The 278,019-nt window shown below is 48.7% G+C and overlaps 7 protein-coding genes across 19 annotated transcripts; 3 read left to right on the top strand and 4 right to left on the bottom strand.

Moving 5' to 3' along the window:
- Positions 1-6,198: 6,198 nt before the first annotated feature.
- Ttpal (alpha tocopherol transfer protein like) lies at positions 6,199-18,197 on the bottom strand. 6 transcript variants are annotated; one of them, XM_042694814.1, is made up of 8 exons: positions 18,101-18,197; positions 17,875-18,019; positions 17,332-17,382; positions 16,984-17,217; positions 11,230-11,689; positions 9,287-9,480; positions 6,908-7,018; positions 6,199-6,487 (listed from the first exon to the last, which is right to left on the bottom strand). In XM_042694814.1, exons 5-8 carry the CDS (start codon positions 11,672-11,674, stop codon positions 6,209-6,211), a joined length of 1,029 nt encoding a protein of 342 aa, XP_042550748.1. In that variant the 5' UTR covers positions 11,675-11,689; positions 16,984-17,217; positions 17,332-17,382; positions 17,875-18,019; positions 18,101-18,197; the 3' UTR covers positions 6,199-6,208. The 6 variants fall into 6 exon arrangements, with proteins under 6 accessions (XP_042550748.1, XP_042550752.1, XP_042550750.1 ...); XM_042694818.1 differs by having other exon boundaries at positions 16,994-17,217; XM_042694816.1 differs by having other exon boundaries at positions 17,875-17,987.
- A 23,779-nt stretch (positions 18,198-41,976) lies between these two features.
- On the bottom strand, positions 41,977-68,822 carry Hnf4a (hepatocyte nuclear factor 4 alpha). Of its 2 annotated transcripts, none has more exons than XM_042694305.1 (10): positions 68,577-68,822; positions 64,792-64,966; positions 63,621-63,715; positions 58,421-58,527; positions 57,549-57,704; positions 53,090-53,177; positions 51,734-51,889; positions 49,733-49,969; positions 46,383-46,535; positions 41,977-44,329 (listed from the first exon to the last, which is right to left on the bottom strand). In XM_042694305.1, the coding sequence occupies exons 1-10, from the start codon at positions 68,689-68,691 to the stop codon at positions 44,187-44,189; spliced, it is 1,425 nt and encodes a 474-aa protein (XP_042550239.1). In that variant the 5' UTR covers positions 68,692-68,822; the 3' UTR covers positions 41,977-44,186. The 2 variants fall into 2 exon arrangements, with proteins under 2 accessions (XP_042550239.1, XP_042550241.1); XM_042694307.1 differs by having other exon boundaries at positions 46,413-46,535; positions 68,577-68,781.
- A 42,940-nt stretch (positions 68,823-111,762) lies between these two features.
- Positions 111,763-121,201, bottom strand: R3hdml (R3H domain containing like). Its single transcript, XM_042694319.1, has 5 exons — positions 120,944-121,201; positions 116,456-116,574; positions 115,547-115,679; positions 114,877-114,992; positions 111,763-111,986 (listed from the first exon to the last, which is right to left on the bottom strand). The coding sequence occupies exons 1-5, from the start codon at positions 121,199-121,201 to the stop codon at positions 111,854-111,856; spliced, it is 759 nt and encodes a 252-aa protein (XP_042550253.1). The 3' UTR covers positions 111,763-111,853.
- An 8,826-nt stretch (positions 121,202-130,027) lies between these two features.
- Fitm2 (fat storage inducing transmembrane protein 2) lies at positions 130,028-135,908 on the top strand. The gene is made up of 2 exons (XM_042694318.1): positions 130,028-130,253; positions 132,611-135,908. Exons 1-2 carry the CDS (start codon positions 130,081-130,083, stop codon positions 133,224-133,226), a joined length of 789 nt encoding a protein of 262 aa, XP_042550252.1. The 5' UTR covers positions 130,028-130,080; the 3' UTR covers positions 133,227-135,908.
- Positions 130,235-203,010, top strand: Oser1 (oxidative stress responsive serine rich 1). 3 transcript variants are annotated; one of them, XM_042694317.1, is made up of 4 exons: positions 130,235-130,253; positions 196,916-197,033; positions 200,154-200,267; positions 201,729-203,010. In XM_042694317.1, the coding sequence occupies exons 2-4, from the start codon at positions 196,957-196,959 to the stop codon at positions 202,414-202,416; spliced, it is 879 nt and encodes a 292-aa protein (XP_042550251.1). In that variant the 5' UTR covers positions 130,235-130,253; positions 196,916-196,956; the 3' UTR covers positions 202,417-203,010. The 3 variants fall into 3 exon arrangements, with proteins under 3 accessions (XP_042550251.1, XP_042550249.1, XP_042550250.1); XM_042694315.1 differs by lacking the exon at positions 130,235-130,253 and adding an exon at positions 191,142-191,268; XM_042694316.1 differs by lacking the exon at positions 130,235-130,253 and adding an exon at positions 191,810-191,828.
- Positions 148,982-168,552, bottom strand: Gdap1l1 (ganglioside induced differentiation associated protein 1 like 1). Of its 4 annotated transcripts, none has more exons than XM_042694311.1 (6): positions 168,285-168,552; positions 159,601-159,793; positions 158,371-158,544; positions 154,217-154,314; positions 153,410-153,524; positions 148,982-149,639 (listed from the first exon to the last, which is right to left on the bottom strand). In XM_042694311.1, exons 1-6 carry the CDS (start codon positions 168,462-168,464, stop codon positions 149,296-149,298), a joined length of 1,104 nt encoding a protein of 367 aa, XP_042550245.1. In that variant the 5' UTR covers positions 168,465-168,552; the 3' UTR covers positions 148,982-149,295. The 4 variants fall into 4 exon arrangements, with proteins under 4 accessions (XP_042550245.1, XP_042550246.1, XP_042550247.1 ...); XM_042694312.1 differs by having other exon boundaries at positions 149,296-149,639; positions 159,601-159,803; positions 168,286-168,464; XM_042694313.1 differs by lacking the exon at positions 158,371-158,544 and having other exon boundaries at positions 149,296-149,639; positions 168,285-168,464.
- An 8,307-nt stretch (positions 203,011-211,317) lies between the features above and the next one.
- Positions 211,318-272,947, top strand: Jph2 (junctophilin 2). 2 transcript variants are annotated; one of them, XM_042694602.1, is made up of 6 exons: positions 211,318-211,870; positions 232,128-232,935; positions 264,153-264,271; positions 268,293-268,990; positions 269,473-269,567; positions 272,937-272,947. In XM_042694602.1, the coding sequence occupies exons 1-5, from the start codon at positions 211,492-211,494 to the stop codon at positions 269,551-269,553; spliced, it is 2,085 nt and encodes a 694-aa protein (XP_042550536.1). In that variant the 5' UTR covers positions 211,318-211,491; the 3' UTR covers positions 269,554-269,567; positions 272,937-272,947. The 2 variants fall into 2 exon arrangements, with proteins under 2 accessions (XP_042550536.1, XP_042550537.1); XM_042694603.1 differs by lacking the exon at positions 272,937-272,947 and adding an exon at positions 270,349-270,413.
- The last annotated feature ends 5,072 nt before the right edge of the window (positions 272,948-278,019 follow it).

The raw sequence follows: 278,019 nt of genomic DNA, 5'->3' as shown, positions 1-278,019 counted from the left end.
GTCGTGGGGCTTGAACTCTGGGCCTGGGCGCTGTCCCTCAGCTCTTCAGCTCAAGGCGAGTGTTCTACCACTTGAGCTACAGCGCCACTTCCGGTTTTCTGGTGGTTTATTGGAGATAGTAGTCTCACAGTCTCTCCTGCCCGGGCTGGCTTTGAACCGCGATCCTCAGATCTCAGCCTCCTGAGTAGTTAGGATCACAGGCGTGAGCCACCAGCGCCTGGCCCAACAGACTTTTAGTTTGGGTAAAAGCCTGTGAGGGGTTACAGAGTCTTCCAGCCAGACTGGAAAGAGTGATGTGCTCTCTTACACCTGAGGTCTTAACCTTTAATTGGGCAGAGAATGAAGCCAGGTGGGGCAGGGGACTGGGGAAGTTTGTCACACGAAGTGGGGTAGGATGGGAACTTGAGAAGTGAATCTTTGTGCAGAGATGGAATCTTGAGTTTACAGGGAAGCATCTATTTGTAGCAGACAAGTCCAAAAATGGTTGAGCCCTCAGTTCACAGGTTAGCTCTTACCACCACAGGGTATGTTTGGGAAGGGGGTGGAGATGATTCAGATTCAGCAAGGACCGTCAGGGGGAAAGGTGAGTGTTTTGACTGTTAAGTCATTGTCCATCACAGTGAGAGCCTAAAACCTGTGGGACCACCCGGAGGAAGCCTACATCTTGTGGGGTTTCTCACCTGTTCACCTGCACCCCAGACATACCAGTAGGGTATGCCTCCCCTGGAACAGTGTGTACTCCTAGGCAAACACAAAGGGGACAGGTAGAGAAACAGCCTAGCATATACCGTGCCAATCAAGCCACACCCTTTTGGTCCTCAAGGATTTGACTTGCTTTTGAAATAAAATGTTACAATTTGGATCTGTTATGTGAGCCGGGGTGCCAGTGGCTCACACCTGTAATCCTTGCTACTCAGGAGGCTGAGATCTGAGGATCTTGATTCAAATCTAGCCCTAGCAGGAAAGTCCTGGAGACTCATCTCCAATTACCCACCAGAAAACCAGAAGTGGAGCTGTTGGCTCAAAGTGGTAGAATGCAAGCCTCCAGCAAAAAAGAGCTCAGAGTCAGCACCTAGGCCCTGAATCCAAACCTCAGGACCAGCTCCCAAAAAAGAACTGTATGTTTTCAGCAAGCGAGCCCATTTCTAACTCTTCTAAGTTTTCTACCCTCTTCCTCAATGTTCTGTAGGGTTATTTCTAGCCCTCTGGCTCTTGATGCAGGGCCTGGTCAGACTGCCTGGCTTTGAATCTCCTGTCTGCTGTTTGGCTGTGTGTCCTCAGGCAAGCCGCTTTTCTTTTGTGCCCTATTTTCCCCACAGAGCAATTCACTTCTTTAAGTACCTGAAGATTAAATGATATTATATCATGTGGCTCTTAATCCATGTTCCTGGAACACTCTTGGTATGGTAGGGCTGGCTGTACCAGGGAGGATTCAAGGCCTGAATTCAGTTCCTGAAGAGCATGGCTGAACTTTGAGAATTACATTTTTTTCCCCCCGCCAGTAGTGGGGTTTGAACCCTGGTCCTCACACTTACTAGACAGACACTCTTATGCTGAGCCTCACCTCAAATCGTGATTTGAACTGTTTCTGAGATAGGTTCTTGTTCCCTGTCCAGGTGTGCAGCAGGATGCAACTGACCTATACTGGGCTTCCTGTTAGCTAGGGTGACAGGCATGCACCTCAGCATCCAGCTCTTTCTTGTTACATCATGTAAAGATTTTTTTCTGTCCAGATTGGCCTTGAACCTTGATCCCAAAAATCTCAACCTCTGAAGTAGCTAGGATTCCAGGTGTGAGCTACTGGCACACAGCAGAGAACTGGAGCATTTGTTTTTTGGTTTTTTGGGTCTGGTTGTGGGGCCTGAGCTCTGGGCCTGGGCGCTGTCCCTCAGCTCTTCAGCTCAAGGCTAGCGCTCTACCACTTGAGCCACAGTGCCACTTCCGGCTTTTTTCATTTTGCTTATGTGGTGCTGAGGAATCAAACCCAGGGCCTCATGCATGCAAGGCAAGTGCTCTACCACTGAGCTACCTTCCCAGCCCCATGAACTGGAACATTTGTATACTTTCTCTTCTACCTTGTATATCTAGCTCTGCTTGGCACCCATTGATGTGGCCCAAGTGCTTACAACCTTTGGAGGCAGTCAGCCCACCATCAGCCACAGTGCCCTCCCAAAGCTCAGAATCTATCCAAAATGTCACTGTCACAAAAGAACTGAACACATACTCATCACACACAGGGATTTTTTTTTTATTCTTTAGGACCCAGACATGCATACTAAAATTACTATCTTCACCATTCTGACTTAGAAAAATGCACTAGAAAAATAAATTTTTGATCAAGACAAACAGTAAGTCTACTCTACATCCCTATACTCAAAGGCAAACTGAATTTCAGTTTCAAGCAAGGGATGTGACTGGCAGGAAGTGAGCCTGGCTCCCACCTCATCAGAGTGTGGTACCCGAGGGCTGGCCACAGGGGTTTCAAGTATTTCATCTGTAACAAGTTCCTCCCTGATATGCCAGGAAGGCATATCAGCTAGTTGAAGATACATCTGTGTGCATAAAGCTGACCTTTCCATGAACTGAGCTCCTGGACTACAGGAATATTTGATGTTGGTTTTCTTGCATTTCAAGCAAATCCCTTCTGAGTCGGTAGAGCAGAAAGGAATTTCCTTTAGATTTACCAGGTTACTAGATGCCCCACACTGAGGGGTCTTGGGGGGCGGGGGGGGAAGCAGACATCTTTTCCTGAGCAGTCATTGGCCCTGAGAGGCCACATTTCTAGCATTAGCCAATGTTTTTCATTCTCGCAGTGAAAGGAGGCTGGAAAAGAAATCCTGAAACATTAGCTTGAAAATCATCACGATGCCACCATAGCAGTAGAGATGCTGCTGGTGGAAGGACATTTACAGAAACTTCATAGTAAAGCCTTAACAATATCTTACAGAAGTTCAGGAGAAATGCTTCTTATCACCCCAACGCCTTCTGGGAGGGGGAAGAAAGTGATCTGTAACCTTCAGTGCTTAAACACAGGACAAGCTTTGTGGAGACATCCAAAGCAGTCTCTGCAAGGAGCCGGCAGTGAAGCTGGGGTCGCACTTCTGGCTGCCTCTTCTCATGAAGGTAAAATAGATTTCTACAAAGAAGCCAATTTCCGGAAGTCAATAGGGGAAATGGAGGAAGAAGAAAACTCTACTTCTCAGCTAACATACATCTTGAGGCTGGCAGTTCATTCGGACCTGAGTTTCCTAATAACATGAGGGGGGACGGTCAGGAGGAGGAAGAGAGGAAAGGGGGGGGCGGAGAGGAAGCAAGGCTCTACAAAGATAGTGTCCCTGTGGCAAAACAGTGGTCAGATACTAGGAACAGAGGGTTCAGTTTCCTTTGTCCTATAATAATTCAGGGATGTTAAGGCTAGATAGGCAAGATAAAGCTGGAACTCCCATTCTCCTAGTATCCTATCCCTTCCTCTTCCCCATTCCACACAACCTTGCTGTGTGGGAAACGTTCCTTCCCTGGTGTTTGTGAGACATCCTCAGTCCTGTGTTCACTGCACTTCACCACAAGAAGCTCACTGTTCCCCTGCTGGTGAACATAACATCCTGCCTGGCTTCACAGCTTGCCAGGACTATGGGATCTTGCTTTGAAGCCAACTCAAAGTGTAGCCACTCCAGGAGGCAGAGAGGCCCAGGCTGCTCCTCTCAGAGGCTGGACGAAAACACCTCTAGCTCTAACTAGAAAGGTTTGGCAAATGGGAAAGAGCCTTTATGGGCCTCTGAGATACTTCTCCACTGAGCTCAACTTATCCCTGTATGAAGTCACATACACAAAAGATGACTGGCCAGGAAGGGGATACAGGGGTTGAACCTGGGAACTTGGTGAGACTGAGTGATTCATCCTCCTCTGCCTAGGTTTTTTATTTATTGATTGATTGTTTTGTCAGCCATGGGCTTGAACTCTGGGCCTGGGTGCTGTCCCTGAGCTCTTCAGCTCAAGGCTAGCACTCTACCACTTGAGCAACTGCACCACTTCCAGTTTTCTGGGTTAACTGGAGATAAGAGTCTCACAGGCTTTCCTGCCTGGGCTGATTTTGAACCTTGATCCTCTGATCTCAGCCTCCTGAGTAGCTAGTAGGATTACAGGTGTGAACCACTAGGGCCCGGCTTTGCCTAGTTTTTGTTTTCCTACTTTCTTTTCTCAGGCTGTAAGGAAGTTTTTAATGGGTTCTCCTGTCCAGGCTGCTGGGTTCGGAAGCCTCTACCTGGCCTCAAGTAGGTGCTTCCAGCAATGCTGCTGGTTATATCTTCAGATGCAGCTAAGGGCAGCCAGAGATGGGTTTTAGTTTTTGGCACTTCCAGCTCAGCCAGGACTCAAGTAGAGGGCACTCAAGTAGAGGGTTAGTACCTATGATGAAAATAACTTTCCCTATAATTGGCATTAATGAGGTAAGTAAATTCATTCAACCAGTATCTTCCCCAGTCAGTTTTGAACACCGGACCTTTGGATTTGAGAGTAATATCTCTCTTCCCTGCCTGCTTAGTTGAAGAAATGTAGAGTAAAATCACACACAACAGGTAGTATTTGTCACTAATTCCATAATTGCATGGGACAAATCTGGAGAGGTCAAAAGCCATCAGATGAACCCCTCCTTATGCGATGCTTGGTTTAAGGCTAAAATCCTGTCAAGGGACATCTAAAGTGCTGACATAGAAAATTAACATTCGGCCAACTGGTCCTCCCACCAGAGAAAGAAAAACACTCCGGTGAGTCTGAGAGGGCGGGCCCCCGGAAGTGAGCGCGCAGGAACCTGCCTCAGTGCATTTGCAAGAATAAAACTTAAGCCCATGTACTGGAACCACTGGAGCTGGGTTGACAATACAGTACTGTCTCAGGGAGGGGAGGAATTCATACAGGATTCAGGTCATCTCACTTGGCCCCTCACAAAAAATGGTCCTCATTTTCAGTTGTAACCACAACAAAAAAGCAAGTTGTTGTCACTGATTCCCAGGAATATACACATCAGTTTCTTTAAGGGCAAGACCAAATAGTGACACTTCTTCATGGAAAGGCCTGTGAATATATCACAAAATATCAGGACCTAGACAGTTAATCTAGACATTTCTCTAGGCAGAAAACCTAACGATAGCTTAACACCAATACCAGAAGCTCAGCAGCCAAAAGAGTCTCATGAGTTGTCCACAGTCTCATATCCGAGGTACAGGTCTCTGATCCCTAGATCCCAATTCTATAGGCCTAGAATCAGTCTATTACATGGAACAAAATCATACACTTCTAGGATCCTGTATGATTCCATTGAGAACCAAGGCTAAGGCTTTATGGATTTGGGATGAAGTGGGGGTGGGAGGTTTTTTTTTTTTTTTGGTCGGTCATGGGGTTTGAACTCTGGGCCTGAGCTCTGTCCCTTAGCTCTTCAGCTCAAGGCTAGTGCTCTACCACTTGAGCTATAGCGCCACTTCCAATTTTCTGGTGGTTTTTATTGGAGATGAGTTTCACGGACTTTCCTGCCCAGGCTGGCTTTGAACCACAATCCTCAGAGCAGCCTCCTGAGTGGCTAGGATTACAGGCGTGAGCCACCATGCCCAGCAGGAGTGGGAGTTTCTATTGCAAGATCCAAATAAAGGAATGCTGAGGATGCTTGAAGTCTCTGGCTTTCCAAATCTGGCTAGGAAGTGCTGCTTGGGTTCTGGTGTTCCCATTCAGTGAAGGTGCTTTGCAGGCCCAGTGATGGCAACTGGGGCCTGGATCTCAAGCAACACAAGTCTGCAGTTAAGGTTCACAGGAAAGACAGAATCCCAGCGCCTCACATTTGGCCACATTATGGATTTGACCAAATGGTTGCATGAGAATAATGCTGACTGGCCAATTGTGGTTTTTTTCCTGGGAAGACCAGTCACTTTGGTCCCCACTTTGCTTGTTTCTGAGCTACATATGAAGCAGACACAGCTTCCAGCAAGCTGAGAGTTTGGGAATCGATGGGGATACTTTCCATGTCTTCCCCTAAAATAACCACGTGACCAAAGGCTCAACCACCAGGCTGGGCTCGCCTAGGGTGCTCTCCCTATGGTTCTTCCATGCTGCCATTTAATTACAGAGAGCAAGACTGAGGCCTTGGCACCGTAAGTTCTTCTGAGTATCTGAAGAAGAAAGGAAAGGAGAGCTGGGTGGGCTGACACTCCCGGGGGACTGGCTAATAGCAAGAGTAGAGCTGGGACTTGACAGCCCGCATGGAGTCATCACACTGTGCATCTGAGGTCAGCCCCTCCTGCAGCAGCGCCTGGCCCAGGATGCTGTCGCAGGCAGGGACAGGCTGGCAGAACTCTTTCACAAAGTCATCCTCTGAGGCCAGCAGCACTGCGTTCCAGGTGGCAGTGTCCAGCTCTCCAGCTGTGCCCCCATATTCCTTGGGGAGAATGTTTCTTGGGAGGTTTGTATGGAGAGAGTTCAGGTCAGACCCGTGGAGGAAGAACTAAAAGGAGATGGAATACAAAACACAGACACATGTCTTTAGGTATTCAATCATACAGCATATTCTTTCTGTCCTAGCTACTCAGAAGGCTGAACTGTGAGGATCGCAGTTCAAAGCTAGCCTGGGCAGGAAAGTATGTGAGACTCTTATCTCCAATGAGCCACCAAAAAACTGGAAGTGGTGCTGTGGCTCAAAGTGATAGAGTGCTAGTCTTGAGTGAAAAAGCACAGACCCTGAGTTCAAGTCCCAGAAAAAGAAAAGAGAAGAGAAAAGAACGAAAGGATTGTTTATTTGTATTTACCTGGAATGCCATATTTTCCAAATTAGTTCTAGGGCAAAAAATTAAGTACCTGAAGTCTGAAATAAGTTGAGGAAAAAAACAAAAACCTAAGGCTTATAAAATCAAAGCATTTTACTTACTCTGTTGGCTATTTTCTCCTTTAGGAATGGCTTAATGATGGCAAAAATGCCTTTAAATATTCGAGGCTCATTTACTACATGGACTGCTTTGATCCGAATGGGGAAACCATCCTGTGGGAAGGAAGAAGGAAACAGGATGTTAGAACAGCTGCAGTTTCTACAAACTCTGTTCCACAGCCAGTCTCTCCATTAAACCTCCACATTAACTCCATGAAAAGCCCCAACTGTGGTCTGCTCTGACTCCTCCAAGACAGCCCTACTGGGGCCACACAGGAAGAGCAGTTTCTCCTAGACTGGGTCAGAGAGGGTTAGGCAAACAGGCAGACAGCTGCCCCTCTAGTAGCAAAAAGAGTTTGATTTGACATGGATTGATCTAGAAAATAGAAGACCTAGTGGGTCAGTGTTGCAAAAACTTTTCAAGGCAGGTAAGGCAGCCTGAGAAATGTAGGATATATCCTGTAAGCTTAAAAAAGATTAATTAGACTTTGCCAGAGAACCATGCAGACATCTAGGTACACAGAGCAAGGTTTATTGCCGGGAAAGGGGCTGGCAAGATTCCTTCTCACATGGGAGAAGTGAGAAGAAGCACCGGCCATTGTCTGAGGTGACCTATATAAGTTAGGAGGTTTAGGAGGGGCTAGAAGGGGCTAGGAGGCAGACCCTGGTGTGGATGGGTAGGCCAGGGCTTCATCATGCCATACTAGGATTTATGGGTGCTGTCAAAATAGTAGATAAAGGTCCTGCAACTGTCCAGACCTGAAGTTCACTCTAAGGGGCTCTGTTGCCTTGTATGGTGTTAGCTGCCCCAGAGAAGTGCCATCCCAAGGTAAAGGGGGTTGGAGGCTGATTATTTACTGCCTTGGGCAGTAAATAATTATTTACTACATGGGCCTGGTGTTGCCTAGGAAGGGAGCATGCTAAGCTGTGGAGAAGGGAAGGAGTGGACTAAGCTATGGGAAGGGAGCTCATTTCGCTAACACATCCTATCAACGGTGTTTCCTTAACTACAGTCCTGTTCACAGCCTTTAATACTTAGATCTTTCTGCTGAAATTCATATGATTTTTCCTAAGCTTGGTTAGCACTGGAATTTGTGTCTCTGCTAGATGATCTTCCAGTACCAGGTAAACACATTGCAAACCCCACCCTGGCACGGCATGTGTATGGTACTCAGCTGGAGTCACCATTCCAGAGTAGAGGTCAGAGGGTGAAGCTCAGTGGTAGAACGTTTTCTACTATGTGTGAGGCCCTGAGCTCTATCCTCATCACCAAAACAAAGCAAAACACTAAAACAAAAAACCCCAAAACAAACCAGGTGTAGTGCACTCCTGCTACTGCGTGACCTGGTGACTGAGGAGAATCATAGGTTTAATTTGAGGCCAGCTTAGACTGCAAAGTGAATTCAAGGCCAGCCTGGACTACATTGTGAGGCTATCTCAAAAAACAACAAAACAAAACACAAAAAAGCTGAGTGCCAATGGCTCCTGCCTATAAGCCTCACTACTCAGAAGGCTGAGATCTGAGGATCATAGTTCTACATCAGGCCAGCAAAATGCCAGACTGGAGGCATGGTTGAAGTGGTAGAATATCAGCCATAAATGCAAAAGTAGAACCTCAAGTTCCTGACTTCGAGACCTGGTACCAGCACAAAAACAAAAATAAATTACCCACCCTCACCCACACACTTGAAGCTAAAGAAAGTGGTTAATTGGATCAAAATCAGAAATCAAGTTGGCCATAAGGACCAAATAAATAGGACCACGATAACAAGCAAGTGCACAGCAGACACTTGAATATTTTTGTGAAACTCAACAAGGGGTACTACTGTCCCACTGGTGCCCCATAAGTCACAAGAGACAGTGCTCAGGGGTAACCAAAAAAAAATCCAGACCTATTATACCGCTATGACACTGTGGCCATGTTCCCCTAGGTCTCAATTTCCCCATCAAAAAGAAAATGTCTTGGCTTGCTTAACTCAAAGATTCTCTGAAAGACTGAGTGGTAATGACTGTAACAGCACCTTGCTGGCACTGAACAGTGGGAAGATATGGAAGGGACTGTACTTGGATTCTGAAGTGCAGAAGATGAGTAGTGAGACTCTGACCAAAGTACAGTCCCACATCAGAGGCTCTAGCACTCTGGACAGTGGCATGGTTTCTGGGTTTTCTTTGGGATTCTTGCCCTAACGCTGATCTTGTGCAGACACGAGGTACCATCTCCAGATGGTACCCTGCTGACAGCCATGACAGACAGGACTGAAGATGATTTCCCATCTCAGGGTGGGAAGTGGGGTTTGTGGAATCCCATGAGACCTTCAGCAGAAGGACCTGGAGAAAGCCAAAAGAACCACAGGCGGGGCACACAGCAAAGAAGAGACATACCTGGAGGATGCCAATCACCTTTTTGGCTATAAAAGGGCCAAAATGAGATGCTTTTGATAAGCTCACTCCTTTGTAGTCTGTGAGAATGACAATTCCATTCACCTGGGTTTCTTCGGACTGAATGAGTTTTTCTAACGTCAAGTATATGGCCCGAATGTTTTCAGTAAATGGATAGTTGCTTGGTATCCACCTGTCTAAGATCAGAAGAGATGGACACTATGTTACAGAAATGAATACAAACAAGCAATCAGATAAAGATTTACTTTCTCCAAACTGCTGTCTCAAATGGGACAAAGATGTTCATGATCTTGAGCCAGGTACTGGTTCCTCACACCTATAATCCTAGCTACTCAGGAAGCTGAGATCTAAGGATCATGGTTCAAAGCCAGCCCGGGTAAGAAAGTCCATGAGACACTTTAACCACCAAAAAAGCCAGAAGGGGAGCTGTGGCTCAAGTGGTAGTATGCTAGCCTTAAACAAAAACAGCTCAGGCTGGGCGCTGGTGGCTCATGCCTGTAATACTAGCTACTCAGGAGGCTGAGTTCTGAGGATCGAGGTTCAAAGCCAGCCTGGGCAGGAAAGTCCGTGAGACTCTTATCTCCAATAAAAACCACTAGAAAACGGGAAGTGGCGCATTGGCTTAAGCGGTAGAGCACTCACCTTAAGCTGAAGAGTGCAGGGATGGTGCCCAAGCCCAGAGTTCAAGTCCCATGACCGACAAAAAACAACAACAAAAAACAACAACAACAACAAAAAAAAAACAGCTCAGGAGCAGTGTCTAGGCTCTGAGTTCAAGCCCCAGGACTGGCACAAAAAGAAGAAAAAAAAATCACAATTAGTGATCCTACACAGCAATGGATGCTTCTTAACTCCAAATGCAGGAGTGCATTTGGAAATGGAAATGGAACTGAGTGTTGAGATTAAAGTATGAGCCTGGTGCTTTGCCCTTGTAGCTGAGATCTTGAGCAAGTTGCTTCCTGCCTCTGACCTCTATTTCCTAGGTTGAAGAGGATACTGATGCCAGCCAAGATGAACATCTCTGCTCCCTGCCATCTCCATTCCTGGCTTGCTTGGGAAGAACACTGAATGTGCCTTTCCATTTTTTCTGGGATCTGGTCGGGTGGGAAGTGGACAGACTATGAGAGGAGTGGGGAACGGGTGAAGAGTGTGTTTGGTCTCATGGGGTGGGGGCTGGGAAGGTGGTTCAGTGGTAGGGAGCTTGCCTAGCATACATGAAGCCCTGGGTTCAATTCCTCAGTTCCACATATACAAAAAAAAAGCCAGAGGAGGAGCTTTGGCTCAAGTGGTAGAGTGCTAGCCTCGAGTAAAGGAGGCTCAGGGACAGCACCCAGGCCCTGAGTTCAAGCCACAAGACTGGGGCGGGGTGGGAGAGGAGGAGAGAGAGAGAGAGAGAGAGAGAGAGAGAGAGAGAGAGAGAGAGAGAGAGAGAGGATGGAATGGCAAATTCCAGGGTAGCAGTTCTAGCACCCTGTCACTGGGCCGCACTTCTCAATGCTTTTTGTAGAAAGGTCTTGGAAGCCAGGCCTACATCCTGTGCCCACCGGATTCTTTCCCTGGAAAGCTAGAATTTGCATCGAGGGCATTTAACTGGGGGGGCCAGGTGCATCTGAGAGCTGAGAGCCAGATTTAGCTTTCTTTGGCAGTCCAAACCAAACAAGTGTGAAGATGATTTGCAAAGGCATCAGAAACGAATGGCCCAGAGGACACAGACACAGAGGCAGAGACAGGCTCCTGTAGCCCCCGGTTCCTGCTTCTAGGACTTGGTAAGAGCTGTTGCACCTTCGTCTCTAGGGGAGGAGATGCTCCTGCCTCCTCAGCAGGTTCTGGCCATCTGCTGGCAGAAGGGACCAGGAGAAAGGACAGGGCTCAGGACGGCGGGGACAGTCCCAGAGGGACAATACAGTGACAGCTGAGGTCAGTACCTGGGCGGATGCAGAGGATGTGGCAGCCCCTGGGGTCCGTGCAGGGCAGCACGGTGAGGAACCCGGAGCCGAGGACATCTTTGAGGGCCGAGGGCCTCAGGTTACTGAAGACCTCGGGCCAGCTTCGCCTGCAGCTGTGGTAGTTGACCAGCAGCTGCAGAGCGCGGTCATAGTCAAACTTGCGGGCCCGGAGGAAGCGCAGCAGGAAGGCGTCGTCCAGGGACGTGCTCAGGTTGGGGTACTCCTTGCGCACCATGTCGCGGAGGGCCTGGACATCCCGGAGTCTCCACTCGGGCTTCTCCTGCAGCTCCTCCCGAGCTTTGAGGACCAGCTCTTCGGTCAGTGAGCACACGTAGCCAGGAGGCTCGGCCGGTGGCGGCAGCTCATTCTCGGAGAGCGATGCCGCAGAGGGGCTGGTTCTCAGAGAGTCACTTTCTTCTGACATTAGCCACTAGGGTCCCTGTCGACACAGAGGGCCCCCAAAGCTAGGTTAAGATGCAGTGGCCCATGGCACAGCTTATGTGAACCCCCAGGATGTGGGGGACACGGATGTTCCTGTCAGGACCACAAACCTCAAAGGGGAATGAACTGGGATCTGAATAGTTTCCCCAGGTACAGACTTGACACAGAATTTTCTGGAAGACATCCAGCCTGCTCTGGCTCAATGTATACCCTCTTCATCAAAACAGGACAGCTAGCTGGGCACTGGTGGCTCATGCCTGTAAACCTAGCTACTCAGGAGGCTGAAATCTCAGGATTGAGGTTCAAAGCCAGCCGGGCAGGAAAGTCCGTGAGACTCTTATCTCCAATTAACCACCAGAAAACTGGAAGTGGTGCTATGACTCGAGTGGTAGAGCATTAGCCTTGAGCTGAAGAGCTCAGGGACAATGCCCAGGCCCAAAGTTCAAGCCCCACGACCGACAAACAGCAACAACAACAAAAAACCAAACCAGGACAGCTTCCTTGTATATCTTTTTTTTTTTTGGGGGGGGGGGGGGGTTTGGTCGTGGGGCCTGAACTCTGGGCCTGGGCGCTGTCCCTCAGTTCTTCAGCTCAAGGCTAGCACTCTACCACTTGAGCCACAGCACCACTTCGGCCTTTTTTTTTCTTTTTGCTTATGTGGTGCTGAGGAATCGAACCCAGGGCCTCTTGCATGCAAGGCAAGCGCTCTACTTCTGAGCCACCTTCCCAGCCCCCCTTATGTATCTTTATAAGAGTTTGACAGCCTTACCCAACATTAAAAAATCTAAATTCAAACAATTGTGAGATTCTAATTGACAAAAATAAAACAGTCTAGAGTGCTTTCATAGCACAAACTGACAGTTTCTATGAAAGGCAGCTTGTCAGTCTCTATTAAAATCTACAACCACCTATGAGCTGGCACCAGTTGCTTACACCTGTAATCTGAGCTACTCAAGAGGCTGAGATCTGAGGACCTCAGTTTGAAGCCAGCCCAGGCAGGAAATTCCATGAGATTCTTTTTTTTTTTGCCCATCCTGGGGCTTGAACTCAGGGCTACGACACTGTCCCTGAGCTGCTTCTACTCAAGGCTAGTTCTCTACCACTTGAGTTACAGCACCACTTCCCGTTTTTTCTGTTTATGTGTTAGTGAGGAATTGAACCCAGGGCTTCATGCATGCAAGGCAAACACTCTACCACTGAACCACCTTCCCAGCCCCAAGAGATTCTTCTTTGTTTTTTTGTTTTTGTCGGTCATGGGGCTTGAACTCTGGGCCTGGGCGCTGTCCCTCAGCTCTTCAGCTCAAGGCGAGCGCTCTACCACTTGAGCTACAGCGCCACTTCCGGTTTTCTGGTGGTTTGTTGGAGATAGGAGTCTCACGGTCTCTCCTGTCCCGGCTGGCTTTGAACCGAGATCCTCAGATCTCAGCCTCCTGAGTAGCTAGGATTACAGGCATGAGCCACCAGCGCCCAGCAAGAGATTCTTTTTTAGTGTACTGTTTGAATTTTTTTTTTTCAAGTACCCATACAACTAAATTGTGTAGATGCAGTGGTCAGATCAGCTTCTGGAGAAATCTAGTTGATGAGTGACCCCCAGCCACTGTCCCATGTACCATCTGGCAAATGCTCCACGCTCCACAGATCACTCGTCAATGACAAAGCAGTTGAACTAAGCCTTCCTAGCTCACACGACCCTCACTCTTGTGGCCTAAGCTTCCTGCTATCCCTGCTTCACTGAACTAAAAGCTCTTCCTGACATTTCCAGCTTCCTTCTCTCCCTCCCTCCCTCCCTCTCTCTGGTTTGGTCATGGGGCTTGAACTCAGGGCCTGGGCACTGTCCCTGAGCTTTTTTGCTCAAGGCTAGCACTCTACCACTTTGAATCATAGTACCACTTCCAGTTTTCTGGTAGTTAATTGGAAGTAAGTCTCACGGTCATTCCTGCCTGGGCTGGCTTCTGAGATCTTCAGATCTCAGCCTCCTGGGTATCTAGGATGACAGGTGCAAGCCACCTGCATCCAGCTATCTTCCTTATCTCCAATCAACTAGACCCCACTGTCTGCTTCTGGGAAAACCTGAAGCATTTTTAATGAAAATTAAAAATAAAACTGCTGAGTTATCCCAGGAATAAAGCAGCAGGATTGCCCAGTTCCAGAGGCCCAGCTCTTGTCCGCAAGCCATTACTGATCCTTCACTGCGAGCTCCACATCGAGGGCAATGTTCCTCAAAGGAGGCCCTGTCCACACTGTGAAGTCCTCATTGCATCTGCTGGACTTCCTCCAGCCTGCTGCAGTCAGTGGCCAAGCAGCTTGCTCCCTCACATCTTGGGTCTATCTACTCCATCTCTTTCACTCCAACCTCTTGCTCCACCCACTTCCTTCCTCCCAAGGTATGTTCTCATCCTGGGCATGTTCTGGTCCCTCCCTGTCACTCTCCCTCCAGTTTCTCAGCTGACCCCCAGCCCACCATGATTTACTACTGTAAGGCGCAATTAGATGCCACTCCATTCATCCATTTTTTCCCCCCTCTTCCTTCTGCTTTGGTACTGGGCATTGAACCTAGGGCCTCATTCATGCTAAGCAAGCACTATGCTACTTACAATATGCCTCCAGCCCTCTTGTATTTTGATTTTGAGATAAAGTCTCCCTGTCATTGTTAGGGTTGGCCTTGAGCTCATCACTCTCCAGCCTCCATCTCCCCAGTAGCTGGGATTACAAGCATGAATCATCACCCCCAGTCCCATTCAGTAAATACTGAGCACATATGAGGTACCAGGCCCCTTTCCAAGCACTGGGGATACAGGAAGGAACAAAGAACCCTGCTTTCACTGAGCTTAGGTTCCAGTGAAGATACAGACAGCCTAGAAACATAATAAACGATGTGGTCTAAAGAGAAACAGGCTCTGTTGCAGGGGTGGGGCTAGCGGGAGGAGGCGGGGCTAACAAGGAGATTAAAGAGGTTCTAGCTGAAGTTGACTGATTGCATGTATGAAAATAGAACAATGAACCCTGTTGAAATTACTTTAGGAGTAACTTCATAATAAATATCAAGTTATAAAATAATTGTTTTAGGGGTAGAGTGATAAGAGGGAATGAGATTGATTGTATCCATTATAAACCTTTTGGGGGAAAGTATCACAATGAAATTTACCACTGTAGAACTAATGTATGCTAATTAAAAGAAAGCTGTATGGCCTACTACAAGCACTAAGTGCTGTGAAGGCAGGGAGGTGGGTTGTGTGTTCCTGGAGATAAGGGGTTTGATGTTAAACAGAGTCCTCAGGAAAGTGCACCTAGGCAGCTTGAGGAAAGAGGAGGGAGGGGATGGAGCAAGCCCTGCACATCAGGAAGGAACATGCCAGGCTTTTTAGAGGTGAGTGTGGCTATGAGATATAAGCAGGAACACTAGGCAGGTGAATTCTGAGGCTTCCTGGGGGCCCAGTGATTGGACCACGGCTCTATGGGTAAGAACCATGACTTCTACTCTAAAAGAAGACAGAGGGTTTTGGGTACAGTGACAATCTAATTTAGATTTCCCAAGGACCACACTGCTGCCTGGAAAACAGACTTGTAAGAGAGTGAGGAGAGCTGGGTGTCGGTGGCTCATGCCTGCAATCCTAGTTATTCAGGAGGCTGAAATCTGAGAATCATGGCTCAAAGCCAGCCTGGGCAGGAAATCCATGAGACTCTGGTCTCCAATTAACTACCAGAAACCGGGAAGTGGAGCTGTGGCTCAAGTAATACCGCACCAACCTTGAGGGAAAAAGCTCAGGGACAGTGCTCAGGCCCTGAGTTCAATCCCCAGAACTGACACCAAAGAAAAGGGGAGAGGGGAGGGAAAGGACAGACCAGACCATATAGTGAGACTCTGAAATACAGTTGAGAGAGAACTGTGGCTTGAAGCAGCTGGCATTCCACTGACAGCCTCCCACACATCTTTGTCATACCATGTCTTCCACCTGTCATTGTGTATAAGCAATATCCACATCAAGTCTTGCTCATTAGCATGAACACAGCACTTAACATTGTATTAGACACATAGCCTGTACTCCATCAATATTTATTGTATGAGTTTAACAAGCTTGACACAGGTATGTTAAGGGAAGAGCCCAACAACAATCCTGGTTTCACAGGACCCACCTGAGGCTGTTTCCACAACAGTTAGCAACAGGTACCTGAAATTCCAACCTGGCTAGGGCTCTGCTTACCTGAGAGGCACAGACTTCCCTCGGCCCTCTGCCAGTCCAAACAAATGATCCACCATTCCATGTGACACCCTATGCATTCCTGATATTCTCTGCTTGGATTTTCCTCCCCAGTTTGTTGCCAACCAGACAACTCCTCACTGCCACCTCTTCCGGGAAGCCTCCCCTGACTTCCCCAGGGCGGTTCCCTTGCGTGATCCACAGCACTGGGGTTCCTACTGCTCTGTAGTCCAGTGTCACCGGTGTTGACAAGAAATGTCTGAGTCAGTTTCCCCATCCATTCTTGCATCCCATAAATACTGGTCACCCTCCTCCATGTGTCAGGGACCAGCGCTGATGGGCGGTTGGGACACAGCAACAAACAACACATACACATCTCAGGAAGCTTCCAACATAGAAGAATGATGGAAAGCGATGACACATACCTGGGTGGGTTGTCCCCCCCCCCCCCATTAAATACCCGTTTTCTCCTTTATTATCATTATTACTTGGCAGTGCTGGGATGGAAGTGCGGGCCTCGTGTGCGTGCTAGCCAAGCCCTCGACACTGAGCTACATACACCCTCAGCCCCTGGTTTAACTGTCACAATAGTTCGCTGAGCACATCATTAGGACCCTGGAGTGGAGGGAGGGAGGCCGCCTGCCCCGGTCACCCGCCCTGCTGCCCCCACGCCGGGGGCCTGGCAGTGTTCGGTCAAGGTTGGGGGCGGCGGTGGGCGAGGGCCCCCGGCTCACACTCCACCCTGGCCGGCGGGGTGAGAGCGGGCAGAGGACGGACACACGGACGGACACACGGACGGCAGGCAAAGCTCATGGTGGTCAGTCCCTCACCTTCCCCACCCGGAGCCCAGCATCTCAGGGGCATCACCCCCACCCCGTCCCCGAACCCCCAACAACCAGACGCCGGAAGTGGAGCCCGCCGGGGGCCTCCGCACCCAGCCCGGCGGCCTCCCGAGGCCCCTTACTTCCGGCCATCGCCCCCTCCCCAGCTGTCCCCATTTCCTGGGGTCTCCCGCTCCTCTGGCCCTCACTTCCGGTGTGTCCTCCCCCTCGAAGTCCCTCTGGTCGGCCCCCCGGGCCCACCCCGGCCTCGCCGGCACTCACCGGCGCAGGGCGGAGCGCGGGTCAATCGGCGGCTGGAACCTCGTCTGGCAGCACGCACAGAACCGACCCGCACTCCCGCCCGGCCGGCCCGGCCCCCCGCGCCGGAAGTGACGCGCACGTGGGCGGGCGCGGCGTCTCCGGGAGTGCGCGTGCGCGACGTCTCCCGGCGTTGCTGGCGTTCTGCCTCCCTCTGGCGGCGGCTCCGTGAGGCTGCAGGATCCCGGCTGGAAAGAGCAAGCGGAGCGCCCCGGGCTTTCCATCCAGGTGTACAGATGGGGAAACTGAGGCCCAGAGAAGGAAAGAAAGAGGCCGTTTTCTGAAGACGTACTACCACGTACCTGGGATTTCATAGCCGTTTTCTTATCAAATTCTCACGGTGTGCAATCCTACTGTTTCATGAAAGGAAAAGTGGCAATCAGTGCCGTAAACAGAGTTCCAACCCAGACCTCAGGGTTAGCATTCCAGAATTCTTCCTGCTACAGCTGCCCTCAGGACTGGCTGCTCCAAGGAGAAGATTTTCATCCAAAGTACACTTAGTCTTGGGCTAGGAAGGTGAGGCCCTGGGTTCAATTCCTCAGCACCACATAAGCAGAAAAAAAAAATCTGGAAGTGGTGCTGTGGCTCAAGTGGTAGAGCGCTAGCCTTGAGCTGAAGAGCTGAGGGACAGCACCCAGGCCCAGAGTTCATTCCCCACAACCCGCAAACAACAACAACAACAACAAATTCACTTAAGTCTGCCTTTAGCTGTGTGGCCTCGGGCAAGTCCCCATCCCTCCTGGTTTTGTATTCCTTTGTGCACAACATGATTCTTGCCATAATTACTGGCTTCTTATTTGAAGGTGGATGAAGTTCCCTGAGATAATCGTTTATTATCTCCTTACCTGGCCCGTTTTCACACTCCCCAACATAAAGATATTTTTGAGCTGCTTCAATATTGAGACAAGTTTTCTAGGCATGGTGATACCAGCCTACAATCTCAGCCCTTCAGGAGACCCTAGGTAGGAGGTTCATAGTCTGAGGCCAGCCCTGGGCAAAATATACAAGATCCTATCAGGAAAAAAATTAATAAAGCAAAAAAGGCAAGGTGTGTGGCTCTACAGCACTTACCTGGCAAGCACAAGGCCCTGAGCTTAAGCCCCAGTACTACCAAAAGAAAAAAAGAAAGAAATATTACACGTTTTCAATTACTTTAAGGAAGGGCTGGGATTAGGATGGAATACCTAGAAGGCTCTTGGAAAGGCTAGAAAAGTATTATTGCTTGGCTGGGTTAATGGTTACCAGGGTAGTTATCTTGAAACAAACTTTAAACCACAATTTTAAGTTGTGTGATTGTTTTTTTATTGGTCTTGTTTTATAATATAAAGCTTTCGCCAAAAAAATCCAAAGACAAAATTGCCTACATCACTGCTTTTGTATACACCTGCACATGTGTACATATACATGGGTTAAGAATGTGTGCCTCGGGCTGGGAAGGTGGCTCAGTGGTAGAGCGCTTGCCTTGCATGCATGAGGCCCTGGGTTCGATTCCTCAGCACCACATAAGCAAAAAGAAAAAAGCTGGAAGTGGTTCTGTGGCTCAAGTGGTAGGTCACTAGCCTTGAGCTGAGGAGCTGAGGGACAGCGTCCAGGCCCAGAGTTCAGGCCCCACAACCGGACCCAAAAAAAAAAAAAAAAAGAATGTGTGCTTCCGAATCCACTAAATATGAATTTCCTGTGAATCCTGTCAAGATCCTGTGTGATTTCCACACACTTGCCTCACATTCTGAACTGGTAAGACATATCAGAAACCGATCATGCTTATTAGGGATTATGACGTGCCAGACACTATTGCCAGTGCACCTAGTCATGCTGGGACATGACTGTCTCATCTGACAGTAAATGGGACAAAAGCTTGCCCTTGATAGAGTAGCCTGGTTTCTAACCCGGGCAGCCAGGCTCTCCTGTGTATGTCTACATACACTCTGGTGTGTACCTCCTGCTGTTTCTGTTTGTGCTTGTGTGTCATAGGACTTCAGATTGAACCCAGGGCTTCACAGAAGCTGCTCTTTTTCTTTTGTGTCGGTAGTGGGGCTTGAACTCTGGGCCTGGGTGATGTACCTGAGCTCCTCAGCTCAAGGCTAGTGTTCTACCACTTGAGCCACAGTGCCACTTTGGTTTTTCTGTGTATGTGATGCTGAGGAATCGAACCCAGGGCCTCATGCATGCGAGGCAAGCACTCTACCACTGAGCCACCTTCCCAGCCCCCATAAGCTGCTCTTTTATGCCTCATGTTGGTTTGCAGTAACATCTCCTCTTGGTGGTGCACCTGCTTACATGAGTGGCGCACCTTGACAGGACAGTTCTGCAAGGTGGGGGCCGTTAGTAGTCCATGTGTGATGATCAGAAAACCCAGACCTCACAGAGGTGAAGGCACACAGCCAAAAGTTACAACAAAATAAGTGGTGGGGAGGGTGGGCGGGGTTTGCACTCTGGTTCTTCAGCTTCAAAAGAACAAAATGTCCTGTGCTCTTCAACAGTGCTCACCTGCTGCGGCTGATCCAGGCTGAGGTCATGGGGTTGCCCAACCAGTGGTCTGGAGAAGTGGGGAGATGGGGGATTGAGTGGGTGCTTGACAGGTGTCAGAGGCACCTGACCTCAGTTGTAAGGTCGTGTGGCGCTTGTGACCCACGAGGCTGGTGAGCTTGAAGGTGTCGGAATCGTGCCCCAGGATGGAGCTGCCCAGGAGTGAACATCTGCTCAGGGGTTGTGTGTACAGATTTCCCAGAAGAGGCCAGAGCCGCAGCTGTGGCTTTGTGGGCACACATTGATTTCTCTGAGTCGGCATGGTTGCTTGGAGGGACAGGACGTCCTCTCTGTTCCCAGGGGCCCTGGATCCCTGCCAGATTGAAAGTTTTCCAAACCAGGGCCTGGACTGAGGGGAGGAGGACAGGAGGAGTGAAGATCCCACACTCCTTGCTCAATTCACAGGAGTGTAAAAGCTCAGCCCACCTTCCCTCATGTGGACACCATCCAGCCTGGACCCCATGCCCCACAAGGTCCAGTCCTGAGGCTTGATCTCAGGGCCTGGGCACTGTCCTTGAGCTTCTTTTGCTCAGGGCTAGCTCTCTACCACTTGAGCCACAGTGCTACTTCTGGCTCTTTCTACTTATGGGGTATTGAGGAACCAAACCCAGGGCTTCATTCATGCTAGGCAAGCACTCTACCACTAAGCCACCTTCCCCACCCCCAAGCTAGGCATTTTATACATATTCATTCAATGAAAGCCCACAGAGAGGTCTAGAGTAGAGGATCTTCTGAGTGCCATGTGACAGATGAGGACACACAGAGGTCAAGTCACCGGTAAATGTCACACACAGAAGGAGCTGCAAATCTGTGACTTTGGAGTGCTAGCCTAAGTGTGTCAGTCCTAGCGATGCTCCGTGAATTCACTGGTCACTTTTTTTCAGTGCAGTAACCCTAATGGGTAAATATCAGGCAAAGATTGAGGAAACTAAGGCTCAACAGGCAGTTGTGCATGGTATAGTGTTGCAAGAAAGTTCTGCAGGGACAACCAGTTCTCAGGGGTTTTTTTCTTTTTGTTTTGTTTTTTTTTGTTTGTTTGTTTTGTTTTGTTTTCATTGGTCATGGGGCTTGAACTCTGAGCCCAGGCGCTGTCTCTGAGCTCTTCAGCTCAAGGCTAGCAGTCTACCACTTGAGCTATAGCACCACTTCTGGTTTTTCTTGTGGTTAATTGGAGATAAGAGTCTCATGGACTTTCCTGCCCCAGCTGGCTTTGAACCTCAGTCCTCAGATCTCAGCCTCCTGAGTGGCTAGGATTACAGGCGTGAGCCACCGGTGCCCGGCCTAGTGATCAGTTTTTAAGGGCACAGTGTGAGACTTACAACTGCTAAGATTAGGCCGTGAGCAGTAAACCCACCCCCAGCATTTATTATCACCCCGACACTCACCCATAGATCTAGAGGAGAGAAGAAAGGGTTCACCTTGGCCATAGGAAAACGTAGAGGGCAGGATGGGGAAGGGGCACTCCCCTGGCAGGGAGGTACTCCTATGAGAGCTTAAATGCGGAGTCAAGGGACAGCTGGGCTGATGGGAGCTGGCTACGCAGGGGCACTGGTGAAGGAGCCAGAAGAGCGTGTGTGTGTGTGTGTGTGTGTGTGTGTGTGTGTGTGCGTGTGTGCATGTGCGCATGTGCGCATGTGCCAAAGTCAGCCACACTCCAGGAAGCTCTGGGAGCCAGTGCTTAAATGTTTCCCATGGGCCTGCATGGGCAGAGAGTTCCTATAAGGGCTTGGCATGGGTCCTGCCCCTGGGGCACCCTGGAGGGGAGCTGGTGGCAGCTGCAAGAAGCCAGGGTGGGAATGGGTGTTAGATTCTTGGGGATTGAGAAAGAAGTTGCAAAGGACACACACACACACACACACACACACACACACACACACACACACACACCCCCTTTGCAGGTCAAGAGTGCCGCTCTAGCCTCAGGTCAAGGGTTTGAGGAGCCTGCAGGGGGCGCCCATGTGGCTGGCGCCCACAGCCTCATACCGAAACATCAAGGGGAAGCTCTAAATGCCTGCTGGGTTCAGCCAGTTCAAAGCCAGCCAGGCTGGTGGCAGCTCAGGTGACCTTTCCTCTCCCTCCTCACCACTACCTGGCCCCAGGTCCCACCTGGGGGAGGAGAGGAGAGGAAGAGAAGGAGTTAGCTACTCACCCTGTCTACCAAGCTGGGGACATGGACAAGGCTTAAACTCTAATCAGGATTTTCAGTTACTAGCTGGACTGGACATCCAAATTCCTAAAATGATGGTTGTTTGTCACCTAAGGTGACCAGAGCACTGTCTACCTGCTGAGAGTAAGCAGCAAACCAACAGGGATGATTTGTCACTCGGCAGCAGGGAAACGTATGTGTGTGTGTGTGTGTGTGTGTGTGTGTGTGTGTGTGTGTGTGTGTGTGTGGTTTCCACTGAGTACATTTTGAAAGGGACATTGGGTGACAAAAATAAGGCTGTGCTTTCATTATGTGGCAGGCTGGCTTTTTCAATGTGCTGGTCACAGAGAGTAGGAGAGTTCTTCAAAAACAAGTCTGGGAAGTGAATGTTCCAGAATGCCCTGGAATGTGGTTCATTAGGCAGGCAAGCGGTCTGGGAGCTTCTTGGCCCTTTCTAGGGGGTCAGCACATGCCTCCTGGGAAGCTGCCTTGTTGGCTTGCTGTTTCTGCTTCTTCTCGCAGCCATGTGGCCCTCTGGCACGGAGGAACAGAAGGCTTTACCAGAAACCACAGCCTTGCTTGATTCCCCTTATCCTGCTTCCCTCTCTTCAAGTGGTTCAGGTGGTAGAGCACCTGCCTAGCAAGCACAAGGCTCTGAGTTCAAACCCTAGTACTACCAAAGAAGAGAAACAGTGGCATATATACGTATATATAATATATATATATATATATGTATATGTATACACACACATAATGGAATAGTATTCCACCCTAAAAAATGATCCAGCCATTTGACACTATGAGTGGATCTGGAGGCCATTACTCTACATGAAATAAACCAGACACAGAAAGATAAAAGTTCAGGGAATTGCATGGATTTGCTCAAAGCTCCAATGAAGTGTCAGGCTTTGAACTCCAAGTGCATGATCTCACTTATATGTAGAGAATACATGTAGATCGATGATAAAAAACAGTGGTGACCAGAGAGGCAAGGAGACAGCGTTAGGGGTGAGGAAATAGGATATGGGTCAAAGTTCAAAGTCCTGCTTCCTTGGCTGGAGACACAATCCATCCAAATGACATTACTTCCAGGAAGCCTCTTGTCTCTTCCTTGAAACCATAGCTTCTCAGAATGTACCCCCTCCTCGGCCTCAGTCTACACCTCCATCTGGCCTGCTTGCCAGCTGCATCTTTTCCTCTTTGTCAGTGGGCCCTGGGTTTGAATCCTGACTGCCATCCACACTAGGGATCTGACTTTGAGTGGGATCCCAAAAGCTTCATCTGAATAACTGAAACTTGCCTGCAATTGCCTTAAGGGTCAAATGAGAGATAACTGATGTCAAACAATTAATATAGGGCCTGGTGTATGATAAAGTACTGGATACATGTTAACTATTACCAATCGCCACTGGGAGGTGAAATGCTGACCGTTTAAATTTCTCAGCCTTTGAATCAAGTGCTCACAGATCCAGCTCTATTTATTGATATGGAAAGATGCCCAGAGCTCAGTGTAGAAGGTGGGGCGGGGTGGGGGTGTTGGGGGGAGGGCAAGCTGCAAAACAATATATATCTCATAGGTCATTCTGGACATTAAAGGAAAAAAATGGATGTGTCTGACTTCCTGGAATCCGGACACACAGGAATTGGATGCAGAAACCTAGCCATGGTTGTCATGTTCAGTAACCACTTTCCAACATTACAATGGCAGTTCCCGGGAGGCCAGGTTGTGGGTTGCATTTGAATCCAGGAGAGGTAGACCTTCCTGTGTACCTGTGTACCACATCGTGGGGATGTGGCCAGGACTGAGTTGGAGTCAGGACCTGTTGCTCTGACATGCTTTGGGAACTTTTCTTCTTCTTCTTCTCCTTCTTCTCCTTCTTCTCCTTCTTCTCCTCCTCCTCCTCCTCCTCCTCCTCCTCCTCCTCCTCCTCCTCCTCCTCTTCTTTTTCTTCCTCTTCCTCTTCTTCCTCTTCTTCTTCTTCATGTGGTGGTGAAATGAAAGCAAAGCAAAGCATTGATTGCCCTTTGGAATGGAGACGCCAGGTTCTGATAGAGGATGGTTTTATTGCAGGCACTGAGGTGTTATGACAAAATGTAGCAGTAGGGGGCGCCCCAGTCAACCTGCACTGGGCCAGGTGGGATTATGGTACAAATTTACATTTAGCCAGGGCTTCTACGTATCGAGTTCTGACTCTGAGATCTTGAAATGCATGAAGAGGGTCACCAACTTTTTCTCATTTGAACTTTGTAAACACTACAGATGCTATTAGCAAAGGTGCTTTTGTATGTGCAGGTACTGGGGCTTGAACTCAAAGCCTCATATACTTTCTTCATCTTTTTACACCAAATGGGTGTTCTACCCAATTAATCTACACCTACACCAGCTTTTGGGGGCATAGTTGGAATTTGAACTCAGGAACTCTGGGCTTTCTAGGCAAGCACTCTACCACTTGGCCTTTTTTTTTCTTCCAGATAGAGTCTTGTGCTTATTTATTTTGTGCCAGTCTTGGGGCTTGAACTCAAGGCTTGGGCTCTGTGCCTGCACTTCTTTTGCTCAAAGCTAGGGCTCTACCACGTGAGCCACAGCGTCACTTTGGCTTTTTTGGAGTAGTTTACTGGAGATAACAGTCTCATGGACTTTTCTGCCCAGGCTGGCTTCAAACCTCGATCCTCAAATCTAAGCCTCCTGAGTAGCTAGGATGACAGGCGTGAGCCACTAGTGTCTGGCTGATCTGCTTTTTGCCCAGGGTTGGACTCAGGCCTTGATCCTCTTTCCTGAGTAGCTGAGATGACAGGTCTAAACAATCACATTCAGCACCTGTAGGTGTCATACTAGAATTCCAAAGTGGGTCTCCGATGTCTACCAATTAGCTGTGAACTCTGCAGAGCAGGATGACCCTCTCAGAGGGCCCCCATGACCAATGTAAGAAGCTGCTATCAGAGACTTGTCTGTGGTGGTGAGACCCCATTCCCTGGAGCTAGGGAACCTTAGGTCCAGCCCTGACTTTGCCCCCAGCCTTGGACCCTCTGCCATGCTGGCTGAATTGCTGGTGTCCTAGGCAACCTCAAAAAATGTCCACTGGATGCAGGAAGAGTGAGTCACTGTCCCCTCTGAGACTTGCCTCCCCCACCATTTGCAACCTACCTCCTGTGGGGATCTGAGAAGCAATAAGTGAATTACATCATTCAAAGTCTACTTGTTTACAGGTGTTTCTTCAGACAGGCAAGGACCAGTAGCAGAAGATCCAGCCAGGTGGGTGACCCACAGTGGCTCAGAGGGACGTGATCTCTGCCAGTCCTGCTTGAAATCACTTTCCCAGACCACGAAGGAGACACCAGGTCTTTTATAAGGAAGAAGTGATGGGACTTTTCTGCCCATGACCTCACTTGTGACCCCAACTGCTATCAGCCCTGCCTCCAAAAGCCTGGGCCCACAGGGCCATAAATCTCCACTTCTATTAGTATCTCTCCAGCTCAGGCTGTTTGCCAGGAACCTGTAATTATTTTTTATCATGCACAAGTCCTACAACTATTTTTTATCACTTTATTTTTCCCCCTCTCACAGCAGTCTTACAAGCAAGGGCTTCTTTGTGACCTTTTGGTTTGGAGTTGGAGGAGGTACTAAGGCTTTGAAGGAAGGAAAGTTCAGGGAATTGCATGGATTTGCCCAAAGCTCCGACGAAGGTCAAGCTTTGAACTCCAAGAGTTAGGACTCTTGATTTATTTGAACTCTCCTCTGAGGTTTGAGCTAGAGGCTGGGTCAAAACAGAAGTTGAGTTCATGGAGGAGTTTAGCTGTGCGGAAAGTAAAAGCAAGCAGGGATGGGGAGGGGTGGGCAATGGTATAAGCACTCCACTTGTCCCTTCTTCTGCCTTTTATTCCTCTTTCTCTGTGTGTATGTGTACGCACACGCATACCCACACACTAGTACTGGGGCTTTAACTCAGGGCCTGAACGCTCTCTGAGCTTTAGTGTACAAGGCCAGCAACTCTACCTCTTGAGCCACAGCTCCACTTCTGGCTTTTTTCCTCCCAATCCTGGGGCTTGAACTCTGGGCCTGGGTGCTGTCCCTGAACTTTTTTCATTCAAAGTGAGCACTGTACCACTTGAGCCACAGTGCTACTTTCAAGTCTCTCAGAGTTTCCTGCCTGGGCTGGCTTTGAACTGTGATCCTCAGATCTCAGCCTCCTGAATAGCTAGAATCACAAGGATGAGCCACGGGGACCTGGCTTTACTTCTGACTTTTTTTTGGGGGGGGGGGGGTGGTGGTGGTGGTGGTGGTGGTGGTGTGCTTAATTGGAGATAAGAACCTAAAGGACTTTCCTTCCCTGGTCTGGCTTCAAACAGATCTCAGCCTACTGAGCTAGAATTGCAGGCCCACCTAGATTCCTCTGCAAAAAAACCCCACTTATTTTTAAAATTATCTTTAAATAGTTGTACAAAGGGGTTTCAACCCAACATGTGAATTTCTGGGTCCAATGCACCTGGTCAGCGTCACCCTTGTGCAATTCACCACTTCCGTTTCTATCCTCACCCTCAAGGCATGGGTTCCCCTTTAGGGTCCGGAGAAGTCAGCAGGTATGGGTGCCACATGGGGCCTTGGGAATGACAGATCCGTGGGGAGTGGATGGCATACAGGTGGAGGTAGAGGACAAAAGGTAAAGAACCGTCCAAAAGAAGCAAGCGCAGGCCCAAGAGACAGGCCATCCTGGAAGAGGTAAAGACGTTTCCTAGCGGTAGAAAACCAGATGTTAGGGCTTGAATAGAGTCTCCAAAATGTCAAGTGTTAACAGCTTGGTCCCTAACCCAGTGGTATTGAGAGGCAGGACTCTTAGAGGCTACTGAATGGAGGTGATCCGGAATTATGGAGTAGTAGCGTGTTATTGCAGGAGAGGCTCTGTGATAGAAGCATGTTTGCTCTGTCTTGCCTGAAGCTTTCCACCAGATTACAAAGCAGTAGGAAGGCCCTGCCCAACACCCAGGGCTGTCACACTCTTAAACCCGGCAGCCTGTAGAACCATGACTCTCTGCTCTCCAGTATTTTCTCATAGCAACAGAAGATGGATGAAGACATCAGGAAAAGCTATTTCGCCAGAGGGAACATCAGAGATAGAGTTACAAAAGAAACTGGCAGGCGGAGCTGTTTGTTTAATTGTGGCTGTTTGTTCCATTGATTGTCTCTGCTGTGTGCATTTGGTGAAAAGGAAACATTCAAACAGGGCAAAAGGGCATAAAATAACAAGTAGGTCTTCCTCTCCCCCCTAGCCGTGGCTGCTCCTTCCTCCCATCCAAAGATCTGCTTTCCAGTGTAATGTGTATGTTCGCCTAGGTCACTTTAGCTTCAAATCAGACTCAATTTTGCTTTTTTGGAGCACCCACTGTGTCCAAAGAAATAGGCAGAGTGGCCGGGCACTGGTGGCTCACGCCTGTAATCCTAGCTACTCAGGAGGCTGAGATCGCGGTTCAAAGCCAGCCCGGGCAGGAAAGTCCATGAAATTCTTATCTCCAATAAACCACCAGCAAACTGGAAGTGGCGCTGTGGCTCAAGTGGTAGAGTGCTAGCCTTGAGCTGAAGAGCTGAGGGACAGCGCTCATACCCAGAGTTCAAGCCCCACAGAGAATTTCCATCTCCAAGAACTAACTGGCTCTTGTTAGCATCTAAGGAGGGAATGGCCTAGAGGGGGTGTGGGCTGGTTACCGGTGGAGCTCACGGAGTCCTGGCCTTGGCTGAGCTCAGATCTGTTAGAGAAAAGCCACCATCCCTAGCTGGAGCTGAGGCCCCAGGGGTGGGGGACTGAAGAGCCAGAGAGAAGTGGAAGAGCTGACAAGAAATAAAGAAAGGAAGATAGAAAAAGAAAGAAAGAAAAAAAGAAATGGGCAGAGTGCACTGGCCTGGACTGGGAGCCTGACTTCTCCACTAAACACTTCAGTGAGCTTCGGGCACACTTCCAAAGACCTCCCATTGCCTCCTTCAAGCCACACATGGTTTCCAAGAGTCCTGCTCGCTCTGGGTTTGCCCACAATTATGGTGATCTGAGGATTGAATGAATTAATATGAACCATTCAAAAGAAGCTGTTGTAAGCAGGTGGGTCATGCCTATAATCCTAGCTACTTGGAAGCTGAGATCTGAGGATTGTGGTTCAAAGCTAGCCTGGGAAGGGAACCCTGTGAGACTCTTATCTCCAATTATCCACCAGAACACAGGAAGTGGCACTGTGGCTCAAGTAGTAGAGCGCTTGCCTTGAGCTGAAGAACTGAGGGACAGCACCCAGGCCCCATGACCAAAAAACAACAACAAAGAAAAGAAAGAAAGAAAGAAGCCATTGTGAAAAGGAGCTCTTATGTGGTTTGGAAGATCATATGCGGGGCTGGGAATGTGGCTCAGTGGTAGAGTGCTTGCCTAGCATGCATGAAGCCCTGGGTTTGATTCCTCATTACCACATGAACAGAAAAAGCTGGAAGTAGCCCTGTGGCTCAAGTGATAGAGTGCTAGCCTTGAGCCAAAGAAGCTCAGGGACAGTGCTGAAGCCCTGGCTGGGTTCAAGCCCCGGGACTAGCGGAAAAAAAAAAAGTGCTATTTTGGGGACACAGAGAATTTCCATCTCCAAGAACTGGCTCTTGTTAGCATCTAAGGAGGGAATGACATAGAGGGGGTGTGGGCTGGTTACCGGTGGAGCTCACGGAGTCCTGGCCTTGGCTGAACTCAGATCTGTTAGAGAAAAGCCACCATCCCTAGCTGGAGCTGAGGCCCCAGGGGTGGGGGACCGAAGAGCCAGAGAGAACTGGAAGAGCTGGCCAGAAAAATCCCTTTGCCAACACCAGTGCCTGAAAACAAATAAACCTGCATCCCATACACCCAGAGGCTAGGCAACCAGGAGCAGACAAAGGCGCGGCTCTGCCTTCTCTACTTCTTGTTCTCCACAACCCTGGCTCTTTCCCACAATGCCCTGTGTATCAAACATACCCTCCACTAGGACCCAGACCGTTTGATTGCTGTGGTGAGGATGCCAAACCAGATCCCACCCTCAGAGCTTTCAAACAAGGGAACCAAGTCTTGCAAAGCAGGGCTGAAGGGCTATGTGAGGTTGGAGATCATCTTGGCGAACATTTTATGTGGCGGAATTGTGAACTGTTTAATGGAGTTTTACACAGCCATTGGAAAGAATGTCATTTACAGGGAACTGGATGACCTAGAACTAAACATATGAAGTGAGGCAAGCCAAGCTCAGAAATACAATGGGCATGCTTTCTCTCATATGAGGAAGCTAGATCTAAAATACACTGAGTCATGATAACTTATACAGGTCTCAGGCATTCACACACAGTGAGGCTAAAGGAGAAGACTCTTAGGGCAGGAACACAAAGGTGCAATGCCCATGTGCTTCTGATCATATGAAATAATATTGCTCAAAATGAACCCTACGAAATGGAAACAAGAGGTCTTTTGTCTTTAATGCTGTTTTTGTTTTCTTTTCTTTTTGTCTTGTTTATTCATTTATGTCTTTGGAAGGGCAAGGGGGGCACAGAAATGGAGGCACAGGGCTGGGAAGGTGTCTCAGTGGTAGAGCGCTTGCCTTGCATGCCTGAGGCCCTGGGTTCGATTCCTCAGCACCACATAAGCAAAAAGAAAAAAGCCGGAAGTGGCACTATGGCTCAAGTGGTAGAGCGCTAGCCTTGAGCTGAAGAGCTGAGGGACAGAGCCCAGGCCCAGAGTTCAGGTTCAGGCCCCACGACCGGACCCCCCCCCCCAAAAAAAAAATGGAGGCACAAAGGGTGAACCAATGCAGCAGTGGTACTCACTAGATGGAGATGGGAGGGAAAAACTGGGAAAGAGGGAGGGAAGGGATGACATTGTTATTATAACAGTGATGTACAGAGGGGTTATGTTGACATAAGTCAGGTAAAGAGTAGATTTGTAATCCTAGCTACTCAGGAGGCTGAGATCTGAGGATCATGGCTTGAAGCCAGTTCAGGCAGGAAAGTCCTTGAGACTCCAATTAACCACCAGAAAACCAGAAGTGGAGTGTGGCTCAAAGTGGTAGAGTGCTAGCCTTGAGCAGAAAAAAATAAATCAGGGACAGTGCCCAGGCCCCCAAACGAAGTACCAGTGTAGCCACCCACCCCTCTTCAGTTACCGGATAATGCCAGCCTCCGTCCATTCAGCCTCCTCTCTCACCTGGGTCTCCATTCAGACTTTCTCTTCTCTTTCCAAACCAGCACCCAGCATCCCGAGGCATCTTCCTGAACTACCAAGCTATCACTTTTCCCTTTAAACTCCCTGGCTTCCCTTTGCCCTCGGGATGAAGGTCAAACTCCTAGAAACTCTTTACTTGGTCCTCCGTCACAAGGCCATAGTCTCTCATCATTCCATCCCTCTTCTGCACCCTTCCACACACCACCTCACAACTCTCTCCCTCACCCCTGGTCCTTCGCTGCTTGGAACCCAGTCTGCAGCAGCGTCCGTGAAATATCTTCTCTTCCTGTAGCATCACAAAGCCATTTCTGCTCTCTTCGATGAATCTGGCTTGGTGCCTTGTCCCTTCCTCCGCCCCCACGCAGCCTCTGTGCCCACCCACAACACAGTGCCCACTCTGTCTCCTGGGACCCCCCTGTACCTGTCTGGGACCTAGCAGCTCATTCACCATAAGTGGGCAGACACTGGGGTTGTTTTCTCCCAGCACTGCTAGGTAGAGATGAGTTGCTAAGCCAAAACATTTGCTTATTAATGAATCCTAAGATGTTAGAACCAGCCAGACACTGCTGCTGGCTCATGCCTGTAATCCTAGCCATTCAGGAGGCTGAGCTCTGATGATTGTGGTTCAAATCCAGCCTGGTTAGAAAAGTCTGTGAGACTTTTTTTTTTTTTTTGCCTGTCCTGGGGCTTGAACTCAGGCCTGGGCACTGTCCCTGGGCTTCTTTTGCTCAAAGCTAGCAGTCTAACACTTGAGCCACAGCACCACTTCTGGCCTTTTCTGTGTATGTTGTATTGAGGAATCAAACCTAGGGCTTCATGAATGCTAGACAAGCCCTCTACCAGTAAACCACCTTCCCAGTCCATCTGTGAGACTCTTATCTCCAATGAATTACCAAAAAAAAAGCCAAAAATGGAGCTGTGGCTCAAGTGGTTGGGTGCTAATCTTGAGCACAAAATCTCAGGGACAGTATCCAGGCCCTGAATTCAAGTCCCAGGATTGGCACAAAAATTAAAAAAAAAAAAATGTAAAAAGAGGTTAGAATCAGAGCCATAATGCTAGATATCTCAGAATTATATGATTTACAAACATCTTTGCTGGGGGTCAGGTTCCTCATCTGGAAAATGAGGTGAGTCCAGGCCATGGAGACCAGACCATGAAAGGCGACGCTGTGCCGGACACTTACGCTGAGGTCCTAGGAAGGGCATCAGAGGTGTGTGACAGGCCAGGTTGGGGTGGTCTGGGTCAGGTTCGGTTGCTAACATGGGCAGTAGGATCCAGAGCGGCTGGTCCTTTGGACCTGCAGGCTTCCTGAAAGTCACTGTTTTCCAGAGCCCATTGAGGGGTGGCAGGGTTGGAGCTGTGTGGCTGGGCCAAGACTAGGGCCGGGGCTAGTCTGCATCCCAGACAGGCTGGGGTGTTAGAAAGAGCCCAACATATGCTGTGGGAGGGAGTCCCAGCCCCATGGCTCAGTCCTGCCTTGCCCTCTGTATCCTCTGTGTTCCCTGTAAGCAGCCTGAGCTCAGATGCTGCCATCGTGAGGAAGACTAGTGCTCTATTTATACATGAAAAAACCAAGTACATGCTGGTTAAAGGATGACAGGATACTTTCTTACGATACAGACTTGTTCTTTTTTATTTGTTAAAAGAGCTCTTGGAGCTAGGTATGGTAGCACATTCCTGTAATCCCAGCAGGTTGAAGCAGTACGATTTCAAGTGCGAAGCCATCCTGTCTCAACAACAACAAAAACTAGCTCTTAGATACTGAGATTATATATATCTTTTTCTTTTTGGCAAGACTGGGGTTTGAACTTGGGGTCCCATGCTTTCTAATCAGGTCATCTATCACTTCTTAAGTTATGTTCAGGTGAACTAATATTTGAGCCATATACACAGACCTTTTGTGCTTTCATTATTTTTCAGATGGGGCTTCTCCCTATTTTTTTTTTTTTTTTTTTGGTTGGTTGTGGGACCTGAACTCTGGGCCTGGGCGCTGTTCCTCAGCTCTTCAGCTCAAGGCTAGTGTTCTACCACTTGAGCCACAGCGCCACTTCCGGCTTTTTCTGCTTACGTGGTGCTGAGGAATCGAACCCAGGGCCTCATGCATGCAAGGCAAGTGCTCTACCACTGAGCCACTTTCCCAGCCCGGTTTCTCCCTTTTTACCACAGGGTCAGCCCCAGACCTTTATGCTACTATACCTCCAGAGTATCTAGGATTACAGGCATATGCTACCATACCTAGCCCTTTGAAAAAAAATAGTTTATTTGTTTTATTTGTTAGTTAGTTTGTTTGGTTTTGGTTTTCTTGTAGATCAGACTGGACTTGGATTTAAGGTCTCCTGGCTCAGCCTCTTAAATGCTGGACAAATATGTGCTGTTATACCTAGCTTCCAATTTTAGTTTTTTTTTTTAATGTACCTATCACCAGGTAGAGTGGCTCACACCTATAATCCCAGCTATTCAAGGGACAAAGATTGCAGTGCAGCCAGACAAAACGTCAGCAAGACCGGATCTCAGCAAATAAAGCTGAGGTAGTGGTGCACCTGTCATTCCAGCTATGTGGGAAGCATAAGTAGGAAGATCATGGTTCAAGCCAGCCCAGGCAAAACCACAAGTTTTTACCTCAAAAGTAAAGCAAAAAGGGATGACAGGTGTGGCTCAAGTGGTAGTACCCACCTAGCAAGCGCAAGGCCTTGAATTCAAACTCCAACAGTGACAAAACAACAATAGAAAAATGCATGTGTTACTCCTGTACACTGTTTTTTTTTGTTGGTCTCAGGGCTTGAACTCTGGGCCTGGGTGCTGTCCCTCAGCTCTTCAGCTCAAGGCTAGGGCTCTACCACTTGAGCCACAGCACCACTTCCAGTTTTCTGAGTAGTTTATTGGAGATAAGAGTCTCACGGACTTTTCCTTCCCCAGGCTGGCTTTGAACCGCGATCCTCAGATCTCAGCCTTCTGAGTAGCTAAGATTACAGGCGTGAGCCACCGATACCCAGCTTCCTGTTCATTTTTTTGTGCCAGTCCTGGGGCTTGAATCCAGGGTCTAGACAGTGTGCCTTAACTTCCCCCTCCCCCTCAAGTATAGCGCTCCACCGCTGGAGCCACACCTCCACTTCCAGCTTTTTTTGGTGGTTAATTGGAGATCAGAGTCTCAGGGACTTTCCAGCCCTTCAATCCTTAGATCTCAGCTCTTCTGAGTAACTAGGATCACAGGGACAAGCCACCAGCACCTAGATCCTCCTGTGTTTTTCACACAGACTGATCCTCCACACTGTGGGACACCTCCCTCATACTGCATTTCTGGGAAGAGAATCTCATTGCTGGCTTCAGATGCTTTCCACCTGCTTGCTCTACCTCCAGTGTTTCTTGTGTCAAAAGGTAGCAACACCAGGTCCAGGAGGGAGCCAGGCCTCACACATGTCCCTTCTCAGATGATCTATAAATCATAGATGATGAAACAGAAGGGAAATGCAGGTGTCCAATGACTAGAACTGCTTGATCTAATCAACAGCCACCAATTTGAAGACACATCCTATTGTCAGAGACATCCTAAACATGGAAAAGGGATGGAATAGAAGTTTTTTGTTTGCTTGTTTGTTTGTTTATTTGTTTTTGTTGGAGGCTTTAATTCTGGGCCTGAGCATTGTCCATAAGCTCTTTTTGCTCAAGGCTAGCACTTTACCACTTTGAGCCACAGCTCCACTTCTTGTTTTCTGGTAGTTAATTAGAGATAAACTCTCATGTACTTTCAAGTCTAGGCTGGATTTGAGCAGTGATTCTCAGATCTCAGTCTCCTGAGTAGCTAGGATTACAGTTGTGAGCTGCCAGCACTCGGCTGACCTAGAAGTTTTGTTTGTTTGTTTGTTTGTTTTGCTGGTCCTGGAGTTGAACTCAGGGCCTAGGCATTGTCCCTGAACCTATTTGTGCTCAGGGCTACTAGCACTCTACCACTTGAGCCCCAACACCACTTCAGCTTTTTAGGAGTAGTTTATTGGAGATAGAAGTCTTATGGACTTCTCTGCCTGGCTAGCTTTGAACCCTGAGCCTCAGTTCTCAGCCTTCTAAGTAGCTAGGATTACAGGTGTGAGCCACCAGGGCCCAACTGGCATAGAAGTTTTAAAGTATTGTACCAACCACATCCGCTTGGGGCTTACGTGAAATATGTGGGTGACCAGGCCTGACGACAGTCCCCACAGGGCCTGGGTTAGAAGCGCAAGTTCCCTTGACTTTTCTTGGCCTAGGGCTTTGCCTTCTTCCTGGTCTCTGCCACAAGTGATCTCAAAGCTATAAAGCGTTTTATAGTTTCACTCTCCCCAAGATAAGCGGGGAGCCCTTCCCAAGGCCAGACAATCTCAGAGCCCTGGGGAGGGGCTGGGCGTGGCCCCTTGGGGACTGGAACACATTTTATGGTCTCCTCCACTTCTCTAAAATACCACGTTCTTATATCCTCAGCTTGAGTCTGCCGCTGAAGTCTCCAGCACTGCAGATCAGTGACATTCATTCATTCCTCATTCAACAAACAGGAGCTGGTATGACACTGACTGGCTTTCCTTCTAGGGCGCTGCAGGACAAGTCACTTCCCCTCATCTGGACAAGGAGAGTTCACATGGCCTCACTGAGCTGACTGTGCACACAGTGAGTGTGCAGCATGCCTAGCCCATAGTAGGCCCACCACCAAATTGCTTAAATCCATTTCTTCACCATTGGCCTTCCTCCTCTCCCTCTTCCCAACCTCTGTGGTGGTTTGGTCCAGAGTGTCCCTCACCTCAACAGATCTCCCATCTCCACCCTCTCTTTAAATGTGTTTGTGTTGGTCCTGGGTCTTGGACTCAGGGACTGGGTGCTGTCCCTGAGCTTTCTTGCTCAAGGCTGGCATTCTACCGCTTGAACCAGAGCTCCACTTCTTTTTGGTGGTTAATTGGAGATGAGTCCCATGATCTTTGCTGTCTGTGCTGGTTTCAAGCTGACCCTCAGAGAAGCTAGGATTACAAATGTGAGCCACCAATGCCCAGCTATTAAGGTAACCATTAAGTGTGTGCTTTAGCAAGCTTTGGCAAATGTGTAGTAATTGAACCACTTCCTACTTAATGATGTCACAGAGTATTTCCCTTATTCCTAGACTCCCTCTTTTGTACCTTTCATATTCAAACCCTCAGCCCAGCCCTAGCTTCTAGCAAAAGCATCTCTGCCCCCCGTGATTTTGTCCTTTCTAGAACATCTTCTAGAGGAATCATAGAGATGGTAGGGTTTTTTTGTTTGTTTGTTTGTTTGTTTTGGTTCTTGTAGTTTTGTTGGTCATGGGGCTTGACTCAGGGCTGGGCACTGTCCCTGAGCTCTTTTGCTCAAGGCTAGTGCTCTACCACTTTAAGCCACAGTGCTACTTCTGCTTTTCTGCTGGTTAATTGGAGATAAGAGTCTCATAGACTTTCTTGTTCTAGCTGGCTTCAAACCGTGATCCTCAGATCTCAGCCTCCTGAGTAGCTGGGATGACAGGCATGGACCACCAAGGCCCAGCTCGGGTGGTAGATTTCTGAGATGCATGGTGCGTTGTCAGTCTTCCCCTCCTGATCCTGGTTGTAGAGTATTCTGTTTAACTTCCAAGGTTCTTACTTGTGCTTGTGACTTGACCTTTTCATCTCCAACCCCTGCTTTTCCCTGAGCTCTAGAGTCTATATCCAGTGCTCAGTTTATTTAACATCTCAAGCAATCTCATTCGAAACCAAACAGCTCAAACCTGTGTCTCCTCCTAGTCTTTCACCCCATCATCAAATGGTACCACCTGCCTTGTGGTGTATTCTCTCCTTTACTTCATCATTATTAGTGAATTCCTGGCTCTTTCTTCTAGAATATCCTACCTTCTCCTCTGTTTTCTATGGCTGCATGGTAAGTGAGCAGTTGTGCAATAGTCATTGGTTATCTTAGAGTTCAGGCCTGGACGTGGTGGCTGTCAGCGGCCTGTGTTCTTTTCTGGAGTCTCTTGGGAAGGATCCAAGTTCACTCATGTTCCTCGCGGTTGCAGATCACCATCTTCTCACTTGTTGTGAGTTAGATCACACTCAGCTCCCCAAGGGCACCCACATTCTTGCCCCAGGGCCCTTCTATCTTCAAAGCACATCTACCTCACCCAGAATCCCTTCCACGTGTCTAATTTAACTTCCCTGAAAGAGCCCATTCCCCTTTACGACATCACCTGATGAGGCTGGGCCTCTGTGGCAGTCAGCTGGTTTGGGGTGGTAATTGTATCTTGATGGAAGCTGTGAGAGGAGACACAGGTGCATCAGAGGCAGGAATCTTGGGGGCCAGCTCTCAGTCCCCAGACCCTGCTGCCATTACCTCTTCCCTGCTCGACTGGCTGGAGCCCTTCAAGGCTGCCTGCTTCCATGCTGACCCACCCAGGAGTCCACTGCCTCCATGGTCCGGAATGTCTTTGATGGACAGATGGCAGATCATTCTACCTCCCTATTCAAACCCAGGTTCTTACAACTTGGGAATTTCTCACTTTGATATTGCAACTCTCTGTCATCCTAGCTACTCAAGGAGGTTGAGATGGTGGTTCAAAGCCAAGCCAGGCAGGAAAGACTGTGAGACTTTTTTTTTGTCATGGGGCTTGAACTCTGGGTCTGGACATTATACCTCAACTCTTCAGCTCAAAGCTAGTGCTCTACCACTTGAGCCATAGCACTACTTCCAGTTTTCTGGAGGTTCATTGGAGATAAGAGCCTCACAGACTTTCCTGCCCAGGCTAGCTTTGAACCGCGATCCTCAGCTCTCAACCTCCTTGAGTAGCTAGGATGACAGGTAGGTGCAATATCAAAGTGAGAGAAATTCCAAATTTGTAGGAACTTCAGATCTCAGCCTCCTAAGTAGCTAGGATTATAGGCATGAACCATTGGCACCTGGCTGTGAGACTCTGATCTCCAATGAACCACTAGAAAATCGAAGTGGCATTGTGGCACAAAGTGGAAGAGCACTAACTTAAGCAAAAAAGCTCAGAGACAGTGCCTAAGCCCTGAGCTCCCACCCCATAGCTAACCCCTTTCCCCCACAAAAAAATCTAAGAACTTTCCCCAGGATCAGGCCACCTGCCCTGATCCCTGTACCTCTCAGATTCAGCAAAGTGCTCAAGGCTGTCACTAAGTACTTGTTGAGTGAATGAATGAGCATCTTTTGGATAGGTTGGGTCCTCACTATGGCCACCATCTTGGTGCAGATATGATCTCTTACCTGATATGTTATCTGAATCTCCTTGCTATGGAAGCACTTGCTCCATTCCATCCCCCACAATGCACCCAGAGTGAACTTTTGGTGTGTATTTTATTGATTTTTTAGTTTTTGCACCAGTGCTAGGGGACTTGAACTCAGGGTCTTCTACTCCCCTTGGTTTTTTCTCTCAAGGCTGGCACTAGACCACTTGAGCCACAGCAACACAACTTCACTTCTAGCTTTTTGGTGACTACTTGGAGATAAGAGTTTCTTAGACTTTTCTGCTGGGGCTGGCTTTGAACCAAGATTTTTCATATCTCAGCTTCCTGAGTAGCTAGAATGACAGGTGTCTATGAGCCACCAGTGCCCAGCCAGAGTGAACCTTTCCCTGCTCTGAACTTTCCTGTGTTTTCCTGTCTCCCCAAATGAAATTCCAGACTCTTCTAGCTAGTACTTGAGGCCTGCACATTAAGAGTGCTGCTCCCAAGAGGGGAATGCTGGGAGATTTTACAAACACATGGAAATGGCACTGAATGACATGACCCCCAAAGTCTTTCTTTTTAAGAAAGTTTCAGGAGGTCTGTCCTTTTAACCACTTTAAAGAGAAAGTCTCCACTGGGTAAGAATAAGTATGCCTTTAACACCTATGTGGTTTTTATAAGTTTGCCCATCATCCAGCCTTATTTTTGAGATGTAATCTTGTTATGTTGCCCAAGTAGGGTCCAAACTCCTAGGCTCAAGTGATTTTCCTGCCTCAGCCTACTGAGTGGCTGATATTACAGACATGCACTATTGCACCTGGTTTTTTGACAAAAAAAGGAAGGAAGGAAGGAAGGAAGGAAGGAAGGGAGGGAGGGAGGAAGGAAGAGACAGAACTTTCCTTGGGGTAATTTTGTCTGACTACCAAGTAAGAATATGGTTTTCTGGTTGAGTACAGTGGTGCCCACCTGTAATTCCAGTACTCCAGAGACACAGAAACAAGAGGATCTCAACTTTGGTGCTAGCCTGGGCTACAAAGAAACATTCTTACACACACACACACACACACACACACACACACACACACACAAGAATGCTAAAGACAATGCAAAGACATGGAGACACTGGAGGTATGGCTCAGCCGTATGGTGCAGCAAGAGTAGAGCCCTGAGTTCAAATCCTGGTACTGCCACCAAAAGAAAGAAAAGGAATGGAAAGTACATTGGGCATGGAGAGGGGCCTGGTGACATGGGCACTGGCCAAATGCTGGCCTCAGGCCTCCCTCCCCTCTGCAGGCCTCTTGCTGCTTCTCTGCTCTTCTTCCAGGGCTCTCCTGCGTTGTCTCTGCCTTATTATGTCCTCTTGAGTTCGTTCCCTTCAAAGGGTGCACCCCTTCATTTTCCACACACAGCACTCTCTCCCTTCCTTCCACCTCACCAGCTGTCTCTCCCACTCCTTGGGCTCTTGATTTTCCACTGCCTTTTGTTTCTCTTTATGTGAGCACTGAGAGGGAGGCGTCTCATGGTGTTGCGTCTTCCTGACCCCTGGACACCTCATCCTGGGGCTTTGCCCATTGACCTTTGTCCCTTTCTAGTTCTCTCACTACTATGTCCACGGCACAGTGTCTGAGTCACCAGCCTCCTCCTCAGTCCCCTCATGGAGTGGGACAGGCCGCCTCTGGAGTGGGGCAGTGGATGTGTGCTCAGCTGTCATGTCAGCTAGGACCTTGAGCAAGTTGCTTCCTCCTTCTGAACTTGTTCCCTCAGGTATGAGAGAATAACAAGAAGAGTGACTGCCCCTGAGGGCCATGGTGGGATGACTTTGTCTAGCTGTGCTTGGCAAAGAGGAAGAGCGCCGTAAACATTGGCCTTGACAGCCCATGAGTCAGCCTTTGTCTCCACCAACATAAACAGCCGCATGGGATGCTGGGATGCTGTCTAAGATAATGGCTTAGGATTTACATATGTGACACACCAATTTGAGAAGTGTCCACCAAAGGTGATCTGGCTACCACAAGTAAGGAAGTCGGGTGTCCTCACCAATGTGGGTGAGGACACACCTGGCTCTTCACGCACTTGTCACCCAGGGTCCCTTCTACTTCTGGTCCCCACTCTGAGCAGTGTGGCAAATAAGATGAGGAGTTTCTAGAAGCCTGTTTTGGGAATCTCTGTCTCTCTCTCTCTGTGTCTTTGTCTCTGTCTCTCTCTGTCTCTGTCTCTGTGTCTCTGTGTCTCTGTGTCTCTCTCTCTGTGCTTGGGCACTGTCCCTGATCTTTTTTATTCAAGGCTAGTACTCCATCGTATGAGTTATACACCTTCATTTCTGGCTTTGGGGTGGTTACTTGGAGATAAGAGACTCATGGACTTTCCTGCCCTGGCTGGCTTTGAACCATGATCCTTATATGTCAGCCTCCGGAGTAGCAAGAATTACAAGTGTAAGCCAGTAGTGTTCAGTTTCTCAGGGACCTTTGAGCCTCTGAAGAGGAGCTACAAGGACCAGCCTTTCCAGAAGTGTCCATTCTCCACCCACGTGGAGTGGTAGCAGAAATGAGTCTCAAGTCCTGGCTGGGTATCTCATTGGATGTGTGGTGTGTGGATGAGCTCCTGTCCCTCCTGCATCTCACTCTCATCATCTCTACAATGGGCACGCTGCCGTCTGTTGCCTAGTGGGTATTGTGTAGCAACTAAAATAGAAACCAAATGTAAGGCCCTGGCCACCGACACCGAGACCAGAGATTAACTAGGGCAAAGGGCTGGTGAGGTGGAAGAGCCAAGGTCGGGGAATTTATGGCAGCTCAGAGTTTATGGTTTTGATATGGATTTATTAAGCATAATTCAGCACTGAAATAGCCTCCTCTTGTCCCTACCCCCATGGCCAGGCTGGCGGAGGCAGGGACAAATTAATGAAACCGTTTCCTGGTGGATGGGAAAAGGAACAGAGGGACAGGAGTGGCCCAGGAACCAAGCAGGCAGCTAATGGGAGACCAGAGAGCTGAATGGCTAGCCTCTTGCCAGAGAGCAGCCTGGGTAAGGCTTTATTTGACCTTTTCTATGACAGTCTGACAGTTACTGTATATCTGAAAGCATTTTGTACACTGTAAAGGTCTACAAGTCCATCCTTAATTCTAACACTCATACAATAGCTTAGAAAACTTCTATGACTTCTTTTTTGATGTGTTATACTGGAGTTTGGCCAGGGCCTTGTGCTTCTAGGTAGGTGCTTTACTACTTGAATCACGTCCCCAGCTACGTTTCTTTTGCTTTAGTTAGAATAGGATCCCTTGGCCAACCTGGACTGTGATTCTCTTATTTCTGCTTCCCAAGTAGATGGCATCTCAGGGGTGCATGACTGTGGCCAGTTTTATTGGTTGAGATGGAGTCTCATGAACTTTTTGCCTGAACTGGGCTCAAACCAACATCCTGGTAATGTCTGCCTCCAGAATAGCTAGGATTATCTGGGTGCTGATGGCTCACACCTATAATCCTAGCTACTCAGGAAGCTGAGATCTGAGGATCACAGTTCAAAGCTAACCCCAGGAGGGAAGTCTGTGAGACTCTTATCTCCAATTAACCACCAGAAAACTGGAAGTAGTGTTGTGACTCAAAGTGGAAGAGTACTATAACACCTTGAGCAAAAAGAGCTCAGGATAGCACCCAGGCCCCAAGTTCAAGCCCCACAATGAAATTATTATTATTATTATTATTATTATTGCCAGTCCTGGGGCTTGAACTCAGGATCTGGGCACTGTCCTGTCCTTGAGCTTCTATTGCTCAAGGCTAGCACTCTACCACTTGAGCCATAGCGCCACTTCTAGCTTTTCCTGTTTATGTGTTAGTGAGAAATAGAAGCCAGGGCTTCATGCATGCTAGGCAAGCACTTTACCACTAAGCTACATTCTTAGCCTGCCAAATTATTTTTGTAGAATTTTTATTTAAAAATTTATTCTTTAAAATTAAAAACAATCTTTTATTCTTTTCATTTCAAAACACTTGCTACTATGAAATTTCCCCCATGTCTTTGCATTTCGTATGACTGACAGACTAAGGTGATCGAAACAAAGGTTCCATCTTAGACCTCAATGGCAGGTGACTGACCCATGGATCCTCTTGCCGTCTTTCCAGATCTTTCCATCATCCTTTCCCTCTTTCGGAGGATCAGCTTTCACTGATCATATATGGAGTACTTGGAGTCAGGAGAGCAAGATTTGGATTTCTACCTCTTTAAGGAAGAACCACTTTCCCAGCCTCAGTTTCCTCATCTACACAGTGCGAAGTAGCCACAAGGTCTAACCTGCTCACTGCTTGATGCAAAGACCACAAAATAATAATGGAAACGAAAGCATTTTGTATACTGCAAACACCTCGAAAACCTTCTTCATTCCTAACACCTGAAAAGAAAAATCCATACCAAGGACTTAGAAAACATATGTGCCATTTATTTTGTTTTATAAATGTCTGCTAAAACACATAAAGAGTATGAAATATTTTTTTTTTGGCTTTTGTGCCTCATTGGGGGGCAGTGACGGGTGTCAGGGGGGTCAGCACGGGACCTAGTGACATCCACACAACCCAGAAAGATGCAGATAGGGTGATGACCCCGGCCCCCTTCCAGAATGGCACAATGGAAATTTCACAATTCATTTTAACTGGGGGCAGACCACAGAAAAATCTGGCAAAGGCCACTGGCTTAAGTCACCACAAGAAATTGACATACATCCATTTCCAATTCTCTCCTCCCTCCACCCCAAGAGAGCATTATGGGTTCTGGAAGCTTCTGAACACTTCTTGAAGAAAGGAGTCTTGGTGGGAGCACACCTCTCCACCGGCCCATCAGAATGGATGTCTGAAGACCAAGCACAACTCCGGTAGAAAACAAAGAAATCCAATATAGCGTCCTCAGCTTAGAATCAGAAAAGTAAACTTGTGTTTATTTTGTGTTTCCTGCATTGCAATAAGGTTCTTCAAGTGGAATGGATTTCTCCTTCAGAAAAGGATGGGCAGGGATAGAGGACTGACCCTCTAACTCCAGCTCATTAAAGGACACTGTGACTCCAACTCATTCCATGGGAAATGATCTCCACTGTGCTCCCAGGAAGGCTCCACAATAGTGGGGTACAGGGGGCAACAAGTGGGGAAGACCACATTGACTAGAATGAGACTAGCTTTCCCACCTCACACATGCAGACTAGTCTGAGCTAATGGGATGGAATTTCTGGGGGCACCAGAGTGAGGGTGATTGAGGATGGCTTGAGGGGGGCTGCCTCTGAGCGTGGAAGCAGAACTTGGCTTTCTGGAGCAGGGAAGGCCCATTCTGACACACCTGTTTGTGTGTGTGTGTGTGTGTGTGTGTGTGTGTGTATGTGTGTATGCGTGGAGATTCCTCCAACACAATCACCCCATACTTCTCTGTGCTTTTTGCAAAGAGGAACTATCGTTAGTAGGTGGGATGTTCTGGGCACTAGGGTACAGATCCACTCTGAAGGATCAACCTTGGGTGGAAGGAATTTGTCAGCCTGATGGCTCATTGTCCTAATTACACCCCCTAGCCCCAGGACATAGCCCTTTATTTCCACTGCCAAATGGAACTTTCTAGACTCTTCCCAAAGATATGGGAAGGGATGAGGCACTGGCTGCTCCATCTTAGGGTTTAGTATTTCAAGAAATGATCCCAGGCTTTCAAACATTTCCCCTGCCCCTCACCCAAACTGTCCCATCCCTACACTGTCAAGTTCCATTTGTCTGCCTCTCAGCAACCAAGTCCCCACTGCCCCTCCCCCAGACCTGCGGAGTCAAGAGAGAAAAGGGGTCAGGACTCATGAATTCTCCTTCATATTTATCAGCAAGCAGGATTCTGGAGCTTCAGGGGACTTTAGACCTGGCAGTGGGCAAGACTTCTAGAAAGAAGAAACCTTTTATGTTTGTGGCTGGTGAAGGATCAGGAAGTGTTTTGATTTAATCACAGTGGGAAGTGGAAGGTCCTTTCAGATGAGTAAGATCTGCTCTGATTAGGGAGAACTGAGTCCTGACCGGGATGTGGCACTGACAAAAGATCGCTTAACCCTTAGAACTCAATTTCATTTTCTGTAGCAATTTCTAGGCAAGAGGAAGGAGTCTTGGGGATGATGCCTTAGGGCAGCACCTGGGAGTGAGCAAGTGTTTGAGACAGGGCTTGGGGGGAAGGTGCTTCCTTCTGGCCATTACTCCACTTGGGGATCCTCTAACCCACCCACCCCCAGGCTCTGGTGCTCTCTCCAGCATCACTGCAGCCCCTGACCTTCAGCTGACCTTGAAGTCTGCCAGCCTTCCCATCTCTGCCTACCTAGCACTCTTCAGGTCCCTCTCCAGATCCTCCGCACATCCGCACCGTGGTCCAGGCTCTCTCCTTCCCACTGTCCTGTCTCACCCGCTCTACCAGCCTTGCTTCCACCCTGCCACAAAGTGACAACCTGCTTCTCTCTAGATGCTCTCCCTGGCCGTTCCTGTCCTCTCTCCAGGTTCCTATGGCAGTCACCAGCCTTGGGTTGCTCTCTTGGGGACCAACACTCTGAGGAGGTAGCCCAGGGCCTGAGCAAGGGAAGTATGGTGGGATCAGAAGAGAGGAATGGGGGACCCCTACCCTCTGCCTCAGTCAGGGTTTATAGAAGGCATCTAGAATGACTGAGGAAGGTGACAGTGAAGAGAAGGGACATATGGGGACCCACCAGCTGACCCAACCTCAGGGGCTCTGTGCTCGGACCTCAGGGCCAGCACCAACTGGGAAAGCTGAGAGCTGTGTTTGGACAAGGTCCCATATCTTCAGACAATCATCCTTTCAGGGTGAAGAGGTTGGGGGAGGGGGTCGAGTAGATATGGAGGTGAAGGCAGTGACTTCAAAATGACAGATGTGGTCCACGGCAGTGAGAATTTCCCAGCTGGGGCCTCCCACAAGGCAAAACTGTGTCATCCAGGTCACAAGGCCAAGGGTGGCAGCGGGTCTTGGGCCCAGCACCCTTTCCATTGTTGCTCTGGGGCTGGCCTTGCTGTCACATGTTCCTTTGTGGTGACCAGGTTTTGATCCCCAGATCAAAAACCTGGTGGGGCTGGGACGAAGCCCTGACCCCCCAGAAGCTTGCTAGATGACTTCTTGTTTGGTGATGGTCGGCTGAGGGATGGCGGAGGGTGGTTTGATGATGGTAGTGATGGCTCCTGGCTGGAGCTTGTAGGGCTCAGACCCTGAGCCGCCTGGCGGGGAGGGCTGTGGAGTCTCAGGTGTGGCTGAAGGGACAAAGAAACAGAAGCTGCTCAAAATCCCTGCCTTCGTGGGAGTCTGTGAAGAAGTCGTGAGAAAGTCCTTTCCTCGCCCTGGCTTAATTTGCTCTTCTATCAAATGAGATCATTAGTCTAGATAATTTTCTTTTTCTGGCCCTGGGGCTTGAACTCAGGCCTGGGTACTGTCCCTGAGCCTCTCTGTGCTCAAGGCTAGTACTCTACCACTTGAGCCACAGCACTACTTCCAGCTTTTTCTTTTTATGTGGTACTGAGGAATCGAACTCAGGGCTTCATGCACGCTAGGCAACCACTCTACCACTAGGCCACATTCTCAGCCCAGATCATTTTTAGTGTGTCTCATGACTCAAACCTATCTATGAGTCTCAAATCATGAAATCTAAGTTCTTGGAAGTCTAGAAGTTTCTCACTCAATGTTTCATCATCTGATATGAAGATTTGAGCTTCTTCTCCCAAGCCAGGTAGGATCTAGGTCTCACGGTCCCCAAGATCAATGAGATGTATTTCTGGGAGAAGGAGCAGTGGTTGAGACCCAGGGCTAACTGGTTCAGAAAATACCATTTCTTTGATAGTTACAAGTTGAGGAACAGAAACTTCTTGGCCTTACTTCTGTCAATGCTGGGAGAGCAACTTTCACCCAACTGGTTAACTTTATTCAGTGGGAAACTTTCCAAAAGAACAATTTTGATGAATTTTCATTTCTTCTCAATAGGTTACCTCATCTCATTGATGAATCAGTTCTTTGAATTGATTGATGAATTAATCAGTTTCAATAATTTTAGCAATTTCTCCTCAGATGATGGTCTAGCCCAGTGGATATCTTTACCCAATAGATAATCCTCTAGTTTTTGTGTGCCTTTACTGGGACTTGAACTCAGAGCCTTAAGCTCTCCCTTAGCTATTTAGCTCAAGGCTGATACTGTACAATGTGAGCCACAATTTCATCTGCATCTTTTTTATTATTGGAGATAACAGTCTCAAGGATTTTTCTGCCTAGGATGAATTCAAACTGGGATCCACAGGTCAAGGCCCCCTGACTAGCAGCTAGGATTATGGGTGTGAGCAACTTCTATTTTTATTTTGTGGTATTGAGGATTGAAACCAGGACCTTGCACATGGTAGGAAAGTGCTCTACCACTGAGTTATGTCCTCATCCTTTGGTTTCTAGAGATAGGTGCTTGCTACATAGCCCAGGCTGGCGTGGAGCTATGTAGCTTAGGCTGCCTCAAGCTCATGATCCTATTGTTTTAGCCTTCTGATGCTAGTATTACAAACATGTGCCACCATGCTCAGTTCTTTCTAATTGTGTAATGACTAACCTTCCAAAGTTGGGCAGCTTTACTTCAGTGGAAACTTTTACCTAATGGCCAATGTCATCTGATGGAATTGTTACCCAACGGTCACCTCATCCAATGGCTTGCCTCATCTCAAGGACAGCTAGCTTCATTTGGTAGAGGTTGTCAATCATCTCATTGTATAAACAGCCTCCCTAAATAAATAGCTTTAACAAATAGACAATCTCACCCCTTATTCCCGGCCTTAAAACACAGAGTTGTTTCCTGGTACTATCTGCTCGACTCAACCTTCTCCTGCTTCCTTCCTTCCTTCCTTTCCTTTCTCCCTCCCTCCCTCCTTTCATCCATCTCCCTTTCTTTTTTCTTTCTTTCTTCTTTCTTTCCTTTCTTTCTCCTTCCTTCCTTCCTTCCTTCCTTCCTTCCTTCCTTCCTTCCTTCCTTCATTCCTTCCTTCTTGTTGGTTGTGGGGCTTAAACTCAAGGCCTGGGCTCTGTCCCTGACCTTTTTTTTAGCCCAAAGCTAATGCTCTACAACTTCAAGCCACAGCTTGACTTCTGATTTTCCAGTGCTTAATTGGAGATAAGAGGCTCTTGGATTTTCCTGCCTGGGATGGCTTCAAACTGCGACCCTCAGATCTCAGCCTCCTGAGTACCTAGAATTACAGGCGTGAGCCACCAGCATCCGGCTCCTGCTCCTTTCTTAGGCCCTGTCCTCCCCCCTCACCCAGTAGAGCCCATGGTGCCCACCTGCCTGCCCCCTGGGTCGGGGCCACTCACACATCTGTCCGTTGCTGAGGTGAGTGGGCATTGTGTTGGCCACAATGACATTGGTTCCCATGTGTTCCTGCATCAGATGAGGGTGCAGGGGGTGGTGGGTGTGGGGTGCATCACTGGAGGACCCTGTAGGTAGAGAGGGGTCAAGTCAGGATGGTGAATCTGGGGTAACAGCCATGTAACACCGGCAGTACCTTTCGAAGACCTACTCCTGGGTTAGTAAACTAGGACTCACCACTCCTGCCCATAGACTTCCTGGGGTTATTCAGAGACTCCACAGGGCCAAGAGAACAAAAGTGATTTGGAAGAAGCCAGAAGCAATCTCAGGAGCTCTGAGATTATATATGATGAGTAATGCATTCATTAGAGTCATAGATTGGATGAAGTCAATTGCTCTCAGAGTTCACTCTCTGATATGGAAGTCCTTTATACTGCTTTATTTCATGTTTTATCCTCACGATTATCCTAGAACCCCATTCCACAGGTGAGATGAAAGCATCCAAAGAGATAATCTCACCTAAGTCTACCTGGCCACAGACCATAGCTACTGACTGTGATCCCAGTAACAACCAATCCAGAACAATCTCATTGTTCACAGGCTCCAGGTGAGTGCGAGAGGATCTACCCTGCCACTGTGTTCTCAGTGGGGGGAGGAATGTGTTCCCACTGGAGACATTCTGACAAAGTCTGAAGACATTTTGGGTTGACATTGCTACAGAAGTACTATTAGCATTGCATGGGCAGAGACCAGAGAGGCAGCGAAACAAGGCCTGGGACAGTCCACACTGAGCACCACTCAGTCCCAAATATCAACAGTGTTGGGGTTGGAGGCATGGCTCAGTTGGTAGAGTGCTAGCCAATAAGCAAAAGCATCAGGTACTGAGTTTGAGTCCTGGTCTCAGACCAAAATACAAAACAACAATAACAACAAAAGGAATAACCAAATGGCAGCAGCACTAAGGATGAGTACCCTTGCTCTAGGCCGTACCATCACCACCACCTCACATTCAAGCATTCTCACCTTGATTTCACCCCCCATCCTCCTAGCTCACTCCATCCAGCAACATGACATTCTTCAGTCCTACCGAGGGCTCTGTTCCATTAGCTATTATCCCTGTGGGTGTATCCAAGTATGTCTATCTCCATAATCACTCCCTTGAAGCGGCCTCAACTTTCTTGTAGTGAAATGTTCTCTAAGGTTGTTCTCCTTCGCTTTCTCACTGTCTTACTTGCTCACTGTTAACTGGTTTCCATTCCCATAATCCTCTGCTTCTGCTCTTCCCTGGATGCAGAGAACCTCCATGTTGCCGTCAGTGGACTCTTCCTTTCTTCCCCCCCGCTTCTTTCTCTTTCCTCCCTCCCCATCTCTTTCTCTCTCTCATTTAATGCCATTAAATGCCCTGCCTTACTGTTGTCCTGGACCCTGGATTTTCTCTGGTTTTCTCTTATCACCCCTGGCTGGACTTCTTCCCTAGCCGCCTTCTCCTTACTCCTAAATGCTGGAAAGCCATAAGCTGCCTCCCCCCTGAGCTCAGGCATCAGATCCTATGTTACTTGTCTCCTGGGCTGTCAATAGTCTTCTCATGATCAACTCAGAATGGATCTCTTGAGTGGGCTCTGACCATGGTCCAGACCCAGCCTCAAGGCTTGTTCCAGACTTCCTTATCTCAGTGAATCCCCCCACCATCCTTTCTACCACTCAAAGCATAAAGAGTCCCCTTGACTTCCTCTTCCGGTGACTTCCCAACTCAAATCTACCAGTAGGTCCTGTGGGCTCTTCCTCCAAACAGGTGGTCAGGTTTACTACACTGCTTTGCCTGAGCTCCTTTTTCCTTCCTTCACATAACTGGAGAGGCTAACTAATAAGACACACACACACATATATATATATATTTGGGGGGGGTCCGGTCATGGGGCCTGAACTCTGGGCCTGGGCGCTGTCCCTCAGCTCTTCAGCTCAAGACTAGCACTCTACCACTTGAGCCACAGCACCACTTCCGGCTTCTTCCTTTTTTTGCTTATGTGGTGCTGAGGAATGGAACCCAGGGCCTCATGCATGCAAGGCAAGCGCTCTACCACTGAGCCACCTTCCCAGCCCAAGAAATATATTTTTTGAGACAGGACCTTAATGTGTCCCAGGCTAAGCTTAGAACTTGAGATCCCTTTCTGCTTCAGCCTCCTGAGTTCTGGAGTTACAGACATGCACTACCAGAGCTAGTAATAAAAAACTATTATTGAGTATTTTTTTATAGGCCAGCCACAGTTTATAGCACTTCTTGAACGTCACTGTAAACCCAACAATCAGAGTAGTTTATTTAAAATAGTCTGATTTTCAGTCTCATCAAGCTGAATAAAATCCAAGTTCTTTCTCTTCTTTCTTTTCATTTTTTCTTTTTGATGGTAATGAGGTTTGAGACTAGGGCTCCAAGACTGCTAGACAAGGGCTCTATGACTTAAGACACATGCTTTTTGTTTCAATTATATTTCATATTGAGTCTTGTGTTTTTGCCCCTGGCAGACCTAGATCAGACTCCTCCTATTGATGGTTTCTGAATTAGCTAGGATCACAGGTATGACCCATTATACTTGGTTTGTTGGTGGAGATAAAGGTCTTGTGAACTTTTGGCCCAGACTGGCCTTGAACTTGTCTTACTCTCCTAAATGCTGAGATTACAGGTGTGTACTATTATACCTGGCTAAAACCCAAATTTCTGACCATGGCTTACAAAGTCTTATTTTTGTAGTTTACTTTCTGCCTTATCTCCATCTTAGCTTGTATAACCACTGTCTTGCGCCTTAACCTTTCTTCTCAGACCCACAAACCTATCTGTCTTGGGGACCTGAAACTAGTTACTTCTGCTTGAAATGTTCTATGCTTGGCTTTTAAGTCTTCTCTTTCCTTTGACCCAGTGGGTCTTAACATGGAAGTCATCATTTGGCTGACTTATCTGAAGAGGCCCCTGTTCAGTTAAACTCTATTTTATGGCCTGCATATTGATTGTCTTTATTATACACTTGGTTATTATCTGTTCTCATGAGCCCTTCTGCACACATGTCTGCCTACAAGCACGCACGCACACACACAAATGCACGTGTGTATGTATGCACACACAGACAGACACAGACACAGACAGACAGACAGACAGACACACACACACACACACACATTAGGCTCCTGAACAAATGGACCTCTGTCCTTGTCCCCATTTCTCTGAGGAAAACCAATACCCAGGAAGGTGGTGCCAGGAGACAGATTGATTAGCTCAGGAGTGTGTGTGGCTTATCTCCTGACACGCTGCCCCCCAGCCGGGCCCAGTACAGACCTCCCAGCAGCATCTCCTGCAGCAGGTTGTCAATCTTGGCCATGCCAAAGAGCTTGATGAACTGGATCTGCTCGATCATCTGCCAGGTGATGCTCTGCAGCGTGGGCAGCAGCAGCAGCAGCTCGCCAAAGCGGCCCCGGGAGTCATACTGGCGGTCGTTGATGTAGTCCTCCAGGCTCACCTGCACCTGTGAGCGCAGCCGCTTGATCTTCCCCGGGTCACTCAGGCCCTTGGCATCTGCAATGGGAGAGGTGGGCAGGGAGGGGCCGCATAGCCCTGACGCCCCCTGATGTGTGGGGCTCAGATTGAGAGCTTTAGTGAACCTGAACTGGGGTTAAGGATTTGGGTCTGGGGGTAGGGAGGGTCTGAACAGCTCCCTTACACTGGCACCAACAGTAGCTTCCCAGGCTTAGGCCATGATCCCATTTCCAAAAACACAAACCACAGGAGTAGGGAAGAAGAGCTAGAGGGCTTTTGGAGCAGGTCCAATGGGTGCGTCACAAGTTCATCTTTTTTTTTGTTTTTTTTTTTGGTGCGGGTCCTGAGGCTTCACATTTCCTGTACTGTAAACAGGAAATGTTTCTCTATCATTTTCCGTTTCTTTCTACTTTAACTCTATTATGTTAAACTAAATTCTTGCCAAAACTTAGAAAAGAATAGGAAAAATTAGGAAACAAGATAGCGAAGGAGAAGGGCAAAATTCTTAGCAGGAAGCCAGGTGCTGGTGGCTCACACTGGTAATCCTAGCTACTCAAGAAGCTGAGATCCGAGGATCTCAGTTCAAAGCCAGCCTGGGCAGAGGAATCTGTGAGGCTGTTATCTCCAATTAACTATCCAAAAACTGGAAGTAACACTGTGGCTCAAAGTGATAGAGTGCCAGCCTTGGGTGAAAAAGCTCAAGGGACAGTCTGAGTTCAAGCCTTACAACCAACCAAAAAACTCGTACCCAGGATAGGTAAAAAAATAGGATCTAAATAATCAAAGTCAAGAAATACGAGGAGCTGGGGACAGGATTCTAATGATATAGTGCCTACCTAGCAAGTATGAGGCCCTGAGTTCAAATCCTAGTACCACTGAAAGAAAAGACAGAAAGAAAGAAAGACAGGAAGAAGGAGGGGGGGAAGAAGGAAGGAAGGAAGGAAGGAGGGAAGGAAGGAAGGAGGAAGGAGGGAAGGAAGGAAGGAAGGAAAAAAGGGAGGAAGGAAGGGAGGAAGGGAGGAAGGGAGGAAGGAAGGAAGGAAGGAAGGAAGGAAGGAAGGAAGGAAGGAAGGAAGGAAGGAAGGGCTGTGGGTATAGCTCAGTAGTAGAGCAATTGCCTCTGGGTTTGATCTCTGGCACCACAAACAACAATCAAACCAGACATAAGACTTATCAGTTCTCTCTCCCTCTCTGTCTGTCTGTCTGTCTGTCTGTCTGTCTGTCTCTCTCTCTCTCTCTCTCATTTGTTTATATGTACTGGGCCTTGAAATCAGGGCCTTGTATCCTTGCTTGTCTTTTTTCACACAAGGCTGGTGCTTTACCACTTGAACCACTTCTACTTCTGGATTTTTTTACTGGTTAAATGGAGATAAGGGTCTCTCAGGATTTACTTGCCCAGGCTGACTTTGAACCACAATCCTCAAAACTCAGCCTCTTGAGTAGCTAGAATTATAGGCATGAACCACTGTGCCCGGATAGCAGGTCATTTGGAGCTGTTGAGGTGATGATTAAACTTGTAGTAGTAAAGAATGTTTTGATGTCTCAAAGAAGCAAAGAGGAAAGGAAAGAAGGAAGAGAGGAAATAAGAAGACAGGAAGAGGAGGAGGGGACGAGAACCTCAGATCTTCAGAGTCAGTCCTTGCCAAGACCCATCACCCCTTTGAACCTTGATTTGCTGAACCTTGGGGCTGATGAAAATGGCCTGTCCTGGCTGTCGTGACAATACAGGGAAACGAACACAGCAGAGGAAGGCTGACAGACAGCCTAGCAAATCAGGGATGGATAAGGAGGTACGCATGATACCTGGGTCAAAAAAGATGATGGCTTTGAGGCAGGCATACTCGTTGTCATCGATCTGCAGCTCCTGGAAAGGGAGGACCAGCTCATCAAGGATGCGGACGGACACTCGGCTCATCTCTGCCAGCTCCGGGCAATGTCGAGGGACGATGTAGTCATTGCCTGGGTAGGTAAGAGGGAAAGAGAGGATGGGGTCATCACTTTGGGTTGAAGTTGGAAGGCCACTGGTGCCCTAAGTGATCCCCCAGGATCGTCATGATCTCATGTTATGGATTTAAAACTTGGAGGCCAAGAGTAAGAGGGTGAGTTGTCTGGAGTCATCAGGTGATGCTTGGAACTTGTTTTTTCAGGGGATTCCTTATCGTATCACCATTCTTTTTACAACATAACTAAAGTTTGAAAGCAGTTCAGGGCCCTCTCAGAAGGCACAAAAAGTATCAAGGTTAGAAAATTCTAGAATTGGGCCATTCATGTTGAATGGATCTACCACATATAGTTGGGTATGTTTACAGAAGCTCAATTGTTCTGTTTTCTCGCTTGTAAAATGGGCATAAATAGTAGTTTCCTGGAGCTGACTTAAATGGTATAGAGCTTGCCTAACACATGCAAGACCCTGGCTCAGTCCTCAGTCCATCAAACAATGAATCAATCACTCTTTCCTCGTAGCATTGTTGTATTAAAAGAGTTATTTGTCAGCGAGGCATCAGTGGCTCATGTTGTAATCCTAGCTACTTAGAAGGCTGAGATCTAAGGATTATGGTTCAAATCCAGCCCAGGGAGAAAAGTTTGTGAGACTTTTAATCTCTAATTAACCACCCAAAGAACTGGAAATGAAGCTGTGGCTGAAGTGATAGAGCACTAGCCTTGGGCAAGTGCTCAGGCTCTGAGTTCAAGCTCCATGATCAGAGGGGGGAAGAGAGAAAAAGAGAGAGAGTAGTTTGTAGTTTGTATAGCTCCTGGCCTATGGTGTGTGCTATCCAAGCTCTTAATAAATACGATCTGAAGACCCAGGTGAGCTGTCTGGGGTGGAGGGTGTTGCACCATTCCTGACTACCTCTGGCTCCTACAGCACAAAGATCATCAGAAGGCAGGGCTGACTACGGGGTTAGACTGTGTTCTAATGTGAAGCCGTGGGGATTTTCATCATTTTCTTGCATTCTTATTTCCTTGCATTTGAGTGGGAAACTCAGATTCACTGAGAGCTGAACTCTGGAATCCTCTACTGGCAAGCCCAAGGACAGGGCCACATTTGATCTGTCCTCCTCACCCTCTGTGTCACCATGGAGATGTCCTCTGCTTGGGTATGTGCCATGCAGGGCATGACCTCCATAGAGCCCTGGCTGGGGCAGGCAGCCTCCTTACCTAAGAGCAGCACGTCCTTGAACACCATGGATCTCTTGGTGGCTCCCAGCAGCAAGTGCTCGCCAGCGTGGGCTCTGAGCAAGGCCACCTGGAAGAGAGAAGGGATGGGTTTGGCATCTCTGTCCCTAGAAAGGTTGTTCCTAGCCAATTCAGCAATCCTGGGAAAGTCCGCTCAACGGTCCTAAATGCCTTTAAGTGTCTGAATTCTAAATTGGGCATTATAAAACTGTCTTCCCTCATCCACTAGAAGAACTAGATTATGTCATGTTCAGGGAAATGGATGGACCTAGAATAAATCACACTGAGGTAAGCCAAGCTCTGAGAGACAAATAGTGCATGTTTTCTCTCATATGTAGAAGCTAGATCTAAAACATAACAGGACATGATAAACTATACAGAACAGTTCACATACAAACAAACTAAAGGAGGATATCCCTTTGGGGACATAACACATCTGAACATTTAAAATACTATCTATTAAAATGAGCTCCAGGAAATGGAAACACGGGCTTTTGTTGTTGTTGTTGTTTTATTTTTATTTTTTTATTTTTTGTGAACATACTGTACAGAGAGGTTACAATTACATGGGCAAGATAATGAGTATATTTCTTATCAAGCATTGCAGCCTCCTCCTTTGTTTACCTTCACATCCCTTCCTAGCCTCCCCCACCCCCCCAATCCCTCCCCTCCCCCCCCCCCCCCAAAGTTGTAAAGTTCGTTTTCGACATGACAACTTGTACTTCTCATTGTTGCAACGGGTCCACCTGTATCCTTAAACGACTTGTTTTTCCCCATCTCCTCCACAAATTATACCGACATCAAATATAGTGAAAGCAGGGGTTATACTGTGGGGGAGGGATGTTGTTGTTGTTGTTAGTGTTGGTGTTTGGTTTTGCTTTTGGATTTTTAGGGGGTGCAAAGGGAGGGAGGGAGAATGAACAAATGTAATCATGCTATGTAACTTGTGGGCAGGGATGAGAGGGAGAAATGGGGAAAGTGAAGGGAGAGGTGACCTTGTCCAAAAAGAGACATGCTCTCATGACCTGACTTATGAAATGGTGACCCTTCTGTACAAGCCCTTAGGAATAACAATAAAAATTATATATTTTTTTAAAAAGCTGCTGTTTTTCCTTCCATCACTGGTAAGAGACCTGGAAAGGTGGACCTCTGTAGGGGAGAAGCACATGTGCTCAGAACTAGACGTTTTCTACACCCCAGAACAGCCCAATCTTTGGGTACAGCTGCTTCTTAGGCCTCATCTGGGTAGCTGGGGGTAACTTTAGGCCATGTTCTGTGTGTACTCTTTTGAGTTGAAGCTCAGAAGCTTTCAACAGACTTCCAAGAGTCATTGCCCCAGACATTCTAAAACTATGGGTTCCAACTCCCTACCCAGGGGCCTGCTAGGAAGAATTCTGGAAGGCACTGTATGGGAATTCAGATTCTTAGGCCTATGATCAGTGGTTCTGATTGGGGGGAGGAGGCAGGCCCAGAAACCTGCACTTGGCAACTCTCCCCCTCCCACCTGCTCATTCAGAAGTTCCACGGAGCTTGGAAAGTCACTGGCCCAGAAGATCTGGGATCTGTCCACTTGACACTGTAAACTTGTAGGATCTTAGGAGCGCCTTACAAGAACTTGCCTGTGGATGTTGGCTCTCCCCAAGGCAGGGAATCGTGCCAGGCCCCTTCCCTATGGTGAAGCCCAGCAGCCTGTGAAGACTGAAGTTGGAGGATGGGCCCAGCCAACTCCTAGGAGGATGTACTTTGTGCTTTTGAGCTATCTGCCTTAATGAATGCTTGTGTAGGAACCAAAGAGGTACTGGGGCGGGAGGAGGCGGGGAGGAAAGTAGCAGCAGGCTGGTGGCCTCTAGAACCTGCCTGCATCTTGGTGACGTGTGTGAGGCTGGTGAATCTGTAGCAAGCTAAACAGCATCTTTAACTTTAAAGGGCTGCCATGGACTCATTCACTTAACTGCCTATTATTTCAGTTAGCAAATGTGAGGTATCTGTTAAGTGTCAGGCAGGGAGTGGATGGAAGAGAGATGTGGGGAAAATAGAGATAGAAAGGGAAAGGAGGGAAAGGAGAAGGGAGAAAGGTGAGAGTTGTGTGTTACGAGGCCAGGTAGGCCTCTTTAAGAAGGAACAATGGCTCTAAGGCATGGAAGAACATTGGCACACTCTACAAATTTGGTAGATCTTTGAATGAAGGAGAGAAAGAATAGTAAAGGTGTGTTCTGTGTGTGCACACCTACATGTGTTCTTGTGCACAGCTACAGGAGCCTCCCTGGGATTCTTAGATTTTCTCCTCAAGGCTGGTGCTCTACCATTTGGATCATACATCCCCTCTGGGTGTTGGGAAGCAAAGGCTGTTTATTACTGCTGTTTTCAAACTGCATGGCAGGGAACCTGGCTTCTCAGCTCTTGGCCAACCTGCTCCGTGACTTTTCAGCCAAGCAAGTTCTCTCTCTAGGCCCCAACCTACTTTTCCAGTGGAACCCAACCTTGTAGGTCTCAGTGGCTTGATGAGCCCACACAGACTTGGAAGCTGATTCCAGTGACATCAACCAAAGAGGACAAGGCCTCCTCATCTCTCAGGTGGGCCCTGCCTGTGCTGGGCAAGATGGGGCCCTTTTGTACCATGAATGGGTCCCTGGGTCCAACTCGCAGATATGGTAGCAATACTGGGGGGGGGGGGCAGGTGGGGGCATGTTAATGATTGTCCTGTGTGACTGGCCACCCATCACTGCCCTCTGAGAATGCTCTGAGCCCCAGCCAGGGAGGTTTGGGTGGGAAATAGAGGTTAACAATTGTTCAGCTTGGGGGTATCTTGTCCTGCTAAGTCCCTGGGAAGGAACAAGGGGGGTTAAATATTAATGTGGGCTCTCCAGAAGAGGGGTTAGGGCAAGAGCACAAGGAGCCAGGAGAAGAAGGCTGTGGACATTCAGATGCGATCCCTAAGAGAGAGAAGCAGCCAAGGATCACGGTCCCTGTCCAGCCCTGAGGTCTGAGGAGCCAGACCAGTGTCTTACAGTGGGCACATTGCAGGAGTTTGTCGGTATTCGGGGGAGACTCTCTCCACCAAGAGATACAGCTGCCTGGCTGCAAGGCTTCTCTTAAGCATTGTCAGGTGCTTCTTCCGAAGCCAGGAAGGTGGCCTGGGTCATCTGCCCTCACCCGGGGAAGGGAAGATGTCTGCAGAGGCCAAGGTAGATCTTGCGGGAGCTGTCCCATGTAGCACCCCCAGAAACTCATCTGACCCCAGACACACACCAACTTCCCCCTAGCCTTTTCCCTCCCTGAAACACTCTCCGGATTGTCGGGAAGGGGCATAAGGGAAATTACGAGCTGGGTTCAATGGTCTTATCAATATAAGGAAGAGAGTAACACTGAAGAAGGCAGTGGCGGTCTGGTCATGCCTGCTCCATTATGTGATTCTATGCCTGCACCCTTTTTTTTTGGTCATGGGGCTTGAACTCTGGGCCTGGGCGCTGTCCCTGAGCTCTTCAGCTCAAGGCGAGCGCTCTACCACTTGAGCCACAGTGCCATTTCCAGTGTTCTGGTGGTTTATTGGAGATAAGAGTTTCATAGACTTTCCTGTCTGGGCTGGCTTTGAACCACGATCCTCATATCTCAGCCTCCAGAGTAGCTAGGATTACAGGCATGAGCCATCAGCACCTGGCTTACTTGCACCTTTTAAATCATTGAACATCCTTCGTCTTTCTGACAATACTCTAAAGTAGATCATTAATTCCCACTTGACAGATAAGAAAACCGAGCCTCAGAGAGAGGAAATAATTGGCTCAGGATCATGTAGGCAGGGAACTGGTTTTAGAGCCAGAGCTCAAGCCTGAATCACCTGATCCCTAGCTCCTGGGTCCCTGTCAACATCCCCCACCAGGAGAGCTGTATGGTGTACTCGTTAGCAACCTGGACTTTGGAGCTTCCTTGGTTGGTTCTAACCCCTGGCAGCTATGTGACCTTGAGTAAGTTACTTAGGCTCTCTGTGCCCATTTCTTTACCCATGAGAAGAATGGGAGATGAGAAGAATAATAGTAGTTACCACTTGGTCATTAGGATGAAAAAAAATGAGTTAGTGGTTGTTGAGTGCTGAGTTCTGAGTGTCCATGATTGCTATGTGTGTTTTGTAAAAATCCAACCAGGGCCTCTCTATCAGGTGAGCTGTTAGGACTCTGGCAGCCTGGCGTCTGTGTTTGTTTGTTTGGTTGTTTTTTTTTGGTCCGGTCGTGGGGCTTGAACTCTGGGCCTGGACGCTGTCCCTCGGCTCTTCAGCTCAAGGCTAGCGCTCTACCACTTGAGCCACAGCGTCACTTCCGGTTTTTTCTTTTTTGCTTATGTGGTGCTAAGGAATCGAACCCAGGGCCTCATGCATGCAAGGCAAGCGCTCTACCACTGAGCCACCTTCCCAGCCCAAGCCTGGCGTATGTGGCGGCGCACTCCTCACCTGGTCATCCAGAGGGAGCTCACAGAAGGCGGGGATGTACTTGGCCCACTCCACCAGCACCAGCAGCTGCTCCTTCATGGACTCACACACGTCCGCGATGTTGGCGATCTTCTTTGCCCGGATGTCGCCATTGATCCCAGAGACAGGCGAGGTGATCTATGGGAAATGAGGAATTGCTGGGTGGCAGGTCCTCCTGACACTTCCCATCCCTAACCCAGAGCCACACCCCAGAAAGTTCCCTGTCTGGTAGGGGCCAGGGCATGGGAACTTCTCTCTGTGCAGGAAACTTAGGGCACAAAGGCACAGAAGGGAGAACATGGAGATGAGATGAGGTCTCCCTTGGGGCCTTTGCCTGATGCCTTTCCTACCTCCTCCTCCCCCTCTCTCTCCTTCTGCTCCTTCTCTTCCTCTTCCTCCTCCTCCTCCTCCTCCTCATTCTCCTCTTTCAGCTCTCCAGAGCCCAAGAGATAAAGCAGGGAGAAAATCCTCCTCCTCCTCATCTCTCAGCTGAAACCACTGTGGTCCAGAGAGGTGCTGTGATTGGCCTGAGGTCAGGCAGCAAGGGCTCTTACTCAACAACCCTACAAAGGGGGTCTGCTGAGCCCCAGCTCGCCACCTCAGTGTAGTGGCCACTCTTGTGTTCTTTTAGACTGATCCCAAACCTTTAGGGGGAACAAAATCCGTTTGGCCTGTGGAATGTAGGTAGCCAACTAAACCAAGGCAGGGCTCCTGGGATGCCAGCTCTGTGCTCGGGTTCTGTCTTTGCTATTAAACTGGCTGTGCCACATTTGACCTTCTCTTCTGTGACATCTGGCTGGTAGGTCTGGCGGCAGTAGAAATGCAGGGGGAGCGGGGGAATCCCAGACTGGTACCTGCTGGGACAGGACCTCGGCCTGCAGGAGCGCGTTAATGGAAGGCAGACTGCTATCTTCATAGCTTGACCTCCGGGTGCTGATCCGGTCCCGTTCGTTTTGCACGGCTGTGAGGGGCACAGAGAGGTGAGGAGAGGCAGGGACGGGTGGGGCAGGTGTCTCAGGACCCACAGGGAAGCAAACACCGGTGTGAGTGGGAACACAAGGGCAGCACCCAGCTCAGGGTGGGAAAGTGAGAGGAGCTGGATTCTAACCTAGCTTATGAGAGAACTTTCTAGACATCAGGACTTTCCCTGGGAGCGATGGCGAGGCGGTGGCAGTGATCTGCCCATTCCCCTGGAGGAATGTGAGCCAGTGATGATCAGCAGAGGGCAAGTGGTGGTTCTGGAGCCTGGAGGAGGGAGAGCTGTCCAGATCCCAGACCTTCAGGCTGGCTTTGGAAGCTGGTCTCTTTCTTTCCAAATTAAAGTGTATAAAACAAGCAAACTGAGTTGTACCAGGTGACACTGAGATAGTCCTGGGGCAGGCGCCCTGGACGGGGTGGGGGTGGGAGGAGGGGCTCCTCCTCCTGTAGGATCCCTGTGCACCTTCCAAACTTCAGAGGCCAGGCTGCCTCCCTCCTGTCCTGCACAGTGCACTTTCCAGAACCCAGGAACCAGGACGTGTATCTACCTGGCTCCCAGCTCACATTGCCTTGACCCCTCTGATCCAGACAGTCCTTGGCAGTCCATCTTCCAGTCCCTGGAATCCCAGAGGGCTCCTCCCTCCCTGTACTGGTAGGACTAGTGTCCTCTGTGGGGCCTCAGTTTCCCCATCCAAAGCTTTGCCCCTTCGCCTGCCCCTAGCGCTCCTTCCCACTTTAGGAACCACAAGTGGAGTCTCCCAGTCTCTCAGACCCCAAAGCCCAAGCAAGGGGCGTCTCCTGGGCTTTGATCTCCCCATCACGTTTGTCCTCAACCCTTGAAGCCAGTAATTCTCACAAAGCAGCCACTGCTCCTGCCCTGCTCAGACCCCTCATGTCTACCTCCCTCACTACCTTCCTGCTCCTAGCCGTGGGCCCAAAGCTGTGCAATTCTCAGAAGACGCAGAGACCTGCACAGAGATCCAAAGCCTGGTCACCCGTGCCTCTGCTCAGAAGCAATGCCTCGCCAGGTCACAGCTCCTCAGAACACCCTTCCCCTCTTGTCTCCCTTGTCACCAAACTTCTTGCTCACTCTGTCTCGGCCACACCTGGCCACACCTGTCCCTGCGCGCCTCACATCCACACACTCACATGCACCCTCAAGGCCTTTGCCCCTGTTGTTCCCAGTTGCCTGGAATTCCCTTGACTCAGCTGCTTCTTGTCTTGTTTCCAGAAGAATGTCAGACTCCCCCTACCCTGCCCGCCCGGCCCCAAGCTCTTCTCCTACTTCATTTTTTCCTCAAGACATTTTCCTGTAGAATTATTTGTGGACCTCTTTATTCTCTGCCTCTTTCTAAGCAGTGGATTTCCAGAAAACCAGAATTCTATTCCTCTTCTCCACTGTTACCACCCGTGGGCTGCCTAAGACACAGCCTGCCACGTAGTAGGTGCTCAATAAATATCTGTTGAGGGGTTGGAGGCCTGGTTCAGTGGGTAGAGTGATTAGCCAATCAACATCAAGTACTGAGTTCCAGTCCCAGTCTCAGGCCAAAAAAGAAGAGAAGAGAAACGATCTGTGGAGTGAGTGAAAGACAGTGTTGGATGAGACTGCTCCCCTTTTTGACCAGCACCCCATTTTTTCCCATGGAACCCTGACATCCCAACTACTCAACCTGATTTCACACATGTGGAAATCAGAATAAAAGGCAAGTGATCTCACCCCAGCCTGGGAGGACAGTGAGGTAGATCAGACATCCTGAGGTAGGAGAGCTCCTCTGCCCTGCCTCCTCCTGCACCCCTCCCTGGCAGCTAGGCTTGCCAGCCCAACCATCTCCTGCACCCAGCACCCACAGGGGCAGGTGAGGCGCAGAGGCGGGCAGAATGAAAGGCTCTGTCAGCTCCTCAAGGTTAGCCGGCCTTATCAGCGCCCAGGCAAGCTCAGTCACGGAATGATGTTTTCCAAATGTTTGCTCAGTATTAGCAGGGTCGGGGACCTAATGTAACTTCTATTGAATATTAACTGATGGAGAAGAGGTAGAGAAGAGGATGAGCTCGTCTTCCTAGAGGACCCTTGAGCGGAGCCTGGAGGAGGGAGGGGCAGAGCTAGGCTTCTAAGGAAGGTTCCATCAGATGGCTCTGGGCTGTCACCAACCTGTCCCTCCTATGTCCCCTGGCCCTACATTTTGGTCTAGTTTCTGATGCCAAGAGCTGAACCTTTGTCCCGGCTGAAGAGCCAAGACTAGGCAGGTGTCTTTCCCCAGCCATATTTATAGGACAGAATTCTCTGCCAGCTGTTAGCTTACTGATTGACCCCCATGTTTTCCCCTCTCCCTACCCATTCTTTTTCTGGAGAAGCCTCTTCCAGCCTCAGGGAGACTTCCTCTGACCATGATTCACAAGGCTATGATGAGATTCAGTGGGTCTTAGGGAGTTTCAGGAGTTGAGATCAGATTATAGCTCCCAAATAGATCGTTCACTTCGAACTTAGCCCAGAGAGCCTGGCGTCTGCATAGTTCCCAGAAGCCTGTGCTCTAGATCTTATTGCTTCCCTGACCCATTACATCACCTCTCTGGCCTCAGTTTCCTCACCTGTGAAATGGGGATATATTTGATAACTCCTAGACCTAACTGGTCTATAAACCCTATATTTCCAAGCTCTCACTTTCTGGTCCTAATGGACCTTTAAGGTCTAGTCCTCAAATCCTCTGACAGGAGGGGTTGAAAGGGAAAGAAATGAAAATTTATCCCTACTTGTCCTGGTCAGTGAAACTTTACTTGCACTTGGCTTTAGGAACTACCCATCAGGCCAGGTATAGATATTCGGGGCCTGGAAGATTGAAGTAGAGCCAGCCCTAACTTCCCAGGGCTCACCCACAGTGGTTACACAACACCCTGATCCATTCTCAAAGCTGATCCATTCCAGCTAGCCCAGGCATGCAAATATGCTAGTGTTCACTAGCTTGCCTGAATCTTCTATTGTCTGGATGGGGTACCCAATGTCCAGGTCCACCAATGAAGCAGCTGTGTTTAAGGCTAAGCTTACATGAGGTGGCCCAAGACCTTCTTCCCTTCCAGGACCTAAAGTTTGGGCTAGTTGGCACTGTGCCTCAATACCTAACCCTTTCAACTTACAGATGGGCAAACTGAGGGCCAGAGTGGGCGGAAACTTCCCTCAGGTGACTCAGGTGAACATGAATCTGTCTGTTTAACTAGAGACATCTATAAGGAACTATCACAGCAGGACCAGGTCACATATAGTCTTGTGCTCCGGGGAGCTACCAACCCCTCCTGCCTGCTGATATTTCTGTCTGAGAGAGTCTTCTCAAACACAGCACCCTCTGAACAGGCCCTGGGCCTAAAATCTTAAAACTATAGAACATTTGGCCCTTAGACTATGAACTCCCAGTCTTACCACCAATGCCAAGACAAGCACCTACATTCCCTTTCCCATTTCCCATTCCACAAAGTTCTCCTCATCTCAGGGAGGAGGGTGGGCAAGAGAGCCTCATCCCCATAGAAAACCACAGGGTGGGGGGGGGGGGCATTGGCTACTGGATCACGCCCTTTCTCCATCAGACTAGCAGAGAGAAGTCTGTTAGATTTGTGGTACATACAGGACTGTCGGGCCTTGATTTCCATCAGTGTCCCTGAGCTCCCTCTAAGCTGTGGAGATCACACAGAAAATACTTTGAGGAAGGGACAGAGAAAAGGGGCTCAGGGGCAGAGACAGGGGATGGGGAAGCGGCCAAACCAAGCTTCAGTTCTATCTCAGTTGGCCTGGATCTCGGGCTCCTGTTTCTGGGATGAGTTTGTGCATGTGTGTACAGGACTCTACTAAGGACTAAGGGTCTGGCCAGGATGGCACAAGCCGAGGCTGGAAGTGAAGGTTTGGGAAAGACCTGGATAACATGAACCGAGAAAAGAAAAAAGAAGAGATAGGAAAATGAACTCAGGCTGTTTTGAAAACCAGATAATTTAAAAAAGGCAACAACAACAACACTTTCTTAACTTGGGCCAAATGTAAGTCTTCATGGTTCCCAGGGGCTGGGGCGGGGGAGGGTGGGAAATAAAGAAGGTAGTGCTGAGGGGCTTTCAACAGCACAAAGCTTAGGCTCCAACCTAAACTGTTCTCTTGAGCAGCTGCAGAGCCTCAAGCAAGTTGCTTAGCCACCCTGGGCCTCAGTTGCCCCTTGCCTTGGAAAGGGGCCGCCCATAGAGTCATAGGAGTGAAAGGACCTATGGAATGTGGGAAGAGCCAGCTCAGTCATGAGTTCATGTTCTGTTCTCCATCCTCCATGCAAATTGGGTATGGGTCTTGCTCCTATTGTCTAGATGGGGAACTCTGGAGATCACCCAATGCCCAAAGATAAGGATGAAGACAATTGGGGTGATAGTTTCTGGACAGGAAGCCCAGAAATAGAACCTTAGCTGCTCATATTTGTGCAGGCTGAGTGATAGATACCTGGCTATTTCTCATAGTCTATACTTTCCCTAATCTTTGAACTGTGTGTGTGTGTGTGTGTGTGTGTGTGTGTGTGTGTGTGTGTGTGTGTGTGTGTGTGTGTGAATTCTGGGGGCTTGAACTGAGGGCCTGGGCACTGTCCCTGAGCTTTTGTGCTCAAAGCTATTGCTCTACCATTTGAGCCACAGCTCCATGTCCAGCTTTTTAACTGGAGATAAGAGTTTTATGGACTTTTATGCCCAGGTCGGCTTTGAACCACAGTCCTCAGATCTCAGCCTCATACATAGCTAGGACACAGGTGTGAGCTACTGGAGCCTGGCCTAAAGTACTCATATTAAGCAAGAGCATCTATCCTGGCCACCATGAGTGGCACAAGCAGGCCTGGTGGCAGTTACTGGGTGCTTGAGTAGCTGAGTGGGAGCTTATCTCTGAATCTTTCTCAAGACCAAGCCCAGCCGCTCCCTGTGGTCAGGTTTCCAGGCCCTCCCTCCTTTCAGCCATTAGCCAGTCACCCTGGGGCCTGTCCCTGAGCCATAAAGTATGGCTACAGTTGTAAATGACGGTGGGGAGCTTGGGTGCAGGTGTGGCGGTGGGGTGCAGGGAGGGCTGAGGCTCACCTTCCTTCTTCATGCCAGCCCGGAAGCACTTCTTAAGCCTGCAGTAGCGACACTGGTTCCTCTTGTCTTTGTCCACCACGCACTGCCGGCTAAATCTGGAGAGGGCTTTGGATGGTTGGATGGAGAAGAGACAGCTTCCCCACTCTTAGAACAGAATGAAGCCTCTGGCCATTGGTCCACCCCAAGCCTTCTTGCTCTATCTCTGCCCTCCAGGAATTCTCATACTAACCCATCGGGACCAGGAAGGGGACCTATCGACTCTCTGAGAGTACAATTTATTCTGTTCTATATGGGGAAACTGAGGCTCAGAGGGTGACACATGGCTCTGGTCGGCTCGGCTGGAAGGCAGTAGAGCTGAGTTGTGAATCTTTGTCTATTGAGTGCCATAGTATTGTGACTCCCACTACATCCTATGAGAGTTCAAAGCCCCCAGCAGGCTCCTGGTTATGGCTTTGAGTCAATACTTGTCCCATAGAAGTTACTCTAGGGCCTGGGAGGTAGAGGCAAGGCCACACAGCAGTGGGAGGGCAGGGGGTGGAGAGGAGGGTGGTTCAGGGTCAACTCTAGCTCCACCATTAATCCAGACTGGCTGACTCCTACCCTCCGAGGCACAGCTTTCTCATCTATAAAATGGAGATAATAGATGTCACCTCAGAGGGGTGGTGACAGGTGATGTGGAGGCAATTCATGGATGGAGCTGGCACAGGAGCCACATTGTGATTTATTACTATCCAAAATGGCAGCTGCTTTCACACGAGAGATCTCCAAAGCTATGGAAAGCCCTTGGGATAGGCAGAAATGCCTACTAGAGTTAGCGTGCTACCACTTGAGCCATTTCTGGCTTTCTGGTGGAAAATTGAAAATCAGAGTGTCACAGACTTTCCTGTCCAGGCTGGCACTGAATTGTAATCCTCAGAGCTCAGCCTCCTGCGTAGCTAGGATTACAGGCATGAGCCACCCGCGCCTTGTGGAGTCACATGTTTTTATGAGGTTAATAAATGGAGTTGCTACAGTAGCTCTTCCCACCTAGATCCACAAGATCTAAGGACCCAAAAAGAGTCTGAAGGTCTCAAAGGCCAGATTGCCTCCTCCCCCAAAGGAGAAGAGAGGCCCTGGGAGACAGGAGCTCCAATGCACCTGTGTCCCAGCTGAAGAAATGGAGACTGCTCACCTGCAGGAGTACATGTGGTTCTTCCTCACGCTCCTCCGGAAGAAACCCTTGCAGCCGTCACAGCTCGATGCACCGTAGTGCTTGCCTGTCGCCCGGTCCCCACAGATGGCACACAGGGCACTGACACCCAGGCTGCTGGGCGCGTTGAGGTTGGCACCTTCTGATGGGGATGTATCTGTGCCAGAAGGGAAGGAGTGAGGCTCCAGGAAGAGCAAAGACCAGTATGAGCCAGGCCAGACCCCAGCAGGACCACTGCTCCACCACTTCCTCCTCCCTCTGCATCCTCAGCAAGTCACGTGGGCTTTTGGGGCGTGAGTTTTGCATCTATAAATTGGAACTGAGTGTACTGCTGATCACTTGTTGGGGGGGGGGGGATACTCTATGAGAGAGATGTGTTTTTGCCTCTGAAGGAAGCCATTTTCTACAAAGACCTGGTTGCTTCCTAGGCTCCCTGATGCCTACTTGGGGCTGTGGAAAAGAGGCAAGAACAGATATTCTCCAAGAACCAAATCTTATGCTTTCTCAGCTCGGTGTCTAGATACTTTGCTAAGTCTTCTGGTGAAGCAGGAAGACATGCTCATCAAGACCACTCATTCCTCTGCCTCCTTGGAGGGTCATGGCCTGGGCCTGAGCACTTCAGGATCACGTCCTATCCCAGAGGTCAAAGCCTCTGTACTAGTACCAACACTGGTGAAGGGCATCGTGGCTGGGATAGCAGGTACCCTGGGCCTAAGGATGCTGTAGCTAACTAGTAGCCTTGGGCCACCACCTCTCTTTTCTTGCTAGCTGGCCTCAGTTTCCCCCCAAAGTGAGTAGTTTAATTGGTCTAGTTGTTTTTTTCATTTTTAGACAATTTGGGGCAGCTAAACACCTCTGTTGGGGGAAATAAATCTTTTACTAGGATAATCCTTTAGAAATGATAAACACTACGATACCCCATTGTCCACCACAGAGGAACAACTCCCCCCGCCTTTGTGTTTCCACAGAAACTCTAAATAATTGGAGAGAGCTGTAATGCTGGAGGCCTGTGACTATCAAATCCCAGTGGTGCATTTGGTTGTATTGCATTGGCTGTGTTTGTTTACTTCTCCATGCCTTTATTTCCCCCTCTCTTGTAAATCGGGGAGCATCAGGATTTCCAAGGGCGGCTCTGAGGATCAGTCAGTGCTGGTGAAAGTGCTTGGCACTTTCTATACATGTGAGCCATTTTTCTTCTCTGCAGAAGAAACTTCAGCCTCTGTGCCCAAGTCTCCTGGCTGAACATCTCCTAGGACTCGAGTGTGCCCAGGAGTACAGCCCCTTCCACCTGGTGAATTATTCCTGGAGATGGGGATAATTGTTAAGCCACACTGGTGCCCTTTCTCCTGCAGCCTCTCCCCCCATCGACCTCCAGGAAGAGCTGACCCCACAAGTCCTTGCCACTCAGGAAGAGGCCTGGCAATGAGCCCCCATCCTGGGCAGATGCCCATCTTCAGTGGGTCACCCCATTTTCCAGGTGAGGATATTGAGGCTCAGAGATGATGTGACTTAGCCAGCACTACACTCACTGTGCTGCTGAGGACAGGGGCTGGTGTGATGGACTCCTCTGGCCATTCTGTCTGGGCTGGGGTGTCTGTCAGGCTCTCTAAGAAACAAGGACTACACCCCTTCACTCGCTGCTGCTCCTGATTTGAGAGCAGGTGATGGAGAGGAGAAAAAAAGTCCTTGGAGTCTTAGATCCACCAGCTCAGAACGTACCTTTTGGGGGACAATCTCACACAACCTCAGCTCCTAGGCCACTGCAAAATCCAGCTTTTGGGAAAGCAAGCCCTTTGTGCAGATGCTTAGAGTCCTTGAGACAATCCTGAGGCCCAGGACCAGCCACCAGGGAAAAACCTCAGGAACCTTACTATCCTCTGAGGAGGCCTGAGAGCAAGGCTACTAGTTATCATTGTTTGTATGTTTGTTTTTTTTGCTGGTCATGGGGCTTGAACTCAGGGCCTGGGCACTGTCCATGAACCCTTTTTGCTCAAGGCTAGTGCTCTACCACATCTCCAATTGAACCACATCTCCAATTCTGGTTTTCTAGTGACTAATGGGAGGTAGGAGTCTCATGGACTTTCCTGCTTGGCCTGGCTTTTAACAGTAATCCGCAGATCTCAGCTTCCTGAGTAGCTAGGATTATAGACGTGAGCCACCGGCACCCTGCTTATCCTTATTTTATAGAGAAGGAAATTGAGGCTTGGGAAGGAAAATGGCGTGCTGTGTTCACATAAGGAAGAAGGATCTTTCTTGCGAGGTAACAGCGTGCTGGGGATACACAGCCAAGGGGCTTAGCCTCTGCCTTGGGGGCCCAAGATTCCTGGGCTTCGCCAGGAGTGTGTACTGTCCCCAGGCCGGCAGCAGTTCATTTGCCATTTCCCCTGGAGCCTCTCCCATGATTCCCAAGGAGCCTCCTAAAATCTTGCTGTTCAACAACCTGGTGGTGAAGGAGCTCATTTTGTAGAAAATACAGAGGCCAAGAGGGGAAGTGACAGATCCAAGGTCAAACAGTGTGTGAAGAGGGATTGGGGGAGCAGCTGGTGGGACAGACCAGGAGCAATGCCCAGACACAGCCTCCTCCTTCTGGCTGCCCAAACACAGCTTTCTAGATTTTAGCCAGAGCCACAGCCTCACACGGATGTTCAGTCAGAGCCACTGATGGAAGGCAGTGACAACCTCAGGTCTCGGAGATGGAGGCATCCAGAAGGGCCCTTACTCTCCAGAAACTTCCTAGCACCCTCCTCAGAGCTGTACCCTCTGTTGAGATACTCGCAAGCAACCACATCTGCACACAGACCAATGTGTGGCAGAGGCGGATCTCATCTAGCAAAAAGCAACATGAAGGAATCCACACACTCAACACGCATCAGAGAAATGGGGCCCCAGCCGTGGGGGGAGGGGTGTGCGTACTCAGCAGGCACGATCCTGGGTATACACAAAACAACGTCCACACTCACAGCCATAGTATACACACAGGCACAACACATGTGCACAAACATCCACAGACACACACATACACACATTCATATCGCTTATGAAGCTAGGCAAAACAGTCGTCTCTCACAGACAGACCTTTTCAATGAACAGAGAGACATGGAGACAGCACACAAATGAACACAAGTGTGTTCCTATAGGTACACATCTGCCCACACAGTATATCATCCTGCCCACACGCTTACATGGAAACGCAGGAACACAACACATGAACTCACAACACACCCAGCTGTGTTGGCCTTGGCTTAGCAAACCTTCTCTGAGAATCCCATTGTCCCTGAACTCCAGTTCCCCTAAGAAAGTCCCAAAGACACGTTGGAATTTACTCATGCCTCTAGCAACCATCTTCAAGAACAGAATATACGTTCCCATCTCTCTCACCTAGACCCGGGGGGCTGAAGAGAGAGCCATGTCTGACTGCATTACAGAAGCAGGACACCAAGGAGGCGCTCGCTGTTGTGTGTCCCTTTTACCGGTGACACTCGGAGAGCTGTCACACAGGCTGAGGAAAAGCCTGGAGAAAACCTAGGGGTCTACGTTTGCTGCAATTTGCCCCTGTAGGTCTTTCTCACCCAGAATACCTCTGGCCCCTGTACCCGGATCCATTTGCTTCACCTGGAAATACCTGTGCCAGCCTATAATAGGACCAATCTACCATTTCCTATCATTCTCCTCCCACCTCGAAGTTGAGTGCCAAAGATCCGTTCCCATCCCTGGGCACACCTGCCCCAACTGGCACACACCTGGGCAGTACACCTGCCCTCACCTACCATTGCCCATCGTCAACACCTGCACATTCTCAAATTCCAGGGTGGTGTAGGCTGGGTCCAGCGCAGCACTGTAGTCGGCCATTTCCATGTCGACCAGGGTTTTGGAGAGGCGCATTCTCCCCTGCCCACGCCTCAGCCACCTGCCCTGCCCAGGGTGCCCACCCCAAGCCTCTGGGCTGAGCCCCAGTCCCCGCCCCCCGCCTTCCCCCTGCCTCCTCCCAGGTCCCCTCTCTGCCTTCCTCCCTTTCAAACTGTCCTCTGGGAGGCTCAGCCTGGAGTTGGGGCCTAGCCTCTGCTCGGGGTGGAGGCTCTGTGGGGAGGGGTGGGGGTTAATGGTTAATCGTCCCCTGCTGCCGGATGGGCTGGGCAGACCTGCAGGGATTTGGCTGTTTGTTGGTTTCTGACTGACACCCAGGGTGCTAATTACAACTGTTGGGGCCCTAACTCACCAATGTTAAGTGATCATTTCTGTAAGGCAGGCAACATAACTCCCCACGTTCATTCTCCTGAGCCATTCTCCCATATGCTCAGGTCAACCCTAGATGCCCAAATTCAATCACTTCCAAAATCATTGAGCTTTGCCTTCCATGCTTTCTGCACAGATAAAGCTGTCTTTGAGTTGGAAACGTAAATTCCAGGTCCAGATACTGCTCTCCTGTGTCACTGTTCTGGGAGCCCAGTTTCCTTCTAGTTTCCATATATCCACTGGGAGAGAAGGGGGGTGGGGTGGTTTGGATTCCTGCCCCTCCCCTGTTTCTCAATGGCCTGATGGTGCCCACCACCAGCCCCCACTGCTCCCAGCTGCTCTGGTGGGGCCAGACTCCATCCATCACTGATCCCCTGGCTCCCACCCCCTCCCAGAATAGGCCAAGATAAAGTCTGCAGCCCACACACCTGGGTTTGCATTCAGGCGCCTACCTCCCGCTAGTTGTCAGTCTAGGTCAATGATTCTTCTCTCTGAGACTCAGTTTCCTTCTATATAAAATGGATAACCAATCTCACAGGGTGGTTTGGGTATTAGTAAAAGAGAGATGGTATAAGAAAAACATCAAGGGCTGGGAAGGTGGCTCAGTGGTAGAGTGCTTGCCTCACATGCATGACACCTGGGTTTGATTACTCAGCACCACATGAAACAGAAAAACAAAGCTGGAAGTAGCACTGTGGCTCAAGGGGTAGAGTGCTAACCTTGAGCAGAAGAGCTGAGGGACAGTGCCCAGGCCCAGAGTTCAAGCCCCACAACTGGCAAAAGAAAAAGAAAGAAAAACACCAAGCCAGGCACCTGTGGCTCACGCCTGTAACCAGGAGGCTGAGATCTGAGGCTTATGATTCAAAGCCAGCCCAGGTAGGAAAGTCTGTGAGACTCTTATCTCCTGTTAACCACCAAAAAACCAAAGTGGCGCTGTGGCTCAAGTGGTAGAGCACTAGCTTTGACCTGAAGTGCTCAGGGAGAGTGCCCAGGCCCAGAGTTCAAGACCCATGACTGACAAAAAAAAAAAAGAAAAAAGAAAAAGAAAATAAAAAAGAAAGAAAGAAAAGAAAAACACCATACCTAGCTAACACTCTTCATTCCTCAGACCTTTTGTTACTTTTTTTAAAGACAAGATCTCTTGTATGTTGAATGAAAATTCTTTGTACCACTATTTAAAGATAATAAAAATAAATCTATGTGACCTAGGCTGGCTTCCAACTCACTATCTACTCCAGACTGGCATCAAACTCTTGATCTCCTGCCTCAGCTTGCCTAGTATAGGGACTACAGAAATGTATTACCACCCCTGGCTTTGCTACTGTTCTTGACAACCTTCATGATGTTAGGACAAGGGGTCATAGCCGCACCTGGCCCTGAAAAATTATGCAGTCTGGCAGGCCCATCCTCAGCTCCTGTCTCCGTGGTCTTACGTCCTCAGCCTCTCTGTGCCCTTTGCTGCTGATATTTTTTCAAGAGCCTCCCAAACTAGTTGAAGAGATAGTCAGCATAGAAGGAGGGCAGAGACTTTGGAGGCCTGGGAGCCTGTGCTGCTCTGCAGGCTGGAGGACAGATTGGAAAGACATGGCAATAGCCTAGAACAAGCGTAGGACAATGAGTGAGCGCCAGCTCCTAGTGGGAGAGTGGGGGAGTTAATGAGTGAGTAGATTAGGAATGAGAGAATTGGAGGCAGGGTGAATTAATGTGTGAGTTGAGTGGATGAGTGAAATGAAGGAATAGGTAAACTGGCAAAAGGGTAAGCTAGTAATTGAATAAATTTTTGAATGAATTAAAGACTGGGCAAATAGAGGAAGATGCTACGTGTGTTTGAGGGCTGAGGAGACCTTTACATATTCTTCCAACAATTCAAAGCTCTTACCCTGTCCTCTGTGGCTTTATTCTCTGCCCCCAGACCCATGATACTGATATATAGGGAAGAAGGTGAGGGAGGGTTCTGGGGGAGGAAAGGGGTGGGATTTGGTGCCTGGGACTTTAAACACTAGCTCTGTCACTGTTTGAATGTCTTTATTCAAGTCACATCTCTTCTCAGGGCCTCAGTTTTCCCATCTGTCAAAGGAGGAGAAGATTCTTGTCTGGTCAATGCTTGGTTAGAACAAGACAATGAGGGAGTAGGGAGGAAGAGAAAGGCTCCCCAACCCACATCTTGAGATTTGGTAAAGACTAGAAGTTGACTTTAAGTACTGATGGTTCCTCTAGGGCTCCATTCATCCATCCTAACTCTATCAACCTTGGGGACAGTGCTGGGAGTGTAGGAAAAGAGGCCCCAACCACAGGTCTCTGCCACCTGGGACAAGCTACCTGTGGCTACCCCTATCCAACCCAGCAGCACGTGTCCAAATGTGATTCATGAACTGTCAGAGACATTTCCACCTCTCTGAATGTGGAATGTAATCACTGGCAAGCTGGAATTTAATTAGGTGACAAAAATAGCAGTGTGTTTTTCTATAGATGAAAACTTAGACTGAATCAAAAGAGATCCACAATCAAATAGGGTCAGCAGGGCCATACTATGTTAACACATAAGAACAACCTACTAAGCCGAGTAGCAGTGGCTCATGCCTGTAATCCTAGCTACCCAGGAGGCTGAGATCTGAGCATCTCAGTTCAAAGCCAGCCCAAGCAGGAAAGTCTGTGGGACTTTTATCTCAGTTAACCACAAAAAGAAAATGAATAAACAAAATGAAATAAAGTTGGATGTGGAACTTAGGCACAAGTGGTAGAGTGACAGCTTTGAGCAAAAAAGCTAAGGGACAGGCCCTGAGTTCAAGCCCCAGTACTGATACACACACACACACACACACACACACACACACACACACACACACACACACACACACACAACTTCCTATGAAAGGGATAGCCTGTAAATGAAGAGCCACCAAGTACCAGAAACACAATCCATGGCTTACCAAGGGCCAATGTGCAGGACTGTGTGGTGGCATGTTTCAGGCCCATGACCTGCCCCAATACAGCCTTACCCCACAGCAAAGCTCCCCCTCATCAACTGTAAATTGCATAACCTCTTCCATTCACCACTTTTAACTCCACCTTTAACCAACTCCAAACAATATTTTCCAGGCCACCTCCCCCCTGTAAATGCCACCTCGCCTGTGTGATCTACCAGCTCTGGGAGCTCAAGCATATTTTCTAACCCATTGGTTTCTCCTGCTGGAAAATGGGCCCAATCTGTAGTTCTGTGTGAGATCACCTGATCTGGTTCTCAGCACTCTCAAGAGTCCTCAACCCTTCTGCCACTGTCCTTTAGCAGCATACACCAGAGATCTTGGAATCAGACAATCTGGAATCAAAATCTAAGCATCGTGATTTACCATATGAGATCTTGGGTTCTATTTCTCTCAATATTGTTTTCAGCATCAGGAAACACACACACACACACACACACACACACACACACACATGCACGCACACACACATGCACGCAAGTGGAGGGGATGTCTTCCTTGGAAGGATGGTGAGGGCAGGAAGTGACTAGGTATTGGTGTGCGGTGGCCTTCTGCCTTATGGTTTTGGTTAGTATCAAGGTTTTAATCAACCTGAGATTGCAAATGCTCAGGAAAAAAAAAAAACATATGCATCTGTATCGGACATCTGCAGATATAGTCTTTTACATCTGATTGGTTGACGGTTGTTTGACTGATTGACTGATTGAGGCAAGGTCTTGCTGTGTTGCCCAGAGTGGCTTTGAATTCCTGGACTCAATTGGTCCTTCTGCCTCAGACTCCTGAGGGCCAGGACTACATTCAGGTGCACACCACAGGGCCTGACCATTGTACAGACTTTTTTTCTTGCCATCATTCCCTAAATATTATAACATAACAACTGTTTACATAGCATTCACATGTATTGGGTAGGAAACGTCATCTAGGGATGATTTAAAGCATAAGGGAGGGTGCATAGAGGTCATACGCAAATATACACCAGTTTATACCAAGGACTTGAGCAACTTCAGATTTCATATGGCAGGGGGAGGGGGTGTGTCCTGGAATCCCCAGGAACGGATGTCCAGGGACAGCTGTAGAGGGCAATAATAGTGGCCAGGGTCGTTGGCCATGGACTTCTTGAGCCACTAGCTGAGCAAATCTTGGGAATCAGAACCTCATCTCCTGAAAGCTCCCAGGCAGGAGTGTTCCCCAGCCCCGAACAAGCCCTGGCCCCAATGCCATCCATCCAGCAACGTCCTTCCCCTCTGCCCCTGCCCCTTTGGGGCTGCCTGGATAGAGGTATCCTGCAGACATCTGGCCACCCCATGGCCACCGGGAACCATGGTTTCCCCTAGTGCTCCCCCTGCCCCCACTCAACTGTCTTCCCTCCTTCCTCTCCCACCTGCCTCCTGGGGCGAGGTGCAGGGAGAAGTGGGACTTATCAAGACAAAGAACAAAAGTCGTGGGGGAAAGAAGCCAAGAGCCATCTCCACTCTGGGGTAGGGCCCTTCAGTTCGCCCCTTTGAAATTTCAAATTCCAGTTTGTGGACAAAGTCCTAACTATCTCACAATATAGGTCCCCAACTGCTGACCAAACTCCAGTCTAGGCAGCCACCTGGCCCCAGGCTGGCCCGGCCTGGCTGCTCTCAAATTCTAAGAGTAGGAGTGCTGGGCAGCTGGGGTCTGCCAGGCTACCCCTGGAGTCCCCCTCATGGAGACCCCTTGGCTCGCATCTGAGAGGACTGGGCTCTGCCTGGAGCTGCGATTTGATGCTTGCTGGTGCCAACGGCAAATCCCAGGTAGGTGCCCTCTGGTGCTTATCTGGGGGCCACTTTGCCCCTCCTGGAGCTTCAAGTTCTCCTCCTCCTGCCATGGCTAAAATCCCCACCTGGACCTTCAAGAAACTTTGAGTGGAAGGGCTGCTTCTTTAATCCAGCCATGGGTGATGGATACATCCAGACCCTCAGCGAATAGCAGCTGCCACAGATGGGACTTTGAATGGCAATGGATCTGGGGGTGCCTCACTGAGCCTCTGAATGTGGAAGGGTCTTGTTCCAGGTCACCGGATGGTGGCCTGGGAGTATTGTCTTTACAAGGAGTGGGGAACCCCTGCATTCCTTCCTATAGAACGGTAGATGGCTGTGTGTGTGCATTCAAAGACTAGTGGCCAACCGGATGCCACCAGACTAGTGCTGAGAGGAAGATGAAGGAGATGAGGCTGAAAGCCAGTGTGGGTTTGGAAGGAAACAACATTCATGTGGTTAACTGATAACTGAGCCCCATCCCTGGGCCTCCACCAGCCTCTTCCTCCCTCCCTCCACTCAGCGTGAATAAGATGAACTTACCTGCCTGCTAATCATTGCTGAGCCTGTTGATTTTGCCTTAAAAAATTAACTGGGCATGAGTTTGCGGTTTGCCTCACCCCTAACCCTGCGAAGGCAGGGGAGGGCAGGAGGCCTCGGGGGTTATGCAAGAGGCCGCTGGCCTCCGCATGCACAGCCAGCAGCCAGCCTCCCCTGGCCCTCCAAAGGGATGAGTTTGCTCCAGAGTCAACAGTCTGCCTGTGTCCGTGCTCTGGGTCCTGAGCAAATTTGCTCGGTTACCAAAGAGAGATAAAAGGCAGTGGGGTGCTTCCCAGAGGGGGATGCAATGCCGCAGCTTTGAGCTCTTGAGCTCTAGAGTGCCTTTGGTGTGAGAGTGGGCTGGGGCTTCTTCAAGCTATGTTCTGGGGGGTTCCCAGAAGCTCAGGGAGGACACTCACAGGGGTTCACTTAGAAGAGATCTTCTTAACACTGAGTCCAAGCCCCCAGTCTCCTGAGTGTCCAGAAAGAAAGATGCACACAATAGGGGGCCCTCAGCCAAGGACACAGAGGTCACCCCTAAGCTTCCTGGGTCTCTCAATGGTGCGACAGGATGCCCAGCATCCTTTAGGCCCAAGTCCTATGTTGAAGGACATCAATGACAAGATGGCTCTATCTGTGAAGCCCTTTTTCCCACTGCCATCATTCTCCTGTCCCTCCCAGAACTGGAAGAAAGAGCTCTTAAGGCCTGAGAGTCCCCAACTTGAGGACTCCACCTGGCCTTTGTGTCCTGCAGACCCCCTGACAGGCGGGACCAGCAGCATGGAGACTCCATGTCACAGCTCTGTCTTGGCCTCGACCTGTCTCTGAAGGCATCAGGCCCATAACTGTGGCCTGATGCTTTTGAACCCTCCGAGCCTCAGTTTCCCCCTGTGAACTGGAAACAATACCTAACTCCAGATCATCACAAGGGGGAAGTGGAGCATAAGATGGGTGTTGAGAATCTAGACCAAACTCGGATAGGGGCTTCCATGTCTTTGTTCATGATTTCCTAAGCCACTCTGTGCCTTAGGCAAGGGGTGTGTGTGTGTGTATGTGTGTGTATGTGTGTTTTCTTTTTCAAATCATCACTCTGTGGGCCACAGGCAGAGAGAGGTTGAATCATGTGTCCATGCTCACACAGCTGATAAGAAATCAGAAGATGGGGCTGGGAAGGTGGCTCAGTGGTAGAGCACTTGCCTTGCATGCATGAGGCCCTGAGTTCAATTCCTCAGCACCACATAAGCAGAAAAAAAAGCCAGAAGTGGCACTGTGGCTCAAGTGGTAGAGTGTTAGCCTTGAGCTGAAGAACTGAGGGACAGCACCCAGGCCCAGAGTTCAGGCCCACGACCGGACCCAAAAAAAAAAAAAAAGAAAAAGAAATCAGAAGAAAGACTCAAACCCAAATGGGCTCCAGATCTCCACTCTAATCACCAGATTTGCCGGCCCTTCCAAGTTGGCCACACAGCAAAGGCTCCACAAAGGCCAGTCAGCAGAAGGCCATGGATGGCATGTTGATCATAGAGCAGGGCATTGTGGGAGATGCTGACCACAAGGAGAAGGTCAGGCAGAGAGGATGGTCTGGGACTGTGATCAGAGAGAAACCAGGAGGCCTTGGGGCTGAGGTCTGTCTGCCTCCTGCCAGGTGGCTTGTGACATCTGAACCAGTGGTGCTGCTCTCCTGTTTTTGCTCATCTCTTCTGTTTATGTTCCTGACTTTATCTGCAGGGTGACCTTGGGAGCAAGATGGGGCCTGTCCAGTCCCAGTAGGACCAGTAGGGTGATGGGGAGCCCCTGCCCAGATCAAGCCCTGGTCTTGGTGAGGGGGGTGGGTAAGGAATGAGTCTGTATCCCAGAAGTCAGCCTTAATCTCCCTGCATTCTTATTCTAAGGGGCCCCAGGGATTTGCTTGGAGGTCACTGAGAGGAAGTGTTTGGAAATCCTGAGACTTAGGCCAGGATCATTGTGTACAGTTGCACAGGTTGCTCATTGCACAAACGTTTTCCAGGGCTGAGTGGGGGTGGGAATCCAGACCCTGTCCCCATGCCCAGGGAGCTTGGCCTGCCTGGAGGCAGGGATGGGCATCTTTTCCTTAGTTTCATAAAGACATCCTAGAAGCTCCTGGGTATCCTGGCCTAGCTCTGGTTCCAGCCCTTATGTGACCTTGAGCCAAGGTCATTCCCCTCCTTGGTCTTGTTTTCCCATTTGGGAAATTTTGTCTAGCACAAAGCAGAGGTTCAATCCAAACAGTGAGAGAGAATCATCTGGGATCTTTAAAACAAAACAAAACCCCAAGGCAAAGCACAGGGATCACATCTGTAATCTTAGCTGCTCAAGAGGCAGAAATGGAGAGAATCAAGGTTCCAGGCCAGCATAGGCAAAAAGCTAACAAGACTTCTCCATCTGAGCAAATACGTCAGCCATGGAGGTGTACATCTGTCATTTCAGCTGTGTGGGAGACATAATTAGGATCACAGTTCCAGGATGATCCCAGGCAAAAAGTATGACCTTGCATGAAACAACCTAAAGCAAAAAAAAAAAAAAAAGGTGGGGCTGAAGTTATGGCTCAAGTGGTAGAGTACCTGCCTAGCATGCTCAAGGCCCTGAGTTCCCTCTCCAGCACCACAACAAAACAAAACAGCACAAAGATACAAAGGCCTACAGCACAGACCAAAGAACAGGTCTTGGGTCCAAATGGGTGGTATCAAGCATAAGTAGTTCTGAAATTCCCAAATGCTTGTGATGTGTAGCCCCAATTGCAACCCACCATGGGAAGCCTTGAAAATTGGGGCTAGAAATGCTTTAGTAGGGGTCCAAGTTTTACATCAGATTGCAACTTGCTGGTCCAAACCTGAAAGGGGCTTTTTTTATCACTTCTGTGTTCAGCCCTATCTTTGGATTGTACATGGGTCCGATTCCAGGTATCAGTGACTATTACTGTTGCTAGTGGCAACTTAAAATCAAGGGCCTCTTCCAGATCAAAGATGGAGGGATGTAGAGCCGAGTTGCAATCTTGGTTACACACCTGACCTGTTGTTAACCTGCAAGCGATTACATTCACTATTGCTTCTACTTTGTCTCATTGGTTAGAAGTTTTGCACTGTAGAATGATCACTACATTTTTATGGTTCAAAATCAAAAGTATATGCCGAGCACTGGTGGCTTACACCTGTAATCCTAGCTACTCAAGAGGCTGAGATCTGAGGATCACAGTTTGAAGCCAGTCTTGGAAGGAAGGACTGTGAGGCTATTATCTCCAATTAACCAACAGAAAATTGGAAGTGGCATTGTGGCTCAAAGTGGTAGAACACAAGCCTTGAGTAAAAAAAGCTCAGGGAGCTAGGAATGTAGCTTAGTGGTAGTGTGTTTGTCTTGCATGCATGAGGCCCTGGGTTTGATTCCTCAGCATCACATAAGCAGAAAAAGCTAGAAGTGGCACTGTAGCTCAAATGGTAGAGCACTAGCCTTGAGCTGAAGAGCTAAGGGACAGCGCCCAGGCCCAGAGTTCAGGCCCCATGACTGACCCAAAAAAAAAAAAAAAAAGCACAGGGATAGTGCCCAGGCCCTTCCACCGACATAAATAAATAAGTAAATAAATAAGCAAATAAACAGTATAAAAAGGCACCCCGTTGCCTCCTGGCCATGAGTTCTGCCCAACTTCTTCAGCCCATGATTCTTTCTCTTACTTTTTCCCAATAGTTTCTAAGGCTTCTGGAAACCTTACGTGATAATAAGAACCTATAGTGCCCTGCATTCCCACTGTACCTCTTACTCGGTTCACACCTTGCCTTTTGCATTTACAATAGACGTTTCTAGGACCATGAAAGCTTTGACAAGAGAAAACAATGCAGACAGGAAACATTACTTTCTCCGTAAGCTGGTGTTTGTCCTCTATACTGTGGCCTTCTGGGATGGCTGTCCCTCTCTGAGAGCCTTCTGAGCAGCCCTGCCCTTCCTAGACAAGATGAAAGGGCAGCCAGGTTAGGCAGCCAGAGCTCCCACAGTGTCTGGGCCCAAAAGCCCCTGAAGAGATGCTAGAGTGTGGAACAAGTCCCTCAAATAGAGACCCAGTGAGTCGGCACCATTCCTGGGGTTGGTGGAACCTCTCCAGTGCTCTCTGCTATTCTCACGTTGTAACAGGAGGCAGGGGAGAAGGAGAGGAGCCAAGGAGGAAGGCCAGGACAATAGAACAGACTCCAAGGGACAGGAGCCTGAGGGGGCTGTTCTTGGAATTCAGCAGGAGGGGCCTAGAATTCAAGATAGAAGTGGCAAAGCTTATTGGGGAGGGGGGGCACTTTGTGGGGCTTGAACTGGACGCTGTCCCTGAGCCTCTGCGCTCAAGGCTAGGGCTCTACCACTTGAGCCACAGTGCCACTTCCTGTTTTTGAGTGGTTTGAGATAAGGGTCTCCTGGGAACTTTTCAGCCCCGGTTGGCTTCAAATCACAATCCTCAGATCTCAGCCTCCAGAGGATTACAGAGGATTACAGGCATGAGCTACCTGTGCCCAGCAAGTGGCAAAGATATTTTAACCTGTATCTTTGGTTAAGGCCACTTGAAGGCAGTCTACCACTTGAGCCACACCACTAGTCCTTTTTATTACTTTTCAGACATAATCTTACAGTTTTTGCTGGGGTTGGCCTGGACTCACATCCTCCTATTTACACCTTCTCTGTTATTGGGATCACAGAAGAGACTCATCATGCCCAACTAATTGTTTGAGATGGAGGGGTCTTGCTAACTTTTGTCAGGGCTAGCCTTAAACCTTGATCCTCTTGATTTCTACTTTCTGAAAAGCTACAAATACAGGTATAAAACCACCAAACTCAGATACCCTCAGGATTCTCTCTGTCTCTGTCATATATGAATTTAGGGCTTTGTGCTTAATAAAGAGGTGTTCTACGGCATGAGCCATGCCTCCAGCCTTTTTTGCTCTTGTTATTTTATTTTTGTTGCTGGTCCTGGGGCTTGAACTCAGCACCTGAGAACTGTCCCTAAGCTTTTCTGCGCAAGGTTAGTGCTCTACCACTTGAGCCAGAGCTCCATTTCTGGCTTTTTGGTAATTAATTGGAGATAAGAGTGTCATGGAGTTTCCTGCTCTAGGATGGGTTTGAACCATGATCCTCAGCTCTCAGCCTCCTGAGTAGCCAGGATTATAGGCATGAGTCACCAGCACCCAAATGCTCTAGTTATTTTGAGATAAGGTCTTGCTTTTTGCCTAAGCCAGCCTGTACTGTGATTCCTTATTTATGCTTCTCACATAGCTGGGATGACAGGAGTATGCCACTTCACCAAGCTATTAGTTGAGATAAGGGTCTCTCGAAATTTTAGCTTAGTCTGCCCTCGAACCACAATCCTGATTTCAGCCTCTCTGTTCTTGACTCACTTTAGTTCACTGATTTGGGACAAATCACTTTCCTTCTCTGGGCCTCAATTTCCCTGGCTGCCAAGTGAATATTTTACAGCTGGTCTGTAGGCAGCTTGGGAATCGGCTTGATGGAGACCTTAGGGCTCCTTTTGCCTCGTTAGGAGATCTGGATCCTGTTCTGACTAGAATATCATTCAGCCATTCAGGCTTTTGGCCTTCCAGGCCTGTGGGCTGAGGATAAAGTTCTCCACGCTGCTCCAGATTCTAGCCTCCTTCTCTTGTTTCCAAGGACTCTCTCTCTCCACCCACCTATACTTCCTCCACATAGGCGGGGAGTCAGGACAGTACCTGATGGGTCCTGGGGAAATCCCTCGCCCCCTTCTGACATCCTCCTCCTGGCGTGGTGGCGTCACGCACAGTGGGCCACCTCTTCATCCTTGAGCCAGCTCCTGCTGCCACCCTGGCACCCAAGACCCTAGGAGGCCCGCTGGAGAGCTAATCCCTTAATACTAGTCACAATGAGATTTCAGAGATGGTGGCCGGCGGTCACCATGGAGACTGGACCTGGGCAGGTCCCAGGCAGGGAATAAGCCATAGGGCTCAGCAAGGGGGCCCTGGAGACCCAACCGGAACAGGAGTGGGGACACAGGACTGGACCCTCCTCCTGGTTCTCCATGCTCTCCTGCTAAGCCAGCAAGCCCCGCCTTGGGAAGTTTATCCCTCAGGTGGGGTTCTAGTTCTCAGCCTGGCAGCTTTTCTAGAAGCAGGCAGGCTTCCAGAATCTGCCAGACCTGACTTTGAAGCTCAGCTTCTCTCTCTCTCTCTCCTCTCAAACTGCATTAGGCTGCCCCTTTACTTCTCCCAAGGCTCAGTTTCCCCATCTAAGGATGAGCATGGTGCCACCCTGGCATGGGTCCTGTGGGGGGTGGCAGGCAGGCAATACCCTCTGTCAGGGTGCTGGTCATACATCACACTCTTCTCTCCCGACCTTCTCTTCCTTCCCCGCCCACCTTGCTCATCTTCCCCTGGCAAGTCCAGTGGACTCTCTTCCCACAGCCCTTGAGCTTCACACCATTATGGTTAAATCAGACAGCTAATGGCCCTCCTCCTGTGGGCAGAATTTTTCCAGAACCCAGTTGAGCTTCACATAAACAGGGTTGGCTGGAGGTGAAGTCACCTGTTCACCTGGACACTTATTCAATGCTATTATTGTGGGTACTGGAGACACAGCAACCCAAGACCTCCTCCTTCACAGGGTTCCATTGGAATTTCAGAGAAATAGGAATCTTTTCTTGCGGGGGGAGGGGCATGCGTAGGCCCCAAATGCTGCACTGGGACAGCCTTTGTTCTTTAGAAATTTACTGTTTCTCCCAAATCTGAATGTAACCGCTCTGGATTGGCAACCCTAGTCTCCTAACCGTTTCAAGGAAAGGGTGCTGGCAAAGTTAGAAGGTAAAGAAAGGACTTCAGCTGCGCACGGGTGGCTCACGCCTGTAACCTTAGCTCCTCAGGAGGCTCAGATCTGAGGATTGAAGTTGGAAGCCAGCCTGGGCAGGAAAGTCGGTGAGACAGACTCTTCATCTCCAATAAACTACTCTGAAAAAGCTGGAAGTGGGGTTGTGACTCAAGTGATAGAGAACAAAGCTTGAGCAAAAGAAGCTCAGCAACAGAGCCAAGGCCCAGAGTTCAAGCCCATGGACTGACAACAACAAATGAAAGAAAAGAAAAAAGAAGAGAAAGAAACAAGTTCAGTGGTTGAGTGAGAGGGAACAGTGGCACCAGAGGAACGGAGGGGAGCTGGCCGCACACCGGGGACAGGTAGGAGGCATCTTTGCCTATGGTGACTGGAGCTACCAACCTTCACGGGCAAGAGGCCATTTAAGCCCTAGACAGTCCTACTTAGGAAAAGCTCTTGGAGGGTCTTCGGGGGCGTGGAGGGAGGTCGTCCCAGCCCCGCAGGGCGTTGCTGAGTCACTTGCTCCGACTCGCCACGATTTTGCAACTTGGATCGGTGCCTTCACCGATCGCGAACCTGCAGCCCCACCCCTCGGGCCGGCCAATGTTCTCAGCGGGGCTGGGAGCCAGCGCACGGGGCCAAAGGAGCTGCGCAGAGAAGCGTGGCCACCACCGGGCCGGAGCTGGGCGCCCTGACACCCCTTCCCGGCCTCATCCCACCCGCGTCTCACGCGGTGGCCGAGAAAAGGGGCGCCCTGAGCGACACCAGCTGTGCGTGCTGAGCCACAAGACGCCCTGGGGAGCCGGGCCCAAGGGCGCCCACAGCCGCCCGTGGCGCTTCCCGAGCTCCTCCTAGTGGCCAAAGACGGGAACTAGCGCTGAGACGCTTGTAAAGAGCCGCATGGCCTTCGCCAATCACAGCAGAGGCCGCTACAATCCCTCCAATCACAGGCCTAGACGCAACTGGGTCTTTCCAAATCTCGCGTGGAAGACGGCTCACGGCTCGCCACCACGCCACCAATCAGAACGCAAGATCTGAAAAGCACCCGCGCTGGCTTTCCTAACACCTTGATGTTTCTATCCCCGACGCCAGCGCGCAGGCGTCTTGAGGAAGGGCCCAGGCACTGCGTGGGCTCCAAGTGGAAGCCCCCAGGTCTTGGCATACGTTGATCTGTCTCCATAGGAAAATTCACATGGAGGCATGAGTGGAAAAAACCTGGCCCTGCAGTTGTACTCAGTGCGTTGTGCGGAACAATCCATTCCCCTTGCCCAGTCATTCAAGGGTGCAGTATTGTCCACATCTCATAGCTACAACCCTCCTCGCTCCCAGTCACTCTCGGTGTTCTCCCTCCTCTCGGTCCGAAGCCATCAGAAAACCCAACTCTTTCGCTTCCGAGTTTTCAGCCATCTTTCCATCTCTACCAGAGCTAGCGTGGGTGGAAGCCCCATTTCTGGGCTTTCTTCCTTTTCCGTTCTAGCCCCCGCCCCAGGGGTTACCGGTGATCAAGAAACATGCGTTGGATCCGGTCCTGCCCTACTCTAAGATTTTTACTACTTCCTGTGCGTTTTTAAAGCAGCTCATAAATCTCCTGCCACGGACTTAGGTGAATTCACCACCTTTCTCCATCCTTACACCTCCAGACTCATTTCTTTCCCCTTGCCACCCCACCCCCAGGTGGCTGCCACCACACAGGCCACCCTATCTTGTACTTTTTTGCCTTCTTGACCATGATTTTTGGTTCTTTGGAGTGTTTTGGTTTTGGTTTTTTGTTTGTTTGTTTTACCGGTTGTGGGGCCTGAACTCTGGGCCTGGACGCTGTCCCTCAGCTCTTCAGTTCAAGGCTAGTGCTCCACCACTTGAGCCACAGCGCCACTTCTGGCTTTTTTCTTCTTGCTTATGTGGTGCTGAGGAATCAAACCCAGGGCCTCATGCATGCCAGGCAAGCACGCTACCACTGAGCCACCTTCCCAGCCCGACTTTTGGTTCTCTGTATAGCTGGTCCCAAAAGCAAAACTTTCAGATCCAAACTTAAGTGTCACCTCCTGAAGGACTTTCATACATGTTTTATGTCTCAGGTTGATGTTTATTTTCTGTCTCTGAACCTATTCTTCTCAGGGCTTTGTGTTAATTTGAAATTGCACATATATTTTTATTTCCCCAACCCCCAAATAGGAGTCAATCTTTGGCGATGGCATTCCTCACAGAACGTTTCACAACATCAACAATTTAGAATTAAACAACAAATAGGCACTTAAGAGCTCCTAGTGAGAGAACTGTCTGAAAAGGCTTTTTGAGGAGAAACTGATAATATCGAAGTGCTTGGTAGGTAGTAAGTAGTCAACTAAAATGATTCTGCTTATTGTAGAACTTTCAGAAAATGAAAGACATTAAGAATTCATATAGATGCCAACATTGACAAAGGTTCAAGCTCAGTCATTAGTCAATTTCCTGACCTCACCTCTATGGGCCTCTGAGACTGGATTAACTCTGTATGGGAGATTGTTCTGTGTATTATATATGCTGAGCAGAGTCTCATTAGATGCCAGGAGCATCAGCTCCCTCCTACCCCCAGGGGTGATAGCCCAAGATGTGTCCAAATGTCCCCTAAGTGTCACAATTGCTCCTAACTAGGAACTGCTGTGCTAGGCCCCTAGACTCGCAAGCAATTTGCTTCCAGGGGAATTTTCCATCCATACAGGGTCTATGCTGGATGTCTTCCTTTCCAGGTTCCCTTCTCTGGATATCTGTTCAAAGTGGTGGCAGAACCAAATCCTGGCACAGCTAAAACCCACCTCATCTTAACCTCCCTGAGGAGAACAGATACAAACTCACCAGCTTATGAACTAACACCACCCACCAACCAAAAGAATCTTGGATGTCTACTTATCAGATGGTGGTGCCAGACTGTCTTTCCTGGGAGAACAGGCTTCCTTCTCCAGGAACAGGTGCTAAGAGCTGGAGGGATGTCATGTTAAGAGCTGGTGCTGTGGTTATTGAGGAAATAAGGCAAGGAGAGCCCCCTGCTGGTGTAGGAGAGGAATACACTGAAGAGACCAACGATCCACTGCTATAATGAAGCCCCTGAACCCTTTTTGTTCCTACAACATAGCCTTACCTAACCTGTCTGGACAGTGTTCCCACATCTTTGCAGATTCCTTTAAAACCATTATTATTTCTGCCATATTCAAAACCTACTTACCTTATCACTTTTATCATATTTTTCTAACACCAACTCACCTCTTTGTACTCAGGTTTATTTTAGAAGGAAATATCACAGTTGTAACCAGAAAGCAATGGGGATAAAAGAGAAGCATACGCTGTGGTAGATCTTAACATTGTTCACCTTTCAAAGCCTCTAGACCTTTTGTCAGTTGTCTTTGTTAGGAAGGGAGGACCCCTCTCCCAAAGCAGGCTGAGATGGGTAGAATGTTTGGAGGCAGTCCAGGGTTGTACAACTTCTGGAACCTAACTTCCTGAGCTTGAATTGTGGTTCTGTCACAGACTACCTGTGTGACCCCTAACAAGTTACTGAATCTGTGTGTGTGTGTGTGTGTGTGTAGAACAATCTCGCATCAAGGGATATGACAAAACTGCAGAGGTTTTACTTGATGACAAGTACCCAGTTTCAGTGTCCTGTGTCACTAGGGACAACATGGTACTTGCATCAGAAGAGCTAAGTTCATGTTCATGCCTGAACAATTGTTTTGTTGTTGTTGTTTGTTGTAGGACTTGAACTCAGGGTCACTGTCCCTGAGCTTTTTCACTCAAGCTAGCTGGGCTGAAGAAGAGGAGAGTGGTAGTACAGCAGACTGAACAAGATCATTGCTTTGAAATCTCCCAATGGGGCTATGTATGATTGTTTGGGAGAATTTTAACCTCTTCAACCCTTATTTGCTTAACTTACAAAATTCAGAAATCAGTAATGGACTTTCTTTTAGAGTGCATTGTAGAGTAAATGTGATGCCTCTACACCCCGGTATAGTTTCCCAGTGCAGAGTTAAGTTATTGGCTGAATTCAAAGTACTTTTGCTGGGTGCCATTGGCTCCTAACTGTAATCCTAGCTACTCGGGAGGTTGAGATGTGAGCACTACAGTTCAAAACCAGCCCAGGCAGGAAAACCTGTGAGATTCTTATCTCCAATATACTACTCAGAAAAAGCCCTAAGTGGCACTGTGGCTTACGTAGTAGAACACTAGCCTTGAGCACAAAAAGGCTCAGGGATAGCAGGCCCTGAGTTCGAGCCCCAGGACTGGCTATGTATATATGTATTAAATATTTCTTTTCTTTTCCTTCATTTTTCTTTTCTGGGGAGAAGAGAGCGTTATGGTTCTTGCAGCCCAAAGGACCAGTCAGAACCAACAGATTGAGGCTGCAGGTAGACAAACTTGGGCTCAGAATGAAGATCCTTCCTTCCTTCCTTGCTTTTCTTCCCCCTTCCTTTCTTCCCTTCTTCCCTCTCTCTTATCAGTCCTGGAGATTTTGAGCTCAGGGTCTGAGCACTGTCCCTGAGCTTCTTTTGCTCAAGGCTACCACTCTACCACTTGAGCCACAGCGCCACTTCCGGCTTTTTCTGATTATGTGGTACCAAGGAATCAAACCCAGCACTTCATGAATGCCAGACAAACACATTGCCACTAAGCTACATTCCCAGCCCCAGAATGAAGGTTTTTCTATCTTTCTATATGAAATATTAGGGGGGAAACTTTGTATTCTGTTACTGGGTGTCTCAAGCGTGAGACAACCCTCCTGCTGGGGGGGGGGGCGATGGGTGAGGAGAGGGTCCCAGCAGTGAGGCACACCAGTCTGTCCCAGAAGTCTCACATAAAATACTATGAAATCCAAATGCATGCTGGGTAAACCTGGTATCCATATTCAAAGGAAGGAAGGTAAACAATTTCCTCTCATTCTATACAAAAACTAAGAATGTGTTAAAGCCCTAAAACTAAAAACTGTAGGAGAAATGCTTTATGACTTTGAACTTGTAATAATTTCTTGGCTATGACATCAAAAACACAGACCACAGAAGAAAAAAAAGACAACTTGGATTTCATTAAATTCAAAACATCTGTGTACTAACAGGGGAAGAGAGAAACCCATAGAATGGGAGAAAAATATTGAAATCACAGATCTGACAAGGATAGACAAAGAATCCCTACAGCTCAACAAAAATAAACAATTTAAAAATGGGTAAAGGACTTGAATAGATATTTCTTCAGAGAAATTAATGCACCACAACATGATAAATTATACCAGATTCTAGGCGTTCACACACAGCGAGACCAAAGGATGATACTCTTGGGGGGGGGGGGGGGGGACAAAGGCACAATGCCTCTGTGCCTCTTATCATATAAAATAATATTTATCAAAATGGACTCAAGAAAATGGAACAAATGCAGCAGGCAGCAGTGCTACTTGCTAGACACTATGTTGAAAATGAACTATATAACTTGTGGATGGGGATGGCAGGGAAAAACCGAGAGAGAGAGAGAGAGAGAGAGAGAGAGAGAGACAGGAGGTGACATTATCCAAAAAGCAATGTACTCATTACCTGACTTATGTAACTGCTGTAACCCTTCTGTACATCACCTTTATATAACAATAAAAATTAAAAGAAATTATATAGATGACCAATAAGTGCATGCAAATATGTTTTGTGTCATCCTCCATCATTAATAAAATACAAATTAAAACACAGAGAATGTTGAATGGACAACTCAGGCAATCAGAAGGCTGAGGCAGGATAACACAAGTTCTAGGGCAGTGTGGACTACACAGTGAGCCCCTGTCTCGCTAAACACATAAGTATGTGCACACACATGCACACACATATACACAACATAAAATACTATTTCTTACTAACTACTATGGTTATCATAAAACAACAACCAAACAGAAAATGAAAAGTTTTGATGAGGACATGGGGAAATGGAAACCCCTAGGTACTCTGGTTGGGAATATAGAACAGTGCATCCTCTATGGAAAGAAATATAGTAGCTCCCAAAACATGAATAGAATTATGACCCAGTAATCCCACTTCTGGGTAGCTGTCCTGAAGAACTGACAACACAGTCTTACAGACATGTCTGTATGCCAATGCTCATAGCAGCAATATTCCAAATATACATCAATAAACAAATGGATAATGTGGTAAATCCAGACAATGGAATAGTATTCAGCCTTAAAAAGGAAGGAAATTGTGATCCATAATAAAGGAGGGTAAGCCTTGAGGACATCAGGCTAAGGAAAATAAGTTGGTCACAAAAGGACAAATCTCGTATGATTCTACTCAGGTGAGGTATAGTTATGGAACTCATAGAGATAGAGTAATGGTTGCCAGGGCCTGGGGGAAGGAGGGCTGGGAAGCTGTGTTATAAGTAGGTTGGATTCAGTGTGGCAAGATGAGAAAGGTTCAGAAGAGGGATGGATGTGATTGCTGTCTACACTTCTTTTGTTGTTGTTGTTGGTCATGGGGCTTGAACTCAGAGCCTGGGCAGTCTTTGAGCACTTTTTGCTCTACAATTTTGAGCCACTGCTCCACTTCTGGTTTTGTGGAGACAAGAGTCTCACGAGGACTTTTATGCCCAGGCTGGCTTTGAACCACAATCCTCACATCTCAGCCTCCTAAGTAGCTAGGATTACAGCTACTTGAGCCGCTGGTACCCAGCATCATGACACTTTTAAATGATAGAATGATCAATTTTATTATGTGTATTTTGCCACATTCTTTGGCTGGTCCTGGGGCTTGAACTCAGGGCCTGGGCACTGTCTTTGAGCCTCTTTGTGCTCAAGGCTAGTGCTCTACCACTTGAGCCACAACACCACTTCCAGTTTTTTCTGTTTATGTGATACTGAGAAATCGAACCCAGGGCTTCATGCATGCTAGGCAAGCACTCTTCCACTAAGCCAACTACTTTTTCTTTTGTAAAAGAATGATGGTAGATTTCTCAAGCCACATTCCTAGCCCCTGCCACATTTTTAAAAGTTGTTTTAATTTTTTTTTATTTTTTGTTGGTCATGGGGCTTGAACTCTGGGCCTGGGTGCTGTCCATTAGCTCTTCAGCTCAAGGCTAGTGCTCTACCACTTGAGCCACTGAGCCACTTCTGGTTTTTCTTACAGAATTTCCTGCCCGGGCTGGCTTTGAACCATGAGCCTCAGATCTCAGCCTCTTGGGTAGCTAGGATTACAGATGTGAGCCATCAGTGCCGGCTAGTGCCTGCCACAATTTTTTAAAGTCAGCAATGCATTAAATAAATGGCCAAATTAGGTCTATTGAAGAAAAGCAAGGATGGTTAATAATCTAGCATACTAAGAAAGAAAAGTAAGTTATCTCAGAATCAGCACAAAAAGCAATTAAGTATTGTGATCAAGAAATGAGCTGTTGCTGGTGGTTCAGGCCTGTAATCCTAGCTACTCAGGAGGCTGAGATCTTAGGATAGCAGTTCAAAGACTACCCTGGCAGTAAAGTCCATGAAACTCTTATCTCCCATTAACAACCAGAAAATGGGTAGTGGAGCTGTGGCTCAAGGTGGCAGAGAGCTAGCCTTGAGCAAAAGAGCTCAGGGACAGCGCCCAGGCCCTGAGTTCAAGTCCCAGTCCCAGTCCCAGTACAGCAGTAAATAAAATACATACACACAAAAGGAAAAAAATCGCAAGCTAGCATACTTGCTCTGTGTCTCTGCAGGCTGTAGCTCAAAGCCCTCTCCAAGTGTTGGTGCCCAGCTCTGGGGTTTCCAATCTCCAGGACTGAGAGCCAAATGAATTTCTATTCTTTATATATTACTATTGTCCAGTGTTTTTGTTATGGCAGCAGAAAATAAGCAAGAGAACATCCTTGCCCATACCACAAGCAAAACCTCAGTTTCTATGGAATAAACACTAAGCTGTAAAAAAATAAAAATAAAACAGCCGGGCGCCAGTGACTCACGCCTGTAATCCTAGCTACTCAGGAGGCTGAGATCTGAGGATCGTGGTTCAATGCCAGCCAGGGCAGGAAAGACTGTGAGACTCCTATCTCCAATAAACCACTAGAAAACCAGAAGTGGCACTGTAGCTCAAGTGGTAGAGTGCTCACCTTGAGCTGAAGAGCTGAGGGACAGCGCCCAGGCCCAGAGTTCAAGCCCTATGACTGACCAAAAAAAATAAATAAATAAAATAAAACTTAAGTATCTATAGAAAATTACAGTTTACTATCCTTTAGATCTTATAGCGCCACAGCATTTTACAGACAAAATACAAACAGCATAAACAAGAAGCTAGGTGCAGTGGCACATATCTATAACCCCTGTAGACTGAGGCAGGAGGATTGTGTGTTTGAGGTCAGTCTGGACTACATAGTACCAGACTCGGTTTCAGGAAAGAAAGAAAGAGAAACTATAGAGGAAAAGATAATCACATTTAATGACATTAACTAAAACATGAAAACATTAACATCAAAATTTTAGGCTTCTAAGATGGGGATGATCCCTACATGCCTGTCAACCCAGCCTTTGGGAAGTTGAGGCAAGACTCTCATTAGTTTGTAACCCAGCCTGGGTTACATGGCAAGATCCTGTCTCAGAATAATAGTAATAATAATAACAACAACAACAACTTTTATGCAAACCAGGCTCCCATGGCTGACATCTGCCTCCTAGCTAATTGGGAGTCTGAGACCAGAGAATCAGAATTCAATTCTAGCTCAGGCAAAACAAGTCTGGGGATTCCATTTCAACAGAAAGAAGCTGGGTGTGATAGAATCCCAGCTACATCAGGAAGAAAAAACACAAACAGAATTGAAGTCCAGGTTTGCACCCAGCCAGAGGCCTGGCTCAGTTGGTAGAGATTCTGCCCAGCGAGCATGATGTTCCAGTATCATCAAATCAAACGAAACAAAAGCCTAGAATCCCAGCTATTCAGGAGTCTGAGATTTGAAGGTTATGGTTTGAAGCCAGCCTAGAAAAGTCCAAGATGCACTCACTTCCAATTATCCAGGAAAAAGCTGGAAATAGAGGTATGGTTCAAGTGGTAAGGTGCCAGTCCTGAGCAAAAGAACCAAGCAAGAAAAGAAAGCCTGGAGTTTAAGTCTCCGTACTGGCAAAACAAAACAAAACTCCTTTACAACAAAAACTATGCTAGAAGGGTAAAAAGATGAGCGACCAAAGGTGTTTTCCAATAGTTTAACTGAAAAAGAATTAGAATGAAGAAAATCATTTACTGTAACCCTTCTGTACAGCACCTTTCTCATAAGAGTAAAAAAATTAAAAATTAAAAAAAGAGTATCAAATTCTCTGTCTTTACATCCTGAAATCATGAATATGTAGATTGCTTGCTGTGCTAATGCAGACAGCCGGTGTCTAAAACACAGGTGGAAGAGATGGGCCGGTGGGTGCTAAAAAAAGAACAGCTCCCAGAAATGAGGTAAATGAGGTGCTGAAAAGATGAGCTGAGGACATGCACAAACTCAGGCCTGGCAGAAGAAAGCAGACCCGGAGGCCCTCCCTCTCTGGTAGTAGACAAAATGCAAATAAACAATGAAGTATCATTGCAGCTATTTCCCCCCACTGGCAGGATGAGGAGCAGGGGCAGTTGCTAGGCAACAGTGAGCCATTTGCCAGGAAGAGAAGATGCACACTGCCGAAGGTCCAGAGTCACCCAACCCTGTCTGCATGTTGCCCCAGAGAAGACTGAGATCTGAGGATTCTGGTTCAAAGCCAGACCCAGCAGGAAGGTCTGTGAGATTTTATCTCCAATTAACCACCAAAAAGCCACAAGTGGAGCTGTGACTGAAGTAGTAGAGTGCCAGCTCCTGAGCGGGGGGCGGGGGGGGGGGGGGGAAGCCAAATGAGAGCAAAAAGCCCTGAGTTCAAGCCCCAATACTGTCACAAAAAATTAAATGAATGAATAAATAAATAAGCAAATAATAAGTATAAAAAATAAAACTATGGGGGCTGGGAAGGTGTATCAGTGGTAGAGCACTTGCCTTGCATGCCTGAGGCCCTGGGTTCGATTCCTCAGCACCACATAAGAAAAAAGAAAAAAAGCCAGAAGTGGTGCTGTGGCCTCAAGTGGTAGAGCGCTAGCCTTGAGCTGAAGAGCTGAGGGACAGCGCCCAGGCCCAGGGTTCAGGCCCCATGACCAGACCCAAAAAAATAAAAAAGAAAAAAAGAAAAAGAAAACTATGTTGTTTTTTTAAGTAGTGGGGATTGAGCAGAATACCTTGCACCTGCTAAGTACATGGCTTTACAATGGGATTGAACCCCCAACCCTTAGCTTTCATTTACTACTTAGCTAACATCATAGGTTTATGACGATAGGAGAATTACCAAACACACACACACACACTCACACTCTCTTACACACACACACACACACACACACACACACTCATACCAAAAAACTACAAAAATGCAGAGAAGCAAAATTTGTGAAAACTTTAAAATTTCCTCTAAGTGCTACTACTTTCTTTGTATGCCTAGCCCTGGCCTAGGGTAAGTTGTTCAACTTAAATCTATTCTCATTCTCACTTAATAGATGAGGAGACCGAGAGTCAGAGAGGTTAAGTCACTGGTTTGAGATCACACAGGAGGTGTAGTTCTACTCTTCCAGACTCAACTCACAGCTCAGGGACTCAACCATGACCCTTCAAGGCCTCCTCATTGAAAGGGACTTCATTACTGTCAAAGTTTCTTTCCCTCCAGCTTTCTAAGTTGTCAGTAGTGTTTCATTTCTTCTTCTCAGGAGGGAGAGACAGTCTTCTCTGAAAACCAGATCCTTCCCTTACATTCATTTAGTTCACCTTCTTGCCAGGGAGGTGGTGGGGCCCTGGAGAAGGAGAATAAATGAGTCTCTCCCTACCACAGCTCTGCCAAAACCTTAAATTCATTGGTTATCTCCTCAGACTGGAGACAGAAGAATGTGTATCATTAATTTAAATGTTGACTATGGTTGTTTGTGAATGTTTGATAAAGAAAATATAATGGGGCTGGGAATGTGGTTCAATGGTTGAGTGTTTGCCTAGGATTTAATTCCTTAATACTGCATACACAGAAAAGGCCAAAGGTGGTGCTGTGGCTCAAGTGGTAGAGTGCTAGCCTTGAGCAAAGGAAGCTCAGGGACAGTGCCCAGACCTGAGTTCAAGCCCCAGGACTGGCAAAACACACACACACACACACACACAATGGCTGGGTGTAAGATGGGGGTTGGGAGTGAGATTTCCCAGGTAGAGAATTTGGGGAGACATGCCTCAGTTCTGGCGCCTGCACTCTCCGGATAGATAGGGGGCCAGGCAACAAGGAAGGGGACACAGAAGATAATTGGGGTAATGAGAAAGGTCCAATCCAGAAACACAAGTCCGAGGGGGTCTGGCTAGGAGTGTCCACTCAGGAATGGTGATGGAGCAGATAAATCAGCAGCTGACTTGGCCACTGCTGTTACCTGCGGTGTCCTCTGCCTAAGACAGGTAACTGAGACACATGGAACAAATAGAGTGCAAGGAAAAACCATTTGGAGATGTGAGGATCTTGGTTCAAAGCTAGACCAGGCAGAAAAGTCAATGAGACTCTTATCTCCAAAGAACCAGTGAAAAGCTAGAAGTAGGGCTGTGGCTCAAGAGGTAGCGTGCCAGCCTTGAATGAAAAGTGCAAGTGAGAACACAAGTCCCCGAGTTCAAGCCCTTATACCAGCTCAAAACAAAAATGGCAAATGTGACGGTTCAGGTTTATTAATATAACGTCAGAGTAGGAACACTAAAAACAATGGGCACTATGGAAAATTAGAGAAGTTATACTCAGTTTAATTAGCTCTAATAGACGCCCTCTGGGCATAGGAAATCAGTGTGCTAGAGTTTTCAAATTTTTGAAAGAAGCTAGAAGCTAGGATTTTAATTTATTTTAAATGGAGTCTTTAAACCTTACAGTGTGGTAGTTTTTTTTTTGTCTGTTTGTTTTTCTTAGTGCCAGTCTTGAGGCTTGAACTCAGGGTCTGGGCACTGTTCCTGAGCTTTTGTGCTCCAGGGAGCGCTCTACTCCTTGAGCCACAGTTCCACTTCTGGCTTTTTGGTGGTTACTTGGAAATAAGAGTTTCATGGGAACTCTCCTGCTGGCTGGCTTCAAACTATGATTCTCAGAGCTTAGCCTCTTGAGTAGCTAGGATTACAATCAGGACTATGTTTCATAGAAAAGAAAATCAAGGTTTGGAGTGGGTCAATATTTTCCTGATGACTGCAAGACTAATAATTAGCTCTTCAGGTTCTCATTTCAGGTCACTCATGTGACAGCGTTAAAAAGACAGAAGAAGTGCCCTCTGCCCTTCCTTGGCATTTCCTGCTTGCCAGGCTAATGCTGGTGACACTATAAAGGAGGTACTGATTAGGTTGCCTTGTTTAGAGATGGGGTAACTACAGCTTAGAAATTATACACTGTGAGAAGTGAATCTCATTTTGATAATAAAATTCTAGGTTCTTCCTTTTGCCACACTTCCTTCCATATTAAGAACCTCAGGGACCTGGGCCTGGTATGAACTGCAAGGGGCTGTAAGGCAGATGTCCCTCCCCTCCCCACACCCAGCCCATCTTGCTTGACTAACTCAAGCAACTCTACTACACATTCCTTGGAACTGGCCACCTGGTGAGGTTTGTTTGTTTGTTGGTCAGTTGTAGGGCTTGAACTCAGGTCTTGGGCACTGTTCCTGAGCTCTTTTGTCTAAGGCTAGTAAGACTAGTGTCTACCACTTTGAGCTACATCTGACTTTCTGGTGGTTAATTGGAGATAAGAGTCTCAAGAACTTTCCTGTATGGGTTACCTTTGAGCCGTGATCCTCAGATCTCAGCCTTGTGAGTAGCTAGGATTATAGGCGTGAGCCACCAGAGCTGGCTCTTGGTGTGATTTTTGTTGGGGGAAACAATGCTATTGCTTTGGTTTTTGTTGTTGTTGTTATTGTTTTACTTTTAAAAACCACTGCGGGGCTTACACCTGTAATCCTAGCTACTCAAGAGGCTGAGATCTGAGGATTGCAGTTGGAAGCCTGCCTAGGCAGAAAAGTTCCTGAGACTGTTATTTCCAATTACACACACACTCCAGACACGGTGTGGCTCAAGTAGAACACTAGCATTGAGCAAAATAGCCCCAATACCAGCACTAAACACACACACACACACACACACACACACACACACACACATTGACAAAGACGAGGGGCCTGGCTCAAGTGGTAGAGCACCTGCCTAGTAATCACAAGTCCCTGAGTTCAAATCCCAGTATTACACAGCCCAAAACAAAAAAGTTACTATGCCCAAAGCTTTCAATGTACAGGTGAGGCCAGGACCCCTTTGCTTCTAGGGCAGAATCCTACCGCAGAGGAGGTGCTCAGGGAGCCTCCCAACCCGGTCCAGGACTATCCAGCCTCTGGGACTCTGCTCAGGCCAGGGCCGCCAGCTCCTTCAGCGTCTCCCTGCCCGTTTGGATTACTTTCTGACTTGCTCTTCCACAGCCCTCCCTGGGGTGTGGCTGTCTTCGAGGCTTGTCCCAGGGAATCCTGGGGCCTCAGCAATGTGGTGGTGGCCCAGCTTGGCAGGTCACAAGGCAGACAGTTGTCAAATAGAGGCTGTCTGGGCAGAAAGAGGCCTGTTTACCCAAGGCCCTGCTCAGGCCAAAGCTGTAGCTTCCTCCGGGACCAAGGGCTCAGCTGGCCATATAATAGATGGCCTCCACTGTCCCCATCTGTGTGGACTCAGACCCCAAACACTGATGCACCCCTGCTGTGTGGCATGCCAGACGCAGAGGAGGTCAGCCAGGTTCCTGCTGGGACAGCATAAACAAATCATGGAGAGCTGCACTGCAGAGCAGAAAGGATAGGAGGCAGGGGTTAACAGTAATGGGTGAAGGTGGAAATGTCTTAGATTGGGGTGGCCAAGGAAGGCCTCAGAGTAGAGGAGACATGGACTATGGGAAGAGCTGGGGACATGTGTCCCTGATAGAGGGATGGCAAGTACAGGGCCTGAGGCAGGAATGTGGGTGGCATCATTGAAAAGATGCTAAGAAAGGCCAGAGTGGCTTAAATGGGGAAGAAACAAAAGACCACCAGACATCAGCTGGCATTGAGCTTGCTAACACACTACCCTGGTTTGTTTGAGTCCTAGCTCTGCCCCTGAAGGGCTGTGTGGTTAGGAGTAAGCTGTTTGACCTCTCTGAGCCCTGTTTACTCTCCTAAAAAATGATATGACAGTTGTGAGGATTAAGAGATAAAGTTTTGCCAGGTGCTGGTGGCTCACGCCTGTGATCCTAGCTACTCAGGAAGATGAGAGCTGAGGACTGAAGTTCAAAGCCAGCCCCCAAGAAGACTCTTATCTCCAATAAACTACTCAGAAAAAGCCAGAAATAGAGCTGTGGCTTAAGTGGTAGAGTGCTACCCTTGAACAAAAAGAAGTTCAGGGACAACACCAGGCCCTAAATTCAATCCCCAGGACTGGCACACACACACACACACACACACACACACACACACACACACACACACACACACACACACACACACACACACGGGGTTATCTTTGTGATACTTTGTACAGGTACTTTCTTTTTTTCTTTTTTTTTTGGTTCCGGTCATAGGGCCTGAACTCTGGGCCTGAGCACTGTCACTCAGCTCTTCAGTAAAAAAGATTTTTAAAAATACTACATTTTTTTGTACACCGGTGGCTCCCATCTATAATTCCAACTACTTAGGAGGCTGAGAGCTGAGGATCAAACTTTGCCCACAAAGACAATTTGAAAGACTCGTATCTGCTATTAACAAGCAAAAAGCCAGAAGTGAAAGTGTGATTCAAGTGGTCCAGCCTTGAATAAAAAAGTAAAAAGTGAAGCAAGAGAGCAAGACCCTGAGTTCAAGTCCCAGTACCAGCACTATATATATATATATATATATATATGTATATATATATATATATATATATATATGCACATATATATCATTTTAATTTAAAGAATGGTACTTTATCAAGGAATAAAAATAGAAGCGAGTACCTATGTGAACATGGAATCAGGTAACTTAAGGGGATGAGTGGCGTTGGAGAGATGGGATAATGATGGAAAGGGTGATGCTGATCAAGATGAATTGTACTCAGTCTCTGATATGTTGAACTAAAACCCCTTTGTACAACTAGTTGAAGATAATTTTTTAAATAAAAATAAATTAGAAGCTGGGCATGACACTTGGGAGGCTGAGCCAAAAAGATTGTAAGCTTAAGGCCAGCTTGAGCCTCTGTCTCAAAAAATAAAAAGCTGATATAAGATGATGCTAAGCGAAATGAACCCCAAGATAAGGATATAAGAGGTTTGATCTTTGTTGCTATTGTTTTTAATATACTTATAATGTACTATGTGATTTTTTTTGTTTCTTTTGTATGTTCTTCCCCCAGGGTATAACTCCTGTTTTCACTGTAGTTGATTCCAGTGCACCTGCATCTTGTATATACATTTTTCTAATTTGGGGAGGGGAAGGGAAATAACAAAAGGCTGAAATAAGGATACAGGTTGACCCATTGTAACAATGGCATGTCAAGACACTATGTTGAAAACAAACTTTACAACTTGGGGGCAAGGAGGAGTAGTTAGGGAGGTGGAGAAGGAAGGGATGGTAGAGGAAAAACAAAGGAGAGGGCACAATTATCTTACTCATGTAACTGTAACCCCTCTGTACAGTATCTTGACAATAAAAATCTATTATTTTAAAAAAGTTAGCTGAGTAATATGAACAGCAAATATGATCTACTGAAACAATTTTGTCTACCATAATAAGTCTGTGGAGTGTTGTGTCTTAAGAGATTCAGAGTTATCTTTTTTTTTTTTTTTTTTGGGTCCGGTCGTGGGGCCTGAACTCTGGGCCTGGGCGCTTTCCCTCAGTTATTCAGCTCAAGGCTAGCGCTCTACCTCTTGAGCCACAGCGCCATTTCCAGCTTTTTTCTTTTTTCTTATGTGGTGCTGAGGAATCGAACCCAGGGCCTCATGCATGCAAGGCAAGCACTCTATCACTGAGCCATCTTCCCAGCCCAGATTCAGAGTTATCTACAGCTTGGAATACTGGTGATTGTCAGTCTCGAATGAAGCTACTAAATCATCTTCTAAGAGCAATATATCTACTTTAAAACAAAATTATGGGTCTGGATGAACAGCTCAGTGGTTGTGTGCTTGCCTCGCATGTACAAGATTTGATCCTAAGCACTGCAAAAACACACACAACTACAACAACAAAAACCACAAGTCGGGCACTGGTGGCTCACACTGGTAATCCTAGTGACTTGGGAGGCTGAGACCTGAGGATCATGGTTTGACGCAATTGGGACAGGAAAGTCTGTGAGACTTGTATCTCCAATTAACCACCAAAAAGTCAGAAGTGCTCTTATCATATAAAATATCAGTCAGGTACTGATAGCTCACACCAGTAATCCTAGCTACTCAGGAGGCTGAGATCTGAGGATGCATTTCAAAGCCAGCCCTAGGCAGGAAAGTCTCTGAGACTCTTATCTCCAGAAAAGGCTGGAAGTGGTGCTGTAGCACAAGTGGTAGAGTGCTAGCCTTGAGCAAAAGGACCTTAGGAATAACACCCAGGCCCAGAGTTCAAGGACCAGGATTGAAAATAATAATTAATTAATTAAATGATCAAACTCTAAGAAATGGGACAAGAGGGTTTCTTCTTGTTTTTGCTTCCTTTTCTTTTTGTCTTGTTTGTTTATCTGTCTTTGGGAAGGTAAGGGGAGAAGAGAAAGGAAGGGACAAATGCCTAACAAATGCAGTAGTAGTACTTACTGGACACTATGTTGAAAGTGAGGGGGAAAAACAGAGAGAACAAAAGAAATGCATTCATTACTTGACTTAAATAACTGTAACCCGGGCTGGGAAGGTGGCTCAGTGGTAGAGTGCTTGCCTTGCATTCATGAGACCCTGGGTTTGATTTCTCAGCACCACATAAGCAGAAAAACAAAACAAAACAAAAAACGGAAGTGGTGCTATGGCGCAAGTGGTAGAGCACTACCTTGAGCTGAAGAGTTGAGGGACGGCACCCAGGCCCAGAGTTCAGGCTCCATGACCAAACAAAAAAAAAAAAAAAAAATTAGGTCATAAGTGGAGCTGTGGCTCAAGTGGTAGAGCACTAGCTTTGAACAAAAAAGCTCAGGGATAACACCCAGGCCCTGAATTCTGGAAAACACACACACACACACACACACACACATACACACACAATATACACACACCCCAAAAACTACATATCTCAGAGACTTTTAATAATACCCAGTATACTAAAGCAAAGGTGAGCAAAATACAACCTCTACACCAAAACTGACTCACTGCTTGTTTTTGTAAATAAATTTGTAAATAAAGTTTTATCTGCGTTTGACCACATTCATTCATTCATTCATTCATTTCCTGTGCTCTCATTCTCCAACAGCAGAGTTGCTACAGATCCCATCTGGCCTGCAAAATCTAAAATGTTTACTGTCTAGTCTTTACAGAAAGAATTTTCCAACTCTATTCAAGTTAAAAATCAAAATCTTGGGCTGGGAAGGTAGCTTGGTGGTAGAGTGCTTAACTTGCATGCATGAGGCTCTGGGTTCTATTCCTCAGCACCACATAAGCAGAAAAGGCCAGAAGTGGCACTGTGACTCAAGTGGTAGAGTGCTAGCTTTGAGCTAAGAGCTGAGGGACAACGCCCAGGCCCAGAGTTCAGGCCCCACGACCGACAAAAATAAAAAATTAAAAAAAAATCAAAATCTTAGCCGGGAGTCCATGGCTCATGTCTATAATTCTAGCATCTCAGGAGGCTGAGATCTGAGGATTAGATCAAAGACAGTTCAAAGACAGTCTGGACAGGAAAGTCCATGAAACTCATATCCAATTAAGCACAAAAACAGCTGGAAGTGGAGCTGTGACTCAAGCAAAAAAGCTCAGGGCAAGCGCTCAGCCCTGAGTTCCACACACTCTCTCAATCTCTCTCTCTCTCTCTCTCTCTCTCTCTCTCTTTCTCTCCTTCTCTCATACACACACACACACACACACACACACAGAGATCCAAACCCTTAAGGTTAAGCTGAACCTTTTTCTATGTTTTCATTTTATTTTACTTGTAGCTGTAGTCATTTAACAATTCCCACCCCCCTCCAACATTTTATTTTGAAAAGTGTTAAACCCACTAATGGTTGAAGAGTGAACAGTGATGTATCCTGTCACCTACATTCAAATTGCCGTTCTATCTCATTTGCTCTATGGCTATCTGTGTATCTGTGCATTTTTTTCTGTACTTGTACTAAGGCTTGAACTCAGGTCCATATGTTCTTACTGGGCTTTTTGCTCAAAGCTGGAGCTCTACCACTTGAACCATGCCTCAAGACAGTAATGGTTCAAGTGTTCATGACCTTCCTATCTGTCAGACACACAACTTCTTCCACATTACATCCTCACCACAGCCCCATGGAGATGCCATCTGGGTCCCCATACTATAGATAAAGAACATGAAGATGGAAGACTAAGGAATTTTCTCAAGGTCACATGGCTGGCTGACAATCTGAACCCACAGACCCCAGAGTCTGAGCTGTGTGTGAGTCACTGTATGACAGCCCTCGGGTGCTACCAGGGTGGGTGACAAACCTCGCTGCAGAATGACAGCTTGGCATTAAGCTACATTTTCATCACTCCTTTACTGTGTGATGCACAGAGACTCACCTAGCAACTCTCAGCCTCCATTCCCTTGCTTATAAAACAGGGATAGAGCAAGCACTGGTGGCTCACACCGGTAATCCTAGCTACTCAGGAGACTGAGTGAGATCTGAAGATCTAGATTTGAAGCCAGCCTGGGCAGGAAAGTCCCCATGAGACTCTTATCTCTAATTAACCATCACAAAGCTGGAAGTGGAGCTGTGGCTCAAGTGGGAAAGTACCACCCTTGAGTTAAAAACAACAGCTCAGGGCTGGGAATGTGGCTTAGTGGTAGATTGCTTGCCTATCATGCATGAAGCCCTGGGTTCAATTCCTTAGTACCACATAGACAGAAAAGGCTGGAAGCAGTGCTGTGACTCGAGTGATAGAGTGCTAACCTTGAGCAAATGAAGGTCAGGGACAGAGCCCAGGCCCTTCGTTCAAGCCCCAGGACTGGCGCCAAAAAGAATAAAACTCAAATTTCCCACCATGGTTCATTGTTGCAAGGATCAAAAGAGGAAAAAAAAATGTGTGAAACAGCCACTCTGGTGCTCATGTACAAGGGATTTCAGTTAAAGCCTCTTGACAAGGCCAAGGGAGTCAGAAACAAGGGAAGGTACAGACCCTACATTTCAGGATGCTTTTCAGGACAAGCTGAATTTACCATGGAACAACCAGAACAGGCCTAAGATCCTTCCCATAAGATGATACTAATTAGCCAGGTGCCAGAGGCTCACAGGTATAATCCTAACTACTCAGGAGGCTCAGATGTGAAGATTGTGGTTCAAAGTCAGCCCAGACAGAAAAGTCCCAGTGAGACTTTTATCTCCAATTAACCACTCAAAAACAACAACAACAACAAAACGGAAGTGGAGCTGTGGCTCAAAGTTGTAGAGCAATAGCCTTGAGCAAAAGAGGGATAGTGCCTAGGCCCTGACTTCAAGCCCCATGACCGATGAGAAAAAAAGAAAAGAGGGGTTGGAATGTGGCTTAGTGGTAGAGTGCTTGCCTAGCATGCATGAAGCCCTGAGTTCGATTCCTCAGTGCTATATACACAGAAAAAGCTGGAAGTAGTGCTGTGGCTCAAGTGGTAGAGTGCTAGCCTTGACAAAGGAAGCTCAGGGACAGTGCCCAGGCCCAGAGTTCAAGCTCCAGGACTGGCAGAGAGAGAGAGAGAGAGGGAGGGAGGGAGGAAAGGAGGGAGGGAGGAAGGAAGGAAAGAAGGAAGGAAGGAAGGAAGGAAGGAAGGAAGGAAGGAAGGAAGGAAGGAAGGAAGGAAGGAAGGAAGGAAGGAAGGAAAAGAAGGAAGAAAAGAAAAAAAAAGTATTAATTGCAGCTAAGTGTCAAGTCAAAACTCCAAGTTTTGACTTGGAGTTCTCCACTGAGAAATCCTTCCTCCTCTTCTCTTCTCCTGGCTGACTCCAGTTAACCTTTCAGTTCTGGCTTAGATATCAGTTTGCTCCTCCCAGGCCAAGAGGTCTTCATTCTCCTCTTCCTTCAACATCCCTTTGCGTTCCCACAGCACCCTATGTGGCCCTGTCAGCCACTTCATCTTTGGTCACAGTTCACTGGTTTGTGATCCCACTAAACCAAGAACTGAGATTTGCAGTCAAGTTTTCTTCTCCCCCATACCTGGTGGAAATTCTTGTTTACCATAACCCCAGTGGACATTTGTTGTAGAAATGAACAAATGAAAAATGAGTGAATGAATGGGATGCACTTGGGTGATCGTTTCTCCCTCCACTAAGTGGTCTCTATATTCCAGTTGATAGATGTCCCAACTCATGCACAGAGCTCCATTTTCATTAGGCAGATAACTTGACACTCATAGAGACTCTGGGTGGCAGGGCCCCCCTCCCCTGAACCAGGCACTGGTAATTCACACCTGTTAGCTACTCAAGAGGTTGAGAGCTGAGTATTTCTGTTTGAAGCCAGCTTGGACAGAAAAGTCTTCTAGACAGGACAGGAGCTCAAGGACAGCACCCATACTCAGAGTTCAAGCCCCAGGACTGGCAAAGAAAAAAAAAGTATAGGGAAATAATAAAGCCAGGAGGTAGATTAGCACACCATAACATCTTACCCTCATAGTTGCTCAGGGAGGCCCCAAATTTGGCTCTGAGTTCGATCCTGGTTGGCAAAGTAAATACTATAACTCATGAGTCACAGTACACTCAACTGTGGGCAGGGCCTGCCCAGTGGTGCCTCTGTTGCCAGGTAACACACCATGGAGCTTCTGCAGACTTTTTGGTTGGCACACCGGTAGGGGGAGATGTTATTGACATCTAACAAGTAGAGCAGAGATCAGAGATGCTACTCATGTCTTATACTGCAGGACAGCACTCCACAGTGAAAAATTACCCAGCCAAGATGTCAATAGCACTAAGGCTCAGAAACCTAATAGCCTTCTTCACTTTTGCACACCCTAAGAGAGGACCATCATTACCCTAAGAGAGGACCATGATTGGGCTACGCCAGCTTCCACTTTTCCATTGTTTTCCACCAAATCCTTGATTTCCAGCTTTCCAGAACTTAGGGAAGTCTGCTGTGAGGTTTCTAGGAGACTTTTTGCTTTGGGGGGGGAAAGTGCATTGTGGGAAATTCTTCTTTTTTCCAGTTTTAAGCACTTAAGCATCAACATGATGCCTAATTCTGGGAAAGTATTTTGGGTCTAACGTGGAACAACTACAAGGCACAAAAGCCAACACAGTGAGGATAGCAGGCTGGAAAGGAAGAACCTGGCCCTGGCTGGCACTCACTGATACTTGCAGGACTCTTTTCTAAAAACCCTTCCAGATTCATTCATCCAACAAACGTTTAGTGAGCATTTCTTCTATGCCAGTCACTGTGAGACCTTGAAAACAAACAAAGCCAAACAAACCACTGACATCCTAACTTCCTGGAGTTTGGAGATTGGTAGTGGAGCCAGACCCACAATCAAACACAACAGTGAGAACTAGGAAGCAGAATCAAGTGCCCTGTGGAAACATGTGAAGTCTAGGGGGAAGCCAGACCCTGTGCTACCTCACCAAAGATCAGCTTGGTAGAAGAAACTGTCTTACTTCAGAATCAAAGCCAGGAATAAACCACTCAGACTGATTGGGGCTTTCTGGTATCTTCACTATTCTTAGGACTCGTGCACTTGTCTAACAAGTATGACCCTGAGTCCAACCCCCAACACTGCCCAAATGAGAACAATGCATGCATGCGTACCTACATGCATGAATGAATGATCAGGAGACTGAGATCTAAGGATCGCTGTTTGAAGACAGCCAGGCAAGAAAGTCTATGAGACTCTTAACATCCAAATAAGCATCCAAAAATCAGAAATGGAGTTGTGGCACAAGTACTAGCTTTGAGCAAAAAAACTTAGAGACACTGCTTGGGCCCTGAGTTCAAGCCCCAAGACTGGCACAAAAAGAAAAAGAAAATTCACAGGGCCCTTCAGCCATCAGCATCCTCAAACACACATGCTATAGTAAATGCTCCAATGGGACCAAGAGGCTCTTTCTGTAGATTTGTGCTGTGAAGCTGGCCATTGGACACCTCCTTTTTCTGCCCAGCCATGCCTGTAGCCTGGTTAAGAGGATCACCAACAGCTGGCTGTGTCAGATCTCAAGTAATGTGATTTTTTTAAAAAATCCTGAGTCTTAATTTTCTCTACTATTTTTGGAAATCACATTATGATTATTTCAGACAGCTGCTAATAGAAATGACATATTATTAAATAATATTATGTATTATAATATCACATATATTATTATATATTGTTGATAATAGGTATAAATGAGATATAAGTATAAAACTCTATCCATCTATCCAACCATTCACTCACCAATCCATCTAACCATCTATCTAATTGTTCCTCCATCAATTCATCCAACCATTTACTCATCTATCTAACCATCCATCCATCTGTGCATCCATCCTTCCATCTAATCATCCATCTGTCCATCCAGTCATATAAACATCTTTCTAACCATCCTACCGTCCATTCAGCTATGTGCTAAGCACTGCACAGGAGCTAAGATAAAGAGACCTGTATGGCAAGTGGACAGACCTGGGAGACAGGGAGTCCCTGTCCGTTTTATTAATATATGTTATCCTTTAGAGGGGGACATTCTGGGGCCTGCTGCTCATGCGTAGGCTAGATCCCAGCTTACTTGGCCTTGTTGGGAGCCCATGAGTCCTCCTCTGGCCCGGGGTTAAACCAGGTCTTACTGTTGTGGACTAAGGTATGCCTGGCCCTTTAATTGTCATCTTTAGTCCCCTCTCCAGTGAAATTAGCTCCATTTTACAGAAGAGGAAATAGGTTCAGAGCGGGAGATTAACTGGGGCAAGGTCACCTAGCCAAGGGGTGGATGGGTCCTCAGGCCATTTGCCCGTACAGCCTCTGTTATTTCCCCAGCAGCGTACTTCCAGGCGTGATGGAGAGTAAAAGCAAAGAATCTCCCAGACGGGTCAATCTCTGACTGTGTCTTTCACTGGCCACGTGTCCTTGGTGAAGGATGACAAGGACAGTTACCCAGTCCCTACTCTGTGGGGGATGTCAAGGGCTCTATACCCCGGTTCCGCTGAGCCCTAAGGATCTACTGCATTCCAGAAGCTGAGGTGTGTGTGTGTGTGTGTGTGTGTCCATGCACGCACATGAGATGTGTAAAGAGTTAATGTTTATAAAATGCACCTAACTTTCAAATTTTCAAAAGTGTGACCCCCCCCCACCTCCCCACTAAAGGAAAACCAAGCATTCTTTTTAATCTCCCTCCTCAGAAACAAAACTGTCACCACTTTCCTTGGTGGCCTCCCACGGAATTTTCTATGCAAATAACAACCCCAGTGTACATATGTCGGTCTATATCCGGAAACAACCCAGGGCTTTAGCCTGCAGCTTTGGCAACAGGGAGTTTCTTCCCCATCTCCATTTTCCCTTCAGCAGTGGGATAGCATTCTATCCTAAATTTAACGGTCCTCCTCTACTGGGAGGTGTGTGGGGGGTGGGGGGAATAGTTGGACAACTTCCAGTTTGGGAGGAGGGAGTCATCACAAGCCACGGAGCCTGAGCTCTTGGCTGTCAGTCAGTCAGTAAGCAGCACTTACCCAAGCTTCACACTCCCAGCACATGTGTAACTCTTAGTCCCCACAGCCACGTGGACTGGTGCATCTGTACCTCAACCTCTCCCTACATTCTCCAGAGCCAAGGGAAGTCTGGAGGGACAAACCGACTTGCTCAGGGTCCATCCACGCGAGTCTAGACCCCAGCTGGACCCTGTCCTGGCTACATGAACTGGGTGCAGCACAGCTTCCTTTGGGCCTGCTTGTGTGCAGCAAAGCAGGTTGATTCCCCAAGCCCAACGTCCATGGAATCTCGGAAAACCTCCAAGCATGCATTCCCAGGCAAGCCAAAGGCAGACAAAAAAAAAAAAAAGAACCAAGCCCTCCCTGCAGGCGCAGCGGCCCCCTCCCAGCACTCCCCATTCCACTCAGGCTTCCTCCCAGTCTGGTCCTTCTAGTTGACCCCGTGGAGGGTCTCTGGGCCCATCAGAAAGGCACTGAGGATGTCCTAGGACCTCTGAAACCTCACCACGGTCCCACCCGGGCCAGTCTTCCCCCCCCCCACCCCACCCCAGGGCCAGCAGCTGGCCCCACTCACCATAAGTACTTTCCACGGGAGCCCCAAGGGGCGCGTTCACACTGACCATGGCCAAGTATATCCAGCCGGACACTGGCGGGCATGGAGGAGCTGGGGGCCCGCACAGAGCTGCAGCAGGGGCCACCGGGAGCCAGTCCACCAGGAAGGCAGTGAGCACCGCCAGCTGCCACGACCTGGTTATCTTATTGATTCTTCTAATCACCCAGGGTGGGTGGATACGTTAAAGAGTAACCAGTCACTTAGGGAACCTGTGGCTGGGGACTGTCACTATTTCCATGGCAACAGCGACCTGGCCAGACGTGAGGTCCACTCAGGCCCTAATCCTGAACTGTAAGGTTAGGGGTACCCAGAGTCAGACAAGAAGGGGTGTCTGCCCGCCCGGTCCCCCAACTTGAGTAAAGGGTGTGAGTAGGAGGGGCTGTCAAGGTGAGAGTCCAAGTTGGGTGGGGTTTTATGACTGTAAATGATGGGTGTGGCCTGATACAGGAAACACGGGGAAGTTGAGGGAGGGATGGGAGAAAAGGAGGGTGGAGCACTGAGTTTATTGAGCACCCAGGGGAAGCTGGGAAGTGATTTTGTGGTCTTTAAAGTTGGAGGTGAGTAAACTGAGACACCAGGAAAAAGTACTTGCGTAGAGGCTGGTGGAGGGTACTCAGAAGGGCTGGAATTACAACCCCAGCCTTTCATTTCATCGAACTGGTTTAATGGTGCATCTACTATATGCTATGCCTTCTTCTAGACTCCCCTGACAGGAATGAGCTGAGCAGACATCATCTCTGTACCCAGGGGACTGGGAGATGGATAGAGGAGATTCAAGTATTTCAAACTGGTGGGTGCTAAGGTGGAGAACCATTGGCTCTGTACCCAGGGGTGGGTGCTCTGCCCTGCCCTGGTCTCCCTCCTGGTGCAATCTACAGATTGTGTGTCTGAGACCTCCTGGGTGTTTGCAGTCTTGCATTGTATACACCTGCCACCTGGCTCTTTTTGGTGACCGCCCCTTTTGTCCCAGAGCTCGCTCTCAGTACCTACCTGGGGATTCGGAAATCAAAGTCTTCATTGTGTCATACAGAGCTCAAATGAGAAGCAGAAAAGCAAACTCAGAGCTCAAAGGACGTATAAAACTACAGCTCTGCTAGTTGGTATTTTTGGGGGTGGAGAGGGTAGGTAAATGACTTTAATTCCTTACAGTATTAGCCCCCTCATGGGTGTCCCTAGCTCTCGGCCCCTGGTCTCCTTTTCCAGGACATTCTCTCACCCTCCCTAGGGGACCTCTTACCCCTGGGCATAGGCTGGGGTTCCCAGTTCTAGGTTCTGCCTGCCTCTTGGCCTCTTCCTGCCTTCCTTTTCCTTCCTTCCTTCCAGCTTCAGGCCAGTAGCTCCTGACATCAGTGCTTCTCTGTGTCTTTCCAGTTCGTTTCTTGACTAAATCCCAAGGCAGGATGAACCAAGGCCTTTTGCTTTCTTCCTGTCTACACTCAGTAGCATTTCATGACTGGAATGGAAACAAAGTCACCCAGAAGGACAGATGGGCCCAATATGATCACCAACACCCAAGGCCCTTCCATACTTCCCAGCACCCTAGCCCAGGTTCCCGACTCCTCTCTCAGCTGTCTTCTACCTCCAGTTCAGATTTTTCTCTCTTCTAACCTTTTCCACTCTTTCCCGCAGGTTCATGAGTCTTCACATCCTGAGATCAGACCTCCCCTGAGTACCCGCTAACCAAAATGGAAACCCATGGACATCTCCACCAGATGCCCAGACCCAGCTATATCTGCAGCCCTTGAATCTCACCTCCTAAATACTCAGAATGTCATTCACTTGTCTCCACTCCCACCATCTTGCTTCCAGCCATCCTCATTGCTCATCTGGGCTGCTGAGATCACCTTTGTCTGCCCTCAGCATCCAGTGGGACCCTCCTCACAACTACCCTTCATTAAATTATCTTCTCTAGGGAAAACCTGACCACGACATGCCAGTGCTAGGACAGGGATGAACCTTCCTTCTTGCTGGCCTGTGAGGTCGTAGACTGTTCATGGCTTGGCCCTGCCTACTTCACATCCAACTTCCTTTAGCCCCTGCCATTGCTGCATGACTTCCACACCAGCTCTCCTGACGTACCACTATTAGTTCCTGGGCCCAACCATCTACTCTTCATCAGGATGTGGGTGGAGGGTGGGGAGGTCAAGTGTTTGTGTCCTCTTCTGTTTGAGGCCTGACAGCCCCACTAGAATGATAAGCTTGGGAAATACAGAACATTTGAGATCTTGGGGTGGAGGGTGAGGGAAACAATTTTTTTTTTTCTGGTCAGTCGTGGGGCTTGAACTCTGGGCTTGGGTGCTGTCCCTGCGCTCTTCAGCTCAAGGTGAGCATTCTACCGCTTAAGCCATAGCACCACTTCTGGTTTTCCAGTGGTTTATTGGAGATAAGAGTCTCACAGACTTTGCTGCAGGGGCTGGCTTTGAACCGTGATCCTCAGATCTCAGCCTCCTGAGTAGCTAGGATTACAGGCATGAGCCACCGGCGCCTGGCGACAATTTTTTTTTTTTTAAGGCCATATAGTCATTGAGTGCTGGTAGTTCATGCCTTATAATTACCACTACTCCTGGAGGCTGAGATCTGAGGATTGAGGTTCAAAGCCAGACCCAAAAGAAAAGTCTGTGATATTCTGATCTCTAATTAACCAGCAAAAAGCCAGAAGTAGAAGTGTGAGTCAAGTGGTAGAGCACCAACTGTAAACAAAAATTCCCTGAGTAAGCCTTAGTACCATCTCCCAGTCCCCCACCCCGCAAAAAAAAAAAGGAAGAAAAAAGGGAATAAGATAAAAAGAAGGAAGGAGGGAGGGAGGAAGATTGGTAGACTTGACTTGGTGCCAACAGCGGATCTGTATTAACAGCACCAGTAAGTGACAGCTTAAAGCTGACACTTCTATAGTACCAATTATATGCTAAGACTCTGTTTTGTGCTGTAATACTTTGAGGAGGCAGAAGCTGTTAGTGTCCCCGCCGAGAGGGTGTGGTAACTTACCCAGCACACTCAGTCACTAAGTTAAATTTGTGAGTAGGCTATTTGGCTCTAGGGCTAACTCTCGCCCTTGTTGAATGAATGAGCCAATGAATGATCACTTGAGATAGGGCAGGAGGGTCAAACATTGTTGTTTTTGTTTGGTTGTGCTGAAGATCTAACCCTTAGCCCGGAGCCTGGTAGACAAGGGCTCTACTGCGGAGCTCTGTCCCAAGCCTTCAAACACGGTAAACAGAAATAGGCCTCTCCAACAAAGATGCCATTTCTCTGGACAAAGTATAACAAGAAGGGTACCAAATGCAGTGTCCTCAAGTGAATCCTTACCCCATCCAGAGCTGCCAGCCTGAACAAGTCCCACCTACTCTCTTCTCCTTTGGCCTGTTCTTATCAAAGATCCTATCAGAAATGGCAAATCCTGCCATCATCTGGAATTCCCATCCAACAATGGCAACTTCTGCTGAATCCTATCTGCTTCGGTCTGCTTGGTGAGTGCCTCTCTTCTTTGCAGAGAGAAGATTGAGGAAGGGCTTTGCATGTAGCTGATTGAATGTCAACTTTTCTTTCTTTCTTTCTTTTTGGCTGGTCCTGGGGCTTGAACTCTGGGCCTAGGCACCATCCCTGAGCTTCTTTTGCTCAAGGCTAGTGCTTTACCTCTTGAGCCACAGTGCCACTTATGGGCTTTTCTGACTAGTTTATTGGAGATAAGAGTCTCCTGGTCTTTCCTTGAACCATGATCCTCAGATCTCAGTCTCCTGAGTAGGTAGGATTACAGGTATGAGTCACCTTCTTTAGCCTCCAGTTTTCTGTCTGTGAAATGATACGTAGCAGTATACTCTTCATTTAAAAGAGCAGTGGTTATTCAGAGACTAAGAGGGCAGCTGGCTCCCATTCAAAGCAGCTAGTAACCAACAGGAGTTGTGGTTCTCTTTATCCCAGCCCCCAGAACACATGGAGCCAAGGTGGCCAGTTGAAACTGCACAGACAGTGGGGATAGGGAAAGCTGAGTTGAAATTCTATGTCTGTTCCTTTCTAGTCACTTTGTGATATCACTGGCTCCGGGGGTCAGGTAACACCTACACTTTCAGAACACGTTGGGAAAACACTTTGGGACTTAGACTTGGCAAGCCTTTTTGCCCCACCATAGAAGGGTGTTAGTAATTTTTTGTTAGCGAAATCTTCCATCTTTCTTTTACAAAAGAAAAGGTAGTTGGCTTAGTGGTAGAGTGCTTGCCTTGCATGCACGAAGCCCTAGGTTCGATTCCTCAGTACCACATAAACAGAAAAAGTCAGAAGTGGCACTGCGCCTCAAGTGGTAGAGTGCTAGCCTTGAGCACAGAGAGGTTCAAGGAGAGTGCCCAGGCTCTGAGTTTAAGCTCCAGAATCAGCAGAAAGAAAGAAAGAAAGAAAAGAAAGGAAGGAAGGAAGGAAGGAAGGAAGGAAGGAAGGAAAGAAGGAAGGAAGGAAGGAAGGAAGGAAGGAAGAAAAGGTATTTTAATGCCCCTACCCAAAAAGAGGAAGGATATTATCTGCGAATAACAAATTTTGATTTGCTTATTTTACTCACTTCCAGCATTTGGAAATTGGTACACAACCTCATGTTCCACTTTTCTCTTCGGCAGAGTGGAGTAATAATAGATCTGCATGGGTCACAGCACTGATCTAGACTCTGTAGTGGGGTTAGGGCCTTCGTTCCTCCCCTCATCTTCTAGTCTGTACCTTTCTCCCTTCATCCAATTTCCTTGTCTCATTTTTTTTTGACCCTCCTAGAACTTGAGAGAAAGGCCAAGAGAAAAGCCACTGTGGTGGGGTCTCAAAGGACTTTATTGATGCCAGAAGGGGACATATGTGGTGGCCTGGGTAGTTACAGCTAAGGGAAGAGGACTTGCTGTCCACCGACAACACAGTAACTCTGCAGAAAGGGAGCTGTTTTCCATCCAGAACTGTTCCAGGTGTTTGAATGGAGCTGAATAGAGGGGGTGGGGTGGGGGGCCCAGCTGCAGGGCAAGGTCTGAGGGAGGAGATTTTACTATCTCTTGGAGACAAAGGGACTTTTGTGTGCTTCAATCTCAGGGTAGGAAGGGGGTGGAGAGAGGGAAATCATTTAATGGAATGAGATAGTGTAGAAAAAAAAGGAAAAAATGAGATGGACAGAGAGACAGACTGAGAGATTGAGAGAGAAAGAAAAAGTGAGAGTTGCCTCAAGCCAGCTTTGTTTCTGATAGGTGACTAGAGCCTGAGCTCTAGTCGCTAGTCTCTCTAGAAAGCAAGCTAGACTGCTCTAAGCCACACCCTTCGAGACTCAGTATCCCCAGCAGTAAAGGGCCTGTGCATTCTATGGTTGGTCCAGTAACAAGCAATGTGGGGAGTGGATGTCCACAGTTTGTTTCATTTTTTTTAAGTTTGGACCTGAAATGTGCTCAACCAAGAAAGGAACCACTAGACTTCACAGGCTGCCCAGAGTAGCTGGCATGTGGTGGATGGAGGTGAGTTTCAGCCTCTTGTCTACAAGGAGGCTGGGATCTGAGGACCATAGTTCAAAGCTAGCCTGGATAAGTAACTCTGTGAGGCTCTTATCTCCAATTAACCAGCAAAACAAACCAGAAGTGGAGCTGTAGCTCAAGTGGTACAGCACCAGCCTTGAGCAAAAAAGCTTAGGGATAGTGCCTGGCCCTGACTTCAAACCCCAGTACTTGCATGCGTGCACATGCATGTGCATGCACACACACATATACACACATCTTTCATTAGCCTGACAGTCTTGAGTTTGGAGCTTGAGTCACAAAAGCAAGCTGCCTGTATTGCTAGCTATAGCTCTGGCTCCCTGTGAATGGAGCTAATTAAAGATACAGGACTTTTTGGCAGAGACCAGAGGAAGAAAGGAAAGTAAGGTGATTTGTGGCACATGCCGGATACCCCACAAAGGGACCCAGGAGGGAAAATCCTGACCCTGGTGGAGCCCAACTCCTGTTCCTTTTTGTTTGTTTATTTGTTTTGGTGGAGCCCAACTCCTGTTCCTTTTTGTTTGTTTATTTGTTTTTTTTGTCAGTCACAGGGCTTGAACTCAGGGCCGGGGTACTGTCCTGAGATTTTACGCTCAAGCCTAGCACTCCACCACTTTGACTCACAGTGCCACTTTCAGTTTCCTAGTGGTTAATTGGAGAGAAGAGTCTCAAGGTCTTTCCTGCCCCAATTGGCTTTGAACCTCAATCCTCAGATCTCAGTCTCCTGAGTAGCAAGGATCACAGTCGTGAGCCACCAGCACCGGTCTTTTTTATTTTGTTTGATTTTCTTTTTAATTTCTTCATGGATCCTAGTTTGGGGGAGGGATCCAGCACCAGAGATCCCAAGATTTGTGGGATCACAAACCTAGAAGCCTATTGGATTTGAGTCCAGAGAAGCACATGTTGCGGTTGCAGTTACCTTGGTAACTGGGGGGACAGGCAGAACATGGCTTCCCCATCTTGTAGGGCGCCTCTCCAATCCAGTTGCCCCTGGAAGAGAAAAGGTGCCAGGAAAACAGAGTTAGGGCATTAAGTGAGCAACCCAATCCATATTTCAGCACTGAGATCATTGGTCATGTGACCTTGGGAAGGTCACACCCCTAAGCCTCAGTTTCTTCATCTGCAAAACCAACAGAGGACCCCCAACACGCAGAGATGCAGCAAAGTTCAAACACATGCACACTGCCTGGTGGGTGATTCAGGATTTATTTCTTATTCCCCCATCCCCTCTGCAGGATCTGAGAGCTCTCTGGTCCTGGGTTCTAGATCCTGAGGACAGGCGGAGCCATCTTTTGAAAGGTTGGTTTTTTATCCTGGGAGAAATCAATCAGTGGAACATTACAGTGCCTTCTGAGAAAACAGCTCATCATATTCATGTGCTGTACCAAATGAGAGCTAGAGGAATTTGCCCATGTCTTCTGACAATAAAAAAAAAAAAAAAAAGGACTTAAATGGCATGTTTTTTGTTTTTTTTTGGTGAGTTGTGGGGCCTGAACTCTGGGTCTGAGCGCTGTCCCTCAGCTCTTCAGCTCAAGGCTAGCGCTCTACCACTTGAGCCACAGCGCCACTTCCGGCCTTTTCTACTTATGTGGTACTGAGGAATCGAACCCAGGGCCTCATGCATGCAAGACAAGCACTCTACCACTGAGCCACCTTCCCCGACCTTAAATGGCATGTTTTATGTCATATTTTCCCACAATTTTCAAAGGTTAATAACAATATGCCAAAATCCACTAGTGGGTTGAGAGGTATATGAATTATGTGAATTATATCTTAATAAAGCTGTTTATAAAATAAGATTATATTTTCATCACTATTTTTAGCTTGGGATTTCTAGGCTTTTTTCCTTTTTAATTAGCATGTATTAATGCACAACGAGGTTTTGTTGTGATATTTTTCTTTTTTTTTCTTTTTGTCGGTCGTGTGGAGTTTGAACTCTGGGCTTGGGTGCTGTCCCTCAGCTCTTCAGCTCAAGGCCAGCACTCTATTGCTTGAGCCACAATGCCACTTCCTGTTTTTTTAGTGGTTTATTGGAGATAAGAATCTCATGGAGCTTCCTGCCCAGACTGGCAGATCTCAGCCTCCTGAGTAGCTAGGATTATAGGCGTGAGCCACCAGCGCCCGCTTGGCTCTGTTGTGATATTTTTCGTACATGCATATAATAGATTTTGAGCAAATTTACTCCCTTTATTATGCCTTCTTATTCCTCTTTTTTTTTTTTTTTAAAGTTTGATGGGTTTTGCCGGGCGCTGGTGGCTCACGCCTGTAATCCTAGCTACTCAGGAGGCTGAGATCTGAGGATCGCGGTTCAAAGCCAGCCCTGGCAGGAGAGACCGTGAGACTCCTATCTTCAATAAACCACCAGAAAACGGGAAGTGGCGCTGTAGCTCAAGTGGTAGAGCGCTTGCCGTGAGCTGAAGAGCTGAGGGACAGCACCCAGGCCCAGAGTTCAAGCCCACAGCCAACAACAAAAAAAAAAGTTTGATGGGTTTTATCATTCTAGTTTCATAGAAGTGTATGAAGTACTTCATATACACTGACTGAATTGAGGTGAGTCTTGCTTTGTTTTGAGTGTCTTGGCTCATATTATTGTCTTTTCCTTTTCCGTTGCACCTTTCTGGGGAAGGAGGGTCTGCTGCATGGTAGGAAAGTGCTTGCCGGCTGAGTCACACCCCAGCCCCTTACCACTATCATAAAAGAAATGTCAAAGTAAGGTTCTAAAAACTAAAGTAGGGGCTGGGAATATGGCTTAGTGGTAGATTGCATGATTCAAGTCCACAGTACCACATAAACAGAAAAGGCTGGAAGTGGTGCTGTGGTTCAAGTGGTAGAGTGGAAGCCTTGAGCAAAAGAAGCTCAAGGACAGTTCCCAGGCCCTGAGTTCAAGCCCCAGGACTGACAAAATAATAATAATAATAATAATAATACACATATAACACACACATCAATGTACTGTTATAAATAATAGGACAGAAATTTCCAATTGCCTGACAAATTTCTTTTGGCTCTGTCTCTCCATGATTCAATTGGAGATGATGGGGAAAAGAATCTGATATCCTCACCTACATGGGATGCCTATGCCAAATATCCTTTCTACCTTCCCAGGAGATAGGCACTATTACCTGTCTTAGACTAAGGAAGAACTGAGAGTCCTGCATGCTGAGATTGCAGGCATATACACCATGCCTGGCTTCTCAATAGCTTAACTGTAAATAGGGACAATATTTTTCAGAAGGTTCCTTAATTTTTCTTTCCTTTATTTATTTTCCAGTGCTGGAGATCAAACCCAAAGCTTCATGTATTCCGGGCCAGTGCCTGCCTGTCTCTGTCAGTGCTGGGGTTTGAACTCAGGGTCTCACGCTTGCTAGCAGACTGGCTCTCTACCACTTGAACCACACCTCCAGTCCCATTCTTGCTGATTATTTTTGAGACAGGGTCTCAGACTGGCTTCAAACCCTGCTCCTACTCCCAGCCTCCTGAATAGCTAGGATTACGGGCATGAGCCACTTGCATGCAGCTTTTCCTTTCTTCTCTTTAAATAAGATAATAAGTGGCAGCATTTTGCAAGTCATCAAGAGCCGAGTGTGAGTACAACACGATTGTTGTGTAAGTGACGTTTTAAGTTGTGTGTTGCCTCAGACCTGACTGGCAAGTTTGGGTGAGGGGGCTGGACGTGTTCAGTATGTCCCCACTGCCTTTTCTTAGGGATCTGTCCATGTGGCTTCTCCACTTCTCCTAAGTAACCCTGAAACTCGGCAAAAGGGTTACCAACTGACCCTCAAATCGCCCTGATGGTGTGATATTGAGGGCACTTGAATAAATGAACAGACAGTTCTCAGGGCCTGCCTTCCACCCCAGGGCCCTTCGGTACTGCACTTACCGGATGGCATAGTGACACACCAAGTACACTGCCTGGCGCCACGTGCTGCCCCACACATCAATGCTGCTGCAGGTGTGGACAGCGCAGCCCAGCCGACTGGAAGTCGCCCACACCATCTGACGAGGCAGAGAGAGGGGCAGGATGAGAAGGACTTGAAGGGGCCAGGGTCCTCAGGGTGGCATGGCTGTGGGACTCAGTCCCCAGTTGGGGCTACCGGGAGGTCTTCCTGGAGGAGGCTGTCTTCCTGTCCCAAGGGCTAGAGGCACTTATACCATAATAGGATGTTTCTCTAGCCTTCCTTCCCTCCTTCCCTCCTTCTTTTTCCTCCCTCTCTCTCTTCCTCGCCTCTTTTTTGTTGTTGTTGTTGTTTGTGAGGCTTGAACTCTGGGCCTGGGCGCTGTCCCTCAACTCTTCAGCTCAAGGCTAGAGCTCTAGAGCCTTTCTGGTGGTTTATTGGAGATAAGAGTCTCAAGGACTTTCCTGGCTTGGCTGGCTTTGAACCACAATCCTCAGATCTCAGCCTCCTGAGTAGCTAGGATTATAGGCATGAGCCACCAGCGCCCAGCCTCCTTGTTTATTTTGTTTTGTTTTGTTTTTTAGGTAGGAGGGTCATGAGTCCCAGGCCAGCTGGAGTTTGTTCTGCATCACCCTGGGTCCTGGCAGAGGGTACCTGGGTGTAGTGGGCACACACAGGGCCGCTGCAGCGCCAGGGGCAGTGTGGGGTACAGTCCTTCGGGGCTGGGAATGAGTAATGCCGCCTCTCCTCTGACCAAGACTTGGCGAGATCCACCACAGAGCGGTACCTGGGGAGGAGGAGGACAGGAAGCTGGAGGGAAGCTGAGTTTCCACTGAGGAAAGTGGCCCCCGCTCTGCAGGGGCCAGGGCAGACTGGCAGAAAGGAGAAGATGGGTGTTTTCTAATGTCTTTTGTTGTTGTTGGTGGTGGTGGTGGTTGTGGGGCTTGAACTCTGGGCCTGGACACTATCTCCCAGCTCTTCAGCTCAAGGTGAGTGCTCTACCACTTGAACCACAGCATCACTTCTGGTTTTCTGGTGGTTTATTGAAGATAAGAACCTCACGGAGCCAGGTGCCGGTGGCTCACGGCTGTAATTCTAGCTACTCAGGAGGCTGAGATCTGAGGATCACGGTTCAAAGCCAGCCCTGGCAGGAAAGTCCATAAGACTTTTATTTCCAATTAACCACCAGAAAACTGGAAATGGTGCTGTGGCTCAAGTGGTAAAGCAGTCGCCTTGAGCTGAAGGGCTCAGGGACAGCGCCCAGGCCCAGAGTTCAAGCCCCACGACAGACAAAGAATAGTAGCTAGTATTACAGACAGTCAGGAGCCACCAGCTCCTGGCTCATCTCATCCTTTATCCTGTCTTGGCTTCTTCAGGTCACTCTCCAAAACAAGAAGGGGGGCAGTTATTTCTCCCCTACCCCTTGTTTCCCATCTCTCCCTTGCATAGGGAATTTGTCTACCCGTCTACCACTTATTATACACAGCCAAGCCTCACACAGAGTAAATACTTAGTGTATGTTTGTTGAGTGACTAAAAGAAGGAAGGATCAAGTGTTACTCACCGGCCAGAATGGATGGAGAGGTTCTGGCCCACGTATCTCATCAGCTGGGAGGGCCCGTGGCCCCAGATGCATTGCGTGGCCCAGGCCTCAGCAGACCTGGCCAACTGCTCGTCCCAGACCTGGGAAAAGGAAGGCTGTGGAGTTCTTGGAGGCAAAAAAACAGGACCGGGTACAATGAAGCCCAGGGATCTGGGGCTGGGCCTCTCCCATATCTTCCTGAACTCGACAACGAGCCCACTGGACAGATTGGAAAACTGAGGCCAATGATGATTTTAAGGTCAATTGCAAGTTTATCCCAGAGCTAAGGTCCTCACCAGCTCTCTGATTCCAAGTTTGAGGCCCTGTTGTATTTGCTGGATCTCATTCATGCTGGGGGCCCTCAGCTCTGACGTGGGGTCCCAGGTGTTTATTCAAGAATTTATTCAAGAGACGGGCGCTGATGGCTCACACCTGTAATCCTAGCTACTCAGGAGGCTGAGCTCCAAGGATCGAGATTCAAAGCCAGCTGGGGCAGGAAAGTCCGTGAGACCCTTACTTTCAATGAACCACCAGAAAACCAGAAGTGGCACTGTGGCTCAAGAAGTGGTAGAGTGCTTGCCTTGAGCTGAAGAGCCCAGAGACAGCACCCAGGCCTAGAGTTCAAGCCCCACAACCGACAGACAAACAAACAAACGAAGTTCTCAACAGTCCCAGGATGAGGGAGATTACTGACTATAAGATTTTATTTATTATACAATAAATATTCACTGCAGATTTATGTCAGCATTAAAAACTTTTGTGGAGCTTTGGCTCAAAACAGTAGAGCACCAGCCTTGAGCAGAAAAGCTAAGGGTCAGTGCGTAGACCCTGAGTTCAAGCTAGCACAAATATGCAAAAAAAATAATAATACTAATAATTCAAAGCAAATACATTGTATTCAATGTATACTATGTAAACACTGAGTTACCAACTTAAGGGTAGAGCTGGGATGGAGAAAAATAGGAGAAGAATGACAGAAGAAGTGACATTCATCAAAATGCCTTGTACTCATAACCTGATTTCTGGAATTGAACCCTTTTGTACAACTTGATTAAAAAAAAAAAATTGCTGAGCACTGGTGGCTCACGCCTGTAATCCTAGCTACTCAGGCGGTTGAGATCTGACGGTCGCAGTTCAAAGCCAGTCCAGGCAGGAAAGTCCGTGAGACTCTTATCTCCAATAAACCACTAGAAAACCGGAAGTGGAGGTGTGGCTCAAGTGGTAGAGCACTCACCTTGAGCTGAAGAGCCCAGGGATAGTGCCCAAGCCCAGAGTTCAAGCCCCATGACCGACAAAAAAAAAAAAAAAAGACTGAAATTTGTGAAATTTATGTAATCACTTAATCACAATAAAAATAAATTTTAAAAAAGCTTTTTGTTTTTAAAATATGAACATATGAAAAACATTCAATCTATCAGCTATCCAAGGGAGGCCAACTGGAGAGGTATGTTCTCACCCATGCTTCTCCCTACCCCCACCCTGGGCAATCAGCAGCATTGGGTGTCTTCAGAAATACTCAGACTTTTGCCAACAGATATACAGAGACATATATGTGCTATTGACAAAGATATCATGCATCTTGTTATGTACTTTCCCTTGACAAGTCTTCCATCCTAATGATTCTTTCACCTCAGTGCCTATAAAATCCCCTCTATGGCCTTCATAACAGTTGTATAATTTTCCCATGGAGAGAAAACATTACAAAAAAAACAAAACAAAAAAAGACTTATTCCCAGCTGAAGCATGGTGATGTTCACCTATAATCCCAATGCTTGAGAAGCTGAAGTGGGAGGATCCCAAGTTGGAGGCAGCCTGAACAATATAGGGAGATGCCATCTCAAGCAAAACAAAATAAAACAAGCAAAAACTAGCTAGCTTGCTTGCTTGCTTCTTTTTGTTAGTAGGGGGCTTAACCTCTAGGCCTGGGCATTATCCTTGAGCTCTTCAGCTAAAGGCAAGTGTCCTACCACTTGAACCACACACCACTTCCAGTTTTCTGGTGGTTAACTAGAGATAAGAGTCTCATGGACATTCCTGCCCTAGGCTGGCTTTGAACCAGGATCCTCAGATCTCGGTCTCCTGAGCCGCTAGGATTACAGACATGAGCCACCAGTACCTGGCTGTTTTTTGGCTTTTAATGCCAATCTTGGGGTTTGAACTCTGGGACTGGGTACTGTCTCAGCTTTTTCACACAAGCCTAATGTTGTACCACTTGAGCCACAGCTCCATTCCAAGTTTTTTGGTGGTTTATTGGAGATAAGAGTCTCATGAACCTTGCCCCAGTTATCTTCAAACTGTGTCCCTAAGATCTCAGCCTCCTAAGCAGCTAGGATTACAGGCATGAGCCACCAGCACCAGTCTAAAACTAGTTCTCTTTAGCTCTGAGGCCCTGGGATTTTTTCTGAGGCATTATTTGCTCACTTAGCAAACACTGACCAGCATTTCTTGGTACAGGGGACTCACTGTCTCGCCAGGAAATGAAAAGTCAAACAATCCTGAATGACTGCAGTCCTGGGGTATGAGAATTCAGAGACCCCACCTTTCTTGGGACTTTAGGACTGAGATACACTTAATCAGGCACCTGTCTACTTTTGTAGGTGGATGTCAATAGTGAAGAAGATATTGGGGTGCCAGGAGGAGCCTAGGCCTTTGCTAGGGTAGCCTGAGAGGAGAGGGGGTAAACTGAGGAAGCAGTATGCTAAACAACACTTGCTACCCTCCCTGGATGTCATCCCCAGAGTCTTTGGGGGAGACTTCTTGCTCTCTCCGTTCCATCTAAATGCAATAACTACACACTTACTGGCCATACTCACCATAGGTCCTCAATAAAAGCGTCATATATTTGCAAAATGTGTCAGTCTAGGTGTTCACAGATGAATGAGTCAGACAAGCAACAAATTAATAACATCCCCCACCTTGAGAGCCGCCTGTCCTGGGGTTCTGGTCCCCACCCGTCCCCAACAAAGACCTCTTGATGAGACACTCAGTATATCTTGTTGGTATTTATTTTTCCCCAATCCCCTCAAAGGCAACTCCTCAGCCCCATAGGAGGAAGGCTGAGTCCCCTCTGTCCTCTGAAGGCTCCCAAAGGACCTACGGCAGGAGTGAACACTGGCACAAAACTGTGAGCACAGCCAGGTTCTGAGCCACAGAATCACGTGGCATTTGCCTTGGAGAACGTGCACTGGCTATTTCTTTTCCTAAGAAATTTCTTTTCCAGAAGTCCCCCCCCCCCCCCCCCCGTATGCCAGCGGGGTATCGCTCCAAGCTGGCTGGGGACAATGGCCTTAGGGGTAGAGATAAAGAGCAATGCTCTCTCCTCTCCCCCTACCTGCAGTCTGGCTTTTTGAGGGCTGGGGTGAGAGACACCAGCCTCCTTCACTACGGGGGGGGGGGGGGGGGGGGAGGGGGCTCCCAGTCAGGGCTCCACCTGAGATCCCCAGGTGCCTGACTGTCTGTCTGTTGATTGTCTGTCTGTCTGTCCCCAACTCTGCCTCCACCCGCTGCTGGGAATGAAGGATCTGGGTGTGTCTAAGCAAATCCTTGAGCAAAGAGACAATGGCAAAGGGAGCCATACCTGCCCACCCCCTGCGGGTCCCCAGTGGGAAGCCAACTCCTGGGCCGGATTTTGGGTGGTGACAACTTTAGCTTTGGGTAGATCTGATTTGGAATCCTGGCTGGGTGACCTTGGGAAAGAAAATAATTCTCTCAATCTCAATTTCTGTTTTTTCTTTTCTGCTTCCCTTCCTCCCTCCCTCCATCTCTCCCTCCTTCCCGTCCTTCCTTTCTTTTTTCCTTCCTTTCTTCCTTCCCTCTTTTCTTTCTCCCTTCCTCTCTCCCTCCTTCCTTCCCTCCTTTCCTTCCTTCCCTCCTTTCCTTCCTTCCTTCCTCCCTCCCTCCCTCCCTCTCCTCTCTCTCTCCCTCCCTCCCTTCCTTCCTTCCTTCCTTTCCTTTCCTTTTATGCCAGTCCTGGGGTTTGAACTCAGGGCCTGGATGCTGTCCCTTAGCTTTTTTGCTCAAAGCTAGTGCTCTCTCACTTGAAGCACACCTCCACTTATAATTTTTGATGGTTAATTGGAGATAAGATTCCCAGGAACTTTCCTGCCCAGGCTGTCTTCAGATCCTCAGATCTCATCCTCCTCAGTAGCAAGGATTACAAGAGTGAGCCACCAGTACCCAGCATAAATCTGTTTCTCAATTTGGGAAACAGACTCTTATGAAGGAAGATGTAGTGCCTGGGGCTAAGGGTTCTCCCTGTGCCTAGATTCACTGAGGATCTCTGTATGGCGGCCTCAGTTTCCTCATCTCTGAAATGGGTGCAGTAGTTCCCCACCCTTCCTGCAGGTCCCAGACATCCGACATGGCTGGTGAGGCTGGTGGATGGCACAGCTCTTCCAGGTCAGTGACTCCAGACCCTGTGAACAGCTGGCATTTGCTGGAAGGGTGCTGGGGGGGAGCACGGGAACTCACCATGTACTCCATGTTGGCGGCAGGTGGGTACACGCTGGCTCGGATGTGGTTGTGGTAATCCAGTAAGGCGCTCATGTCCCTGGCAGAGATGTGGCGCTTCCGGCGATAGCGGGGCCCCAGGCCACTCAGGGGCCCCACAGCAGTGCCCTGAGGCTGGGCCAAGGCCACAGTGCAGTTAGGTATCCTCAATGCCCCCGCTGTCTGGCCAACCCCGAGGAGCAGGCCTGCCAGAACCACGGTGCTGGGCAGCAGGACCATAGCTGGCTTGGATGGCACGTCTGTCCAGTACAGTCAGAGTTAGACTCTGGAAGGGATGGGAGTAAGAGCACCAGCCCCAGAGGATGCCCCCCACCCCCAGGAACTGTGCAGAGCCCTCCCGATCCCCAGCCTCCCTCCTCCCTTCCTCGGTGGACTTCAGCGGCTTGGGTGTGAAGGGAAATGCCAGACAGCGGTGAAGCCAGGCTGGCCCTGTGGTGGGATGGCACCACCACATCAAAGCGGCTCCTGTCCCACCCTCCCAGGAGACAGACAACGTCCTCGCCAGCCAGACACCCTCTTCACCAGCCCTTCAAGGCTGGGCTCAGGCACTACCCACAGAGGAAGGACCAACTTTCACAAGGCACAGAGCAGCCCCCTCTGGTTCCAGGACATCATGATGACAGGATGCAGAGGGACTCAGGGAAGAGAGGATGGCAGGGGCAAAGGAAAGGACATTGAAGAGCAGAGAGAAAGAAGACATGGAGAAAAGGAATAGGGATGAGGGAGAGAGAAGAGAGAAAAGAGAGGGGGGAAAGGAGAGAGAGAAGAGAGGAGACAAGAGAGAAGAAAGAAAGACTGATGGAGAAAAAAAGAAACAGGAAAACGGGGAAGAAAGGCAAAAGGAAAAAGAAAACAGAAGAGGAGAGTGAAGAGGAGAGGAGAGCAAAGAGGAGGAGAGGAGAGCAAAAAGAAGGAGAGGAAAGGAGAGGAGAGGAGAGGAGAGGAGAGGAGAGGAGGTAGAAGGATGTCTCAGGGAGCAGGCAGTAGCCGGTTTTGGGTGTGGGGGCTCATACCAAATCACAGGCAGCCCCAGCAGGTGGCAAAAGATAGCAAGGATGCTGGGGACCTTTGCAATCTCCCTGGCTCTCCTGGCAGCTCAGCGACTTTAACAGTCCTGGGGGAGTGGATGGCATCTGACGTCCTGGCCCCACAGCCCTCTCCCCTTCCAGCCCTGCTGGCTTGAACAGGGAGATCCTGCCTGCTGCCAGGGATTTATGGCTCTCTCTCTCCCTCCCTCCTTCCCTCCCTTCTTCCCTCCCTCCCTCCCTCTACCTCTCTCCCCCCTCTCCCCCCCCCTCCTCTGGCTCTGATTCTCTGATGTTCCTGCTTCATCCTGGACCGTTAGGGGCTGGGGCTGAGGAGCAGGAGAGGAGTATGACAAAGGAGTGGGAATCTCCTGTACCTCTGGGGGACCCCAGCCCCACAGGCCTAGCTCTGTCTTCCAGATCCTGACATGTTAAGGATGCCTGGCATCCTGGAAGTGTATTCTCAAGTTGTCCCTAGGCAGCCCCCAAGTTGAAGTGGGTGGTAGGGGCAGGTAAGAGGTAAGGCTACCTGGGCTCATGAGCCAGGCTCTGGTCTGAGAGCTTGGTGTGTGTGTGTGCGCACACACACGCGCGCACACACACACACAGAGGCTCTGCCAATCCTAAGAGGCAGGCATTGCACCTCTCCATTTCATAGATGAGGAAATGGAGAGCCAGAGTGGTTCAGCCCGAAGTGAACAGGGCCGGGATTCAAGTCCAAGTTTGATCCAAGGACTTTGTGGATATGTGGAAAAGTTGCCACTTTTGGAACCAAATACTGCTGCATGAGGCAGAGGGGGACCTAGAGGGGGCATTATGATGCCACATAAGCTTAGCCTCAAGTGGCATGGTTCATTAGGTCCATGGCTCTGGGTTCAAATCCTCTTTACTGCACTTGCTACACAACCACAAGAGATCTCAACTATTTTGTGTATTATCTGCCAAAATGGGAGAAATCATGGTGCCTACTTCTTCGCATTGTTGTAAGAGGAAAAGAATGACCAGATGTGGGGTTAGGACAGAGATTGGCACCCAGAAAGTGCTCTGTGTGTGTATATGTGTGTGTGTGTGTGTGTGTGAGAGAGAGAGAGAGAGAGAGAGAAAGGACTTGTGTGACTAGGCTGCACTTATGTATTACATGTGTCAACACACATGTGTATGCAGCTGCGTGTGTGAATATATCCACGTGTAAACATGCACACATATGTGAGCTTAAAGCCTTGTTTTGTGTTGCTGAAATTCTAGGTTGAGTAAGGGTTTGCTTTCTTGCTCTCTTGTATTATGCATGGCTTTTATAATAAGAGAGCACACTTACAACAAGAAAGGTGTTGTACAAAAACCAAGGGGAGAGCCAGCCGCTGGTGGCTCACTCCTATAATCCTACTACTCAGGAGGCTGAGATCTGAGGATCACAGTTCAAAACCAGCCTGCGCAGGAAAATCTGTGAGAGTCTTATTTCCAATAAAGCACTAGAAAACTGGAAGTGATGCTGTGGCTCAAGCAGTAGAGCACTCACCTTGAGCTGAAGAGCGCAAAGACAGCACCCAAGCCCAGAGTTCAAGCCCCATGACTGACAAAAACAAAAAAACAAAAAAGCCAAAAACAAGGGGACTCTAGGCGTTCACACACAGTGAGACCAAAGGAGGATAGTCTTAGGAGAGGAACACAAAGGTGTAATGTCTATGTGCCTCTGATCACAGAAAATGGTATTTATCAAAATGAACTCCAGGAAATGGAAGCAACAGGTTTTTTCTTTGTTGCTGCTTTTCTTTTCTTTTCTTTTTGTCTTGTTTGTCCATTTATCTGTCTTTGAGCATGTAAGGGGGGCACAGAAATGGAGGGACAAAGGGTGAACAAATGCAACAGTGATACTCACTAGATACTATGTTGAAAATGAACTGTACAACTGTGTGTGGGGACAGGAGGGAAAAACTGGGAGAGAGTGAGGGAAGGGACAATACGGTCCAAAAAGAAATGTGCTTTACCTGACTTATATAGCTATAGATCTGTACATCACCTTTATAACAACAATAAAAAATTAAAAAACAAAACAAGGGGAGCCAAGTGCTGGTGGCTCATACCTATAATCCCACTTATATGGCAGGCTGAGATTTGAGGATCATAGGTCAGAGTCAGCCTGGGCAGGAAAGTCTATGTGAGTTTTATCTCCCAAAACCCAGAAGTGGAGCTGTGGCTCTAGTGATAATGCATGCTAGCCTTGAGTGAAAAATCTAAGGTACAGCACCCAGGCTCTGAGGCCAAACCCCAGTACACACACACTCTCTCTCCCTCCCTCTCCCTTCTCCCTCCCCCCTCTCCAAACCCCCAAAAACCAAAGGTGAAAGCATTAGCCTTCCTCAGCTTCTTCTTCTTCTGTTTTTGGTCATTAGTGGGGCTTGAATGGTGGGGCGCTGTCCCTGTCTCTTGAGCTCTACCACTTCAACGCCACTTCTGGCTTTTCCTGTTTATGTGGTACTGAGGAATTGAACCCAGGGCTTCATGCATGCAAGGCAAGCACTCTATCACTGAACCACCTTCCCAGTCCCCTCAGCCTCTCCTTTAATAACCTCTGAGAATATCCAAGCCCGCCCCAGTCTGGAGGTGGCAAGTGTATCCCCCAGCTGGGCTGGCTGCACAGGCTCTGGCTGGCATGGGGGCCCTCAAGCCAGATTCTCTCCAGACACATGAATTTCTCGCCTCAGTCAGCCGCTGGGCTCCTACTCCTCCTCTTCAACCCAGACAGCCGCAGAGGCCAAAGCACACAGCTTCCCCTGCCAGAGTCCCCAGAGGGCCAGTGACTTCTCTGTGCTGGGAGTGGAGAGGATGGCATGGGGGGAGGGAGAATACCATTCCTGAGCTCTGCAGGGGTTTCTCACCATGATAGAAGGATGACCCTAGTCAACAGAGCCTCAGGTCTGTCCCAGTGTGCTGGGTGTCCTGAGGCAAGTCCTCATCCATCTCCAGGCCTTGGGTGGCCCGTGGGGCTGAGGGGTGGGGACGGAAGGAGGGCTCTGCTGAAGATGGCAGGCTGGGACCCTGCATGCCAAGTGGGCTTTGCAGTTCAGGAGAGGCAGACACAGCCTTGGTGCTCAGGAATAGCAGGGGTGTCTGGCAAGTGCCACTTCCGGGTAATGGATTCAGAATCTCCTGTGCATGATACCATCCATCCATTTGCCCTGTCCTCACGGCCCACTGTGGAGATGAAGACCCTAAGGAGACAGGCACTGGGGCTCATGTCTGTAATCCTAGCTACTCAGAGACTGGGATCTGAGGATAAAGGTTTGAAGCCAACCTGGACAAGAAAGTCCCTGAAGACTCTTATCTCCAATTAACCACCAAAAGGATGAAAGAGAAGCCGTGGCTCTAGTGGTAGAGTACCAGACTTGAGCAAACCAACTAAGGAAGAACATGCAAGACTTGAGTTCAAGCCCTAGTACACACACACACACACACACACACACACACACACACAGGACGGAGGAACACAGAAACCTCTCTGGCTTGTCCTGGGGTTTGCTCTCCCCACAATCCCCACCCTCACACCCCTTCCTGCCTACCCCGTGCTTGTATGGTAAATGCTGCATCCCCACATCCCATCCCAGCGGGCACACGGGGGCTTTGTGCCAGCTTTTCTCATCATGCTCAGCACAGGGCATGATGGGTCTGCTTTTCCCTGTCACACAATCCCATCACCAACCCCTTCCCTGTGTTGTTCACACCAGGAAACTGAGGCACCACCAGCGAGTCATTTGTCCTGTGTCATAACTCCAGTGGTGGCAGAGATTGGTGGGCAAATTATTTTCTCCACAGACAGGGAGAAACGTGCCACCCATAACTCAGACATACAGACAAAATCACCAGCTCTGTCCTAAGGGAAGTCCAGGGAATCACCCCAAGAGTTGGCAGGACACCTAGCCAGCACTCCTGGCTGCTACCGTGTATTGGGACCCCCTCCTTTCTGCTCCCCCAGGAACAAAGGCTGGTCCCAGTTTGCCCATAGTAAGTTGGCAGCAGGTAAAACTGCCTGGGGTGGGGCAGGAAATAATCAGAAGTGACCAACATTAAGGGTTTTTCCGCTCACCCTAGAGGAAGCACATCTTTCTGGTCCCTGGATTCTACAGCACAGAGTTCTGGTCCTGCCCCATCTTTGCCCCAACTAGAAATTGATCAGGACTTGAGAACGAAAGAGAAATACTTTCAGAGATGAGTCTGAGATGGCTCAGTGGAGAGTAGCACATGGGTTCCTGATCCTGACAGCCCAGCCCAGGCCAGCCCAGTGTCTACCAGCTGTGTGACCATTGGCAAGTTATTCAGCCTTTCTGTGCTTCAGTGTCCTCATCCATAACTTCCTTTTTTTTTCTTTTTTTTTTTTTGTCTGTCGGTCATGGGGACTGAACTCTGTCCTGGGCGCTATCCCCCAGCTCTTCAGCTCAAGGCTAGTGCTTTATCTGTTGAGCCACAGTACCACTTCTGGCTTTTTCTGCTTATGTGGTGCTGAGGAATCGAACCCAGGGCCTTATGCATGCAAGGCAAGCACTCTACCATGGAGCCACCTTCCCAGCCCCTAGTGTCCTAAACTATAAAGTGAAATTATACCATGGCATCACTGTCGGGACTTGACACTTGCCTGGCACAGAACAGTCAATAAATAAAACAGTGTAATAGTGATTAATAGCAGTCAGGTGTAATGTAGCCAGCTCCAAAGACTTTCTTTTTTTTCCTTCCTTCCTTCCTTCCTTCCTTCCTTCCTTCCTTCCTTCCTTCCTTCCTTCCTTCTTCCTTCCCTCCCTCCCTCCTTCTTTCCTTGTCTCTTTCTTTCCCCCTTCCCTCCCTCCATTCTTCTTTTCTTCCTTCCTTTTTCTTTCTTTTCTTTCCTTTGGAGGTCTTGACATACAGCACAAGCTGATCTCAAACTCCCTACCCTCCTGTCTCAACCTCTCAAGTGCTGAGATGACAGTACAGGCATGTGCTACCATGTCTTGCTCTGACTGTGAACTTTTTTTTTGGGGGGGGGGTCTGGTCATGGGGCCTGAACTCTGGGCCTGGGTGCTGTCCCTCAGCTCTTCAGCTCAAGGCTAGCGCTCTATCACTTGAGCCACAGCGCCACTTCTGGCTTTTTGCTTTTTGCTTATGTGGTGCTGAGGAATTGAACTCAGGGCCTCATGCATGCAAGGCAAGTGCTCTACCACTGAGCCACCTTCCCAGCCCTGACTGTGAACTTCTTAATGGAAGAGCTACTGTCTGAGAATTTCCCTGCCCATCAGGAGTCATGACATTAGTAATAGGTGAGGACAGTAGAAAACAGGAAACCAGCAGAGGTCAGCTGGGGACAGAGAGTCAGGGTGCCGGGATGCAGAGAGAGAAAGAGAGAACAGGGTAGCAGAGACTGAGCTGAGAACACGGCTCATCTGCAGAAATGAGTGAGAAAGGCAGGCTAGGGAGGATAGGAGCATACAGGAGGCGTGTGTATGTGGGGATCCCAGCACCCTACTGAGGGTGGGAGGAAGGACCGGGGGAAGATCTGGGTTTAGCCCTGTCAGGAAAGGGCATTGTTCTCCAGCCCAGCATCCAGAACCATATTTCTCCCCTGGCCCCAGGACCCCCAAACTCAGAGGGGTCATTCTTACCCTGCTTGGTGTCAATCAGGAATGGGAGGGAGAGGGGAGCCAGCAGAGGGTGCCTGAGGGCTGGGGTAGCAGCCAGGGCCAGGTGCAGAGTGGGGCTCAGCTGTGGACCCTGAGGGATGCCGGGATGCCCAGCACTCCTGCCACACCCTGGGCCTGTACCCGAGGTCAAGCCCATGCCCTGGGGGCCTGCGGCCGGTCGACTAGGAAATCCTCCTGGCCCTGGTCCTGCCAGGGCAGCTGCAAGGCCAGGTGTGGTGGTGGAATTTGCTGCGTCGCTAGCCCGCGCAGCCGGAGCGGAAAAGCCCTGGTGTCAGCGCCCACATTCCTGCGTGCCCACGGCCACCACCCAGCCCCGGACCCTAAGAATGTACAGGGGTGCTGAGACCATAGGACCCTCTGGGGAGCTTGCTCTGCTCTTCCATCATGTGAGAACGGAGCTGCCCTGCCCTCTTATTAAATGGGCCGACAACACGAAGCCTTACCTTTCCTGCAAGCTGCTATAAACACTCCCCAAAGAGCATCTTTGCTTTAGAGGTATTTATTGTGTTCCTAGTATATGGCTAGCATCCCCTCTGCCCCCCAAAAGATTCACATGCTTATCTAGACAAAGAAGGAAATTGCCCTATACTGTTCTTGCATTGTCCACACTACCGCTTGAGTCAAAGCTCGACTTTTAGCTTTTTGGTGGTTCCTTGGAGTTAGAGTCTCTGGACTTTCTTTTTGGTCAGTCATGGGGCTTGAACTCTGGGCCTGGGCGCTGTCCCTCTGCTCTTCAGTTCAAGGCTATCGCTCTACCACTTGAGCCACAGCACCACTTGAGGCTTTTTCTGCTCATGTGGTGCTGAGGAATCGAACGCCGGGCTTCATGCATGCAAGGCAAGCACTCTACCACTGAGCCACCTTCCCAGCCCTCTCCTGGACTTTTGTGCCTGAGCTAGGTTTGAACTGTGAACTTCAGATCTTAGCCTCCTGGCCCCTTGGGCTAGAAAGAGCGATAGCCAGAAGTCAGGAAGGAGAGAGGCACTGCAGAAGAGCTGGGAAGGAGGGTGGCTCCCCGCTGCTGGCCGGCCTGGAGCTGTGCACAGACAGCCACCTGCTGGGAGAGTTACAGCAGCCTCTCCCCTTCCCGAACCAGAGTGAACTATTTCCCACACTCCAGCCAACAAAAGGGCACCTGCTGGCTGATCTTTCTGGAATGCCTGTGCCCCTCTCTGTACCCTCTGGCAGATCCCTAGCCCAGCCTTCAGACCTAGCTTACAAGAACTCTCCTGCCCTTTCTTCTTCTGCATGGCCCCACGCATTCTCGGCTGAGCCCAGTCATCTGTCCATCACAGTATCTTCTGGGCAGAAAGCTCCTTGCCTAACCCTTCCTTTTAGTTATTTCTCTTCTCTCTATAAAGAAACAATGTAATGGGCTGGGAATGTGGCTTCCTGATAGAGTGCTTGCCTAGCATATATGAAGCCCTGGGTTCAATTCCTCAGTACTACATAAACAGAAAGAGCCAGAAGTGGTGCTATGGCTCAAGTGGTAGAGTGCTAGCCTTGAGCAAAAGAAGCTCAGGGAGAGTACCCAGGCCCTGAGTTTAAGTCCCAGGAATGGCAAACAAAAAACAAAAAACAAAACACAATCTAACATAGTAACTTAATTTCCTTTAGATCAGTGTATTAACGATAAATGTATAGGTTGGGAGTACAGCTCAGTGGTAGAGTGTGTGCTTAGTATGCTTTAGACCTTGGGTTTGATATTCAAGAACAAGCTGGGTATGGTGGCTCCTCCCTGTAAGTTCAGGATATGGAAGGAATAGATAGGGACCAGCCTCGGGCAAAAATGAGACCCTCTCTGAAAAAATGAATAAAGCAAACAGACAAACAAAAACCCCAATACTCTGGTAACTGCCCTTCTAATATTTTCTTTTCTGTGTGCTTTAGATTCCACACGAAGTTGAGGGCTCCTGGCATTTGTTTTCCTGTGTCTGACTCGGTTCATAGCTAGTTCTTGGGAAAGGCTCGTGTCCTCTGGTCTCCCCTCCATGGAGGAGAAACTGAGGCTGCTGGGGTGGAGGAGGTTGACTTCGAGTTTCCAAGAGAGACTAAACGACACTGCGCACACGGCTCCAATTCCTGCAGGTCTGCGCTCATCCTTCCAGTAAATACCGCCCTCCCCGCCCTTCCCCGCAAGCACTTCCCACAGGACAGAGCCAAGTCTCAGTGGCCAATTCGCATCCACAGTCCCCCGTAGAGGGGCAGAACTGCGCGCGCGAGCGCTGCAGAGGCCTGCAGCCGCCACGAGGGGGAGCGCGCGGGCCCCCTCAGGGAAGGCGGGGCTTGCGAGGCATCGCGCGTGCGCGCGCGCGCCGGGAGGCGGAGCCGCCCGTCCTGGGGCGCTTGGCGGGGACGGTGGCCTCGAAGGCGCTGGGGAGGCGGACGGTGGCCGGCGAGGTTCGGCATGGAGCACCTGGAGCGCTGCGCGTGGTTCCTCCGCGGGACGCTGGTGAGGGCGGCCGTGCGGCGGTACCTCCCGTGGGCACTGGTCACCTCCATGCTGGCGGGCTCCCTCCTCAAGGAGCTGTCCCCGCTGCCCGAGAGCTACCTCAGCAACAAGCGCAACGTCCTCAACGTGTGAGTGTCCTTCCCTCTCCCGCGCCCCGGGGGTCTCGGGGCGCACCCCGAGAGCGCCGGGCTCGAGGCTCCCGCAGGCCGGGGCGTTGGGCGGGAAGTCCTCCGGGCCCCGGCAGCCGCCTGCGCGGCCCCTGATCTCGGGGACCCTGGACTAAGGCGAGGTATGGCGGGGTGCCGACGGGCTGGCCTGTGTGTCGGGATGGGTGAGGGGTGAGGGTGGGCTCGGGGCCCAAGCCGGCCTCCCCCCGCCAGCCTCCCCGCTGGGACTCACTACGAGCCCTGGGTAGGAGGTGTCGCCTCCTGTCTGTAACAGACCCAGCACCCCAAGTAATCGTCCAGCACCCCCAAACTCCTAAGCCCCACGTTGGAGAGCCTCCCGCACCCCGCCTGGGTAGAATCCCTACTCCACCCTGGCAGAGATTAGAACCCTCTGGGCTCTATAACCTTTCCCCTGGATCTCCCTGGACCTTCTCAGTCACCCCAAGTGCATGGCAGCCTTCCAGGAAAGCAATCCTAGTTTGGCTCTTTGGGACATCTCCTTAATTGCGCCTATCCACGTCTTTAAAAAAAAAAAAAAGCTAGATTGTAAGTTTATTGCACAAAACACTGCTGTAGTAATAAAGAGAAATTGGAAGCTGAAATTCCTCCCTAATAGGAGTCTAATGTCTCCCCCTCTCCTGAGTCTGCCCCTACTTTGATTATCTACATCAAACCCTGGTTTGTCTCCCAGGCAGTTCATTGCAAAATGTCTGACGGGTGTTGGCTCCACGGAGTCCCTCACTATCAGTGTCAGGACAGGTTTAAGTGGACAGTCCCTTAGGTGGTGTCTTAGAAGCCACTGGAACCTAGGACTGAGGCATTGTGTCCTTGGCCCACCCCAGCTGCTGGGCTAAGAATAGATACTAAGAGTTGTAGCAGCTTTCAGCCTTGACAGTTTTCTAAAGCTAGTCCTCGGGTCAGCCACCGTAAGTTTCCTTAGCACAGGGAAGGCAGCAGCCACTTCTGGCCTGGGCGAACTCAGAGCCAAGCAGCCTGGCACCAGAGCCTTTATTATTTGAGGGTAGCCATGGCTTCTGGTGTTTTGTTTCAAGATGCTAGGTTCGTTAATGGGAGGGGACTAGATGACTCATTGGACCTGGAAAGGATCTTGAAAACTGTTGGTGCCCTCAGCTCTAACCACAGAGGAAATGAAAACCCAGAGAAGTGGGGTAACAGGTTAAGTCAGTCAGGATTTGAATCCAGGTCTTATAGCTTGAAGTAAAACTCTTTGTTACAGGACCCCCCCCCCCCCCCATCCTTTACTCCATGTAGGAAAGAACAGAGATGTCATAGAAAAGTCCAGTTTGCTTTGGGATCTGCTGAAGTGGGATTTAATCTGTGCTTGCCAGTGTCTGACTGTGTCCTTTGGCTAAGTACTGAATTTTTTTTTTTTTTTTTTTTGGTTCCGGTCGTGGGACCTGAACTCTGGGCCTGGGCGCTGTCCCTCAGCTCTTCAGCTCAAGGCTAGCACTCTACCACTTGAGCCACAGCGCCACTTCTGGCTTTTTTCCTTTTTGCTTATGTGGTGCTGAGGAATCGAACCCAGGGCCTCATGCATGCGAGACAAGCGCTCTACCACTGAGCCACCTTCCCAGCCCCGAGTACTGAATTTTTTTTTAATTAATTTTTAATTTTTTGTGCCGGTCCTGGAGCTTGAACTCAGGGCCTGGGCACTGTCTCTGAGCTTCTTTGGCTTGAGGCTAGCATGCTACCACGCTACCACTTGAGCCACAGTACCACTTCTGGCTTTTTCTGAATAGTTTATTGGAGATGAGAGTTTCATAGACTTTTCTGCCCTAGGTGGTTTCAAACTGAGATCCTCAGATCTCAGCCTCCTGAGTAGTAGGTAAGATTACAGGCATGAGCCACTGGCGCCCAGCTTAAGTACTGAATTTTTAAAGTCTCAAATTCTGTCTTTAAATCGGTCCTCCCAAGGGACTAAGGAGTGTTTTATGGAAATTGATTGTGTATGAAAGCCCTGGGTATTTGATAGCTGCTCAATTATTATTGCTTTCCCGAACAAACAACACAGTGCTAAAATTGCATGCCCTGGAATTGAATCCCAGCTCTACCACTAAAGCCTCCACTTTTTATTACATTTCCCTGTGCTTCAGTTTGCTCATCTGTAAACCAGGGACGATAAATAGTACCTATCCATAGAGTTAAGGACTAAATAGTTAAAGTACTTAGTCAGTGAAGCACTTAGTAAAGGCCTGAAACATGGTTGCTCTTAGGATCTTTGCTCAGTTTTTCCCATTGCCCTTCCCTTGGGACCCTCTGACCTGCCCTTCTTCACTTGAACCTTCCTCCTCTGTCAGGTATTTTGTCAAACTGGCCTGGGCCTGGACATTCTGTCTCCTCCTGCCTTTCATTGCCCTTACCAACTACCACCTGACGGGCAAGGCCGGCCTGGTCCTGCGGCGGCTCAGCACCCTGCTGGTGGGCACGGCCATCTGGTATGCCTGCACGTCCCTCTTCTCCAACATCGAGCATTACACAGGCAGCTGCTACCACTCGCCTGCCCTGGACAAGGTCCGGGAGGAACACCAGAGCAAACAGCAGTGTCACCGGGAAGGGGGCTTCTGGTACGGCTTTGACATCTCGGGCCATTCCTTCCTGCTGACCTTCTGTGCCCTCATGATTGTGGAGGAGATGGCGGTGCTGCATGAGGTGAAGACAGACCGGAACCACTACCTGCACACTGCCATCACCACGCTGGTCATCGCCCTGGGCTTCCTCACCTTCATTTGGGTGTGGATGTTTCTATGCACGGCCGTGTATTTCCATGACTTTTCCCAGAAAGTATTTGGCACCTTGTTTGGGTTGCTGGGCTGGTATGGGACCTATGGGTGTTGGTACCTGAAATCCTTTTCCCCAGGACTCCCTCCCCAGAGCTGTAGTTTGACTTTGAAACAAGACAGTCATAAGAAGTAAAAGAGAAACAGAACTGGGGGAGGGGGTGGGAGAAGTCAATGGCTAATATATTTTCCATGTATTTTGTTTAGGATCTGGCTAAATTATTTATCCCATTTCAGAGAGGAAGCTTAGCAGGCAGTTTTGGGGGTGGAGTGGAGTCTGGCGAGTTTTAGTCTTCAGGCTCTCCTTGGTGACATCATCTGTGGCACAGATGCCATCATTTCTGTCAGGCTCTCTTCGTCCCTGGCAGGACTTGACTTTAGCCTGGCACGGTCTTTTGCCCCTAGACAGGGAAAGATAAGGCTCGACAAAAGGACAGAATCAGGAAAGTCTCATGTGGCTCAAGGGGAGAGGCCAGAGCCTCAGGACCCTGCTGCTGCCATGTTCCTGATTCTCGTTCTCTTGATTTATTGGCTGTTAATGCTGTGATTTGAACAGTATTTTCTGGTCGATATGCATATGCACTTATTTCTGGCAGGGTTCTCTATAAAACACCCCACGCCTGAGAGACACTCAGATTGTGATACAATATCTGTTTCCTCTGTGGAATGTCGAATATTTGCATCTGGCTGCGATCAGCCATTAGACTGCAGTGCCTGGATGATTTCTATGTAACGAACAATGACATTTTTCTGTCCACACTGTTCTGTGTTCGTTTTTTGGAGCAATAAGGTTGCCTTTATTATTAATTTTCCCTCTTCTATTTCGAGTGAATGCTTTATACCTTTTTAATGACAACTACAGCGTTTGCTCCTTGTTGACAAAGCTGAGAACCCCTCACAGGTCCAGGGCTGCCCTTTGGCACATGTCAACTGTTTTCTGGGGTTATTTTTAGAACACTAATTTACTCTATATAAACCAAACTCTTGGTTTAGAGGATTTAAGTCCCATCTCTTGTCAAGAGTAAAACTGGAAAGCAGCTATTTTAATCATTTGACGTATTTTTCAAAGTGCTTGTTTGTACTGCAGCTCTTCCTGACCACATGTCAGAGCTGCAGACTGACTACGGTCAAGTTTACACGGTAAGCGATCAGTGTTGCTGTGCTCTGTGGCCCAAGGCCCTTTTACCTTTGGACAAGATTTTGATCATTGAGAAGTGAAGACAGATGTGTCTCTGTGATGCAAGAAGCCAGCCTGTTGGCAAAGACATCTTGATTGAACAGTGGTCTGACTTTGGCCCCACCTACTCTCCCTCACACCACCAACAGAACAGCACAGGGCTGGCCCTGCTCGCTGGCCCTGTCTGCTGGCCTTGCAGTCTGCCCACCTCTTCTTCCCTCCTCGAAGCACTCCTCAGTTTCAAACTTTGTTCGGTGCCTTCACTGAGAAGGCTGAGGAGGGTTAGAAGTCCTGTTACCTCCGTCCCACAAGGCACAGTTCCACTCTGGGATGAAAAGGTCCCTTTGTTTTCCCAGACTGTCTCTTAGTCCTGGGCTTCTTGGATAATCACCTAAGCTGCTCTGATGCCTCTCCCCCAGTGGATCAGCATTAACTGAAAAGCACTACATTTGATTGATTTAACTCTAGTTTAGCTTGTTAGGAGCTTGGCAACTCTGGAGGGCAGTTATTTTTTTATATGAAGATAATTGACGTATGTATTTCACCTCTGAATGAGCTGCAGTCAACTTTATTGATTAAAATATGAGGTGGAAGATGTTGTTTCTAAGGAGGGAGAAACACAGGCAAGGATGTCATGGTGCTTTGGAAGGAAGTAACAGGTGGGCAGAGAGGGCCTCTCACCCTGGGATTTCCATCTGTTCCAGAGTATCTTGACAGTGGGGCTGAGGCAGACAACAGGGCTGTGTCACCCAGGTTGAAAAGTAAGTTTCATGTTCAGCACCAGCAGGGAACAGGCACAGGTGTCTCCACAAGCTCATTTGTCACACGCCAGTCTCCAGACATTTTTCTCATGCTCTGATGCAGGCTTAACACTAAATGGACTGCAGGTTGGAACTGCGAGTTAGCTAGTCTTCTGTGTGGATTGGGCTTTTGCCACCTGTTCATCCTTGATGCCCTTTGTTTTCCTTTTGTTTGTTTTTTAGTGCTGGGGATGGAGCCCAGGGCCTTGTGCTTGCTGGGCAAGCATTCTACCTCTGAGCAACATGCCTAGCTCCCTTAGGCATCTTAGAGAGCATTCACCCCTACTCTGTGTGAGGCAGCCTGGCCTGAGTGAGGCGAGGCCGGGGGGGGGGGGGTGGTAATGGCAAATAAGAGGTGAAGGCTTGGCACCATCCCCAAGTGTCACATGACCTTATGGGCCAGCCTTATCTTCTTCCTCTGAGGCAGAGATGATACTGTTGGGGTTAAAAGAAATGATGCATGTATAGTGCTGAGCATAAGCGCCACCTCCTTTTCCCAGACAGCCTCTGGGATGGATCTTTGTGCTCCTCTAAATGTCCTCTAACATCGCTTGTGGAGCCATTTGCAGTCTAGATCACTCATTGACACAGTCTCATGGTGTCTTTTGAAAAGTGTTTATTGTCCCCAGGTGCTGAACATGAGGCTTTGGGATCACAGAGACCTGCTGCACGCGCACGTGCTTTGCCCGAATGGAAAGGTTCGCTCGCTTGTTTCCGTGTGCATCTGTCATTGTCTGGGTACCAGATTGTATTTCGAGAATGGCTCGTGCTACTGTTAAACACACACAGATCCTGTGTGGAAACAAGCAAATTAAAGTACACTGGAAATAACAGAAACTCATACCCTGGGTGTCGTGTGTTCCTTTCCACACCCCTGAGCAAGCCCCAAGCAGGAATAGGTAATTCTTTCTTGAGTTATTTGTTGTATTAGCGTATTTCATTCCTTTATGCTTTTTTTTGTTTTTGTTTTTTTGTTCTGTTTTTTTTTTGCCTAAATCCCATATCCTGAGTATACCTATTTCTCTGCCTGCTTACTCCTCTGTCAGGATCTTGAGGCCTGAGTTAACCAGACGGGGGAAAGCTGAGCTGGTCCTCCGAAGGCCTAGTTGAAGGCCAGTGATATGTTCACACTGGTACAGACACCTTCGCAAGCACTCGCAGCCCTGGAGGCCTCCACACCCTGACAGTGTCTTGCATCTCTGGTGCCCACTCACTTGTCAGCTGAGCTGCTTGCCACCTCCTGGTGGCATCTGTCAAAAGCTCAAAACTCCTCAGGCCGAAGACAGTCTCTGTTCACGTTCCTTCTAGGGCATCAGCCCTCTCGGAAATTACACTGGGCTCAGAGCTGAGGAAAAAGTCATCTGTGCTCCATAGTCTCTTCCTAGAGAAGGCCAGGCTGGAAACTTTGACACATTTCTGCATTTGAGGAGTTTTATACTGGTGGTAAAGTCACGGCCTGAGAACATAGGGCAGGAAATAATCAGCTTAAGTGGATTATCCTGGAGCATTTTCATAAAAGATAACAGTTCTTTGAGGTTTTGAAGGATGAAGAGTTAAAGCAGTTTGGTGGAAAAGGCAGAGAGGCAGCACGCACTCAAAGGCATGGAGATAGTCTCATGATTCTTTGTGGGCGTGTGCTAGTACCAGAGATTGAACGTTGGACCTGGGTGCCGTCCCTTAGCTTTTCTTCTCAAGGCTGACACTTTTATCACTTGAGCCACCCCTCTATTTCTGGCTTTTTACTGGTTTTTTGGAGGTAAGAGTTTCAGTGGACTTGGTTGCCCAGGCTAGCTTAGAATCTTGAGCCTCAGATCCCAGCCTGCTGAGTAGCTAGGATTACAGGCCCAAGCTGGTGTCTGATTTGTCCCATGATTTTATTTAGATGGGGAAACCTAATTTTCAAAACCCAAGTTTGAAGAAAGACACACTGAAAAGGAGGGTATGGAGGTCACTGACCTGTCTCACTGACAGAAATAGCTGTCAGCCGGGGTAGATGGGCCTGGAGACCTGGCCTGGGCTGGGGTCTGCCACTGTTTTGCTGTGAGACCTTGAACTAGTCACTCAGCAACTCAGTCACAGTTTTCTCATCTGACAGACACTAGGGCATGACTGGATAGTTTCCCCAACCTGCTAACCCTCTGTACTCTTATTTCTCAGTTTTGCTTGATGAGAAGCTCTCTCAGGCTGGCTGCGGCTTTTATTTTAGGAAACGACGTGAGAAGAAACTCCCACTCAGGGCTGAGGTGGCAGCTGGCTTCCTGGTGAGTGATGGAGAGCAGATGTGTAGTTGATCGCGGCCTGCCTCCTTTTTCTCTATGGCCACCTTGATGAGTTCAGGCCTGATCACATCTTTGGCATAGGGAGCCAGGCCTATACCCAGAGGGATGAACTATGAAAAGTCTTTACAAAGTCTCCAAAATAATTTTTTTTGTTTTGTTTTTTGTAGGTTGTGAGGCTTAAACTCTGGGCCTGGGCACTGTCTCTGAGCTCTTCAGTTCAAGGCGAGCGCTCTACCACTTGAGCCACCACACCACTTCCTGTTTTCTAGTGGTTAACTGGAAATAAGAGTCACGGATGTTCCTTACCTGGGCTGGCTTTGAACTGCAATCCTCAGAATTCAGCCTCCTAAGTAGCTAGGATTACAGGTGTGAGCCACCAGCACCCGGCTTACAAATCAATGTTTATTTGTTGGAGGGAGAGGGGGGAATGGAACCCAGCATCTTTTTTTTTTTTTTTTTTTTTTTTGCCAGTCCTCAGGCTTGAACTCAGGGCTTGGGCACTGTCCTTGAGTTTCTTTTTCTCAAGGGTGCCACTCTACCACTTGAGCCACAGCACCACTTCTGGCCTTTTCTGATCATGTGATACTGAGGAATCAAACCCAGGGCTTCATGCACGCTAGGCAAGCACTCTACCACTAAGCCACATTCCCAGCCCCTCCCAGCATCTTTTAAGTGTGCTAAGCAAATACACCACCACTGAGCCACAGCCTGGCTTACCTTTTTTTTTTTTTTTTTTTGTCACTTTAATTTGGATACAAGTTGTTGCTAAGTTACTCAGACTGGCTTTCAGCTTGCTAGGTAGTTGAGACTGGCCTCAAACTCATGATCCTCCTCCCTATACCTGCTTAGTAACTGAAATTACAGATATGCACCATCAGTCCAGGTATCAAAAAAAACCCAACCCAACTTTTTTTTTTTTGGGTCCGGTCGTGGGGCCTGAACCCTGGGCCTGGACGCTGTTCCTCAGCTCTTCAGCTCAAGGCTGCCACTTCCAGCTTTTTTCTTTTTGCTTATGTGGTGCTGAGGAATCGAACCCAGGGTCTCATGCATGCAAGGCAAGCGCTCTACCACTGAGCCACCTTCACAGGCCCACCAACCCAACTTTTATAGCTATCAAGAAGGAAGGTTCTGGGCTGGGAATGTGGTAGAGTGCTTGCCTAACATACATGAAACCCTGGGTTTGATTCCTCAGTACCATATAAACAGAAAAAGCCAGAAGTGATGCTGTGGCTCAAGTGATAGAGTGCCGGCCTGGAGCAAAAGAAGCCCAGGGACAGTGCCCAGGCTCTGAGTTCAAGCCCCAGGACTGGCAAAAATATATAAATAAGTAAGCAGGTTATAGCCAGGCACTGGTGGCTCATCCCTGTAATCCTAGCTATTCAGGAAGCTGAGAGCCAAGGATCACGGTTCAAAGCCCGCAAGAAAACCCATGAGATTCTTATCTCAAATCAGCCACCAAAAAGCCAAAGTGGAGCTGTAGCTTAAGTGGTAGAGTGCTAGCTTTGAGTGGAAAAGCTCAGGGACAGTGCCCAGACCCTAAGTTCAAACTACAGGACTGGTACCAAAAAAAAAAAAAAGTAAATTCTGTTAAGAGAAACCTTGTACATTGAATACACAATACAGAGAACGGGGACTCTCCTATCAGAGATGAAGGGGGGTGGTGACAGATTGGTGCCACCTACTTAGACAGTGCTTCAGATGTGTAGACCCAACCATCTCTGTGTAGGGTTTATGCTGTCAGTGCTTATTACAGCTGTCTGCAAGAATGAGAAACAATGGAGAACTCAAATGTCAGTAGTTACATAAATGATAGTCACTCTTAAGCTAGTAATCTAATGCAGTCATTACAAAGAATGATGACAGTATATATAGCATAGAGTCTTGAGGCAGAAATATCTGGGTTCATGCTATTATTGTGTAGTTCTGCATCCTCTGAGTCCATTTCTGGAGTGTAAAGTAGGGCAAATGGTGCCTTGTTTCAGCAGTCTCTGGTCCAATAATGGAGGAGCACCGTGCTAGGCACAGGAATGCGGCGTTCACTCACAGATGCTGGCCTGCCTTCAGTGAGTTACCGTCTAGCTGGGTGCTGGGCAAGGACAAGGAAACATAACAAGTGTCTAAAGCAGAACTGGTACCTGTTTTATTCTGACATTCCATCACTGTGACAAATACCTGAGAGAAATCAACTTTGGGCCTGAGCAAGACAGAATGTAATGGTGCGGGAGCTGTGGAGGAGGCTGCTTACCTTTAGTAGCCAAGAAGTAGAGAGAATAGCTGAGAAGTATGCTCTGGGTTCCTTCCCCAGGACCTCCCTCAAAAAGAAAAAAAGTATTTAAGAGGTAGAGAGAAATAATAGGAAGGGCTTAGGGCCAAGATACAGTGTTCAAAGGCAAACCCCAGTGACTTCTAATTGGTGGTCCGCCCTTCCACAATTCCACCATTTCTCAATAGTCTGTTCAAATCTTGAGCATCCGGGCTGGGAAGGTGGCTCAGTGGTAGAGCGCTTGCCTTGCATGCCTGAGGCCCTGGGTTCGATTCCTCAGTACCACATAAGCAAAAAGAAAAAATCCGGAAGTGGCACTGTGGCTCAAGTGGTAGAGCGCTAGCCTTGGGCTGAAGAGCTGAAGGCCCAGAGTTCAGGCCCCACAACTGGACCCCCCCAAAAAAAAATTAAAAAAAAAATCTTGAGCATCCATGAATTAAGCCGTTGATTATGTCATAGTGCTTGCAGTCTAATCCACCTCTGTAAATGCCTCCCAGGCACACTGAGAGAGTGCTTTACTCAGTCCATCTCTCAGTCAAGTCAGTTGATGATCAAGATTAACTATCACCAGCCCGCTCCTGTCAGCTGGACACCCAAGCACATTTCTATATGCTCGACTTAATCTCCAAGTAAAGACAATAAAATGTTACAATTTTACTTATCATGGTATAACTATCCTGCATACAACCAAAACCACACCAGTTCCTTCCTCAGAACAGTTCCAGTAACACTTAAAAGTTCAAGGCCAGCCCAGGCGCCAGTGGCTCATGCCTGTAATCCAAGCTACTCAGGAGGACAAGACCTGAAGGTTGCAGTTCAAAGCCAGCCTGAACAGTAAAGTCTGAGACTTCAGTTAACCAGCAAAAACCCTTAGTGGAACTATGGCTCAAGTGGTAGAGCACCAATCTTGAGTGAAAAAGCTTAAGGACAGTGTCTAGGTTCAGCTCAAGCCTCAAGTACTAGCACTTCTGCTTCCCCGTACAGAGTTCAAAGCCAAAGTCTTCTCTGAGTCTCAAACCAAATACTTAGCTGTGAGCCATTATAAAAATCAAAAGGAAGGGGCTGGGAAGGTGGCTCAGTGGTAGAGTGCTTGCCTTGCAAGCCGGAGGCCCTGGGTTCGATTCCTCAGCACCACATAAGAAAAAAGAAAAAAGCCGGAAGTGGTGCTGTGGCTTGAGTGGTAGAGTGCTAGCCTTGAGCTGAAGAGCTGAGGGACAGCGCCCAGGCCCAGAGTTCAAGCCCCACGACCGGACCCCCCAAAAAAAAAAAAAAAATCAAAAGGAAAGGCCAGCTGCTAGTGGCTCATGCCTGTAATCCTAGCTACTCAGGAGGCTGAGAACTGAGGGTTATGGTTCAAAGCCCCCTGCAGCAGAAAAGTCCATGAGACTTATTGCCAATAAACACCTCAGACCAGCTAGAAGTGGGGCTGTGGTTCAAGTGGTAGAATGCTAGCTTTGAGCAAAGGGAGTTTTCTCAGGCCAAAAGATGATAGTCGTAGAAGAGAATCACAGAGATGCAGTACCCAAGCGCCTCTTCATATGTGTATAAAATAATGTGCATACTGAAATGAACTTCAAGGACAAAATTTTTTTCCTGATGATTCTGTATTCTTTACCTTATATATTCTTTTTTTATTTTTCCCCGGTCCAGTCGTGGGGCCTGCACTCTGGGCCTGGGCACTGTCCCTCAGCTCTTCAGCTCAAGGCTAGCGCTCTACCACTTGAGCCACAGCGCCACTTCCAGCTGTTTTCTTTTTGCTTATGTGGTACTAGGAATCGAACTCAGGGCCTCATTCATGCAAGGCAAGTGCTCTACCACTGAGCCACCTTCCCAGTCCTACCTTATATATTCTTTACCTTACATACAGTGTATTCATGTGGGAATCTGTGGGAGGGTTGGGTGAGGGAGGCACAGAATCCAAGAAAAAGGGTAAAAACGTGCAGCAATGGAGCACACTGGACATGGATGAAAGTGAACTATGCAACTTGTGGGAGGAGATGGGAGGGAGAGAGGGAATGGGAGAGAATGAAGGAACAGAAGACACCATGAAAGGGAACGTACTTATTACCTGACACACGTAATGTAACCCCTCTGTATATCACCTCTATAATAACAATAAATTTTCAAAAGTTAAGAAAAAAACCTCAGAGACAGCACCCAGGATGGGCACCCACACCACACACACACACACACACACACACACAGTCAAAAGAAAGTGGCACAGAGTAAATATTTTCATTTCCAAAGGAAGTGAGGAAGGAGTAGAAAAGGAAAAAGGAAAGACTGAACCAATGTAAGACCAGAACACAGTAGGGAAAGCTCCATCTCCAGCAGCTGGGTCACGTGCTGCTGTGCTGTGGGCTTGGAAGGGCGTGGGCAGCCCCTGGGCTCTGGCCTGGCCTCTAGGCCTCTCCCTTGGGCTAGCTGCGCTCACTGCCTGAGGCTGCCTTTAGGCATCCTTACCATCCCAGCGGCTCCATTGAAGCTTAGGCTGCCCCTTTACTATTTCAAGCATCACCTTCTCCAGGACTCTGACCTTGCTGTACGTTGTCTGACCTCCAGGGCTTGCCTTTGCAATCCAGGTGGAAACCTCCATGATCTGCAACTCACCTTTTGCATACCTACAAACCCAGCATTATTGGATGACACCAAGGTCTGTTGCCAGCCAGAGCAGAGCAGTAATTGAACCCCCTTGGTTCATGGCTCTGAGTGCTTGGCACTGTACATGGTGAACTGAATGCTGGCGAAACACCTCCTATGTGACACTTTATGAGCCTTGAACTCTGGGCCTGGGCCCTGTCCCTGAGCTTTTGTGCTCAAGGCTAGCCCTCTACTGCTTGAACCACATTCCCACTTTGGTTTCTTCATGGTTAATTGGAAATAAAAGTATCCCGGACTTTCTTGCTCAGGCAGGCTTTGAACAGCAATCCTCAGATCTCAACCTCTCTTGAGTAGTTTAGGATTGCAGATGTGAGCCACTGGGCCTGGCTTTAATACTGTCTTTTTAAGGGGAAGACTTATCTAATGAGTCTCCACTTTCATCTCTAGAGCCTGCAGATTTCTGAGATGCCCTGCATGTACATTATTGTCCCAGAGCTAAGTGCTTGACTTCTTGTTAATGGAGGAGCTAATCTATTTAACAACCTCTGGACACTTGCTTTAACTTGTGCTTTTCTACCAAAATTAAGGTTTTCAAACCCTTCTGCTCTGCATTTTGCTTCCACTATACCCATGTGGCAATTTAAATACCAGGCTGCCTTGAAATTCCTCCTGGCAGACTAATTAGCTCCTCAGCCTTCCAGTATATCTCTGGCTATGTACAAGATGTAGACAAGTTTTCTGCCACAGTGTAGCATGAAAGGTCTCTCCTGCTGTTCCTAATACAGTCCTTGCTTCTATCGGAAGCCTAATGAGTAGTCTTTGCTGTATGCACTTCTCTCGGCATTTTGACCTTCTGACCTCCCCTCAGAATTGCATATTTATACATTAAGCTGTTTACAGTATTCTATTTTCTCTAGATTGCTTCTCCAACCTTTTTCAAATTTCTCCAACGAACATGGTTAGGTACAATCACAGCGGTGACCCCACTGTTAGTAACCTTTGAGGTTAGACTTTTCTTTTTCTTTTTTTTCTGTTGGTCATGGGCCTGAACTCTGGGCCTGGGTGCTGTCCTTCAGCTCTTCAGCTGAAGGCTAGCGCTCTACCACTTGAGCCACAGTGCCACTTCCAGCTTTTTTTTTTCTTCTTCTGCTTATGTGGTGCTGAGAAAATGGAATCCAGGGCCTCATGCATGCAAGACAAGCACTCTACCACTGAGCCACCTTCCCAGCTCGGGGTTAGACTTTTCATTGCTGTGACAACATGCCTGAGAGAAAGAATTTAAAGGAGGAAAGGTTTGTTTTGGCCTGTGGTTTCAGGGGTTTTGGTTCAGAGGTTATTGAAAGCAGACGCTTATCTTGTGGTGGTCACTGGCGTGCCTGCATCCAACCACAGGCCACACAGCACACGTAAGGCCACTGCTGTCATATCCTCACATCCATCCACTAATGTTCATTCCCCTGGCCCAAGAAGGTCATGGGAGGGCTTGGTGTCCACCGAGCAGAAATAGATTGCCCGTAGTGGGAGGGGCTGTAGTTTCCAGGCAATGCTGTTGAAGTAAAGTTCTGTTGGGGGGAATTTTATAATAATCTTCTGCTTATACCTTGGAAATCTGAGCCTCCATCTCATCATCAATGAAACAGAAATCTTGCTCTGCTCTCTCCCATGTCCTTGTAAAAGTCCCAATGTCATTGGGTAGAGATCGCTCCATTACAGAAGAGTCCTGAGGCTTCCAGAAAGGGCTTGTAGTTCTTCCTGCCTCCAATCTGAGACGGGTATCCCTGTCTTTGCAATGAACAGTCACCTCTTCAGTCTTCATAGGACTACCAAACCTTCTCCTTTACCTTCTGATCCTTCAGACCTTCCCCTGCCCCCAGAAACCCATGTACAGCCTTGATTTATCATTGTCCACAGCTGCTTCCCACCCTGCATTGAGTTCTGATGACTTTCCAGCCATATTACTCTCTTATACAGTCCCAAGGCTGGAAGTTCCCTGGGGACCAGGGACCTGGCCTTATTTAAGGAGTGGGAATCAGGGTAAATCACTTAGCAGTATTTGCCAGAGGAATCTTCTCCTCCCTGCCCTCCTTGCAAGTTACTGAGCCCAGCTCAACACTGTCTTTCTCTCTAGACTCCTCCTGCAGACAGAAGAGGCTGACATAACATCCTTCGTCCCATATTCTTGAGAGAATCCAAGGATCCCCAATACACTTACTTTTGTCTCCTGGTCAGAAATGAAATGACAGCAATATCCCTCCCAGAGTCAAGCTATCCCCGCTTAGTAGCTACTAAGACAAAGGTAGAATTAGTGGCCCTTTTTGGATTTGTAAACTGTTTACTGAGTGCCCACAGGACTGCCAGCTGCTGCTGCTGCTGCTGCTTCCTCCTCCTCCTCCTCCTCCTCCTCCTCCTCCTCTTCTTCTTCTTCTTCTTCTGTCAGTTGTAGGGCTTGAACTCTGGGCCTGGGTGCAATCTCTCAGCTCTTTAGCACAAGGCCAGCTCTCTACCACTTGAGCTATAGCACCACTTCCGGTTTTCTGGTGGTTAATTGGATATAAGAGTATCACAGACTCTCCTTGCCTGGACTGGCTTTGAACTGCGATCCTCAGAACTCAGCCTCCTGAGTAGCTAGGATTACAGGCGTGAGCCACCATCACCCGGCCAGGACTGCCAGCTTTTTTTTTTTTTTTTTGGTGGTTGTGGGGTTTGAACTCTGGGCCTGGGCACTGTCCCCCAGCTCTTCAGCTCAAGGCGAGTGCCCTACCACTTGAGCTACAGTGCCACTTCCAGTTTTCTAGTGGTTTATTGGAGATAGGAGTCTCATGATCTCTCCTGCCCGGGCTGGCTTTGAACCGCGATCCTCAGATCTCAGCCTCCTGAGTAGCTAGGATTACAGGCGTGAGCCACCGGTGCCTGCCGACTGCCAGCTTTGAATGGAGGTTCTGCCAGCTGAGCCTCTGATCAGGTAGATCCACTGGTGTTTAAATTGTCTGTGAAACAGGCATAGGGTAGGAAGTGTCCAGGAACCAAATCAGACACCCCTCGGGTCCTCATTTGGGAGAAATTTACAAATAAGAATTGTCTTTTTAGCCAGATGCTAGTGGCTCACACTTGTAATCCTAACACCTCAAGAGGTTGAAATCTGAAGACTGTGGTTCAAAGTTAGTCAGGGCAGGAAAATCCATGAGACTCTTATCCCCAATAAACTACCAAACCACGGCTGGGAAGGTGGCTGAGTAGTAGAGTGCTTGCCTTGCATGCATGAGGCCCTAGGTTTGATTCCTCAGCACCACATAAGCAGAAAAAGCCAGAAGTGGTGCTGTGGCTCAACAGGTAGAGCACAAGCCTTGAGCTGAAAAGCTGAAGGACCGCGCCCAGGCCCAGAGTTCAGGCCTCACAACCGACAAAAAAACAAAAGCAAAACAAACAAACAATCTACCAAACCAAAAGAGGATACCCTTAGGGGAGGAATGCAAAGGCACAATGCTTATGTGTCTCTGATCATAGAATGTTTATCAAAATGAACTCCAGGAAATGGAAACAAGATGCTTTTTTCTTTGCTTAAAAAAGTAAACTATCACCCCCATGTCCACAAACAAAAAGCCAGAAGTGGAGGTGTTTCTCAAGTGGTAGAGTGTTAGTCTTGAACAAAAAAAGCTCAAGGATAGTACCCTGACTCTTAAGTTCAAGCCCTAGGACTGACACAAAAAGAAAAAGAATTGTCTTTTGAGAAGTGTCTACTTGCTGCTGGTCCCTGGTAGAGACCGAACACCTGATCTTGAGACTCCAAGTGACTTTGCAACCTGAAGTTGGTGTTACCCAGTCCACCCATCCCCACAGCTAGCATTCAGAGTGAGCAGAGAGCCAGCGTCCTCCAGAGATGGTGCTGATAGGTGGAGGTTTGCAAGGCTTGTTTTGGAGAGGGGGGCAGGGATCATGGTCTCATTTCACTAGAGCCACTGGCCCCATTGGGGTAAGAATATTGTTGTTGTTCTTTTTTTTTTTCTTGCCAGTCTTGGAGCTAAAACTCTGGGTCTGGGCACTAGTCCTGGGTTCCTTTTGTTTAAGATTAGCCTTCTACCACTTGAGTCACAGTGCCAGTTCTGGGTTTTTCTGTGATTAATTGGAGATAAGAGTCTCACAGAGCTGGATGTTGGTGGTAATCCTAGCTACTCAGGAGGCTGAGATCTGAAGATCACAGGTCAAAGCCAATCTAGGCAGGAAAGTCTGTAAAACTCTTATCTCCAATAAACTACTTAGAAAAAGTCAGAAATGGCACTATAGCTCAAGTGGTAGAGTGCTAGCCTTGAGCAAAAGAAGCTCAAGGACAGTGCCCTGGCCCAGAGTTCAAGCCCCGGGACCAGCAAAAAAAAAAAAAAAAAAAAGCCTCACAGGTTTTCCTGGCTGGCTTCGACCCACAGTCCTCAGATCTCAGCCTCCTGAGTGGCTAAGATTACAGGCATAAGCCACTAGTGCCCTGTCATATCATTCTTTTTTTTTTTTTTTTTTTCCGGTTGTGGAGCCTGAACTCTAGGCCTAGACGCTGTCCCCAGCTCTTCAGCTGTAGACCAGTTCTACCACCTGAGCCTCAGCCCCACTTCCAGCTTTTTCTGATTATGTGGTGCTGAGGAATCGAACCGAGGGCCTCATGCATGCAAGGCAAGCACTCTACCGCTGAGCCATCTTCCCAGCCCCTGTCATATCATTCTTGAATAGGAATTTGACTAGGAGTTCTGGAGTGAATAGTTTTCCAAATTCTAGCTAAAGTCGTGCCATTTTGTGTCAGGCCTGCATTTGTTTGTTCTTGGTACTGAGGCTCTGTGATAGGTTGCAGGAAAGCAAAGCCATCCTTCCTGTGGGCTCACTGTTCACTGTACCCTTCAAAATCTCTGATAAGGACAAGGATGAAAAGCACCCTCACACAGAGTTCCTTTCTAGGTCTGGGTTGCCCTGTTCTCAGCGAGGTGCTACCCATACTGGGCAAATAGAGGTTTGGGGTGGCAACTGCCTGTAAATAGTCCAGCACTGCAGAGAATCCCTAACATTCATTCACTCATCAAGTTGGACTTGCTCAAGTCATTGTTTGATCTATGGGTGCCATCCCAATTTGGAGTCAGGAGTTTCTTTTCTATTTCCTTGGAAAATTCACACAGGAAGAGTATAGAGGGTCTGCATGATTGTTGGAGAGCCCATTGGGGTGGGCAGAGACAGCAGTGTTTGTAGTCTCTGTTTACCCTTTGCCCTGTCTTTTCCTTGGTTATTTTTTTGGGGGGGGGGTCCGGTCATAGGGCCTGAACTCTGGGCCTGGGTGCTGTCCCTTAGCTCTTCAGCTCAAGGCTAGCGCTCTACCACTTGAGCCACAGTGCCACTGCTGGCTTTTTTTTTTCTTTTGCTTATGTGGTGCTGAGGAATCGAACCCAGGCCTCATGCATGCAAGGCAAGCACTCTACCACTGAGCCACCTTCCCAGCCCCTCCTTGGCTATTTTTTTAAACCTTAATGAAAATGTACAGATTCTTATACTATATTTTTGCAAAATAAATAAAATTGTGCTCTATGTTCTATAAATTAATATTTTTTGATGTTTTGAGACAAAGTCTTACTATATAGCCACGTCTAGTCTGGAACTTAGTATGTAACCTGGGCTGGTCTTGAACTCATGATTCTCATGCCTCAGCCTCCTGAGTGCTGAGATTACAGGTGTGTGCCACCACATCCACACACAAATTATATATGTTTCCCATGTAGAAACTGGGGGGTAGAGGATATGTATCCTGGGTACCAACCAAAGGTTTTTGTAAACAGATGGTTGTAAACATGCTCTGTAATCTGCAAAGCACTGGTGTCCAAGGCAGGGCAGAGGTCTGGAAGTCTGTTCAGGAGACAGCTCAGACCCAGCAACTTGAGATTGGAACTCAACTCTTGTTCTCATGAAGCTTCTAAAACTGTCAAGAGAATTACTCAGTACAAGGGATCGGAAGGTGCTTGTATCTCCATTCCTCTGCTCCCCAACTTTGGAAATGGAGAGCTAGGTAGATTGCACAGTTTAGAAAAGAAAAGCAACCTGCTCCTCCTGGATACTTTATTGGGGGCTTTCAATGGTTTCAAAGCATGAGCAGCAGTGACACCCAGGCCCTTTCCCAGCATGCAAAGGCACAGGAAAGTGAGACCCGACCAGGGGGCAGCATGGAGAAGACAGAGCCCCTCCCCCTGCATGCAGCACAGGGGAGCCCCTGGAAGATGGGAAAGGTGGACATTGAAGGAGGTGGACAGGGACACACCCCTGCCCTTGAGCTGGGACTGACCTTCTGGGGGAAGGCCAACATGGCTTTTGCTGAAAGTCCCACTTCACGGGGTGGGAAACGCAACTCAAGGTGGGGTGGGTCCGTGTGGTTGCCTTCAGGGATTTCAACTGAAATGTCAAACCGAACTCATTGGCCCATGGGGGAGGCGAGTGAAGGGTGTGTGCTCATGGGGTCCGTCCCGGTCATGGCCAGTTTTGGGGATGTCACTGCCTTGGCTTGAGCCAGTGCTGTTTCAGTCCATGTCCAGGAGAAGAATGAAGCCCCTTCTGATCTTCTGGGGCCTCTCGCGGACTCTCCGGCTCTCCAGCCCCAGATGGAGGTACTGGTTAGAAGAGTCGACTCGTCGGTGTTGGCTTTGTCCTGTAAAAGAGGTCCTGGCAAGAAGGAAGGGGAGGCGAAGGGTCAAGCCCTCTGAGCCCCCGGCACCTCCCAGAACCTGAGCCCTGATGGACGGTACGTCCTGGGACTCACCTCAGATCCTAACCAGTCCCCACAATAACGTCTTGAGACCTTGAATCAGAAAAGGCATTCGTGTTTTGTTTCTGTTCTCGCTCTCTTTCTCTCTTTCTCTCTCTCTCCTAGTAGAGCTGTGACCTCAAGTCACAGCCTTGGCGACGTCTACTTCTAAACTATGGAATGTGGTCACACTGACGATAGAATTACTGGGAGCAAGGGGCAGGGAAGTGCTGTCCATGTTCACGGGGCTGAGTTACTGAGAGGTCTTTGGGAATCACACAGCACAGAGACACCAACAGTCAGACACCAAGCCTCTGGGGGCCTGGCTCTAGATGTATTTTTTCTTGAGGTACCAGTAGGCAAAGTAGCCCATCCCACCCAGGGAGCCCATGAGGAAGGATGCCCCGAAGAATGACGGGGGTTTCCGCTTGACCAGCCGGAATGCATTGGGGATGACGGCCGACAGCAGGGTGGTATGGATGTCACCGAGGACTTTCCGGAAGGCAAAGCGTCTCTGGACCCTCTCAAAGAAGGACTGCAGGTTGGGCCGGCTGCCATCTTCCCAGTATTTCTTGGACAGTCCCAGGAACTTGAGGCGGTGCAGGGTGGCCCCCAGGAGCACGTCGGCAAGGGTGAAGGCACAGCCACAGAGCCACAGCTCACATTTCTGCCCTGGATGGGGGACAGGAAAACCTGTGCACGCCACGTCTCTCATTTTCCTGCCATTATCTCCCAAGTCTTTGTTCAACTTGGATGATGTTTAATGTAGATCCTTAAGTGTGTCGCCTCTATTCTTTTTATTTTTGATCAACTGTGTGTGTATGTGTCTGTGTGTACTCAGGTCCTCAAGTTCTTGCTTGGTTGTTTCCCTCATGGCTAGGTATCCTGCCTCTTGAGCCAAATCTCCACTTCCATTTTTTTTTTTTTTTTTGCTACTTTATTTAGAGATCAGACTCTCTCAGATTTGTCTGCCCCAACTGACCCCAAACCTCAATCTTCATACGTCTAAGTAGGTAGGATTATAAGCATATGCCTATAATTACAGCCACTTGACTCAACTGTCTCTGTGTGCACGCAAACACAACACATCGGTACTAGACTGTAAACTTAGTTTCTTGCTCTCACTTGGCTTCTTGTACTCAGGCCTGGCACTCTACCACTTGAGCTATAATGCCACTTCTGGTTTTTCTGTGTAGTTTATGAGATAGGAGTCTCGTAGGCAAGCTAGGTGCCGGTGGCTCACACCTGTAATTCTAGCTACTCAGGAGGCTGAGACTCAGGGACAGTGCTCAGGCCCAGAGTTCAAACCCCAGGGCCAGCAAAAAACAAAACAAAACAAGTCTCATAGGCTTTTCTGCTGGACCAGCTTTAAACCGAGATCCTCAGATCTCAGCCTCCTGAGAAATCTCAGCCTCCATGGTGTGAGCCACCATGGTCACCAACTAATCAGCTTTATCTTTAAAATACATCTTATTTCTGGTGTTACCTCCACTTTCACCATTTGAGTCCAAACAACCGTAAGTTCTACTAGCACTATCGGTCCCTTGGGAGGCCCTGCTGTTTCAGCCACCAGCCCCTGGAGTCTGTTCTCAACACAGAAGCCAGCAAGATCCTGTTAAAACCTAAATGAAGCCTTCACTGGTGGATTAGTCCTGTAATCTTAGCTACTCGGGAGGCTGAGATCTGAAGATTGTGGTTCAAAGGCGGCCCAGGCAGGAAAGTCTATGATACTCTTACCTCCAATTAACCACCAAAAATCTGGACCTGAAACTGTGGTTCAAGTAACAGAGCATCAGCTTGGAATGAAAAAGCTAAAGGACAGTGTCTAGGCCCTGTCAAGCCCCAGTACCAGCCCACAAAACACACACACACACACACACACACACACACACACACACACACACACGCACACTTTGGCAAGGCAAGTAATTCCACCTTATTATGATCAGAGTAGAAGTTGAGGCCTTTCAAGCCTTACAAAGCTTTTCCTATGTAATATGTCCCAGGTGCCTTCCAGACTCCAGACTCCAGGTTTGTGTGTGTGTGTGTGTGTGTGTCTGTGTGTCTGTGTGTGTGTGTGACAGTTCAAGCTAGTGTCATCAGTAGTAGAGCCAGGAAATGGACAATACCAGCAAGGGAGTGAGTGAGTGTGCACAGGCCTGAGAACAGGACAGGAAGCAAACCCAGTGGCTTCTGGAGCTTAGAGGTTGGGCAACAAGGAATAACCAGCAAAGATGAGAAGGTTCAGGAAGTTGAACTAGGAAAGTGTTGGAGGAGAAGGCAATGCATGGCTGTATCATGCATAAGAGGAGGCCCAAAGCTGGGCACCTGTGGCTCATGCCTGTTATCCTATCTATTCAGGAGGCTGAAATCTGAGGATCACGGTTCAAAGCTAGCCTGGGCAAGAAAGTCCATAAGACTTTTATCCTCAAACTACTCAGAAAAAGCTGGAAGTGGCACTGTGGCTCAAATAGTAGAATACTAGCCTTGAGCAAAAGAAAGTTAGAGACAGTACCCAAGCCCTGAGTTCAAGCCCCAGGACCTCGCCTGGCTGGGACATGCAACAACTGGTGACCTTGACAAGAGAAGTCGGAGGAAATGCTGATGTTGAAGGCATGGCTGGAAGGAGCTCAAGAGAGAAAGGAGAAGAGATGGTGAGCAAAGCTCCTCCCATCCCAAGGAGTTTGTTGTAATGGGAGGTACAGTCTAGCACTGTGAGACAGGCCAAGAGCATGTTTGTAAGTCAGGAGGAAGAAAAGGCAGGTTGATGGAATGATCCAAAAAAAAAGGCCAACATTGATACTACAGGAAAGAGTGGAGAGAATCACTGATGCAGTTTTTGTTTGTTTGTTTGCTTGTCAGTCATGGGGATGAACTCTGAGCCTGGGCACTGACCCTCAGCTCTTCAGCTCAAGGCTAGCACTCTACCACTTGAGCCACAGCACCACTTCTGGCCTTTTCTGCTTATGTGGTGCTGAGGAATTGAACCCATGGCCTCATGCATGCAAGGCAAGCCTCTACCACTGAGCCACCTTCCCAGCCCTGATGTGGTATTTTTGATCTGATGAGCGCGGATGGGCTCCAGTGCGTGAGAGGGGATTGGTCTTAGCTAGTTCAAGGACAGCTCCCCCTTGGTGACAATGCTACCATGATTGGTCATATCTAAGTTACCATCACATGCAAGAGGTCCACCCAGAAGTAAGAGAATAATTGGGCTCGTGGCCATAAGAAACGTCCCAATGTCACAGCTGTTAAGATGGAATTTAATAATGATGTATCTTGGAATGGCTAAGACACTGTGTGCTTTGGACTCTGCTGTGGGTGGGTGGGCTGTCGTGGAGGTGGGACTGTGAGAGCTTCCTGTAAGACTCTCATTTCCTGTTATATAGAGAGGAAGAAGCTAAGGTCCCCTAAGGAGAATGCTCACAAGTTCAGGTGAGTTCTGCCGATGTTTCTCCAGTCATATGTTGGGACCACAGGTAGAAGTACTGGGTAGGTGGTGCTCCAGGCTTATTCAGGTCTGAGGTTTGACAAAGTGAGCCTGACAAAGCCAGAGAGGAGGGCTGGGAAGGTGTCTCAGTATAAGAGTGCTTGCCTTGCATGCACGAGGCCCTAGGTTTGATTCCTCAGTACCACATAAGCAGAAAAAGCCAGAAGTGGCGCTGTGGTTCAAGTGGTAGAGAACTAGCCTTGAGCTGAAGAGCTGAGGGACAGCACCCAGGCCCAGAGTTCAGGCCCCACGACTCTCTCTCTTTCTTTCTCTCTCTCACTCTCTCTCTCTCTCTCTCTCTCTCTCTCTCTCTCTCTCACACACACACACACACACACACACACAGTGCTAGAAATGCAGCAAGGACAAGCACGGCTTGGTAACAAGGGAAAGAGGATGGTGGGTATGAGGTGATGGGATAGGATAAAGGGAGTTACTTCTCCGGCTACAGACTGCATGGAAGCAGCAAGAGACTGCATGTGGATGGACTGAGCTCTGGGGCCCTCTTCTTTCAGCCCTTTCCCTGTCCCCTCTCAGCAGGTGACATGACTCATTCAGAAAACAGAAGCCTTTAGTCCCCTCCAGGAGTGCACAAAACCCTTTCGCCAACTTGTATTAAACACACGCTTTGTGGATAGCCCTGACCTGACTCTCTGTGTGTATCATTTCATATAATGTCTCAAAACCTCTCAGGTGGGTTTTCACAGAACAAATCCCCACTGTATATGTGGGAAACTGAGGTCCAGAGAGTTGAGTGCCTTGTCCCAGTTCGCTCAACTAGAAAGTGGCTAAAGGAGGACTTGAACTCAGGTCTGCTTCCCTAGCCCATGACCTTAATGAGCATGAGAGGATCTCTGGGATCTTTGGGAAGAAGAGTATGGTCCTGGGCAGGACATGGGGGTGGGGTCGATAAGTGGGCTATAGCATCACCCACCCCAGAGCTGGTACCTACCTTCATTCTCCAGCTTCCTCTTCTCCAGCTCTGCCTCAATCTGGTCCAGCACCATGGCCAGCTCCCCGAGGATCTTCTTCAGGTAGCTCACATCATCATGCTCCAGGATCTTAGCCTGTAGTCAGGACAGGCAGGAGAGGCTGAGCTGGCCTCATTGCAGTCAGGCTATCCAGGGATGGAAGAACCTTTGCCTAAACCCTTACTGCTCACCAAGCCTACAAATACCCCTGCCCTGTGGTGGCAAAGCATCTTCGCTTATCTGCATGAGCCTGCAGCCTCCACAGCCCAGTCAGGCAGCTGGTACCCGCACACGCCTTGCTGCTGCAAGGGCTGACTGACAGTGGCTCATGGGTACCCTTCCTCCAGAGGAACTGCTCTGGGCTAAAGAGGGAGGCACTGCCTTGTCCATAAATACATCGCACTGATGCTGACCCTGACCCTGACCTGTGGACAGCCAATGGTTGACTGGCCTGAGAGCACTAATGGCTGGTCCCCGGCTAAAGGTGGATCTCCTGCCCAGTGGCTCTTATACTCCAGAGTTCTTGTGCAATTAAGGGAGGCTTGGTACTTCCTCTTCCCTACCCCTCCCATCCTTACTGGGCTTTCCTCAGAACACTTCTCAGTGCCACTCCATGCAAGAACCTGAGTTCAATACTCAGCTTTCAGACCATGATCGAAGATATAAGGAGCCTGAGACCCCAAGATGGCAGTGGCTTTTCTGTTTCAAACCACCAGTAGATCCTCTCAGAACTAGCTTCTCTCCATGGGAAGGGCGGGCGGGAGGGGCCGGCAGCCTGGGGCTCTCACCATGAGCTTCTTCTGTTTAGAAAGGTAGGGCTCAGACAGCTGGGGCTCTTCCTCATGATCCAGTTTCATGAGGTCCGTGGTGGCATTGGCTAAGTGTCCTGGGGAGAAAATAAGAAAAGGCCCCCTCATACCCAGGGTCTCCCCAGCCCCTCACTGGCCAGAGAAGTTACAGTAGCAACAGCTAGCGCTAAGCAGGCACCGTAGGCTGCCACGTGGGCATGGAATGCGAGCTGCCCCCCAGCTCAGCCAGTGGGAGAGATACACATACAAGGACATCTCATGACAGCATGAAGGACAGAATGGAGGACAAGAATAGGGGTCACAGAGGCCTGCCTTCCTGGGACACAAGGGGCCCAGAAACTTTGTGGAGGAGGAGGACTATCCTTAAGGATGAGTAGGAAATCGCAGAAACAGATAGAGCCCCAAACCTGAAGTCATGGTCCTCCCTCCCTCCCTGCAGTTCCCCTCCCCCACAGGAAGCCAAGCCAGATGCGGGGTGGGGGGCAGGTCCCAACTGCTCTGGAACTCAATCAATCTGATCTGGCATCCTGAGAGCTCTGCCTCCTCCCACTTAACCTCCCCCTCCAGGCCTCCAGCTGCTGCTTCATGCAGACCCACTGTCACATGTATGGACGGAGCTAGGCTCTGTCTTCCCACCCTTTCCCATCTTTGTGAGACTTCCTTACCTACATCCCAGACTCTGCAACACCCTGTTTGAAGCTCATCCCTGCCCTGATAGTGTCCTTGCTCTCAACTTGACTTCAAAGTGCCTACAGGACCCATATCCTCTCCATTTCCATTCCCTCTCGCCTGCTCCACGTTCCGTGGGTTCCCTCCAGGGTGTCCCTATCCCCTGACATAGGTCTCAATCACTCCCAAAGCTTCCAACTCCCTGAATATGCCCTAACATTCCCAAACTCCAGGCCCCTGCACACATGACTTCCCTCTGCTGGAACAGCCATACCCTCAATTCCTGAAAGCCTCCTTGGACTAAAAAAAAAAAAAACATTTCCTCTGTGAAGCCCTCCTTGAGCCCTGACATGTGAGCCTCTGTGCCTTTGTCCCTAGTGTCCCCTCTATAGGCAAGGCCAAGGCGGACTTGTGACAGATGCCGCCTGTCCCTGTGCAGTACACAGCCTTGCTTGCTGTGCCTGGAGATGTTAATGCTAATGTGGCGGTCTGCGGCTGCAGAGGTCTCCTTACAGCATCTGAGGTTCTGCAGAGTAGTCACTGTCGCAGACTCACCTCAGGAATAAAAGGAGCCGAGAAAGCAGCGAGTGTAGTTGTACAGCTTCTGCCCCCTGAGGTTTTTCCACACACCACCCACCCGCAGCTCCACAAGGTCTGTCGCCAGTAAACACACTCCGGGGCTTTCCAGCGCTGGGGCTATATTTAAGTTTCATGGATGTTTGATGAATGCCAAGGTCAAACACAACATCTTATCCCTTGCCATCCCCCAGGCTGCTCTCCTGGCTGTCCTGAGACTTCAGGAGGCCTTGGATGATTTGGGGTGGTGTTCTTTCAGGTTGGGCTTCTGCCCCCACCCTCCCTGCCCCGGAGGTTTCCCTTTGCCTTATCTTAGCTGAAGTCCTTAAATGCTCCCTACTTCATCAATGGAGGTAGAGTAGAGGGTTGGGCCTTCTCTGGACCCCACTACCTCCCAGATGCCTTCAAATAGCTCAGGACAAGAGGAAGGAAGTGGCCCACCGCCAGATGCAGGGATCTGTCCTAGGCCAAGCTACCATTTCCATTTACCTAGCTAACCCTCAGGGCCTCTGAACTGCTCCATCTCCTGTCTCTGTGAGGTGCAGATCTGCTTTGTCACTGTCCATGGCTTCTCCGGCTTCCCGGCTACCTTCTTGATCAACCCCTCTTCTACCAGACCCAACTTCCAGACTCCTTTGGCCTGGGTTCTACCACCCTGCACTTCCCCCAACTCCCCACACATCCCCGGGCCCTCCCAGAACCTGGCCCCTTGTCCTCCCTCTCCTTCCCCAAGTGCTCCAATCTATCCTTATATGGTCCCAGGTCCCCGGGTTCAGGACAGGCATCTTCCATGGCTCCAAACCTCCATATGACTCCTATCACATGGCTGGGACTAGATAAAAGATTTTTAAAAAACTATTTTTGTACAGGCTATTCCTGCCGACTTGTTAAAAAAAACAATTCCAACCGTGCTAAAGAATGTACAGTAACAATACATCTCTCTCCCTCTTCTCCATCTGCAGACTGGCAGCTCTGCACCTCAAAGACTACTGCTGCTTCCTGTGTTTCTCCCAGAACTCTCCTGGCTTGTACTAAGAGCCCTTGTGAATCTCTAAGCCTTCTCTTGTCCTTTTTGGGGGGATGGTATCTGATTTACGTATCCCAGAATTCACAATCCTGTCTCAGCATTGCAGGTGATGTGCCACATCACCTCAAGCTTGCTCCCCCTTCTCCTTTTTCCACTCCTTAGTCTATCTGAAAGAGCATCACATGCCTGCTGTTCTTTTTAAACATCTGTGCAGTATTTCACTGTATGGCAAGGCTGTAACTCATTTACTCACTCCTCTCCCCAGGGGTAGCTGGGTTATTTCCACTGATACTTCTTACTTGGATCAACTATGCAGCAGTAGATATCCTTGCACATACTTCTTAGTGCTCAAGTCCAAGTGTAACTGCACAATAGTCTCCAGACCCTTCCTTACAAGTATGATAGATGCTGTCCAAGTTTACCTTGGTACACATTGTAATTACCAGGTCCTTGTCTTCACTCTGGTGGAACTTTGGCCCTGGACACACAAGTCAAGTCCATCCCTATCCAGCCCCAGCCCCCCAGGGCCTCATAAGTGTTGCCAGACCTTACAGGAAATAAATCCTGAGTGTAACAGACAGGGCGGATGCTACACCCAGAGCCCTCCCTGCTTTTGTCAATCAGCAAGACAATGGAATGGGAAGGGAAGGGATCCTACAAGGTATGGTCCCAGGTCTTTGAGGGCTAAAATTCCCAAATCCCCAGGAGCCCCTACTGATGGATTATCTGACTTAACCCACTTCCACCTTATCCAGTGCTGGATCTAAAAGGATGAACCAGGCTGGGGATATGTTCAGGCTACTGACAAAGATAGTTCATTGGTGGCCATGAAATAGAAAACAGATTCCCCAACACCGCTCCCCCCCTCCCCAGCAGCCTTGATAGTCTCACCCAAGGTAACTAGTGATTTGAGCAACTAGTTAAAGGGCTTCTTCCTGAGCTCCAACCCCAGGGATCTGTGATTGGGACTGCTTGAGGATCCCAGCCCCCCTGCCCACCTCTCAGCTTCATGGAGACCAAAAAAACCTCTCAAGGCCAGCTAACCCTGTAGCTTCTAAATGGGGTGGCAGGACCAGGCCAGAGCAAGGGGACAGTGCTATATTCCATTAGAAACAGTGAAAGGGATGGAAAGCCAGAGAGAAGAGCAGAGCAAGAAAGCAGGAGGAGGGAGAGGGAGAAGAAGGGAGGAAGGCTAGAGAGAGAGGGACAGAAAACATCTCACAGTGAACTAGGCATGGTTGCTCATGTCTGTAACGCTAGCCACTTGAAAGGTAGAGGTAGAAGGATTTGGGTCTGAGGCCTGCCCCAAGGTGGACAGGAGGGGGAACTTACCTTAAAATCACTAAAGCTTTCCTCAGGTTTTTCTTTATGTGTGGGCACATGAGTAATAGTTCACCTACTTTCTTTTCTGGTTGCAATCATATTTATTTCTCTACTGGTCTACTTTGTATCGATTGTGATGATTACAGATAGTATATACTTACTGAATTACCAAACTGCACTTCATAACAACCATTATCTCTGTTTAAAGTAGGTTAAAACTGATATGTTGAATTAATACTTCTTTGTACAACTACTTAAAGATAAAAACAAATACATTTAAATGTAAAAAAAACTAAAGCAATAGGGATTTCAAGTAAGGCCTTGAGTTCAAGTCCCACTGCAGAGAAAGACAGAGAGGGGGTGGGGCAGGTCACAGTAAGAGACAGAAACGCCAGGGACACACAGAGAGGCAAGATGGAGAGAGGGAGGAAGGGGGAGGACAAGGAGAAAGAGTCTCAGGCTGGAGGACAAAGCACAAGGCCTCCTGTCTAAAGGAGGGGACGGGGCAGGAAAGAGCCTCAGAGCTGCTCGCACTCACTGCGAATCTCGGCCGTGGCGTACTTGGGGATCATTGAGTCTGTGGTGAGCTCAGGGTGCAGGATGCAGCCATGGGTGTAGGCATCCATGGGCAGAGCGTCCAGCAGCTCCCTGTACTGCAGCACCCGGGCATGCTGTGGGCTGCCGGCCTCGGGCATCAGGGCCACCACGTGCTCTGTGGGGTATTGCCAAAGGCTGGGCCAGGTCCTCAATTGGCCCTGTCTCAGCCACCCACCCTTAGCATCCCAGAACCCCAAATGTCACACCCAGAGGGTCCCAGGCACCCTCATTCCCAGAACTGGGACTGGTTAACTGGATGTGAGTCTCACAGACTTTTCTACCTAGGCAGGCTTCAAACCATGATCCTTAAATCTTAGCCTTCTGAGTAGCTAGGATTGCAGGTGTGAGCCACCATTGCTCAACATAATGCCGCCGCCGCCGCCGCCGCCGCCTCCTCCTCCTCCTCCTCCTCCTCCTCCTCCTCCTCCTCCTCCTCCTCCTCCTCCTCCTCCTCCTCCTCCTCCTCCTCCTCCTCCTCCTCCTCCTCCTCCTCCTCCTCCTCCTCCTCCTCCTCCTCCTCCTCCTCCTCCTCCTCCCCCCCTCCTCCTCCCTCCCCCTCCTCCTCCCTCCCCCTCCTTCTCTTCCTCCATTATTTTATAGTACAAGCCATCCTGCCAGGCTCCTCTCAGGGGCTGCCTGAGTCTCTGCCACCAGCAGCCAATCCTGAGCCAGTCAAAGGCCAAGGGGCAGGAGAGGATACAGGGTCTCCTGTAAGGTTCTGGGGTCTACAGGGTTCTTGGGTGGCTGGTACTATGTCTGTGGGGTCTCTAGGAGTCTGGTCCCAGCTATGGTTACAGGGTACAGGGGGCTGGATTGGAGGAAATCTGTGGGAAACTGAGGGACCTCCCAGAGGGTCTGTGTCTCCAGGCCTTCTGGGGACTGGAGCTGCAGCCTCCTTCCAGAGTCTGGGCCATGTCCTTCTCCCTGCAGTCCAGGCAAGTGCGGGGGGGTGAGGACTTTCAGCAGTCCTCACCACTCTGAGATTCTTGGGGGACATCTGACCCCTGCCTGTACCCCGGGGAACCTTTTTTTGGGGGGGGGGATAATGGGCCTCACCCAAGGCCCAGTGGCTTTCTAAGGCTCAAAGGCCCGGTGTGAGCCTGTGGGGGCCCCGTGGGGCGCTGTCCCGCCCAGCCGGGCGGCCCTGCGCACGCGCGCACGCGCACGATACCTCCGGTGAAGGTGCGCTCCACGTAGTCGATGATCTGGTCGTAGTCACTGATGATGTTGTCCCGGTGGATGATGACCGGCACCTCCTCGCCCAGGTTGAGCCGCATGAACCAGGGCTCCTTGTGCTCGCTCTGCGGCAGGCTCACGTCCCGCTCCTCGCACGCCAGCCCCTTCTCGGCGATCACCAGCCGCACCTGCAGGCGCCAGGGTCAGAGCGGGGACGGCAAGGCGGGCGGACACGGTGGGGGACACTCTGCCCGGGTGGGGCGGGGCGTGTGGGGAGGGAGGTCAGAGGTCACACACAGGAGGGCACACTGTTGCTTTCAGCCCGTTCTCGGTCACGTGGGTGGGGGGTTATGTGTCCCAGGGGCAGGTGCTGGGTGGGGAGGAAGGACGGGCACCCCCGCAGTGGCCTGGTGGTTCACGGGGCTGGGTTTTACAGGTGTGTAAGTTCCCTGAGCTTTCTCTCAGTTTCCTGGCTGGCAATAGAACCACCCACTGTCTGGCACCTACGATCCTGCTGCACCACTCAGCCTGGCCTGCAGGCCTGGATCTGACTAAGAAAGCCCCAGAAATGCGAAATGCGCACCACCCTCCCAATCTAGAGTGCAATCCTCAGATTATCTGGGGGAACAAAGTGCAGTAATGTTACAGCGTGAACCCACACAGGCTCCTCAGGGACCCTAGAATCTCTGTGTGTTCCCAGGCTTTCTTAGGGTTTGCTTCTGTGCTAGTACTAGGGCTTGAACTCGGGGCCTGGGTGCTGTTTCTTAGTCTCTTTGCTCAAGGCTGGCTCTCTGTCACTTGAGCCACGGCTCCATTGCTGTCTTTTTGGTGGTTAAGTGGAGATAGGAGTCTCAGCACCTTTCCTGCCCAGGCTAACTTCAAACTGCAACCCTTAGATCTCAGCCTCCTAAGTAGCTAGGATTACTGCCCGATATTTGGGGAGCTTTTGGGAACATGAGGAGGCAGTGCTTGCCTAGAGGAAGTGGGTCCCTAGGAGTGACTTTGCAGGCTGTGTCTCATCCCTTGTCCCTTCTGTCTCTGCTTCCTGTCTGCCATGAGGTGAACAGCCTCCTTCACACAACCTCCCCCCCCTCCACCATGATGTCCTGCCTTACACAGGCCTTGAAGCGAGGAGCCAGGGACCATAGGCTACACCCTCTGAAACCATGAGCCACAAATACCACCCCCTGCCCTTTAAGCTATTTTTCTCACGTGTTCAACATAGCAATGCTGACATAACTAACAGGTACATGCAATCAATAGGACCCATTCTAGTCTCCAAATGCCTACTAGCTGATTGCCCAGCCGGATGCTCACAGCAACTCCCCACAGGAGGGCAGGTCAGGCAGTGCTTCCCTATTTTCTTTAATGAGAAGACTAAAGCCCAGGGAGGTCAGGCAACTTACCTGAAGTCAAACAGCAGCTCAGCAAGGAACTTAAAATGAAAGTGATCGTTCCCAACTTCTATTCAGTATACTCTCTTCCCTGAGTACTCTGGGGAGTCCTGATTTGCCCCCTCCTGAGAGGCTCTTGTGTCTCTAGGGAGCTCCCAACAAACACTTGTGATGGAATCTGCCAGCCTCAAAACTGGGCTGTAAGATGGTAGGATCCCACCTTCCAGTTGTCCCCATCTGTCCTTCCATGCATTTCAATTGTGCCAACCTCAGACCCTGTCCCAGGTCCCTAGCAAGGTGTGGCAGGGCCTTCATTCCTAGAGGCTCGATAGGGAGGGAGGAGAGAGGCGGGAGGTGGGCATCCCTGTAAGGCAAGGGCTTATTCTCCAACATCCCGTCCCCAAGCCCTCCTGAGGTACCAGCCTCAGGACCAGACACCCCAGCCTTGCTCCTAGATGCCAAGAGTTCAGCTTCCAGCAGCAGCAGCATGGGGTGAGGGGAGGACCCTCATGCCATGTCGCTCAAGTCCCAGCTCCAGCCTTTGCCTTGCTGGACACTTGGCTTCCCACCCTGCCTCACTTCTTCCAGAGTTCCCTCTGGGCTTGTGGGAGTTCAGAACACCTGGCACATAGTAGGAGACATGGGTCTTAACTGGGTGCATTAAACCAAGTTTTGGAGGCAGATAGATCTGGAACTGAAGCTTGGCTTTACTGCTGTGTGACCTGGGACAGGTCGCTGAATCTCTCTGACCTCTAGTGTCAGTGAGGTAAGGAGTGTAATCTGCTTCTTTAAGAGGGGTGTGAAGTTGAAATGGAGTGATATGAGGTATGGATAGAGGCCCAGGATGGGAGGTTACTAGATGGATCTCTGTCACTGTTCTTACAGGCACATGTGTGTGCATGCGTGTGCACACACACACACACTTCCCTGTATTCAGCAGTGCCCTAGATCCCTCCTGCCCTCCCTGACTACTAACATGAACACCTTCTGCTCATTGCCTGTGGGAGAGGAGAAACGATTATTTACCCCTGCACTCCCAATACTCACACACAGGTCCATTTGCTCCAGGAAACAAAAGCCAGTCCCGTGGCAGGGCAGGGAGGGGAGGGGACACAAGTTGGCAAAATCCCTGGACTGTAGACAGGGACTCAGCTCACCTCCCTGACTCTGATGGGGCAATGCTGTGTGACCTCAGAGCGCTCACTGCCCCTTTCTGAGCTTCTTTTTTTTTCCTTTTCTTTAAACTGGCAGCAAAGTGAGCAGGTGGATTCCATCTTAAGAGTGCCCAGCAGCTGTGCTGTGAGCCACTGGGCCCCTGCAGGAGACACAGCGGCTCCACCTCACCCATGGGCCGTGGAAGAGGCCGCTGGTTCTGTCACCACAGATGGAAAGGAACCAGGGCTACAGAGGGGGAGCAGCCTGGGGGTGGCATCTGCTTGGGTTTGGGTGTGTGAGGGGTATGTGTGGGCATGCAAGTGTGCAAGCTTGAGTGTGACAGTCATGGATGAGTGCACAGAAGTGTTTGTACTCAGGCCATGGCTGAGGGTTAGTGTCTGTGTGTGCACAGATGAGTGTGTGTGTGTGCATGTAAGTGTGTGTGCCTGAGTGAGTGTAGGTGTGGGTGTCTGTGAGCATTGGATGGCCCATGCCCTGGAAAAGCACTGGGGAGTGCAGGCTGGACCTGGATGGGAGAAGCTCACTCTCCCAGCATCCTTTGCATGCAGTAATCCCAGCTGGGAGCTGCCTCCAGTCACCCCAGCCTGCGGTCAAGGAGATGGTCACCTTTAGTTGAGCTGCAGACCAGAGCTATGTGCCATCCAGTGGGGGGCGGGGAGCCCAGAGAGGAAGCGGGGGCCCTAGGGAAGGGCAGGCAGCCACCAAGGCCATCTGCCATCTCTACCTCCCGGAAGCTTTGTAGACTTAGGTGGTCACCACTTGGTGGAACCAGACTTCAGCCATCTCCAGGTACAGTCTTCCCTGTGACTGCATTTCCTGTGTCACATGGGGTGAGTTCCTCCTCACCACGCCTTGTTATGTGATAGATGCCCCACGTGGGCCTCTCTGGGGCTGTTGCTGGGTGACTATTTCAAAAATCCCATCTCTGAACTTTATTAATCTCAAGTATTCCTATCTTCAAAAAATAATAGATTTTGTTGTTGTTGTTGTTGTTGTTGTGTGTGTGTGTACAGTACATTGGTACTGGAGCTTGAACTCAAGAGCGCCATACCCACCCCACACTTGGCTTTTTCATTCAAGGTTGACATTCTAAACTTGAGCCATACCTTCATGTCTGACTTTTTTGGATGGTAAATTGAATAAGGATCTCTTGAAGTTGTATGCCCTGGTTGGCTTTGAACCAAGATCCTCAAATCTCAATCTCCTGAGTAGCTAGGATTATGGTCATGAGCCACTGGTGCCTGGTAGACTTTAATTTTAGAGCAGTTTTAGGCTTACAGAATCCAACACCTTCTTCATCTTATGGCAGTGTATCAACATTGTATCACATACAATGTATCACATTGTATCAACATTGCTTCACATACATATTCACTGAGCACTTTCTATACCTAGGCTTTGTTCTGAGTCGGGGAGGCTCTGCCCTGAATGAGACAGATCACTGCCCTTGGGAGCTGGGGTTTGAGAGGAGCAGATAGACATTAGGCATTTAAGACAACAGCTCAGAGGCAGAGGTGGTTGTAAACAGGGAGGTCCAGCAATTAAAGCCCTGAGGAGATGACATTGGAGCAAAGTTTGGAACAGGGTGAGGGGATATTCAGTCAGCAGCCTGGGGAAGGGAGCTCCAGGTGGAAGGACAACCGGTGTAAAGGCATTAAGGAGGGGACATGGGGATAGATAGGTCTGAAGCTAGTGTCGAAGCCAGGGTGGCTGGAGCAGGGTGGACAGGGATGAGAATAGAGGAGCACAGTGTAAGTAAGTAAGTAAGTAAGTGTAAGAGGATCATGTGTAAGTGCTTTAATGGGGACTCCCAGGCTCAGCTCCCACCCGTGAGTAAGCTAGACCAGGAGATGAGCAGGCTCACCCCTCCATAGGAATGTGGTGATAAAAGGGGGTGGGGCTCCTGCGACCGCCAAATGTGGTAAACACTCAAGGCAAGTTCTACATGGCAGTAATCAAAGCCCACCAGATCATGTGAGAGACACACTTACCATAATGTAACGTGTGTGTGTGTGTGTGTGTGTGTGTGTGTGTGTGTTCTTTGCCAGTCCTGGGGCTTGAACTCAGAGCCTGGGCACTATCCCTGAGCTTCTTTTGCTCAAGGCTAGCACTTTACCACTTGAGCCACAGTGCCATTTCTGGCCTTTTCTGTTTATTCAGTGCTAAGGAATCGAACCCAGGACTTCATGCATACTAGGCAAGCAGTCTACCACTAAGCCACATTCCCACACACATGTGTGTTTTAAAGATATTTCCATAGCTGTACTTCAGTGTGATTGGTTTCCTTTCCAACCTATGAATCATTACTATACATTTGATTTTATTCAATTAAAATCAGTACACTGAGAAGGGTGCTGGGCTTGCCCCTGACTGTCCTGACTCTAGCCAGGTGAGGAATCTAGGGCCATTGTGAAGACTCTGGCTGTCTCCTGGAGGAACTAGAGGAGGCATTGTGGGTGTGTGCAGGAGAATGGTAGAAAGTGAAATATAATCAAGGCTTGAGCCATACCCCAGGTGTTTGAAAGTCAAGGCCAGGATGAGAGGCAGAGGTTTTTCCTTCTAGTAGACCCCAGGGGTCAGGACTGGTCCCTGGCAGGACTCAGACCTAGATCTCTTACCCCTGAGGATGGAAGGCTGGAGCCCCCAGGTACTGCACAGTGGCAGAACCTGAGCTAATGGGGGTAAGAGGATCATGAACAGGAAGCTGGGGTGGCCCTCGGAGACTCATCCTGGTAGAAACCCAGCTGTACTCACATCGCCTTTCTGCTGTGCCAGGTGCTGGACTGAGAATTGTACTTGTACTGACTCATTTAATCCCTGCAAATACCCAGGGATGTGGGAACTGGTACCAACTACCACTCTAGCACCTACTCACAGCCTCAGTTTACAAAGGAGGAAACAGGCACAGGGGCAGTGAGTAACTTGCACAAAGTCACACAGCTAGGAAACAACACTGGGTTTTCAAAAGCTGGCAGGTGTGAGATGATCATGTAGAAAGTTTGGTGGACATAGAGGAAGGGCCGTTCTTCCTGCCTGGGGTAGGAGGGAGTGATGCAGGCTGTATTATGCATCAAGTTCATTTTCCCATGGAGGCAGCCTAGGATCAGACAACACAGCCAATCAGTGGGGCTCCTGCAGGTTACTCCTCTCAGCCTCATTCCTGCCCCAGACAAGGGTCCCCCACCCCTGTCAGGTCATGTAAGGCCCTCAAAATCATTTGGTGTGTGTTGGGACAAACATGCATGTTTCTCCTTGGCTACCCGTGGCTATCTGCCTGTACTGATCATTCTGTGATGGCCATAAATGATGATATAAATATCCAAATAAGCCTTGGCAGGAAACAGGTTCCCTACCTCTGCTCTCTGGGGCAGGAGTATCTCATATTTACACTCTGCATTTAGAGGTCCCTCCAGACCCTTGGTTCGAGGTTGTCCCCCATGATGGTTCCTCAAAGTTTGCCATCAATATGCAGCTGTGTACCAAGGTGTGGCCAGGTATGATACCATGAGTCTTTACAAGCCCTGGCGAGTGGAGGATGGGGGAGGAGAGACAAACAGCTGAACCAAGTGTGACCTGGAGAGGTGAGGACTCTGCCCCTGGCCATGCCACCGGGAGAGGCAGGGTTGGAATCGGACCTCACGCCTGGCTCATGCCAACGCCCATGTCTTCACCATTGTGGCCAGCACTCCTAGCTCACATCCTGTGCACTGAGCATGTGCTATTCTGGGTGATGCGTATGCGTTCATGGGCGGCCTTCTCACAGTGGCCCTGTCAGGGGCCTCAGTTACTACTCTCGGTGTGCAGGCTGGATAATGAGAGGTAAGGCAGTGTGTACAGGTTATCCAGGTGGTCAGGTGATCTGAGCTCTAAGCTCAGATCAGCTGGAGCTGGACTACCCTGCTGCCCTCTGGATCGGGAACTGCCCTCAGATATCCAGGGGAGCTGCCGTGGGGGTTAGAGGTGGGCTGTTTTCTGCTATCAGCAGCCCAATTCCTTTAAGGCCTGGCTTCTCTTATGATCATCACTGTGAGGAGCTTCTCTGTACTGGAGCCAGACCCCTCAATGCCAGAGGGAAGGAAGAAAACTTGCCTGCTAAGTTCCTGCACTTAAGCTTCTGGGTATGGAAACCCTAGAGATTCTGCAGAGGAGGATTCTTTAGATCAAGAATTCTGCAGGGGATCCTGGAGAAGGCTGGACCCTTTTCCAGATATGGCTGTTAATTCACAGAGAGGTGAATGTGACTTGCCCAGAGGTCACTCAGCCAGCAAGCAGCCAAGAGGAGACTGGAACCCAGGGCCATGTGGTGATCCACCTGGAGCCCTCCAGGCCAGGGGAGGCCTCAGCAGAGGAGACAGGAGGATGTCTAGGATAGTTAGGTAGAAGCTTGGTCCAAAGTACCGTTGCTGTGGGTGCTCCCATCCCAGAATCCAAGGCCACCTATGCCCTGTTCCCAGACTGGGTAGAAAATATTCCAAGAAGGGAAAGCAGGAAACTTCCTTGGCCTGCCCCCGGTTCTGTCCTAGCCACTGGGGCCTGATTCCTGAGAGTCTAGAGGAAGGGGCTCTACAATTTGGAGATTTGTTGATTCACCCCCAAACTGGTGAATTCATTCATGTGGAGCATGTGTGAGGCCCTGGGTTCAAGTCTAAGCACCTGGCCCAGCCCCTGGTAGGCAGTACCTGTACAGAACTTATTGATGAGCCCCAGAATGACCTTGGTTAACTTAGGCTGTCCTTTACCTAGCATTTTTCTACCTTATTTTTTGAACTTGAACTCAGGGTCTCCCATATGCTAAACACGAACTCTACCAGTGAGTGAACTCCACTCACAGCCGCATCACCTACCCCTTTAACATTCCCAGAGCCTTGACCCTCTAACTGGGTATCACCAATAGCACTGTGTGTGTGTGTGTGTGTGTGTGTGTGTGTGTGTGTGTGTGTGTACATCCTCTCACTTTCCCCCCACAGCAGCCCATGGGGGAAATGATTGTGCTAGCCTCACTTTGCAGAGAACAACATTGAAGCTAACTTGTGCAAAGCTCTACAGTGTAAAGATAGCTCTCCCACTGGGGGTTGGTGGGGCCTCAAGTATAGACGGCCAAATGGGGGCAACCCCAAAGTGGCCGATGGAAATGTAGGGCCTGAGCCTTGTAGATCTAGTGAACCAGGTTTTCTGTGGAGGAATCCGGCAGACTGTGCCCTAGCCAGGATCACACTCAAGCCGGCCTGAAGTGTCAAGCCGTGCCTCCCGGTTCACAGCCCTCCTGGCAAGCCGGCGGAACGACTAGAGCTCCAGGTGGCTTTTGGTCCATCCTCATTATCGGGATCCCATTTTCCGGATCATGAAACTGAACCTGAGCCATAACTCAGACCCCAGAGGCTTTGGTTCCAAAGCCTTGTCTTTCCCGTTCATAGAAAACCGAGTGAATGGAAGAAAAGCATCTTCGGAGGAGAGGAAGAGGCCGTCCGGCCTCAGCGGGGCCCGACGCCGGGCTCTGGCCATGGTGCTGAACCCACACGCCCGAGAAAGGACCGGGCTGGCAGGGTCGGGGCAGGGCGGGGGGGTGGAGGGGGGCGCGCTCGTAGCCGGCTTTGTTTTAGGGTGTTTGGGTCGAGCCCCAGGCTGGATTTCAGCTGCCCCCCGCCCAGCCCTCCTGGGTCTGAGAGGGGGTTTTAGGGGAAGGAACCCATCTGCGCCTAAGAGCAGAGCCCCGCTCCGCAGGCCGCGGCGCCGGAGTGTGCGGGGCTGGGTTAACTCCTTCCTCCCAGCTGGAGGTGAGGGGACGAGGCTCCCGAGCCCCGGCCGGCGGCGGGCGCAGGGCTCTGCGCGGGGTGCAGCAGCCGCAGCAGCAGCCGGAGGAGGAAGGCCGGACCCCGGGGAGCGCCCCTCGGCCCCACCCCGCAGGCCGCTGCCCGGCGGTGCCCGGCGCCCCTCGCCTTTGTCTCTCCTCGGCCTCCCCCTCCCCACCGGCCCACCGGACAGGCAGCGGGAGGGAGCGGTGCCCGGGCGCCCAGGCAGGCCGGTCACCCCCGCGGGCAGCCGCTCCCAGTCCCCGGGGCCCGCGGGCGCCGGCCCCCCGCCCCGCCCCAGCCCCGGCCCGCGGCTCTACCTTCTGCGAGCTGAAGGACTGGGTCCAGTGGTAGAGAACCAGGCTCTCCTTGGGCCAATGGGCGGGGCTGGCCGCCTCGGGCGCGTCGGGGGCCTCGGCCGGCTTGGCCGCATCGCTCTCCAGCGCCGAGATGGGCCACCAGCTGCAGTTGGTGGGGGTCAGGTTGTTGGGGGTCGCCATGGCCGCCGGCGATCGGAGGAGGAGGAGGAGGAGGAGGAGGAGGAGGAGGAGGACGGCGGCTCCTCGGCTCGCTCGCCCAACATCACATGGCCTCGCCGAGCCTGCCCCTCCGCTTCCCTCCCCCCTCCCCGCCAAGTCATCGCTCCCCGGCCGAGGGGGAGGGGCGAGGGGATCCCGGGCGCCGCGCTCCCCTCCCCCTCCCCTCCCTCCTCCCCTCCCCGCGAGCGCCCGGCGGAGGGAGGGCGCAGGGAGGACGGCGGAGGGCGGGAGCGGCCGCGCCTCCCCTCCCCCCGACGCCCTCCCCCCCCCCCCCGGGGGAGCGCACCGCGGGCCGGGCCGGCCCTGCACCTGCCCCAGGTGCCACCATGATCGGCCTCTCCCCGCTTAGGTAACGCGTACGAGGGGAGTCCGCACCTGCTGCCTTTGACCCTGGTATTCTCTGCCTTGGTTTCCCCCCGCCCCCGATGAAGGGGACCCATGATGAATTATTTAACCAGGCACTGACTGTGGCTCTAAGCCCTCTCCCCCCCCCCCTTCCCCTTCAAAATTTAGGCCCTACAGTAATCCCATTGGTCTATGTTCTGGGGGAGGAAACCAAGGCAAAAGAGGCTAGGTGACCTTGCCCAAGGTCACCGGGGTACTGCCTGGTGGGCCTGAGATGCCAACGCAGGTGGCATGGCTCCAGAGAGTAGGTCAGGATAGGAGGCTACACGAACCGCAGCGCAGCAAGCCTTTACCCGCATCACCTGGCTTTATCCGAACAGGAATCATTCTTCCCAGATAAGGAAGCTGAGACGCAGATGTCACTGGTCCAAAGACCCATCTTCACTCCTCCCGACTGAGACACGCTCAGAGGAGTTCAGAGGACCCCCGTGATGCCTTTGTCCTCAGGGGTGACTTGAACGATTGTGGGAACTATGAAAAGTTCATTTTTATTTTTTCCGTTTTATGTCGGTCCTGGGCTTGAACTCAGGGTCTGGACGCTGTCTCTGAGCTCTTTTGCTCAAGGCTAGTGCTTTTCACTTTGAACTACAGCTCCATTTCCGGTTTTTGAGTGGCTAACTGGAGATAAAGAGTCTCACCCGGGGACTTTTCTGCCCAGACTAGCTTGGAATCATGATCCTCAGATCTCAGCCTCCTGAATAGCTAGGATTACAGCCGTGAGCCACCAGTGCTCAGCTCATGCAAAGTTCTGAAATGCACCCTTGCTTCCAATAGAGAACATTGTTTTAATTTACCATTGGGTGAAAACAGGAGCAGGCTTGGAGACAATAGATGTACATTCAGCCCCTTGTTGCTTCACATGAAAGATGAGTTCTGAGAAATGTCCTCAGGCAACATCATGGTGCAAACATTGCAGAGTCCTTAGATGAACCAAGAAGACTACAACATCATCAGGTGCTGTAACCGCACAAGACCACCATCATATATGTGCTCCATGGTTGAGCTATGTCCATATGCATTGTATAACCAGGAAGATCAACTGCTCAGTTTGCTACTAGAGATTCTTGGTCTCATAGCCTCCCAGATTGCATGTGCTACTCATAAGTACCACCCATCAGTGTCCTTCCGTCTATCAGGAAACACAAGTTCTGTGACCTGTAGATTCCCCTTTTTTCCTTGGCTGCCAGGAAGCCTAGAGCTACTTTCCACTAAGTTCCACTTGTTACATTAGCTTCCCAGATTCAGCAAAGTCTCTCTCACTCTTCTGATTTTTTTCTTCTTTTCTCCTGAGAACACCCTATTGTTTACTGATTTTGCAAAGAAGAACATGATACATCTTGTAGGAAAAATTAATTTTTGTGTGTGAAATTAAGAAAGCACTACAATGTTTGGATGGCGGTAGAAATTTTATCCTCTGCTGTGTGGAACCTGACAGTATCTACAGAGACAACTAAGAGAAGTCATGTTCAAAAGTGTATCTAACCCTGCATCTAGCATTAACTATGTACTGATGTGTGCCAGGCACTTTATCAGGCCTAAAAGACTTAGTGATAAAAAAGGACAGACACTGGCCTGCCTTTTGCACTATTTCCTTAGCAGTGCATCTCAGAACTTCCTAATGGCATAAGCTGTCTAGTCCACAGACCATAAAATATTTACTTAACAACTTTACTGACAAGAATACATACTGCCCCTCACCATTTTGTTATTGAAACAAAGCTGCCATGGTTTATTCATTGTGTACATGTAAGGATAATCTGCATGTTACATTCTTAGATCTAACAACACTGGCACACAGAACATTTTTGTCAAGGGTCTCAAATAGTACTTGCCCCTACCAGGCTAAGAAAGTGAAGATTTCACTACACTCCAATTTCTCATACAGAAGATTTTAAAACATTATTACTATGCAAAAAAAAAAATCATTTATGGATGAAGATAAAATGTCTTCAGTATTCAATTTTAATTTTCTTTTACCGTTTCAAACACAAAGAAACAATAAACAAACATGTATATCCATCATCTGGACATCATAATTGTTAAAAACATAACATATTTGGGTAATGTTAAAAATAAAACAAAACACACCATACTATGTGTGGTGCTGCATACCTGTAACCCCAGCCCTTGGGAAGCAAGGGGATCATGAATTTGAGGCCAGCTTGAGGTACAAAATGAGACCCTGTTTCAAAAACAAACAACTTACCATCCTTGTTTGAGGGGTTGAGCTTTTGAAGTAAATTAGATATTATAGTATTTTTCCAATGAAATACTTCAGTGCTGGCTACTTCATATAGTATGTAAAACACAGGCCATTTTCTTACATAATGCACAATTTTTATACTCTAAAAATAAAAAAGTCTTAGTCATCTAGTTTGATTTAATTTTTTTCCAATTTGCCAGAAATACCTTTATAGTTGGTTTCAAAAGGTTCAACCAAAGACCATACACAACAAATTGTGTTTCTTTCTCTCTCTCTCTCTCTCTCTCTCTCTCTCTCTTTGCCTGATATGGACTTGTGAAGAGATTGGGACCAATTTCTTGGTCAATGTCTCATGTTGGGAATTGTCATGAACTGCTGGTATTTTCATATGTATTTGGCTCCCTCCCTTCTTCTCCTCCTCTCTTCTCCCTTCCTTTTTTGCAATGCTGGGATGGAACCCAGGGCCTCTTGTATCTTAGGCACACACTCTACCACTGAGCTCCAGCCCCAGCCCCTGCCCCTCTACTTCTTACAAACTAGCCTAGGCTAAACATGGCAAGGGTGAGATTTCATTATTACTTCCTGGTGCCCTGTGTGCCTCATTGCACCTCCTATTAGGGGTGCACAATGGTTTGCTGCTCCCCGTTAAGGTGGGGACCACATCCCTCCATGATGAGTTTCCCGTCCTCCCCTTTGGCCATCCTCTTGTAGAAATCCAGATGCTCACCCACGGAGGGCCTCCACTGAGTCAATCACCAGAGGCTGTGAAATGATTTGCCTTTTCACCGGCATTTACCAGCCGCATTCTTTACTCACGTTTTGTTAATGACGAGCGAGGCCAACCATCCTCTCAAGTGTTTAAAAACCATTTTAATTTCTTTCCCAGTGAATTGTCTGGGTTTCTGTGGGGACTTGGACAATTGCAGCCCAGCATGTTAAGTGCTATCACCAGGACAGGAATGGGTCTGTGGGAGACAGCCAGCGAGGAGAGTGGAGAAAGACTTCTCTTCTGGGAGATTCATAATTTAGAAAAGCACTTATTTTCTCCTTTTAAGTCAGACTTTCCCTTGGGTACTGATAGAACAGTTGATTAGGATGAAAGCTCTTGAAAAATAATAGTTTCAGACACAAGCGTCCAATTTTTCAAAAGTAATACCTACTTGAATTGTGATTCAAAATCAATAAGCCTTCTGCAGCTTAACCATAGAGGCAAGAGGGGTCCCTAAGGAGGGTGGGAAAGACACAGTGCCCCTCAAGATCCAGTGTCTAAGGAAGCATCAACGTTCATGATTTTTCATGGTTTGTTAACAAGGCAATAAATATTCCTGGGGCTGGGCTGTAGCACAGTGGCAGAGTACTTGCCTGGTGTAAGGAAGGCTGTACATTCAATCCCTGGCAGCATAAAAACTAGTAGGAAAACCAGTAAATAAACAAACAAAAGGCTCACCTGGAAAGGTGGGCTGAAACCATGAAGGTAAATTCCCCATCCCTGCAAAGCCAACCTCCACCCCATGTTTTCAGTTTCTTCGTTCTTGTCTAGAACACTAATACTATCCACTGGGTGTTGTTCGCCTTTGCAGAGGTGATTTCATTTCCAAAGTCTTGAAGGGCACTGCTGTTTTATGCAGCTTTAAACTTTTCCCCCTCAAATACTTCAAAGCCACTTTGGAAGCCAGGTGTGATGGAGCATACTGTAGGGACATGGGAGCTGAGGTAGGAAGATATGACTGAGAAAGTCCTATCATCCTGAATGACAGAGCAAGTTCTTGTCTCAAAACAAAAAAACAAAGAACACACACACACACACACACACACACACACACACACACACCCTGAGTCTTGGACTAAGTGATGCAAGGGCTGGTAGATTTGACACACAGAGCTTAACATCTTTTTTTGCACAAGAATCATTATGAAACAATGTTAAGCAATTGACTAAGAGAAATATTTAAAACTTAGAAAGCGAAGAAATAGGCATCATAGATAAAAGCCCTTACAAATCAATAAAATGTAGTTAAAACTATATATGTTTAATTAATTGATTAATTAATTAATTAATTTTGTCGGTCGTGGGGTCTGAACTCTGGGCCTGGGTGCTGTCCGTCCCTCAGCTCTTCAGCTCAAAGCTAGCGCCCTACCCGGCTTTTTTCTGCTTACGTGGTGCTGAGGAGTCTAACCCAGGGCCTCATGTATGTGAGGCAAGCACTCTAACCACTGAGCCACCTTCCCAGCCCCCAAACTATATTTTTTAAAGAAAGAAGGAGGGCTGAAGGTGTGGCTACAGTGGCAAAGCACCAGTCTAGCAAGTGTAAGGTCCTGAGTTCAAGATCCAGTAGTACCCAAGGAAATGCAACTCGCAACAGAATCCAGTGTTGGATACTGTGATTATCTCTGTACCCAGCTCTCACCTCCATATTGAATATCATGTCCAGTGGGTGAGGCTTCCCTCCATTCCCGTCCCCAGCAGTCAAAGCCAGTCAGGATAACCCTTCTCTCCAATGTGTCACTCAAATACTTGAGCATGCCAGCCTAAGGGTGGTCCTGTGAGAGCAAAGCTGGGGGGGGGGGGTTGTGCAATGATCAGAGGGCACTGCAGAAAATGTCTTCTGTTTGTTATCAGCAAGGAAGCATGTAGCCTCAACTGCTTCTGATATTCATCCTTGAGGGTAGTTAGACTTGGTGTTGCCTGAAGCAGCCAATGGCTGAAGGGGAAGCAAGTGGCTCTGGGTGAAATCGCCAGGTTACTGCCTTCAGCCAACTATGGCCTTAATACCTGTGAGACCAGAAATTCCCCACCTGCAATTCTAAAGCCTAGCAAGTCAAAAACAAAAAACAAAACAAAACAAAACAGGTCTCTCTCCCTGCAGGTATGAGTCAATCTCCCTTAGAGACAGCACCTGAACTGATATTTGGCAACCTATAGTCTTTGTATGAATTTTTTTTTTTTGTGGGCCTTGAACTCTGGGCCTGAGCGATGTCTCTCAGCTCTTCAGCTCAAGGCTAGTGCTCTACCACTTGAGCTACAGTGTCACTTCGATTTTCTGGTGGTTTATTGGAGATAAGAGTTTCACGGAGTTTCCTGCCCGGGCTGGCTTTGAACCGTGATCCTCAGATCTCAGCCTCCTGAGTAGCTAGGATTACAGGCGTGAGCCACCGGCGTCCGGCAACCTGTAGTCTTTGTTCAACCATTCTCCACAATGGGCTGAGGAATTTCTCAGTGAGGTGCTGCCCCAGCTCCCTCTGTGAACCTTACATTACCTCTATGAAGCCCATGAAACCTGAATTCCAAAATCCATTTCAGATAAGAGATTGGGGATTCTGCCTAATCATCTAGGAGACAAACTTGGTAGATGCTAACAAAATTCTTTTTCAAAGATACCAAAGGAGTTTGACTTCTAAGGAGTTCATCCTCTGGAAACTACTGGTTAGATCCCCAGTCTTGGTCTACCCTAGACTGGTTGGGTCAGCACACACTTCTGTGTGAGAAGCGCTGCTCTACAGCACACAGGCTTTTCCTGAAAGGACAGTAGGTTAGGTTCTCAAGCCAGGGCTGCCAGCTTCTCTTCCATTTCCCACATCTGGAAGGTGCCTTTTCCAGTGTCACCAGCAGCATGGTCAAACTCAAAGGTCTGGGCTTTGCTGCCCCAGGCCATCTGCTATGGATTCCCTGCTGGGAGGACTGAGCAAGTGCCAGCTCTGATGAATCAAGTGAGGCTCCTTGGGGAGGAGCAGACCTTCTGGCTGGGTTTTTCACACAAGGACCTATAAAGCCTTTAGATTGGCAGGCTGGAGAAATGACAGACTTGTTTCGTGAGATTCCTGGCCAATTAGAGAAAATTACAGGGAGGGAGATTGCAGCTGGAGAGGGAAAAGTTTCAAACAAGCAGGAAGGGGCCGAGTTAAAGGGGTAATACACTTCCTGTTCCTAACAGAAGTTGGATGATTTTTATTCTAGGCCACCTGGTTTATAACCTGTGATTGAAGTTAAGCTTCCCCTCAAAGGCAAGGAGGCTGGGTCACATGGTGAAAAGATGATGGTCCTGCTGTGGCAAGTTCACTGTCATGAGGACAGGCTAGCTAAAAGGAGCTAGTGTATATGTATGAGATTTTCCATGTTGGTTTCTTCTCATCTGTGAGCTCCATGATATCAGTGATGGGGTTTGCTTGTTGAGTCCCCAGCATCTGACCTGGGGTCTTGCAGGAAATGGCAGCTGTTCAATAGATATTTGTTACCTTACATGGTATTGGTTGAAAATGAATGGTAATGCCTATTTCTTTTCTTTTGGTCGATTGTGGGGCTTGAACTCTGGGCTTGGGCGCTGTCCCTCAGCTCTTCAGCTCAAGGCGAGCACTCTACCGCTTGAGCCACAGCACCACTTCTGGTTTTCAAGTTTATTGAAGATAAGAGTCTCATGGACTTTCCTGCTTGGGCTGGCTTTGAACCGTGATCCTCAGATCTCAGTCTCCTGGGTAGCTAGGATTACAGGTGTGAGCCATGGGCATCTAGCTAATGCCTATTTCTTATTGGTCATTCATGTGCACTGTAGGATAACTTGGCATCTTTTGTATCCTTTATAGATTGTCTTCTCTCATGGGGAATCTAGATTTTTAAAAAATCATGAAAGTAGAATGGAAACAATTTGAGAAGAGAAAATGGTGAAAAAGAGAGAAGAAAGTGGCAAAGACAGGGTAGAGGGAGGAGAATGAATGCAATCAAAGTACATTACATACATATATTAAAAGTGTCATGATAAAACCTATTATTCTGTACAATATATACTACAAAAATATTAAAATAAATAAGAACTATATTCCATGAAACATTTTTTTAACAAAGCATTTTTGTCAAGGGCTCACACTTTCTCTTTTTCTTCTGGTTTTCTTTCTCACATTCTTTCTCCTGGCTATATCTGCACTGAATTCCTTGCAAATAGCACAGTGACTATAATACCCTAAATAGCCCATTCAAGGGGGAAGTGCTCAATCAGATTTGCCTTAACAATGAAGTGCTGTCAACAGGTATTCAGAAACCATCTTGCAGATTAATATGGGTGCCAGCCTGTTTTTCTTGCTATGACAAAACAACTAGAAAGGAGGAAGGATTTATTTTGGCTCACGACTTCAGAGGTTTCAGTCCTTGGTCTGCTGGCTCCATCTTTTCTGGGCCTGCTATGAGGAAGAGCATCATGGAGGAAGGGTGTGGTAGAACAGAGCTGCTTACCTCCTGGCAGCCAGGAAGCAGCAAGGAGAGAAGGGATGTGGAGACAGAAGACAAGGTATATATCTTCAGGGTATGCTTCCAGTGATCATTTCCTCTAACCAGGCCTTAATTCCCACTTTCCACCACCAATAATGCCATCATATTATGATGCTGTGAATAGATGAATTCATAGATGAGTTCAGAGCCCTCAGAATCCAATCACTTTCCAAAAGCCCATCAGATGGGAACCAAGGGCCAAATACATGAGCCTTCAAGGAACATTTCAGATTGAAACTGTAACAATGAGTAGACTAGCAGATAGCTTAAGAGACTTATGCTAATAATCTTCCCAAAAATACACACACATGCACACACACATACACATTTTTTTAAAACATATGTACTTATGTGGTTCTCATTTGCAGGAGAGTCAGGAACTTTCATAAACTGAATGAGAGGTAGAAATTCCAACTTGAGCTCACAATTTTAGTGGCTTTAGGGATGCTTTCTCCCCAAAACCTGTCCACCAATTTGAGTTGAGAACTATCTATCTGGAAGGATCCAACTAAGACACCAATAGCCTGGTGTCTGGGTGTTTATGAATTATGAGTGTTATAAACTGTTCTCTATTTGTCTATGTCTTCTCTTCATCTGTCCCTCACCTACTATTCTAAGCAACGATTACAAATAAGTAAAATTAACAAGCAGGAAGTAGATTTTTACAAGCTCAAATTCGAATTCATTTCAGCTAGGTTAATATAGTTGGCAATGTTTTTGAGAAAACTGTGCAGTAAAAACCAGAGGGAAAACTTCCCATCAATAGTAGGGAAACTGAGGTCCAGTGATTTAGCTGGCTTAGGGCAGGCACCAGGGCAGGGCTAGGATTCAGGTACTTCATCTTACATTTCTCCTTCCCTTCCCACAGAGAGACTCTTTTTTTGTGTTTGTGAGACAAGGTCTTACTATTTATCCCAGGCTGTCCTTGAACTTGGAATCCTCTTGCCTCAGCCTTCTAAGTGCTGGACTTATAGGAATGAGTCACCATGCCCAGCCACTGTAAACTTCTTGCTGTTCACTTTCTCATTGCGTAATTTGGAGTGGGATGGAGTAGGGTGGTAGAAGCGTGTGTATGTGTTATCTCAGGCACCTGTGCTCTTGTAGCCTGGAGACTTTATTCCACCAGTGTGATTTGTGTGGGCTTGAGAAGGGGGAGAGAGCCATTAGAGGAGGCAGCATCCACATCCTTTTGCTTTGCTGGAAAGGAACACTGGGCTTCAGATCAAACATATAAGGCTGCTGAAAGAAGTGCAATCTTTAGCTGAAGGGATGGGGCTGTATGCTCACAGTAAAAGCCGGCTGTGTGTGTGTGGGGGGGGGACTGTGCCACACTGTTTACAAAGACTGATGAACATCTCTGCCATTTCTGCCATGTGGGACATTTCTGGGGAAGGTGTAGTCCTCCAACAATACTTCCTCCAGGTTGGCTCTGGCTTACTCTGAGCCAGCTGGAAGGAGTAGAGCAGTATTCCAGGAGCCATTCTATGCTGGACAGGGGTGGCCTGGGCTCCATTCCATTTGCATGCTAATGGCACCACGTGGGGGTGGGAGACTGTGAACCTGTTCATACTCCAACAGAGCTATACCAGCAGCACCTGGCTCCACACAGTGCCAGCAGGTTTGGTTCAACTGTGATAGCCCTGGACATCCAGCAGATGAATGGACCTCAGGTTTCAAAGTGCAATGGGAGGATGAGGATTTGGCTTGGTGTCTGGGCAAGTAAGTCCATGGTGGGTGTTCTGAGTCTTAAGGGCAGCACAGGATACATTCCAATGGGAAGGCTGGTATGTAGAAAAGGTGAGATGATTCTGGGAGGTGGCTCCTGGGTCTAGGAGAGGAACTGAAGGCCAGAGGTAGAATGACTTGAATCTGGAGCACCACCAGCCTTCAAGGCCAGCACTGAGGATTCTTTTTCCTTATCTGGGGAAATAATCAGGCACATATGAGATCTTCAGAGCAGAGTGCACACTAATCGTGAAAGAGATGCAGATCCTTCCTACAAATCTGTAATGGCTTTTCAAAAGAATCAGAAACTGTACGTGCTCACTATAATACATTCAAAGAACACACAAAATAGTAAGAGTAACTCTATTATCCCAAAAGGGGACAAAAACAAACACCTAGGGGGCTGGGAAGTTGGCTCAGTGGTAGAGTGCTTGCCTTGCATGCATGAGGCCCTGGGTTCTATTCCTCAGCATCACATAAGCAGAAAAAGCTGGAAGTGGTGCTGTGGCTCAGTTGGTAGAGTGCTAGCCTTGAGCTGAAGAGCTGAGGGACAGCTGAGCCCAGGCCCAGAGTTCAGGACCCAAGACTGACAAAAAAAACAAAAACAAACAAACAAAAAACTCACCTAGGTACAATGTTTCAAACTACTGGACTGGCAAGATTAAAAACCCAGGAGTAGTTTTCTCAATTTTGTATGTGGGGAAACTGAGACAGAGAAAGTGAAACCAAGGGCCCCCAGGAAGCAGTGTCCAGGGAAGCCCAGAAATAACTCAGATCTCTGGAGTTCTGGACTGTCCCTTCCTCTTGCTGTGTACTGGAAGAGGCCAGCACTATGATCTTAAAACTAAGGGCCTCGCCTCTGCCTCCTATGGAGGCCTCTTCAGGTTTTTTTTCTTCAGTGATGGATAGGAAGCTAGTATTCACCTCTCTACATCTGCAAATCTGCATCCCTCTGGCCCTCTTTTCGGAAGTCAGTGTGCTTTTAGCAAGAGTGAGGACTTTGGAGAGTCTCTGGCACTCCCAGCTCCACAGGCAGTCCCAACTCTCAGCCTCTTCTGCGTGTGTGATTTCCTTGAAGGAGTCAAGCAAGCATGTGTGGGAATGTGCTTTATAAAAAAAAAAGCACTTCAAAGGAGTCAGTTGAGAGATACAAAGGAAAGCTCTAGCTCTTTTATGGAAGCAACAGTAACACTACCAGGGTAAGGACAAGTGAAAGGTGCTGAGCAGAAAACTGAACTTGCAATAGGCTCAAATATTAGTCATGGAAGTGGGAAAGGCTCCAGGGTTCAGAACATTGGTCTACCTAGCTTCATGCTCACCTGCCTCAGGATTCTTTAGAACCTATCAGTGGACTTTGGGACCTATGCTGTCTCTAGAGACATGCCACAATGCTAAACATCAAGGTGGGGGATGAGGAAAAAACCCATATTACCAGCACCACAGGTTACAGTTCACTCACAGGACAGCATACTGGCCCAGAAACAGGCTGACATGTCCATACAGGGTTTATGGGGTTGCTCTAATCCATCAAATTATTTTTTTGGGAAGAGTTTGAACTCAGGGCCTGGGCATTGTCCCTAAGCTTCTTTTGCTCAAGACTAGCATTCTACCACTTGAGCCACATTCCCAATCTCTAATCCATCAAATTAGAAGAATATAACATAGGTAGAAGTGTACTGAGACAAAGGTGGACCAAGGAGGAAACCCAGAGGGAGGGAACTCCACTTGGGACTAGTGGGTTCATGATGTCGCACAGAAGAGTCTGAGGACAGGGAGAGGTAGAGCCAGTGGTGTTTACTAGTAAACCAAAGGACAGGATAGTATAGCCCCAGATATGGGTGAAGAACATAGAGGTCTGTCCACTATTCCAATAAAAGGGGTGCTGATGGCAGTTAAAACAGGGTACAGGTGCTAATTAATTAAGCAGTCCTGGGCAATGTGTGGCTGCCATTATCTCAGTTCTGGTTCTGTGAGAAGTTCTGGAGACATTTTTATCACTGTTATCCCTTGAGGAGAGTAATGAGATCCCCATGAGATCATTCCTCCTGCTCCAGGGCTCAGCCTCATCTCTAAGGAAGTTGTCCACAGGTGGAGAGGATGGGGCTCTGCTATTCTTCTGGGATAGTTCCAGCCTCTGCCATAAAGATGTTACTGATCAGTTCTGTGGTCTTCGGGATAACTGAAGGACAGAGACTCAGAGTGAAGGAGAAGGATGCAAAAATGGAGGCAGAGATGTCAGGTTTTTGCCCTATTTTTAATTAACTTGAGGGCTTAAGTGAGAAGTCAATGCTTTTGGACAAAAGCAGTGTCTAAATACTTGTAGAGGCACCTGGGGTATCTGGAGCATGGTACCAACTCCCAGCATCCCAGTGAACTGTGGTAAAAAGAAAGAGCAACAGGGATGGCTTGCAAGGCATCTCTTACTACTCAGGAGTGTGTAGTGAGGTGGGTCCTACTGAGCCACTACCAAGAATGCAAATGGCGATAACCTTCTTTTAGCATTGCCAGACACTTTAAACAGTTCATGCTTTCTCACCCAGAAGATCTAGTCTAGGCTTAACATTCTATTTTAGGAAAATAATCAGACTCATAGATATAGACATAGAAAGATACATAATGTACATATTTTTGGAGGGGATGTTGAGGCAGGATCTTTGTAATCCAGGTTGATCTAGAACTCTTTCATAAAACTATTAGCCTAGCCTTGCCTCAAACTTGGTGCTGGATTACAGGTGTGAGTCACCATGCCTGGCAAAACATGTAGATACACACACACACACACACACACACACACACACACACACACACACACACATATATATACATATATATATATATGAAATCATATATATATGATTTCAACTCAGACTTATTCATTTTAGCAAATACAAATATATACTACTCCTAAATGTCCAAAGAAGAGACTAAATACAGAATATTTTAGGAATGTATTATAGTCACTGAAAGTATCATTTTGTTTTGTTTTGATTTTTCAGTACAGAGATTTGAACTCCAGACCTCATACTTGGTTGGCAGGCTTTCCACGCCCTCAGCTATACCACCAGTCCTCAAATCAGGTTTTGAAGAATATTTTGTGAAATGAAAAATCCTCATAACATAAAAGCAAATGAAAGGGGTTGGGAAGGTGGCTCAGTAGTAGAGCGCTTGCCTTGCATGCTTGAGGCCCTGGGTTTGATTCCTCAGCACCCATAAGCAAAAAAAAAAAAAAGCCGGAAGTGGCGCTGTGGCTCAAGTGCTAGAGCGCTAGCCTTGACCTGAAGAGCTGAGGGGCAGCACCCAGGCTCAGAGTTCAGGCCCATGACCTGACCCAAAATAAAAAAAAAAAAGCAAATGAAAAATCTGGGCCTAAAACGTATAGGTCAGCAGCAATGAAAACCAACATAATTAAAATAGTAAAGATGATAACACTGGATGCCACAAGGGAGCCATCTCTTTCACCACTCCTTGCGTCCTCCCAAAATCCCTAAGGCAGGCCCAACCATGAGCCTCACTTTTCAGAAGCTCAAGGGCACAGGGAATGGGGAGTCAGGCCATATAACAGGGCCAGCCCTATGGCACGTTGACCCAATGACCATGGCCATCCTGAAAGGCTGGAGCTGAAGGGCATGTGGCTTCCTCAATTTTCAACTCAAGGCGTATTTTCTTTAATTATAAAAATAATATATTAACTCATTAAAAATTTTTCCCAGAATATGGGGGAGACCTTAAGTAACCTAGAGACCTGACACGGGGGATGATGGGGTGAATCCAGTTCAGTTTGACTTAATTTTTAAATAAAAAGAGACCAACACAGGCAAGGGGACTAGGCTTAAATGAGAACCCATTCAATTCCACCTGCCATGTTTCACCAAGTGTTTGTGACAAGTGACTAGTAGCTGTGACACTGAGGTGACAAATGGGCCCTACATCTAGACCTGGCATCAACAGCAAGTGGTGATTACCAGATGCTTGGGAGACATGCATGCCTCTGCAGGGCCCGCCCTGTCCTCTTCCTTGGGTAGAAGTCCCTCATTTCTTCCTTTGAAGAATCACCCCATGCTTTCCACAGTTTTGGTGAGACACCCAAGAACCATGCCACCCAAAGGATGGGCACATCTGCCAAGAAGGATGTGAAAGAACATTGCTAGGGATTTAAAGCCAACATCCTTGGATGTTGGCAATTACTAGTTAGCACTCAGTCCCAGCTGTACAATCAGTGAAAGACTTTTGTTGCTCAGCTCAGAGGTGGAATTCCATGTTTCAGTCCAGAGGGAGACAACAGACTTAAGAACTGGCTTTGCTGCGGGAGAAGTTGGCTTCTTAATTTCTGTAATATCTTTGGAGATCAAGTCTAGTATTTGGGGATGAGTGGATATATTTTTTTTTTCCTTAAGCCACAGTGAGAGGTAAGACTAAAAAAGACAAGTTCCCACAGAGGAGAAAGAGGAAAAGACCGGTGCTGCTGAGGAGGAAACGCAGACAAGAGCTCAGAAGCAAGTGCTCTGGTCCACCCTCCCAGAAGAAGATCAAACCTTCTGTGTAGGGCTAAAAAGCACACAGACAGATCTGGAGGATGCTGGTGCCCCATTTCCCCAAGCACACCAGAAGAAACCTGGCTACTTTGGAGAGCTGTCCAAGGATTATGCCACAGCTCCAAGTTGGCACCTGGGCTGTAAAACAAGCCAAAAGTACGGAGGTTAGCGGCAGCTCCCTATTTCCCACTAACTTGTGAGTGCCATTTTGGTGATCTGGAAGTGTCCTTATGCCCCAGCAATGTGTGGAGCAGACTGACAGATGAGGAGAGGTCAGGTAGGTGACAAGCTATGAAAGTCTGTAGACCACAAGGACCTCATGACCAGGGCCACTGGCAATGCTCAGGTGTACTGCGAGAGCCACTGGCACAGGCCAGTGCATCTTGGCGGGCTCAACCATAATCCACATCACCTAAGGGACAGGCCTGAATTGTCCACATGGCAGTGAAGTCCAGAAAAGGGCAGGGGACAGCACTGAACCATAATTCTCACTTGTTACCCCCTAAGCCCACAAGCCACCCTGAGAGGATGCAAGGAGAAAGGAGAACAGAGAAACCCTCAGACATTGAACATGTTTGCAGACCAGAGAATTACCCATCCCTCAAAGCAGAAAGGAGAGCTGGGAGGAAGAGGAAGCTAAAGGAAGTATGTATGGGAATCTGCAGTTTTCACACTTTTATGTAGTTGTGGGTAGGGTTTGATCTGTCTCAGAGCCATCCAAGCCTCTCTGTCTTGGGATTCTGAATCTTGACAGAAGGCATAGCCAGATCAAAGGAATGCAGCGTGCAATCAACTCTAACCACAATGCCTCTGGAGATCTGGGCACCTGGGAGAGGATCTGGCTCCCTAGGCTCAAGGTCTGCTGGCTCTACTCTTTCTTTTGTTGAGTAAGTTTTCTGATAACATTTTCAATCAGCCATTTCATAGAGGCTTTCTATATTCCATACACAAGACCCACAAGGGAGTGAAGCTATGTGTTGAAGCAATCCAAGGCACCTGATCAGTGGGTTGTAGGAAGAAAAGGGGCCTGTGATGAGACAGGCAGAATGAGGGACTGTGGAGGAAGGGAAGGAGACAGACATTGAGAGGTAGTGGAGAAAGAAATAGATTATGGGGGACTGGGAAGGTGGCTTAGTGGTAGAGTGCTTGCTTTGGATGCATGAGGCCCTGGGTTTGATTCCTCAGCACCACATAAGCAAAAAGAAAAAAGCTGGAAGTGGCACTGTGGCTCAAGTGGTAGAGCACTAGCTTGAGCTGAAGAGCTGAGGGACAGCGCCCAGGCCCAGAGTTCAGGCCCCACGACTAGACCCCCCCCCCTCCAAAAAAAGAAATAGATTATGGTTCCAAAGGGGGAAAGGGATAAGTGTTTTAGGGGACCTAGATGAAAAGGAGCTTTGTGAGTTTGGATCTATCTTGTTTTGGTTTTGTAAAAGATGAGTGTTCTCTGGCTACAAATTTAACCTGCCCATGTGGCAGAGCTGGATATTCTGACTTTTGGCCCCTGTCAAGGCCTGATTCTAGAGCTACAAATAAACTCACATAAGATCTGCAAAATCAAATAACCATCTCATCTTCAAGGATAAAAGCTTGGTGTGTTTGCATGTATAGAAAAAGAACCCAGCACGAGTTTCCTGAGAAGGAAACTGAGGGGTAGCACCATCCGTGATAGTAGAGCAGGGGCTGGTCTCAGGTAGCAGGAGTTGGGGAGCAGATGGAGAGAACGAGGAACGAGAGCAAGCAAGGTCTCCCATCCATGGCTTCTGAGAACATAGGTGCACCTTTTTGGCGAAATGTTTTCTCTCATCTCTCAGGAAGAACTGGATGCTCATGGATGTATAAACAGAGAATAAAGAAATGTTCTGAAAATTTGTATTTGAGTGTCCACACCCAAGGGGGAATCTTGATTTAAGGCATGCACAAGGCTAAGGAATGAATTCTTGGGATCTCAACTGGATCAGAACACTATCACACAATGGTTAAGTGAAGAATCAGTTGGAGACATTATCAAGATACAGTTTAGTTCAAGTTAAAAACCAAACCTAGCCGGGCGCTGGTGGCTCACGCCTGTAATCCTAGCTACTCAGGAGGCTGAGATCTGAGGATCGCGGTTCAAAGCCAGCCCGGGCAGGAGAGACTGTGAGACTCCTATCTCCAATAAACCACCAGAAAACCGGAAGTGGTGCTGTAGCTCAAGTGGTAGAGCGCTCACCTTGAGCTGAAGAGCTGAGGGACAGCGCCCAGGCCCAGAGTTCAAGCCCCATGACCGACAAAAAAAAAAAAAAACCAAACCTAACCATTCTGAAACTGGACAGCTATAAGAAATCTGGATGCCTAAAAGATCAGCTCACCAGCTTTAGATCAAGGGCTCTTTAAATTTATCTTGCATAGTACTGTTTTTGCTAGTCCTGGTGCTTGAACTAAGGGCCTGGGTACTATCCCTGAGCTTCTTTTTGCTTAAGGCTAGCACTCTACCACTTGAGCCACAACAACACTGCCAGCTTTTTCAGAGAAGTTCTGAGTAGTTTATGAAATAAGAGTCTCAGGGACTTTCTTGCCCAGGCTGGCTTCAAACTGTAATCCTCAGATCTCAGCATCCTGTGTAGCTAGGATTACAGGTGTGAGCCACCTGTTCCTGGTTACAACTTGCTTTTTTGCACTTATACTCTACCCCATCATTCTCTCCTTAGTATATAAACTTTTCCCCAGTGACATGGAATTCCACTATGTGGAGGTGCCAGGCTTTTTTTCCCAGTGGCTTACAGATGGACACTTGAGTACGCGCCAGTCTTTGCTATTGCAGTCACTGTTGCAATTGATAAACTTTCACACAAGCCATTATATGTATGTACAAATGTCACCTACAGGGCTGGGAAGATGGTTTAATGGTACAGTGCTTGTCTAGCATGCATGAAGTGCTGGGGTTATTTCCACACAAATAGAAAAAGCCAGAAGTGGAGCTGTGGCTCAAGTAGTAGAGTACTGTCCTTGAGCAAAAGAAGCTCAGGGACAGTGCCCAGGGCGTAAGTTCAAACTCCAGGACTGAAAAAAAAAACAACAAAAAAACCAAAAGACAAAAAAAAATTGTCATCTACAGGGTAGATTACTAGATGTATGATTTTGATAGACACTGCCCAACCAAATGGGCTGTCCAGTACAGTCCAACCAGCAATGGATGAAAGTATCTACTGCTCACTGTCCACCCCCATCTCTGGCCCTAATCTGCAGAGGGTACTGAAGAGTCCCAAATCTAGAAATAAGGCCACCGACTCAGATAAACAGCAAGAAGTCTTTATTAGCTGAATAGTGACTACACCTCACTATTTGGGTAGTAGTATGCAGTGAGATCTTTTTCCTAGCAGTGTCCTTTAAAGGGAAAAACTACCCACAGGTGGTGTTTGTCAAAGCAAGCAAGCAGATTTACAGAAGCAAAACATAGACTTGAGCAGGGGTAGTATATTTTATATCTCAAAATATTAGAAACTCATCCCCATGGTTGGGGGTACACTGAAATTTTCTTTACAGAAATGATTTTTAATGTAAGTTCCTGGCTAATACAGCACCTCAGTACAGCTGATGATAAACCTCTAGGTTGTCAATGGACTTCGGCAAAGTTTGTGATAAACTGCAAAGCTGCCAGCTTGGGAAACTTGAGTGAGGGAGAGAAGTTCTTTTGCTTTTTAGCAAGGATAGAAAAAGGCTTAGGCTGACTACTGGCCATTTGACCAGAGTTTCTCTCGACAGAGAGGTTGTGCCTTTAATATTTGGCCCTATTTCTGATAATTAATAATTTCCTTTGGTCTCTGATTTTACAGTCCCATCAGGATTTGGGATTTCTGTCAACCTGATGGATTAAAAATGGTATGTTGGTGCACTTTCAATAAGCCTTATCTTTTGAAGATGGAGGCCAGGGCATATTTCATGATCAAGTCCATTTCTATTTCTTGTTCTGTGAGCCACCTGTCCATGTCCCTTGTCAAGTTGTCCTGATGAAGCAAATGTTTTTTGTTTGTTTTGTTGGTTGTGGGGCTTGAACTCTGGGCCTGGGCACTGTCCTTCAGCTCTTCAGCTAGTGCTCTACCACTTGAGCCAGAGTGTTACTTCCGGTTTTCTGGTGGTTTATCGGAGTTAAGAGTCTCACGGATCTTTCCTTCCCCGGCTGGCTTTGAATTGCGATCCTCAGATCTTAGCTTCCTGAGTAGCTAGGATTACAAAAGTGTGAGCCACCGGCGCCTGGCTGAAGCAAATGTTCTTAACTGGAGGTTTTTGCTTTTCTCAGGGAGTCTCATGACTAGAGTCAGCTAAGAAATTCAGGGGAATAAAAGACCAGCTCATCTTAACATGTTACCTGTCTTCTTGTATGCATACAGAAGTTTTTCAAACTCTTTACTGGAGTTTAAGCATACACAGAAAAATGTACAAATCCTATATTGTACTTTCATGGATTTTTTTTTCCAGCCAGTCCTGGGGCTTGAACTCAGGGCCTGGGCACAGTCCCTGAACCTCTTTGGCTCAAGACTGGTGCTATATCACTTGAGCCACAGCACCATTTCCAGCTTTTTCCTAAGTAATTTATTGGAGATAAGAGTCTCATGGACTTTCCTGCCTGGGCTGGCTTTGAACCACAATCCTCAGATCTCAGTCTCTTGAGTAGCTAGGATTACAGGTATAAGCCACCAGCTCCCAGCTTTTCATGGATTTTTTTTTTTTACAAACAGAAATACTTCTATAACCAGCATTATTCAGGTTAAGAAAAGGATGTTAAAGAAAAGCACCCCAGAATCTTTCTCAATAGTCCCTTCTAGTCCTCACCACATGCAATCATCTGTGGTTTTCCTTCTTGATTCTTTTTTTTCTGCCTTAAACATTTCTGGTGTTACTGTGTGGTTTAAGCTGTAAAGTTCAAGTGAATGAAAATGTGAATATTGAGACAGGCAGTTCACTAACACTGCATCTTCAGTTTTAAAAGCCCAAGCTGAAAGGATTTTAGTCTTAAGTAAGCAAAGAGATGCTGTGGCACTAGGGTGCCCTCAGCTGGTAAGAACACCAGCAGTGTCTTCTTTCTTTTCTCTTCTCATTCATTTAATTCTTTATTGACTTATGTCAGTTAGCAATGTCTCTTTCTTGACCTGATAAATGCTGGATATAGGAATGTTCCCATCTGTTTGTTTTTTTTTAACCAGTCCTGGGGCTTGAACTCAGGGCCTGAGTGCTGTCTTTGAGCTTTTTGCTCAAGATTAGTGCTCTACCACCTGAACCACAGCTCCACTTTCAGCTTTTTGGTAGTTAACTGAAAATAAGTCTCACAAACTTTCCTGCACAGGCTGGCTTTGAACTGGGATTCTCAAATTTCAGCCTCCCAAATTGTTAAGATTAGAGGCATGAGCCACTAGCACTTGGCACAAGTCCGATAATGTAGTATATTTCTTCTTTCTTTTTTTCCCCCTGTGATCAATGGCTTCCAGGAAAAGGCCTACTTCCTTCCAGAACTGAGGACTAACAGGAATCCCAGAATTGGAGTTTGAAGTCCACTTACTTGACCATCTGGAAATTGAAGATGGTAATGGTAACCACAGGACTCCTATGAGAATTACAGTGACTTTTCTGACACATAACAAGAAGTATAAATTTTTAGCTGTACAAAAAGAAAAAAGCCGGAAGTGGCACTGTGGCTCAAGTGGTAGAGTGCTAGCCTTGAGCTGAAGGGCTGAGGGACAGCATCCAGGCCCAGAGTTCAGGCCCCACAACTGGACCCCCCCCCCAAAAAAATTTTTAGCTGTAATTATCCCCACTCACACAGTTTTTGTTGTTCCAGGCAACAGTGCCCTTTCAGTCCTCAAACTAGAAAGCCAAATGTCACTGTGGACTTTGCTCACTGCCCCTCTTGACACACACCATATCTCACTGAAGCCTGTTTTACACAGCTTTCTAACCTATTAACTTGCTCTCCGTTCCTAGTCCTCTTCAGATACCAATGTCTCCAGTTTGTCACTCACCCTGAAACTAGGGTATTCTTTCTACATCAAGCAGGCTATTGCTCTTTCATAACCTCATGGTTCTTAGAAGAAATCTTAGGCTAGCCCCTTGCCTTCATGACCTGATTCCTGCTTTCATCTGTACTCCAATTCTGTAGTCCAGAGCCAAACTCCCCATTCCCACACATGGCCCTTCTGGATTCATTCCCTCTTTAGTGAATGAGGTCACCTATGGACTTCACTGAGCCAAATGGCTCTGCCCAGCATATTTCTGCCAGTCTCCTAAACCCTAGCCTCTCACAGCCATCAGCTGTGGTGGCAGTTCTCCTTCTTTCATGGTATTTCTCCTGCATGCTGCTTCTCCCCATTTGCTTTCTACAAAGTTAAACAGCACATCAAATCATCATGAAATAGCTCATGACCTTTAGGACAAAATCCACTCTTCTTGATTTTCTCCTGACACTGAGCTGGCTCCAAGTTCTCATCTCATCCCTTCCCAGTGTCCAGCAGTGCCTGACTTTCAAACTTTCCTCGAGGAAGGCTTCTCCAAGACACTACCCTGGACCTTCAGAGTGGGCTGGGCACCTTCTGCTACCAACACAGCTGTACCTCTGCTGGTTAGCAGCTCTCCCAGGAGCTCATGCACTTCTTAAGGGCTTCTGCATAGCACTGAACAAGCAGCAAAGTCTGTGGAAAGAAGAGGAGGAGTTGTGACAAGAGGCATGCTGACATGCTATAGTCCCACAGCATTCGGGCTTAAATGTACTTTAATAGTTTTAACACAGGGTGAACATTTAATGCCTTCCTCTGATCAGTAATTATTGATTAAAGTATGTGACACCAAAGAATTTAGGCCCTGGGGATACACACACTGTATTTTGTTCAACTTAAGATCTAACTCAGGACTGGACACATACTATTATCACTGAGCTATTACTTCCTTAACCCATGACTTCATGGTTTTAAAGAATCTCCATTTCTGGGAGGTATAATTGATAAAGAAAATAAAACTACTACTACTAATTAAAATTGTGAGGAATGTGCATGTTAAAATTAACATGAAGTGATAAAGAAGAGAGACAAAGTCTGTCTCTAGGGAGCTTCTAGAATAGTGACGGACCTTGGCTGTAAACATATACATTGATCCCTCACCTAACTTGGGAGTTTGTTCCAGAACCCCCAGTGATAGGTGAAAATCTCAATACATTACACTCAGCGGCTTAAACTCAAGTATTCATGCTCAGCTTCTACTCACACCTGGCATTCTACTACTGGAGCCATGACCCACTTTTAGCTTTTTGCTGGTTAGTCCAGCCTGGCTTTGAATGTCGATCCTCAGGGCTTAGCCTCCTGAGTAGCTAGGATTACAGGTGTGAGCCACTGGTAAGCCTGGTGGCTGGGCATATTTTGAAACTATGAGAAAAAAAATCAAAATTCAAGACTTGAAGCAGAGTTATGTGGCTCTTATGTCTGCCCTTATAAAGTAGAAAAGCAACCCCCCCCCCTCCAAATAGCTAAGTGAAACCATAGCAAGTTGGGGGCTCTGTACAATTAACTTAAGATTTCTCCCCAGACTTGATCCAAACACTCTTTTGCTTGGGTCCGCTGTTTCCAGCAGTCCATTCAGCTAGGTCACTATACCTATAGCAGCGGCCAGGTTGGATTCAGGGATAACCTGTCCCTCTGGGGCTGACTTTCCTTTGGGAAGAAATCCATCTTTTCCAACAAGGCTTCAAGCTGCGGGGTGGCAGGTGAGAGGCACCCCCAAATGGACAGACGGTTGCTGGAGATGGAGACAATGTCAGCTTTATCCCTGCTTGCTACCTGACCTAAACATCACACCTAGGTAAACTGCTGAAAGCCTAGCAAAATTTGGCGCGTCCAGGCATCTGTTTCTCTGGCGAGTCTAAGATTCTCAAAGGAATCAAAAGCCATAAGAAACGACACTGACAGATACCAGCCAACACTCAGGTGAAGAAAGCGAGGCTCACAGAGGGGGAGGAGAGAGAACAAACCAGCGGCCTCAAGTCTAACAACAGCGATGGCATTTAAATTCCCATTGCAGCTCAGCATTCGGGGCCCTCCAGGCCAGGTGCCACGCCTCCTCGCTCCGGGCAGACCCTGCCAGACGCCCCCCGGCGAGGGGCTGCCGTCCGGGCCCGGTCGCCGGCGGAGCGGGGGGCAGAGTCTGCGCTCGGCTGGCGCGAACACTCCCGCCGCCTGGGTGATTAAAAGCGCTGCACCAAGTCCTGGCGAGCCGGCGCAGCTAAGAACGACGCCCGCTCACTCCCCTGACAGGAACGCCCCCAAAACCCGCCCCGGAGCAAACCGGCGCCAGAGGGAGTAGAGAGGAAGAAAAAAAAAAAAGAATAACAGGAAATGACGCAAGGCGCACGTGCTTCCGAGAGGGGCGTCTGCGGGACGTTCCAGAGGCGCGGCCGCCGCCCTGCGCCTGCGCAGCTGCCGCCTGCCGCGCTGCCTAGTCACTGGGGTGGGAGGAGCGTGAGCAAGGGGCGGGGCACGTGCCTGAGTGACGCAGGCGCAGTGCGACTCCGGAGGCGCGGGCCGCCTTCACGGCTGGTTTGGATCCGGGTCAGTCCGGCTCGGCGGTCGGTGAGAGCCGGTCTGAACTGACGAGACCGGACCCCCAGAACGCCCCTGCTGCGTGAAGGTAAGTGCCGTGACGTGCCGGGCTTGGGTGGCCGGCGGCCTCTGGGCTTCCAGGGCCCGCCCCGGGGTGGGCGGCTTCTCTGGGACCCGCCCGTGCCTGGTCGCGTCGTTTCCCGGCGCCTGCTGCTTGGGCCGGGCCGGGCCGGGCCGGGCCGGGCCGGGGCCTCTCCGCGCCACCTCGGCGGCGGGCTGGTGCGGCGGAGCTCCGCGCTCGGCCCCGTCGCTTCCCGCCCTCCCGCCGCCCCGCCGCCCGGCCGGAGCTTCCCCTTTTCGCCCTCCTCGGCCGCGTTTCCCGCCTTCCCGCCTTTTCCCGCTCCCCCCGGAGTCGCGTTCTCGTCGGCTGCCTGTTGGCCTCCGCTCCCGGTCTCTTCCGTATTCCTGGAGTCTCGACCCGACTTCCATCCTCGCGCAGCGAAGCCACGGGAGCAGCTTTCCAGCCGGGGACCCGGGCGGGCAGAGCCCAACCCCTGGACAGCTCCCGGCTCGGCGTCCGCCCCCCTCCCCGAGTCCCCCCTCCGCCCCCCCCACCCCAGTTCTGACCAGGGGAAGAGAATTGACCAGGTGCTTTGACCGTAGTCCTGTGAGTGCGGGGGTTGGGCGAGTGTGCGGACCGTGAGAGGTATGGGTGCGGGGTGCGGGGGGGAGCGAGTGTTTTCTCCCCGGGGTTTTCCCTCCCCAGGCTCCACGCTTCCCGGTGGTCTGGGAAAGTTCCGAAGTCTTTAACATTACGGTGGTGGCAGGCTCACCAGCCGGTAGAATACACCTTGTGGCTTGTTCTCTGGTCTTTTCCAGGATCCTGGAAAACGAGGAATTAGATTTGAAGTGTAAGGAAACTTCTAGATGTAAATAAGATTGTGACACATGCTATTGGTTGAAACTCAAAACTAAGACTTTTCTCCTCTTCTTAGGAGGAACTTAACAATTACTTCTTTTTTGCCAGGTTGAAGGGAACTCAGGGAAAAGCGAAAACGGTGTACTTTCATGTTAATACACTGTAACAAATACAGACCTTACACAAGTTCGATGTCTTTGGGGATTGTTACTAAGAACGTCTCCCACGGATTTAATACTGATAAAAGACAGGGAAACCCATTGTATCTGCTGTCCAGAGATAGATGTAAGCTCTTGCTTTGAGTGAATAGGATGTTACGAGTACCAAGGAGCATAATAAGCCTTCGTAATTGCAGACATGCTGTGATGTTGCTTTTAAGTTCATGCCTAAGATTTACCTTTGCTCTGGGTTAAAGTAAGGAAAAAGGTGAGTAATCAGAATGCTGAGAGTCTGAAAATAGACTATTCATTCTTGAAGTTTCAGTCTAGTTAGATCTTTTTAAAATGTTTTGGTTTATAGATGGCGTTCTTTTAGCATATCAACAGGCATGCTAACCAAGTTTGTATTAATACCTACGGTGGTCATCAGACTAGGTGCAAAGGCTCTTAGCAAGTGTTATATTTTAAGTTCCTGGAGCACAAGAGTGAGATTCTAGTCTTTCCAGAAATAGAGTTCCCAGTCCTCCTGTGTATCAGGTTCACCCTTCTAGCCCTAGCATCCAGTCTAGTATTAATCTGCGTGGGAATTTTGTAAATATTTGTGAAAGGCATGAATTTCTGTCAGTAAATTCAGCGGTGTATGCTTAGATCTGTTAGAGGTACGTAAATATTGACTGAGTTCCAGTAGAGCCCAAAGAGCACTGTTTGGGGGTCTTGAGGTTGGGAAGACAGACTCAGATGATTTATTTTATTTGGGCCCATAAGCAGAGTGTTGGCCATAAAGTAATTGGGGAACACTGTAAGTTAACTTTTAGTTTTGCAGCAGGATTTATTTACAAGCTACGATAACACCTTTTAAAATGTTGTGGAGCTTCAGGTGTTTTAGTATATATGATCTATGCCAGCCCCTCCACCCAGGTATTTCAGAAGATGCTATTGTGTGTTATCTATTTTGTATGTCCTGGTAAAAATGAAGAGGAATTATAGCCCACTGAAGCCTGGAATTCTGCGGACTGTGTTTCTTCATCTTTATATCCTGGTTAACCAAACTAGCCAAATATGTGTGGAGAGTGTATTTACATGGTTTTGTGGTGGTTGGGGGAAGCAGTGCTGTGGTTTTGAACTTCCGTCTGGTTCTATCACTTGAGTGACACCCCAAGCCCTTTCTCTTTTAGTTTTTCATGAAGTCTTTTGCATTTCTCCCAGTGATGCCTCAGTTTGAGATCCTCCTTCTTCTGCCTCCTGCTTAGCCAGGTTTGCAGGCTTGTACCACTACCCCCAGACTGTTTCTTGAGCTAGTCTACTAACTTTTGCCTGGGCTAGGCTTCATTTGCAATACTCCCATCTCTTACTGTGTACCTACCTGGGAGTTCAGGCTGTATGGACCATTACACCTGGCATTATACTTATGTTTTTTTATCATATGAAGTTGAGGTAAAGCTAGCAGATTTAAGTTTTTGTTGTTATTTTGGCAGTATTGTTTGTTTTGGCAGTGTTGGGATCCAGGGACTTGTGTTTGCTGGGCCTTGGGGTGTGTGTGTGTGTGTGTGTGTGTGTGTGTGTGTGTGTGTGTGTGTGTGTGTGTGTGTGTGTGTGTGTGTCTGTCTGTCTGTCTGTCTGTCTGTCTGTCTGTCTGTCTGTCCTGGGGCTTGAACTCAGGGACTGGGCACTGTCCTTGAGCTTTTTTATCCAAGGCTAGTGTGCTACCAATTGAGTCACAGTTCTGGCTTTTTGGTGTGGTTTATTGGAGAATAAAAATCTCGTGGACTTTCTTGCCTGAGCTGGCTTTGAACCATGATCCTCATCTCTCAGTCTCTAAATAGCTAGGATTACAGGATAAGCCACTGGTGCTGGCTTTTTTTTTTTTTTTTTTTTTAAACCTGGACTGTAGTTTTTTCTGTTTAAACTTCCTGGGTAGCTGGTATGTCAGATGTGTTCCACTGAGCCCAGCTTTCTTTTTTTTTTGGGGGGGGGGTCCGGTCGTGGGGCCTGAACTCTGGGCCTGGGTGCTGTCCCTCAGCTCTTCATCTCAAGGCTAGCACTCTACCACTTGAGCCACAGCGCCACTTCCGGCTTTTTTCTTATGTGGTGCTGAGGAATCGAACCCAGGGCCTCGAGCATGCAAGGCAAGTGCTCTACCACTGAGCCACCTTCCCAGCCCCTGAGCCCAGCTTTCTTTTTTGTTTGTTTGAGATGCAGTCCTATGAACTTTTTTGTGGGTGTATGCCCATACTAGGGGTTGAATTCAGTCTAGCCTTCTCACTTAGTTTTCATTCAAGGCTGACCCACTACTATTTGAGTGCCATCTCTTCTTCTGGCTTTTTGCTGGTTAATTGGAGATAAAAGAGTCCCACAGACCTTTCTACCTGGACTGGCTTTGAACCAAAATTCTGAGACCTCAGCCTCCTGAGTAGCTAGAATTAGAGCCTGGCTATTTCTTTTTTTTCTTTCTTCCTCTTTTTTTTTTTTTTTGGCTAGGGCTGGCCCAAACGACCCTATCCTGACCTAGCAAAGTTATTTTGAGACTTTTCAGTTTTGTGCATATTACCCAGAATACCTTAACTTCTGCACACAAATACATGTATAAACAAGCCTTGATTCCTTGCTGCTTTATTCTGCCACTTACACTACATTCTGTTAAACATATTGTGACATCTAGACATTTGGAATATTAGAGGTCTCATCAAATCCACCCCTGAGAAATTAGCAGATGTGGAATCAGACAATACCAGAAGATCCTTAGAGAGGCACTACTCCCTCTGAGAGTGCCTGGGGGGGTGGGGGTGGGGGGTGGGGGGGATGGGGTTTAGGGTATCAGGTTAGAAACAGGTAAAGTGAATCCTTGGTTCAACATTTCTCACAGATTCTTCCTGTCCAGGCTGGCTTTGAACTGAGCTCTTCAGATCTCAGTCTTCTGAGTCCTAGGATCCTTCATGCCTGGCCTCTCTGCAATTTTTGTTTCACTTTTTTTCTTTCTGGATATTGATTTGCTTATTTTTTTGTTCAAAACTTGGTACCATTTCCTTTTTTTTTTTTAAACCATGGTTGAAAAGATAGTTTACAGACTAGATTCAGTATTTTTTTTTCTCACAGACTTCTCTGTTGCTTCTAGTTGTTTAGGCAATTTTTTAATCCTTTATTTAAATATCAAAATCAGAGCTTAAGAAATTAGAACTTTGATTAATCAAAGTAGTTGATTAAGGTATTAACACACAAGAGTAATTTGTGTTTTTTACTTTCTCTTCTTGACTAGGAAAAGTTCTGTTCTTTATCATTTTTTTTTAAAAAGTTTATGTGTTGTTTTTTTTGGGGGGGGGGGTGGCCAGTCCTGGGACTTGAACTCAGGGCCTGGGCTCTGTCCTTGAGCCTCTTGTGTTCAAGGCTAGTGCTCTGCCACTTGAGCTGTAGCACCACTTCCCCCTTTTTTGAGTAGTACATTGGAAATAAGAGTCTCAGGGACTTTCTACCTAGGCTGGCTTTGAACCGAAGTCCTCAGATCTCAGTAGCTAGGATTATAGGCATGACCCACTGGTGTCTAGAATTTTTTTGAATTGCAAGTTGCATTTTCTGTTTCTTGTATAATAGCTACATTATCCAAAACTATTTTTACAAAACAATTGATGATATCAGCTTTTAGGCAGTGTATAGGATTAATTAGCATCGAGTTACATTTATAGTTGTTTCTGTTTTAACAATGCTATCTTGTACTCAGGGTTGGAGGTTGTGCCTCAGTTGGTAGAACACCAGCCAATTCACTTGAACATTTTTGAACTTACTGATCTGTGGATCAAGATTGCTTTACAGAAATGCTATCTTGTGTCATGAAGTTAATTAGAATTGTTAGACCAGACAAATAGTGTTTGAAAGAATTAGAGTTGAACTGTAACGTTCAAGCTTTTTATTTATTTATTTTTTTTTAAACCTGATGATAAAGGTCATTTCATAGATTTCTAGACATCCACAACTGGGGAGACTTTCTCTCCTGTTAAGATACAATCTGGCATTAGTGGCTCATGCCTATAATCCTAGCTACTCAGGAGGCTGTATTTGAGGATCACAGTTCAAAGCCGCCCTGGGCAGGAAAGTCTGTGAGGCTCTTATCTCCAGTTAGCCACCAAAAAGCTGTAAGTGGAGCTGTGGCTTGAGTGGTAGAGTGCTGGCCTTCAGCGACAAAGCTAAAGGATAATACCCGAGTCCTCAATTCAAGCCCAGTACTGGCATTTGTGTGTGCACGCACGCGTGCACACACACACACACACACACACTATATATATATGAACAGAAATACAGATTTTAGATTATATTTATTCCAGAATTGTGTAATAGGATTCTGGTAGCAAGTGTCTGAACAGTTTATATTTTATCATAATACATATTATGTGTATTTTGTTAAGAAATAAAAACCTACAGTCTCTTAGTCATCTACACTGAAATTTTCTTTTAGAAATGTCTTTTTTCTCCAAACACTAATGCCAGGAGTATAGATTTGTTTTTCATTTTTAATGTTGGGGATTAAACTCAGGCTTTCACCTTTGCTAGGCATGCACTCTATTACTGAATTATATCCCACACCAAGAACATAGATTATTTACTAAAAGGTATACTTTGGTCCCACCTTCTTTCATTTTGCTTATATTCTTTCTTTTTTTCTTGTTTAGTATTAACGGGAACATCCATAGTAGTGCAGAAAACGTTCACAATGAAATCTGAAGCCAAGGATGGAGAGGAGGAGAGTCTACAAACTGCTTTCAAGAAATTAAGAGTGGATGCATCAGGGTAATGGAATCTGTAGCATATTCAAAATTATGTATTTTCTACTTTTAAGTAGTCCTTTTCCCTTAAAGAGTTCTTCTAATATTCTTCACTGTTTAGAGAAGATGTAATACTGGCACTGTGTCATTTTGACCAGATTTGACATAATATTTGAAAGAAATGTTGCTGTTAAAATTTAAAGTAGCCTCATTTGTATTCTGAGATTGAGTGTTTTGGTTTTCTTTAACTTTGAGAAGATCCTCCACCCTCTTTTAATCAAAGATTTTCAAGCAGTATCATATCAGGGATTTCCTCATACTTTTCAAGGGAATCACAGTATTTTTCACTAAAAGTGAATTGACCCAGTAGACATCCGTGAAGACATTGTTGATTTCATGGTGTCTGATTGCTGAGTCTATCACTATGGAAACCTTTATTCAGTAAGGTTTTGTCACTGAGATCAATAATCTTGGACCCTTTGGCCAAACTAATTACGGCACCTGCAGACCAGCTGCTGTCTGAGTATTAATATTTCCAAACTGTTCTGTGCATGTATTTTCTTTTTCTTCTAGCCAGAAGAAATGTCAAATTTTTAATGAATATAAGAATTTCTGTTTTTGTGAATGGAAATAACATTTATTTCTCATGATGTCCTCAATACTGGGTTGAATACACATTGTTTAGGAGGCAAATACTAGAATTTTTATAAGTACCACATTCAGTTTATATATGAGACTCACACAAATAACTTTGTACTGTCATATTGGTAAGAAGCATCAGAGTCAGGATTTGAACCCAGAATGTCCAACTCAGAACCTGTGCTATAAAACCATTCCTGTTCATTCATTTGTTCATTTATTGCCAGTGCTGGGACTTGAACTCAGAGCCTGGGCACTATCCCTGAACTTCTTTTGTCAATGCTCACACTCTACTTTTGGCCTTTTCTGTTTATATGGTACTGAGGAATCGAACCTAGGGCTTCATGCATGCAAGGCAAGCACTCTTACCACTAAGCCACATTCCCAGGCCCAACCATTCCTTTATATAGTACCTTGAAATCGATATGAAGAAATGCACACAGTACTTAGCATAAAGTGAAAATTAAATAGATGATACTTGTTGTGTGGCTTATTTATTTTATTTTATTTTTTAGTCAGTTGTGGGGCTTGAACTCTGGGCTTGGGCGCTGTCCCTGAGCTCTTCAGCTCAAGGCAAGCACTCTTAACACTTGAGCCACAGCACCACTTCTGGTCCTCCTCCAGCTGGCTTTGAACCATGATCTCAGCCTCATGAGTAGCTAGGATTATAGGTGTGAGGCACGGGCGCCCAGCTGCTAATTGTTTCCTTTTAGCTTTGTGCTTATTTTCAGCTTACCAAATGAGAAGAAGCTTTATGCTGACAGATTGGCACAGTAGCTATTAAGATACTCACATTTGCTTCCCTGATACTTCAAAAAGTATTGCTTCTCCCAGTGGTTTTTACACTATGATTGTCTTGGCCATTTTATATCAATAATACGATAAGCTGTTTTGAGGAGCAGAAATAAGAAATAAGAAAACAGCTCCCAGATTGTGGATACAGTATATATTCTTTTGTGATCTCTGGTGTAGAAATAGCTTCTTAAAATTAGGAATATGTATATAAATCTCTAAGTATATAAACATGTTCATATATATGTGTGTGTGTATATATATGTACATATATATATATATATATTTTTTTTTTTTGATACATAGACTTCTGGTGTTTTAAGTGATAGGAACTAAAATTTAAGCCAATTTAGTCCCATTAAAAATTATTTGGACACTTATAAAATAAGTATCTGTACAATGTAGGATTGAAAATCAAACATATGTAGTATGTGATCTGCCTTGAGTAAAAATTACAGGAGGAAAAGAAGCACTATCTAGTATTTGAGAAAACTAAAGTTGAGTACAAGAAGTGAGTCACTGGTGTGACTAAGCAAATAAGACGCGCATAGTGTAGCCTACATTTCTAATGTGATATTGTTGCCGATTGACTGTGCTGATGGGACCTCTAAGCAACTGACTCATGACTAACCAAGCTTTGCCAGGCATTCAGCATGATCCTGTTCAACAGGTTTTGAATCCAATGGTATTTGTCTTTGCAGGACAAATGTATCTATATGTTCAACAAATCAACATTCTTTTTGTCAAACTATGAAATAAAACTTTATTACAGAAAAGAATTTTGAAAAGGAAAAGAATGAAAATAAATTTACTACAATCATTTTTATTATATAGGCAGTATACGTAATAACATACTTCAAAAAATGTAATAGAGATTATGTATATAAAGATGTTTCCCCATGCTATTTCTCCTAATATAAACACATTATCTTGTCATAAAAATTCCTGTACCTGTAATTTTCCATAAATTCCTAATATTCCATTGTGAAATGTGCCATAATTTCTATAATACAGTATTTTTTTCTTAGTGGATATTTAGGTTATTTCCAGTTTTTAAATTATATTTGAGTACTTGTTTTTAAGATAGTAGATTGTCCATCAAAGATTTTTATTAATTTGTCAGTGTGCTGTGTTGGTTCTTTCTGGAAGGATTTCTACCAAAATATTATTAGGAGTAATTTCTAGGTTGTAAGATGGTAAATGGTCCTTTTTCTCTCTTTTAACTTTGTTATTTACTGAAAACTCTATATTACCTGTATACTTTTAAACCAAGGATTTAACTCTGTAATATTATTAATTTCAAAAATTAAATGCTTTATCTAAAATTTGAGTAGTATTTAAGTGGGTATATTTTTCAGGTTGGATTTCTTCAAGGTTTTGCTCCTACACTTGGTTCCCATGGCTCTGATTTGCTTGTGTAAAAGAAGTGGTCAGTGTCAGTAGCATTCCATTTTCACAGAAGGCCTATCTGCCCCAGATAAACAGCCTCAAAGACTATTTATATCCTGCCTCTGCTTATACCTTTTGGCTTAGGATTTTTCAACCATGGACTTTTAGGGATTCTGAATTTGGTTGTAGAGGGAAAATTACACTAAAAGCTGACCGGTTTTTAAGAAATGTAAACTAGAGAGAAAAGTATTGGTAAAGGTTGCACTTGGGTTGGGGAGAGCATTTAACAGTTTCCATTAGCAGTAAACCTTGTTCTTGTCTTCAGGCCCGTCGTGTCGCTGTCTGTTGGAGAAGGTACAAGTGTCAGAACATCAGCCAGAACCACAGCAGATGATACCAAACCTAAAAGCACATGTCCATCTAAAGACAGTTGGCATGGGTAAGAGTTGCTTACTGAGAATATTCTTATCCTAATACCTTAGAATATTGTTGGATTTTTCTTTCCTGATACCTGGGAAAAGAGTATGCTTTAGTACAGAACCCAGGACCCAGCGATTCTGAGTTGTAGATTTGCTGAGCCTTTCTATTTGGCCTGCTCCCAAAGTCAGTTGTTTTTTTTTTTTTAATGTTGTATGTTTTCTTCAGAAGAATGTGTCTTTAACTGTTCTTGATTGAGTTGTTTTTATCAACTTGTGACCTATTCATAATTGAGAGGTTGAAGCCTGCTTTGTGAAACTGTAGTTTGCTCTGTTTTACATTTTGTGTTACTTATTATGGAATTGTTTTTTTAGATTCATATACCTAGGCTCATTTATGTTTAGGATATTTTCTTTTTGGTGAATTGAAACTCTCATTATGTAGTTTTATAATGGCTTTTGTCTTGTTTTTTTTTTGGGGGGGGGGGGGTGTTGTCGGTTGTGGGCCTGAACTCTGGGCCTGGGCACTGTCCTTCAGTTCTTCAGCTCAAGGTTAGCCCTCTACCACTTGAGCCATAGCGCCACTTCCGGCTTTTTCTGCTTATGTGGTGCTGAGGAATCGAACCCAGGGCCTCATGCATGCAACGCAAGCACTCTACCCCCTGAGCCACCTTCCCAGCCCAATGTCTTAAAGGCTTTTTTGGAATTGGAATATAGAGTTAGTCTGGTTTTTTAGTGCTTGCATAGTGTATCTTTTCTCCTTATATAACCATTCTGCTTTAAAGGTTTGTATATATCTAGGTAACGTGTGGCATGGTTCTGTTTTGTTCTAATTCAGTTTGCTGAATTTAGTGCATTTACATTAATTTTGCTTATTTGAACTTGGTTTTACCATTTTACTTTGTTATTCTACTTTCCCCCCCTTTCTCACTTCTCCCTGTCTTGTAAACGCTTACTTGAGAGGCTTTGGATTGTGTGTGTGTGTGCATACATTCACACATGACTTTTCCCTCTACTAGTTTGGAAATTGGGGAGTGCAGATCTTTTTCGATCATTTCCTGTGTGTATATTTAGTCTTTTGGCTGGTACCAGTAGAAGCAAGTCATGATTATGGCACGGCTCTTTTGTAAGGTTAGCCTTCCAGTAGTATGAAGTTAGATTCACGCCTAGAGTACTTCACTTAGGCTTCAACACTAGGTTGACTGTTTAGGGTGCGTCCCTCACATTCACTGGGGAAAGGTTCCTGGGCCTAGGTGGACACCAGGCAGTTGTTCCACAGGTTATCAGTTATCTCGCTTGTTTCTATAGCTTGCTATAAGGGGATGTTGACCTTTTTGAGACAGCTTGAAAACAGGACATCTCTGTGGGGGAAATTCATAGCCAAACACTACTAAACCTGAGAAGAGGTAAATTTCCAAGTATCATAAAGAGTTTCAGGAAGGCTTCTGCATCCCAGCCTTTTCTTGTGTGTTGTTCTCTCTTAGGTCTACAAGGAAAACTTCACGAGGAGCAGTGAGAACCCAGCGTCGTCGACGTTCTAAGTCTCCAGTCCTTCATCCTCCCAAGTTCATACATTGCAGTGCGAAAGCATCTTCTTCCAGCAGCCAGCTCAAGCACAAAAGTCAGACTGACTCCCCTGATGGCGGCAGTGGGCTGGGAATTCCAACCCCTAAAGAGTTCCCTGCAGGAGAAAGCTCTACTTCTCTCGATGCTAATCCCACAGGGGCAGTCCTTGAGCCTTTGAGAACTCCAGTTCCAAGGCTCCCATCAGAGAGTAAAGCGGAAGACTCTTCTGGCACTACCCAAGTCTCCCAAGCAAGTCTCAAGGCCAGCGATCTCTCTGACTTTCAATCTGTTTCCAGGCTAAACCAGGGCAAGCCGTGTACATGTTTAGGCAAGGAGTGCCAGTGTAGGAGATGGCATGATATGGAAGTATATTCCTTTTCAGGGCTGCAGAATGTCCCGCCTTTGGCCCCAGAACGAAGATGTATGCTTGAGGACTACTCTCAGTCACTGCACACCAGAACTCTGTCTGGCTCTCCCCGTTCCTGCTCTGAGCAAGCTCGAGTCTATGTGGATGACGTAACCATTGAGGACCTATCAGGCTACATGGAATACTACTTGTATATCCCCAAGAAAATGTCCCACATGGCAGAAATGATGTACACCTGATAGCAGGAAGTTAGTGCATATGCTTTAACCAATGAAGGGTTGTCAGATTTAGTTCATGGCAGACCTTGTGGCCACTTTGTGTGAGAAGACAACTTTCTACTCACTGTGCTTGCAATAAAAACTTTTCTTGGCATCTCAGTTAACCTTCATTCTTTATTCTCTTGAGTTCTTTCATACCCATCAAGGCAAGCAGATCAAAGAAAATTCTTCTCATCTAAAAATGTTCCTGAGAGATGAAGAAAACATAATTACTGGAGAACTGGCAGCAGTGGGTATAGGGTGAAATCCTTTGTAAAATTCCATTTCTCTGATGTTTAAGGTTGGGTAGCCAAAATCAAATGGGGTTTTGTCACAGAACTGAACATTTGTCATGTTGTAGTTGCCAGCCCGGAACATTGGAAGTTGTAAGACTGATTTAAACCAGCTCTGATTTAGCACAGGATTGATTTTGTAATGAAAGGTTTGATATACATTATTGTTGAGCCAGAGATCTAAGGTTTAGATGCAGTTTGAATAAACTAGCCGGCCTGCCTTGTGTTGTTTGAGTCATTACCCATCACTCAATAAACCCCTGCTTGGTGCTGTTCATCTTGAGGTATGTGATGTGAAGTTTCTTGACTATGAAGCTGCTGGGAGTGAGCTGCTTCATGTGGCGGGAGGGTGTATCTTCTCCATCTGGTGTGTTTACATATGTGTGTTTGCTGCCGTCAATTGTAGGATAAAGGCTAATACTTCAGTTACATGTGTTCTAGATGTTTATCTCTTAGGACTGCCCTCCCACCCAGCAATTTTGTACATGCTATATTCTAATACATTTCTGGCCAGCCATCCCAGAATTCTCTCCAAAATTGAGTTAAACCCCAAACACCTCAATTTCTACTGGAGAATCAGTCCCTTATCTTTTTCTTTTTTTTTTTTTTTGGGTCCAGTCATGGGGCCAGAACTCTGGGCCTGGGCACTGTCCCTCAGCTCTTCAGCTCAAGGCTAGCGCTCTACCACTTGAGCCACAGTGCCACTTCCGGCTTTTTTCTTTTTGCTTCTGTGGTGCTGAGGAATCGAACCCAGGGCCTCAGGCATGCAAGGCGAGCGCTCTACCACTGAGCCACCTTCCCAGCCCCTCATCTTTTTCAAGTGAATACAAAATCTTTTTTGGTGTTGTATATTACATATTCAGACTATATTGTATGCTAAGTTTACTGAGTATGGCCATGTTAAGAATGCCCTATTTCTATTTTATAAAATAAGCGTGTATTGTTCAATAAAACATTGAGTAGGCTGTACAGTTGATGGATGGCAGTGGGGTCTGGGCCTCATGAATGAGTGATTTATACTTGGGAGAGGTAAGAAGTGTGTTCATTAGACAAGTCCTGAATCTAAAGTTACAGAAGACCACTGCTAGTGTCTAGCTTAGTAATTTATTAATATCTTGGACTGTGGTTAGAGCAGGAAAACAAAATGCCATCACAGCCTTGAGTTACCATTTTTGGTTTTATTTGATACAAGGTCTCACTATTGTCTAGGCTTGTGTTGAAGTCACAGGGACCAACCAAAATAATAATGACTTTCAAATAATGGGCCCATTTCAAACTAGCCTTTCTGGAAGATAAATTAACATTTTTATTTTAAGATTTTTTATTAGCATATATTAGTTGTACAAGGAAAGGGTTTACTATGCCAGTTCATACATACTTGCAGTATACTCATCAGTTTCGTCCCTCCCCCTCCTAGTGGCATCATTTATTTTTATTGTGAAAATACTGTACAGAGGGGTTACAATTACATGGGCAAGATAATGAGTACATTTCTTATCAAGCATTGTAGCCTCCTTTGTTTCCCCTTCCCATCCTCCCCCCTCTCCTCCTACCCAACCCTCCTCCCCCCCTCCCACCAAAGTTGTAATGTTCGTTTTCAACATGACTTGTATGTCTCATTGTTGCAATGGGTCCACCTGTATTTTTTATTATTATTTTTATTTTTGTAAATCTCTGCTGTTTGACTTCTTAAAGACAAATCCTCATTTCTGCTCCTGCTTCCATTCAGGACATCACAGATTACGTGCATTGAACACTTGTGAAAGAATGGACAATGTCTTAATGCCATGAGAGCTGTTTGCCTTTAGATTCCTGAGGGGCTGGGCCTCTAGGCTCCAGGGGTTTCCAGGCCACATTTGAGAACAGTGCAAAAAGGCCATTACAGCTTTGAGTTGTAAAGGTTCCACCTTGCCCACACCACCACAGCTAACATTTGCCTTGCCTTCTTGGTTTGTTTTTTGTTTTGTTGGTCCTGGGGCTTGAACTCTGGGCCTGGACAGCTCTTCAGCTCAAGATGAATACTGTACCACTTGAGCCACAGCACCACTTCCAGTTTTCTGGTGGTTAATTGGAGATGAGTCTCACAGACTTTCCTGCCTGTCTGGCTTTGAACTGTGATTCTGAGCTATCAGCTTCCCGAGTAGCTAGGATTATAGGTGTGAGCCACTAGCACCACCCTGCTGCCTTTTTTGTTTTTTAATAGCTACCTAGTTCTAATAAAACAAGATTGTCTCCTAAGCTCTTTACATTCTTTTTTAGAAAAGAACAAATTTCCCATGATCTTGTAACCTGCTGGAGAAATCCAACTCAAATGATGCTCAGGCATTTCAGATTTATGGAATTAATTGTAAGTTAGGAATAACTGCAAGTCTCCCTCAAAATGTCCTGTCTTGCTATGCATATCTGATCTCAGTACTTGGGAAGCTGAAATGGGAAGATAGACTTTGAGGCCAGCAAGATGATTGTCACAAAGCAAAAGTGGGTAAGGAATGTATCTTAAACTCAGGCTCACTTGGGCTAACTTCAGTATGGTGCTCGTGAAAACATTTGACTTTGTTTTTGAATTTAACCAGATTTTCTTTCCCTGCTGTATCCTTGGAGGTGGGTCTGTCGTCTAAGGGCTTGTTTAAAAGTAGTCTCATGCTCTGAAGAATGGCTTCTCAAGTTCACTGCTCTCTGAACATCGATTCAGGTATCTGTTGAGTGTCTGCAACACAACAGGTGCCCTGTGGCTAAGTGCTGGGACCAGAGCGGTAGAACAGCATGCTGTTTTTAGTGGAGAAAGATAATGTACATCTAAATGATAAAGAGGAAAAGGATTAGGAGCCAGAACTGCATTAAGTTGGAATTCCTGTTTTATTAGGGACAATTGGAGAAGCTTCTTTGATAAGGTGACATTTGGGGAGAGACACGGGACAGTGAGCTATATGAACATCTGGGCTGAAGGAGCCAGAAGAACATCTGTGCCTTAGCCAGTTGGCAAAGGTATGGGCTGGGTCTCTGGTGGAGGGCCTTGTGGGCTGTTCAAAGGCTTTGGCTTCTAGTATGAGCAGCGTGGGAGCCATTTAGAGGATGGCCAGAGGAGAGAGCCATCATGAGACTTCTTTTTAGAATATAACCCAGGCTGATCTTGGACTCATAATCCTGCCTCCGAAACTGGTATTACAGGTGAGTACTACCACACCCAGTTCTGAGACTTAACCTTTTAAAAGGCCACTAGCTGCTGAGGTGAGCAAGAGGACAGTGTTGGGCTTGCGGTGAGCCAGGCAGTGCCTTTGGTGGCTGGATACTTCATGGTACAAGAAATAGGATGTATTCTGGAAATTATTTTGAAGTTAGAGGTGAAGGGATTTGCTCATAAACTGCATAGAGGGTGTGAGGAAACCAGGATTAAGGATGAGCCCAAAGCTTTTGAGAACTTGGGAGCAGCTGGTGAAGATTTGGGAGGGGAATTGAGAGTTTGGGTAAGTTCTTGTCAAGTCTGAAATGCTTATGGGAATGCAAAGATGACGAGTAAGTGGCTGGATGATGGCTGAAGTTAGAAGTACAGGCTGGGGAGGCAAATTTAGGAGCTATCAGTCCATGGATGTTTTTAGCATGACATTGGAGAACCCTCCACAGTAGATCCACACAAAGAAACCAGACGATGCCTCCAGCAGAAAGAATGACATTGCCCCATTTGTTAGGAAATGGAAAGACTTGTGAAAAAAAAAAAAAAGGAAGTAAGCCAGGCCCAAAGAAACATAAGTCCCCATGGTTTCCCTTATTTGCAATAACTAGTATATATCTGAGTCAAGCAGAAAAGGTCAGATAAGTTGATGTTAAGGAAATGAACCCCAAGATAAGTATTCAAGTACCTTTTTCATTCATGCGATTGTTTCTAACATTTATAAGGTGATTTCGTTGTTGCTTTGTATGTCCCTCCCCCACAGTATAACCCCTGTTTTCACTGTATTTGATGTTGGTATAATTTGTGGAGGGGAAGGGAAAAAACAAATCGTTTAAATAGGGATACAGGTGGACCCATTGCAACAATGAGATGTACAAGTCGTTATGTCAAAAAACGAACTTTACAACTTTGGTGGTGGTGAGGGGTATGGAAAGGTATGGGAAGGGGAAACAAAGGAGGAGGCAACAATGCTTGATAAGAAATGTACTCATTATCTTGCCCATGTAATTGTAACCCCTCTGTACGGTATTTTCATAATAAAGAAAAGAAAAGAAACGAGAAGAGCTGAAGGAGAATGTTGGCACCTCCATCTAAAACAACAACAAAAAGCCAGTGGCTTGAACTTGTCATCCTAGTTACTCTAGGAGGCAGATTTTGTGAGGATCAACATTCAAGACCAAGCTCTTGGCAAAAGTTTAAGAGATGCCCATGTCAACCAAAAACAACAACAAAAAACTAGGCATGTTGTGCCTGTCATAGTAGCAATGTGGGAAGTATAATTAGGAAGCTTGTGGTCCAGGACAGCCTGGACAAAAAGCAAGACCCTCTTTGAAAAATTAGAAAAGCAAAGAGGACTGGAGATGTGGCTAAGTGTAGAACTCCTGCTCTGGAGATGTTCCCAAGGCTCAAAGCTCAGGGAATGAGGAATGGAGCCAAGAAAGGGATTCTAGAAGTTTCACAGAAAAGCATTTCAAGGAAGGTGGTGTCCACGGCTATACCCTGCAGAAAGGGAAAGAAGAGGCCCACTGTGTGCAGACACACAAGGAAAGCAGTGTCTAACACAGGAGGAATCCCAGTGCTTTTTGGAAAGGTAAGCCTCACTTCAAAGGGCTGGTGGTTGGGGGTGTGAGAAGGTGGGGTGCTCACCTGTATGGGTGACCCAGTCCAAAGCCTGTCTGGAAAGGTCTTTGGGAAAGCAAGGCTTCCTTTGCTAAGCTTTTGGCGAGACTCACAACCAAAGCATACCTGTGGGTTCAGTGTCTTCTCTGGGCTGGATTTCCCTTTAACTCTTCCCTGGACTCCCAGCCTGACAAGTGGAGGAGGTGATAGATGAAGAAAACACCTCTGACCAAAACAGGGCCAGGAAATGGGGAAGTCTGTTATAATGTATTTGGCCACCAGAGGTCGCCCTTCCCTTGAAAGCGGAGAACTAAAGGCTTTGCTAGGAAGCTCAGCACTGGGCAGGTAAGGCCAGTGCCAAATTTGTCTATATGAATTTTGCCTACATTTTGACAAAATCAAGGTGTCCTTTTGCTAATGACATGATTTATCTGTTAATAAAATGAACAACCATAAGGCAATGTTGGGTGAAGCTATGTTGGGAAGAGAAGTGTTTCAATGTGAAGGTATTTCATATTTAGTCCTCTTTGGAGAATGGTTCAAGAAGCAATTTTTAAGATATAATTTTATTATTATTAAGGTGTTGCACAGAGGTGTTACTATTTCATAAGGTAGGTAATAAATTATTTCCTTTTTTGAGCACTTTCTCCCAGTTTTCCCCTCTCATGCCTGCCCACAGATTACACAGGTCATTTTTCACATAATGAATACTGAATAATACTATGATTGCAATTGTTTACCCTTCCTCCCTCCTTTTCTCTGTCTCCCCTTTGCCCTCTCACCCCAAAAAGGAAGAAAAACCAAAGCTGGGCGCCAGTGGCTCACGCCACTCAGGAGGCTGAGATCTGAGGATCACAGTTCAAAGCCAGCCCTGGCAGGAAAGTCCATGAGACTCTTAGCTCCAATAAACCGTCAGAAAACCGGAAGTGGCTCTGTGGCTCAAGTGGTAGAGTGCTCACCTTAAGCTAAAGAGCTGAGGGACAGCGCCCAGGCCTAGAGTTCAAGCCCCACAAACAAACACCACCACCACCACCACCAATAACAAAAACCCTATGTTTCCATTTCCTGGAACTCATTTCAATAAATATTATTTTAGATGTTGAGAAGCACTTTTTATATATGAAACAAATAGTGGTAACAGCTACAACATGTATTGGGAGTTTCATGCATTTGAGGCTTTTTTTTTTTTTTACAAAAAAGTACAAACTTGTATACTCCTCACTCAAATAAGATAGATAACCATCACCTTTGATTCAGAAAATCCTCTGGTGTAGGGACAAAGAGCTTGTGGTATTAAATTATAATGGGCTCAAGGTCACTCAGCTGGTGAGGAGCTGGGATCTGAATATATCTAATTCCCAAACCACCAACTTCATACAGTCATGAACTCACAATGTTACTAAGAAACTACTTAGTCATTTGAAAACTTGTGATTTTTCTATTTTTTTAATTTTTTTTTTGGTGCTAGTTCTGGGGCTTGACCTCAGGGCCTGGGCACTGTCCCTGAACATTTTTTGCTCAAGGCTAATGCTCTACCACTCGAGCCACAGCTCCACTTCTGTTTTTTGGAGGGTTTTTTTGACAGTTAATTGGAGAAAAAAAATCTCATGTATTTTCTTGCCCCAGCTGTCTTTGAACCTTAATCCTCAGATCCAAACTTCCTGAGTAGCTAGGTTTACATGTATGAGCCACTGGTGCCCAGCTTGTAGTGATTTTGAACAAGGGAGAAAGATCAGATTTGTCCATCCTAAGTCTTCTCCCAGGAAGATTTAATTCTGCAGGCGTGGGCAGGACTCTGGAATTGGTTTATGTCTTCTCCTTTTGTAGGTGATTCTTTTGTGTGTTCACTCATCACAGGAGTGGGTGAACATTTGTGTGGCTGAACAGATTCCTGGGACACTCTACCCTGATCAGGATTACAGAGATTCATCACTTAACTATGGAGGGTATGGGCTGGGGCGACTCACGCCCCCTTCTCTTTGCAATGCATCTTTCTTCTTTCCTTGACAGCAGACCTGGAAAGACACTCACACAATCCTGCAAGGCCTCTGGGAGAGGTGGGAAAGCAGAATTCCTGGACACAGTGTGGATCTGTTCTTAGAGTTAAGTTGAAGCTATCAATGGGGCCACCTGGTGAGGAGTGAGCCACCTGCCCAGATGACCATCTTTGTCCTCTGCTATTTGCTTCCAGGCCCATGTTTCTCCCTGTGGTGGAATTTAAATGCTGGAAGGACCCTTTTTAAGGTCACAGGTTGTACCTATGACGAAAATAAGTCCTAGGAACTGGTCATTAGCAAGGGAACATTTTCTACCCATTTCTGAAACAAGAACAAAACTCCTGCAGTCACTGTAAGAGTCATCATGGAATTTGCAAATGTCAGATACATTTGACGTTAGATGACAATTTAATGTTGTAGTCTCCATGCATGTGCATGGGTGAATGTGCATACATATGTGTGTACACATGCACACACACATACACACACACACACACACACAGCTTCATAGTCTCATTCTCTGCTCCTGTTACTCCAGGGTTCACTTGGGTTTACGCACATCAGCCCTGACCGCAATATCTTTCTTCTCATGGAGATTTATTTGTTCTCCTTCCTGAAGCTTGGTGGGAACCTGAGTTCTGGAATGCACCCAGGCCCTTGGCTCTTGACCCTGCCCTAAGAGCCTTCAGAAGTCTGCCCTCATGGGCCCTCAGAACACCAGCACAAAAGACCGTTTGGAGGGGGAAATTTTGAGTATTTCCAAGAGTACCTCACTGCGCCCCGACCCACCTCTGTTTTGGAATGGGGGAGGGCAGCCTCCCCCCTCTCAGGAGGAAGTAGTTGGGGGGAGGTGGGGGTGGGGGAGGGGTGGGGGGGGTGGAAGTGAACTGATGTTTTTTTTTTTGGCCTGGGCTGGAAGGGGACCTGGAGCGTGCACAAGCTGTGGACCCTACTTTGCAGTACCTTCTAGACTCTGTCGCCAGAACCCCCCACCTCTCTGTGTCTGTGGGCTTGTCCCCCGTTCCTGTTGCTTTAGATCATCAGACTCCTTGGGGCAGGGGATGGCAGAGTCTGCCTGCCCCGTTGGGGGGGGGGGCATGTGAATGGTGGCAGGGCGCCTGACTGAAGTGTGCCAACCTCTTGAATTCTGCTGGTCTTCCCTCCCTTCCCTGCCTGGCTTCCTCTGCCTACAGACCCAGGGGCCTGGGAGGCAGGAGAAAGCACTTACCCGTAGGAAGACAAGGCACCAAGTGGAGAGGGTGTCCCACACGTGGCGGGGCCAGCTTCCTCGCTGGGCCCTCGGCCCTCCCTCCAGCTGCCTGGGTCTGCAGCCACAGCTCGACTTGAAACACCCCTCCCTCCCTCCCGCTCTGGAGGAGGCTGGGCTGGCCAGGGGGTTATTTTGGGAGCAGCTTCTGAGATCCAATGGCCTTGTTAGGGCAACGCTGACCTTTCTGGGGGGGGGGGAGAGGGGGAGGGCAGGGCTGGGGAGGGGCGGGGCAGCGGCGATCACAGCCGCACACCCACACCCACCCGGGTGCAGCAGAAGGGCCCCGCGCAGGAATCCGGCTTGTCTGGGGCTGCTGCCCAGGGACTGCCCTCCCCCACTTTGTAGGACCCCCCCCCCCCTTTCCCTACCCAGTTCACTGTGCTTCTCAAAGAGAGATCATATACTGGGTTTGGGGTTTTATTTTTCCTCCCCCCACACTTGGGCCCCATGGCAGCCAGACTCGGGACGCTTGGTGGGGACTTGGAGGTGCAGCCTTCCTGGGGCTGACTTGGGAAAGGGGAGGGGGGGCAGGCATGGCACCCACCAGCGCCCCCAGCGCTCGCCTGGCTGCCGGGCTCTGTCTGCCTGCACTGACCTGTGGCTTCTGCCCTCCTGGGGCGCGGTGGTGAGTCTGGGGGCCTGCAGAGCCTCGGGGACCCCCGCACCCCCACCCTGCACCCCAAGCTGGAGGACGGGGGCGAGGATGCGATGAGCGGGGGTCGCTTTGACTTTGACGATGGCGGGGCGTACTGCGGGGGCTGGGAGGGGGGCAAGGCGCACGGCCACGGCCTGTGCACCGGCCCCAAGGGCCAGGGCGAGTACTCGGGCTCCTGGAACTTCGGCTTTGAAGTGGCGGGCGTCTACACCTGGCCCAGCGGGAACACCTTCGAGGGCTACTGGAGCCAGGGCAAGAGGCACGGGCTGGGCATAGAGACCAAGGGGCGCTGGCTCTACAAGGGCGAGTGGACGCACGGCTTCAAGGGGCGCTACGGCACGCGGCAGAGCTCCAGCAGCGGCGCCAAGTATGAGGGCACCTGGAACAACGGCCTGCAGGACGGCTATGGCACGGAGACCTATGCGGACGGAGGTGAGGCGGGGCGGGGCGGGGTGCGAGGCTCCCCCTCCCCCGTGGGGACCCCCCGTGGGAAAACGCAGGGCGCTGGCTGTGGGGCCAGGGCGAGCTCCTCTGCGTCTTGGTGCGGTTAGTCCTAGAGAAAGGGGTTCTCTGATCCCGCTGTATAAAGGCACTCCGCACACGCTCAATAAAATGGAGTTGTTTGCATTTGCAGGCTTAGGTACAGACATGGCTGTGGACTAGATACTCAGGTGTCCCAACAGATTTCAGGACTGGTCTCAACTTGGCCATGAGAATTATCTCCAAGCATTATTAGATCATGAAGGGTGCGCTTGGGTTTGTTCACCCACCCATTCACACATCCATTCATCCATCCCTCCATCGGTCCCTCCATCCACCATCCATTCATTCATCCCTCCATCCACCCACCCACTCACTCACCCACTTGTCATCTACCCATTCACTCACCCACTCATCCATCCACCTATTTACCCATGCACTAGCCTATCCATCCATCTATCCACTCATCCACCGGCCCATCCTCTCATTTACCCACCAGCCTACCCAGGCAGCCACCTGTGCACCATGCATTCTTTCATTCCATGAATATTTCAATGAGGCCTCTTCCAATTTGCCAGGCTTCCCACAGAGTGAGATATGCAGTCAGTCTCTGGCTTCAAAGGGAGGAAAAGCAGACCTATAACGCCAGACAGATGGGTGGAGAGAGCAGAGGCAGACCAAAGCATTTAGGGTTGAAGAAGACCGGGAGGGCTTAAGAGGTGATGGCTGAGCTGCGCCTTTGGTGGGAAAGTCTTGTTTGTGAGGGGAAGCTGGGGAGCATTGGGACAGAGGGAGGACTTTGTACAGAGGCTCAGAAGCATGAGCAAGATTGTGGATTAAGAAAACATAGAGGTGTTTTCTGTGGCAAATGGGCCTGGGATTTGACAGTGTATGTACCATTGCCTCTTCTGCTGGGTAGGACTTGGGACATAGCCCTTCTTGGAGCCTCCGTTTCTACATCCACAAAGTGGGGACGGTTTTAGAGCAAAATGTGGTAGGTAGCATGAGGAATCATCCATTACTCAGATGGTAGTGCAAATGCAGTAGTCCCACCCAGACTTTCTTTTTTTTTTTTTTTTGTCAGTTGTGGGGCTTGAACTCTGGGCCTGGGCGCTGTCCCTCAGCTCTTCAGCTCAAGGCAAGCGCTCTACCACTTGAGCTACAGCGCCACTTCTGGTTTTCTGGTGGTTTATTGGAGATAGGAGTCTCACGGTCTCTCCTGCCTGGGCTGGCTTTGAACCGAGATCCTCAGATCTCAGCCTCCTGAGTAGCTAGGATTACAGGCGTGAGCACCAGCGCCCGGCCCCACCCAGACTTTCTGAGTCACACTCTTGGGGCACAGGTCCTGAGAACTGTTGTTAATAAGATCATTAGGCAATATTTTTACATGCCTTAAATATTTGCAAATAGTGCTTTTACTGCCATGGTGGCACATGTCTATAGTCTCAGCTGAGACAGGAGGATCAGTTGGGTCCAGAAGTTGAAGACTGACTTGACCAACATAGTGAGACCTAGCCTAAGAAGGAAGGGAAAAAGAAAAGAAGGGAGAGAAGGAGGAAGGGGAGGAAGGAAGGACAAATAAAAGTATTGGTTTTAATCAAGGGTCAAAAGTAGCTTACTTCCAGGCACCAATGGCTTACACCTGTAAGCAATCCTAGCTACTCAGGAGGCTGAGATCTGATGATCATGGTTGGAAGCCAGCCTGGGCAGGAAAAGGCCATGAGACTCTTAGCTCTAATTAAGCACAGAATGATGGAAGTAGAGGTGTGGCTCAAGTGGTAGAGCACTAGCCTTGAATAAAAGAAGCTCAAGGATAGCACTCAAGCTCTGAGTTCAAACCCAAGACCAGCACCTCCCCCCCAAAAAAGTAGTTTATTCCCTATTTTGTGCAGCTTTTGAACTGCGAGTGGCTTTGCATCTTCAAGTGTTTGAGTCAAAAGAATAATATTTCATGACATATGAATTAATTGTAAGGCCCTATATAACATTATCAGTTTTGTCTGTTGTTCTGCAAAACCTGCAGTATTTACAGAAAATGTTTATTTTCTACTTTTTCTTTTCTTTTTCTTCCTCTCTCTTTCTACCTTCCTTTCTCTCTTTCTTTTTTTCTGTTTTCTTTCTTTCTTTCTTTTTTTTGTTGGTCATGGGGCCTGAACTCTGGGCCTGGGCACTGTCTCTCAGCTCTTCAGCTCAAGGCTAGTGCTCTACCACTTGAGCCACAGCTCCACTTCCAGCTTTTTCTGCTTATGTAGTGCTGAAGAATCGAACCCAGGGCGTCATGTATGCAAAGCAAGCACTCTACCATTGAGCCACTTTCCCAGCCCCTTCCTTCCTTCTTCCTTCCTTCCTTCCTTCCTTCCTTCCTTCCTTCCTTTCTTTCTTTCTTTCCTTCCTCCCTCCCTCCCTCCCTCCCTTTCTCTCTCTCTCTCTCTCTCTCTCTCTCTCTCTCTCTCTCTCTTTCTCTCTCTCAATAGACTCCTGCTAAAGAGTCCAGGCCTCAAACTTTTGATCCTCCTTCCTCAGCCTCCGAAGTGCTGGGATGATAGGCACCTTGCGTCAGCTAGTGGAAGCAAGGATGGACAAGACTAAAGGAGGTGCAGACTGTTCATGTCCAGGCCAGGCTCTGCTCTTAGATGTGTCCAGATGTCAACAAGGCACAGCTAGATAGGACTGGCTGGGACTGAATAGAACGATGGACAAATTCTGGCTCCCCACGTCCTCATTCGGTGGCCTTGAGCCCTTTGCCTCAATTCAGTGTGGCTCAGCTCTGTGAAATGTGTATGGTGGCACTTGTGTTAATCATGGGGACACCGCGGAGACCAAGCCTCAGTTTCCCTCAGGCGCTTGTAAGGTGCAAAGTAGTACGTGCTGGGCATGTGTTGAATATTGCCCCTGATCCTTCTTCTCTCCCTTCAACCTGGGGAAGTAGGGGTATGCCAAGGTCTGGATCGGAGGCACAGGGACGTATTGCTGGCTTGATCTCCTGAAATGTTTAAAGGGAGAAACCCCCATTCATCCTACCGCAAGTTCTAGGGGCTGGAGCAGGGGGCAAGATGAGACCCTCCAGGAGCGCCTGTATATTGGAGAAGACAGAAAGAAACCAGAAAACAACCACATGTATAGTTTGCAGAAGCTGCCTGTGTTTTGGAAAGAAAAATAACTGAGCGGGAAGAGGGTGGCATTTGGATAAAGATGCGGAGGCCTAAAGAGGAAGGTAGAGACTTTCAGGCAGAGAGTATGGTGATGCAAAGGGTCTGGGGCACGGGTGGGAGGATCAGTTAGAACTGTGGGCGTGGCCACATCACCCAGGCTTTGCAGACCATAGGTTTGACCCTAGGTGTGTGTGCCTAGCAGCTCTTGAGGCCAGGTGACCAGAAGACCTGATGCTCTGGTGAACCAGAGGTCCCGACTTCTCCCAAATGGCATGGCCCCATACCCAAGAGGCCCTAGAAACCTCCCAGACTCTCTGGCCCAAGCCACCCGTGATGTGTAGCTCCAAAATTAGATGTGGCCACAGCTTCGGAAAGTCTCTTTAATAAACCTGTCACCAGTCCCCTGAGGGTGTGTTAAGGACTTGCCCTCTGACCTAGCGAGGGGGTGTATGTGGTAGCACTGAGAAGAATGTGGACAAATAAGATCCTGGGATCAGGAGCTGTAGGGAGCTGGGCAGCCCCTGGGTTATGACCCTGCCTTCTGGTGTTACTCTATTTCTCTGAGCCCTCTTTCCTCATTTGTAAAGTGGACCTATCCCAATGTGTTGCTCAAGATTCCTCATGGGATTAATGTGATCACACAATAAAGGCTTATTGCTATTATTACTACAAGCTATTATTCATTCATTCAGTAAATCTGTCTGTACCATCATGAGGTAGCCAGAAGCACACTCCCCTGGAAATGAAAGGAATGGAAGAGTGGAGAATCTAACAGAAAATTGTGCTATGGTACAGTGCTAGGGAGGGGGGGAGGAGGGGGGTCGAGGCAGACAGACAGAGGGGGCTCAGGAAGGAAGAGGCAGGAAGACAACAGAGTTGAGCACAGCGGAAGGCTTCCTGGAGTAGGAGGAGAGCTGATTCCCAAAATCTGTGTAGAGAGAGGCTGGTTACTTTGTCAAAAGACAGGAATCTGGAGCTGGGCACTGGTGGCTCATGCCTGTAATCTTAGCTACTCAGGAGGCTGAGATCTGAGGATTGTGAAACTCTTATCTCCAATAAACCACCAGAAAGCTGGAAGTGGCGCTGTGACTCCGGTGGTAGAGTGCTGGCCTTGAGCTGAAGAGCTGAGGGACAGTGCCCAGGCCCAGAGTTCAAGCCCTACCACCAACAAACAACAACAATAACACAAAAACAAAGACAGAATCTGGGAGTCTGGGGAGTAGGGGGCAGGGGAAGCCAGGAGGTACAAAACTTGCTATTCAACCAGCAGAGAAAGTTGAAACTTGTATCTTATCCCTCAAATTGAGACACACACTCCATATGCCGCCTTACCGGTGGTCAGATGTTACAGGGGACCACCTGCTCTAAACCAAAGAAATGAGGCTGGCGGTGCTGATGCATTAGTTGGGGGATGGGGAGGATGAGAGTTTAGGGAATCAGGTCTTGCATTTTTCAGAAAGACACAGCACAGCACAGAATAAGAACGGGCAAGGTTTTAAGGGGTTTTATTTTCCACCCTTTATTTTTTATTTTTTGTTGGTCGTGGGGCTTGAACTCTGGGCCTGGGCACTGTCCCTCAGCTCTTCCTGCCCAGGCTGGCTTTAAACTGTGATCCTCAGATCTCAGCCTCCTGAGTAGCTAGAATTACAGGAGTGAGCCACTGGCACCCAGCTTTTTCCCCTTTATTTTTCTGTCAATACTGGGACTTGAACTCAGGGCCCAGGTGCTGTCCTTTAGCTTTTTCTTGCGCAGGGATGGTACTCCACCCTTTGAGCCACAGCTCTACTTCTGACTTTATTGTTGGAGATAAGGGTATCATGGATTTTTGTGCCTGGGCTGGGTTTGAATTGCAATCCTCAGATCTCAGCCTCCTGGGTATCTAGGATTACAGGTGTAAACCACCAGCACCTAGCTGGAACTATCAGTATCTCACAGAGAATAAGATAAGCATTTGCTTAGTAGATGATGTGTATGTGTGTGTGGGGGGGTGTCAGTGCAGTTCTTACTGTAGGACTTTGGTCACAAAGTTTGAAAATCCCTGTTTCAAAGGAACTTGACTTGGCATCTTCTTCGAAGCCCTGGGCATTCCCACCTCCACCCACCCTCCCTTTCCCCCATCCCTTGCTTTGGTCTTAGCTTAAGCTTTTCAACACTGGCATGGGAAGGTGTGTTGGGGGGAGATGGGAAAGCACATGGACTGTGGCCTCCCAAACCTAGCTGGAGCCTCTTGTCACCCTCCCCACAGTTATTGCCCTCATTCTTCCCTGGCCATATAAAGCAAAGCTAAAAATAGCTGCTGACTTAAAGCCCCAGCACATACCCTAGTTCTGAAGTAAAACTGAGTACAAGTCTCCACCCCCTGAGACTCCTAGACTCCAGTGTTAGAGGAATCCCTCTGGATCCTTGCTTTCTGCCGCTCTGGACCTGGGCCTCAGGCCACAGAGTACTGTAAAGGTGTGCACACATATGCTCAGGCTACCTGTGTTTTCCTGGGAGGCATTTTCTCAGATAAATACGGTAATTAAAATATGCAGTGGGAAAAAGCCGGGCCTGAGATACATTTTTCCCCATAAAGCTAACAATACGACTAATTATAATAAGAGGTGTGTTTCTTTTGGGTCAAGTTCTTAGTACTTCACATCGGTTATGTTTAAAGCTTCACAGCCTGTGGGTCACTACTCATGATATAAAGATGAGAACACTGAAGCTGATCTTGTATGTATTCTCACTCAAGGGCCTCTGGTTATCGAGAGGCAGAGATGGAACTCTTTAAGAGCCAGTGATAATCAAATACACCTCATGATCAATAATGTTTTGAATAAATGATGTATCACAGCAGCACATGGTTAGTATGGGCAATATAACTTATGGCGCCCAGTACAAAAACAACTGAGGGCTTCCTTTTTCAAAGATTTAAGAATCTCAGGCTGATATGAGCAGAGCATGAAGTTAAATGCCGGTCCCTGTGCACCTGCATAGGCCGAACATTTCTGGAGTTCATCTGGATTGTAAATAGAAGCAGCACGTACCGCTCACTGAGTTTTCACTGCTTACCAGGCTCGGTGCCAAGAATCTCACATCTGTTGTATTATTTAGGCTTCTCATCTACTACACTGGGAACTTTTAAAGTTTTCTGATGGCAATTCCATTATGATATATGTGTGTGTGTGTGTGTGAGAGAGAGAGAGAGAGAGAGAGAGAGAAAGAGAGAGAGAGAGAGGGAGAGAGAGAGAGTGTGTGTGTGTGTGTGTGTGTGTGTGTGCTGGGTGTGGTGGTACAAGCCTGTAATCTTAGCATTTAGGAGGCAGAGCCAGGATTGAGAGAATGAGGCTAGCTTGAGCTATACAAGGAGACCCTGTCTCAAAAATTAACCTGCCCCCAACCTCCTGATGATGATTTTCACACTGTAATCCTGCACTACACGCTCAACAACAACAACAAAAAAAGAAAATAGAAACAAACCATCCGGAATTAGTATTTCCCTTCCTATGTGCATTGCCAGCTACTTTCTCTCTTGTTCTGTCTTGCTGAGAGAATTAACTGACACACTGATGTATGGAAAGCTCTTAGAACAAAATCTGGCTTGTGTGATTGCTTGTGTGAGTCTGTCTTGTGCTCTCACTGTTGGTTTTACACACTGAAAAGATGAGATATTTATGTTTATCTTTGACCACTGGGGCCAAAACTCAAGTGTCTGCACTCAGGCTCCAGATCACGTTTTCCTTTCCAAAGCGTACAACTTAAGTTCGCTTTGGTCCAATGGACCCTGAACACAGAAGAAAGGCACTTGCAGTCTTTGTAGGGATGTGCTTGTAGAAAATGAACTTCCATATTCACACATTCCCTTATATACCTTCCCCAGAGGGAATATCTTTTCTCCTCCTGATCTATTTGGTCTTTTTAGCCAATAGAACACCACTTTCATTACCGTAGCTTTATAGTAAGTAGGCTTGTTTTTTTAAATTTGTTTGCTTATGGAGACAGAGTCTTATGTAGCCCAGGCTGGCCTCAAACTATTGATCCTTCTGAGTTCTGGGATCATAGGCATGAATTACCTGTCTTATAAACAAGTCTTAAAATCAGAGTAAATAACCCAATCTGGCTCTACTGGTTCAGGATTCTATTACTGCATGTAGGTCACTTCCATTTCCATATACATGATAAAAAGGCAGCACACCAGCTTCTAAAAAATAATAATAATAAAAATCCTGCTAGGGTTATGACTGCAATTGGGTTAGACTAATAGATGCGTGTGGAAGAATCAGCATCTTAGCCACGGTGAATTTTCCCGAGCATGGACGTGACGTATGTCCTACTGTACTCATTTCACTCCGCTGTGCTTTGGCATTTCCAGTGAATTGCACCTCTTTTTGTTTTGTCAGTCATGGGGCTTGAACTCTGGACCTGGGCACTGTCCCTCAGCTTTTCAGCTCAAAGCTAGCACTCTCCCACTTGAGCCACAGTGCCACTTCCAGCCTTTTCTATTTATGTGGTGCTGAGGAATCGAACCCAGGGCCTCATGCATGCTAGGCAAGCGCTCTACCAATGAGTCATATTCCCATGTTCTTTCCCTGTCTCCCTAAGGGGGAATTCATTCTGAATGGCTTGAATCATTGGTATCCTTCTCTTTGGGACATTTAGTGTTTTGCATACAAATTTCAGCTTCCAACTTTGGAGCAGTGATTCACTTGGCGCTGCCTTGCCACCTGCCGGGGCTGATAGAACCCTTGCCAGTGTGAACTTATTTCCAGTGTAGAATCAGCATAATTTAACCTCATCTTGAAAATCGCCTGTCCCAGTTCACAGCCAGGGGTCAGCGCGACGCCGGCTGGGTGCTGCTGTCTCAGCAGCTTCTCAGCATACTCGGGGGACCCCGAAGAAGGCGAACAGCCTCTCCGTGAGACAGGAAAGCGGACACAGTCTTTCCGCTCTGTGGCCTTATTGCTGTGATTCATGTGTCCTGTTAAAGCAAGAATCCCCATAGACCTGCCGGGTCCAAGGCAGGCCCTCGGGATTTAGGGAGCTTGCTTGTTTCCAGGGCCTGCTAATTCTGGGCCCTGGGCAGCTGTTCCTTGGGAGCAGCAATTGCCTGCCTCACCCTTGTGAGGAATGTCCAGTCTCATTTTCTGAGTGGCCCCAGCTGAGAGCATGGGACTGAGGGGGACAGGGGTGCTTCCTGCAATAGACCAGAGGACTGTCCTCATTCCCTTCTGTCCTTTCCCAAGCTGGGGGTACAGGATCACTGGGCAGCCAGTAGTGCTCTCCTTGCTCATGTGTGACTCCCTGCTGGGCAATTGTGAGCACCTTGTACATGCAGGTGTTCAAGTTCACACCAGCTGGCCATGGCTGCCAATGGACAGATGGACACCACAGAGCGGGGTTTACACCAGGCTTGGGTTAGCAGGACACAGACAGTGTGCACCTTTCAGGGGACATATCGAGGACATGACATCTCTAGAATGTTCTGTCACAAAGGCTCGGAGGCAGGTGTTGTGTGCAGGGCTGTATAGGCCATTGTAAGACTGAGAAAAATAGGGACTGTAAAGTGACCGGATGGGAAGTCGACACTTGGTGGTTGACAGCTTGCCTAGCAGGTATGTGCAAGGCCCTGGATTCGATCCCTAGCACCACAAAAGCAAAACCACGAAGCTGGATACTGATAACTCAAGTTGGTTTCATGGGATTCTTTTAGCTTCTTATATTGAGAAGAGACTGTTTGGAGCTTGGGTGGGGCAGTACTGAGGCTCCCTGTAATGAATGATACAGGTGAGAGAGGATGATGGCATGAGTCACTGTCTTATAACAGCCAAGGTGTGTTTTGAAAGAAGATAGGTTTTGCTCAAAGACTGAGACACAAGAATTCAAGGATGGTTCGAGGTTTCACCTAAGCCACAGAAGCAAAATCAAGAATTGAGGCTGGGCACCATTGACTCATGCCTGTAGTTCTAGCTACTCAGGGGGCTGAGCTCTGAGGATTGTGGTTTGAAGTCAGCTGGGGCAGGAAAGTTCATGAGACTCTTTATCTCCAATTAAGCACCAGAAAACCAGAAGTGGAGCTGTGGCTCAAAGTAGAAGAGTGCTAGCTTTGAGCATAAAAGCCTAGGGACAGTGTGAGTTCAAGCTCCATGACCAACAAATAAAAAAGAAAAAAAAAAAAAGTTGAGTAGGGATACCACGGTGAGAGATGTTGAACTTGCCTGTTGGCTTGAGAATGGTGAGCTGGTCTGTGCCCAGGTAGGGTGAGCTTCCTGAACTCAGATCCTTTTGCCTTGACCAATTTTGCCTCTACACACCCAACTGGTCCTGCTTTTAGAGGCCTCAGGGCTGCTGGCTGCCCTCATGCTACTGAGTAGACCCAGGCCTGGCCAAGGGGCTTCCACCCAGGCCTCAGGCCCCAGCTGTCAGCACCTAGATGATGTCGCCTGGTTAATCCCAGGCTTCGTGTGTGAGCTGTGGGGTGGCATCCGGGGCAGCAGTCCTGGATGTGTGTGGGGCGGGGGGAGCCCTGCAAGCTAAGGGTGACTTGTCATCTGTGTCTGCAACTTAACCCTGCTCCCAAATGCTGCCAGCAACTTGGCTTTGGGCTGTCTGTTGGTGATCCCAGGAAACTAGAGCCTTGAAGGCTTTGATAGACAGCAGCATTTGGGAGCCAGGGAGTGGCTTTGATGCCAACCCTGCAGGGGAGCCAGAGAGCAAGGCCTTGGGACTGTTGAGGGGGCGGGAGGGTGGGGAGAGAAGTCATGCAGTCCCAACACTCAGTATAGGCAGACCCATCTTCCCTCCATCCTTGGGAAGCAATCTAATACATGTTAAGAGAATAATATTTGGCAAGTATTTATAGAGTACCTACTATGCATGTACTCTCAGAGATGGAGTGGTAGCGTGCTGAATGACTAACCTCTTGGTCCACTTGTTATATGTCACATATCTACAACTGGAAGGCAGAGGACAGGGAGGCAGAGACAGAGTTCTTTTCTCCTAGAATCTCATGTGCTTGGATTTTTCACAATGATCACAGATAACTCTTGCCATTTTTAAAGTGCTCCTTCTTCAACACAAAAATATTTATATGTAGAAATAATAAGAAGCATGTTTTGTCTGTTAAGCAAACAAAACAACTCAGGGAGTTTTCCTAGAATGTAGGCTCAGAATCCCCAGTGCTCTCATGCATGTCCTTCCCACTCTGAGCAGTTAGCTTTTCAAGGAAAAGGAAAGTGAGATGGGACATCTGTTCTTTACTCCCAACTGAGCTACTTCCTGGCTGTGTGGCTTTGGGCAGCTCCTTTGATCTCTCTGAGCCTAAGATTTCCCTTTGCATTGTGTGGGGAGCCTGAACCATACTTTTCCTTAAAGGGAAGTTGATTTTTCTCTTGTGTGTAGCACTAACTTACTGATGTAGTGAGGGGAAATGGCAGGGCTATCTCAGGTCTCAGTATCATGTATCATAATTGATTAGCAATGTCTGGTGGACACAGGATGGGAAAGAGGTGGCCTGTGTGTCAGAAAACTTGTTGCCTTGTCCAAGATATCCTCAAGTTCCACTCCAGCTTTTCAGCTGTCTGTGTGACACATTTGTAGAGATTAGGAACCCCGTAGCCTGTATTAAATATGGGGTACTAGAGCTGGCTTCTACTGCTTCATGAGAACCTCTGGTTACATTTTCAGGAGCTTTTCAAACTAACTGCTTGTTCTCAGAGAACTGGACCAGGCAGGGTGAGGGTATAGCCAGGTGGAAATGGACGAAGGTTGCGAATCCAGGTTTGTTTGTGTTTCCTGAAGAGCTGGTTCGCCAGTGTACCATTGAATATTGTGCTAAGATCAAATGCGCTTCTCACCCAAACTTAGGGTGACCAACCTTCTCCATTTGCCTGGGGCTGCCCTGCTATTAGCTCTAAAAGTGCCACATCCAAGAAGCCCTTGAGCCTCAGACCAGGTGGGACTCCACAATATCCTTTGCTGTGGGGTGATGGAAACCCACATTTGTGAAGAGCCAGCCATCTCTGCTAATAAACCACACAATGCTTCAGCAGCCCTGCTAGGGAAGCCTGCCACACTTACTTCAAATGGAGAGGAGAGAGTCAGAGAGCGCTTGTCCAAAACCATGTCTTCCTTCCTTCCTTCCTCCTTCCTTCCTTCCTTCCTTCCTTCCTTCCTTCCTTCCTTCCTTCTTTCCTTCCTTCCTTCTTTCCTCTTTCCCTCCCTCCCTGCCTCTTTCCCTTCCTCTCTCCCTCTCTCCCTCCCTCTCCTTCCTTCCTTCCTTCCTTCCTTCCTTCCTTCCTTCCTTCCTTCCTTCCTTCCTTCCTTCCTTCCTGTGTCTGTGGAGTCCCTTTTCTGTGTTGTGTTGAAAGCTGGGGTGCTGGCTGTGCTGGACAAAGCTGAATGGCCCCTCCTTACACAATCCTGTGTTCTAACACCAGAGACCTGCCTCTGACAATCATTCAAAGTAATTTGTAAGCTGATAACAAGAGGACATGGCCAGGTTTCTGGAGGAAATGAGGTTTACATCGAGATTTGAAGGATGGATGGGAGTTGGCTGGGTAAGGAGGGACCATGCGAGGACAGGCAGAGGGAACAGTAAATGTGAAGGCTTGGGAGTGGGAGCAGAGCACGCTGTGTTCCAGAAAGGAGGAGGGGTGAGGGAGATGGGGCTGGGAGTCTAGGTGGAGCCCAGGTTCTGAGCTCCTCATGGGTCGCTTATCCTTAGGATGGATTGTGGGCTCTGGGGTGTACCCTCAGGACCCGGTCCTCATTGTCTCATAATTGCCAGGGTTGCTGAGGGCTTCTAGCAAAGCAGCGCCTGGCAGTGATGGGAGCCGCCTCTGTTGTAGCTAGTGATGACTGAACACTGGTAAGCAAAGACGTGGCCCTGGTGCTATGGTGCTGGACACCTCTGAAGAACTTCTATGGCTCAGCCCAATCCGGCTTCCTTCCTCCCTCACACACATCCTTCCTAAGGCCCCCTCCTCTCCTCTCTGCACACATCAAGGAGCGACACCTCAAGGCACTACGGAGTCATTGCAGATTTTTATTTTTTGTTTGGTTTTGGTGATCCTGGGGCTTGAACTCAGGGCTGTCCCAGAGATTTTTTTGTTTTGTTTTGTTGCATAAGGCTAGCATTCTACCCCTTGAGGCCCAGCTCCATTTCCAGCTTTTTGGTGATTAATGAGCAATAAGGATCCCATAGACTTTCCTGCCCAGGTTGGCTTTGAACCACGATCCTCAGAACTCAGCTTCCTGAGTAGCAAGAATCATTTCAGTTTTTTTTTTAAATTGTGAAAATACCATACAGAGGGGTTACGATTACATGGGCAAGATAACAAGTACATTTCTTATCAATCATTGTTGCCTCCTCCTTTGTTTCCCTTTCCCATCCCTTCCCATGCCCTCCCCCAGCTCCCCTACCTGATCTCCCCCCCCCCCCCCCCCCCCGCCAAGTTGTAAAGTTTGTTTTTCTACATAACGACTTATACATTTCATTGTTGCAATGGGTTCACCTGTATCCCCATTTAAACCATTTGTTTTTTCCCTTCCTCTCCACAAATTATACCAACATTAAATACAGTGAAAGCAGGGGTTATACCGTGGAGGAGGGCATTTCAGGGTTTTAAGAGCTTTAAAGTGAGCCTTTGAAATGCACATCTGATAAAGATGATCATGGCAACAGGATTGCTGATCCAGTCAGCCAGGAGCAATGGCTATGGCGGGACTAAATGTACATATGGAGATGAGGGACCTATGAACACTGAGCCCCGAGTAGTTCCCCAAACTCGTGCAATCTTGATCCGTTTTTGCTGCCTTCAAAGCCATCTCAACTCCAGCTGGACGCTGGTGGTTCATGCTTGTAATCCTAGCTATTCAGAAAATTGAGATCTAAGGATTGTGGCTCGAAGCCAGGCCAGGCAGGAAAGTCTTTGAGACTCTTATCTCAAAAAACCGGAAGTAGAGCTGTGGCTCAAGTGGCATCCTTGAGTGACAAAGCTCAGGGACAGTGCCCAGACCCTGAGTTCAAGCTCTAGTATTGGCACTCATGTCTCAACTCTGACTTGCTTCTGTGGGATGCTGAGACTAAAGATGGGTCAGAGCCAAGACTGGATGGGTTCCTCCTACTCAAGAGCAGCAACATGGTGTCTGTTCATGGGCATGTCTGTTCACCAGAGTGCGCATGCCTGCTACCCTGCTCTGACCTTGGCGGGTTTGGACAAGAACCACTGACCCCTGGACTCTGGGCTCACTGCATACCTGCCCCAGTCCATCCTTAAACCCTGTCTGAAATCTGTTCATGGCCTGTCCTGGGATCTGGTGATATATCCTAGTGCCGTGTGGGAAGACTTGGGGAAGATCGGGATGGCTGCTGGAAGAGCCAAGAGGCAAACCAGGAAGCAGGAGGAGGAAGTGATGATGAGAGTTTCAAGCATGGACAGTGGCCTCCTGACTGAAGGAGGTAGCGTTAAAGCGGGGCTGGGGAGGATTTAGGGAAATGGTGAAGGGGCTGGACTGGGAGGTGGAGGTAGGAGGCCTCCTAGCAAAGCCTGGGGTCTAGTTCCCTTCTCTCTCTCTCTCTCTCTCTCCACTTGTTTTCCCACAGTTACTGGTGGTCCAGCCTCAGACCACTGCCTAGAAGTAAGAAGTTGTAGCTGGGGTGGCAATCCTACTCATTCCATAGAAGGAGGCCAGGGCCCAGGTCTGGCCCTTAGGTCTCTAGGTGACCAAATTACCCAGGCTTCCCTTGGGCTTCCAAGAGCGCTGAGCTTTCTTCAGAGCTGAGGTTTGGGTGAGAAGTCCACATGTTGAACTTCTCAGATTCTTAGGCCTAGGGACGCAGCTGTGACTGCCAAAAACTGCCACTCTGTGTCCTCATTGGCAAGTCCTTGAGATTCTTACTGTCAGTGTTGCCAGCTAGAATTAAAATGACAATACCTGTATCAGCTAAGACATATTGTTTTGGAGCTGGAGGCTTGATTTTGGTGGTACAGTGCCTATCTAGCTATAAGTCCTGAGTTCAAAACCTAGTACTAAAAAAAAATGTACTTTTTGGTCTGCAGAAAACAGAAAACTCCAACTCTAAATGACTTAAACTAGTACTTTTCAGTAGAAATATAATGTGTCATGTATTTAAATTTAAATTTTTATGGTAGCCACATTTTAAAAGGTGAAAACAAATTTGTTCTGGTCCTGAGCCACAGCTCCATTGCTGGCTTTTTGGTAGTTAATTGGAGGTAAGAGTCTCATGGACTTTCCTGCCCAGGCTGGCTTTGACCTGTGATCCTCAGATCTCATCCTCCTGAGTAGCTAGGATGACACAGATGAGCCACGGGTGTGTCTAGCTAAAAGGTGAAAATAATTTTAGCATTTTCTCTTTTTTTATTGTGAAAATACCATTCAGAGGGGTTACAATTACATGAGCAAGATAATGAGTACATTTCTTATCAAGCATTGTTGCCTCCTCCTTTGTTTACCCTTCCCATCCCTTCCCATCTCCCCCCTCCCCCCGTAGTATTATTTTTGTAGATCATTATTGGCAGCTTGAGGTCATCTTGAGCAAAAACTTAGTGAGACTCCCATCACAAATAAAGAAGGTGTGATTGTGAACTCAGGTGATCCCAGATGCCTAGGAAACATAAATAGGAGGATCATTGTTCAAGGTTGGCTCTAGGTAAACACACAAGATCCTAACTGGAGAAAATAACTGATTTGTGGCACAAATGGGATAGTGCCTACCTAATAAACTCAAAGCCCAGAGTTTAAACTTCAGTACTGCTAAAAAAATCCATTTATCAAGCTATTTCACTGAGAGATGTTCAATCAGTGAGGCATTTTCTGTGGCCTGCCAGCTAAGTCTGATATATACGAAGGGAATAGCTATAAATTTTTCTAGCAGGAATGGAGCAGGCTGGTCACTTTCAACCTGGCTTTCAGGTTAGAATCATCTGAGGTGCTTCTGTTAGTCAGCTTTGTGGTAATGGTGATGGTGGTACCCATGTGGTTCCCAGGGCCTCACGTATGGTAGACAAACACTTTGCTTGCCCTACTCCTATTCATTAGCTTTTCATTGCTCTAATGAAGTTCTTGACACGGGCTACTTATAAAGAAGAAGAGGCCTATTTAACTCAAAGCCCAAGATCAAGTGGCTCCCTTAATTGGGCCTCTGGAAAGGGCAACACAGCACACTGTGGTGGAACTGCATATGTGCTTGCATGTACATATGTGTGTGTGTGTGAGAGAGAATGAATGTTCACACCACTCAATAGAGGTGAGGTGTGGAGGGAGATCAAGATTCCAGTGTTGGGCGCTGGTGGCTCATACCTGTGGTCCTATTTACTCAGGAAGCTGAGATCTGAAGATTGCAGTTCAAAGCCAGCCCAGGCAGGAAAGTCTGTGAGACTCTTATCTCTAATAAACCACCAGAAAACTGGAGGTAGTATTGTGGCCCAAAGTGGTAGAATGCTAGTATCGAGCAAAAGAGCTCAGGAATGGTACCTAGGCCCTGAGTTCAAGCCCCACAACAGCAACAACAACAACAAAAAGCAGCCAGTATCCAGGTCAATTAAATCAGAATATCTGGCCACGCTACAGATGTGGCTTCTGGAAATTATTCTGCACTGTGTATTTTGGGAGAAGCTGCACAGAGATGAACTTTTTCTCCTTCTTAAGGATGGAAACTGAGACCTTCCTGAGTCAATGGTACCTGCAACACAAGCATGCTTTCTTATACGCTCTCATACCAAAGCAGAAAATTGGAGCTGGGCTCCATCTTGCCCTGGGTTCTCTCTGTTCTTCTTGGCTCCTTTTCATCTATACAGTTAATCCTTTCTGGGCTTTTTTGAGCAAAGGCTCTGACCTGCCAAATCTAGCCTTTGATGGGTGGAGGTGCAGCTCAGTGGTAGATCACTTGTCAAGCAGGTGCAAGACCTCAGTTCCATCAAGATAAGCCAGCCTTCACAGAACAGTTTTGGTGCATCAGTCCTCACAGAGCACTTCCTGTGCATCCGCTTTTGTGGAACACTTCTGGTTCACCAACTTTTATAGAGCCCTTCCTATGCACCAGCCCTTATGGAACACTTCCTGTTTGCCAGCCTTTATGGAACACTTCCGGTTCACCAGACTTTATGGAGCATTTCCTATGTGCCAACCTTTTGTAGCACTTCCGGTGTGCTAGCACTGGTCTAGATGCTTCCCTTGTAGCTCATTTAATTGTCAACCACTACATGCCACTCAAGACTTGGACCTTCATTTCTTGTCTCACTCTTTGTTGTGGCTGCTACCTGTTTTTTGTGTGATTGGTTGATTAATTTTTGTCCACCCCTGGCACTGGACTCCAAGCATATTGTGGGTAGAGAGAATGTCCGTTTAGTTCACTGCTGTATCTCTACCATATAGATGATGATTGCGTGGTCCATGGTAAATGCCTGTCAAATTCAAAGCGGGGGAAAATGAATAACCAGATGTAGTACAAACTGAAGAAGGACAAACTGAGTCTCAGCTGGCTTAAATAATTTCTGTATATTTTAGAACTACTTAAGGCCAAACTCCAGATTGTTCTATAACAACTAGAAGGGCAACTATTGAGAGAATCTCTGGAAGCTGCCGTAATCCACTTTTGAGCAGCTGTTTTAGGCTGAATCATGACAGGAAAGAAATGTGCGCATGCATAAAAGTATCATTCAGGAAAAGATGGTCACAAATCATTAGCTACTTACTGAATGCTTCTTTGGGCCTGGGAACAATGGAAGATTCTGGAGACCATCTTGGAAAGAAACTAGACATTGTTCCCTCCCTCTTGGAAGCCAAAGATGAGGATAGAAAGGGATAGAACCAATGATCCTAATCATTATTACTCTGCCCTTGGGAAATGTGGAGAAAGTAGGTGACATTTCCGGCAGTACTCAGGGGAGGGCTCAAGACCTTTTCCTAAATGAAGTCGCATTTCAGCTGAAGCTTGAACCGTCCTTCAGCGTTGGGTAGGGGAAGAGGGACAGGAGGAGATTTCCAACAAAAGGAAAAATCATCTGCAAAGGCCCTGAGGTGCAGAGGTGAGTGTGACAATGAAGCTCTCAAGAAAAGGCAGGAGAAGTGGTCAGGGATGGGCATGCCAGGCTGTGTAGCTGCTGGGGACCTTCGCTGTTCCCTTGAGAACAATGGGATGCACTAGGCCAAGTGCTGGCAGCCGGGCCACTGTGAAAGGAAGCACTCCTCTTTGTGTGAAGGGTCTTTCTCAGCCAGGTAGCTGTGGGCAGGCCCGGCCTTCTCTCCCTCTACAGATGTGCTCCTCTCGTCCCCAGGGAGGACTGTCTTGTCGTAGGCAAACTTGGAGAGATAGCCCACACTTGGCTTTTCCTTCTTCCCAGGGCCCAGTCACTCCCAGCCTCCCCTGGGTGTTCGTGCCTCTGGCCATTTGCTTCTAAGTTTCCTAATATAGCCTGGCTATTTCCTCCCCAACTGGTGGTGGCCAAGAGCCTCGGGTCTGTTGCAACCTGAGTTTTTCTTGGGTTTAAAGGGGCCATGTCAGCCCATCTCATGCCAGAGTTAAGCTAAAGGTAGGCTAGTGGGTTTAATTTCACAGACTTCCCCAGCCCAGAGCATTAAGTGTCTTTTCTCTTTCTCCCCAACCACTATCTTCTCGGTTCTATTCATGTGTCTTCCCTTTACTTCTTATTTCCCCATTTCTTCTGAGACCTGGAAGAGGCACAAGGCACCTCTGTGGATTTTGGCTCTGGGGACTTCTTCGCTCTGTTATGGAGAGTAAATCGTTTGTCCTGGACCAGGCTGTAATTGTGTCTCCTCTGTAGAAGAGGAATGTAAGATACTTCTGCAGGTGTTTTCACAGAGCTATTTTCCATACAGAAGGAAGAGAAGAAACAGCTCTAGGCTGTATACCCCTTGGGTATTATTCCAAACTCTTAGGATACCACAGTGAACAAAATAGAGAGCAAAAATATCTGGCCTTTCTAGAGCTCCTTTGCCAGCAAGGTGATGGTCAATTAAGAGAAGAAGAAAAATACATTGTATTAGATACACTATGAGGACTAGAACAAAGAAAGGGGGAAATCTAGGGAATGAGGGTTATCATTTTAAATTGTGTGGTCAATTGAGGCTCCCAGGGCCAGGTAAGTAGAGGATTGAAGAGCACGAAGGGTGAGCCATGGAAATATCTGAAGAAGAACTTTCCGGGCAGAGGCAACAGTAAGTGCAAAGGTCCTGTGGCTGAATAGTTGGAGGTGACTATGTAATATAGACGGAATGTCTGTGTCTGAGCCGGCATCAGGAGCTTCCACCGGCAGGGTAGGGTTGAGAATATATTTGGGTGGGGAGGGGGGATTAGCAGGACATTCCTGGCAGTGAGAAAACACTAGATGATGTCATCATCCAGAGACAATGGGACACAGTTGGTGATGGCCCTAGAACCATGTGGTGGGATGGGGGTGTGGTGTGAAGTCACTTTGGCAGCCTCGTGTCAACTCAGGTGACCTCACATTAGAACATCTTTGTACAGTCCCAATATCACGCATACATTTTTTTCTTTCAGTATTTTCAGAGCTATTAATTCATTTAAACCTCAACACTAGGAGGTAAGAGTTATTGTCGAGTGCCAGTATCTCCTACCTGTAATCCTAGCTACTCAGGAGGTTGATATCTGAGGATTGAGGTTCAAAATCAGCTTGAGCGGGAAAGTCCATGAGATTCTTATCTCTGATTAATGAACAAAAAGCTGGAAGTATAGCCGTGGCTTAAGTGGCAAAGTACCAATTGGGAGTGAAAAAGCCAAAGGACAGCGCCTAGGCCCCAAGTTCAGAAAAAAAAAAAAAAATTACCACTGACAAATGAGGAAGCTGAGGCAAAGAGGGGTTTTACCCAAAGACACACAGCTTAATGAAGGCCAAGGCTGCACTGGAGGCTGAGGTGTCCGTGCTGCCTTTCACAGAGGAATTGAGCAGGCTGCTGATACAATCGGTGTTGTTCCTGGGAGCTTCTGCGCTTGTAGGCCTCCAGGGCCATGGCTGCCGACAGCTGTGTATATGCAGCACAATGCTGGGCACACAGGTCTCCATTTCACTAATGCCACAACCCCACACACTCGGCCTCCGGGGCCTCCATGGGCTCTGAGTGGTGACAACAGGAGATGTTGCATTCATCCATAACATCACCTCTATGGAGCTTTGGACACCTGGTGCTCTGATGTCAGACAGTAGAAGACACATGCACACCCACATGTCTTGTACACATCATCTTAACACGAGCACACATGGACAATCTCACACCAGTGTGCAAACCCTTCCTTATGTGTTCATGACCTGGGACAGTCACATTACCTTGGCCCCTCCGATGGCTGGGCATCTGAGTATAACCTGACATCCCTGGAACAGCCTCGCTGCTCCTACCACCCTGCACTCTGACCTTTGTGCTCTTCCCTCTGACCTCTCAACTCTGCCTCTCCTCGCACGCTCAAGACCCCTAATGTCTCAGCACCTCACACCATCCCCTGCTGTGCATTTCTCACGAGATCTCAGCGCACACAGATGTCCTCACAGCTCCCCACTCTCCACAAATGCCAACAGCCAGCCCCGCTGCACAAGCCCGCGTGTCTTGCCTACAAATGATCTAGCCCATTCCAGAATCTGGGCACATTTCATTGAACCTTAGCAAATCCACAGAGCCTCCCGCCCGGTGCTCAGGTAACTGTACTTGGACATGGATGTGCCCAGCGTGCTGGCCAGCATGGGGCGGCTGCGGGGGGCAGCTCAGCACTCACCTACCCCGTCTTGCCCACTCCGGACCTTGGCGTGTCCCGGCTGTGGGAATCCCCACACCACCCAGCGCCTTCCCGCGTGCTGGCACAGGCCGTGGGCCTCTGGAGTCCCGGGGCTGCACGCAGGGCCCTCGGTGACCTTGGGATGACCTTGCCCGGTCCCCAGTGGTGGTGGTGGGGGAGGGACCTCCCCGTCCGCCCCCTGGGGTGATGCTGTGGCTGGGTGCCTCGTGTCCCGGGGGAGGGGGATCAGCCGGGGACCCCGCGCGCCCCCCCCCTCCCGGGGCACTGACCCGCTCTCCTCGCCCCGCAGGAACCTACCAGGGCCAGTTCACCAACGGCATGCGGCACGGCTACGGCGTGCGGCAGAGCGTCCCCTACGGGCTGGCGGTGGTGGTGCGCTCGCCGCTGCGCACGTCGCTGTCGTCGCTGCGCAGCGAGCACAGCAACGGCACGCTGGGCCCCGACTCGCCGGGCTCGCCGGCCTCCGACGGCCCGGCGCTGCCCTCCCCGGCCATCCCGCGCGGCGGCTTCGCGCTCAGCCTGCTGGCCAGCGGGGAGGCGGCGGCGGCGGCGGCGCGGGGCCCGGGCGGCCTCTTCCGACGGGGCGCGCTGCTGGGCGCGCTGCGGCGCTCCGAGTCCCGCTCGTCGCTGGGCAGCCAGCGCAGCCGCGTCAGCTTCCTCAAGGGCGAGCTGAGCTCGGGCGCCAGCGACAACGCCTCCACCGCCAGCCTGGGCGAGGGCGCCGAGGGCGCCGACGAGGACGCCGCCGCCGCCGCCGCGCCCTTCGAGGCCGACATCGACGCCACCACCACCGAGACCTACATGGGCGAGTGGAAGAGCGACAAGCGCTCGGGCTTCGGCGTGAGCGAGCGCTCCAGCGGCCTGCGCTACGAGGGCGAGTGGCTGGACAACCTGCGCCACGGCTACGGCTGCACCACGCTGCCCGACGGCCGCCGCGAGGAGGGCAAGTACCGCCACAACGTGCTGGTCAAGGGCACCCGGCGCCGCGTGCTGCCGCTCAAGAGCGCCAAGGTCCGCCAGAAGGTGGACCACGCCGTCGAGGGGGCCCAGCGCGCCGCCGCCATCGCGCGCCAGAAGGCCGAGATCGCCGTCTCCAGGTAGGCCTGGGGCGGGGGGGGGGGGGGGGGGTCGGGGGAGAGGACCAGCAAAGCCAAGCCAGGGGCCCTGGAGCAAAGGCTGCCCCGGAGGAGGCTCGGTCCCCACCCCTCTCGGGGTTCCCCGGTGGCCTTTCTGCCTTTTACTTGGAGTGACCTTGGGCGTCGGCCGTCACCTGTCCATCCATCCAGCTAAATGCTCATTCATTCGTTCACTTCGCTTCTGCCATTCAGCCAAACCCCTCGACATAACATGTTCACCCGACTGACGGAGTAACCCACGCTCCGCTCGCTCCCCCTCTGACCCGCTCCGTTTTGCTGTTCACCCACCCACATCCAGCAGGCATCCATGCACCCAGACATGCCTCTCATCCCCTCCTTCACAACCCCGCCCCCAACTCCCCAACATCCTCCCCATCCATCCTTCCCACTGGAATCGAAGGCTGGCCTCCCATTTATCCAGCCACCTCCAGTCACTCAGCCACACGTCCACCCATCTACACACACATTCACACGCTCCCATCCTTCCTCTCACTCCTCCATTCAGTTATTCAACCACCCATCCATTCAACCGTTTATCCGTTCCTCATCCACTCATCTTCTGCATTCATTCAGCTGATCCCACCCACCCAGCCATGCTTCCATTCACCAGACACCTGCATCTACTCAACAACTTCCACGCCTCCGTAACTGGAGCAACATCTACCTCCGCACCGCCATCCAACAATCCACCGCACTTCATGCATCAGCCCCTTCACCTACCCAGCCACCCTTCCACACACGAAGCACCCGCCCTGTCATCTACATTCAAACTCCACCACATCTTCTCATTCTATGTATGGCAGAGTAAATTGGAATACCTCCGGAAATGGACAGCACTTACTATGCACATGGTATCTTTAGTAGTTTACAAATGTGGAACCTTAACAACCTTATAAAATAGACACTGTTTTTATTTCCATTTTATATACTCACTTTTGGTACATGTTAGGCAAGCACTCTACCACTAAGCTACTTTTCCAGTCCCTGAAAGTTTTACAGAGGAGCTAAATCTGAAGCTCAAGGAGATGAGGGTGATTTGTCTAAAGTGACTGGACTTTTTTTTGTCTAGTATCCAGTCTCTAGTCCGGTCAATTTTCCTACCATCTTTACCCTGGGGCCTGGATTTTTTTATTCTATGCTGGGCATGTGCCTTCTTCCTCTTGCTGCCCACAGAAGTACTATCTTCATTTTTTTTTTTTTTTGTCAGTCATGGGGCTTGAACTCTGGGCCTGGGCGCTGTCCCTCAGCTCTTCCGCTCAAGGCTAGCGCTCTACCATTTGAGCCACTGTACCACTTCCAGTTTTCTGAGTGGTTTATTGAAGATAAGAATCTCATGGCCTTTCTTGCCCAGGCTGGCTTTGAACCACAGATCCTCAGATCTCAGCCTCCTGAGTAGCTAGGATTACTGGTGTGAACCACCGGCGCCTGGCACTATCTTCATTTTTGTTTCACAAATTGAGAGTGAGTTGCAGGGACAGCAACATGACATCACGAAAGGCACTCACCTGCCCAGTGCCTGTAGCGACACCATTGGCAGCCATAGATGGACTGGGATGCTGGTGGAGGTGAAAGTGAAGTAGACCTGGCAACAAATCCTGTTTCCTCCATCTTTTATGGGGCAGGAGCCTGGGGGAACCCTTTGCCTGCCCTTGTGACTTCAGTTCCCCCCATGTGATGTTGCCATTTCTTAGCTGTGGGGCCTTGGCCAGTTGAGTGTCCTCTAACCTTAGTCATCTCATCGGTAAAAAACAGAACTGGACTGTGGGTTGAGAAGGCTGGCGGCACAGGGGACAGGGGTTCCTGATCCTGCTATGGAACAGAATGGCCTGGGGACCAGAGTGCAGGATGTTTATAGGACACATTCTCAACTGATGCTCCTAGGGAAAGGAGAAGCAGGATAGGATAAGAGGGACTTGGTGGCAGTGCAGTGTCTCTTCATAAAGGTCTCTGAGAACCTCGTGTGGCCCTTGGAAGTGGAAATGACCTTCACAGTCTTCCAAGGTTAGGGGGAGGGACCTACATCTTCATAGCCTCTGTATGGGATGCAGGCTGCCCCTACCTGGCTCTCTCCAGCCAAGGGCAGTCCTGGGGAGCAGCTGCAGGTGGAAGAATCAGGGTGGCATAGCACCGCATACCAAATACGGGCTCCACAAAGGTCATTATCTGATCATTAGTCAGTGAGTTTATTTGTCAGAAGTGAAACTGAGGTGCAAAAGAAAGACTTCCCAACGCCAGCTGGAAGCAAGAGGGAGAAGACTTCAGTCTCTGGCTTTCTGCTCCAAAGCTTTAACCTGCACGTCATGCTCTCTCTAAACGTTACATTGCTGTGAGTTTGGAACAGTCAGTATCACGAAGAGGGAAAGGATTTATGGTGATATTCTTAAAACTTCTTGGTTATGGCTGCTCTGGCTTTAGTGTTGATTTCCTCCAATACCAGCTGAAATGTAATTGCCCTTACAACAGTAGGAGGAAGTGGATTGAGAGGTGGTTAGGTACCAGAGCTCTGCCCATATGGGTGGGACTAAAGTCATTATTGAAGAGCTAGTTTGGCCCTTTTTGCCTATTGGCCCTTCTAGGATTTTTGCCATATGAGAACCTGCCTCTCCTCTGGAGGACATTGTGCGCCAGGTGCCATCTCGGAAAAGAATAGTCTTCACCAGACATTGAACTTCTCTCCTGACACCTCGACCTTAGACTTCTTAGCCTTCAGAACTATGAACCAATACTATTTTATTCATTGTAAATTATGCAGTCTCAGGGATAGTATTATAGCAGCACAAGTGGAATAAGCCACAGGAACCTGGCTTATGACCAGGTGACCGAATATTTATTATCTAATCCTGAACACTTTTATAAGGAAAAGGGTGTGTGTGTGTGCGTGCATGTGCCAGTGCTTGGGCTTGAATTTAGGGCCTGGGTGCTATTCCTTAGCTTTTTTGCTCAAGGCTACACTCTACCCCTTGAGCCCACAGCTCCACCTCTGGCTTTTTGGTGGCTCATTGGAGATGAGTCTCATGGACCTGAGATGGCTTTGAACTGTGATCTTCAGATCTTAGCCTCCTGAGTAGCTAGGATTACAGGTGTGAGCCACTTGTACCATGCATACAGCACTTTTTAAAAACGAAAGCTTTATGTCACAATGATTTTAGGTTCACAGAAAAGTTGCAGATAGTTACAAAGAGCTACCATGACTTTGTACCCCCATTTCCCCAGTCTTGACTACGTATGTCACTGTAATGCCCCCTCAAACCCAATAGGTACACATTACCATTTGTTACACTCCAGACTTTATTTGAATTTTCTCAGGTTTCCCACGAATGGCCATTTTCCATTCTAGGATCCCAAGGTGAATTAAATTGTCACATCTTATCAGCCACCGCTGATTTCTCTGTCTTTCCTTATTTCTCTTGACCTGGAGCAGAGTCAGGCATTCTATAGGTACCCCCTCCCTCCCATTTGGTCTGATATTTTTCTCTTAATCAGATTGAGGCTGGAGGTTTTGGAGTCCACCATGGAGATAAAGTGCCCTTCCCACTATATCATACTGAGTACACGAAATCCAAGTGACTCCTTGCTGCTGGCACCCGCCTGGGTCATGTGACTCAGGTGGCATTTGCCAGGATTCTGCCATGTGAGCCACTGGGTTTTTTTTTTTTTTTTTTAAATAGTCTAGTCTTCGGAATGCAGACATCATTCTGAGGGATTGTAGTCTGGAATTAAGCTTCACCTTTTGTTGGGGGGGGGGGGTTGGTGGGGAGGAGCTACCCACATGTGTCTGAAATTCTTCCATATGGAAGAGCATCTCTTTGAGAACCTATCTATGTATTGGTTTGCTTGTTTGTGTCTGTAGTGCTAGGGATCACGTGTCAGTCTACATGGAGGACATTGTAGGTTGTGACACTGAGTGCATGTGGATTATGACAGGCAGAAATCAGGACTGTCCTGGGTCCCCTGGGACATGAGGAGGAGGAAAAAGCTTGGGTTCAGCATTTAGCAGACCGTGAAATGAAACATCAGTGCTCCTTTGGACTGGCTGTGTGACCTTGCCCAAGTTACTCCACCACTCTGAGCCCAGAATCCTCTTTCTTCACAGTCTTGTTAGGAGGAGGAGGAGATGAGCTCATGTCTGGCACAGCGCAGCTGGCAATGAAAATAGCTAGCTAGCATCTACCATGTTTGGCTTCCAAGTGAGTAAAGGGACACGGGAAGAGAAAGAGGGGTTTGTTTCCCTAAGTTCTTGCAGGAGAAAACCCTGCCACTCCCTTGGTCCCCTCACTTTTCCTGCATCCTCGACCCTGGTGGCATGGAGCTCTCCCTGGGGAGTTCCCCAGGCCTGCTGCTGGCCTGGGCCTCCAGAGTCCAGCTGGTGCCCGGCCTCCCCTGTGCCGGCCTGGGCCTCCAGGGTCCAGCTGGTGCCCGACCTCCCTGTGCTGTGTGTGGGGAGGCCGGAGAGATCGGGAGTACTCATGAGTGCCCGGGCAGAGTCCTGGATGCCCTCGGGCTGGTGCCACGTGGGAATGGCTGCCTGGCCCCAATTCAACCTCGGACTAAATTTCCAATTAAGGGAGTTTTGGGGATGAGGCAGAAGCACAGGGTTGTGGCCACTGTCTTCCTCTGAGACTCTTCTCCTCCCTGGGACCTTAGGGAGCAGAATCTGGCTGCAAAGGGACAGGAAGTGTTCCCAAAAGCCCTTGGGACCCAGAGCTTGGCTTGTGTCCACAGTGGCTTGCAGCACGCAGAAGCAGGATTGGGTGGAAGATGTCAGCTGGGGTTCTGTGACTGACATCAGGACATCTTTCTCGAGGAAAGGGAGGTGCTGACACATCTCACTCCAGAAACTGGACTCTGGGTGCAAGAAGATTCTAGACCTGCCTTCCCAGTGGCTGCACAGAGAGAGATGTGCGCGAATGAGAAGCACATAGACAGTATGGAAAGAATGTAGAGTAAGCTTCTGAGAACGTGGAAAAGATTAGCTACATGTTGAAATGAGTGTTTATTAAGCATACTGAGAGGAAAATATATTTTATATATATTTATGTAAACAACTAATTTTACCTATTGCTTCTTATTTTCCGTTCTCTCTCTCTTGAAAGTTTTTACTGTATAACTGAGGCTAGACTTTTTTTTTGGTCAGTCGTGGGGCTTGAACTTGGCCTGGGCACTGTCCCTGAGTTCTTCAGCTCAAGGCGAGTGCTCTACCACTTGAGCCACAGTGCCACTTCCGGTTTTCTGGTGGTTTATTGGAGATAAGGGTCTCACGGATTTTCCTGCCTGGACTGGCTTTCAACTGTGATCCTCAGAGCTCAGCCTCTAGAGTAACTAGGATTACAGGTGTGAGCCACCAGTGCCAGGCAAGGCTAGACTTTTACTTGTGATGCTCTTGCCTTAGCCTCATAAATGCTGGAATTACAGGCATGTACCACCATACATGACTTTGCTGTTACTTTTCCAAATCTGGGTACTAGAAGAAATATTATTTATGTATGTAGTTTACATTGCACCTTTCCCTTCCTCCTTCCTCTCCCTCCCTCCCTCCTTCCCTCCCTCCTTCCCTCCCTCCCTCCCTCCCTTCCTTCCTTCCTTCCTTCCTTCCTTCCTTCCTTCCTTCCTTCCTTCCTTCCTTCCTTCCTTCCTGGGCCAAGGCACTGTCCCTGAGCTGTTTTGCTCAATGCTTATACTCTACCACTTGAGGTACAGCTCCACTCCTAGAATTTTGGTGGTTAATTGGAGATAAGTATCTCAGACTTTCCTGCCTGAGTTAGCTTCAAACCTCAATCCTCAGATTTTTAGCCTCCCAAGCCACTGGCTTACATTGTGTTTTCATTGGACTGTGTTGCTGCAGATCCATTAAAGCTCTTGGAGAGAGGCTAAGTCCTTCACTGACCAGAAAAGGAAACAGAAAGGGATGAAGACAGACCCACATGACTAGGTGATAGACAGGGAGCTGGGCCCAGGCCTTCTGATTCTGCATCTAAGAGCTCTTTCTGTAATGCCTTTTATGGTCATGGGAGCTGGGTTAGGGAGGTGCCTACGCTTTCCTGGTTGTCACACCGGCCCCCTGATAAATGGCTGCTTCTGCAGGGATCAAGCCCGTGGCTGAGGGTGGGATTCAGGCTGCCTTCCCTGCTTCTTTCCAGCCTTCAGTTCTCCCACTCTAAAAAATAAGAGTGATGATACTCACCTCAGAGGATTCTCAATGAAATCAGAGCCTGTATAGGAAGCCCTCTGTGTAGGGCTGGCGAGCAGGAAGTGAGGGCTCCATTAATGTCACCTTTGATTATCATTATCTAGTGTTCACGTGATGTCCTACGGCAGAGGACAGGATACCTCCAAGAGTTCCCAGTTGGTCTATGGTGTGCGGCAGACTCCTTAGGTTTTGCACAGAGATGACATCACTGAACACAGGGATGGTGTCTGTCTTGGGTCTACCTGTCCCTTTTCCACCTGTAGATCATCCCGCCTCCACCCTCCACCCCAGGATGAGTCACTGAGGAAACTGGAAGGGAGGGGTGGAGGCTGGTGAAGAGGCCACTAGGCAGCCTTGGCCAAGTTAGGGGGTAGGATGGATCCACCTGGTGCCCTCCTAGCTCCAGCCTTGGCCTCCGTGTTACACAGCCTCTTGATTTCTCAAGAAAAGCTAGAGAGGAAATCCTCATAGAAATCTTTTCCTTTTTTGACTTTTTATTATGGAAAAAAATCAAGCAAATTAAAAAAAAACAAGCTGGTACAATGAACACACATGGACCGATTCATTAATTAGATGTAACAGTTATTGGTAATATAGTCATATTTGCTTCATCATATATATGAAATATACAAAATCATATATATGATTTATATATACATGTTTTCTTCTTTTTTCTAAAATAGTCTAAAGTAAATGTATGTATCATGAAAGACTTCACCTTAAATACACCTCTACAATGCAAGAGTATTGGGTACATAACACTACAGCCATCACCGTACGTAACAGATCAGCGATAAATAATTTCTTTCTTTTTTTTATCCAATGTGTTTCTTACCGGGTTGTTCAAATGAGGGCTTGTCTTATTGTGATTTTAATTTGCCTTTCCATGGTGAGTAATGACACTGAGCATCTTTCTTGTGCTTATTAGCCATCTGTATAGTTTCCTGCGAGAAGTGTCAGCTCAGATCTTTTCATTTTCCTCCTGGTTCAGGGCCTTGGGCTTGAACTCATGGATTTGTGCTCTCACTTTGCTTTTTCACTCAAGGTTGGTGCTATACCACTTGAGTCACACCTCTACTTCCAGCTTTTTACTGAATAGTTGGAGAAAAGAGTCTCAAAGACTTTTCTGCCTGGTCTAGACTCAGCCTGTGAGTTGCTGGGATTGAAGGCGTGAGCCATTGGTGTCTGGCTCTATTAGAATCTTTGCCCATTTTAAAATTCAGGTGTTTTTTTTTCTTTTGAAGTTTTTGAGACACTGGCTCGATACTTAGCCCAGGCTGGCCTGAAACTCAAGAATCTTCCTTTCTCAGTTTCCTGGATGGTGGGATGATAGGCATGCATCACCATGTTTGGGCTATGTTTGTCTTTTTCTTTTATTATCAACAAGTCCTTTATCAGATATGAAATTTAAGTGACTTGCGAATGCTTTTCCTCATTCTTTGGCTTTAGATCTTCCTTTCCCTTCCCTTTCCCTCTCATTCTCACATTTTTTGCCTGGGGCTAGCCTGAGACCAAGCTCTTGCATAGCTGGGATCACAGGCAGGAAGCTAATTCCAAGGCATAACAGAAGCAGATAGCCGCATCCCCTGTTACACACTATGCTTTTCCTATGCATCATACCTATGGGGAAGTTTAATTTCTAAACTAATGAGATGAATTAGAGATGAATTATGATGATTCATAATAAAACAGCACAGTTATAACATGGACTGCAATAGAAGTGAATTAAAAACTTATGAATTGGTAGTATCTGTATCACAGTTCATTTGCCTCCCTGGGGATGGGCTTGAAGGAAGGGAAAGGCCTCCAGCCCAGTCTCCCTTCTCTACACCTTCTCTGCAAACTGCCAGATGGATAAACTCCCTGTGCACCCAGTGACTGAGGCCCAGGGCAGATGGAATTTCCTGAGTTGTCAGGACAGGGTTCTTGCGACATACACAAGGCAGCTGCGACTGCAGGCTGAGAGGTGTGGGAAAGAAGGAGGCCCATGTTAGAACTAGGGAGTCAGTGGGTCTGGGGAACTGGGGCCTCAAAGCTTAGAGAGCAGAGAATTAGAACAAAGACCTTGCTGGGTTCTGTCTCTCTCACGAAAAGCCAGTTAGTTTGGAAGGTTCCCACTTGGGAGGTGGGGGCCCAATGTACTGGTTTCACCGTGATGATATATGTGGAGGCTTAGCAGGGCAGGCACATGGACAGGGCCACCTGGCAAACTGGGTCCCAGCAGGGAGGACTGTGGAGGCAGGGAGAGAAGGGTTGATGGAACCCCCAGTGAATCTGGGCCCCATTTTTGACTCTCATGGGCAAAGGACAGGGCTTTGTGAAGCAGGCAGATTTTTGTCACATCCACTCCAGCCCTGTGACCTGGTCTTCCCATTCAACCTCAGGCCACTTTTCCCACCTTGATTTTTAGTCTTACTGTTCTTGGAAAGAAAAGAGGCCCCTCAATCCCACTGGCTAGGGGTTCTAGTATGGTCAGTACTTGACCCTATCTCTGGCACCTGAGCTGAGCGCCAGCACTGAAAGGGCACAGGCACAAGAATGCTGGATTCAGAGCCAGGCATTAGTAGCTCACACCTGCAATCCTAGCTACTCAGGAGGCTGAAATCTGAGGATCACTGTTTGAAGCCATCCCTGGCAAGGAAGTCCACAAGATTCTAATTTCCAATTAACCAGAAAGTGGAAAAGCAGAAATGGAGGTGTGGTTCAAGTGGTACAGCATCAATCTTGAGGAAAAAAAGCCACGTGGGAGTGTGAGGCTCTGAGTTCAAGCCCCAGTAACCTGCACAAAAAGAAAGAAGAAGAGGAGGGGAGGGAGGGAAGAAAGGAGGAAGGAAGGAAGGAAAGAAGGAAGGAAGGAAGGAAGGAAGGAAGAAGGAAGAAGCAAGTAAGCAAGAAAGAAGGAAGGGAGGGAGGGAGGAAGGAAGGAAGGAAGGAAGGAAGGAAGGAAGGAAGGAAGGAAGGAAGGAAGGAAGGAAGGAAGGAAGAAGCAAGTAAGCAAGCTAAGCTAATTCACAATACGTTACAGATTACCCCAGGGCAGGAATCTGAGGGCTGAGGGCTGAGGGCTGGGGTCAAGGTCGGATGACACATTTGTTGCCCATGTGGCCTTAGGCAGCTGAGCTCACCTCAGGCTTTCTGTCATTATATACACACCATATCTAAGCTGGAGGTCGGCAGACAAGCTGCCTCTGGGCACAGGATGGATGCTGCCATTGCTCTTACAGTGCCCCTCTCCTGCCACCTGCAGCCCCATGCTCAGACCCTGTATGGATTTCATTTCACTGAGCCCACAAGAGTGGATTTCTATTTATCAGGTGAATCCATTTCCCAGTGAGGAAAGCACTCAAACTCATAGAACCACAGACACAACCAAAGGCCAGTACTCCATACCCTTGATCATCTAGGAAGAGAAAAACCTTTGGGCTTTTCTAAACCACCTGACTGTCCTGGCTGTCATGTCCTCATACTTGCTGCTGGCCATGCTTTTGTCTGGCAGAGCAGCAGAGCACATAATCCGGGGAGGCTGAAAGCTCGGAAGTTCGAATCCCTGCCTACCACGCATGCTCCACCCTCTTTGAGTCTCACTGTCCTCATCTGTACAATGGGAGAGATCACTGCCCTGTGTCCAGGGCCTGTGAAGAGAAGATCCTGTGTGTGAAGCGCTCCTTTGCATGGCCAGCCCTGTGGGCATTTGATAAGTAGAAGCCAGCAGGCTCCTCCTCCAGGCTTCCTCCTTCCCCAGGCTGTGTTCTGGGTTGGATGGGGAAAGGCCAGTTCAACTTCCACTTGCCTTCCTGCATCCATCCCAGCAAGGCCCTGCCGTGGGGAGGGGAGTTAAAAATAAAGCAAGGCCTCACATCTTTCAAGTAAACACCCAGCGCTCTAAAAATAGCTCCTTTGTAGCCCAGGAGTCAGGCTGGACTGTGAGATGGAACTTGGGTTGGCAAGTGTCCCATGCAGCCACGCAGGGCTGGGCCAAGCTTCAGAGTTGCCCCACCTGGCCTTTTGAACTTTTGCTCCTGCAGAAAAGCAGGTGTCCGGCCCCGGCCTGTCTCCAGCCGCTCCTGTCTACAGCCCCTTCCACCAGCCCTTACCAGCCTGCCGTGGGCTCTTGTTCCCGACTCCTTGTCCTGTTCCAGGCTCTTCATGCTGAACTCTTGAAAATGTCACCCAAACAGTGTCCCTCTGGTGTACAAAACATTTATGGGAGTCTTTTTCCTTCCAAAGCAGAGTCTGAGACAAAGATCGAATGTAAGTCATTCATTTGGGAGGTGATGGCCAGAAGGAGGAGGTGTGAGAGAAGGAGGACCAGTCATTCCTTCTGCTGAGCAAGCTTTATGGAATCATTACTGCAGATCAGGGGACTGGACATGGCTAGGGACATGTCAGTGTCCCCAGGATTGTCCACCTGCGGCTGCTCCTGGCCCTTACCCCCCACTTACTGGGAGTGAGGGCAGAAATAATCCCCACTCTGGAGGTTGTACTTGGGCTCCAGTAAGGGTGAAAGGACTTCCTGCAGCATCTGAGAAGGCTCTGGGCAGACTGTGGACAGCTGGATCAGGGTGACCTTGTCGGTGCTGGGTGAGTCTGACCTCACATGGACCTGTCCTCTACCACTGGGGTGAAATCAGGGCTAGACAGAGGGCATAGGATGTCTGCTCTAGAGGAAATCCTATTCCTTTCGTGGCTTTCCAGACTCTTCCTGTCTGGCTCCAGTTTCCCCAGCTGCCCCACCTCAGGCCACTGTCTCCTGCCCTCACCTTCAGCCACAGTTCCTCCAAGAGCTGTCCTCTCCCCTGCCTGTGGTCGTGGGCTTGTGCGGATCCATCTGCCTGAAGTGCTTTTCCCTTGCCTTCATCTCATGAACACCTGCTCATTCCTCTGGCCTCACTCAGCTCCAGTGTTTCTTCCTCAGGGAATCTCTGAGCTCCCATCTGCTCTGGGTTCCTTGTTTTGTGTGTCCTTGGCACCTTCGTCTAGGTTCCAGTATCAGCAGAGTATCAGCATGTATAGGAGACACTGGAAACAGGTTGACCAGGCAGTGTTGGCTCTCGGCTATCTGACAGTGGGGAACCCTGTGGTCCAAAGTCTCCTCCATGTTATCTATTGAGGCCATCAGACACAGCCAGTGAATATCTAGGGAGGTCTGACTATGGGCAGTTAGTGCTGTGGGCTCAGGGAAGGAAGCCTGAAGATCCAGCCCTCACGGCCTTTCCAGGCTGGCTGGGGAGGCAGCCCAGCACACATTATAAATCACAGAGCACTAGGAGGGAGCAATTGCCTTTCCAAATAAGTGGCCAGCGCAGGCCTCATTGACAAAGGCCTCCCTGATGTCTATGCAGAGACACCGGGAGTCAGAAGAGAGGGCGGGGCATGGGTGCAGTCTGGGAGGGGCCTCCCAGTGGAGGGATGAGCCAGAAAAAGCTCTAGGGTGGTCATGTGCCTGGCGTGATTTAGGAGCAGCAAGGATACTAGTGAAATGACGAGAGGTAGACAGCAGTAGAAGAGGCCAGACACTGTGTTGGGACGGGGGCGTGGAACCAGAGGGCTGTGTGGTACCCTGTGGAAGCCAATAGCATCATGCAGCAGTTTAGATGAAATGAAGTAAATGAAACGTTCCCTGCCTCGGTCGTAGTGGCCACATTTCAAGGGCACAGACAGTCACTCCTGTTCCTTTGGACAGCACAGTGTGAACCAGTGTCCTCACTGCTGCAAGTCCCACGCGCTTCCCCCGTGGTGGGGCCTCGCAGGTCACTGCAGGCCTACGTGCCCATCTCTCACCCATAAAGACCTGGGCGCGCACACATCCTGGGGTCCTTTCCTCACCTCACTAAGCCGGCATGACTGAAGGGGGCAAGGCCATCTGGTCCAGCTGCAGCCAAAGGCAGAATGCCGTTCCCCTCTTCCCTGCCCAGTGGCTGTTCTCTTACTTCTGTATCTTCAGACCTGGGACCTCATCCATCTCTATAGACAAGCCAGGCCAACTTTGTACAGCTTAACATTGGCTTTTGTGAAGCCAGCCAGGCTTCCTGCCTCTCTGTCCCTCCGTTCTCCCCGTGGGTCATAGTGCTGGCCTTGAGGCCTGGATCCGCCAAGTTGGCCAGGGGAGCTGTCAGTGGTGCCTTTCTCACCATCTGGGACTTGTTTCCTCCCAACAAGACCAGCCAGGCTGACAGCTCCGGGGCCCTCAGGGCACACCCCATCTGTCTTTCTTCCTGCTGCTTTTAGTGTTGCTTTGTCTGCCTATCTAAAGATGGCCTCTGCCTCTTTGCTTCACCAAGTTTGAACTCCTGGCAATGTGGCAGCTCTTTCTCTTGGGGGAGTTGGGGGGGACTCCCCTCCAGCTATGCAGATGAATCTGGGGAGGAAGAGGGTATTTCTAGCCACCCATGGTGTCTCCTTGATGGCAGAAGGCATCTGTGGGATGGAATGGGAGCTTGGGTATTTTGTGAACAGTTAGCAGAGTCTGCCCCACCATTTCTGGCCGGAGTGTAAAAGCTGTGATCTCACGTGGCCGATTCTGCTCCAGTGAAAACACCTTCAGTCTCTTTACCGTGGCTCACTTTTCATGATCATCAACTTTCCAGTGGAGAAACAGACACAGATATTTATGCTCAGAAGCGACTACGAGGTTTGGGTGACAGAGGTGGCAAGCTGCTTCCCCAGGCCTCAGTTTCCTCAACTATAGAAAGTGACAGACATGGACTCATGGTCAAGGTTGTTGTGGGGCCAGAATGGGACAAGCTGTGTAAAGTGCAGCGATTCCTCAACCAGTAAAGGGTAGCTGTCATTGTTATAGTCATAACTTGCTCTCTCTGACTGCCGTGAGTCCTCTTAGGTACTGACTGCAGAACCAGATGCAGGACACAGTGAGTTGTGCAGAATCTGCCCAGTGTTTCCATATACCAGAGGTCTCCTCGGGCCAGTTCCTAGGGTAGGGTGGGGTGGGGTGGGGGAATGAGGGGAGCTGTGAGACCATAGAGAGGAGGGAGGGAGAGGCAGCTGAGAAGCCATCTCCAGGCCTCCTGTGAACCACTCCTGTCACGGCTGAAGTACTGTTTCCATCCACCTGGGAAGGGGTTCTACCACAAGCTCATACCAGCCTGGGGTGCAGACTCTAAGCTCACAAGGCTTGCTGTGGCCTAGTTGGAACCTGGCTCTTGTAGCCCTGGAGCTCTGACCCCACCCGATGGAGGGAAGCACCCAGAAGGGGACTTGGCTAACCTGGTTCAATCCACCCCAGTTCAGGCCTTCCTGGTTCAGCTAAGGCTGGTGGGGGTCTGGGGATATCATGCTGGCAGAGGTCCTCAGGGCCGTGTGTGTGTGTGTGTGTGTGTGTGTGTGTGTGTGTGTGTGTGTGTGTGTGTGTGCGCACGTGCACATGCACGCACGGTCATGCTCATACTGGGGCTTGAACTCAGGGCCTGGGAACTTTTCCATTCAAGGCTGGTGTACTACTACTTAATCCACAGGTCCACTTCCAGCCTTTTTCATGTTTTGCTGTAGATACGAATCTCTCACTCTTTCCTGCCCAGGCTGGCTTCAAACCATGATCCTCATATCTCAGCATCCTGAGTAGCTAAGATTATAGGCATGAAGCACCAACATCCAGCTCCCCTTTATTTAAAAAAAGAATACAACTGTACGTTCATTTGGTCCTAAATGATTGTGTTACAGAAGTGCTGAGTGTGTCTCATGATGCTGCTTCCACTCCCCCTTAGCAGCTGCTGTTTGAGTTTCTTCCCTTCCCTTCCAGAGGTGCCATATTCATGGATCAAGGTGGGACCCAGACAGCTTCGTGCAATTCTACCTACTGCGCAAATGCAGATTTGCATTCTGATTTCCCTGACTTACACCAACCTTTGCATGTTATGCACTCTTTTAAACTTTTAAGTTTTTTTTTCTCTTTACTGTGTATGTTTTGGAGATCTTTCCATATCATTCCATATAGAGGACATAGAATTTTAAAACTTCCATGTAGTATTCCATTGGATTACTACATCATAACTTACTTCATTGGTGTCTGTAGACCATAGTGGTTTGGAGACTTTTGCTGTGTTAGATCATGCTTGTGCGCACATCCCATTGCTCATGGGCCAGTTTATCTCTAGATTAACAAACTGAAATAGCGGCGGTCCAAGGCTCTCCATGGGGGCTATCCCATTTTGTCTTTCCATCTAAGTTGTTTCAGGTAGGAGGCCTCTGATCCTGACTTTTTGGGAGACTTTGTGTAAGCCTCTTGCCCTCTTTGGGCTCTGTTTCCCAGAGCACTGAGCTCTCTGTGGCTCATCTTTTGGGGGAAAAAGCCTTCTCCAATTTACTTCCTTGCTTGGTCTTTCCTATGTCCTGGTCCCGTGAAGCTCTTATCACCATGGCTTCTTTGGTAAGTGACCACAGTCCAGATGAAGCTCCAGGAAGCCCCATCAGGTCAACATGGAAGTGCAGACTCAGAAGGACAAAGGTCCAGAGATGTGATGGCATGGCTAAGGCAGGGTATCCTGAACGCCAGCCTCTGCGGTACCTTCCAGAACCATGTCATATCTATGTATCTTCTGGACATTTCTTCCCTCAGTTAAAAAAAATATCTGGAGTTTCAGCTGGGCGCTGGTGGCTCATACTTGTAATCCTATCTGTTGAGGAGGCTGAGGTCTGAGGATCATGGTTCAAAGCCATCCTGGGCAGGAAAGTCTGTGAGACTCTTATCTCCACTTAACCACCAGAATACTAGAAGTATGGACTAGGAATATGGCTTAGTGGTAGAGTTCTTGCCTAGCATGCATGAAGCCCTGGGTTCAATTCCTCAGTTCCAGGGCTGGGAAGGTGGCTCAGTGGTAGAGTGCTTGCCTTGCATGCATGAGGCCCTGGGTTCGATTCCTCAGCACCACATAAGCAAAAAAGAAAAAACCAGAAGTGGCACTCTGGCTTAAGTGGTAGAGTGCTAGCCTTGAGCTGAAGAGCTGAGGGACAGCACCCAGGCCCAGAGTTCAGGCCCCACGACCGGACCAAAAAAATAAATTAATTAATTAAAAAAAAATTCCTCAGTTCCATATAAACAGGAAAAGCCAGAAATGGCCCTGTCGCTCAAGTGGTAGAGTTCTAGCCTCGAGCAAAAGAAGCTCAGGGACAGTGCCCAAGCCCTGAGTTCAAGCCCCAGAACTGACAAAAAAAAAAAAAAAGAAGAAGAAGAAGAAAAGAAAAGAAGAAAAAGAAAAGAAAACTAGTAGAGCTATTGCTCAAAGTGGTAGAGCACTAGCTTTGAGCAAAAGAGCTCAGGAAGCTGACAGAAAAAAATCTAGAGTTTCTAAAATCTCAGTGTGTTTTTATATAGGAACTGTAGATCATGACCATAGTAGAAATGCAGTAATACATGAAAAGAAGTTAGCAAACAGGAAAGAAAAAAAAATACAATGAGGGGCTGGGAAGGTGGCTCAGTGGTAGAGCGCTTGCCTTGCATGCCTGAGGCCCTGGGTTCGATTCCTCAGCACCACATAAGCAAAAAGAAAAAAGCCGGAAGTGGTGCTGTGGCTCAAGTGGTAGAGCGCTAGCCTTGAGCTGAAGAGCCGAGGAACAGCGCCCAGGCCCAGAGTTCGGGCCACACGACTGGACCCTCCCCCAAAATACAACGAAACAAAATAACACTAAACCATCATCCATTGGAAGCTCTCGTGCAAGGCTGCTTGCTGCAGTCCGTCTCACAGCTAAGACCCTCTGGTGAGCACTGGAAGAGGACCCCCAGAATGGATGGAGGGACACAGGAACACGGAGCACTGGTCTCCGTGGGCTCCTCAGTGTATGCAGGCCAGGATGACCACACAGCCCTCATGCCAGTCTTGGTTTGTGCTGGGCCGCAGGCTGCCTTTCACTCTCAGGTGTCCTTCTTAAATGATAAGTTCTAGTCATCCAAAGTCTGAGGCTATCCCCTTTACTACTCTCAGCCCTGGGCCAATATCAGCCCCTTTGAGGTTGGTCTCTATTCCTCATGCCTCAAAGCAACCTGCTCAAGGTCAGACTAGGATGAAGCAGGGCTTGAATCCAGAGCCTGAGTTCCACTCAAGCTTTCCCTCAGCAGGACCCTCTTGTCTGGGGTCTCCTCTGACCCCTTGCACATGCTCAGAGGGGCCGTGTCCTCCTCACCCCTCAGGACACAGGGGCGCACTCATGACTTGGGTGATCTGTGAATCTCACCTGGCATAGCTGGGTCAGTTACAATCTCTGCAACTGTCTTTAGAATCAAGAGGTGCAATGTCTCAGGCTGGGCTAGGCGCCTCCTGGAGCTTCTTCTTGCCCTGTTCCTATGGCAGCAGGGGGGCAGGGATGACAGCCCCAAGAGCAAATGGAGCTGCCTGGAATTCCTTCCAGAGCTCCTTATCGGTGTCCACTCACTGGCCCGCAGGGGTGTGGGGCCACAGAGGGGCTGCTGGGGAAAGCTGGCATGCTGGGGAGGGGCCCAGGCAGGGGGTGGGCGGGGTGGGCGGGTTGGGAGGGCTCAGCTGTCACATTCCTCCCAGGCAGAGTTCCTGGGTGCTTTGTCCTTATTTAGACTGGAGATGCCTGCTGACTAGGGACTGCTGGAGGCCATCACAGGCCGGCTCACCTCACCAGAAGGGTGGGGCAGGGCAGACGCAGAGCTAAGTCAGCAGGCTCTGGGCAGGCAGTCCAGCGGGCCCCACTCCCAGGATAGGAAATCCAGCTTGTGCTACTGTGCCAGCACCGTGCCATACTAACCTGTGGGCCCTGGGATTGTCCCTCTCATTCACTGTTGTGCCCCCAGATCTAGCCTAGGATCCAGCGCATACTCGGTGCTTAGTAAATGCTTGTCACATTGAAGGCGTATGCACTTTCCACGTCACAGCTCACTTAATCCTCCACAGTTGTTCTAGGGGTTATAAGTACTGTCATTGACCCACGTTACAAGTGGAGAAACTAAGGCCCGGAGAGGTTCGATGACTTAGCCAAGGTCATACAAGTTAGAAGCAAGTGTGCTTTCTTTTCCTCTTTTTTTTTTTTTTTCTGCTTTTGTTGTAGTTGCTGCTGTTGTTTATTTCAGTACTGGAGAATCAAACCCAGGACCTTGTTCAGAGTAGGCAAGCACTCTACCACAGAGCTACGCCCAAAGTCTCTTCCATCTTTTTATTTGGTTGTAAGCTGAAACAAAATTCCTGGTTTTGCTTTCACCTGGTATCTGATTGGGGTAAATAACCTTCTCTCCTACTTCAGTGTGTCAGCATCATGCCTGGGACAAAGTGCTTAGCAAGTTGTACCTGTTAGTGGCAGTGGTGGTGATAGACCCCAGACCTCTCCTGTGGGTTTGTACCCAAGTGGCAGAGTAGGCCAATGGTAAGGTCATTCCGCAGCAGGCTGCCTCCCTCTCAGAACATGGGGACAGGCATAATCCTCAGGAGAGGGGAACAGGAACTTGGTCCCACCTTTAGTTTCCTGCAGAAAAACACTGATTATTCCTAGGCTATCTAAAGTCCTTTAGGTCCCAGGGCAAGAGGCTAGTCAGTGGTTACTCTCTGTTACATCTTCTGCAAGATTGTGTGTGTGTGTGTGTGTGTGTGTGTGTGTGTGTGTGTACGCACGCGTGCACATGCACACGTGCCAATACTGGAACCTGAACTCTTGTTTGGCTTTGGCTTTTTGGTTCAAAGCTGACACTTGAACTTCTCCTCTACTTTTGGCCTTTTGCTGATTAATTGGAGATGAGACTTAGATTTGTCTGCCCAGCTTGGCTTCGAACCTCAATCCTTAGATCTCAGCTTCCTGGGTAACCAAGATGACAGGCATGAGTCACCGGTGCTCAGCCATCTGAGAGCATGTTCTTGTGTCCATTTGGCTGCCTGGGGCTTCCAGGAGCATTTTCTGTGAGCCAAGGCTAGACTGGTCTCCATAGAGGAGGCGGAGCAGGGCCTGCTGCCTCCCTTTTGAGGTGCCTCTGGCCACACAGTGGGGTGCTGGGGAGATGTGGACTCCGGAGCCTGAGTGTTTGGATCCTTGTCCTTCACTGCTGGTATGCCCTTGGGCAAGTTGTTGAATTCCCCAGAGTCCTAGTTTCCTCATCTGTATCCTGAGAACCACAGCTGTATTTCTCATAAGGATGTTTTCAGGCTAAGTGATAGAAGGAGCCTAGCAAGAGACTCTTCAACACTTCTGCAGCAGAGGAGCCAGTATAGTGACTAACAAAATTAAGCGTGATCCGCCAGGCTTTTCTGGGCCTCAGTGTCCCTACTTTGTCACTTTGTTGGGATTAAATGAGTTGGGATGCTGGGTGCGGGTCCTTTATCCCTGTGAGATTGCTGGCCAGGGTTATGTGATCCATGTAGCACACTGTGTATCCAGCAGATACGTATCAAGCCTAGATGTTGGTCAGATAAATAAGTGTGCTGGGCACTAGCTTCTATGGGCAGGGACTCAATCATTACAATGTCAGCCCCTTGGGAGCTCACAGGTTAATTGAAGGAAGGTGAAGTAACCTGGCAGCCAAGTACAGTGGTCTGAAAGAGCAGAACGAAGGTGATCAGGGTAGGTTTTCCTGGGGAAGGGTCTTGGAGGATGAGTAGGAGTTCTGCAGATAAAGAAGTATAGGCCAGGCACTAGTGGCTCATGCCTGTAATCCTAGTTACTCAGGAGGTTGAGATCTGAGGATTGTGAATCAAAGCCAGCCTGGGCAGGAAAGTCCATGAGACTCTTAATTTCCAGTTAACCACCAGAAAACCAGAAGTGGCACTGTGGCTCAAGTGGTAGAGCACTCACCTTGAGCTGAAGAGCTGAGGGACAACACCTAGGCTCAGAGTTCAAGCCCCAAGACTGACCCCCCCCCCACAAAAAAAAGTATAGGAGGAGTGGGAACAAGAGTATCCAGGAAGGGAAACAGCGTAGGTTTAATGAAAGGCTCCAGAGGTAAAATAATGGACAGGATACAATGGAGAAACTAGAAGTTTCCATCCAGTGGGCTGAGTTTGGAGTCAGACTGGAGAGGCTGGTGAGAGGTGGCCTGCAGTCAGTCATATTAAAGCACTCTCGTCCTCATCTTTCATGCCCCGAAAAGGCCTTAAGCCAAGGGTCATGCTCAGATGTACTGGGGTGGCCTCTGGGGACCAGATGGCACAGAAGGAAACCTGCGTGAGAGTTACTACTCAGAGGGATAGTCCACAGGATCGTGCTACACGCCAGCTTTTGAAGTATTCTATACGGACCCATAACTAGCAGCTGCCCTACTGTGGGCCTGGGCCCCTCCACGTCCCCGGAGGAAGAGGCTGGCTTGTTGCCAATGATAGCTGCTGGAACAGAAGCACGGGAGCCGATGGGTGTCAAAGGAAGCTTTGGCGCCAGGGACCTGGGTTCCGGCCCCAGCTGATGCTGGCACTTTCTAGCTGTGAGCTTTGGACAAATGATTTTCTGAGTAAGGTGTCTTAAAGAAGAACGTGACCACATGGGTTGTTTTCACTCCCTGCTGCTGCCACAGCAAATGCCTCCGATTTGGTGGCTCCACGCAGCCCAGGTTCCTTCTCTTATGGTGCTGGACTCAGGAGTCTGCAGGCAGGCATTGTCCTTGGGCTAACGTGGAGGTGTCAGCAAGGGCCAGTTCCTGCTGGCAGGAAGGCGGGACAGAGCTTGGGCCTTGTTTCCCAATTTCCAGTGACCACCCTGAGCCTTGGCTTGTTACCAGACCTCCAACCCCAGGGCACACCACCATCAGCTCCTCTGCTGTCAGGCCTCCCTGCCTCCTGACGCTTGCTATTATCCTCAGGGCCTGTGTCATTCAGGGTAGTGTTCTTCCCTCCTGGGATTTATTTCTATCTTATCCACCAAGACCATTTGCCATAGAAGGTAACATTTGTAAGTTCCCAGAATCAACTGACCTCATAGGTCACATGGCTGGTGTGTAGTCAATAGCCAACAACACATGCCACAACAACTCCATGCCTTAGCTTCCTGTCTAGGCTGAGAGGATCCCCACCCCCACCCCACCCCAACTCCTCAGAGACCTTCTGCAGGCTGAGGGCTCTTCCTCAAGGGCAAGAGAGCCATCTTCTTGCAGAGGGGCTTGGGCTGGGTTTTCTAGGTGAGGGAGGCTCTGCATAGGGCCCCAAGCTTAGAACCCACACACCTAACACCACCCCCACTGCACCCACAACCAGTCCACTCTCAGATGCTGCCTCTTCACCAGGCCCTGTTCCAACAGCCTTCTGCGCATACATTTTCTCTATAGCCTCAGCAGGTTTGTGAGGCAGGGCTTTTATATCACCGTTTTCCAGATGAGAAAACTGAAGCACAGACTTGAAGTTCCTTGGTCATACGGCTGTGCTCCAACCACTGCAAAGCACCAAAATGTAAGCAGAAATTTTTCTCATTAAAAAAAGATACTTGTTTCCTAGGTTTTCTACAAGGAAGTGATATCGTTTGTATAACACTATTATTATTATTAGTAGTAGTAGTTGTAGTAGTAGTAGTAGTTTTGTGTTGGAACTGGGGCTTGAATTCAGGACATGGGTACTCTCCTTTAGCTTTTGTGCTCAAGACTGGTATTCTAACACTTGGGCCACATCTCCATTTCTGGCTTTTTTTGCTGGTTATTTGGAGATAAGAGTATCTGCCTGAGTTGAGCAGAAAACCTTAAACTTTGATCCTCAAATCTCAGTGTCTTGACTAGCTAAGATTACAGGCGTGAGCCATCAGCTCCTGGCTAGTACATTTTGGGGGAGGAGAGTGTGGCTTTAAAACAAAAGTTAAATTGTTAGTTAAAAGCAAGGTACAGAGCATTTTTTATAACTTAATAAGTATTTTTTCTAAAATATACAGAATATAAAAACAAAATACGTCTATGTACATTTTATTTGCATATGTATTATAAAATGCCAACAGTAAAGCACAGCTATGACCACATGACCCACCTGGTAGCTTTCTCTCTCTGCTCTCAGTCCTGTTCACCTTGTCTTCGTGTCTCTCTACTAGACTCCTCATCTTTCCAAAACAGGGGTGGCTCAACTTTCACTTTAATCATCATGAATAAGTCACTTCAGGTCTGTTTCTCAGTTTCCTCATCTGTCAAATGGTGGCAGTATCTACCTTGCAAGGGGATGTGAACCTTTAGGCAGATAATTCCTCCCTCCCACCTTCTTTCTCCCTTCCTTTCCCTTCCCTTCCCTTCTTTTCTCTTCATTAGAATCAATGCTCATAGACCTAAGTGAGAGAACTAAACCTATAAAGCTCATAGAAGAAAATAGAGGAAGAAATCTTTGTGAGCTTCGTTCAGGAAAAATATTCCTAGATATGACACCAAAAGCCCATGTGCCAAAAAAAAGTTATATTTTAACATTTGAACCTTCTGTGCTTCAAAGGGCACCATGAAGAAAATGAACTCAATCCATAGAATTAGAAAAATACTTACGTGTCTGTTAAAAAACTTGTATCTATACTACATAAAGAACATTTGCATGCCGGGCGCCAGTGGCTCACACCTGTAATCCTAGCTACTCAGGAGGCTGAGAGCTAAGGATTGAAGTTAAAAGCCAGCCTGGGCAGGAAAGTCTGTGAGACTCTTATCTCCAATAAACCACCAGAAAACTGGAGGTGGCGCTGTGGCTCAAGTGGTAGAGCTCTTCAGCTCAAGGCAAGCACTCTATCGCTTGAGCCAGCCTGCTCTCATCCCTGCTCACCTTGTCTGCATGTCTCTCCTACTAGACTCCTCAGCTTTCTAAAACGGATGCAGCTGAAGAGCTGAGGGACGGCACCCAGGTCCAGAGTTCAAACCCTGACCAAAAAAAAAAGAACATTTGCAATGCAATAATCAAAAAAGGCTCCAAAAAAGTGTACAAAGGATCTGAGTAAACATTGATTGAGAGATGCACAAATGGCCATTGAATACATAGTGGTATTCACAATCTTTAGTCATTAGGGAAATGTAGCTTTGAACCACAGTGGAATTCCACTTTGCTGTTCACAAGTATGGTCATGACTTCAAAGAGAGCCAAGAGCGAGTGTCAGCGAGGATGTGGGGAGCCTGGACCCCTCAGCATAACTGGCTGCATGTAGGAAAGGATGGCCATTTTGGAAAAGAGTCTGGCATCCAGTTCCTATATGTCCCAGCAATTGTATTTCCAGAGATGGACCAGACTCCCCCAGGACATATGCATCCATACAAAAACTCATACATGTAGGAACATGATTCATAGCAACCCAAAGTGGAACAGCCCAAATTTCCATCAGCTGGGGAACAGGTGAACAAATATGGATCATCCCCACAATGGAATATTACTTGGTAATAAAAAGAAACAATTCATGCTACAATAGGAGAGAGCTTTAAAATGATGTTCACATAGCATGCCCCCCTTTGTTGGCTGTTGAGAGAATTTTGCAAAGGAATACTGCTAAGTGTTGTTAGAACATTAACAAGAACAGGAGGTTGAGATCTGAGGATCACAGTTCAAAGCCAGCCCAGGCAGGAGAGTCCGTGAGACTCTTACCTCCAATAAACCACCAGAAAACCGGAAGTGGCGCTATGGCTCAAATGGTAGAGTGCTAGCCTTGAGCTGAACAACTCAGGAACAGTGCCCAGGCCCAGAGTTCAAGCCCCATGACCAAGAACAACAACAAAAGTTAACAAGAAGTGATGATTAATAATAATGGAAGCTGCTATTTATTAAGTGCTCTGGTTATGCCAGACACTTTTGCACTGTTTCCTTTCACACTCCCAGTCATTTGATGAAGTGAATATTATTTCCCTCATTTCATTGTTGAAGAAATGGTGGCAAGAACACAAACATCAGATGCTTAGAACTTGATGGTGCTATGACTTGGACTTGAATTTGCCTTTGTAACCCCTCTAGTGAGGGGTTCTGCTGGGGCGCTGTTTCATCTCTGCCTCATACTCCATAGCACCCAGCTAGGCCTGGGTTCAGCCAACACTGGTCCAGTGGAAACGGATGGATCCCAAGTGGAGGGAGGAAGAGTCTGACTGCCAGGGCTCCTGGACTGTACCCACGCTTCCACCCCCCTGCCGTGTGCGTCCTCTCGGGGGCCTCCTCTGGGCCTGTGGCTTCACACCCAACTATGATCTTCCTCTTGATTAGCCGGCCCTGACTGTTCTAGAGACACAGTCCTACCAGCCTGAGCAGGGGCGAGGGGCTATTTTGGGAGAGGACAGGACAGTGGCATGTGAAACATCCCGTGGGCAGGGGCCCAGGACAGGACTGACTGCTTTCTACTTCTGGCCTCCAAACCTTCCGTCAGCTTCTTGATCTATGAAGTTGTGTTTTTTTTAAATTTTTATTTTAAAGTGAGCAGTTAATAAGCCAGGTGCCCATGGTTATGCCTGTAAGCAACTCAAGAGGCTGAGATCTGAGTATCATGTTTTAAGATAGCTCAGGCAGGAAAGTCCAGTGAAACGCTTATCTCCAGTTAACCAGTAAAAAGCCAGATGTGGAGCTATGGCTTAAGTGTAGAATGCCAGTCTTGAGTGAAAGAGCTAAGGGACAGTGCCCAGGCTCTGAGTTCAAGCCTCGGTACTGGCACACACAAAAAAGAATGAACAGTTAATAACAGTACTTTCAGGGAGGAGGCTGTAATGCTTGATAAGAAATGTACTCATTACCTTGCCCATGTAATTGTAACCCTTCTGTACAGTATTTTCACAATAAAAAAAAAAGAAAATGTAAAAAAAAAACAGTACTTTCAGGATTCTGCACAAAGCTGTGCATCTTTCTACCTGACTAGCACTTACATAGCCTTTCCCGTGGTCAGCCACACTTCTGAGTGTCACATGCGTGTCTGCTGAGCACTCTTCATGCTACCTCTCTGTAGGAACTATGATTACCCCCATTTTCAGGCGAGGAGAACGAGGTTTAGGGTGCTCAGATTTGCCCAGAATTCTAAAAATCAGAATCAAGGGCTGCTCCAGGCAGCTTGGCCAGAGTCATTCCATTAGCTACACTTCTGTGGCCTCAGAAGACCTTGCTCTGAGCTCTTGTCTATCCACTAATTTCCAGAATTGTGGTCTGATGAGCCTGGCAGGAATGCATCTGGCTGTGAGCTCCCCAGAACCATTCATCCCCATCTGTGGTCCCTGCCAATGGAGGACCTGCCCCGGGGCGGAAGCCCTGAGCTCTTGGGCAGCTGGGCAACATGGACGGAGTAAGTCCAGGGAGTATTAACCAGCAGACCGTGGGATCTGACAGGAAGTCCTGTGAGATCCACTGAAGAGACTGTCCAGGACAGTACAGGGTAGTTTGCTAGGGACTCCCAGACAGAAGCTTCCCTTGGGTAGGCAGCAAGGCAAAAAGATGCCCTCCCCCACACCATGGTGGGAAACACTTCCTATGCTGAGCTATGCAAAGGTGACCTCGGCCAACCAGTGTGCACTTGGCCTTTCTCAAAAGCTATTGGTATAGGCTTTGGACTAGAACAGTTAACACACAGCCCAAGCATCGGTGGCCAGCACAATAAGCTCAGAGGACTCTTAATGATATGTGTGTCCTATAGAGTTTGGGATTCACACCAAGGTCATCTAGATGGCAAATGGCAGTTATGACCAAGATGGTTCCAGGCACGTCAAACTGGAGTGCTGCAACATGGCTCAGTGTTGTGTTGGTCATTTCTGGCAGGGAGGCCACGGCACAGAGCTGGGCACAAGGTTTCACCCAATGACCAGGACTGATGTTACTAATAGTGTGTGTGTGTGTGTATGTGTGTGTGTGTGTGGGTGTGTGTGTGTGTGCGCGCGCGTGCACGTGCGCCTGTCTTGGGGCTTGAACTCAGGTCCTGCGTGCTGTCCCTGAGCTGTTTTGCTCAAGGCTAGCACTTTACAACTTGAGCCAGAGCTCTACTTTCCACTTTTCGGTGGTTCATTGGAGATAAGAGTCTCCCAGACTCTTGGGCTGGGAAGGTGGCTCAGTGGTAGAGCACTTGCCTTGCATGCCTGAGGCCCTGGGTTCGATTCCTCAGCACCATATAAGAAAAAAGCCGGAAGTGGCGCTGTGGCTCAAGTGGTAGAGCACTAGCCTTGAGCTGAAGAGCTGAGGGACAGCGGCCAGGCCCAGAGTTCAGGCCCCACGACCGGACCAAAAAAAAAAAAAGAGTCTCCCAGACTCTTGTGCCTGGGCTGGGTTTGAACAGCGGTTCTCATATCTCAGTATCCTAGTATCTCAGTAGCTAGAATGGCAGGTGTGAACCACTGGTGCCTGTGTTACTATTATATGCTAGTATGATTAATCAATAATGGAAGAAACATTTTTTTGAGTGAATGTGTTAGAAGAGAGGGCAGCAAACTTTTTCTGTGAAGGATCAGATGAGAAATATTTTTGGCCTTGCTCACCCCTTGGTCTCTATAGCAACTGCCTAACTCCAGACAGTATGTAAACTAATGGCAATGGTTCGATTCTAATAAAACTTTATATGGACACTGAAATCTGAGTTCCTTGCAACTTTCGCTCCTTCCTAGCCATGGGAATGCACAGCCACTCTTAGCTCTGAGGTGGCACAGAAGCAGGTCGCGGGCTGCATTCACTCATTCGCAGAGTCCCGCACCAGGGTGGAAGCCGCACTAGAATGTGGAGATGTTCTGCTTGCTGTGGAAGCCATGGCGCCCAGAAAGGTTCCTAGCATGGCAGACAATTCCTAAAGTTGTAGTAAGTGAAGGAAACCATGTGTAGAGTGGGTCTTGAGCAGGTCCCTTTAAGCTGGGAGCGTGGAGAGAGGGGACAGCCAAGCTACCACCTAGAGTTAGAGTCCCATTTTGGCCCCATAAAGCAGCTTCGGGCCTCAGGGTGAGTTAAGGAGCGGGAGGGGGTGAGCGGGGAGTGATAGCGTTGTTGTTGTTGGTGGTGGTGGTGGTGGTGAGATAATGACAGTGATGGTGATGGTGGTGGTACTGGTGATGGTAGTGGCAATGGCTATGGTGGTGGTGGTAGTGGTGATGGATGTGGTGATGGCGATAATTGTGGTGGTGGTAATGGTAGTGATGGTGATCGTAGTGGTAATGGTAATGGTGATGGTGGTAGTGATGGTGGTGTTAGTGGTAGTGGTAATGGTGATGGTGGTAGTGATGGTGGTGTTAGTGGTAGTGGTATTGGTGATGGTGGTAGTGATGGTGGTGTTAGTGGTAGTGGTGATGGTGATGGTGGTAGTGATGGTGATCGTAGTGGTAGTGGTGATGGTGATGGTGGTAGTGATGGTGGTGTTAGTGGCAATGGCTATGGTGGTGGTGGTAGTGGTGATGGATGTGGTGATGGCGATAATTGTGGTGATGGTGGTAGTGATGGTGGTGGTAGTGGTAGTGGTGATGGTGATGGTGGTAGTGATGGTGGTGTTAGTGGTAGTGGTGATGGTGATGGTGGTAGTGATGGTGGTGTTAGTGGTAGTGGTGATGGTGATGGTGGTAGTGATGGTGGTGTTAGTGGTAGTGGTGATGGTGATGGTGGTAGTGATGGTGGTGTTAGTGGTAGTGGTGATGGTGATGTTAGTGGTAGTGGTGATGGTGATGGTGGTAGTGATGGTGGTGTTAGTGGTAGTGGTGATGGTGATGGTGGTAGTGATGGTGGTGTTAGTGGTAGTGGTGATGGTGATGGTGGTAGTGATGGTGGTGTTAGTGGTAGTGGTGATGGTGATGGTGGTAGTGATGGTGGTGTTAGTGGTAGTGGTGATGGTGATGGTGGTAGTGATGGTGGTGGTAGTGGTAGTGGTGATGGTGATGGTGGTAGTGATGGTGGTGTGGTGCTAGTGATGGTGGTAGCAGGTACTCCCTGGAGTGGTTCTGTTGGTTAGATGCCCTGCCACATCTCAGAATCACCAGCCTTATTTTTAACACTGCTGACGAAAGACAATCCAAAGGCCATGAGGAAGAGTGGCTTTTTCTGGCCCCTCCCCTTGCCCCAGTTACTGCTCTCCTCTCTTCACCCCCTCCTCCCACTCAGGCTCAGAGCCATCCTAGGAGACGCACACTTAGAGGCCTCAGCCTGGCCGTGTAGGTGTGACCTGAGAAGGAACAGTACCTGCGGTTCCTAGCAGGGCACAGGCTCAGGAAGGGATCTTGGTGCTTAAGGAAAACCATTCAAGGCTCCAGGGGTGGTGGTGGTGAGGAGCAGGGGGCTTTGTGCGGGCTGGAAACAGCCAAGATGAAGCAGGCTCTCTTCTCTGTCTCCTCTCTCTTCTCAAACTGCAGTTGGCAGTGGAGAGTCTGGAGGGCTGAGGAAGTACAGGTTCAGAGCTCATCCTCCCATTCTGAGGGTAAGGCTGGTGGAACTTGAGAATCTGCCTTTCTGGTAGCTTGGGGGTAGGGGCTGGGCGCCGGAGGTGGCACTGCATTGAAAGCTGTAGCTTCTGGATGGATGGCAATTCTTCTGCCCTTTACCCAGGGTTTCTTGGTCTGGACTCCCTAGGGAGGAAGGCTGCAGGTTGGGGGGGGCACATATGGGACAGAGGGGGCTCTGCAGGAGGGACAGCCAGGCTATGGAGTGGGACCGAGCCTTGCGCATCTCCATCCCTGTGCTGACTGTCCTGGTGGGGTCCCCTAGAATCTTGTCTCAGGTGGAGGTTGCTGTTCCAGCCATCCAGGCTAGGCGGCGGCTTAGCTCCCCAAGGCATGGGAAAATTAGCTTCCTAGCTGCTCACATGACCAAAAAAGGACATCTTCTTGGCGGAGGCCTGGCCCGGGCTCTCCCTCCTCCCAGCACCTGGGGTTTCAGGTTCCGGGAAAGTGGCTCTGAAAATGTAGGACTTTGTCTCCGTGCACCCACATGCAGGCGCCACCGAGCCTGAGGACCCGCGCCTGGTGAACGCTGTTCCGTTTTCCTCTTCCCCTCCCCTCTTCCTCCACCATCACCATCATCTTCATCCGCCCTCCTCCTCACACTTGTTCACGAGCTGCCTCTCCTTTCCCAGCAGCAACACTTTACACAGGGGGAAGCTGAAGCACAAGGAGAGGAAAGCATACATCCAAGGCTCTCAAGTCCTGGCAGGGTAGGGGGTGACCGTGTGTGGTGAGGGAGGGCGGGCGCAAGGACACGGTCCAGTTCAGCCTTTATTTAAAATATGCTTCAGTTTGCTCAATGATGATGGGTGTTTTGTGGGGGGGTTTTGCATTCATTTTAAAAACATTTTTCTTAGCATCGGTGAATGGTTATGAGTGGGTTTCAGTCTGACAGGTCCATGAGTACACACAATGTATCTAGTTCAGACTCACCTCTCCATTGCTCTCCTTCCTCTACCTCCCCGTCTTCTTAGCTCCTGAACAGGCTTCATTGTTCCCTTTCACATATGCACATAAAGTTTTTTGACCACACTCATGTCTTTCCCTCTCCAAGGCTCCAATCCAAACAGTAGTTTTGCACTGGGTGCTGGTGGTTCATGCCTGTAATCCTAGCGACTCAGGAGGCTGAGATCTGATGGTTGCTGCTGGGTTGTGAGCAGCAAACCAACCCAGGCAGGAAAGTCCATGAGACTCTTTTCTCTAATAAACTACTCAGAAAAAGCCAGAGGTAGCTTTTGTGGCTCAAGTGGTAGAGCGCTCAGGGGCAGCACCAAGGCCCTGAGTTCAAGCCTAGCATGTGCACATGCATGCTCACACACTCACATGCATGCACGCAGGCACACATGCAAGCATGTGAAATATTATATTAAAATGTGATTTTTCTTAATTGCCCAGATTTTTAGTTTCTGAGTGCCTCACTCACCACACCCGACCCAACCCCTCACTGCAGGACCAAAATGGGAATGCAGGGCCGGTTCTTAACTCTCCCCTGAGCTACCTACCGCCTGGCGCATGTGCTGTGGTGCGTATGTACAGGGGGTTTGCAGGTAGGCCTGCTCCGGTACATTCTTTCCTGCGGTAATGAGCTATGGTGGCCCAGTGGAAAGGATGGGGCTTGGGAGGTTTGAAATCCGACTCTTCCCTGCTGTATGGAAGCCCAGCCTGTGGGAAGGGCACAGCTCTAATCCCAGAATGCCTTGGCTTCAATCCTGGAACCATTGCTTCTTCACCTTGTAAGCTGGGCCCTCAGCTCCTAGCCATGTATGGCATGGTAGAACACTGCTCAGCTGAACCTGATTTGGGTTTGGGTCCAAAAATCCCAACTCCCTGGGGCTAAAGGTGTGTGTATGGCTCAAGTGGTAGAGTGCCTGCCTACCAAATGTGAGACCCTGAGTTCAAAACCCCAGCATCTCCCTTCCCTCCCCCAGCCCAAACACAATCCTAAGTCTTGGATTTCATGACCCTGTGACCTTGGGCAAGTTACCCGTGCATGCCTCAGTTTCTTTCTGTGTAAAATAGGGAAAATAACAGCACTAGCTTGCTTGTTAGAATGGTTACCTGGGACGATCATTATGACTCCTTTAGAACTGCGCCCAGCCTGTTGGTAAGCAGAGCCACCGCTATTGTTGTTGTTTTGTTGTTGTGGGTATGTCCTCTGTTAGTCTAGCCTGACAAGATGGTGGCCAAAACCAACATCTCCTCTAAGTGCTTAGTGTAGTGAATGTCTAAAGTTTGTTCTTATCACATTCCAGTGTGGGGCTGCGGGAGGGGGTTCTCGCTCTGCACAGTCATTGATGGGTTCAGGGTCCCTTCACATTTCTTAATTGGAGCCCACAAGGGTGTTCTGTGGATAGAATTCAGGGCGTCCATGAATTGAGTGGCATGTTAAGTTCTCACCCACGGGGCTTGAGAAAGGGGTTTTTGAACATGTGGTATGCTGGGGAAAGACTCTCAGGAGAGAGAAGCAGAGGCAAGAGAGCTCAGGACCCAGAAGGAGCTGAGAGAGGGCGGGGCCTCTGCTGGAGACCTCCTTCAGCCTGGAGTGCTGGGGGCGCCCCAGGTTACAGTGGGGTGCTCTGGGGTAAGAGAGGGCTGGCCAGGGCTGTGGAGTGGACGACAGAGGAGTGGCACTGCAGCATCTGGAAGGGCGTGACTTGTTGGTTTCAGCTCTCTGAGGTAGCACTGAGCCCTGGCCACCGGCATGCATGAAGCTAGGCAGTCCCTGAGGGCACCAGAAGTCCAGACTGAAAATCTGTGTGTGCATCGATGTGGCTAATTTTGAAGTGAAACTTAACATTACCTTTGAAAACATAGCTGTAAGCAGCAAACCACGTGGCTCTGGCAGTGTCCGTGACTTTCTCACGAGTAGAAGTCACACACATTTCATGTCATAGTACTGTCGAGACACATACGCTTGAAATATCTTTTATACTAATTTAGTCTTTTAATATGGTAGTGAGGAACGCGGTCTTTTGTTTAGTGTGTTAAAGGGTATGCATTATTATTATACAGATTTGTCCTCTTCAATACTTGGGTAACAGTGTGTCAATATAACTGCAGTCCAGTGTACGTGATGACTTTCTCATTTTATTTTATTGCCAGTCGTGAGACTTGAACTCAAGACTTGGGCACTGATCCTAAGGTTTTTTTCAGTCAAGGCTGAGGTTCTACCACTTGAGCCATATTGCCGCTTCCAACTTTTTGGTGGTTAATTAGAGACAAGAGTCTCATGGGCTTTCTTGCCCAGACTGGCTTTGAACCGCTATCCTCAGATCTCAGCCTCCTGAATAACTAGGATTATAGGCACAAGCCATAGGCATCTAGGTGTTCTATACATTTACAAACATTATTCTGAGAAGGGCTCCACAGGCCTCCCTGTGACACGTGAGGTTAAACGCCCAGTTCTGGGATCTTGGTCTTTTCACTGTTCATCGAACAGGAGAAATAGTTTCATGAGCCAGACCTAGAATTAGCATTCCTTGGGTCTTCCCACAGTGCCTTGACCAGAACAGTCACCTGACCACACCTAGCTGCAAGTGAGTCTGGGAAATGTAGTCTATCTGTGAGCCTGTAAAGTAGATAAACTGGAACTGCAGAATGCACAAGTTTGGCCACAGGGCCAGCTATCTATCAACAGCCTGGGTGAGACAATGCCGTCTCCAGGGTGTCTCTCTTTGGTTGCGGAAAGAGAAGCAGAGAACTGGTTTGCGGGTGGATCCTAAGTCTTCTGCCATGTTGTCTCCTTAGGACCAGCCATGCCAAGGCCAAAGCTGAGGCTGCAGACCAGGCTGCCCTGGCCGCCAACCAGGAGTCTACCATTGCCCGTACGCTGGCCAGGGAGCTGGCTCCGGACTTCTACCAGCCAGGTAGGACCAGTCAGGAAGGGGGTAGCCATTCCCTGGGGTGAGTACTAATCGTTGCTTTCTGAAAGTGGAGATGTTTAAACTGACTCATGAATGCTTGCTTTTGGAAAGCTGTGGGGTGTCCTGAAGACCAGGGATGGGGTGATACAAGAATTATGGGTGAAAGATACATCTCTGCCTTCATGCTGAGACTCCAAGCTGGGGCTGGGACCTGCTCCAGCTGGTCTGTCTCCTGTCTGCTCTCAGCAAGGCAGACAGTTGGCACTGGTGAAGTTTTGAGTGGGGGACAGATCTCTGATGGATGAAGGGACCAAAAGGCTTCCTGCACCTGCTTAATGGCTTGTAGCAATTAATCGAGCATGCCTGTGTATCAGGCACAGCGCCAGGCTCTGGGATACCCCCCTGAGGCCCAGAATCTGGAAGAAGACAGTTGAGCATGTGGGTGAGGTACACTTACTATCTGTGTGACTCCCAACTTTCTGATCTGTAGCATGGCATAGGTATCGTGCCTGGTTTTGTTTTTGTTTTAGTCAGTCCTGGAGCTTGAACCCAGGGCCTGAGCACTGTCCCTGAACTTATTTTGCTAAAGGCTAACACTCTACCACTTGTACCACAAGCACCATTTCTGGCTTTTTTTCTGTTTATGTCGTTCTGAGGAATCGAACCCAGGGCTTCGTGGGTGCTAGGCACGCGCTCTACCGCTGAGCCGCATCCCAGCCCCCGTGCCTGCTTTTCTGTACATGGACCAGATGCTTGGTGGCTGGGGCTGCTTTCTCACTACGGTGATTACATTTCACACGATGGGACCAGCGCCGTGCTGGGCACACAGGACAAGAGGTCATTTGAGCCAATCCTGAAGGCCAGAGCAGGTCTGTGGGTCTCACGCATGGCCCAGATTGCTAGGTCCACCCCTGATTTCCTAGCTGAGAGGAGCCCAGGAATGCACATGCACTGTTAATAAGGACCAAGGGTGCCCACGCTGCCAGTTTGGGGCCCTACTTTGACAGCCACTGCACCAGGTAGCCTTGGATGAGGCAGGCCGAGACCAGAAGGAGGGGCTGCAGGTACAAAGGCACAGAAAGTGGGAACCAAGCAGCTCCCAGGTTCAAGACAGGCAGCAGGTGGAAGGAAGGAGCCTGCTGAGTGAGGAAGGACTCCAGGCCGAGACACAGACCCTGAGCCTGGCAGAGCTGTGCAAACCAGAAGTGCTGGAGGGTTTTAGAGTAAGAGACATAATTACTGTTTCAACTACGGATCTGGCGCTGCGCAGGGACTAAAGTGACCTAAGATGGTAAAGCTAGGAGTGTGGACTTCTACCCAGAGGATTCATCTCTTCTGGTCCCAGTGCACCCCCTGCCGGTCTCTAAATAGAGCAGCAAGCAGGTTTGCTCAGGTGGTGGTAGCTTTGGCACTGAACTCATTCATCTTATACCATGCACTTTTCCAGTTCTTCCGTGGTAGAGGAAAAGATGAGGGCATAGAAAGAGGCTTGTGCCTTTTTCTTTCAGTGAAGAGTGTTACCTCTGCTCTCTGCTGTGTGACTTTGGACAAGTGATTTAACCTCTCTGGATCTCACTCCCCCTCCCCCCTCCTTTGTTGTTCATCTGTGAAGTGGAGGTTCACTGATCCCTTAGAGATTTTAAAATGAGTTAATGGCCAGATGCCAGTGGCTCACACCTGTAATCCTGGATACTCAGGAGGCTGAGATCTGAGGGCAGGATTCAAAGCCAATGAGACTCATCCCCAGTGAACCACCAAAAAAGCTGGAAGTGGAGCTGTGGCTTACATGGTAGAGCACTTGCCTTGAGCCAGAAAGCTCAGGTGCAGCACCCTGAGTTCAAGACCAGCACACACACACACACACACACACACACACACACACACACACACACACCAAACCACAACAAAAAAGAGTCGTTGATTCCTATCAGGAAATTGCTCAGATTGGTTAAGCTGCTGGGTCCAGGACCACCCAGTGGGGGCGAGGTGGTAGTGGTGACGGTGGTGATGGTGGTGGCTGGATAGTGGTGGTGATGGTGATGGTGGTGATGGTGATGGTTATGGTGATAGTGGTGGCGGTGGTGGTGGCCGTGGCGGTGATAGTGATTGTTATGGTGGTGATGGTGGTGGTGGTGATGGTTATGGTGATGATGGTGGTAATGGTGGTGGTGATGGTTATGGTGATGGCGATGGCGGTGATGGTGGTGGTGGTGGTGGTGATGGTTGTGGTGGTAGTGGTGGTGGTGGTGATGGTTATAGTGGTGATGGTGGTGGTGGTGGTGGTGGTGATGGTTATGATGGTGGTGGTGGTGGTGGTGGTGATGGTTATGATGGTGGTGGTGGTGATGGTGGTGGTGGTGGTGGTGATGGTTATGATGGTGGTGGTGGTGGTGATGGTTATGATGGTGGTGGTGGTGGTGGTGATGGTTGTGGTGATGGTGGTGGTGGTGGTGGTGGTGGTGGTGGTGGTGGTGGTGATGGTTATGATGGTGGCGGTGGTGGTTATGGTGGTGGTGGTGATGGTTATGGTGATGGTGGTGGTGGTGATGGTGATGGCGATGGCGGTGGTGGTGGTGATGGTTGTGGTGGTAGTGGTGGTGGTGATGGCGGTGATGGTGATGGTGGTGATGGTTATGGTGATGGTGGCGGTGGTGGTGATGGTGGTGGTGGTGATGGTGGTGGTAGTGGTGGTGGTGATGGTTATGGTGATGGTGGCGGTGGTGGTGGTTATGGTGATGGTGGCGGTGGTGGTGGTGATGGCAGTGATGGTTATGGTGGTGATGGCGGTGATGGTGATGGCGGTGGTGATGGTGGTGATGGTTATGGTGATGGTGGCGGTGGTGGTGATGGCGGTGATGGTTATGGTGGCGGCGGTGGTGGTGGCAGTGATGGCGGTGGTGGTGGTGATGGCGGTGATGGTTATGGTGGCGGCGGTGGTGGTGATGGCGGTGATGGTTATGGTTATGGTGATGGCGGTGATGGTTATGGTGATGGTGGCGGTGGTGGTGGTGATGGCGGTGATGGCGGTGGTGGTGGTGATGGCGGTGATGGTTATAGTGATGGCGGTGATGGTGATGGCGGTGATGGTTATGGTTATGGTGATGGCGGTGATGGTGGCGGTGATGGTGGCGGTGGTGGTGGTGATGGCGGTGATGGTGATGGCGGTGGTGGTGGTGATGGCGGTGATGGTTATGGTGATGGTGGTGGTGGTGATGGTGATGGCGATGGCGGTGGTGGTGGTGATGGTTATGATGGTGGTGGTGGTGGTGGTGATGGTTGTGGTGATGGTGGTGGTGGTGGTGGTGGTGGTGATGGTTATGATGGTGGCGGTGGTGGTTATGGTGGTGGAGGTGATGGTTATGGTGGTGGTGGTGATGGTGATGGCGATGGCGGTGGTGGTGGTGATGGTTGTGGTGGTAGTGGTGGTGGTGATGGTGGTGATGGTGATGGTGGTGATGGTTATGGTGATGGTGGCGGTGGTGGTGATGGCGGTGATGGTTATGGTGGCGGCGGTGGTGGCAGTGATGGCGGTGGTGGTGGTGATGGCGGTGGTGGTGGTGGTGGTGGTGATGGTTGTGGTGGTGGTGGTGGTGGTGGTGGTGGTGGTGGTGGTGGTGGTGATGGTTATGATGGTGGCGGTGGTGGTTATGGTGGTGGAGGTGATGGTTATGGTGGTGGTGGTGATGGTGATGGCGATGGCGGTGGTGGTGGTGATGGTTGTGGTGGTAGTGGTGGTGGTGATGGCGGTGATGGTGATGGTGGTGATGGTTATGGTGATGGTGGCGGTGGTGGTGATGGTGGTGGTGGTGATGGTGGTGGTAGTGGTGGTGGTGATGGTTATGGTGATGGCGGTGGTGGTGGTGATGGCGGTGATGGTTATGGTGGCGGCGGTGGTGGCAGTGATGGCGGTGGTGGTGGTGATGGCGGTGATGGTTATGGTGGCGGCGGCGGTGGTGGCGATGGCGGTGGGGCTGGCCGGCGGCCCCGGCGCTCGCCCACCGTGGCGGTGCGGTCCGTCCCGCAGGCCCCGAGTACCAGAAGCGGCGGCTGCTGCAGGAGATCCTGGAGAACGCGGAGGGGCTGCTGGAGCCGCCGGCGCGCGGCGCCCCGGAGCGAGCCCGCGAGAGCCCGCAGCTGCACGAGCGCGAGAGCCCGCGCCCCGAGGGCGAGGGCGGCGCCCCGGCCGCGTCCCCCGCCGCGTCCCCGGCCGCCACGCCGCCGCAGCCCAAGCGGCCCCGGCCCGGGGCGCCCGCGGGCGGCCTGCTGAGCCCGGGCGCCTGGAACGGGGAGCCGGGCGCCGAGGCCGCCCCGAGCCCGGGCCCGGGCCGCCGCGGCCCCGCGCGGCCCGCGGAGCACATGGCCATCGAGGCGCTGCGCCCGCCGCCCGCCGCGCCGGCCGAGCCCGAGGTGGCGCTGTACCGGGGCTACCACAGCTACGCCGTGCGCACCGGGCCGCCCGCGCCGCCCCCCGACGACGACGAGCCCGCGGCCGCCGCGCCGCCGGCCCCCGAGCCCGCGCCCGAGCCGCCGCCGCCCGCGCCCGCGCCCGCGCCCGCGCCCGAGCCCCCCGCCAGGCTGGAGCCCAAGCCCATCGCGCCCAAGGCCGAGCCCAGGGCCCGCGCGCGCAAGGCCGAGCCCCGGGGCTCCGGCAAGGCCGCCGCCAAGAAGAAGGCGCGGAAGGACGCGGCGCTGGCGGCCGAGGCTGAAGTGGAGGTGGAAGAGGTGAGGCGGCCGGCCGGGAGGGGAGGGGGACCCCGGGGAGATGGGCGAAGCCAGCGTCCCGGCCCCGGATCCCGGGGCACAGACAGATGACAGCGAGCCCTACCTCTCCGGGCCTGTGCGCCGAACCCATCGCGAGGGCAGGCGCTCTGGCAGCCACGGGTGTGGGAGAGGCCCCAGGGAGGCCCCCGGGTCAGGGGCCTTAGGCTTGGGAACCAGTAGCAACTGGTGTATGGGTGTATGGGGGAGGACTTCCTGGGGCGCCAGGTGGACCCAGCGGGCCGGACCAGGTGGTCCGTGGGAGCTGGAGGGGGGAGCTGTGGACACATTCACGTCCCTTCTGGCCTCGGGGGCTCAGCCTCCTTATCTCCAAGTGATGCTCCCTAGGAGTCTTCCAGAAGCTTCTCTGCTCCCCTGCCGGTTTTACGCCGGGGTGGGGGTGTTGAGGCCTGCGGGCCTCAGGCAGCCGCTGTCTGTGGCTCCAGGTCCCCAACACCGTCCTGATCTGCATGGTGATCCTGCTGAACATCGGCCTGGCCATTCTCTTCGTTCACCTCCTGACCTGAGCCTCCTCTTCCAGGTGCGCGTGGCCGAGGAAGGGGTGAGGGAGGAGGGCGCGTCCGGAACTCTCTTGTCTCTGTCCTCGGTCCCTCTCCCTCCCACCTCTCCCTCTGCAGCCCATCTCTCCATGGTGGGGGGAGAGGGGCTGGACTGGGCAGGGGTGGGTAGGGGAGTGACCCTTCCCCTATTTTAGGGAGAAGTATGGGGCAAGGTAGACAGACACTGCCTTCCTTCTGAGTCCTGAGTTGGTGATGTGACCAGAATTCCTGCTTCCTGCCCAGCCCTTCTTCTTTGAGCTCAGTGTGGTGGGGGGGGGGGGGGGGGATGGAGGGGGGGAGCGGTTTCCTGCTGGGACCCACGAGACAGGGACAAGGCCTGTGTGCTCATTAGGTGACAGCCAGTGGTAGCATTAACTTGGCAGGTGTGGTCCAGGGGGCAAGTGCTGAGCTGGGGGGGGGGGGTCCCCGTGTGTCCCAGGGGCGGTGGGAGCCCGGCCTGCAGGGTCTCTGCTCTCCACTGAAGGGTGGAAAGGAATCAGATGACAGCCGGGGAGGAAGCAGGAGGGAGGGGTAGAGCCCCCATCCCGTGCTCCCTGCTCTCACTGCGAGCCCATGAATGGGCCCTTGCTCTGGGAGGAGGAGCCTCAGTCTGAGCCCTGCACCTGCTTGTGGCCCCGCCCTGGGGTCCACACCTTTCTTCTCCTCCTCTTCTGACCCTGTTGCTGTCTCTGCAGGGCAAGAGTTCCACCGAGCCCCCAGGGTGCACTTTTATTGTTTGTTGTTGTTTGCAATGCCGGGCAGGTGACCAAGGAGGACTGCACTCCAGACCTGGAGCCCTGGTGCCAGCCCGCATCCATGCCTCCGACATTTCAACAGGCTTGATGCAGGTCTGTGCCGGAGGAAGAGGACTTCTGAGAATCTTCCAGAAGCGCTGCCCAGGGGCTGGAGAAGCCCCAAGGAAGAGTCCTGGTCTCCCGAACCTCCCGATCTCCTCCTGTCCCTTCTTGTCCACTCTCTCGTCCTGCTCCTCGCCACCCCTCCCCTGGGCTTCAGTGTGTTTTGAGAGAAGTTACCTAAGCAGGATATTCATATTAAATTGCTCCCTCTTTCTCCTACCTCACCCCCACTTTTATCTAATCCTTGAGACCACTCAGGAAGCCACGCAGCCCTAGCCCAGCACACACCGTGCTTGGCCCACAGATGATCTAGAAGGCAGCGGAGGAAGTGGACCAGGCATATCCCAGCATGCAGTGCTCTGCCTCTTCCCATCAGCCCTGTGAGATGCCCTTCTGGTCCAGGAGATCAGCGATGCCTGGGTCATTAGTCTTTGGCTGGGAAACCACGGAGCCGGGGTTGTGGATGGGCTGGAAGAGGGCTTGGGTACAGGTGCAGTGGCACCTGAGACCAGGTCGCATGCAGGAGCCCCGAGCCCCGCAGCTTCCTGGGAACCCACGTATCCTCTTCCGGAACCAACGCCATACCAGGCTCAAGAGCGCAGGGCATGGAAACTCTTGGAAACCCAGGCAGATGTCCCTGGGCCACTTTTCTCGGGCAGGTGCTGGAAGTAACACATTTCCCAGGAGAGTGGAGTAAGTCTGGGCACTTTGGCATAGCCTGTGCAATCATGAGCCCCCTTAACTTGCTTGGTAGCAGATGATACCTGCATGTACCTCACTTAAAGAGGTTTGTACCACGCTGGGTTTCTGGGTCCTTGGGCTTGCTGGGGGTGGCACGAGGGGTCGAGGATGGAGAAAAAGGTCTTCCAGAACTCTCCAGGCCTGGGGAAGGAGGTAGTGATGGCAGGCAGGCTGGGCTGGAGGTGCTGCTGCTATTCTGCCTTTGTTTCTCTGGGGCACCAAGGGCTGGGGATGGAGGCCACGCTCCCCAACTCCCCCAGGACAGTTCAGGACCCGGGTGTTTGAGGCCAGCTTCCCCCATTCCCAGTCCACGGGCACTCACCCCTCCAGCTTCTTTCCAGCCCTGCCAGGCCTTTGTGGCTTGGCCGGAATCCTCGCCAAGGAGAGGAGAGGAGCTGCAGACACGCGTGGGCACCCCCACACTCTGGCTTTGGTCTCTGCCGGACTTCCAGGAACTGAGAGGCTGATGGGGCTGCTCAGAGCCGATAGCCCCCGGTCTCAGCTCTGACATTATAGCTCTGGGGCTCGGGGTCTAGTCCAGTTCTGGGGACATGCCTGTGGCGGTCAGAGCTGCTGGGCCCGGTCTGGAGCTGGGGCTGGGGTTGGGGTGAGGGTTCAGGATGCTCAGTCTGTGCAATAATAAACCTGTGTTTGCTCACGGGCGGCGGACTGGCGCATCTGCTTGTGGGCCCGGGATGAGGGGCTGGCGGGGGAGCTGGGTCCTGCTGGCCGTTCTGAAGATGAGGGAGCGTGAGGACTATGTCCTCAGGCCAGAAATATGTGCCCTGGGCTAGAGGCCTGGCTGGAGGGTTCCAAACAAACAAGTGCAGCCATTCACCCCAAACCAAATGGGCAGCCAGGGCAGGAAAGCCCGTGAGACTCTTTATCTCCAATTAACCACAAGAAAACTGGAAGTGGTGCTGTGGCGCAAGTGGCAGTGTGCTCGCCTTGAGCTGAAGAGCTGAGGGACAATGCCCAGGCCCAGAGTTCAAGCCTCATGACCACCACCACCAACAGCAAAAAAACCCAAATGGGAAGGAAAGTCGCGGTGACACTGAAGGACCTGGACTCCGGGCCGCTGCAGCAGGACGACAGGACCTGGGTCCCAAGATCCAGAGGAGCCAGCTGGAAGCAGAGGAAACCCAGTAGTCCAGCAATGCTCGTCTGGGAGCCTTCTCTCAGGACCGGTCAGGAGGCCTGTGATATTCAAGTCTTGGCTGCTTGGGGGTGAGGGGAACGGGGACTTGACTCTAGTCACAAGGTGTTTATGTATCAGACTCGTTCCTGGCATCCCAGGGGATGGCAGGAGAGAATGGCTCAGCCCAAACGAGACCGATGGGAAATGGAGGCACAGATGCCCAGGTGTTTTGTTTTGGCTGGTCCTGGGGTTTGAACTCGGCCCAGGCACTGTTCCTGAGCTTCTCTGTGCTCAAGGCGAGTACTCTACTACTCACGCCACAGTGCCACTTATGGCTTTTTCTGAGTAGCTTATTAGAGATAAGAGTCTCATAGACTTTCCTGCCTGAGCTGGCTTCAAACCTTGATCCTCAGATCTCAGCCTCCTGAGTAGCTGGATTACAGTCGGGAGCCACCAGCACCTGGCAGATGCTCAGTTTTGATTCTGTTTTTACTCACTGGACATCCACAAGCCCAAGTGGAAAATTAGAGCTTGCAGAGGGTGGGGGGGCAGGGGCTTTCCTACGCATGCTCTCACAGAACTGCTCATTTTGGCAGTGGGTGGGAGGCATGAAGCGGGGAGCACGTTGGGGTTAGGAGCGCCACTCTGTTGTGGGGTCAGCAGCTGCAGTGGCCCTGGTGATCAGAAGGGCAAAACAATCTTTCTGTCATTCTCCTCCATCTGCTAATGGATTAATGTCCCTCTATCCTTTAATGAAGTTCAAGGCATCGAACTTTCTTTTCTTTTTTTGGTCGGTCGAGGGGCTTGAACTCTGGGTCTGGGAGCTGTCCCTGAGTGCAAGGTGAGCACTCTACCACTTGAACCACAGCACCACTTAGTTTTCTGGTGGTTTGTTGGAGGTGAAGAGTTTCATGGACTTTCCTGCCCCAGCTGGCTTTGAACCATGATCCTCAGATCTCAGCCTCCTGAGTAGCTAGGATGACAGGTGTGAGTCACTGGCGCCTGGCTCAAAGTTTCTTTTTATTGGGTGTGGGCTTGGGGGTGTTGGCCCCTCCAAAGTTCCTTGGCTTGGGAGGCCAGGCAGCCAGGCCATCTTCCCGAATTCACCCTTTGTTCTGGTCTGTGTGTGGGACTGTGCGTGGGAACTACCTGGCTCCAGGCTGTCCAGCTCATTAGTCAGGTGGTCTTTGGAAAGGTGGTGGGAGGTATGAGTTCTGGCCAATTAGATGAGGTGTCAGGATGTTAGACCGCTTGCTCGTCAGCCATTTTGGAAAACAGTTTGGCCAGGATTGCTTTTTTTTTTTTTTTTTTTAACCTAAGCATATAACCATCCCAGGCTCCAGCCTGTCCACTCCCACGTGTTTACTCAACATAACTGAAAACATATGTCTGAAAAGACTGGCGTGAGAGTGTTCTAACAGCTTCAGCATCACTGCCAAAACCCAGAAACACACATGACTCTCAGCAGAAGATGAGGAAAACAAACTGCTCTGCCAGTGCAGCGGAGTCCCACTCGTCAAGAATGGGATAAATGGCAGACGGCAGCACGGGAGAATTACGAAGTGAAAGAAGCACACACAGAAATTACAGCTCAGGGCCAAACTCCAGGAGTTCTACTCCTTCCTGTAAGCTGAATTAAGAGAGGAGGCAGACCACGTGCTGCTATAATTCTAGCAAGCCTGTGGAGTAAAGTCCATGAGATGCTTATTTTCAATTAACCAGCAAAAAGCCAAAAGTGGAGGTGTGGCCTATGTGGTTGAGTGCAGGCCCCCTGCCCAAAGATGATGAAGGGTAGTAAAAGGAGATTATTTGTGGTGCTGATAAAAGCTCTACTTCCAACTATCACTTCAAATATCTTTGTTTTATATAGACAGATGATAAAGTCTAAAAGTACACCAACCACCACAGGGTATTTTCAGAGTTCAGGAGGAAAGGAGATTCTTAGGCACAAGCAGCCAGCAGAAGGCAGCACTCAGTTCATCTTCAGCCCTCTCTGAGGAATACACAGGAAGCTATAGGTTTAAACAGACAAAGAACGAGGGGCAGGATCCCAGGTGTGAGGCATCAGACTTGTCAGTCATTGTCTCAGGACTGGTTGTTACAATCTGAGTCACTGACAACTGGCAGAGGGTCCAGGCTCCTGTCCATTACTTCTGGCTGCAAAGCAACTGCAGGAAAGAACGGCTCAGGACAAGAGCCAAAGTGGAAGAGGCTGAGTGCCTTGCTTATTATCTAGCTTTTAGTTAATGTTTGGGCCCAAGTAGGGGACAAGCAAAAGCAGCTGTAAGTAATAGTCTATAAAAAAGCAAAACTTCAGTGAGAAAAAACCTAGTAGAGGCTTGGGGTCCCAAGGTGGGGAAGGAGTAGAAGGGGATATCTAGGGTGATGAAAACATGTTGGCTGGGATCTGTACCCCTAAAATCTGAGGAAAACCCTCACTACACTCCAACTGATCTCACTGAACTGTTAGAATAATTCTGTGGGGCCATAATTTTGGGGGGACAGGTTGAATATGGAGACCAAAGGTGGCAGTGAGTGATCTGTGTTTCCTGCCTGCTGTGACAGAATTCTATTAAAGTACACTGTTAGCTCTGGAGCCCAATTTGGCTAATTAACTGTTCTGCGTAGGCCTGGCTACATGATGCTGCAGTTCTCAACCCTGACCACCAGGAGGCACCACCACTCCACACACAAATTTGCTCCAGCCTGCTTTACCAAAACAAAAAACAAACCACCATCATTGCTTTGTGATTTAACTCAATAATAACCAGTATTAATTTGAAGCACTGCTGTGTGCCAGGCTTGGCACTAAGCACTTTCCCTGAAGGATTTCTGACATTCCTTATTAACATCTCTAAGAACTGAGACAAGATTATTTAAGACAAGAATTCAAGTTGTCTTTCTTTTTCTATCTTTGCTGCTATTGGAGTTTGAACTCGGGGCCTAATGCTTGTTTGGTTAGTGCGCTATCATTTGAGCTCCACCCTTTTTAAAAAAAATTCTTATTTTGGAGATGGAGTCTCACAAACTTTTCTGCCTGGACTAGTTTTGAACCTTGATCCTTTGGATTTCAGTTTCCTGAGTGCCTAGGATTATAGGCATGGGCCAAGGCCTAAAGTCTTGGCTTAAAATCAGGTCTGTGTGCCTGTCTATAACCAAATCCTCCTTACCCATGTCCTCAGTGGAGATCACAAAGGAGAGAAAGCTGCAGGTGGCCGGCAAGCTTGTGAGTTGTATCTAGCAGGTGTGATGAATACATACTGAATTTAAGTTCACTTCACTGTAGTCCTTACCACACCCTGTCCCATCTGTCAAGCTGTCCCACTTTGTACCAGTTACCTTCCTGATGCCAATATAATTGTACGCATGTATGCTCATGGTAACTTCCTGACTTCACTTATAGTAAAAACATTTCATTGGTGGTGGTGTTGCCAATACTAGAGCTTGAACCCACAGCCTAGGTGATGTCCCTTAGCCTTTTCCACTCAAGGTTGGTGCTCTACTTCTTGAGCCACAGCTATGTTTCTAGCTTTTTAACTGGAGATGAGTCTCATGGACTTGCCTGCCTAGGTTGGCTTCACACTGTGATCCTCAGATCTCAGCTCTTGAGTAGCTAGGATTATAGGTGCAAGCCACCAGAGCCTGTTAAGAACATTGAAATAATATTAATAATCGTTTATACTGGAGTCAAAGGATCCAGGGGGAAAACTTAGGGATTTAGAAGAGCATGCAGAAGATAAAACCTACTGTGTCCCATGTCAAGTCGGAGATGTGGGGATGTGACCTTGTCCATATTGGTAAGGGTTGTTTCTAAGTCACTGGGCAGGATACGGAGGCTCCTTAGGATGCTCAGCACTGAGCTAGAGATGAGGTTCAGCACATCCTGTTTCCTACCTCTTCCCAGAAGAGGGACAGATCTGGTGACTGACATCTCCATATACAGCCCATCCTGGTTTTATCTATTTCCTTTTGCCTGGCCCATGAGCCACTGGTTGGATTTCCCCAGCGTCACAGCATTTCTCATCATTCTGGAGTACTCTAGTCTTTAGGGGATGAACCATGTTGACGTTCTGATCATCCCCCTGCCTCCCAAGTGTGATTGTGTTTGGGGACAAGGAGCTCTAAGGCGATTAAAACTCAAATGAGGCCATTAGGATGGACCCAAATCTCCTCTGCCCCATTTCCTTAGATAGGGAAATTTGAGGACTGAAGTCATGACTCAGGCGGTCAGGTGTCAGCGTGAGCAAGGCCATTTGAACACAGAGCCCCCTGGCTGTGTGCCCAGATGCAGCTGGCATCCTAGAAAACACACGGGGCCTGAGCTGGGGATTCTGGCTCCTGTGGTTTTCTGGGTAAAAACTGTTAAGACCAGGGAGGGAGGGAGGAAGGGTCAAGAAGGAGCTGACAGGGACATGGCTGCTGGAGATCTGCTCCTGCCTGATCTCTGGAGCATGGAGCCTCCCCCCCCCCCCCCGGGGGGGGGGGAGGAGCTTCTGTTGCTTGGGCATCCTGATTGGACAGATCTGCATGTTGAAACCCTAGCCCTAATGTCTTGGGTTATGGAAGCGAGGCCTTTGGAAGATGATGGGTTCTGAGGGTGGAGCTCTCATTCATGACATTTGTGCCCTTTTATAAAAGAGAACCTACACAGGTGTCTCAAAACTCTGAGGACCTAGAAAGATATGGACACCTTGGACTTCCCAGACTGCAAAAGAGTGAGAAATAGATATTTGATGGATATGTATTAGGCACCCTGTGGATTTTCAACCTGGTGACACAAGTAGAGGATATCAGCCTTCTGTACTTCCCATTAGCCCATCTATGCTCAGGAGCTGCAGATCACACCCAAGTGACAGTGTTGATTGCCTGTAGGTGGCTATTCATACTTAAGTGTCCTGAGCGGCCAGCCCAAAGTCTAGCCTGGACACACAGACACCTGCAAATGCCCCTGAGCCCTGGTACAGCACAGAGGTCTTGGGCTCTGTTTTGAGGGATCGGGGCCTCAGGTTCTGATCACTTCAGGCTGTCTGTTTGGAGCCCACGATGCTGCTCTCCCTTGTAAAGGCACGAATGGAATATGAACCTGTCTAAGCCATCACCGCGTAACTGACAGGCTCCACACAGGAGAGGAAATTGTAACCACATGAAATATTGATGTTCCACATTACCTTGCTGCACGGAATTGACAGCCTGGTGTTTCTGTTTGTGTGGAATTTCTTTTTCCCAAAGTGGATTACAATCTGCCCTTCGGTGAGGAGATTGCTCTCAGCAAGGCTGTGTCCGCCCCTGGGGCTGGAGAAGTGTCTATGGTCCCTCCTAAAGGTAGGACACTTCTCTGTATGTCCCTCAACACCTGCCATGCCCCCTCCTCAAAAGAAGGCTGTTGCTGGGTACGACTAGGGCATGATGCTGGAAGTCCTAGCATATCAGGGGGCTGAGACCCAGAGGATCACAGTTTCAAAGCCAGCCTAGACACTGAAGTCTATGAGATTTCCCATCTCAAATTAACCAACAAAATGGGAAACGGGATGAATGGCCGCAGTGGTAGAGCACCCACCATGAACAAAAGCAAGCTGAGCGAGATCTCAAGCCACAATATTGGCACCCCCCACCCCAAAAAGGAAAGAAAGACAGCTATGTCTGCCCAACAACCCTTCCCAGCAGGCACTTGAATCCAGACAGATAAAGGAATCACAG

The sequence above is a fragment of the Dipodomys spectabilis genome, unplaced genomic scaffold (assembly GCF_019054845.1).
Source record: "Dipodomys spectabilis isolate Male_0828 unplaced genomic scaffold, ASM1905484v1 ptg000175l, whole genome shotgun sequence".
In the NCBI taxonomy this organism is placed as follows: Eukaryota; Metazoa; Chordata; class Mammalia; order Rodentia; family Heteromyidae; genus Dipodomys; species Dipodomys spectabilis.
The sequence above is the reverse complement of the archived record's forward strand: the minus strand, read 5'-3'. Positions and strand labels throughout refer to the sequence as shown.

Bases quoted from the DNA above. Each gene is read 5' to 3' on its own strand.
- Oser1 (XM_042694317.1), top strand. From the start codon at position 196,957: ATGAAATCTGAAGCCAAGGATGGAGAGGAGGAGAGTCTACAAACTGCT. The intron at 197,034-200,153 runs GTAATGGAATCT...TCTTGTCTTCAG, and splicing joins TTAAGAGTGGATGCATCAGG to GCCCGTCGTGTCGCTGTCTG. The intron at 200,268-201,728 runs GTAAGAGTTGCT...GTTCTCTCTTAG, and splicing joins TCTAAAGACAGTTGGCATGG to GTCTACAAGGAAAACTTCAC.
- Jph2 (XM_042694602.1), top strand. From the start codon at position 211,492: ATGAGCGGGGGTCGCTTTGACTTTGACGATGGCGGGGCGTACTGCGGG. The intron at 211,871-232,127 runs GTGAGGCGGGGC...CTCGCCCCGCAG, and splicing joins GGAGACCTATGCGGACGGAG to GAACCTACCAGGGCCAGTTC. The intron at 268,991-269,472 runs GTGAGGCGGCCG...CTGTGGCTCCAG, and splicing joins CTGAAGTGGAGGTGGAAGAG to GTCCCCAACACCGTCCTGAT.
- Ttpal (XM_042694814.1), bottom strand. From the start codon at position 11,674: ATGTCAGAAGAAAGTGACTCTCTGAGAACCAGCCCCTCTGCGGCATCG. The intron at 9,481-11,229 runs GTACTGACCTCA...TTCTGATCTTAG, and splicing joins CATCCTCTGCATCCGCCCAG to ACAGGTGGATACCAAGCAAC. The intron at 7,019-9,286 runs GTATGTCTCTTC...TCCTTCCCACAG, and splicing joins AGGTGATTGGCATCCTCCAG to GATGGTTTCCCCATTCGGAT.
- R3hdml (XM_042694319.1), bottom strand. From the start codon at position 121,201: ATGGTCCTGCTGCCCAGCACCGTGGTTCTGGCAGGCCTGCTCCTCGGG. The intron at 116,575-120,943 runs GTGAGTTCCCGT...TCCTTTTCCCAG, and splicing joins CCGCCAACATGGAGTACATG to GTCTGGGACGAGCAGTTGGC. The intron at 115,680-116,455 runs GTGAGTAACACT...CCTCCTCCCCAG, and splicing joins CTCTCCATCCATTCTGGCCG to GTACCGCTCTGTGGTGGATC.
- Fitm2 (XM_042694318.1), top strand. From the start codon at position 130,081: ATGGAGCACCTGGAGCGCTGCGCGTGGTTCCTCCGCGGGACGCTGGTG. The intron at 130,254-132,610 runs GTGAGTGTCCTT...CTCCTCTGTCAG, and splicing joins AAGCGCAACGTCCTCAACGT to GTATTTTGTCAAACTGGCCT.
- Gdap1l1 (XM_042694312.1), bottom strand. From the start codon at position 168,464: ATGGCGACCCCCAACAACCTGACCCCCACCAACTGCAGCTGGTGGCCC. The intron at 154,315-158,370 runs GTGAGTGCGAGC...TTTTCTCCCCAG, and splicing joins CGCCACGGCCGAGATTCGCA to GACACTTAGCCAATGCCACC. The intron at 149,640-153,409 runs GTAGGTACCAGC...TCCCCCATCCAG, and splicing joins GAGGAAGCTGGAGAATGAAG to GGCAGAAATGTGAGCTGTGG.
- Hnf4a (XM_042694305.1), bottom strand. From the start codon at position 68,691: ATGCGCCTCTCCAAAACCCTGGTCGACATGGAAATGGCCGACTACAGT. The intron at 58,528-63,620 runs GTGAGCCTCAGC...TGCCCCTCACAG, and splicing joins GGCTGGCATGAAGAAGGAAG to CCGTGCAAAACGAACGGGAC. The intron at 53,178-57,548 runs GTGAGGAGTGCG...TCTCTCTTCCAG, and splicing joins AGCTCCCTCTGGATGACCAG to GTGGCCTTGCTCAGAGCCCA.